A 288,358-nucleotide genomic window follows, 5' to 3' on the forward strand; every position below is an offset into this window, starting at 1 on the left:
GCAAAAGACTCATCCTTAGGCCTCATGCACACGACCGTGGTGTGTTTTGCGGTCTGCAAATCGCGGATCTGCAAAACACAGATAGCGTCTGTGAGCGTTCCGCAATTTGCGGAACAGCACGGACAGCCTTCAATATTAATTCCTATTCTTGTCCGCAAAGTGCGGACAAGAATAGGACATGTTATATTTTTTTGTGGGGCAACAGATGCGGACAGCATGCGGAGTGCGGTCCGCATCTTTTGCGGCCCCATTGAAGTGAATGGGTCCGCATCCGAGCCGCCAAAACAGCGGCTCGGATGCGGACCCAAACAGCGGCCGTGTGCATGAGGCCTTAGCAAGAAATGCAGGAAATTCAGTTTCCCTAGGGAATCTCTGTAAGAGATCTGAAGAGAGTTTTTAGTGGTCAGAAATCACTATGTCCTGGAGCCAGGTATCACAGAGCATTGGCAGCAGAGTATGGCTGAGGAGGACAGACATACTGTAGTCAGTCCTAGACAAAGAGTCATGCTCTCCAGGGTAAAATGAATATTCCCTGCCAAATATCCAACTATCAACCGAAGACACCAAACCTAACAAATTGCCCAGTAGAGTCACATTGGCTATCTGCGATCTAGCGACTCCCCCAGCAATTTTTATACTCCTCTTCTGAGACCACTGTATTAAAATCCCAACCCACAATCCTAGGTACATGGTCAAGAAGCAATTGACTTCTAGAAAAAAAAAGTTTCTGATTAGTGTTGGGAGTATACACATTGCAAATATTCAGATCCCCACTAAATTCAAATGACAGTCCTGCTTTTCTTTTCACAATGGGGGACTCATTTTTTGCATACATAAGGATTTTCATCCTCTTATTTGGGGACCTTAGCCCCTCGACATTCCAGGAAACTGCTCTCATAATTGATTCCTGTAAGCTAGATAAGTAGTCTGACCTACATCCCAACACATTTTCTTTCCCCTTAGATGGTGAACAATGATTTGTGACAAAACCATGAGCACCCAAGAAATAATGTTACGACCAGAGGATGTGGATCCTCTGTGTCAGCTGATAGAGGACTGGAATTAGTCCAATAGTGCTGACTGCTGACTCTCAGAGACAGGATCCTGGTGTCTGCACCTGTTACCTTGAATGCAGCTACCTGCAGTAGTGTGAACAGAGTCCAACAAAGGCAGAATAAAGGAACAGATGGTCTTTACTGGCAGACAGTATTCAAAAGTCACTTGACAGATACAGGCAACACAAAGTTCAGAGCAATATAGCATGCAGATATAAGCAGTCTCATAGGCAGCGCAGGGTCTGGATCCAGGCAGACTTACAGGAGGAGATGGGCAGATGCGTAGTCAGGCAGTGCAGATATAAGCGGTCTCGTTGTCAGGCAGTTCAGAGGTCTATAATCCAGGTGATCCAATAAACAGACACAGTCAAATGAAGCGGAGGTCAGAATCCAGGAAATCCAATAAACAGACACAGTGGAATGCTTCAGCGGGAGTCAAGAGGTACAACAACCACGCTTGGGCACTTCATGATGAGTGAAGCTGCCTTAAATACAAAATAGTCCCGCCTCCGGGTGGGGATGGTAATCAGGAACCAGCTGCCTACTCCTATAAGAAAGGGAGAGGTGCGCGCGCGCATGCCATAGTTGATCAGATGACACCTGACAAAGAGGACGGATGCGGCGGTATGCTGGTGGGCACCTGCGTCTCCTACAAGGTAAGCCAGTACTGGGACCCATAGTGCTGCGATGTGTAGACAGCGATCTGCCACCCTGCCGTGGAGATGCAGATCCCATACTGACAAACAAACATATAACAGGGAGATGGGCTTGTGAGATGAATATACAAAATAACAACCCAAATAGCAAAATCTTAACATTGTACATATGCCATCCAACAGATAAGAGAGATAAGGACCCCCCTCCCATTCCTCTCTGAGCTTCAAAATGTATTAAGGGTGAAAAAACAAACTTTTGGGCACATCGGATCAGCTTTTCCAAAATAGACAACTAATCATAAAGTCCCATCCTAAGTCCCAGCTTCAGCCAGCAGGACCGTGCCAAGTTCAAATGGCAGGATCTTCAGTAGAAAGCTCAGGCTGATATTGGGACCCCCTCTATCGCTTAGGCTTACTAACGGACTAAATTGAATCTATGGGTTCCAGGATCACTTTGAAAAAGATGTTGCAGGAGGAGAATTAGCATAGGTTCAATAGCAAAGGTTCTTTCTTCACTCAATAGGCCCACAGAATATCCTCTTTATCCATGAAGTCCAAATACCGCGCTATAACTTGTCTCGGGAGCAGTTTGCCACCAGGCAAGGTTATCACTTTCAGCCAGATTGGCTAATATTACCAATTTCTCATTTACCCTAAGAAAGTGTGCTTCTTAAAACTCTCAACTTTATTGTGATTTCATTAAAATCTTGGTGCTCTTTAAAAGCCTAGTGTGCTAATTAGCTGCAATAGAAATATGTAGAGGCGGGGATTGTGGGAGTGTGCACTGCTGCCATTGGTCCCTAGAAAGCTTGTTGCTTGTACTTCCTATCTGTACTCGTGACAGCCTGCTTCTAAAAATTGCCTTATTCACTGCCCTTGGGCAATCAGCATTATCTAGGAGGCAAGCTTTTTAGGGACCAGTTGCAGCAGTGCACACTACCAAGATCCCTGTCTCTACATATGTTTATTGCAGCTAATTGGTACACTTATCAACAAGTCTGCTGTGTTTTTAAAGAGCAGCAAGATTTTAATGAAATCACAATAAAGTTGACAGTTTTAAGAAGCACACTTTAATAGGGTAAATGAGAAATGGGGAATGTTAACCAATCTGACTGAAAGTAAGAAGTAGAAGGAACTAATACCTCTCATTTATCTAGGTCAAAATTGATACGCCTCTCAGGTGGCTCACCTTGTCATCTCTGTCTACCTTTTGAAGCGCTTGAGGAAGGTTGACCAAGCCAAGGGCTTGAGGAAGGTCAACCAAGCCAAGGGATTGAGGAAGGTTTACCTTGCAGATGTATTTAAGGACCTGAGATATGATGTCCTCAGGGAGGACGATGAGCCACAAGTCGTTCTGCTTTGACCTGTTCTCCAAGTCATTGATACAGTCATTCAGTGTAGTGGTGCTGTTAAGTAGATCATAGATCTTGGGGTGCATACCCACAATCCCAATTTTCAAACATTGAGACCCGTTCCACCTGAGTGATTCAATTTTAAACAAAACATTCGGATTCCGGACTAATTGGAATAGATTGCGATTCAATTTGGACAAATCTCTCAATATGGCAGAGAAGAAAGCATCTGCCATAAAAAGGGATAATTTGTGGAGCGTGTTTTAATTTAAACATAAAATCGCACAGGCAGTGCAACCTGTTATTAAACAGACTCTTTGCTACCACCAGTAGGAATGCATTTACCCGTGGTCATATTTGTCACTGTCACTTTAACATAACTAATGCTGTCTTTGTATTAAATAGCTTGAAAGGGGTTGGATACAGTCCTAGGAGACCTCAAAGTGTTATACATGACTTTTTAGGGCAATCTTAGTACTTTGGATTCAGGTAGAATTTATTTGTACCCAAATTGAATCTGCTGGCCAATTAATTAAAATTGGAAAAAAAATTGTTCATCTCTAGTGTTTAGTACAGAACATACTATAGTTACTTGAATTATTTCACATACACAACTTCTAAAGTTGTAATAACCTATGCAATGTCAATTGGCTGCACATAGGTCAGCGTTGTCTATAAAACAAGTATTTTCCCTTGCAAAGCTTTATTACCAAAGTAAAGAGGCCTGAAGGAGAAATCACTTTGAATACCTATCAGGATAAGCTTGCTTACTACATTTCTACATGACTACCCTTTTACTGTAAACCACGGTTATAAAAGTAGCAGGTGTATGTGGCGTGAAGCCTCCTGGCTTTTTTTTTCCAAATTTAGGAATTGCTGTCTCCACGGCACAATCTAAATAATTTTCTCGCATTTCTGATTTTGAGTAACACTTTATTTTGTATTGTCACTATAATCAAAGCACATTTCATTTCAATGTCAAGTGTGCTTAATAGCACCATTTCTAAACTGAATCTGATTTTTTGTTTCAAAAGGTGAAAATTATTAAAAGACAAAAAACAGCTACCATTTTACAGTAGAAATACAGTAGAAATATAAATTCTATTTTGGTTGGGGAATTTAGCTATTTTACCCCCTCTATATTACTGTGAGCGAGCTGTACTGGGGAAGTATAATTTATCTTTTTGTGCTGTTTATGGATAACTTGACCAAAAATCTGAGACAGACAAACCTGGAAAAACCAAAATGTATTGTACAGATTACAATGGTTTGCTCACATCATGTTAGAGTGCTACATATGCATTTGCTGTGTACATCGGGAAAGATCCCGAAGTGTCTATCACATGCATCTATAGGGATTTTTTCCCCCGTCAGATGGCAAGACTGTTCATAAGTTGGAGCCTACCTTTAGGGCAGGTTGCATATGCGACCAGTTTTCCTTTACACAAGTTTTGATAAAGTCCCCCCCCCCCCCAAAATAATATCAATATCATAGCAGAAAACATGTGCACTAGGTTAAACCTGACTCGAAAAGTTGTACATATCATCTCAGTATAGTAAAGGGGATATTTATTAAGAGATGCAAACATGTTGAAGAGAATATATGAGACATCATTCAAATGAATGCTAATTCTTACAAAGCCTCAAATGAGTCCATACAACATTACCGATAAATGTGTCCTCATGTTCAAAGCCATACACCGCCCAAACGAAAAAGTGATACTTTTTCTTAGAAATAATTTGCAAAGACAGATGGAGAACTAAGACTACTTAGAACTTGTTTTCTACCTGAACTCTCAGAAATGGAAAGCATGTGCAATATAAGTCAAACAGCCTGACATGACCTTATGTTTCAAGTTAGGCTCTCTAGGAGGTTAAACCTATCACATATGGTAACGTAAATTATGTCCTGGCTGGGGTGGTGAATTTATTTTGAAGCTAAGGTTAAATCTACATTTACATCCCAAAATCAGTCATGCCTGTAGACGGGAAATGTAGATCCTTTGCATTTTCTTGTCTAACCTGAAATGTATGGACTAATATTTACATGTGGCTAAAATCACTTGTCAATATTAAGACAACACATGGGATCGCAGAATTCCCTAAAATATGTAAACTATTTCTTACTAATAGCTTTATAATGCAGCTAGGCATATATTGAATGTTCTACGTGTGTTCTACTTGCACTGTATGGGTCCTACTTGAAGTAACACTGCCTACATTAAGTAACCTGTCTACACTGAGAACTTAAGTCCTGTGCATATATACTGAAGGATTTACTTGTCAAAGATAAAACAACATTTACAACTTCAGATTTAAAACCTATAACAAATTTAAGACAACAAATTCTGAGTCGTAACACTGCAACACTACCAAGATTGCTCACCTATAAACCTTTAATCACATATGTAGTACGCAAATTATATAAACTTATGAAGCCGGGGGGGAGATTTCATATTTTGTTGGACTTTTTTCATTTAAAAGGGTTGTTGAAGATTACAAAAGCATGGCTGTTTTGTTCCCAAAAAACAGCACCACCCTTGTCCAGAGGTTGTGTGCGGTATTGCAGCTCTGTCCAAGTGGCTCCAAAGGAGTCGAGCTGCAATACCAGATTCAACTTAAAGGGGTTGGCCACTCTCCATGTATTTGCTACTACTATGTGGGAGGCAGGGAAAAAGTTAAATTCCTAATATATGTCATTAAGCAGATCTGCCTGTATTTTCTATAGTCTGAAGCCACGCCCCCTGAGCCCCCTCTGCCCTACAGCCGAATCCGTCCATGGCTGCAAGCGACATGGAGGAGCTTCACAACAAGCTCAATGCCAGATCATCTGTGAAGTCTATCTGCGTCTGCGCTCCTCTCCCTCATCTGTAAGAGCAGAGCATGCCTAGTTTGCTCCTGTCAGTGATGACTTTGGAGTCTATAAGAGATGAGCAGCTAGCAGAGGAGGACAAGCACTTCCCTGAAGTTCCCTGCCATAAACCCTCCTGAGCCCCTGAATACAGTAGGCATTTAATAGACTTTTTCGGGTTGCTGTCCCTATCTGAAAATGGGTGGGGCTAATGAAAAATAGGCAGAGCCTAGATATTACCAAATATATATATATATATATATATATATATATATAAAACACAAATGCTGCAGCAGCACAGTCAGAGTTGGTGGACTGGGTGCAAATCCCCACAGAGGTAGGCTCTTCCTCCACGATGTATAAAAAATAAATAACGAGGCAGCACTTCCAGCTTTAGTGAACGGGTGAAGACCCCAAACTTTAATCCAAGCGACGTTTCGGCCTGCTCAATGAGGCCTTTATCAAGCTACATAACAGTGCAAATGACAGGGTATATATACCCACACTCCAATACAAGTGGATTACAATCAGTGGTTACACATGTTTTCAATCTAGTCACATGATCTCTGACCACATCATCACATGACATTAGTGTATAATAAACATTAAAATATACTCATATTAGAGCGTACAAATGTGTTCATAATAACATCACAGAAGATGGCAGTGTACATAAATATATGTGTGCATCTATAATCTATAAAGGATCAGTGTCCGTTACATTCAGTGAACATTATAAAAAAGTGCTCAGTGCATCTAGGGTTAAAAATCCTCAGCTGTCCTTACAGCTGTACCTTATTATATATTAAAAGCACGAGGGAGCTCACCACATATGGACAGGCTGTGGTATGTTCGTCCGCCTGTCTAAACTCATTCACATCCCCCTGGTTACTGAATATGCCCCGCCTGTGATGCGACTGGTGCCAAGTCACATGGTCTGGCCTCCCTCCCCTCGCTGCGGCGGCTCCTACGGTGCGCTCCAGTGGATGACGCTGCGGTCCATTGGGGCGTCACGTGGGGGCGCGGCAGCATCGGGGGTGTGGCCAGAGACGTCTGGCTCGGCGCATGCGCACCGCCGACGAGGGGACGCTGACCGTGGTGGAGTGAGACTGTCCATATGTGGTGAGCTCCCTCGTGCTTTTAATATATAATAAGGTACAGCTGTAAGGACAGCTGAGTATTGTTAACCCTAGATGCACTGAGCACTTTTTTTATAATGTTCACTGAATGTAACGGACACTGATCCTTTATATATTATGAAGTTGCTGGTTTGTGTGCGAATGCACACAGTAGGGTATTTGCTTGGCGCACAAAAGGACGACCTCAGTCAGCGGACTTTGGTGAAATATATTATATATTTATATTTATATATTATAGATGCACACATATATTTATGTACACTGCCATCTTCTGTGATGTTATTATGAACACATTTGTACGCTCTAATATGAGTATATTTTAATGTTTATTATACACTAATGTCATGTGATGATGTGGTCAGAGATCATGTGACTAGATTGAAAACATGTGTAACCACTGATTGTAATCCACTTGTATTGGAGTGTGGGTATATATACCCTGTCATTTGCACTGTTATGTAGCTTGATAAAGGCCTCATTGAGCAGGCCGAAACGTCGCTTGGATTAAAGTTTGGGGTCTTCACCCGTTCATTAAAGCTGGAAGTGCTGCCTCGTTATTTATTTTTTATATATATATATATATATATATATAAACACAGTATATAAATAATTTACAGGACGGCCACTCCTAGGGAGAGTAGCAGCAGTGCTGAACTTTCTCCATTTACAGACAATTTGTCTTACCGTGGACTGATAACAGCAAGGCTTTTGTAGATACTTTTATAACCCTTTTCAGCTTTATGCAAGTCAACAATTCTTAATTGTAGGTCTCCTGAGAGCTCTTTTGTGCGAGGCATCATTCACATCAGGCAATGCTTCTTGTGAAAAGCAAACCCAGAACTGGTGTGTGTTTTTTATAGGGCAGTGCAGCTGTAACCAACACCTCCAATCTCATCTCATTGATAGGACTCCAGTTGGCTGACACCTCACTCCAATTAGCTCTTGAAGATGTCATTAGTCTAGGGGTTCATATACTTTTTTCACCTGCACTGTGAATGTTTACATGCTGTGTTCAATAAAACATGGAAACATTTAATTCTTTGTGTGTTATTAGTTTAAGCAGACTGTGCTTGTCTATTGTTGTGACTTAGATGAAGATCAGATAACATTTTATGACCAATTTGTGCAGAAATCCATATCATTCCAAAGGGTTCACATACTTTTTCTTGCAACTGTATTGCGTGTGTGTGTGTGTGTACAGTATATATATTGTACAGCTTTTGCATGTGTGTACATATATTTATATATATATATATATTTTGTGTGTGTATATATATATATATATATATAGTGTGTGTGTGTATATATATATATATATGCAGTGGATATAAAAGTCTACACACCCCTGTTAAAATGTCAGGTTTTATGCGATGTAAAAAAAATGAGACAAAGATAAATCATTTCAGAACTTTTTCCATCTATAATGTGACCTATAAACTGTACCACTTAATTGAAAAGCAAACTGAAATCTTTTAGGTAGAGGGAAGAAAAAATATAAAAATAAAATAATATGGTTGCATAAGTGTGCACACCCTTAAACTAATACTTTGTTGAAGCACCTTTCGATTTTATTACAGCACTCAGTCTTTTTGAGTATGAGTCTATCAGCATGGCACATTTTGACTTGGCAAGATTTGCCCACTCTTCTTTACAAAAACACTCCAAATCTGTCAGATTGCGAGGGCATCTCCTGTGCACAGCACTCTTCAGATCAACCGACAGATTTTCAATTGGATTCAGGCCTGGGCTCTGGCTGGGCTATTCCAAAACTTTAATCATCTTCTGGTGAAGCCATTCCTTTGTTGATTTGGATGTATGCTTTGGGTCGTTGTCATGCTGAAACATGAAGTTCCTCTTCATGTTCAGCTTTATAGCAGAAGCCTGAAGGTTTTGTGGCAATATTGACTGGTATTTGGAACTGTTCATAATTCCCTCTAGCTTAACTAAGGCCCTAGTTCCAGCTAAAGAAAAACAGCCCCAAAGCATGATGCTGCCACCACCATGCTTCACTGTGGGTATAATGTTCTTTTCGTGATGTGCAGTGTTGTTTTTGCGCCAAACATATCTTTTGGAAATATGTCCAAAAAGTTCAACCTTGGTTTCATCAGACCATAACACCTTTTCCCACATTCTTTTGGGAGACTTCAGATGTGTTTTTGCAAAACGTAGCCCGGCTTGGATGTTTTTCTTCGTAAGAAAAGGCTTTCATCTTGCCACTCACCCCATAGCCCAGACATATGAAGAATACAGGAGATTGTTGTCACATGTACCACACAGCCAGTACTTGCCAGATATTCCTGCAGCTCCTTTAATGTTGCCGTAGGCTTCTTGGTAGCCTCCCAGACCAGTTTTCTTCTCGTCTTTTCATCAATTTCGGAGGGACGTCCAGTTCTTGGTAATGTCACTGTTGTGCCATATTTTCTCTATTTAATGATGACTGTCTTCACTGTGTTCCATGGTATATCTAATGCCTAGGAAATTCTTTTGTACCCTTCTCCTGACTGTCTGATACCTTTTAACTATGAGATCCCTCTGATGCTTTGGAAGCTTTCTGTGGACCATGGCTTTTGCTGTGGGATGCGACTAAAAAAAATTCAGGAAAGACCAACAAGAGCAGCTGAACTTTATTTGGGGTTAATCAGAGGCAATTTAAATGATGGCAGGTGTATGCTGACTCCTATTTAACATTATTTTAAATGTAATTGCTTAATTCTGAACACAGCTACATCCCCAGTTATAAGAGGGTGGGCACACCCTCTTATAATTTATGTATATAATTCCACATGTGTTAATTCATAGTTTTGATGCCTTCAGTGTGAATCTACAATTTTCATAGTCATGAAAATAAAGAAAACTCTTTGAATGAGAAGGTGTGTCCAAACTTTTGGTCTGTACTGTATATATTTATATATATATATATATATATATATATATATATATATATATAGTGTGTGTGTGTGTGTGTGTGTTTATATATTTATACATATAAATAATGAAAATCCGCGGCACTCCTTGAAGATAAAAAAAATGTGCTATTTATTCACACATGTCATACAGCAACGTTTCGGTTCTCTCTCAGAACCTTTTTCAAGCCAGTGACATTTGTGAATAAATAAATAAAAAAAATTAATCTTCAAGGAGTGCTGCAGATTTTCATTATTTGTTCATCACCCTGAATCGAGGGATCACCGCTGGCACCCATCTTTCAGCTAGCTAAGGAGTGCTGCCCTGCTTTTCATGTATATATATATTTTTTGCGGGACAAATAGTATTTTCTATTGGCACCATGTACTTTTGAATTTGATGTGATGTAAAGCTGTAAATCCAGTTGGGGTGTAATGTAAAAAATAAATAAATAAATCTGCCACAGTATAAGTACAGTGATACTACAATTTGCAATTTTTTTCTTATAATACTGGAAAAGATAATTTTAAAAAAAAATCCCCATTTCTGTTTTAGAATTATGTCTACGTTGATGACTGAGGGCCCCTTTTTTGCGTTGTGATCTGTAGTTTTATTATTTATACCCCTTTAGATTGTGTGGGTTTTTGATCACTTTTTTTTTTTTTTTTTTTTTTTTTTTGTGAAGCAATGAAAAAAAAAAAAAATTGGCCATTTTTATATTTTTCTTTCAGTTATACCGTCCACCCTATGGGATACATATTTTAATAGTGATAGCTTTTTTTGAAAGTGGCAGTGCCAAACATAATTTATATTTTTACTTTATAATTATTTTTATTTTGGAGAAAGAGGGATGATTTTAATTTTAATATTTGAAAAAGCCCTCCTTATTTAAAAGCCCTCCTAGGGGATCTGAACATGCAATCTTTAGATTGCTTCTCCTATAGACTGCTGTGAATTAGCATTTGCAGTCTAGGGGATCATGCACACAAGTGTGTGTGCCCCGTTCCTGTATTGCGGACAGCAAACATCCCATTGACTTGAATGGGTCTGCAATCTGCCAGATACAGAGTGGTATGGAGCGGAGGCATGGACCAGAAGTCCACGGAAGCACTACAAAGTGCTTCCAAAGGATTTCTCTCTGTTCTTCTGCTCCACAAAAAAAGAATTGAACGTGTTCTATATTTTTGTGATGTGGAAGTGAATAGGTGCATATCTGCAAACTGCCTGCACTCAGCTGGTACCTATGCATTGCGGACTACTATATGTGATGCAGCACTCTTGGGGAAAGCTACCTCAGATGCTGTGGTCACAAAATATCATGGAATCTGTCTGCGAATGGCATTATGGGCAATCGCAGGCATTAGCCCTGGGTCTCTTTAAAACAGCAGAAACCCAGAACAGAATCTAAACAAACCTATCTGTTGCAGTCATATTGGTGTTTGACCATGACACGGTTGCCATGCAGACTGGTTGCCGGTGGCAACGTGTTGTTGGCAGTTTGCATGTGCACTTCCCCTTTAAGGTTTGCCTTCCTGCTGTTTGGTGAGCAAGGGGTTAATCTTCTTGCTAGTGGCAATTAAGGTGTTTCCTGGGTGTGGCCACAGGCTTGATAAATAACTGTGGCTTGATGGATGTGTGCACTTGTATTACAGCCTTGCTTGGTGTTGGAGCTTTGCTCCTTGCCTGGGTGTTTCTGCCCAGTCTTGAGGACCACCTTATTAAATAAAAATGTTCCTCCCTTATGTACCCTCCATGTACCTTTAGCCTCACTTGTTGTATGTGTGGTGTGGATTTATGTTCTGGGTGTGTGAAGCGTTTTGTTGGCTGTTACATGTCTGGGCTGTTGTTGGTCTTGGTCCCTGCATGTATGCTATAAGTCACCCGGTATGTTGTACCTCCGGAAGGGGGCTGGTTTCCCGGAGGGGTGAACCATAATTCTGCATGCAGTGCTGCAGAGCACCTTGCTGTTTCGGGCCCAGGCAGAATCAAGAGTGCTGGATTCCGGTGTGTGGTGTTGTTTGCACAGTGTCCTATTTGGTATGTGGGCACCTGTACTTATGCATGGCTTCCTGTTGTGGTGGCTGCAGCAGGTAAGTGTCTTTCTGGTGTTCTCACCTGCCGACTCTGTTGCTGTATTCAGTCATCCACTTTTCCCTGCAGCTAGGCCTGTGTAGACTCTGGTTCATCCGTGTCTTGGATGAACCTGGTTGTCTCTTGTTCCTGTCTCCTAACCTCAGGGATATTCAGGGATTTCAGGGTTCTGAGGTTTCCAGTGTATGGGCCCTCCTACCTTAAGGGTTGGCTCATACAGTTAGGAGAACAGGGCCAGATTTAGGGATGCTACCGGAGGTGACCAGCTCCCTTTTCTTGGTAGCCTGGTCTAGCTGCTACCCCTATCCCTTTTACATTGTACGGTGGGGGGTTTCCCCCTACTCCCCACCGTGACATTGTCTCAGCAAACTGCACTTTGCTGAAACCACTGCAGCTTTCTGGATTTCAGTTATCTCACCCAGCTGAGGTATCTGGGTGAGATATACATGCCTTCCAGCACTTATACTGTACACATTACCACAGTAGATTTAGATAGATATAGAGATGTAAATAGATACGGTAAATGATGATAGATATCTCTCCATCTTCACATACTATATACACTCACCTAAAGAATTATTAGGAACACCATACTAATACGGTGTTGGACCCCCTTTTGCCTTCAGAACTGCCTTAATTCTACGTGGCATTGATTCAACAAGGTGCTGATAGCATTCTTTAGAAATGTTGGCCCATATTGATAGGATAGCATCTTGCAGTTGATGGAGATTTGAGGGATGCACATCCAGGGCACGAGGCTCCCGTTCCACCACATCCCAAAGATGCTCTATTGGGTTGAGATCTGGTGACTGTGGGGGACATTTTAGTACAGTGAACTCATTGTCATGTTCAAGAAACCAATTTGAAATAATTTGAGCTTTGTGACATGATGCATTATCCTGCAGGAAGTAGCCATCAGAGGATGGGTACATGGTGGTCATGAAGGGATGGACATGGTCAGAAACAATGCTCAGGTAGCCCATGGCATTTAAACGATGGCCAATTGGCACTAAGGGTGTTCCCAGAAAACATCCCCCACACCATTACACCACCATCACCAGCCTTCACAGTGGTAACAAGGCATGATGGATACATGTTCTCATTCTGTTTACGCCAAATTCGGACTCTACCATTTCAATGTTTCAACAGAAATAGAGACTCATCAGACCAGGCAACATTTTTCCAGTCTTCAACAGTCCAATTTTGGTGAGCTCGTGTAAGTTGTAGCCTCTTTTTCCTATTTGTAGTGGAGATGAGTGGTACCCGGTGGGGTCTTCTGTTGTTGTAGCCCATCCGCCCCAAGGTTGTGTGTGTTGTGGCTTCACAAATGCTTTGCCGCATACCTCGGTTGTAATGAGTGGTTATTTCAGTCAACGTTGCTGTTCTATCAGCTTGAATCAGTCCCCCCATTCTCCTCTCACCTCTAGCATCAACAAGTCATTTTCGCCCACAGGACTGCCGCATACTGGATGTTTTTCCCTTTTCACACCATTCTTTGTAAACCCTAGAAATGGTTGTGCGTGAAAATCCCAGTAACTGAGCAGATTGTGAAATACTCAGACCAGCCCGTCTGGCACCAACAACCATGCCACGCTCAAAATTGCTTAAATCACCTTTCTTTCCCATTCTGACATTCAGGAGATTGTCTTGACCAGGACCACAACCCTACATGCATTGAAGCAACTGCCATGTGATTGGTTGACTAGATAGTCACATTAATGAGAAATAGAACAGGTGTTCCTAATAATTCTATAATTCTTTAGGTGAGTGTATATATATATATATATATATATATATATATATACATACACACACACACACACCCTGTGTGTATTTTATATATATATATCATTGTCGGAAAAGTAACCTTTATTCAATGCTGGGAATGTAGGATTGCTATTATTATGTAGATTTTTCTATGCAGTTATTTGACTGAAGTACTGATGAAATGACACCTGAGGTGCTGTTGTCACTATGGCATCACAAGTAGGCAGAGATGTCATGTGACTGCTCCTCTGAAGATGCTTGCTGTGATGCATTCTGGGATTTTTACTTTCACTTTGCAGCCGCTCCGCCCACACAGCCTCTCATCAACGTGAGCATGCTATGCTGAATGCAGTAGAAGCATTATATGCACACAATATATCTATCATTACACAAATACCTCTTGGCATCAGTTATTATCTGGGGCACTTTATTGTTTTTTTATACTTATGGTGGCCAACCCCTTTAAGGACAGGTGTGGTGCTGTTTTTGAAAGAAAACAGTAATGTTTTTCTAATCCTAGACATCTCCTTTAGGGCTCATGAACATGATCGTTGTTGTTTTGCGGTCTGTTTTTTTACGGATCCGTTGTTCCGTATCTGAGTTTTTTTTTTCCTCTGATTTAAGTCCTCTTCCATTCCGTTGTTCCACAAAACATATCCATATGGTTTCCGTATGTGATCCGTTTTTTGCGGATCGAAAACGGAAACGGTAACTTGTTAGTCACCAAACACATGAGCAATATGGGCTGGGCATAGCATTTCTACAGTATGGCTCTGCAAAATACGGATGAAATATGTATCAGTATTTTTTGCGGACTTATTGACGTGATTTGCGGACAATAATAGGATATGCACTACTTTTTTGCAGAATCGAAATACAGAAACGGAATGCACACGGAGTACTTTCCATTGTTTTTGTGGACTCATTGAAGTGAATGGTTCCGCATACGGGCCACAAAAAAATGGAACTTCGGTACGGACACCAACACTAAAATTTTGTTGGTGTTGTTTCTACCTCCCATTCATTTCAATGGGAGGCAGCACTGAGGATTGCGGAGCAGCAGTTTAAAGCTGCTGCCATGCCAAGATGGGACATGTCCGTTCTTGGCCTGGCCGTGGCTTTGAATTGCTGCTCTGCAATCCTCAGTGTTGACTCTCAGGGACATAATTGTATGGCAGAAAGGACGCGACCACAGGTGGTATTTCAGTAAAAATTCTGTGGTAAAACCCATTATGTGAAAGGCCCCATAAACCTGACAAACTCTTTGTGTGAATCCAGCCTAAATAGGTCTGTGAAGTCATACTGTAGGTCTGCCTCTAAATGATAAATTCTGACACTGTGTCCAAATCTCTCAAGCAGTGTTTTAGTGTACCGTTATTGTCTGCAGAAAGAATGAGGTCTTATTCATGCACTCCTCATGATAACAATACAGAATCCTGTCTCTTTGAAGATCTCAGTGGTTGTGTGAGTGACCTGAACAAAGCAAACACCTGTTAGGCTTAATCCAAGGCCAACAACTGTGTCGTAGGCTACAAGAAATGTTCCTATAAGTTAAAGCTATAGAGTCTATAATACCAATATAATTCAGCATCAATAGTTCATGACTTTTATATATGTACATTCTTTTCGGGAAACATTTTACGCTTTTTTTGCTCAGGGCCTCTGTTTTAAAGACGGGGGTGGGGGGGGGGGGCATTTATTAGGACCAGCATTTCCCACACTGGTCTTAAAGGGGTTGTCCAGGTTCAGAGCTGAACCCGGACATACCCTTATTTTCACCCCGGCAGCCCCCCCTGAGCCTAGCATCGGAGCATCTCATGCTCCGATGCACTCCAGTGCCCTGCGCTAGATCGCGCAGGGCACAGGCTCTTGTGTTTTCAATAACACACTGCCGGCCGGTAACTTCCGCCCAGCAGTGTGTTCGGTGACGTCACCGGCTCTGAGGGGCGGGCTTTAGCTCTGCCCTAGCCGTTTTACTGGCTAGGGCAGAGCTAAATCCCGCCCATCAGTGCCGGTGACGTCACCGGGGTTCCTGTCAGCCCCATAGAGAGCCCGGTACGTCACCGGAACTCAGAAAAATGCCTTTGCCCTGTGCAATTTAGCGCAGGGCAAAGGAGAGCATCGGAGCATGAACTGCTCCGATGCTCATGTCAGGGGGGCTGCCTGGGTGAAAATGGAGGGCTGTCCAGGTTCAGCTCTGAACCTGGACAACCCCTTTAAGTCCCTTTGCACTGCCGGAGGAAGCGCCACAGTTATGTAGAGGCATAGGTCTCTAGATAAGTTTGCCGCTTCTTCCAGCAGGCCACGAGAAAAACGTAGGCCTCATGCACACGACCGTTGTGTGCACCCTTGGCCGTTGTTCCATTTTCCGTGATTTTCTGCGGATCCATTGACTTTCAATGGGTCCGTTGAAAACTCAGAAAATGTACCGTTTGTCATCCGCCTCTGTGATCCGTGTTTCCTGTCCGTCAAAAAAATATGACCTGTCCTATTTTTTTGACAGACAACGGTTCACGGACCCATTCAAGTCAATGGGTCCGTGAAAAAACACGGATGCACACAAGATTGACATCCGTGTCCGGGATCCGTGGCCGTAGGTTACTTTCAAACAGGCAGATCCGTCTGCATAAAAGCTTTTTCAGAGCTGAGTTTTTACTTCATGAAAACTCAGATGCGACAGTATATTCTAACACAGAGGCGTTCCCATAGTGATGGGGACGCTTCTAGTTAGAATATACTACGAACTGTGTACATGACTGCCCCCTGCTGCCTGGCAGCACCCGATCTCTTACAGTGGGCTGTGATCCGTACAATTAACCCCTCAGGTGCCGCACCTGAAGGTGTTAATTGTGCGTATCATAGCCCCCTGTAAGAGATCCGGGGCTGCCAGGCAGCAGGGGCAGACCACCCTCCCTCCCCAGTTTCAATTTCATTGGTGGCCAGTGTGCGGCCCCCCGCCCCCCCCCCTCCCTCTATTGTATTTATAACATTGGTGGACAGTGTGCGCCCCCCCCCCCCGCCCCCCCCCCCTTCCTCCCTCTATTGTATTTATAACATTGGTGGCACAGTGTGCGGCCTCCCCTCTCCCCCCCCTCCGATCATTGTTGGCAGCGGAGTTCCGATCGGAGTCCCAGTTTAATCGCTGGGCTCTGATCGGTAACCATGGCAACCAGGACGCTACTGCAGTCCTGGTTGCCATGGTTACTTAGCAATATTAGAAGCATCATACTTACCTGCTGGCTGCTGTGCTGTCTGTGACCGGCCGGGAGCTCCTCCTACTGGTAAGTGACAGGTCTGTGCGGCGCATTGCTTAATGATCTGTCACTTACCAGTAGGAGGAGCTCCCGGCCGGTCACAGACAGCGCAGCAGCCAGCAGGTAAGTATGATGCTTCTAATATTGCTAAGTAACCATGGCAACCAGGACTGCAGTAGCTCCCTGGTTGCCATGGTTACCGATCAGAGCCCCAGCGATTAAACTTGGACTCCGATCGGAACTCTCCGCTGCCACCAATGATCGGGGGGCGGAGAGGGGAGGCCGCACACTGGCCACCAATGTTATAAATACAATAGAGGGAGGGGGGGGCGGGGGGGCCGGGGGGGCCCGCACACTGGCCACCAATGTTATAAATACAATAGAGGGAGGGGGGGCGGCACACTGGCCACCAATGTTATAAATACAATAGAGGGAGGGGGGGGCCGGGGGGGCCGCACACTGGCCACCAATGAAATTGAAACTGGGGAGGGAGGGGGGTCTGCCACCTGCTGCCTGGCAGCCCCTGATCTCTTACAGGGGGATATGATACGCACAATGGTGCGGCACCTGAGGGGTTAATTGTGCTGATCACAGCCCCCTGTAAGAGATCGGGTGCTGCCAGGCAGCAGGGGGCAGTCATGTACACAGTTTGTAGTATATTCTAACTAGAAGCGTCCCCATCACCATGGTAACGCCTCTGTGTTAGAATATACTGTCGGATATGAGTTTTTACGATGTAACTCAAATCCGATGGTATATTCTAACATAGAGGTGTTCCCATGGTGATGGGGACGCTTCAAGTTAAAATATACCATCGGATTGGAGAAAACTCTGATCCGATGGTATAAAAGGGACTCCTGACTATACATTGAAAGTCAATGGGGAATGGATCCGTTTGCAATTGCACCATATTGTGTCAACGTCAAACGGATCCGTCCCCATTGACTTGCATTGTAATTCAGGACGGATCCCACGGATGAAAAAACGGTCACGGATCAACGGAACCCCGTTTTGCGGACCGTGAAAAAATACTGTTGTGTGCATGAGGCCTTAGTCTACTTTCACACTCGCGTTTGGTGCGGATCCATTTTGTATCTGCACAGACAGATCCGCACCGATAATGCAAACGCTTGTATCCGTTCAGAACAGATCAGTTTGCATTATTCTTAAAAAAAAAAGGCTAAATTGGCTCTGCATCGTCAGGCGAACACCAAAACATAGTGTCCGCCTCAAAAGCGGAACGGAGACCAAACGCAGCCAAACTGATGCATTCTGAACGGATCCTTATCCATTCAGAATGCATTGGGGCGGAACTGATCCGCTTTGGGCCTCTTGTGAGAGCCCTGAAACGGATCTCACAAGCAGACCCAGAAACGCCAGTGTGAAAGTAGCCTTAACTCTACAACAGCCCCCTTGTTGGTGTAGATCAGGGATGCTCAACCTGCGGCCCTCCAGCTGTTGCAAAACTACAACTCCCAGCGTTCTCGGACAGCCTACAGCTATCAACCTACAGCAGGGCATTGTGGGAGTTGTAGTTTTACAACAGCTGGAGGGCCACAGGTTGAGCATCCCTGGTGTAGATTTAAGACATTTTCCATGCCAGAAAACAGCCAAAATGTCTTTACCTGCACCCCTTTTTCTTGACACTTCAAAAGACTGGTGTAAGTGACTATGACTTCACTAGTGACTATGACTATACTAGACATAGTCACTATATGGTAGTATTATCTGGCTACTGTATAGTGGTAGACATTGTATAATAAGTAATATCCATGTCTAAAGGCCCTTTAACACTGTAAGATTTAGCAGACGATTGTCGGGAAGGAAGGGTTCGTTCCCAACAATCGCCTGCCCATCAGTGGAGGAGACCACTACATTTACATGCAGCGATCTCTTCCATAGTAGAGGGAGGAGAGATTGTTAATGCTATCGCTCAGCCCCATACTAAATAATGGCACGATCTGCTGCTAGGAAACAACGATTTTTGTGACTGCATAAAAGATGCCATCGTTACCACAGCAGATCATCGCTAACGAGCTTAAGTAAGAATGCTTGTAAGCAATTTATCTGGCTGACGTTTGGCCAGTGTGAAGGGGCCATAATACCCTCAGGGCAGTAACTAAACAAGGCGCTATGTGATATTTTAATAAATATGTCAAATTAATAACAGACTTAGGGGGATATTTATCAAACTGGTGTAACGTAGAACTGGCTTATTTGCTCATAGCAATCAGTCAGATTCCCCCTTTCATTTTGAACATCTCCTTTGGAATATGAAAGGTGGAATCTGATTGGTTGCTATGGGCTACTAAGCCAGTTCTACATTACACCAGTTTGATAAATGACCCCCTTAATATACAGTACATATTTATGCCAGAATGTCTCCCTGCAACAGTACTGATAAATATTAATTTCAGTATTATTATTATTATATAATAATCTTCCCCATTATCTCTATCATAGATGTTACTTTACTGTATAACATAATAGTCTGCAATGAATGGTCTTGCATTATTGTACAACCTTGTGCACTTTGGGCTAAACTTTTTTGGTAGAAAAATCTCCCAGTGATAAGACTATGACAAGTTGTTCTATTGCTGGGATGCTCTGGGTTCAACTATAATCTGTCGGCAAATTAGGCAGCAAGTGTTTAATTTCCTTTCAAAGCCACTGCAATAGAAATGAAGCGTTGCCCAGTGCCCTTTAAAACCAATGTGCTTTCTATGTAATGCATTGCCATGCCAGGTACTCAAAACTGAGAAATGTTCTTTGTAGCTTTTCTCCAATCTGATCAATTAGGGGATCACCTAGTGCATCTCCTAGTAAAACAAAAAAACAGGATTAAAGCCAAAAAAGAAATATCTTTGCTTTAAAATGTTTTTCTATGGGCTTGGCCTGACTTTTTTAGCCCCTTATTTATCATTGTTGATGAAGCGGTTGTAACTTTCTACAGAATGTAACTCTCATCACTTATTATCTTAAAGAACTCAATAATGTGTAAATTAAGATTTATTAGAAGTTCTTCATTGTATCAGTTGCATAGGAATTTGTGAGGCTTGAGGATCACAGGGGCACTTACTGACAACAAAGCCAGCTTGGTAATTGTAGACAAAAGTCGGTAAGTCTTAAAAAGGATTTACTAAATGGGAAATTGTGAAGTTATCAGGCATACAAAACACTTACTGCAATTAAGGGGTTACCGGTTCCTGCCCTTTTTGGGAGATGTGAGGAAGTGTTTTTGTTCTCTCTCTCTCAGGAAATTTATGTTAACAAAATATTGGAGTCAGTAGTAGCTATCCACAGGAAAATATAAACAGCAGCATTTCTGGCTCTGGGCAGTGTTACCTCCGAGTAGCTGTAGGCTTGATATTTTTACAGGCAGGAAGGTTGAAAGGCTGCAGGCCATTGCAAATCTAACAGCAGAACGTGACTGGGTCACCTGCCACCAGTGAAGCAAGTGGAGATAATACTGTTCAGGATGACGAGAAGGAGACAAATGGCAAAAGTGAGAGAATGAGACATGGAGAAGATAAAACACATTAGCCTGAAGTCACTTGTATAAAGAAGACTATAAGAGGAATTCAATTCATCAGAAACGAGCAGAACATCACAAACAATGGCCTGGAACTCAATACACAGAAATGTTAGCAGAGATGCAGCATATGTTAAGTGAATCTTCTGGGTATCTCCATTTTTTGTTTTAAGGACGCTCACTATCTTACCATATCAAATGCATCTGAGGCCAATCACAAGTTATTTATAGACTTTTGGTTATTCCAAAATTTAGTCAAAATAATTTTCGGACATGTCAAAGGTGTATGTGAGGAGATCACGTTGGTGACAAAAATGATCTCAGATGACAACTGATTTCCAGAATATAAGGGCTCAATATTAGACTCAAACTGCGTTGACACTGATCAGATAGTTGTGAGGACTCCCAGACGTGTGCAGGACTCCTTTCTGGCTCACTCAGCACTCAGCTCATGTAGAAGTTGCGATTTTGTGAAAATGAAACCTTATTGACATCAGGATGACTACTTTGTGTTGCCATCAGACAGGGCGCATTAACCTTGTGACAACTGATTCCCTGATGTACTAAAGAAGATCATGCTGCATTAGAGGGATTAGCTACTTTAAGGTTACTGTTGACCAATACTGTATGTTTGTAAGATGTTTATATGGCACTTACTAATATAGCCTTTGTTGAAATGATGCACCATTTTCTTTGTTTCATAACACGTACCTATTGTTTGCCTAGTCTTTTGTGCTGTCCATAAAATGGCTGCTGATGGAGGACCAAACAAATCTTCTATATGTGATGTCTCCTCCATTCAAATACACTGCGTCTGCCATGTGCACTGTTGGGCGTTAAAGAAGACGATTTGTAGATTTGAAGATTTATCTAACAAGGGGGCATAGCTTATGAAACAGAGCAAATGGCACAGAATATAAACAAAGGCTATATTACTCAGTGCCGTACCGTCATTGGTCAACAGTAAATGGCCAGCTCCTTTATCTCTTATTAAGTAGCATCTCTGTGTGATGTGTAGTGATATCACTGATCGATAGACATCCCAACCCCGTATTAATATACTGAACATAGACCCTAATAACTGAAACATCTATGGCCTGCAATGTAAACGAAGTCTTAAAGAGTAAACAGTCAAAATGTTCTTTGGACCTGTCATAAGGAAGATCGCTGTGATGAAAACTGTGATCTCAGACTGTCACTTTTTTTCAGAATGAACTTTGACACTGCTGAGAGATTTCTGTTCTTGGAAATCTGAAGCATTCTAACCAAGAAGTCCCTCAGATTGATGTACTTACAACAGTGTATATAGGCTCTGTTCACATCTGCAGTGTGTTTTTCCTTTTGCAAAATGACATTACACAGTGAGGTAGATTCACATGACTGTAGGCCATCCAGACCGCTTTAACTTGAATGGGTCTGCTATCCTCAAGATACGGTGCGCGGTGGAGGCACGGATCGGAAGCACTCACAAGAGCTTCTGTGGGCTTTTTGGTCCATGCCTCCGCACCACAAATGATAGGGCATGACCTATTTTTTGCCATATATTGCGGATCACTGACCGATTCCAGGCAATTCACATGGCTGGTGCCCTTGCATTGCGGACCGCAATTTGAGGACCACAGCACGGGCATGGACGACTTGCCTTCATATAAATGCACTCTAAATTTGAGTTAATACAGCATGTTCTCAGATCTTTTTTATGTAGTTACCTGGAATTTGTCACAACTGTCTGATGGCCATCCTGATGTCAATATAGTGTCATGTTCCTCCAAACTCAGAAGTCCACTGTAGTTATGACCAGACAGCTCATTCCCCACCTGTATTTATTGATGGCTTCCTCCCTATGTACAACAATAGGGAGAAACCTGTCAATCAGTAGGGGAACTTGGTCATTCATGAATACAGAGGACCTTTCAGATCATGCTTATCACTGAGATTTCTGACCCACACAGAGCTCAGCCCACACTGTATATGAAAGCTACATCATATTGACAAGTAAGTGGTACGCTGCACTGTGTCATCCATAGGCTTGACATGTCAAGTGACAGCGGTGGCCATTTGTAGCCAGCTGTAGTGATGTCATTACTCACATGTCATCGTGCACCATAATAAGCACGGGGCACAGGAGTACAGCTGTAAGGTGAGGGAGGAGAATCGATATGGTTAAAGGGGTTGTCCGGGTTCAGAGCTGAACCCGGACATACCCTTATTTTCACCCCGGCAGCCCTCCTGAGCCTGGCATCGGAGCATCTCATGCTCCGATGCGCTCCTGTGCCCTGCGCTAGATCGCGCAGGGCACAGGCTCTTGTGTTTACAATAACACACTGCCGGGCGGTAACTTCCGCCCAGCAGTGTGTTCGGTGACGTCACCGGCTCTGAGGGGCGGGCTTTAGCTCTGCCCTAGCCGTTTTACTGGCTAGGGCAGAGCCAAATCCCGCCCATCAGTGCCGGTGACGTCACCGGGGTTCCTGTCAGCCCCATAGAGAGCCCCGGTACGTCACCGGAACTCAGAAAAATGCCTTTGCCCTGCGCGATTTAGCGCAGGGCAAAGGAGAGCATCGGAGCATGAACTGCTCCAATGCTCATGTCAGGGGGGCTGCCGGGGGGGAAATGGAGGGCTGTCCAGGTTCAGCTCTGAACCTGGACAACCCCTTTAAGGTGTACCTGGACTTTAAAACATTTTGATATCTCATACTGTTATATTAAAGCTTATGATTAATGGGGATCAGAGTGCTGAGACCCCTACCGATTGGTAAAACAAGGAAATAGAAGCGGTCACACGGAGCATTGTCTCTCCTGGCTGCTGGAGACTGACTGGAGACAGACTAGAGACTGACTCATAGACTGTTGTTGATCCTGTCTCCTATAGAGAGGAAAGACAGTGTGAGTGCTTCTTTCTTCTCGTCTTAGCTGTCGTTGGGGGAATCAGCGCTTGAACCCCTACTGATCAAAACCTTTGATATATGACTATGAGCTTCACTTTTATATATTTAAACATTTTACTATTAGGACCAATGCAATGTAAAGTTCCCAGAAATATCTTCTATGAACTGTAATACGTAACACATTCAAACAATATAAACGGTAATAGAGACATACCGCATTTTTCACTCCATAAGATACACTTTTCCCCCCCGAATACTAGTGGCCATTTGTCTGCAAAATGCGGATACACGGTTACGTTATTTGCGGGCCGCAAAACGGAAAAGAATTACACACGGTCGTGTGAATGTACCCTTAGTGCGCGTACTATGACCTGATGCTGTGTGACATCAGGTCGCAGTACAGCGAGGCAGCTGGATAAGATCAGGGAGAAGGGAGTGCAGAAAGAGCCGCTGGATCTGCAGAGTGGTAGCTCCATCTGGAGCAGAAAAGGTAAGTTAATTTATTCATTTTATATCTGATGGGAGTCTGATCTGAGATCAACTAATAAATAGGGGTCAGATGTGGTGGTCTGATGTGAGGTCTGATGGGGATCTGATCTGAGGCCTAGTGAGGAATGGGGATCTGATCTGGGGTCTCATATGGAATAGGGTTCTGATGAAGAATAGGGGTCTGATTTGTGGGTCTGATATGAGGTTTGATGAGGATTGGGGGTCTGATCTAAGGTCTGATGAAGATTGCGGGCATGATTTGGGGTTCTGATGAAGATTGAGGATCTGATTTGAGGTCTGATGAAAAATATTTTTTCTTCCTCTAAATCCCAGGTACGTTTTATAATCTGCTGTGTCTTTTAGAGCAAAAAACATGGAAAGTGTAAGGCCTCATGCACACGACTGTTGTTTCATTCTGTGTCCGTTGTTCCATTTTTCGCGATTTTCTGCGGACCCATTAACTTTCAATGGGTCCGTTGAAAACTCGGCTAATGCACCGTTTGTCATCCACGTCCGTGATCCGTGGTTTCAGTCCGTCAAAAAAATATAACCTGTCCTATTTTTTTCACGGAAAACGATTCAAGTCAATGGGACCGTGAAAAAACGCGGAGGCACACAAGATTGTCATCCGATTCCGCGTGTCCGCGTCAGTTTTTTTCCTATCATTTGCATGGCAAACTTGACTTAGATTTTTTTTTACTTTCCTTCATGTCTGGAGATCCTCCAAAAATAAAGGAAGACACACGGAAACAAAAACGGAAACGGATCACGGAACAACGGAACCCCATTTTGCGAAACGGAACACAACAACGGTCGTGTGCATGAGGCCTAACACTAAAACAATAAAATAACTAAAAGTGTAAAAGTTAATATTAGGCAGTCTATAATTTAATATTTACTTAATATATTTGCTGTATACTCATATCACTGTATAGTTTTCTGTTTTTCTGATCCATCCTTTATTTTGAGCATTCATTGTACTCAATTTGCATTCCCATTTGCATGCTCAAAAGAAAGGATCTGTTTTTATTTAATTTTTCATTTTTTTCTGATTGATCAGAAGAACAGAAAATTAAACGGTGATGTGAACCTCGCCTTATTTGAGTAAAAAAAAAACTGTACACTAATAAATGTTTAGCGGGTAAGGGTACTTTCACACTAGCCTCGCTGAATTCCAGCAGGCAGTTCTGTCTCCGGCAATCTGTATGCAAACGGATACCATTTGTAGACAGATCTGGATCTGTCTCACAAATGTATTGCAATACCGGATCCGTCTATCCGGTTGTCATCCAGAAAAACGGATCCCATATTTATCTTTTACACATTTTTAAAGGTCAGACCGCAAAACCGAATCTGTTTTTCCAGAACATTTAGGGCCGGATCCGGCATTAATGCATTTCAATGTAAAATAATGCCGGATCCGCATGCTGCAGGATTTTCTCCGTCCAAAAACCGTACAGTGACTGAACTGAAGACATCCTGATGATGCATACTGAACAGATTGCTCTCCATTCAGAATGCCTTAAGATAAAACAGATCCGTTTTTTACCGGTATTGAGCCCCTAGAACGGAACTCAATATCGGAAAAGAAAAATGCTAGTGTGAAAGTACCCTAGTAATGCTGATGCAATGTGTCTGAATCTGATAAAAACCTAACGCTGCTTTTATAGATTTCAAATATCTTCAGAATATTTTTTCTGCCCAGTTCCTGTACAATACACAAGACCAAAAACATAAAAATACAGTTCCAAACAGTTCTGGGAGATTGCTGCTTAGAAGAGCTTCCAATCTGAGGGCTGTGCAGCGCAAGAATATTTCCTTTTGCTGGCTGGGGCACACTAGTTCGAGTCTGTAACAATGAGCAGTCAAGCCTCTTCTAAAGATAACAGATCCTGCAGTGAATGGCACCAAGTCTTTTTATGATGAGCAACTCCTCGCATTCTTCTAGTCCGTTCCAGCCAAAAAAGAAGAGGAACTGCCTGGTATAGAAAAGAATGTTTCTGGTGGAAAACCTGCACCATAAATCAAAGCGTTTCTGTTACCACTTGAAGCATGAAGAGACAAATGATATACTAGAAAATATGTGATCACACCAGCGAGTTACTGTATCTGTACACAGCTATGACACAAGAGGAATAACAAGCCCTGTCCCTAGGAGCTTACTGTGTAATTTGGACTGACACTGAGGCATACAGTGACTTGGCAAGGCCACACAGCACTCCTGCGGGTCTGCAAGCGAAATGTAAGACTTCACCACAAAAGCCTTTACACTGAGGAAAGCGATCTTATCAGGACGCCCTCATATTGTCCTGTACTCATAACAAATTTCCAGGCCTTTTTCCCTGCTGTTTGGAAGTGAACTCCTCCAATCTGACACATCATTACACAACTAGATGCTGTGAGTTGGCGTTCTGCATGTGCAGTCATTTGTTATATAAGAAATTAAAGGGCTTCTGGGGCTAAAAAAAAAGGTTTTTTTTGTAGAAACACTGCCACTTTTGTTCATGGCCAGGTCAGGTATTGCAGCACAGCACACTGACATAATTGGGACTGACCTGAAAATTAAAGGGGTTCTCCGGGAATTAAGAAAATGTAAATATCACTTTATTATAAATATATTCCCAAATACCTTTCATTAGTTAGAATGGGTTGTTTTGTCTGTGGAGCAATCAGGAGAAACAAAATGGCCGCCATCCTATTAGTACACACAAAACCTGTCCTGATCACAACACTGAGGTGAAGAGCTGCCTCATCCTCCTCTCCGCTCTGCTGGTCAGGGATTATGATCCTGAATACAGTTTAATATGATATCTAGCTGAATCTTTGTGGGAATGGAGTCAATGAGGAGACATGAAGTACAAAGAGGACGGACAGGACAGACTGTGGTAATGTGGGGCTGTGGTAATGGAGACTGCATACAAGTGCTGCTGCTCATCAGACACATCTGCTCATGTACTCAATTTCAACAGAGATTCAGCTAAAGATCATATCAGCTGTATTCAGGATCATAATCCCTGACAAGCAGAGCAGAGAGAAGGATGAGACAGCTCTTTAGCTCAGTGTTGTGAAGTAACTTGTCCTGCTGTGTGATTAGGACAGGTTTTGTGTGTACTAATAGGAGGGTGGCCATTTTGTTTCTCCTAATCATTGCTCCCTAGACAAAACGAGCCATTATAACTAATGAAAGGTATTTGGGAATACATTTATCGTGAAGTAATATTAAGTATTTTCATTTTCTTAATTCCCAGAGAACCCCTTTAAGCACACAAGGGTGTTACAGATTGTAGAAAAAAAATAGATTTCTTTTACAGAGAACCTGTCACCATGAAAGTATGGTTTATGACTAGTCCACACCACTGTTTTGGTCAGTGATTGTTAGCCAAAATCACAAGTGGACCTTACACAGAGATTAGGTATAATGGATCGGTTTGTACCTGTTCTCTGATTGACAGCGTTCCCAGTATGCTTAGTCACACTGAATGGCACTGCCCACATGACTCCTAAGAATAAAAAGAGCAGATATTTAAATTGATAAATTGCAAGATTTACGGAATCTTTTCCCACAAGAATATATATGAATCTGCTCAGCTCTTCCTGCTCTATTACATGCTTCCTGCAGACTGCATTGCATTTTCATGGTGACAGGTTCCCTTTATATCAAACAACTCTTTGGCCCCTTTCAGACAATCCTTTTAGAGGGAATCTTTCAGCTCATTTGTCACTAACCAATAGTAGCACATTGTACCATGTTCACAGCTGTACCTTTATTGTAGCAAGCGCTGTTTCCAATCTTCAGAAAAAAAATCTTTGATTGAAATGCAAATTAGGCTGCAAAGCGCCCAGCAGGGCATGAATCTCGGCTGTAAGAGCCCTCAGCCCAGGCCCACCTCTTGCCAGTGCCCGAGCCCACCTCCATAAAGACCCCAAGTCTGCCTCTCGACGAGTTCTCAATAACGCCCCCTGCCCCATTATGTATGCGGCCTTCTCTGCAACATCATATTGCTGCCCAAACTCCTTTTGCCTGTTTTCTGAACTTTCTCGTAGAAATCTTGTGCATGTGCAGAGTATTATTCTTTTAGCATACAGTGAATACTTATTAGACCACCACAGCTGTATGTAGACAACAGTATTGATGGCCACAGACATTACATGAATTCCGGCCAAACCAACCAACTTTGGCAGGACTGGACAATTTTCTAAGGCTTGTTTTACAAACTGTTTTAAGGCTTGCTGTCGGATCCATCCTTGCCCACTGCAGCCGTGCACTGCCGTCATTCTGCCTCGCCCGATTCACTATAATGGGGCCGGCAGAGATCCAGCCGCAACCTGGCAAATAAGCAGAGGAGAGGCCAAATGCCAGCTGCACGCAGCAGTTTTTATCCGGCCACTCCTCAGCATATTTGCCATGTTGTGGCTGGATCTCCGCTGGCTCCATTAGAGTGAATTCGGCTGGACAGAATGCCAGCAGCACACGGCTGCTCCCGGCAAAGACGGATCCGACAGGCTGTTCCTAGCCGGAACAGCCTGCCGGATCTATTTCATGCAAGTGTGAAACAAGCCTAATATGCATGCGGGTGCTTCGACTTTCCCCCAGTGGCAGATGTCGGGGGAAGGAAAGACCAGAAAACATACATTTAGAACACATGAACACTCATGCAAGCTGAGTGTGCGTGTGTATGGGGAGGTCTGAAAAGATAGCTGTCCCCATTGGCCATCGATAGCTGCCCCCATTGGCCAATGCCCCAGGGGGGCAACAAAGTCCTTCTCTCTGCCTCTGACCGGTTACATAATGAGCTCTCAACTGTAATTAACGCCCATGACCACACATGCCCTCCTCAATTGAACTGTGTGGACCGCACCTCACCTCCTAAGCCCCCTGCTCCATAGACAACTGGAGGAGGAGGAAGACAGAAGATGGTAGCTATTGGCCAGTATATTGTGCTACACTGTTATTTGGTTCTGCTGGGATGGTATTTTGCACTATGGTATTGCTGACCCCGTCTACATGTGTTGCCTCGTCTTATGTTAATTTGGACCTGCCTACAAAATGGGGCCACTTTTAGTTTTTTTTCCAGGGCCACTTTAAGTTCTCAGTCCGCCCCTGGCTGTCCTTATGACTTCACATCCATGCTTGACTTATTCACATGACCTCAACATCCATGGTCTGTGTGTGCAGTTCTCCGTGCTCTATATGGAGCGAGGGCTTATGGCTCATGTGATTATGGTGACCTTTTTGTCTAAACAGACTGTAAAGAAAGTCAAACACAAAATAAAAAGCTATTCTGAGAATTCTGCAAGCCCACCGTCTGACATTGACTTTAATGGACTTTAATATCATCTCTCTCTCTATATATATATATATATATATATAACTTATTTTATAATCTTTCAAGTTCGATGACTTTCACGAGTTTCACTTACTGCTTGATAGTGATCTACTTAACACATTTATTTGACATTTACATGGACATAACATATTTTTTGACATTTACATGGACTCATTTGTATGTTTTACTTTTGTATTAAAAAAGCAACATTTTCTCTAAGACGGTATTGCTGCTAATGAAGTAAAAACAGACAAGAGTCAATCAATCCCTATGGTTACCCTAGAGTCATGTCAAGTGTTCCCCTGGAGATTGTGTAGGAACAAAATATACTAAAGAGCATTAACCATTTGCTGCCTAGAGAAGTCACAGGTTACTCTCTGCTTGCAGAAATAGCTAGAGTAAACCGACGTTTTATCTAGAAGAGAAAACATGGCAAAGCATGCTCCATGCACAGGACCATTGGTCACAGTGGAAGAAAGGAAGGAGGACAGCCCTAACTGATGGAAATGACTGAAGTGTGGACTCAGCCTCAGCCAGTTTTCCTATGCACTAGTTTTGATAAATCTCCCCCACTGTTGTTTTTGGTGCAGATTTTTTTTAAATTTAAAACCAGAAATGGATCCAGCTGAAAGGAGCTAAGTGCTTCCTACATATATCTGATTCCGATTTGAATAAAAACTGTCTGAAAAACTCCTAGAAAACTGTGTTTTTTTTTGAAAATACTGTATGTGCAACCGCCCTTACAGGTCGTTCACATGTTATCTTTTGCTGGCAGAATTTAGCACAGAATCCACCCAAAATGCCACTAGATGGCTATGCAGAATCAGAGACAAATTCTGCCAGCAAAAGACACCACGTGAATGGCCTCTTAGGCTGGTGTCAGACATAGGTTTTGTGGTAGTTTTTTTTTTGTTGCCAAAGCCAGAAGTGGATCTGGCAGTAGAGAGAAGCATAAGTCCTTCCTTTATATTTCTCGTTCCCTTCCGTCCCACTTCTGGCTTTGGCTCAAATAATTGCATCAAAAAACACAAAAAACTGTTGATATGCCCCCATTGTCCTATATCGAGAATGGAACGGCCCAAAGTGGTGGCTGGAGGACTCCGGTCCGGCCACCACCGATCGCTCTCCCCAAAGAAGTGAATGGGAGTGCACCACTCATGACCAGCCAATGCTCCCATTCAGTTCTATGGGCCAAATGGAAATTTTTTGGTGGCCCCAGAGAAATGAATAGAGGGCGGCTGCACATGCGCAGTGCACCCTCTACAACTTTCGGGGGTCCGTTTAGGAGACAGGTGCTGGTCCCAGTGGTGGGAACCGCACCTATCAGACAATGGGGGCATATCCTAGTGATATTCTGCTTCGTGGAATCCACAACCAAATCTGCCTCTAAGAAATAACATGTCACCTTCCAAGCATTTTTCCAATCACCTACATTTGTACAAGGTGTACACATGGTCGCGTTTTTACATTGAAGTCTGTAGAAAACTGTGGAGTTCTGAATGTGTATTCAGCAGCAGAAAACCTCCATTTAGCAGATTTTAGCTGTGTGAACATACCCTTCTACTGTTTTTATATTTGTTTGTTTTTTCACTACAGAAAACATGTTTTTTGCATGGAGTTTATGTGTTGTGTTTGTGCATTTTTAATGTTTTTATCAAAATGCAGCAGGCTTTGGGTATGGAGGGTTTCAGGTGGTTTTCTCTTAGACACCTATGGAGTTGAAAAATGCCTGAAAAAAAAGCACAATATAAAAATTGCTTAAAAAACTGCCACAATTTAAACGTTAAAAACATGTTAGAGGTAAGCAAATCGATTCTAACTAATCAACTTGTCTGATCAGCAGGACTTCTTCACTTGTGGGGGGCGGTCCCCGCAGGTGAAGTGTCCACCAGCCTCCAGATTGAGAGGGCTGGATATTTAGCCCGTCCTCGACAATTTCCTGTCTGGGCGGCTTCTCCAATTAGCAGAAACCTTATATCAAACATCGCTCGGCTTTTCTCGCTGTGTAGCCATATCCTTACCCTGGGTTCACACCTGAGCGTTCCTCAAACGCGCGTTTTACGCGCGTTTTTGTCGCGCGTTTTTAGTATTAGTAAACGCGCGTTTGTGTCATTGACTGCAGTGTCCTATGGCCACAAACGCGCGTCAAAACGCCCCAAAGAAGCTCAAGTACTTGTTTGAGCGTCGGGCGTTTTACAGCGCGTTCGTACGCGCTGTAAAACGCCCAGGTGTGAACCCTTCCCATAGGGAAGCATTGGTTTTCATGTCTTAAGCGTTTTACAGCGCGTTTGAACGCGCTGTAAAACGCTCAGGTGTGAACCCAGGGTAAGGGTACGATGCATGAGGAAAGTGCTGTTCAGTCAGTTTGCATTGTTAAAGGGGTTAACTAACCCCTATAATGCCCCCCAAAATGCCCGGGCACCTCATACAGGTTATACTTACCCCACTCCCCACAACCCGCGTCGCTCCTGATGCCCGCATGGCCACCGCTGCATCTCCCAGTCGTGCTGATGAAAACATTCGGCCACGGGGGGGGGGGGATTTAGCCAACAGCAGGCCACAACGGGGACGAGTCTACCTAGCGTCACCCACTTTACTCATCGGTTGTACCCTTAGGGTATGGCTACACAGTGAGAAAAGTTGAGTATATGGCTGGATTCACACGTCTGTGGAACACGGTCCGTGCGATACTGGCCTGGATTTCTTCTGAGTGCAGGAGCGCACGGCGTCATTGGTTGCCATGACGCTGTGCGCTCCTGCACTCAGAAGAAATCCAGGCCGGTATCACACGGACCGTGTTCCACGGACGTGTGAATCCAGCCTATAAGGTAAGCCTGTGGTGTCGCAATGTGCCATGAGACATGACGCAAGCTGGATTTTGTGCCGCAAGTCTCATGTCACACGTGACTTCTCATCCATAGCTCATATGTAGGTCGCGTGCAACACAGGGGCGCAACTATAAGGGAAGCTGGGGAAGCGGCTGCTTTGGGGCCCTGACCCAGAAGGGGCTCATCCAGCAGGAGGACTACAAGATTTTGTCAGGGCCCCCTCAACAGGATTACACAATGAAATGATATACAGCAGGCATGGCCAACCTGCAGCTCTCCAGCTGTTGTAAAACTACAACTCCCACCATGCCCTGCTGTAGGCTGATAGCTATAGGCAGTCTGGGCATGCTGGGAGTTGTAGTTTTGCAACAGCTGGAGAGCCTCGGGTTGGCCATCCCTGATATACAGCAACAGTATAGACAGTGTAAGAACAGCTGCCGGGCCTGGTCTGAGAGAGCGATCTTTACTAGCCACAGGAATGGGGGCAGCGTGAAAGGAAGGGGTTGCAAAAAATTACTGGGGGAGGGGGGCCCCATTCAAAAAATTGCTGTGGGGCCCAATCATTTCTAGCTACGCCACTAGTGCAACATATGACTCGTCTCTGTTTTCACGCCAAAATCACAGCTCAGCAATAGTCGCGACTATTGCTGTCCCACGGCAAGTCGCTGTGTAGCCGTACCCGTATATTGCTTCAGAATGGACCATAGAGGTCAAACTCTCTGTGTAAGTTCTTTTCTTGCTCAGTGTCGCCCCCTGCTGAAAGAGAAGGCCGGTGACAACTGTTAGATTCCCTCTGGAAATGTCACTTTTAAGTAGATAAGCTCTTAGAAAGGAGGCTCTGAGGTGCAGGAATCAGTACTTGGCTGCTCTTTACTCCTCTCTACCTTCCTGGCTCTCTCCTGAAGGGTTAAGGGCTGCATTAACCCTGAACAGGCCGTGAGTGCCCCGGCTCTTATGTCACGGACATTGGCTGAACAATGGGTGACTGTAGCAGCTGACGTGCCGCTCTCGTGCTGTGGTCTAGCACTGGATGTGTGCGATACGAGCGGTGCCAGCCCAGCGAGTGCGAGGCCGCGCCCTCCTCCTCCTCCTCCTCCTCCTCCCGGCGGGGCTGGAGTCTGTCAGGCACCGCGCTGGTTTGTTGACAAAGTGGAGGAATGAGTGGATGAGCTGAAGGCAATGGCAGCAGCCGGGACAGGAGGACACCCACAGCAGCTCTGCAGCCACTCCTGCGTGTAATACACGGAGCTCAGCATCCCCGGAGGAGCAGCCGGACCGGACCTGTCCGCCCACAACTTTGTCCCCGAATTACAGGTAACGTGCCCGGGCTGGGTGGGAGTGCCAGTGGGCATACACCGGCGGCACCTGTTGGAATGGAAGTGGATGTGAGGTGTGCAGTCCTAAACTAGTCCCCAGGTGACACATGGCGATGTCTGTCTATTATCTATCTACACTATCCATCTCATATCTATCTATCTATCTATCTATCTATCTATCTATCTCATATCTATCTATCTATCTATCTATCTATCTATCTATCTATCTATCTATCTTCTATTATCTATCTATATTATATCTATTATCTATCTATCTACAGTATCCATTTTATATATATATATCTTCTATCATCTATCTCCTATTATCTATTTATCTCATATCTATCTATCTATCTATTATCTATCTATCTATCTATCTATCTATCTATCTATCTATCTATCTATCCATTATCTAAGTATGTATCTATCTCCTATCAATCTTTCTAGCTATCTGATTTTCTTTCTTTCTTTCTTTCTTTCTTTCTTTCTTTCTTTCTTTCTTTCTTTCTTTCTTTCTTTCTTTCTTTCTTTCTTTCTTTCTTTTCTTTCTCCTCATGAAGTAAGACCTGCCTGATAATGTGATCTGAGCAGAGAGTTCCTGACACGGAGGTGTCCTATCTGCCCTGCACTTGCAGCGTGCTGTTATCTGCCCTGCACTTGCAGCGTGCTGTTATCTGCCCTGCACTTGCAGCGTGCTGTTATCTGCCCTGCACTTGCAGCGTGCTGTTATCTGCCCTGCACTTGCAGCGTGCTGTTATCTGCCCTGCACTGATGTTGCTGCTCCGTCCTGCAGTGTATACGGCGGAGCAGTACAGCATGTGCTCGGATTCCTTTGCTGAGTTTTCGAAGGAATTACTGAGTCCTGAAAATATCCAGCATGCTTCTTCTTAAAGGTTGGCAGACATCTCCAGGCTGGTGAAAGGCTGCCAACATTTACAGGGAAGTCTACATGTTACAGATGGAGACCCAGACGTTACTATTCTATATATCTTTGCCAAAATGGAGTTTTAATGAAATAGGCTGGGAGCATAGTACTTAGTGAAATCCCTCATAATGGTTTGTGACTGAGTTTGTTTTCAGCTTGTCTAGTCTATAATCCATGTAATATATATGTATATAGTGCAGAGTAATGGAGGCGCAGGTACTGGAGCTGTGCTGGCTACAAACTGACACATAATGACACAGAATATCTATTATCTATCTATCTATCTATCTATCTATCTATTATCTATCTATTTACATATCTGTCTAGTATCTGTCTATCTATTATCTATCTATGTATCTATCTATTATCTATCTATGTATCTATCTATCTATTTATATATCTGTCTAGTATCTGTCTATCTATTATCTATCTATGTATCTATCTATTATCTATCTATGTATCTATCTATCTATTTATATATCTGTCTAGTATCTGTCTATCTATTATCTATCTATGTGTCTATCTATCTATTTACATATCTGTCTAGTATCTGTCTACTATCTATGTATCTATCTATCTATCTATCTATCTATCTATCTATCTATCTATCTATCTATGTATCTATCTATCTATCTATCTATCTATCTATCTATCTATCTATCTATTATCTATCTATTTACATATCTGTCTAGTATCTGTCTATCTATTATCTATTTATATATCTGTCTAGTATCTGTCTATCTTTTATCTATTTATATATCTGTCTAGTATCTATCTATCTATCTATCTGTCTATCTATTATCTATTTATCTATCTGTCTATCTATCTATCTATCTATCTATTATCTATTTATCTATCTGTCTATCTATCTATCTATCTATCTATCTATTATCTATCTATCTATCTATTTATATATCTGTCTAGTATCTATCTATCTATCTATCTATCTATCTATCTATCTATCTATCTATCTTTTTAAACTGTCATGTAAATGATATACGATAAGACCCTAGGCGCAGTGACTTCCTCCTGTACACATCTAGCACCAGTGGCCATTACTGGGAGCTTGTGTAATGTATACTGGAAGTCCCATATTGTCCAAACAGGATATAGCTGTTTAGTGGAGGGCTCCTCTCATCTCTGTGTTGCATCAGCTCTTCTTATTTACCTCTGAGGACACCAGGCCAGTATGTAGAGGCCAGACGCTGGATTTATACTGCTTTTATAGGAAACCCCCATCTTTCCAGGGAAATTTGCCATCCTGCGTCATGATACTTATTTTTAGCAACCGTTCCATGAACACTGTGGTTCTGTGTTAGTTGCATTTTACATGTCTCCTTGTTACCATGGGCAGCAGGGTGGCTCAGTGGTTAGCACTGGTGCCTTGCAGCGCTGGGGTCCTAGCTTAGAAGCCAACCAAGGACAACATCTGCATGGAGTTTGTATGTTCTCCCCATGTCTGAGTTTTTTTCCTCCAGGTTCTCCGCTTTCCTCCCACACTCCAAAGACATACTTATAGGGACCTTATGGTCCATTCACACATCCATATGTGTTTTGTGGATCCACGGATCCGCAAAACATGGACACCGGCAATGTGCGTTCCGCATTTTGCAGACTGCACATTGTGCTGGCACAATAATAGAAAATGCCTAATCTTGTCCGCAGTTGCAGACAAGAATAGGACATGTTCTATTTTTTTCGGGAACGGAATTGCAGACCCGGAAGTGCGGATCCGGAAGTGCGGATCCGGAAATGCGGATCCGGGCCACACATTATGTGGCCCCATAGAAATGAATGGGTCCACAATTCCGTTCTGCAAAAGGCGGAACAGAATTGCGGACGTGTGAATGAACCCTTAGATTGTGAGCCCCATTGGGGACAGTGTGATGGTAACGTCTGTAAAGCGCTGCGGAATATGTCAGCGCTACATAAGGCCGTATAATAAATAGGACATGTGGCCTCTGCATTAGCTTCCCACTAACAGTCTGACACCAAAAACTTCCAAGCCCCTTCCTACACCAGATACGTCTCTGTTGCTTATCCAAAGTAATTAGACCAGAGCACAACACAATGATTCATCCCGGCGGTAATGGGAAGAAGATCATGGTCATCTAGCTGACTTCTACCACTCCTGGTATTTGAGGTATAGCAGAGCCGATTCCCTTCACGAAAATGTGAGTGATGTTTTGTTTAAACTGCCTTGTTAAGATCTCAGTGACAGAACGGATCCCACCTGCCCTCCAGCCATCATTTAACCGCGCTGTAATATTAATTAAAATAAAGTTAATCTCAATCTATCTGTAGATGAAATAATGATCCCATTTCCCAATAACATTGACTCCTAGGAATTGACACTCTTACGACCCCTGCCTCCATAATAGCCCCTTATCTTCCTCATGCAGCTCTCCCTGGGGTCCTAACAAACAACAATTGTTCGTTGGTTGGAATTTAGCAATAACCTAGAAGGCATTTACTTTTATTAGTCTTCTATTTCATGCTCCTTTTAAGCTTTTCAAAAGAAATTCCACTACTCAAAGCAACTTTTTTTTTTTTAACAATATTAATATTTGGTTAGAAATGAATGTATAATCTGTGTCATGAAGGGATATGTTTCAGCCATAGATTGAACTCAGTTGTGTTCACTTATAGGGTAGCTTTATTAATTATTTTATGCACTTATATAGCGCTACTATATTCCGCAGCACTTTACAGACATTAGCATCCAACTGTCCCCAATGGGGCTCACAATCTAAGGACCCTATTAGTATGTCTTTGGAGTGTGGAAGGAAACCGGAGAACCGGGAGTAAACCAATGCAAATACAGGGAGAACATACAAACTCCATACAGATGTTGTCCTTGGTCAGATTCGAACCTAGGACCCCAGTGCTGCTAGGCACCAGTGCTAACCACTGAGCCACCATGCTGCCCATGACAAAAACTCAACTTTGGAGGTGCTTCCACATGCCATCCACAGTATTCACAATTCATATTAAGGTGAAAATATACGTTTGATTAATGTCAGCTAATCGCAACGATTTCAGTGGAACGGACTGATCATCCAATGGGAATAGGGATGTCCAGGATGCTTTTGGTGGTATGAACGATCTGGCTGTTTGATTTTGATCCCTTTGTTATCAGGGGAGACAATTTAGTGCCAGAAGCATCTGTCAGCAGCTTTCTATCCATTCTGAACACATATAGGCTCGACAGAGTCAAACAGGTATGTGTGGATAGCTGTCTGCATACAAGCATTGAGCCAACAGCTTTCTAAAATGTATGACAAGCCTTATGGGTCCACTCATAGTATATACAATACTAAAGCTGGCCATACACATTAAATTCATGTCAGTTGAGCCCACTGATTTCGACTGGTGTGTCCCGACTTTGTCCTGACTGCAAATGTCAGAGGAAAGAAGGATCAGGCTGTTGGATTGCAACGTTAGGTATCCTTTTGTTAACATGGAAGATATACCGCCATCAGAGTTGGCAGTTAACTCCCTTCTCCCTATACAGAACACATGCTCAGATATGCAGGGCGGAGAGCGAAGTATTGAAAAATTTGATTTGGCTGCTTCGCCAAATTTTACAAAACGTTTTGCTCCCTGATAAATGACTTCTTCATTAAGCGCATTTCTTTGTGAGTAGTGGGTTCAATGACAGGGAGTGGCGATTGTGCCGCTCCCCATCATTGTACCCCTCAGATGCCGCATTCATAGCTGATTGCAGCATCGGACAGCAATATTACAGCATAAAAAAAAATATATATTAATAAAATCATAGTTACCTCCTCCTTTTGAGCACGAAAAGCCAGCCACCACAATCTTGACTGAAGATCTAGCGCAAAATCACACGCGGCCTGTCATTACGTCAGCCGGCATGGTGATGTCATACATCATGGGAGTTCCTACAAGACCTTCAATCAAGATGGCGGAGGCTGGCTATTCGCTCTCAAATAGATGAGGAAAGTATGATTTTTTAATTTTTTTTACTGCCATTCAGGGAAAATCGATTTGCTACCACAAAGCACAAGGAAATTCGGCTTTGCAGCGTATCAAATTTTCTCTGAAATTCAGTTCAAATTCCACTTTGTGGAGATTGATTTGCTCAACACTAATTATCAGCCACATGGAGAGGGATTGTTTCCAGCCACATAGAGAGGGATTGTTATCAGCCACAAGGAGAGGGATTGTTATCGGCCACATGGAGAGGGATTGTTATCAGCCACATGGAGAGGGATTGTTATCGGCCACATGGAGAGGGATTATTACCAGCCACATGGAGAGGGATTGTTATCGGCCACATGGAGAGGGATTGTTATCAGCCACATGGAGAGGGATTGTTATCAGCGACATGGAGAAGAATTGTTATTAGCCACATGGAGAGGGATTGTTACCAGCCACATGGACAGCGATTGTTATTAGCCACATGGAGAGGGATTGTTATCAGCCACATGGGGAGGGATTGTTACCAGCCACATGGAGAGGGATTGTTATCAGCCACATGGAGAGGGATTGTTACCAGCCACATGGGGAGGGATTGTTACTAGCCACATGGAGAGGGATTGTTATCAGCCACATGGAGAGGGATTGTTACCAGCCACATGGGGAGGGATTGTTATCAGCCACATGGGGAGGGATTGTTACCAGCCACATGGGGAGGGATTGTCACCAGCCACATGGAGAGGGATTGTTATCAGCCACATGGGGAGGGATTGTTACCAGCCACATGGAAAGAAATTGTTATCAGCCACACGGAGAGGGATTGTTATCAGCCACATGGAGCAGGATTGTTACTAGCCACATGGAGAGGGATTGTTACCAGCCACATGGAGAGGGATTGTTATCAGCCACATGGAGAGGGATTGTTACCAGCCACATGGGGAGGGATTGTTACTAGCCACATGGAGAGGGATTATTATCAGCCACATGGAGAGGGATTGTTACCAGCCACATGGGGAGGGATTGTTATCAGCCACATGGGGAGGGATTGTTACCAGCCACATGGGGAGGGATTGTCACCAGCCACATGGAGAGGGATTGTTATCAGCCACATGGGGAGGGATTGTTACCAGCCACATGGAAAGAAATTGTTATCAGCCACACGGAGAGGGATTGTTATCAGCCACATGGAGCAGGATTGTTACTAGCCACATGGAGAGGGATTGTTATCAGCCACATGGAGCAGGATTGTTACTAGCCACATGGAGAGGGATTGTTATCAGCCACATGGAGCAGGATTGTTACTAGCCACATGGAGAGGGATTGTTATCAGCCACATGGGGAGGGATTGTTACCAGCCACATGGAAAGAAATTGTTATCAGCCACACGGAGAGGGATTGTTATCAGCCACATGGAGCAGGATTGTTACTAGCCACATGGAGAGGGATTGTTATCAGCCACATGGAGCAGGATTGTTACTAGCCACATGGGGAGGGATTGTTATCAGCCACATGGAGAGGGATTGTTATCAGCCACATGGAGCAGGATTGTTACTAGCCACATGGAGAGGGATTGTTATCAGCCACATGGAGCAGGATTGTTACTAGCCACATGGGGAGGGATTGTTATCAGCCACATGGAGAGGGATTGTTATCAGCCACATGGGGAGGGATTGTTACCAGCCACATGGAAAGAAATTGTTATCAGCCACACGGAGAGGGATTGTTATCAGCCACATGGAGCAGGATTGTTACTAGCCACATGGAGAGGGATTGTTATCAGCCACATGGAGCAGGATTGTTACTAGCCACATGGGGAGGGATTGTTATCAGCCACATAGAGAGGGATTGTTATCAGCTACATTGAGAGTGATTGTTATCAGCCACATAGGGAGGGATTGTTATCAGCCACATAGACAGGGATTGTTATCAGCCACATGGAGCAGGATTGTTACCAGCCACATGGAGCAGGATTGTTACCAGCCACATGGGGAGGAATTGTTACCAGCCACATGGGGAGGGATTGTTACCAGCCACATAGACAGGGATTGTTATCAGCCACATAGAGTGGGATTGTTACCAGCCACATGAAGATGAATTGTTATCAGCCACATAAGCATTTGGCTAACAGCTATCTAATGTTTATGGGCGAACAAAGTGTCCAATATCATGTGCATGCCTGTCTTTCATTGGCTCTCCATCCAGCTAGTCCAGAGGTGTCATGTATCCGATGCCTTCAGCATGGCTGGTTCAGCCATCATGTTTGCAGCCATTTTGAAAAATTGATTGAAACACGAATAATTGGAACACATTTTGGAGTCATACATCAGCTTCATACAACCTCTCTATTCACAACCACTGATGGAAGACTACTATTTACTGCAAATGATGAACTACCTGGAATAACTTTTGTCCTCAGTCACTGCCAATCAGATTGTTAGCTGTCTGACCTACATGTAAAGTGAAAAGGTAGAGGACATGGTGAATGGCTAACTACCATATAGGACTATGTAAGGCTATGCCTTGCGCCATGGATTATTGACAGATGGGAATAATGTGACCACAGGCCATCACGATAACCTACCACCTATGAATACAAGGATGGGTGGAGTTAATGTTACATGATCTAAGGGATATATTTCTCCAAGCCCTTCAGTTGCTTAGACTGGAAATATGCATGGCAATATAAGAAGTAAAATCTGTCCAAGCATGATGTGTAGCATAGCATCCTTTCCACTGTGTTATTTCATGTTGTCACACGGTATCTAGAAGATCTCATACATATGGTATTACGAAAGATTTCCGCACAAATAAGCTGCAGTTGCTTTACTATTTTGAAGTTTTTGCTGGGATTTGTTATTTAATGCGAGGATCAAAATGTCTTAATATATAAACTGCATAAGCTAGGAAGCAACAAGGAGCAGCATTGACAGAGTATGTTCATATGTGGCATAGATGACTTCCAGTATAATATGAAAGTACAGCTGGCGACCCAGAAGAAAAGTTCTTTGTTGTAAATCGAGCTGGTATGCCAGCTTTATGTTACTTAGTAAAATGAGCCACAAGCAACCATCATAGTGAATACTGGCAGCATTAAAGGGAACCTGCCATCAACTTTATGCTGCCCATACTAACGGCATAATAAAGTAGAGACAGGCGAGTTGATTTCAGCGGTCTGGTGGTGCCGAGAACCGACATCACAATCATTGCAGATTAGGCCTGGAGAAGAGTCACGGCCACCTGAGAAGAGTCCTGGTTATTCATGGATTCCTGCTCTCCCTGCCACCTGCTGATGACTGACAGTCCTCTACCTAGTCTTCTCCCTTTGTCTCTAGGAGAGAACTTCCAATCATCTGCAGATGGGCGAGAGCAGGAGATTATGAATAACCATGACTCTTCTCAGGTAGATCTAACTCTTTTCCAGGACTGTGCTGTAATGGTTATGATGCTGGTTTCAGCAACCGCTTACTATTAGCTGATGAGTGACACACTGCTGATATCAGCATTTCTGTCACTAATTTATGCTGCCCTCAGTGACGTCAGCATAAAGTTAATGACGGGTTCCCTTTAAAATACATCTTTGCCCTTTTTATGCTGCTCTCCATCATAACATTGTCGTTGTGTTTTGTTCTGTCGTTGTGTTTTGTTATACTATTGATATAATTGGGGACGAAACATGACCATTGTCTGCAAGTCCACCAAAAATTCTATATTTGTTCTTGTATCACTAGAAGAAAGATATTTCCATGCAATGTGGACTCCTCTATATCTAAAATGATCTACACATATCAGTTTATGGTCTCCTTGCTTATAGTAATACAATACTTATAGACCTTTGTGGGGCCATACTGTACTTCTGTATACTTTCAGGCACCATAATACACAGATATTCTCCTCTGGAGCCTTGCACTCTAATACATCACCACAATGGTATACAAAGAGTACCTTAGACTCCAGTTGCCTCCTGTATACAGCTCTGACCTGTAACTGAGGCCTAAGGTGCTCAAAATTGAAATGTCCATGTGTTCTCTGTAGGACAAGATATGTACTTGGGCATTAGTTAGCTAGTCTCCTGCAGAAATAATCAGGGACCATTAGAAAGATCAAATTTCTGCTGTATAATTTAAAATAGTAGTAAGGTGGTGCAAGATTGTGTAATTCTACAACATACACAGAATAAGGGATAACTAACAGATTGCTGGGGATCTCACCGATGGGACGCCCCCTGATCCCGAGAACGGGGTCCTGTCCCCCTGATCAGATGGAGTGCCAGGTTGGGCATTCACCCTGACACTCTAAAGAGATAGCCAAGTACTTCGGATTGGTAGGGGTTCCAGCAGTCGCTAACTTTCAAACTGCACAACCCTTTTAATATGCATTCATTTTAAATGGTGAATTTATATACTCTTGTTATTGTTACTAAAGAAAAGATCAGAGTAAGCCTATACTCTCCAATCTTAAACAGAGTTCCCACTTTCAGCTCTCCACTCCAAACCTGTAGTACTTTTTCCAGTCTGGAATTCATATACTATACCTTCTTTCTATAAAATAACATTAAACAAATCTGCAACTTTTGTTATAGCCTCAATTCTATCTCCCACACTGTAGTTCTTGTAAGTATGGGCACTGTAATTAGAAAATAGGTTATCTGTGCTTTGTATTTCATAATAGGTCAATGTCACCGGGTTCAGAGTCAGGCCAGTACATAGGCTTAGGAAACAGCTGCCTTAGGGCATGGCTGTCTCTTTTGAAGGGAGTTTTCATGCTACCCACTCTTTCTTGTGATCTGTAAGGATTGGAGTGTTCTTACAAGGCTGAAGGAAACTGTAACTGACCTCTGGACATTGTATTTCACATATGGAATAGATACAGTTATGTCTTTTTTGGAACAAGGGTATCAGCACAGTGTGCATCAGTGCATTGTTAGTGACTGGGCACATTATAAATGTAGAAATAATATGTAGTACATATTTATTAATGGTGGATTAGTTGAAATTAGCGTGTGTTAAAAAAAATTCCTGTTTTTTTTAAATAGAGATTAAGAAGATGTTTAGATAGTCTTTAAGGACAGACACATAAAAGGTGTTGGCCACTTTCTGGTTATTGCTGACCAGTGTGTTTATGAGATGATTATATGGCACTGAATAATATAGACTTTGTTAAAATTATGCACCATTTTCTTAATTATGCACCAAAATTATGCCCTTTTGTTTGCCAAGTTTTTGTGCTGTCCGCACTGAGGTCTTGTCCATAAAATGGCTGCTGATGGAGGATCATGTGACCAGGAAACTCACCTCTACTGTATGTGATGTCTCCTTCTTACAAATACACTGCACTTGTTATCTGCACTGTGTACTGTTGGGAGTTAAATGTACGTCTGGTGTGTTTGACTAGAGGAGACATCACATGGAGGTGATTTGCCTGATTTCATGGCCCTTATTCAGTGGCCATCTTATGGACAAGACCTCTATGTGGAAAACACAGAAGATTTGCCTAACAAGGAGGAAATGTAGCAAACAGGACATAATATCAACAAAAACTATATCAGACTTACATACACACTGGTCACACGTAGCCAAAAAGTGGCCAACCCCTAAACTTCAGAAGAGGCTGAAAAATACTGTTCTTAGAACACCAAAAAATGACCATATACAAAAGCATATCTATCATGCGTGGAACCATGCCAATAGCTGAACCCAAAAAGTAGAACCACACATGTAGTAGAAAAATTATTATCTTTATTACACATAATTATTACACAAAAATACAATAGAATATAAAATTTGCAAGTGATGACTACAGAGCAAAAATCACCCCTCCCCCCCACACAGATGCCAATGGGTCAATTTAAACTATATGAATGACATATACACATCAATAAATGGCACCATAACGGTGCTACAGTTATTAATTATATTGTAGTCGTCCATAGCCGGTACAACACTAAAAAGGAATCTATACCTCATCACATATGGTCAGAATATATCCGGATTCCTCCCTAGATATGGTCCAAACTTAGTGGCTCCAACTCAGGGAACTCCGGGTAAGTGTAACTACCGACCATTAAAAAGGTGTAAACAACTGCTGACCAACATAGACAAGCAATATACTGACCCTGTATATCTGTGGGGAGGGAGGAAAGGACGACTCCCTGACGTACGTTTTGCCTTAGCTTTGTCCAAGGGAATTTTATATTGTATTATATTATATATTTTTGTGTAATAATTATGTGTGAAAAAGATAATTTTTTGTACTACATGTGTGGTTCTACTTTTTGGGTTCAGAAATACTGTTCTTATGGCTTGTCCATGTTTCTGGTAGTAGAATCTCTGTGAACCTATTCCATGTCTTTAGAAGAAGCTTGATTTGTCGCCATTAGCCTTGCAGCTCTGGTCCCCACAACCAACACTTGGAGGCATATAGTAACAGAAAAAGCCATTGTAACACAGCCTACTATACCTACAATATTGGTTTCCTGCCAGTTAGAGGTCTTGTAGCAACTGTACTGTATAATGGCCTTCATTCAACAATGTAAATATACCTTGACAACTAGAGTATAGATGTATCCTCTATTAGACTATAACAGGGCTAGGAAATGTCTGTGAACACATCTCAACAGCATTGTGGGAGAGTGAAGAGATCTTTCTTATGATCTTCACAAGAGCACACCCTCTATTTCTAGAAGTAAAAAGGCTTCATTATGAACATAAAAAGAATAGGCAGTTCTATGGGGGTGCCGGCCGGGTGTATTGCTCAATACACTACGGACGTGTGAATGGACCCTTGATATGAAAGCTTGTGCAACCATGCATGTTTTTTCAGTGGTCTAAGGGGAGTAAACTACTACTAGACACCATTAGGTACTTCAAAAAGTGGGTTTCATAAAAATGTCTGGCCTGATTATGATAATATGTTTTTTGAAATTTACTAACTAGGGGGGTAACTTACTATTATTAATTAGTATGCCAGAAAATTGGCACCAAAAAGCTGCTTAGTTTGGAGAATGCCTTTTGTGAGCCAAATGGTGGGTGGTGCAGGATTAGTGCAGTCAGCCTGTCGCATTTGTTATCTGCACCAGGAAACTGGCATAGAATATAGTGGAAACCTGCACCAGCTCTCTTTGTCATGCACTTACCGTAATTATGGCATGCAATTACTGTGGCACCAGCAAGCGACAGGTTAAGACCGACGTGTAATGTGTCGGTCTTAGTAAGTGTTCTCCAAGGTCTCTAGGTTTCAGATTCTATATCTATTTCATATAGTATCTACAATAAGTATTTTCAGAATTCTACAATGAAGTATGGTCTATGATAAAGCTGTTTAAAATGATTCCTCCAAATCTCTTCTTTTAAATGCCTGACACTGATAAATCATGTTTTATCACCATTTAAGAGGCAAGAAAATGTTAGTGAATCCTCCTACAGCTTTTTGAAATGGCAGTGTATAATTATTTACTCCTTCATGAATGGTCAGGCGTATCTAATTTCTTAACCTATCGGCTGAAGATTAATAAAGTGGCACATTTATGACCTTGTCTCAAGCGTTAAGTGAATGTGGGAGACATCTTCTCACAGAACACAATAGTAACTGCAGATTTTTATTGAATATAAAAAAAAAGCTGAAGATAGTGTACATATGTGGTTTTGAAAAAATGTTAATAAAGGTCCATTTCACACGAGCGTAATATGTGCTCATTTATGCCGATCCTTATGATGCTGATATTCCATTGGCATAATTATGCGTTAGTCTTGCGCTCAAGTAAAACTGGCCTAACCCTCAGTACCTCTGTGTACATGGTAGTGTTTATAACAAGTGTTTCTTTGTTGGTTGTTTACCTCTCTAATGGGACTCTTTAGCTTTAAAATACATCTTTTAGAAGCAATCTCAAAACTGCTAGTTGTTTACTTGTGGTGAACCGTGAAGGTTTCTACTGAACTCCTCTGTATGAACAGTATCTGTGTTAAAGGACATGACCTCGTGTATGAAAAGCAGGACTCTTACACGATGAGGGGTGTTGAGTATCATGAAGGTACCCCGTGACTGGCAGTGGGTTTTTATGCTGAAAATCTTTCACCACTTAGATTGATTTCACGAAGAAAGCTTTTCATAAATCATCTTCTTCTGAAAAGTTGATGATATTTGAAATTACATTGCTTTACCAAAACTTTTTTCATAAGCAAGTAGTTATTATGGATGTGTGTAGGTTACATGTTGCTTTGAGTATATAAGTCGGAAGTGAATGACCATGTGCAATTATTTACCCCAGATTACTGTAGCAAATTGTCTGCAATTAAAAAATTTGTCTGTGGTATAAAAAGAATTTCAGGGCCCCATGTCAGTCATGGGTACATGCACGTGGACAATTCACTGTTTGTCTTCTATTCTTTTACGTATGTAGAATGGATCCAAAGTGGAGGAAATGCAAATGCAATTTAAATTGATGTTAATGGTAGCATATGGGAAATTCAAGAAGCTACTGTTATAGTATTGTATGTAAGTTTGTGTGATTTTTTTATTTTTATTTCCCTGTGCATATCCAGTAAATGGCCCTTGAGGTCTTCCATTTACATTGTGTAGTACTCTACTATGTTCAGTATACAGTACAGACCAAAAGTTTGGACACACCTTCTCATTCAAAGAGTTTTCTTTATTTTCATGACTATGAAAATTGTAGATTTACACTGAAGGCATCAAAACTATGAATTAACACATGTGGAATTATATACATAACAAAAAAGTGTGAAACAACTGAAAATATGTCATATTCTAGGTTCTTCAAAGTAGCCACCTTTTGCTTTGATTACTGCTTTGCACACTCTTGGCATTCTCTTGTTGAGCTTCAAGAGGTAGTCACCTGAAATGGTTTTCACTTCATAGGTGTGCCCTGTCAGGTTTAATAAGTAGGATTTCTTGCCTCAGAAATCGCAGATTAACAGCAACTCAGATTAGAGACCAGGTAAATGCCACACAGAGTTCTAGCATCAGACACATCTCTAGAACAACTGTTAAGAGGAGACTGTGTGAATCAGGCCTTCATGGTAGAATATCTGCTAGGAAACCACTGCTAAGGACAGGCAACAAGCAGAAGAGACTTGTTTGGGCTAAAGAACACAAGGAATGGACATTAGACCAGTGGAAATCTGTGCTTTGGTCTGATGAGTCCAAATTTGAGATCTTTGGTTCCAACCACCGTGTCTTTGTGTGACGCAGAAAAGGTGAACGGATGGACTCTACATGCCTGGTTCCCACCGTGAAGCATGGAGGAGGAGGTGCTTTGCTGGTGACACTGTTGGGGATTTATTCAAAATTTAAGGTATACTGAACCAGCATGGCTACCACAGCATCTTGCAGCGGCATGCTATTCCATCCGGTTTGCGTTTAGTTGGACCATCATTTATTTTTCAACAGGACAATGACCCCAAACACACCTCCAGGCTGTGTAAGGGCTATTTGACCATGAAGGAGAGTGATGGGGTGCTGCGCCAGATGACCTGGCCTCCACAGTCACCTGAACCCAATCAAGATGGTTTGGGGTGAGCTGGACCGCAGAGTGAAGGCAAAAGGGCCAACAAGTGCTAAGCATCTTTGGGAACTCCTTCAAGACTGTTGGAAGACCATTTCAGGTGACTACCTCTCAAGAGAATGCCAAGAGTGGTGTGCAAAGCAGTAATCAAAGCAAAAGGTGACTACTTTGAAGAACCTAGAATATGACATATTTTCAGTTGTTTCACACTTTTTTGTTATGTATATAATTCCACATGTGTTAATTCATAGTTTTGATGCCTTCAGTGTGAATTCTACAATTTTCATAGTCATGAAAAAAAAACAAAAAAAACCTCTTTGAATGAGAAGGTGTGTCCAAACTCTTGGTCTGTACTGTACGTCAGAAATGGACGGTGGGGAGGTTCTTCAATACACCCTTAGGGTACATACTCATCCCAAAAATGACTAAATAGCTGTGGGCTGAATACTCCTGCTGACCCACCCTTACACATGTACACTCAGCTCAGCCAAGTATGCTGAATGGTGAATGAAAGGTTCATGCAAGTTGAGATCCAACAGTCTGATCCTTTTCTTAAAGGACAATTTCACTGCTTGTCTGATTAGAATAATTATTGATCTCAATTAAGATTAGTCAAACAAAAAAAGTTTTGCTGCATGTGGGTCGAAATTACATATGTCTACATCATTGCACTTCAAGATCCACTTTCCATGCTGGGTCAGAACAAATTAGTTGGTATTGGACATGTGCCAAATCAAAAATAGTAGTGAGTAAGTATTCACTTGGGGCAAGCAGCTTTACTTACTATTACTAAGAGGAAGCCAAATCATGCAGAGTAGTGAGCTCAGAATGTCTTAGTAGATTACTCACAGACGAGCTGATGTTGTGGAGTGCTGCAGACTTAAAGGCCAATGTGTAAAATTACCAAAAAGAAACTGAAGCTCCCTGTAGAATTAATATATAATAGGCTTTCTGGCTGCCAAAAGATGTTCCACTAAAAAATGTTTTGTGATTGTCCATTCCACTCAAGAATGCTTGTTATTACTAATACAGGCAAGAGAGAGGAACAATAGCAGTAGATTCACGTAAGAGTGATGAAAGACCAAAAGTAAATCCATCTCAACTGATTTTCTGTGTGGTCAATCACCCAGAGGGTTCCTGAAGATGTCCGTAGATCTAACACAGTCATCTGATCCTACTGAAAACATCTAGATCATGTGATAGGAATCAACACAGTACATTGTCTGATGGAGCAAAAAGAGATTAAATATGTATCCCAAAAAACTAATTAAAATAAAATTGGGCTTAGATACAGGGTGCACTTTTGCTGGCATTTTTTAAAGACAAATATGAAAATGAAACCAGTGATACTATAGATTGTGAGTAGAGATGAGCGAAGTTTTGAAACATTTGATCCGGTAAGGCTCCTTTCACACTAGCGTTCGCTGGTCCGCTCGTGAGCTCCGTTTGAAGGGGCTCACGAGCGGACCCGAACGCAGCCGTCCAGCCCTGATGCAGTCTGAATGGAGCGGATCCGCTCAGACTGCATCAGTCTGGCGGCGTTCAGCCTCCGCTCCGCTCGCCTCCGCATGGACAGGCGGACAGCTGAACGCTGCTTGCAGCGTTCGGGTGTCCGCCTGGCCGTGCGGAGGCGTGCGGATCCGTGCGGATCCGTCCAGACTTACAATGTAAGTCAATGGGGACGGATCCGTTTGAAGATGCCACAATGTGGCTCAATCTTCAAGCGGATCCGTCCCCCATTGACTTTACATTGAAAGTCTGGACGGATCCGTACGAGGCTATTTTCACACTTAGCTGTTATATGCTAAAAATAATGCAGACGGATCCGTTCTGAACGGAGCCTCCGTCTGCATTATTATGATCGGATCCGTTCAGAACGGATCCGATCGAACGCTAGTGTGAAAGTAGCCTAACTTAGCCAAAGTTAGCAAAGAAATCTGATTCGTTACAAATTAATTTGTAATGAATCGCAATAATTCAGGTATACCCTGGCCACTCTGACTTAGGGTGTGGTGCGGAGGGGTTGCAGCCATGCTGTGCTGAAGACCCCGCAAGGCAAATTAGCCCGCAGCTGCCTTTCATTTAATAATAAAGCCCTACGGGGTGCAGACTGGATGGCATTGGTTGGCACACTGGCAGTGGAATAATAAAGGCTTCCATCTTATTGGTATTGAATTCAATATCTTAGTTTATGGCTGATGTAGGAATAAAAAAATAAAGCTGATGCAGAATAAGTCTCCCTGCACTGTCCCTCTCCAATATTCTTCTATTAGTCATTTTCAGCAACACTGTCCCTAGTTCATGAACCCTTGCCACATCTCTCCCTATGCCCAGCTCACAGGACAGCGGCGGATAGCACACAGGATGTGGCCTTTATAGTGCTGTGACATCACAAGGGATGGCTATCTGTGGATTGGCTGGCTTCATGGCATTATGGGTGAGCTCATGTTCCCAGGCTTCTTACTTTCAGTTTATAACATGTATAGCCACCATTTTAGGAAAAACTGATTAGTTACCACAACATGCAAGGAAATTCAGTTTAGTTGCAAATAAAAGTTTTCCTAAACTTCAGCTCAAATTCTGCTTCAAATGCTTTGCTTCGCTCAACACTAATTGTGGGGCCCAAAAGTAGGCAGGGTCTGATGTGGGTGATGCCCATCTTTGTAGAACGTGTAAGCGCTATGTCAATGAATGAAATAAATACTAGGTCGCTTTAGGAGACAACTTCAGTTTCCAGTTACACCAAGTTTTTTAAATAAATCCCAGTGTCCAGTAGCATACCATGGCACATATGTGGCAAATGTTTAGTCTCTATATATGTACTGAACAAATAAACGTATATATTATACATTATTATGATCATATGACATATGCTCTGAGGGCACAATGGAAAAGACATAGGGAGTCATTAATTAAGCTGAAATACGCCTATATTAGGTGTATTTCAGGCACAGATTGCAGCGCAACAGCTAGTTGCACCACAAACTGTGACTTCTCTTCACTCATGCTAGGTCTAAAAAAGTGGATGTGGTGTGGGCAGCAAGCCCGTCTCATTTACCATTTTCTACAACTGTTTCAGGCGTAGAAAAAGGTCTAAATGTAAGACAGCTATGAAGCTGTCTTACATTTAGAACTGGCAGAGGACCCACCAAAGTTATGAAGAGGCCGGCCCCGCTTCATAACTTTAGCGGAACCACCGCCAGCTTAGGGGTTTATTAAGACTGGCGTCTAAAATACTACTTACCCCCACATACCACCTATAATGCTTCTGCTCTTCAAGTCTCAGTATATAATTTTGTGGTTGCTGTATATTGCATAGCTTCTAAATCACATTGATGTCCGTGAACATTCATTAACATAGGTATGTTCCATGATTTTACGTGTGTGTCATACTTTTCTCCTACATATCCATAGAGCATGGTTATGCCACTATTTATTAAAGGTGTTACACAACAAAAACAGGGATGGATAATCGTTTTAACATTGTAATCACTGTCAAAGTAGAATCATATGATGCCAGAAGACATCCATCTGCAACTGATTCAGTGTGCTGCATTCACTTTGGTGCTGAATTGCTTAACTTGGTCTCCATGTTATTGAACCCTGGCAGTTATGCTATGCATGATAGCAGACTCATCCCCAAAAAATTGAATTGTACCCGGGAGGTACAGTGGAGATGCTTGTAAAGAATGAAATGTCTATTTTTATAAAGCCACATATAATTATTATTGCATGCTATAAAATTATCAAATGACTTTGACAGAACATGTGGAGATCATAAATGATTTATCTGACTTAGGATTCAAATCACTATGGAATAGCTTGGAAAACATGACAGCATTGCCAGAGGGGGTTCATTCCTTAGTGAGATGAAACAAAGGCAGTGGAGACAGCAAGATGTCCATGTAAGACAGATAAGACTTCAAATGAGGGGGTCTAGAATGAGAGAGGGACTTCATGTACTTGGTTTAAAAAGGAAGACATAAAGTTTGAAAGCTAGATGTAGATACTATGCCAATTAGTGTGGAGACAGGAGAGCCTCAATTACCAGATATATGTTTCTTCTGTGCAGTTCAGTCTGTTAAGTTAAAACCTATTTTCCAAACTGCACAGTTGCTTCATTATATAACGTCAAGTCTTGTGAACTCATCAATTATTACCGTGTAATATACAGATGTAGCCGAGCTAAAATTGACTCTGATAACACGTCACAGTGTTATCTCGTGCCATCTTGTGACAGAAGACATTGAAATACATCGAAAGAGTTAGTTGACCTTTTTGTGCCATTTTTTACTTAATGCGTTAACCATCAAGTTTAGCTTGGCTGTATCTGTACTTCTGATGCTGCGGATAGAGTAAAGTTGTATCATAACGAAATACTACTAGCAACAGATAAGTCATATTTCATCCGACTCATAATGCAGAATTTTTGTGTAGCACATTTCTATACTCTTTTGCTCAGTTATTTATAGCAATAAATAAACTGCAATCAGTTGCTAGTGTAAAACCTTAACAGTGGTCAGAGCGCCATTTTTCTGACACAAAGCTCCTAATCCCCTGGAAATACATGAGGAGGGACTTCTAGGCCAGCTTTCGAGTGTAAAGAAGTTGTACAATTTGGTACGCTTTTTTTTGCACTAAAACATGTAACTTTTTGAGATTTTATGCCACTAATATCACCTTTCAGAAAAGTGGGTGAGGCATATAAAAAGGGCTAAAGCTTTCTTAATTATCATTATTTACACTGGCGTAAATAAAAGATAAAATCTACACCACCACATAGCTGGAATAGATTTAAGTTTGTGGAGCATGATGAGCAAGGGTGTGCCAAACTTATTAAGAGGCATGTGCCTTTAGATCAATTCAGCATATCTTCTTCCTCCATCTGACTTTTTGACTTTTGTAAATCTGACCCATAGAGCTAAAAATTGTGGCTTTCAAAAGCTACTACAAAGAGGGGCTTTAAATCACACAGTGTATTGTTTTATTCTGCAGTTCAATGAATAATGTTATGCAGAAAGACCCCCTCAGTGGTGGCTACGGCAGACAATTTTTCAATTGTCCAATATGCAGAGGAGTCAGAGTGCTTTATAAAAAAAAAAAAAAACTTATAACTGTGACCTCTGTATTAATATATTTTAGACTTGCATCATTACACCCTCCTCATTTCTGGACCTATTTAGTTTGACAAAAAACATACTTTGAGTTAGCAATACTAGTTCGGCAAAGCTCACCTCATTTTTGGTGGAAGTATACAATAAAAACTAGCAAACAGTTGGCCATTAGGAATGCAGAAATGTCATTACTATAACACAGTTATTACACCGTTTTAGTAAAATAACCCTTCATGACATGTTTTAATGCACTAAGTAGATAAAGGAGAAGTTGACAATTTACATTTATCTTGAATGTCTCCATCTAAACAAAGTGCAGAGAGGGCTAAAATACAATATACGCAAGTCTATAAACACTTTCACTGAGCGAAAGTGATGACACCATGTGAGGGCTCTTAGGACTTCAAAAGGCGTTTACGTCAACACTGGTGTAAGGTTTGGAATGGTAGTCCTCAATCTTAGTCATCTCACACCAGCAGAAAACTTCTTATGTCATACCTCACTAATGTCTTAATGACTTCAGCAGAACCTGTAGGTGGAGTATAAGGACAGTATGGGTTTGAGGAATATTTCCGCAATATCATATGTTGTTTCCAGCACAGTGCATTGGATCATGCTGTTTTACCACAAATGTATTTAGAATATTCAGTGGGTTACTGTTTAGTTGCAGCTTTATAACATTCGTGTCTTTCTTGCAGTTGTTTCCCATTTCCTTCTATGGTGGTGTAATGAGATAAATATTTGCTATTCTCTGAAGTGTAAAACTATAAAACTTACCCTCTTTTTTTATATGCCAACATGTGTTTTGTATTACTGTATTGATTTTTATAGCCAAAGTGTTGATTTGTTATATGCATGTCATAACAGCATTCTAATGAGTAATGCTAGTTTTGAAAATTCCTAACCCTGTGCATTTGGGATGTCAAGGTGGAGAGTTTTCTATAGTTTGTCAGTCTTTCAAACCCTCCTACTTACTGACATGTATATGCTATGATTTTACATACTGATATACAATGTTCATAAGAGAAAAGCTGTGCATTTCAAAGCTTACAATCATATTATTGCTCCAAGGGTACCTGGCAACATTCAATGAAGCCTTCTGTCTGACATATCCCAGGTTGTTATTACAATATGAGGACAAGATCATACCTGTGCTTTGATGCTCATGTGGATTATTATAATGGATTATTGTGGATGTGTGGTGGTGCATAAAGGATATATGGTCTTACATGACAAAAAAACATATACTTTTGGTGGTACTAAATGGCACAGCAGGTTTTTCAGTACAGATAAAAGATCTTTATCAAACACACTGCACGTGGGCACTGTTTTGGCATAATTTTGCAGCTGAAAAGGTCATCGGTACATTTGTTTTGCACACAGCATAGTGATACACTGGCTCATATCTCTTGGTATCCAGCACTTACCCACCTGTCTCTCCTGGATTTGGACGTTCTAACTGTGTGAGCTTATGCTGGCACCTGTTTCTAGCTAATGTTCTTTTACCTTGGTCTTTATTAGGTTTTCCACACCACTTAGGGAATGAACAATAAGGTCCATTTTGTTTTGGTTACATTGGGAGGAATCAAGCTTTAGATCCCAGGACTCTACAACTTTTTGGACTTATGTGTACAAAACTTTTGTAAAATTTTGCATTTTTAAATGGCTCACTCCAGTTTCTAAATATGCGTGGAAGTGGCTGTGGATAGCTATGTTAATTAGGTGCATGTCATATTTGTCAACTGTGACATTACTTCAGTAATGGGGTGGTGTAGAAAGTGAAGTAAAATCTCAAGATAGTGGTTAAGGGCTGTATTACAATGCTAGATTTAGCAAATGATTGTTGGAAAGGAAGCGTACTTTCCCCACAATCGCCAGCTTGCCAGTGAAAGAGACTGCGGCTTTTACATGCAGTGATCTCCTCTATACTATAGGGTGGAGCAATCAGTAATGCCATCATTCGTCCACATACAGAATCATTTGAACGCTTGTTAGTGATGATTTGGCAGTGTAATGCTGCTTCTGATTACCCCACAAATAAGCAAACAATCGTTCATAGGGTACTTGGAATCTTTCAGCAGGTTTAAAAATCATTTTTTGCGGGTGGCAGATGTGCTGTGTAATCACGATCTGTGATTTCCTTCAGGATAAAGCTCCTCTAATGTGTTTGTTTCTGATCCTTGAGACTTGTTCTCTTGTCTGCTGCCCATCCTGACCTCTGCCTGTTCTAGACTTAAGGCTGTATTACACCAACAGATTATCTGACCAATTTCAGTTCAATCAGACCAATAGTTGGTGTGTATAACAAAAGATCTGTGTGTAAATAGCCACCTGGCCAATGTTTAGTGAGAAAATCTGTCAGATAATCACAGCCCTTAGGAATGAAACACTTCTGCCTGGACCTTTCCATCTAACCACAATTCTATGTTTTTGTCTTGTAACTTGATTCAGAAACTCCAGCTGTGTATGTGTGTTAGCTGTTGATAATGTATACTGCTCCAGTGATACTGCAGCAACCTGGGATTCCCTGCATGAAAGTCCATACCACTTCTGAGGAACTATCTCTCTTGGGGAAAGAGCGCCTTAATCGTCTTGAGGAGACGTACAGGCCATTCATGCTCCTCTTGGTCGCATTAGAGGCAGAGCTTGTTAAGCGGTGATTTGCATCCCTTTCTTCCCAGAATTCCAGAGGAGCATAAATGGCCTGTAAGTTCCCTCACACTGATTAAGACATTCTCTTCCCAAGGAGAGATAGTACCCCCCAAAAAATCCTGACTTAGGCCTCTCACCCAGTTAAGCCAGTACTCTCTGCTCTGCACTGATGAGGGGCAATCAACCCCAAAACAGCTGTCTGCAGATGAGGCACTAGCTTATTTAATATTTAAGGCATGTCTCAAGGCCTATTTAGAGGGTCGAACATAAACTTATAGGATATCTGCCTTACATCTAGTGGCATCAGAGGTAGAGCTTATTAAGAGCACATTTGCATCCCTTTCTTCCTTGTCAAGGTAACAGTTGAAGAACACACAATCCCGTAGACTCCACTATCTGGTGTAGCCCTACACCAAATCCATTAGAGACTCATAGAGTGTTTTTCTCCAGTTGTTAGATACAGACATATATGTCTGATGTAATGTTAATTGGTTTTCAGCAGGATGGCTTTCAAGGTGGTGGAGAGATAGCCTACATGAAGTTGATGGTTTAGTAGGGTAAAATATAGGAGCAGCTATTAGTGTGAAACCAGTAAGATGTGATTAATCTGAGGTCTGATGAAATATACTGTGTGTTGTACATACCAAAAAAGGGTCAAATTAGGTTTTATTCATAACTAATAAATTGATTTACTTAATATAGCCTTTTTTTAAGCCTGTGATGCAACTGAATTCTTTCCCTAGTCTGACCATGACCATACCCCAACAGATACAATAACATATCTGCAGGGCCTTCTTCATACCATTCATTCATTGACAATTCAACGCCAATTAGTAATTTACTGCTGTTCTATAGTGAATAGATGTTTGATAGCCATAACACATACAGCAAGTATAAAGTTTCTCCGGTGACGTGCACAAGTCGTGCTATGCAGAGTATGATAAGTTTATCTTTTTTGGCAGGCAGACTTAACACTCCTTTAATTATCTCAGTCTAAATAATCACGCTATGAAAAATGTTCCTGTTGGCAGGTCTTATACATATTTAGTTGTACATTCTATCATTGTCCATCCGACAAATACTTGGCTCATAGGAATATTAATATTGCTTAAATGGAAACTGTAAGCAGCAGGAAGGTTTGTGCATCATCATTACCTTGACATTGTCAATAAAGGAGTTTTCCAGCCTGAAGATATTGATGGTCTGTGCTCAGGATAGGTCGACAGTATCATATCTGTGAGGGTCTGACACAATTGTTTTGTTTCTGGTGATGGTGGCGGCCAAAAACAGCTGATCAGTGGGGGAGCCGGTGTCACACCCCCACAATCTAATATTCATGTCCTGTCCTGAGGATAGGAAATCAATATCTACAGGCTGGAAAACCTGTTAATGGAGAGCTGCTGTTCTGTAGGATTACTGTTCCAGCATAAAAACACTATTTTTAATTAGTACACATTAGCAGGGAAACCACAAGCTATCTTTCCAGTAAAAAACCTAAGTAGAAGTTAATCAGTATGTGACACCAGCATTAATGCAGATTGCCTTTGATGTTTACACGAAAAAAAACATGATGTCCCTGAATTATCTAATTTCTGCTACTTCTATTGCACCACTAGGGCCCATAGTTAGGGATTTACTTCCAAACATTGGGCCTCATTTAGGCTGAGATTACCTGCTTTATGAGCCAGTCAGAGGTGACAGGGCCTACGGAAACAGCTGCGCAGCTGTGCATTTTCGTAACTCTCATATAATTGACTTGGAGTTATGGAAACAATATAGCACAGACTGTTTAGTTGTTTCCCTGATCCCAGAGACAGGTATTCCTATCTCATTTTTTGCCCACTTTCAGTGGTGGTTTGTGATCTACCCAAGAACTTCCCTGGTGAAGGATTTGTCATAAAGCTCTGATGAAGGGTCACAGGAGAAATCCCTCACCTAGCCAGTATATAATAAATACAAGCACTCAATTATATACATTGTTATAACTTTAATATGTTCTCCTGTAGTTTTGTTTATTAATAAATCTTTCATGCTCATATCCAAAATGCTACAGGCATAACTAATATCACAAAAGTGTATTGTTTAATCTAAGATTCTAAGCTATTATGCCAAGATCAACACCATTAACATTCTATTGACCCAACATTTATGAAATGTATGAAATTCCTATTTTCCCATATGTGTTAAAGGCCAGATGGAACATAGTAATCATTTTAATACAGGTGGGGCAACCTGATTATGATAGATTTGTCTTCTACCATTTGCTTTTTTTTGTTATTTTGCTTTCTCTATGTGAGAACGTCTTTTTCGTTTTCTATTGAAACTTGACAGCCAAGTGTAGGTTAATCTCCAGCACTGAAAATACATCACTTCTCATCCTCACTTTATTATATCATGCAACCAGTCTATGGGAAAGAGCAACATGACATTTGCTCCTCCATCTATTAACTAGACTTCCAGTTTAAACAGAAAATCCATTGTCAAAAGGAAATTGTGTAACATTTTCATGGGATGAAAAATATGTCTTGGTAAACAGCTGGATTCACCATTGTGAATGTTGTCTTTACATTTCTAAAACCTGAATGATCTGGGTTGAGTCAGTGTGTGGTAGGTAGGATGTAGGTAATTGCATATTATGCAGTTTAAAGCAAAGTAAATATGACTTCTCATGGCATTTAGTTGAAAATTATTTCCAGCCCCTGTAGGTTACAGCTTAGTTTTTTGCATACCTTCTTCACCTCAGACAATTTTTTTTTACTTTATACTAAACTAAATGGTTGTGTACATTTATATAAGGTGCAAAGTTATAAGTATTATGTTTCTAATCCATGTATAAAAGGGTATTCCCATCTTATAATGCTATGGAATATTGCTAGGATATGCCAAAATGTTCTAACTGGCGGAGGTCCAACCTCTGGAACTCCTGATTTAAAGAATGAAGACACTAAGGACTTTAAAAAGCAGTAGATGAAATTACTGATGTAGAGCCTTGGTCTTGGCAAAGCAATTCCCTTAACGTACCCATACGAATTAGTCTAAATTGATGAAAATGGATGACCACAATCAAAATGACCGTTTGTTGGGTGAGATTTAACAATGCACATTTGCTTAAGCCAATTAATTACAGATTGCCATAGAAAGGAATCGGTGGTGTTTGACATGCTTCTCTGATAAACTGATGAAACATGGTTTGCTCATGAACAATCTTTCTTTGAAAAAAATGTTCCAAGAAAGATCTTTTGTCACTCTCCTAGTGTCATTGAACATGTGTGGACAGATTCAACAACTGTATTAGCCAGTATGTACTAAAGGGCGTATGGCTGCATCTGCAAAATGATTGTTCATATTTGTTTGTTCCATGGTTGTTGAACCATTAGCCTACTTCTATATAGTGTATATAGTCACCTTAATATATAGACAGCCAATGCACAAGTTTATTTCTTTATAAACAGGGACAATCCAGGGTAATATGGGAATGTAAGCATGGAAAAAACTAAATACCTGCAGATACTACCTAACTTCACCATAAAGAAAACAGAGACACAATCTTCTAAGCCTGAATGAAGGAAAGGGACTGTTTTAATGCTCAACATGTCTAAAAATCCCTTCTCCTCCCTTCATTCAGTAAGTATAGGCTCTATCATATTATCTGGATCACTTCTGCCTCAAAAGAGAATGACTTAGGTAATAGTTATGTGTCAGAGCTTTGGTTCCAGCGCAACCTCTTAAAATATAAGGAACCATTCACAAAAGGTGACTCTTTGATTCAAGTATTAATAGTCTCTTTGTCAAACTTAACCAAGCAAAGCCCCAAAGGAGTTTATATGAATGGGTTTTACACATCTGAAAGATTAATTTATTCTGGCTAAACTTTGATGAAAGTGGTTGAAAGATTTGGAGTTTTAACTTCTATCAACCAACATTTTAATTAACTTCAATTAAATTTGATTTATGTTTTTGTGGAATTTAATATCCACATCCTGAATCAACTAGATGAAAAAATGGAAATACAGAATAGGCAGTTTATTGTCAACATAATGTAAGTCCCATGCCATTATTTGAGTCACTGTAGCATAGTGGTTGGAGCTATAAACTACCTAGCCATTGTTAAGGGAGGTGCTGGGGATGTGACAGAGAAAGGTGAAATGCGTCATGGGTTTGGCGGGATACCGCAATAGGAAGTGCTACATACAGGATGGAAACAAACCAGAGTAATTTATCTACATGGTGAAAACTGGTCTGCAGAGTCCCAACTGAGGAAAACACATAGGCAGGTAAGCAATTACATGAGAAAATCTTAATAAAATTAGGCTCTGCTCACGTCTGAGTTGGAGGCTTTGTTCGATGCCTCCACAAAAGATTCCATTAAAAATGCTAAGAAAAAAGCACAAAATGCTATGCCATTTTTCCTTTAAAATAATGGGTAAACGCAAATAAACCTAATCATTATAGTCAATGTGGTCCATCAGGCACTGTTCATTACCTAAGTAATGGAAACAGCACTTCTCTTATTTTCCCCTCCATTATAGATGCAGATCAGTGGAAATAGACAGCATCCATGTGAACATAGCCTTAGGCAGAGTTCACATCACTGTTTAGCTTTCTGTTTTTCTGATTCATCAGAAGAACAATAAAATAAAGCGGTAAGGATAGTAGGGCACACCACCATTTGATGTCACACGGATATTTATTATAACATACACTGTTTAGAACATATAAAGTACAATCAAATACAATAAAATTACTAAAATATAAATACTAAAATATAGTCATCAATACAAGTTAATAAAGGTTAATAAAGGTTAATAAAGGTTAATACAAGCCGAACTTATTAACCTTTATTAACTTGTATTGATGACTATATTTTAGTATTTATATTTTAGTAATTTTATTGTATTTGATTGTACTTTATATGTTCTAAACAGTGTATGTTATAATAAATATCCGTGTGACATCAAATGGTGGTGTGCCCTACTATCCTTACCTCTTTTTGAAATTTTCTAAAGGATTGGGTGAATCCTTTTGTAGGTGCACCCTTTCACTGCCTGAGCAGCAGGTGAGCCCTCTCTAAGTATTTGAATAAAATAAAGCATTTAAAAAAAATTGGTTATTTTGAGCATCCCTTATGACCAGTTTGCATCAGTTTCTGTCATTTCCGACAGAGATTAGTTATTTTTCATGGTAGAAAAAGTACTGCATCAAAATAACTGATGTCTGACTGAAGTGCCAAAAACTGATGCAAACTGCTGACAACTGATGCTCAAAAAAAGACTGATCAGTTTTTTCGTTATTTTTAGTTCAAACTGATGCTAACTGAGCACAACTGATGCTCCAAAAAAAATGCTCTGTTTCCTTTTTTTTTCTGATGGATGAGAAGAACAGAAGGCTGAGGCTAGTTTCACACTAGCGGCAGGGGAGTCTGGCAGGCTGTTCCGGAGGGTGAACAGTCTGTCGGATCCGTCCTGTCGCTAGTTCACGTGTGCCCCCGGACTGCCGCTCTGAGCCCCATTGACTATAATGGGGGCTGTGGCGCAGTTCCAGCGGCAGCACGGCAGCGCACGGCGAGAGGCAGCCAGACTAAAAGTACTGGATGTCGTAGTTTTAGTCCGGCTGCCTCTTGCATTGTGCTGCCGTGCTGCTGCCGGAACTCCGCCCCTGCCCCCATTATAGTCAATGGGGACGGAGCGGTAGTCCGGGGACACACGTGAACTAGCGGCAGGACGGATCCGACAGGCTGTTCACCCGCCGGAACAGCCTGCCAAACTCCCCTGCCGCTAATGGGAAAGTACCCTAAACAATGATGTGAACCTTTATAAGTTATCCATTTCCTTACATAACGTTTTGCCAGGTGAGAGGCAAGAATCGTAAATCATTAAAAAAATGAACATAAAAAATAAAGATTGTATTAAAAATATGTAGTAAGTGTGATAATTGTGCAGATATGGATATTTGCACTTTTAAATGGGTTGTCTGGGATTGCATTATAGTCAGAAACCAGTCCTGCTCCTCATCAGCAGGAGAGCATTGGACTTGCATTTGTAGTGAAGCAACCTCACAAAGAACAGCCACTCCCAGCAAACATTTAATTTGAAGGATTTATCTACCAATGGATTTTCTACCCACTGGGAATACACAGTATTTTATTTATATCGGCTATCAGCTTGTTGTTATGCATAATTGATAACATTCTAAAGCTATGGTTGATCCTTTCTTGCACAGTTTTAAATCTTGAAAGTAATATAGTAAAAGACAAACTGCCAAATAAAATCAAGCTAGATTAATTGCTGGGTTTCCTCAGATGACAACACTATACTGTATGCTATGTCTTTTCATGTCTTGGTGTCAGCTGATGTGATCGACACTGACAGATGATAATGATAAAGAGTCTTCAGGAAATTCTGCTAATGGATGAATAACTCTTACATTGAATTACAGATCAGCATTTTGACAGATTTTTCCGCTGAAATAGCAGTTGTCATCTTAAAAATTCTTTATAAATTATTTTGGCACTTTTGAACTTAGGATTTGTTCCTACATGAAATGTATGTCCATGTTTTAGATGACGGCTTGTTATTACCTTTTGCCTCATTATGATGAAAGTGGCCTTATTGTCATGACACAAATGTTTGGATAATGCACTATTACTATATTTGAGATTACTATTGCTATTCCAACTCTCTGTAGTTTAGTCTTGCTTTACAAGTATGTGTTGTTATACAGTAACTGGAAATAAGTCATCTTGAAGACCTTTTAAATAATAAGTGGGCTTGGTACTTTTCCTATGTATTACCATGGGAAGCTTTCTAAGAATGTTCTCCACTTGAACTGTAATTCAAAATATCTAAAACTCTTGCGGACTGAAATTGGCTTATTGCCTTATAGTCAAATACCTTACCGAAACAATGCAATTTGAAGGAAAACCTTCATCTGCTTGGCTTCCAAAATGAAAACGTACCACTTAGCCACTTGATACTAGTAGTAAGTGATGAGTAGGGCCTCCCCCCCTATAAATCATACAAATGGGGATCCTGTCCTTCCCATTTGATTGAAGCTTTGGCCAAGTATTTATAGATACACTCTATTCAAATTGTATGGGACTGCCAGAGATAACTGTGCATTGTAGTTGGCTATCTTCAGCACCTCTATTGACTTTTAATGGAATTCTAGAGGGGCATATATATATATATATATATATATATATATATACACATATACATATATATATATATACATATACATATATACACACACATACTGTGGGACTCCCATTCTTGTGATAGATAGGGGCCCCAGCAGTTGGACCCCTATGGATCTAGGTGATACGTTGTCAATCTGGGACGGGCAATTATTAATTATTTAGATTTTCAGATTATATCATCTGTAATCATTCTAGTCAAAACTGGAGATGAATTAAATAGTATGACATTATGAGAAAAATTGAAGATAAGGGATACATACCTTTTCTCTTTACTTCAGAGCAACTGAAACTCTAGCAATCTACTTAGGCTACTTTCACACTAGCGTTCGATCGGATCCGATCATATTAATGCAGACGGAGGCTCCGTTCAGAACGGATCCGTCTGCATTATATTGGCAAAAAAAAGCTAAGTGTGAAATTAGCCTGAGCGGATCCGTCCAGACTTTTACATTGAAAGTCAATGGGGGACGGATCCGCTTGAAGATTGAGCCATATTGTGGCATCTTCAAACGGATCCGTCCCCATTGACTTACATTGTAAGTCTGGACGGATCCGCACGCCTCCGCACGGCCAGGCGGACACCCGAACGCTGCAAGCAGCGTTCAGGTGTCCGCCTGCTAAGCGGAGCGGAGGCTGAACGCCGCCAGACTGATGCAGTCTGAGCGGATCCGCATCCATTCAGACTGCATCAGGGCTGGATTGAACCGTTCGGGTCCGCTCGTGAGCTCCTTCAAACGGAGCTCACGAGCGGACAGCCGAACGCTAGTGTGAAACTAGCCTAAAGGAACACTGTGATTAGAAATAAATTCCAAGGGATAAAACTTACCAACATTGTTTGTCAGTCTGCAAGATTTTCTGTATATTTCTAAGGCAGTCTTCTCCTGCAGAGAACATAGTTATTGATCATTTTGACCACTTCTTTTTTGGCTGATAGACTAATGTTTGCAGAGGGACAGGACTTAGTGTGTCTGATTTTGTGTTGCAGGCACTGCAGACTAGGAGGTCTACTGAATCGGTCAGTTGCCTTACAGCCGGAGGCAAATCTGATAGGAGGTTGATGAGAAGCAGGGGAAAATTATCTTCTGTAAACAGTTTTAAACATATTTCTTACAGTTTTAATTGCAATATGATAGAATCAAAGGAGAGAAGAATATTATGGGAAGAATTATGGTATCTTTTCTTCTTAATTAAACAGTTAACATGTCCATTGGGGGAGAAGGTGCAGCTTATGTTCACATGTAACATGCCGTTTGGTCAGTGGTCAGATAGCAAACAGTAGTTTTGAAAACATATATTTCACAATACAGTTCGCAAATAGTTTTCTGTTGTTGTTCCATTGGTTGCCCCATTGTTTTCCTAGTTTGTCTATATAATTTTTTTATGAGGTCAAAGTTTCATCTTTTCTTTGTATCTGCTACCTTTTGTCTGACCACAGACAACACAAGTAATACAATATTTCATTATCTTATAAAGCTGCAATAAAGTGTGATAATGTGATAAAATTGCCATAAATAATGCTCTAGTTGAGAATCAAGATTCCACATACATGGTTAATCATAGCTTATGCTACTGTGCTAGGGAATGGCTTCAGTACATTAAATATACCTGAAAATCTTGTATCTGCTATTCTTACTGTATGAGTCTGTTTTCAAAGTTGTTCAGTGTTAAAAGCTATAGGCAGAATGAGCAACCACTCCTTATAATTCTGCATATGTGGAAAGAGTAAAATGAACATGTAATAGGAAAAATATAAAAAGATCTCTGTTTTCCTCATTAGTCTATGAAGAATTTAGTCTTTTTTCCCACTAGTGCTAAATTATTTAGGATCAGCCAGAAACCACTTAAACTCTGCTAGACATTGTGTAAATTTAGTTTGGTACAGGGGACAAATAAAGCCAAGTAGATTTTTTGTATTCTGAGAATTTGGGTGACGGTGACAGTGATGAATAGTGCTGGAAACCTCTTTGCTGTTGTTTAGCTGTTATGGAGCTCTTGTACTGTACGTTAGATAATGGCCGTATATTTCAGAGAAAAATCAAAGACCTTTTATTTGGATCATGAATGCTATGTCAATGTACTAAAGAGGAAGCTGAGCTACATAGTTCTGGGTTATCTTAAATTGACAGACCGTTTGCCTCCAGATAAAAAAAAAATCACAATAGCTGGTCAATGGAGAATACGCTTACCTGGTACCCTCCATTAACCTGTTAAGCATTCCCACAGTTTGCTGGGCCCCTCTTTTACCACATTGTGTATTGGTAATCCAAGACACTTTCTTTTTGTCCAGTGCTGTTCTTGGATTGGCCAGTACTGGTAATGTGAGCAGCTGTGGCCAATCTGAGAGCAGCAGGAAGTGTCTCACTGCAGAAGAGTGGCCCAGAAATCAGCAGATCTGTGGCTCAACAGTTGATAAAGTAAGTGTACTGTCCATCCTCTGGCTATTGTTACATTGGGTGTATTATGGGACAAGAACACATGTATGTGGGGGATTAAAGGAGGCAGTTATCTAATAAGTATAACCAACCTCTGACCAGCAGATTGATATTTTTGTTGAGAGCAAACATGGCATATTGAGCAATTGAAGTAGGCATGATTATAATAAGAGCTTTTTGGAGATTTTTGCAGCACCTTAATCAGATTATGAAGATATGAGGAGCATAGTCATCATCTTGCATTCCTGTGTTCTAGTATTATTTAAGATTACATTTTAGCCCTCTGCTGGCATTTTAGTAGGGGGAATACATTTGAACATTTGAAAAAGGTATTCAGACATATACATACTGTACCACGATGGACTCATTCACTTTAAGTTTGGACTCTGTTTAAACTGCTTTCCAGTGGTTTCCATCTTTTTTGACAAACATTATAGGACTCTGGCTCATAAAAGTGAATGGATCCATTGTGTTATATGTTTAAAGGGAACATGTCACCATGAAAATGCAGTGTAATCTGCAGGCAGCATGTTATAGAGCAGGAGGAGCTGAAAAGATTCATATATTGTTTTGTCGGAAAAGATTCAGTAAAACTTGTATTTTATTCTTTCAAACTTTTGCTCTTTTTATGCTTAGGAGTCACATAGGTTGTCATACTTAGTGAATGACAGCTAGCTCTTCATAACTTGGCTGTCAGTCAGTGAGTAGGACCACCCACAGGACTCCTAAGCATTTAGAGAGTATATTTTCAAACAAAACTATGTATTAATCTGCTGGGTCCCTCCTGCTCTATAACATGCTGCCTGCAAATTGCTCTGGATTTTATTAATGATAGGTTACATTTAAATTCTTTTTTCAGGTATTCAAATATTCACCCCCAACAGAAGGCCCAGCACAGGTCTAAAAGATGGTGTGAACACACCCTAGCAATGCAGATAAGAAAAATAAAATAATGATTTATCCTAGTGGGAGACATTGTAGAAGGTTTCCCAGGAGAGAGCCCACTGGGTTAGGGTGTTATAGAAGGTGTTTTAGAAAGTGGCTCAGAAAGATCTTATAAATGGCTTATTAAAATGTCATATTATGTTATATTTGGTCCTTTGTGCAGTATTTTAGTAAAAAGAAAATAAGGAAAACTTTTCTGTCAAAAAAGACTTAACAATATGATCCCCATGAAAGTTTGGTTAAAGAACACAGCTGTGACATCGATAGTGAGAACACACACCTGTCCTAAGGGACATGCTTCTGAAATAAAAGGATTATATTAGTGTTCCTTAGTGTGTGGTGCTTATGTGACAACGTGTGTCGTTTTACATTTTATGGTGTGAACAAATGGTATGTGCAGATAAAATCCTTTACTGTACACTGTCTGCCATGGGTTGGCTTCTTTCCATGGTAATGAAACCAAGACAAACATGCAGAGGTCCAGCTGTTTAATGTAAACGAGACCTCATTCTGCTGTATTTTACTATATATAATGATTGATGTGGTTCCATTCATGATTTGCTTACATTCTCTTATCATTTGTTTGTGCTGTATAATACATTTTGTGATAGATTTTTTTTCATTGCTTATCTTTATTGATAATTTTACCAGCCATATATTTTATTAAATACTATAAGTGACAAGCACCATAGAACTGCTGATATTTATAACAACATGAAGACTTGTAAAACCTTTGTATTTTGATAGTATTTGTTAAGCTTACCCCATAACAGATATAGAAACAATAGGGTCCTATAGCAGCAATGACCCTGTTTTGATGTCTATTAACATAATAGACCACTGAACTTGGACAAAACTTACCAGACTAGCAGGCAGAGTCTCCCCACGACCACTGTTTGATTGAGGGGCAAGTAATAGCTATAAACCCGGTCTGAAACGCAGCTTTATGTTGAAAAACACCTTAGTGCCAATTGGCCATCATTTAAATGCCACGGGCTACCTGAGCATTGTTTCTGACCATGTCCATCCCTTCATGACCACCATGTACCCATCCTCTGATGGCTACTTCCAGCAGGATAATGCACCATGTCACAAAGCTCGAATCATTTCAAATTGGTTTCTTGAACATGACAATCAGTTCACTGTACTAAAATGGCCCCCACAGTCACCAGATCTCAACCCAATAGAGCATCTTTGGGATGTGGTGGAACGGGAGCTTTGTGCCCTGGATGTGCATCCCTCAAATCTTCATCAACTGCAAGATGCTATCCTATCAATATGGGCCAACATTTCTAAAGAATGCTATCAGTACCTTGTTGAATCAATGCCACGTAAAATTAAGGCAGTTCTGAAGGCAGGTCCAACACCGTATTAGTATGGTGTTCCTAATAATTCTTTAGGTGAGTATATATATATATATATATATATATATGTGTGTGTATATATATATATATATATATATATATATATATAGCCTTTTGGACCAAAACACTAAATAGTAATACCAGTATTTCAGTATTTCACATATAATAACTCCAACCATAGTTTATATAATTGTATTATTGCACCAGCTGTTTAATATGTAATACCAGTCAAACTCTCACATAATATCCTATACAACTAGGATACTAGGACACCCATATAATAGCAGCCATATACACCCATGTAATAGTAATCATACTGTTCAAATAATGGATTCTTTACAGTAAGAGCATATATATAGAACTCTGAGGAGGGTGTGATGGGGAACTCACTAAAAGAGTTAAAGATGGGCCTGGATGTATTTTTGAAATGTAATAATATTGCAGGTTGTAGTTATTAGATTTCTGTAAAAGAAAATTGGCTTCTACCTCACAGGGAGTTTTTTTGTCTCTCTCTGGATCATCTTGCAGGATAACAGACTGAACTGGATGGACAGATATCTTTTTTCAGCCTTACAAGCTATGTTACTATGTTAGTCATTGTAATGCCAGTCAGAATACCAGTAGCCAGTAACCAGTGAACACCTAATACCAGTCATACTGCCATATTGTTTACATTGTTTACATAAAGACCCAACTTACAATGAGCTAATTTCTTAAAATTCATTTATTAAAACAGAGAAGGCCAGCTAACTTGTAGCATTCCCTTGGGAAAGACATTTGAAATCACTTTTTTTTCCAAATGGAAAGGAAAACTGATGGTGTCACACCACAAGATATAATATAGTTATCCAAAACCAATACTTTGCTTTTTAAAGTATGACTTGGATTATAACCAAGTCAGTATCTTATCTGCACACATCTATTTCCTGGTGATTACCCACAGTAAGGCCTCTTTCACACGACAGTATGTCCATTTCAGTGTTTTGCGGTCCGTTTTTCACGGATCCGTTGTTCCGTTTTTTGCTTCCGTTGTGGTTCCGTTTCCGTTCCGTTGTTCCGTTCTGTTTTTCCGTATGGCAAATACAGTATACAGTAATTTCATATTAAAAATTGGGCTGGGCATAACATTTTCAATAGATGGTTCCGCAAAAAACGGAACGGATACGGAAGACATACGGATGCATTTCCGTATGCATTCCGTTTTTTTGCGGACCCATAGACTTTAATGGAGCCACGGAACGTGATTTGCGGCCAAATATAGGACATGTTCTATCTTTAAACGGAACGGAAAAACGGAAATACGGAAACGGAATGCACACGGAGTACATTCCGTTTTTTTTGCGGAACCATTGAAATGAATGGTTCCGTATACGGACCGTATACGGACCGCAAAAAACGGCCCGCAAAACGGAAAAAAAAAACGGTCGTGTGAAAGAGGCCTAAAGCAGAGAAAATTTGCTTTCATAGTTGAGAGGTCTTCTTTGGAGTTGGGGGTGCTCTTTCTTATTGCTGAAAGTGGCTAGTATGCGTGAGGAATATTGTACGCTAGGCAACATTGCTCTGGGTTACTGGAAAAAAATTATGAAAATTAGCATATCTTACTTCTGCTGGCATCAGAGAGGCTTACCATTTTTACTTTTAGAAGGAACGCTAATTTGGATATCTTTCCCAAATACCCAAACTATTCAAATATGGAAAAGAAAGCTAAGCCTGATGCTAATTTGCATATATTTTTTTTCCCAGAAACCCAGAGAAGCGTTTCCTGGCATACAATATTTCTTACACATACTAGGCACTCTCCATAATAAGAAAAAGTACCCCCAAGTCCTTAAGCCAACTTTTCTGCTCTGCTCTGATAAAGGATAATCATCTGCAAAAAGCTGTGTGTAGATGAGATGCTGGCTCTGCTATAATCCAAGTTAAGCATGTTTAAAAGGATAAGCATTGACTTTCGATGGCTACCTTACAATTTGTAGTGTGGGATACTCAGTTTTCCTTTCCATTTGGAAGGAACACTGATTTGTACACAGTATCTCTTTCCTAGTGGAATGTTATGTGCTGGCTGGCTTATTCTCTAATATTTGTCCTAAATTAATCTTAAGAAATTCCTGACTGTTAAATTCAATAAAAAATAAATAAATAAAAACTTGATCGAATTGCTCATCTCTAACCCGACTGTTAGAAAGAATATGTTCATACGTAAATGCAATGCTAGTCGTCCTGTGATGAAGATGAATTGAAATCATTTTGATTCTGCAATAAAATGCAGTAGTGGTTAGAATAATATTCCAAACTTTCAGTATTCTTATTTAAGTATTTCAGTTTGGCATTAGAAACACATGCTGAAAAATTGAACTGTTAAAGTTTCAACTATTCTAGATATGCACCTTCCACATGTGACCATGGGTTTAAGCTGAATAATTACTTCTGAAATATTAGATGTCCAGCATCTGGCATACACTGTATATTTAGCACTAGGTCAAAATTTTGGTGTAGTGTTAGTGAGTGCATTCTCTAGATTTTAAAGAAGTTTCATTTTATTAAACATAGTTATAGTTATAGTAATCCCTATAGTAAGACTTCATAATAAATAATTTCATTGGTAGATTTTTTGGGAAGTTCCCCTAACACCTTGTACATTTAGAGCTTTAGACTGCCAACTTTGCGTTTTTATTTTTTCCCCCTATTCTCCTTGAGCCATAACTTTTTTATATTTGCGGTCACATAGCTGTATGACGGCTTATTTTTGGCGGGACAGGTTGTACTTTCTAATGCCACCTTTAATTATGGCATAAAATGTAGTGGGGAGTGGTAAAAAAAAATCCAAATGGGGTGGAATTTACAACTATACTCCATATGTGTACGTTTTTTATGTCTAAATAGTGTAAAAATTAATGTAAACTTTGATTAAATGTTTTATAGTTTTTATTTTATCTTTTTAATCACGATATTCCGACCCCCGTAACTTTCTATACTTATGTCTACTGAGCTGTGTAGGGGTTAATTTTTTGCGGAACAATCTGTAGTTTTTATTGATACCATTTTGTGTGTGACTTTTTGATCACATTTTATAACATTTTTTTGGGTAAGAGAAGCAATGAATAAATGGTAAATTGCCCATTTTGACCCTTTTTTCCATTACGCCATTCGCCGTTTTGGAAATTTTTAAAAATATTTTAATAGTATGGGCATTTTCAGTCACAATAATACCCATGATGTTTATTATTATTGTTATTTAGGTGTTTAATTTTTAATTATACGGAAAGGGGGTGATTTAAACTTTTTTTTTTTTTTTTTTTTTGTACATCGCTGTTAGTGAAGGGGTTAAAAGAGTTGTCTATTTTCAGGACAGGTCATCAATATCATATCATCAGGGGTCCGACTCCCAGTACCCCGCCGATCAACTGTTTGAAGAGACCACAAAACTCTACTGCAAGTGAATAGGAACTGCTAGTAAATAGGAGGGAGCTGTCCCACTGAAGTGAATGGGGACTGAGCAGTTGTAATTACACCTGTTCACCGCTGCAGTTGGGGGACTTCAGTAAAGAACTTTGTGTTTCGATTCTACAACTTTAAAAACATTTTAAAATAGGAATCATGTTTTAAAATGTTTTTAAAGTTGTAGAATCGAAGGCCAAAGCTATTCACAAAAGTCTTGCATGAGTTTGGACGAAATTTTACCTCCATGAAGAACATACAGTTGGGGACCAAATCAACTTCTGATCTTGGATCCGAAGTTCAATTCGCTCACCCCTAGTATTGAAAGGAAGATAAAACCCCTGTATAGATAGATAACCCAATTGTATTTATACTGCTGCTGAGAGGGAAACATTTTATCTTTTAGTAAAATAGTAGATTATTAGTATTAGAATAACAGTATGACAGCTTAGTTGTTCTCTTGATAGACCTAGATAAAGATGTCCACAGAAGAGCACTGCATTAATCAATTTAAAGTGTGATGCTCTAATTGAGTCAATCATCCTCTTTCCTCTGTGATCGGAGTGAATGGTCTGATTGATATAGTCAAGCAAGGCTGTTTGTCATGGCAAAAATCCAAACAAAAAGAACGCTAAAGATTTGAATATGTGGTGTGACTTAAAATAAATGTTATCCACTTTTTTTAGTTAAAAACATAGAAGATTCACATATATGTTGTTAAAGGGAATCTGTCACCATTGTTTTGCTGTCCTAACTAATGGCTGCATAAACTAGTGATAGATCCTCTTAGCAAAACACTGAAGCTATTCAATGCACAGTGCATGCAATGATTTCTCGTAGTAATGAGATCTTGGCATTCCCTGCCCCCTGCCACTGACTTCAGTAGGAACAAACTGTCAGTCCTTGACAGGGGTGGCAGAGAGAGAGCCAGGAGTTCCTGAATATTAGGACTTCACTGTGTCCACTTGAGCTGTTATGGCAGCATAGAACTGGTGATGGATTCCTTTTAATATGTCATAGAAAAGTTTTGATGGACGTGTCCTTTCAATGTCTAAACTTTTTTTCCCTTTTTTTTATTTTATTTTTGCTTCCCATCACTATAGCTCAATTTTTATATGATGTCGTTTTAGGTTATATAAACAGTATATTTTCTTTAAGAGTTTTTTTTTTTTTTTAACAGAATTCAATCTCATCTGCCATTTTGATGCTTATTTATACTTCTATAGCTATTAAAGGTGCTGTCCCATTAAAACAACTTATTTCCTATCCACAGGACAGGGGTTAAGTGTCAGATTAGTGGGGACTGATCAAGAAAATGAGGGCCAATGCTCATGGTTGGAATAAAACAGCAGACGGGCATGCATGTCCGCTGCTCCATTTGACTCTATGGGACTGCCAGAGATAGCTCGGCTATCGCTGGCATCCCCATAGGACTGAATGGAGCAGCAGCATTCATGCATGAATGCCGCTTTTTGTGATTATCAGGGGCCCCAGTGTTTGGACCTCTACTGATCAGGCACTTTTACCTTACCCTGTGGATAGGGGATACGTTTTCTTAATGGGAACACCCCTTTCCAAGATGACCCTGTATATTGCCACCATAAAAGGAAGAGTTACTGTGACCCTTTTAGTTATTCTAGCTTTTATGTTCCTAATTGGAAACATTTCTGCTTACACAATCTGAATATTACATGTAATTGGAGCCATTTGCTGGAAATTATAGCGCAGTCACAGTGCTGGCTTCAGGATAACATCCCAGGGACAGTCAAAAGGAAGATCCGGGTGTTAATAGACTTACATAGAAAATGAAGAAAGAGCTGGCCTAGAGAGGATTCATACTATAAATTGTAAAACCCAGAATTATCGTGTGCTTGTTTCGGCAGAGCACATTTTCTTCTTCCCCATAAACCTAATTGACAAAGTTCCTTTGAAATTATCTTCAGAAACATTTAATTCTTAGGGGGGATGTAAACTATACTGATGACACATGCGGTCTAGCTGCAGCTGGAGATAACAGCAGCTGGGAGGGATTCTTACGGAATTTTCAGCATTAACTTTGTTTTTTTACTTCAAAAGATCCCACCTAAAACCTGAAACTCAATGCTACTCAGTAACCTGTAATTATATTACTTAGCTGCATTATATGCCAGAGGATTTCATGCGTCTAAGAATAAAAACCTTTCTTGGGAATTTTGGGTAATTGTGTCCTGCTTTATTACATCACACGGGAGAATAATAAAAGTAAACACATACAGCATGCCACATACTGTCTGTCCCATTGTCAACAGATAGGTTTATAGCTCTTGAAGTAGCATGATGCACTTTGTGAATGAATTGATGCCGGCGGCTGTTTGTGATTGGGGACATTTAGAAGGGGACACAATAACTAGACTGCACTGGATGACTAGGTAATTGTCTTCAGAACAGTTGTCTGCATTGGGTGAGGCTATTACTGGAGGCACATTCAGGCTGTAAAATGAGTATATAAATTAAAGTCAATTTAGGCCTATAATAATGATAATCTTTATATACAGCTGACATATTTTGCAGCACTTTCAAATCAGAGGGTTCACATACAAATAAAGCCAGGGAAAAAAGGAAAAAGATGTCCAGCGCTGAGATGAAAATGTACATCTTCAGTCTTTATTTAGCTTCAGGTAAAAATACATCTCCACATGGAACGTTGCGTTACCGCTTTCCATGTGGAGATGTATTTTTACATGAAGCTAAATAAAGACTGAAGATTTTATCTCCATCTCAGCTCTGGACACCTTTTAACTTTTTTTTCCTGGATTGTTTACGGACTGGACCAGGTTCTTGCACGAGAGGCTATACGGGTAGTGCTGGCTTGATTCCTGATTTACACAAATAAAGCCATACATAACAAAGAAACAAGCAAGTCAACAATTAAACAAGAGAAGTGAGAGCCCTGCTCGTAAGAGCTTACATTCTTTAAGAAGATAGGTGTGACACAAAAAGTAAAAAGTGCAATCTTGACAAAATAGGGGAGTAGATATAAAGCTGCATTTTGTGTCAAAAGAGTAATCTCCTCATCTAGAGAAATGGCTATTTTCCGCTGCAACACAGACAAGAATATGACATGCTCTATAATTTGTTGAAGGGTCAAATGGATCGTTAAAGCTATGGATGTGCGCATAGACCCATAAAATGAATACTGTAGGTAACTGTGCTATTCACAAAAATTGCGTTTAGCATACGGATGAGAAATACAGTTGTGTGCAATAGCATTGTTTAAAAAAAAAGATAAACATTTCAGCATATGTATAAATAGTGTGGTGCATAATGGACCTTAAAAGGAAAATCACCTATGGTTTAAATCAGGCATGCTCAACCTGTGGCCCTCCAGCTGTTGTAAAACTACATCTCCCACAATTCCCTGCTGCAGGCTGATAGCTGTAGGCTGTTCGGACATGCTGGGAGTTGTAGTTTTGCAACAGCTGGAGGGCCGCAGGATGAGCATGCCTGGTTGAAATCACATTTTTATGTTAAACTTTTTTTTTTTTTTTTCCATGTCACTATATTTAAAATAAATGTATATAATCTTGCAATTTTCACACTGGCCACTAGGTCATGATTTCCTGTTCTGTTCGGATAACCTTTCAGTACATACAGTCATTATCACCTCAGGCAGGATTACAGCGGCAAGTAGCACCTCCATATAGATAACACAGAATCCACCATTCACAATAGATTATATCACAGCTTATCTACTCTCTCCTGACCTCTGCAAAGGTCACAGAGCCTAGAAAACTCGCCCATGTGGGGTCAGCTCCAGACCGTTGTGTCTTTGGCCCATATAACTGCTCTCAAAACACAGGGAGTCTTAACATATTTCAGGCCTGGTGGACAGTGTGAAAATTGTAGGATTATTATTTTATTTTTTTAAACATAGATAGAGGCATGGAATATTTTTTAAAACTCACAAAAAATATTTTTAACATAAAAAGATGTTTTAAACAATAGGTCATCTTCTGATGTCATATGTAATTGATTCGATGCCTGCACTGCAGAATAAAATATTGCTCAATTTCCCAAAACACTAATAGTTATTTCCTTGAAAAATGGGAGAGGTTTGACCTTCACAACATTGCAACATATGTATCATCTCAGTAAAGAAAGATTTTTATCTAAGTAGTAGGGTCAGCTAGACCTTTCAAAGTGTTATCCTTGGTTAAAACTTAGAGGAAGTTATTAAGCTTAATGTCAAATTAAAAATGGTGATACTGTTATATTCAGGAGCATTGCATGTAAGATAAGTCTTACACAAATGGTCCTGTTGATACATATTGTGCATATCTAGCCTGTGCTTTATTTCCTTATTATATCCCTTCCTTGTGCATTGTTTGAAATAAAACTTCTAGAAACCTTTGATTCTTCTGTCTTTTATGTAAAGAAAATCTTATGTCGTTTACCGGGGTCCAATAAAATGGTAAAGATTAGTAATATTTACACAGTATCACCTTCCAATAACAAGTCATAAAAATCTGTTTTCAGACAGGCAATTCCCTAGAAGAGGTGCCAGATACAGCACCATGAAAAACAAAAGTCACAAATGTCACAGCAGATGGCTCACACCACAGAATACCTCTACAATGCTATCACTGCTTTTTCTAATATTTCTGCCAAAAATGGACTGCATGAAACAGAACATTCCCCGGCTCAAGCTCTTATACAAAGGTAAGTCTTACCCAACGACATGACTTATTTTTCAAGTGTTCGGTTGGAATTTTTAATGTCATAACTTGCTGTGCCATGAGCGGTTCGCTTTTGTATGAGTTTTTGTTGGTATATAATATTCCCCTAGAGTCCTGCTCCAAAAATATTAATTCAATTGGTTTCATTTATCTTAATAGGAATAATAAAGAGTAACTGAATGTGAGATGTGTTCTGTTTTTCATATCAGTGGTTTTCAAAGTTACATTTGAAAACCAACAAGATGAGCAAACCATGCCATCCTAGAACATGAAAGAGCTCGGTGTGTGTGGCGTAGCCACAAAAATTCCTGACATTCAACACTACAAGAATTATTATTCTTAAAAATACATTTTAAAAGAAGATAATCTTTATATCATATGCGCTTTTAAAACAGAGAAATACAGAGAGGAATTCATCTCATATATATGTTGGTGTGATATAAATTGACAAGTTCATAATCGGTCTATGGGAACACAAATGTGACAGATATTATTAAAGATGTTACTGGAGGGACCTAGGTAAGTGATTACAAGAGGAAAATGGCCCTGTAAGGATTGCTGTGGCTGCCTGAGCTTTAGGGTCAGCCTCAATCCCATGGTGTATGTTTGTACAATACCTTATGATCAGAATTTTAGAAGAACCTCTGTTTGCTTTATGGTTAGCTATAATAACATCTAAGGGTCTTGCACAGGACCATTTCTGATCGTTGCCTGATTTTCTGACCAGAGTAGAGCTGCATTTATATGCATCAATCGCCGCCTCTGTATAGGAAAGAACGATCACATTAGCATTCCCTCATCCCCATACATATTCATTATTTGTGGGCAGCGCAACCCAGTTCACACTGGACAAAGTGTTGTCCTCAAATAATATTTTTAGGTCAATGTGCTCATTCTGTGCTTGATCATTGGTACCTTTACATAGGACAATTATAGGAAATGATTGTTTGTACCAATATCAAACCCCAGTAATTGTTCCAATGGGGGGCTGGTGCACAAAAGATGTAAAATCTATACGCTTGCATCATATTTCAGTTTTGCTAAATATTAATGTAAATGAATTTTTTTTTTTTATGGAATTGCACAGTAAAAGTTCTTTATTTTGTCACCAGTGGGTCAGATTTTCCGTTAGTCTGGTGAAAACTCACATATGTCTGGGTGGTCCAGAATTTCCAGGTATAAATGTGGAAGTAAATGTTTGCAAATGACAGAAGAGTCGGGTCTCCGTTCAGTTTCAACCCTGGAATTAAAATTTTCTTGTATTTAGAAAGTATCCTAAAATTGTTAGACTGACGTAAATTTTCCTGTGTACCATATATCATAAGGGTAAGACCACACGGAGCGTCCATGATGTGGTTGAGTTGCGGCCGTGCTGCAGTCAAGAACCATGCAGACAATTAGCCCGCAGCTGCCTTTCATTTAATTAATGAAGACTACACTGTATATCCGGTCTTCATTGTTAATGGCTGTGCGGTATTAAAGGTACCACGTGGCCATTAAAAATGAAGACCGACTATGCAGTGCAGTGTTCATTAATTGAATGAAAGGAAGCTACAGGCTGATTTGCCGAGCAGTTCTTGACTGCAGCATGGCCGCAACCCGACTGGATCACGCCTGCTCCGTGTGGCTGCACCCTTATTTAGATTATGTGAAATGTGCTGTGACACGTCTTAAAACAATCTGTGGTTACGTTAAACTGTGCAAGAAATCTGAAAATCTGAAAAGTCCTCAGGGTGACCTTCCAGTCATGATTTGAGAATATCCCATAGAATGAAGTCCAGATGTATTGACACTAATTATTTCATCTGCTCAATACTAAAGAAATCCTGAACACATGACTGGCAGGTGGGCCCTGAGGACTGGAGCCGAGGAACACTGTATTAGTGCATGTGGATAACGTGCAGGGTTCCCCAGGCCAAGATAGCCCTATATTAGCCAGAGCAGATAGTTTATGCAAAGAGCACATTTTCTATTTCCATTAGAGAGACCCTTAGGCTTAAAATACAGTCATTTTAGGCTACTTTCACACTCGCGTTTGGTGCGGATCCGTTCAGATAATACAACCGTCTGCATCCGTTCATAATGGATCCGTTTGTATTATCTTTAACATAGCCAAGACGGATCCGTCTTGAACACCATTGAAAGTCAATGGAGGACGGATCCTATTTCTATTGTGCCAGATTGTGTCAGTGAAAACAGATCCGTCCCCATTGACTTACATTGTGTGCCAGGACGGATCTGTTTGGCTCAGTTTCGTCAGACGGACACCAAGCTGCGTTTTGGTGTCTGCTTCCAAAGCAGAATGGTGATGGAACGGAGGCAAACTGATGCATTCTGAGCGGATCCTTTTCCATTCAGAATGCATTAGGGCAAAACTGATCCGTTTTGGACCGCTTGTGGGAGCCCTGAACGGATCTCACAAACGGAAAGCCAAAACGGCAGTGTGAAAGTAGCCGTAGGCTACATGCACACGACCGTGCTGTTTTTTGCAGTCCGCAAACCGCGGATCCGCAAAAAACGGAAGTAATTTGCGGAACGGAAGGCCCATTGTAGACATGCCTATTCTTGTCCGTAAAACGGACAAGAATAGGACATTCTATATTTTCTTCGCGGGGCCACGGAACAGTGCAACGGATGCTGACAGCACACTGAGTGCTGTCCGCATCTTTTGAGGCCCCATTGAAGTAAATGGGTCCGCACTCGAGCCGCAAAAACTGCGGCTCGGATGCGGACCCGAAAAACGGTCGTGTGCATGAGACCTTAGATGTATTTATATGCATTATTTAATACAGTGAAATGGTTAATTCATTTTCAGAAATCAAGCCAAACTTTTACAGTATTATGTGAAAAATATGTAGGTGAGTAAACTTTGCAAACTGTTACACCCATAGAACTGTGAAGTGATTGCCTAACAGTATAGGCCCTGAGTCATAGAGAAAAAATGCAGGAAAAACAGACTTTTAGGAGTAGCCCTGTCTACAGTGACATTTAAATCTGGACGTAATTTCTGCTTTTCTAAATGCAGCCTGATAGAAAAAGGGGAAATTACTCTGCATATAGTTTGACATGGAAACGTCCGCTTGTACCCCACCCTCCCACCACAAAAAAGTTAACATCACTAGAAATGCCTCCTAGTCAGGAAATTGTCAATTACTATTAATGTGCCTCTTAGCAAACACCCGGTCTTCCTCTTTCAAAGCATTGACAACATATAGATGTTAGGTCATGCCTGAATATGCTGAGCCCACTGTATTCCCTATTGTATCGTGCAGACAGGAGAATGCACCGGATATTCTGACACAGTCCAGTCAGCACATCCCTAGCACCAGTCAAAGGGTGGCAAGAATACAGTATATTCAATTCAAATAATTCTAATAGATATTTATTAGAAAACTGGGGAATTTAGTGAGAAAATGGGCAGCATTTAAACTTCCATATACTTTTCCATTTACACGTTATAATTCCAGACTAATACGCTATTCAGTGATATATAGTGAATTTCTCAGGATTATTGAGTCTGATTTGTGGTCAGAGGTTAACAAGTGATTGCATTTAGGAAAACTTGAAAAAAAGAGAATTCCACCCAATAGTATTTGGACACTCTCTAGTTTTTGGGTGTGGTTAAATGAGTAAGATAAAATATACAATGTTATCCACTTTATGTAACCCATCCCTGTAAAGGTTCCTGAAAATTAGTGCAATGGGACACTGAAAAAGCATAAGACATCATTGCATCATTATTCCACAAGTATATATTGTAAAAAACATAGTAAAGTGACGAATGCTCCTTAAAACTTGCTCCAGAAGTAAGCTCCATCCCTCAGTCGCTGGCGTAGGCCTGCACTTTAGTTCCACATTGCAGCCCCATTGCGGATATGGACGCTGTTGGCGCTGTATGTGCAAAGAGAAATAAGTTATCATGCTAATATCCCTTAGGGCTCTGTTACGCGGGCTGATAGAATGAGCAGTGATTGGGAATAAGGAAATTAATTCCTGATCATTACCCACTCATTTGCTGCTTTTATTTGCAGTAAAGAGCAGGGGCGTAGCTAGAAATGCATGGGCCCCATAGCAAAAAAAAATTATGGCCCCCCCCCCCCATAATTTTTTTCCCGATCATTACCCACTCATTACCCACTCAAAATTAATTCCCGATCATTACCCACTCATTTGCTGCTTTTATTTGCAGTAAAGAGCAGGGGCGTAGCTAGAAATGCATGGGCCCCATAGCAAAAAAAAATTATGGCCCCCCCCCCCCCCCAGATATCTATCGGGCCTCCCACCACCCCTTCCAGAGCTCCCACCCAAAAAGCCATCCTAAATCTCCCACCGCCATGAGCAGTTTCACACTTGCAAGTAGTTTCAAACTTGCGGCAGGACGGATCCGACAGGCTGTTCAGCCTGTTGGATCCGTCCTGCCGCTATTTCGCCTTGCCGCCATTCCATCCCCATTGACTATAATGGGAACGGGAACGGAGCTCCGGTGCTGCGCGGCAGTGTGCGGTGAAAGGCTGGCGGCCGAAAAGTACTGCAAGTCCGACTTTTTCGTCCGGTGGCCTCTCACCGCACAGTGCCATGCTGCGCCGGAGCTCCGCCCCATCCCCATTATAGTCAATGGGGACGGAGCAGCGTCCAGCGAAATAGTGGCAGGACGGATTCGACAGGCTGAACTAGCCTGCCGGATCCGTCCTGCCGCAAGTGTAAAAGTACCCTTAGTCTGTCATATAAGAGTGTGCCCCCCAAAAGAAGGAAGGGGCGCCCTCCTTATCACTGCTGGCATCTCTTTTTAACTTCAGATCATCAGACTCTTACTTACTAATTACAGCACACACACCCTGGCCTGTAGTGTCCACCATCAGACAGGGGAGGGAAGAAAACAAACCCCAGAAATAGAGTGTCAGTGTGCCCCCCAATGTGTTGGGGCCACACTCTAGTTCTGGGGTTTCTTCCCTCCCCTGTCTGATGGTGGACACTACAGGCCAGGGCGCAGGGTGTGTGCTGTAATTAGTAATTAGTGAGAGTCTGATGATCTGAATTCTGAAGTTAAAAAGAGCTGCCTGCAGACCTGCAAGGATAAGGAGGGTGCCCCTTGCTTCTCTTGGGCCCCAAGAGAATCCTGAGGACTTGGCGGTCCCACTCTGAGTCTGCAGGCCAGGCAGCTCTTTTTAACTTAAGAATTTAGATTATCTCAGACATCATAAATTCTCAATAATCTCACTTCCTTAAAGGGCTTCTGTCACCCCACTAAACTGATTTTTTTGTTGTTGTGTACTTATAATCCCTATCCTGCGATATTGCTATACCTTATGTTATTAATAATTTTCGCTCAGTAGATTTTGCAAAAAACTTACTTTTATGATATGCTAATTACATTTCTACCAGCAAGTAGGGCGTCTACTTGCTGGTAGCAGTCGCAGAAAACTGCCCCCTCCTCTTGTTGATTGACAGGGCCAGCCGCGATCTCCTCCTCCGGCCGGCCCTGTCAGCATTTCAAAAATTGCGCGCCTGTGTTGATTCGGCGCAGGCGCTCTGAGATAAGGAGGCTCGCCTCCTCAGCACTCCCTCAGTGCGCCTGCGCCGATGACGTCACCGAAAGAGAAGACGTCATCGGCGCAGGCGCACTGAGGGAGTGCTGAGGAGGCGAGCCTCCTTATCTCAGAGCGCCTGCGCCGAATAAACACAGGCGCGCGATTTTTGAAATCAGTTTAGTGGGGTGACAGAAGCCCTTTAAATTCAAGTGAATCCCATCACTTACTTTTACAGTCACTGTAGTCACACAGACAGCAGACACAGACAGCAGACACAGACTGGAGTGGCAAGGCAGGACTGTCACTGGACTGGAGACTGGAGTCTGGAGACCACTGAGGACTGGTCTGGACTGGAGTGACTGTGAGGTTCCTCTCTCTCACTCACTCTGAGTCTGAGCTGCGCCTGCTCTGCTCAGCCTCAGACTGGTTTCGGGCAGTCAGACTCAGATAGCGCCAATCTGACTGGCGCCACTCCCTCTCCCTCCCTAGTCCCTCCACAACAGGAACACCCCCTCCCCCCCTCTGGCCCAGCCTGGCCCCTCCACCGCCTGAGTCTGCCTCCTCCTCCCTCTAGTTACTAGGAGGAAATCTTTCCTGCGCTGCGGCGCTGGTGCCTGCCTCCGCCTCCGTCCCTCAGGTACGACCCCGTTCCGGCCCCCTCCACCGCCTACCTCATATTCTGCTCATGCGGCAGTGCGCCCTGGGCCCGCCTGCTTCAGCCTCCAGTCCTGACCTGACTACTCCCCCTTGCCTTCCTCCCAGCCAGGCCCGAGCTGCGGACCGCCCGCGCCCCGCCCACTACACCGGGTGGTTGGGCCAGGCTGCCTGTGTGTGCTTAGTATTACTGTGTTAATAAAAAAATAAAAAAAAACTGAATGCGGTCCGGACGGGTCCCCAGTGGCGTAGGGCCCCACAGCCACTGCTATGGTTGCTATGGCGATCCCTACGCCACTGGTAAAGAGCACCTCTGTATGGGGATGAACAATTGTTAGTAAGATCATTCACCCCTATACATTTCCATTGTTTGTCAGCAGCACATTCCGGTTTAAACTTGGTGACATGCTAGCAATAAACTTTTAGGTACTCTGTGAAAGATTTCTTGTTTGCTCAATTGTTGGGTAATTGGCGGCACCTTTACATAAGTTGCCATAAATGAGCATTGACATGGAAGATTTTTCTTGATTATTGGCCTGATCCTTGACCTGTGTAAAAGGGCTCTTGCAGACCTGTCTATAGGGGACTTAGGTCATATAGCTATCCAAGGACAGTTTTTCTATGGCTCTTCAATAGAACGTCAGTACTACTGACATGTCTAAGTACTTTTCCTTTCCCTATACTATCCTTATTGTCCCATCCCCCCAAAAAATAAAAAATAGTAATAGTATGACTGCCTTAAAAAGGAGGCTCTAAACTGGAAACTGACCCTTTGGAGCCCTTATATGTCCTTACCCTCCTACCAAGATTCATTACAGGGGTTTTCAGAGACTTTTTAACTGATCTATCCTCCAGATAGATCATCATTTTTTGATTGGTGGGGTGGGGACATCTGGGACCCCCTCTGATTATCTGCTTGAAAAGGACACAGTGCTCCTCTGTGCAGCGAGGCTTTTTTGTAGCTTTCCCTAGGTCAGTGACGTCACGTTCATCGGTCATGTGGCCTAGACGCAGCTCAGCACCATTTAAGTGAATGGGGCTGAGCTGCAATACCAAGTTACAACCACTGTGCAATGAACGGCGCTATACTTGGTAAGCTATGAAAAGGCCACGGTGCTGACAGGAATGCTACAGCCGTTATCAAACAGCTGATCTGTGTGGGTCTCAGGATAGGTCGTTAAAAAGTGTTGGAAACCCCCCTTAAGGGTCCATTCACACGTCCGTAGAATGGGTCCGGATCCGTTCCGCAGCATTGCGGAACGAATCCGGACCCATTTATTCTCTATGGGGCCGGAAGAGATGCGGACAGCACACAGTGCTCCCGATAAAAATAGAAAATGTTCTATTCTTGGCCGCAATTGCGGACAAGAATAGGCAGTTCTATGGGGGTGCCGGCCGGGTGCGCAACTTTTTTTGGTCTGGGGGCCGCGTTGTCACATCGCACTATTTCAAGGGGCCGCAAAAAAAGGAGGAATGATCACTACCACAGTCATTCCTCCTTCATTCACTTCTATCGATTATCTGTAGCACATTTCTGATTACACAGGGAGATGTGCTGGCGATAATTGAACATCTTTCCTCCTGATAAAATATGCAAATCAGCCAACAAACGAGTGATTCCTTGTATTAGCTGATCAGTGGCACGATTATACCGGCCAGATATTAGGAATGAGCACTCCTATGAACACTTCTTCCCAGTAATTGTCCTGAATATTGTGCCGTGTAACAGGGGCTTAGAGATTTCATGGTAAAAAAATATTTTGAACCCATTCCTGCCGCATGGCCCTGAAACAGAAGATTCATACTTTCCTGCTCCCTGCCGCTTCCGCTGTCTCCATCTTCTGGTTTCGGCGCTGTTTACATCCGGCTGGCTATTGGCATAGTGACTTGGCTTCAGGGGTGATGTGGCAACAAACCATGTTTCGCCACTAAAGTCAGTCATTTGCTGGAGTGGTGCTCTGGGACAGGAAGATGGAGACAGCGAGAGCAGAAAGGAGCAGGAAAGTAGGAATCTTCTGTTTCAGGGACCATGCTGCAGGAACTTGTTAAAAAAATATTTTAACTAGGAAACTCCTTTAAGTGGCGACATTTCCTTCCTTCCTCCTATTCAGAAATGAGAGCTTTCCTTCACCGCAGAGGACGACGCTCACTGGTTAATACCACCTTCTGAAGGCTCACGCACACGGCCACTGTTTTAGTCCGCATCTGAGCCACATTTTTTTTATGTGGCTTCAATGGGGCAGCAAAAGATGCGGACAGCACTCCATGTGCTGTCCATATCCGTTACTCCGTTCTGCAAAATGAGCCCTTACTAGCTGGGAAAGCACTTCTTGGTTAATCCTTTAATGACCAGGCCTCAAAAGGCCTTAATGACCAGTCACTTTTTCGTGATTTAGCACACGTGGTTCAAACACTTGTAATTTTTTAATTTTTTTGGACTACCAAAAAAACTTTTTCAGCTTTTTATTACATAACACAGGGCTTTTTACTATATATTTAGTTTTATTAGGGGGAAACTGTACAATTTCATTTTTTTTTAAGTCATTATTTAAATAATTATAATTATTATAACTAGTTCCCTATATGTGTTGGATCATTTTATTATACAATATGTATCGTTTAACATGAATGGGGTGATAATTGTAATGGTTTTGGTTGGTGCGGGCTTTTTTTTTTCTCTTTAATGTATTTTACTATTTTCTCTTTTTTTAACTTATTTTTTTAATATATTTATGCTACAAAAAGACCTTTGGGGGACACTGACTTCTTATTTTGCACATTTTCCTTTTTTATCCTTTTATTTGTATTTTATTTATTTTTAATTTTTACATTTTTAATCATCACTTTATTATTTATTTTTTAAATATATTTTTTCCACATAATATGACAGTGAATAATTTTATTTTGCACCTTTTCCTTTTTATAGTGTTCTTTTATTTGTATTTTATTTATTTATTAATTTACTTTACACTTTTTGCAAAATTTTTTTTTTTTTTTTTTTTTTTTATATATATATTTGCAGCACTGTATATCCCCCAAGAGGTCTTTAAAATACCTCTGGGGGACACTAACTTGTTTTGTTTAGTTTTTTTGCACTTTTTTTTTTTTTCTTTTTCTTTGTATTTTTTATTATGTTTTAAATAAAAGCAGGAGCTGGAGCTGTAATTCTGCAAATGTGCGGCTCTCCGTGCAGAAACACAGCTGACCCCACGATCAGCTGTGTTTCTGCCCATCAAGACGGGGTCCGCAAACCATAGCTCTGGGGGCTGCGGGCCATAGGTTGTGCACCCCCGTGTTAGAAGCTGTGGCAGTTACAGAGACAGATGCAGCAGAAAGAACATGCCCCCCCTGAGCTGCCAGGCTGAAGATAATCTAGCAGAGCAATTCAGGTAATTAATTATCTCTGGGTCCAAGTGAGGTTGAGGTACACGGCTGGTTCTAGCTTTTTTAGAAAGGTATTGTCATTTACTGTACAGTTTGATGGTTAATGCATTAACGCATTAAGGAAACAATGACAAGAAAATCATAATTAGATTTTTCAATGGATTTTAATTACTTTTGTCACGAGATAACATTGAGACATCTGTTATCAAAGTCAATTGTAGCTCGGCTACATCTATATGATGTCTGATTTTCATTTTTTACATCCTCTGTTATAACTCATTTAAAGAGGTATTTAGCTCCCTGAAATAAATGTTAATTAGAAAGTCTTAAACACTTTCCAGGGGCCTAATTAAAATTGGGTTTGGGGCGAAAAAGCCCTTTAGGCATATTTGAAATTTTTGTTTCTAGTTTATTGCTGTGAACCTCAAAGGTGTAGCTAATATAAACTTTGTAATCAAATATATATTACAATATTCATTTCCACAATGGGAGCACTGGGACAGATTTTGTATCCAGATCTATTGTAGAAAATACATTGCATGGATGCCATAATGGTATCAGTTGTAAATAAACTCAATTTGTTTAATCCCAAAAAAGTTTGCCAAATAAAACAGTCTCGGCTAATTACATTTCTAAACTATTAGTGATTTTGAAAGTCCTGGAATGTCTCTTTTGCTAAAGATTGGTTGCACTTCTTGGGGTTTAAAAAGGGGTCACACGGAAATGGTCAAAGATGAAACATTTCGTAAAAGGTCAATTAGCATTTTATAACATGGGACATTTCCTGTAAGCATGTTTTTATAACTCAAAAAAGCCAAACAAATGACATAGCTCCACTGTAAGACCTGACTGTGAATGTGTATAAATCCAGTGTAAGCTGAGCTCATGTCTATGAAGGATTGTATTATTCTGAAATCACCATATGCTTTACTTCAAAGCATATTCTATACTATCCATACTATCCTTTCAAGCCACGATTGGTCAAACAGAGAATGTTTGTACTTAGGTCTTTCTGTAGGCTGACATTTTTTCTACATTCCCTACTACTGGCATATACAGCAAGATTTTGTGGCCAGTTTTGTTTAAAATGTCAAAAACTTATATAAAATGTCTTTCTTAATGTATTTTTTTCTTTCCAACGATCTTTGGATAGATTGAGCATAATGTATTAAACACCAAATATACCATATATTTAGTGCAGATAAGTCCTTATTATTTACCATACTTTCCCTCTAGAGATGGTATCCAACCTATAGCTTTCTAGGTGTTGCACAACTCAGCATGTCCTCATTCACGGGAGTTTTCACATAAAAAAGGATAGCTTCATTATTAATGGTTTAGTAGTAATACAGATATATATATATATATATATATATATATATATATATATATGATATAAAAAGTCTACACACCCTGAGACAAACATAAATACATTCAGAACTTTTTCCACCTTTAATGTGACCTATAAACTGTACCACTCAATTGAAAAAAAAACTTAAATCTTTTAGGTAAAGGGAAGAAAACAAAAAAAACAAAAATAATGTGGTTGCATAAGTGTAACTTATAACTGGGGATGTAGCTGTGTTCAGAATTAAGCAATCACATTGAAAATCATGTTAAATAGGAGTCAGCATACACCTGCCATCATTTAAAGTGCCTTTTATTAACCACAAATAAAGTTCAGCTGCTCTAGTTTGCCTTTCCTGAAATTTTCTTAGTCGCATCCCACAGCAAAAGCCATGGTCCACAGAGCATCAGAGAGATCTCATTGTTAAAAGGTATCAGTCAGGAGAAGGGTACAAAAGAATTTCCAAGGCATTAGATATACCATGGAACACAGTGAAGACAGTCATCATGAAGTGGAGAAAATATGGCACAACAGTGACATTACCAAGAACTGGACGTCCCTCCAAAATTGATGAAAAGATGAGAAGAGGCTACCAAGAGGCCTACAGCAACATTAAAGGAGCTGCAGGAATATCTGGCAAGTACTGGCTCTGTGGTACATGTGACACCAATCTCCCGTATTCTTCATATGTCTGGGCTATGGGGTAGAGTGACAGGACGAAAGCCTTTTCTTACAAAGAAAAACATCCAAGCCAGGCTACCTTTTGCAAAAATACTGAAGTCTCCCAAAAGCATGTGGGAAAAGGTGTTATGGTCTGATGAAACCAAGGTTGAACTTTTTGGCCATAATTCCAAAAGATATGTTTGACACAAAAACAACACTGCACATCACCAAAAGAACACCATACCCACAGTGTAGCATGGTGGTGGCAGCATCATGCTTTGGGGCAGTTTTTCTTCAGCTGGAACTGGGGCCTTAGTTAAGCTAGAGGGAATTATGAACAGTTCCACATACCAGTGAATATTGGCACAAAACCTTCAGGTTTCTGCTAGAAAGCTGAACATGAAGAGGAACTTCATCTTTCAGCATGACAACGACCCAAAGCATACACCCATTCAACAAAGGAATATCTTCACCAGAAGAAGATTCAAGTTTTGGAATGGCTCAGCAAGAGCGCAGACCTGAATCTGATTGAAAATCTGTGGGGTGATCTGAAGAGGGCTGTGCACAGGAGATGCCCTCGCAATCTAACAGATTTGCAAAGAAGAATGGGCAAATCTTGCCAAGTCAAAATGTGCCATGCTGATAGACTCATACCCAAAAAGACTGAGTGCTGTAATAAAATCAAAAGGTGCTTCAACAAAGTATTAGTTTAAGGGTGTGCACACTTATGCAACCATATTATTTTATTTTAATATTTTTTCTTCCCTCTACCTAAAAGATTTCAGTTTGGTTTTCAAGTTGTACAGTTTATAGGTCACATTAAAGGTGGAAAAAGTTCTGAAATGATTTATCTTTGTCTCATTTTTTTTACATCACAGAATCCTAACAGGGGTGTGTAGACTTTTTATATCTACTATATATATATATATATATATATATATATATATATATAATTTTAATTTTTTTCTTCCCCCTAAGTTCCTTACATAATACTTCTAAAATAAATATTACCCACAATCCACATATATACTTCTCTACTTGTCCTACCCTGATAAATATTTCAAGCTCTTATTTATAGGTTTAAACAGTTATGGTGAGTTCAGTGCATACCACAGGCCCATGCTTATGTTTACATATGTCACCATGTCACAGAAAGTAATGACATGCACCAGCTGCTCCTGGCCGACATATGACCAAATGCTTGAAAGAAGCAGAATTAATGTATATATGTTTCCTCCCATATGTTCTGTAGAAGATCATATGGCAGCATGCACTATTGCTCTAACTACCCATTCCCTCTAGTGACAAATCCTATTTGGAATAAACTAGATACAAGTGAATCAATTAGTGAGAGATAGAGAGAGGTAGTGTACATGTATATTCACTGACTTCTAAATATGTATAAATATACAGGTTTTTATGATCTTTTCTATCTGAAAGTGTTCTTGTATTTTTTATGCCCTAGACTGTTTGAATGCAGACATAGTATATGAATGTCTCCTAGCATTATGTCTTCTAGCATTCTAACTGAATCCAGTTGTTGTGACTAATATTCACATTGTAGTATATGATATTGACTTTGCAGATTCATCAAAGGTTTTAGTGTTGCAAGGGGATGTCAACAAGTCTCTTTACCAGTGTCAGACTGGCCTGTCTATGGCCAACCAGTTACATTTTTTGGGGGGGCCCACCATATGGATGCATCCAGATATTACTTGCTCACACAACAGCAGACAGCAGCAAGATGCTACAAGATGATTGATTATGGGGTCTTTGCAGCAACTTTGAGAAAGGAGGTCTCTGGGAAAGGAGGACACTGGTTTGTCCTGCCTCTGTACCGAGAAGTCATGTCAGCCACATGAATGTGTCTATAATAATAAACTGTGTAGTTTCTTAAATATTTTACCAAGTTTTTTGAGCTTAGGCTGATTGAGGTGCTTATTACGCTTTGGCCAAAATGTACACCAATGCCTTATTCAACATCCAGCATAAAGGCAGGGCAGAGTGCTGGTTGCAGTGTGCGATTGCATTTTGTGTTTTTACGTTTGTATCTCTATTTCGCCATAGCAATCTGCACCTGCTAGGGGTAGTGCGGGCTGAATTTTTTCATATTTTTCTGATTGAGGTGCTGTACACGGCCTATCTGTATGTAGTGCAGTCAGTCTACTGTGTTATGTGCCACTCATGTACATTAGTCAGTGTAGCAAAACACCAGGTTAGAGCATATACATAGAGCTGTATCTTTGCCCCAAGGGAAAGAAAACAGCCTGTGATAAAATGACCAATGATCAAGTAGTGTACTGAACTCTTCAGTGGTTAGGTGGGAACCAGGGTATAGTTATTGCACCCAGGGCCATGGGCTTCAAACTAAAGGTAGTCAAGCACATATGATGAATGTTGGTTAAACCAGTCACTTTTAACAAGACCAGGAGACTATCTAAAATGAATCACTTCCCGACTCTCCCTCAATAGCAGAAGTCAGTGGAAAGACAGACAGGCAGTTGGATTTTAACATGCCTAATCCTTGTATTCTCAAGAGAGATGAACCTCCACCAGTGTCTGGCAGTGACTTATTTCACTCTCCTGATTGGAAACAAATACACCTTCAGATGGCCAAGCTTGTATGTGTATGGGGATGTTAGAATGTATAATTGTGTGGCTGATAGCTATCTAATGTTTATGGCAAGCTTAAAGTCTATGTACGCCATAGTTTTTTTTTTTATTGTATTTTACTAATTTTGGCCTAAAATCATTGTTTTAGTTGGTCTTTATAAAAATTTTAGACGTTTGTGAGATACAATGGTTAAAAACTCACTCAAAATGTTGACGTGCTAACTGAATGAAAAAGCAAATTAAAACTACTAAACTACTAATATTGTCGAACCAGATGCATGTGTATTTGTATATATATATATATATATATATATATATATATACTATATTGCACACTGTGGTAGGGTGGTCAGCTATGTAATCAATTGAGGAGCTAATCTTTCACATTCGACAAGTGCAGACTAATTGTGACTGGTTTGTTCCGTTTTCTCAGCTGCGTTAAATTCTTTCCTTATTTTCTGTCTAGGTGGTCGTATTAATTGAAGGTGAACATTTTTACATTTCAATAGACCTTTATGCACATGTATAGGTCATGAATTGAAATAAAAATATTATTTTACCTGTTTTCATTTCATTTTTGATGACTACATCATCAGTCATTTCTATTTATTATTAATATTTCACTATTTAGTATCACACACTTTGCTTTATTAACTGTTTTAGGAAAATGTATTGACACTATTTCAGTAGAAAAGCTAGAAAACCCAAGGCACTGCTTACACTTTCAGTGTTATACTAGTTTTGCATTCGTTTTTATTCCATTTTGTCAAAGCAGACACAACAAATAAAGGATATATAAACAGAGGGAGAAAAAGACAACAGAAGCAAAATGGGACACTAAGGCCTCATGCATATGGCAGCAAGAAGATTCTGGGCGCTATACGTGCCTATGTAAATTAATGGACCATTACTGTCTCATTATGCATGTTCAAGTTTACATCAAGTAAATGAGGATCTTCAAGAAAAAAATAAATGTGCCACTTTTTATCGCAGGTGGCAATATACCTACCTGGAAGAATTGCTTCTTGGGGTGAATATGCTGCTTTATAGAAGCACCATGCAGTGGCATATATAGACCCAAGTGAACTCTACTGGTCTGTATTAGATGTTCACCCTGGCATTTCTATTATTTTGAGTTGAATCTGATTACATTTAACTTACACAGGATTCTCCTATCAAAAACACAGTTATGACTTTATAACCTCCAACTCTCTAATTAAAAACTTGCAGAGAGGAAATCCTTCAGTATAACACAAAGAGACAGTGATATCTTCTATAGAACTTTGCCAGATTGTTAAGAAGACAGTTAGTCTTAAGTATTTTTAATGGGATACCTTCCTTTTGGACAAGGCATGGAAGATTCCCACTTGGGTAAGATTGAACTGGCGTTTATGAAACAAGTGAAATGTATACTGTTCTTTTAGGAAAGAACCATGACAGCCTTTTTAAATATAAGTAGTATACAAATTAAATCATTATGCCGTGTAATGTGTTTGTCTCAGACCAGCTGTTTATTTTATTAATTCTTTGTGAACCTGCTCCCGGCCATGAAATGAAGTCAAATGCTGTTTTAATGCGTGTATATTTTAATAAATGAGAATGTGAAATAAACATTGTATCATGGAAGCATTTATTTGTGCAGCTGCTTGATTCCTTCTAAGACTTAACTAAATCTGCAGTAGATACTAATCATTCACAGTTGCCATTGGTAAGGACCTTGTGAAGGCCATGAATAATATCTATAAATATATAGGTATATATTTCCATACTACTATGATGAGCATCAATGGGAATACCAGACTGGTAATGGTACAGCACAAAGGTGATAAATGTATGCTAAATGAGTGTATGGCTGTGAGACCCCCACTGATCACTGGAAGGAAGGTCCTAAGCCCCCCATTCTGGAGGCATTTGAATGAAGTAACACTTGAATCATGCTCATAGGCTGACTACAGGGAAATTTGGGGGTGGGACGATTCCCAGGGGTCTGCCCGAACTCTCCTCATGGTAGCCGGCGAGGTACAAAATGATCTGATGCTCTCAGCATTAATTGATGTAGGAGCATCAGGCTCTTATGCACCTGGTCCACGGCCACAGGTGGCCTCCTGCATTCAACCTTATTGCTCTCCTCAGTATGGTGATGAAGTTGAATATTGTCTTTAAGCAGTTTTATTGTAATATCATTGTGCTAGCTTGTAATTAGCCGGTGACAACAATGACTTATATTGTAGACTATTACAAGAGATAATACTTCAGCAATCCTGTAAAGCTGGCAAATAATACATTGGATAACATTACATTTAAACCTCAGCCCTGCTGCCTTGACAGACATATATGTACATTTTTACAGATTATTCCTTCTAATAATTACTGTACATGAGAACATTCTGAGCTTACAGAAAAATAGCTATCATTTGTTATAATGGTAGAGTTACTACTTTAGTTAAAAAAAAAAAAAAAGAAGCACTTTTGAAACCTTGACATTTGGACCAATTTTCATAGTAATCTTTATGCTCATTACTTGTAGACTTTGGAAATTGAGCAGTTAATCCTATACTCTTTATGGCAGTTATACAATACTGTACCTTATAGGAGAAGCAAGTGCTGCTTATGCTTAGTTCTCTGTTTATCAGGGATAATATAACATATGGAAGAACTAAATTGTTGGGTTTCATTTTTCACCCATGCAAATAATTACAGATTATAAAGCACAGGAAACACAAAATGATGGAATATTTGCTCAGATGATATTGGTTTAACAACCAAAGCCATTAGTAAGCTTCAAAAAGGCTCAGAGAGCTACATGGAACTTGAAAGATTGTAGACTCATTAAGACTTGAAAAATGTGTCTATTTTGTAAAATGAATACAGTGTTTGTAGATGTTACTTCACAATACATTTTCCTGTTTTCACTTTCTATTGTTTTCAAATTTTTTTACGTCACAGTGAAAATAGACAATCCAATCATGAAATTATTACAAATGCTATAAACATAATTTACCAAATGTGTGAATGTTTCCCTTTAAATAATTGTGTACCTCACCAGATGGTTAGGGTCACCGAATACTGCGTAAAGGAGTGTTCAATGTGATACGTAATTTTCTAGAAGAATGGAAAGAAGCATTACATTTATGAGGAAAAAACACTTCAAAAATTATTATGCACATGATATACAGGAAGTGCTGAGAATTCTGTACAGTATTATATTATATTAAGGGCAGATAAGGAAAGCAGAAGACTCAAGTACAAGAACATTAAATGAGTCCATTGCTTTCTCAGAGTTCTAGTAATAAACCACCTCCATGATGATTCTCCCAAATTCCCTCACCAATGGCCAATCCAATATCAATTGTGAGTGATAGAATTAATGGCATATTCCTTTACACTTGCTATACAGAAGTGTCCTCTTGGCTTACAATTTTCTGATGCGAGTGGCACGAAATGAAAAGCCTTAAAAAAAATTATGATTTGGCAGTACTCTTTCAGGAGATGTTTTTCCTGTACGTGGATCATTTATCAAATCTTCAAAGGTAGAAAATGTGCTGTAACTGCAAGTATGTGATCACAGATTTACAGCAACAAAACTAAAATATTTTATTGTGTCTAGTGCTGGGCCCGACTGTCATGAACCAGCGGGTGTGAACCCACTGGCCACATGTCCCACCTCCTCTAAGGGTGTTGTCTAAGTGTTCTCCATAATTCTTCACAGTACCCCTTATGGTGGAAATAGACTTTCCCTAGGAGAACAGCAGGTCGCTACCTCTTGAGGAGGGCAGGCACATGAGGCAGATGGTCCAGGCGGTCCAGGAGAAACCTGAGTAGGTGCCAGAAGTGCAAGTGTAGTCAAGCAGACGTGGTCATTACCAGGAGTAACAGTGCAGGACCAAAGGATGAGGCAGAGGCGTAGTCAGACAGGCAAAAAGTCAGGGCAGTCACGGCAACAGGAGAGTCAAGGCAAGCAGGCAGGGATCAGACGAGTAGCAGAATCCAGGAACGAAGTATAAATCAGGAGCACACGTGAGTATTAGAAACTTAGCAAACACAATGACCTTGACACTGAGGCATCTGGGAAGGGTTGCTGAGTCACTTTAGTACCTGCAGGAGAGGCTGGGTTGGTCAATGAGGTCACATGACCCAACTTATGCAGCCTAGGGAACGATGGGCACTGCCCCTAGGGCAGTGTAACCATAAACCAGCAGCAAGCATGCTGTGGCCAGGGCTGAGTTGAACCTGTGGAGCAGATTCCTCAGCACCACTGCACGTACAGCAACAGAGCCCAGGACTGCAGCGGTGGACGGAAGGATCACCGCTGAGCACGGCGCTCAGGTCCATGGTGGTAAGCGGGGGAATGGCGCCATACAGCAGCCGCTGTTACACCGACAAGGAGGAGCATGACACAAATTCTATCTGCTATTTTTGAATACCTATGTTATGCCCCCTTAAGTTTACTTTTAAGATTTTATAATGCAGCAGAATTCTCTACAGCAATAAACCATTGACATGTCATCATTTGCGATGAGCTGGTGTGCCTGTTTGCTAGTTTCCTGTGAATGCAGATGAGGAAAATGAGAATGCTCCACTATGAAAAAGACATGTTCTACCATTGTCTTGAGAAAGGAAATCTATAGTCAATATATATATATATATATATATATATATATATATATATATAAAATGTCATGTACGTATGAAAATCAGATTTAAATCTGGATGTAAACTTCAAAGTTTCAAAAAGCCAATCCAATTTACTTGTCCCAACTGAAAGTACTGTAACTCTGTTTAATGTATTCTTGTTTTCTCAGATAACTTTGATCATCCTCTAATCTTTGATACTTCTTAGCAGATCAAACCCAGATGAAAAAAGGACTTTATAGGCTTTGCCAATCTCCCTATTTTACATAGCCACGTATTGATTTGGCATTAATCTGTGCTTCATTAACTACATCTAAAAATATAGGAAGGATATCTTTCTTTTGACCTAATAAATACCTCATGGGACTTGGCTTTCTTTAAAACATCTGTCATTAGATGAGTGCAAACTGGAGCTAACATATTCCCTATTAAATATTAATCATCAATACAAGGATAATGGATAGATCTGGACTAACATGAACTCTTATAATGAATTTTCTTTGGAGGATTTGAGAACTAAAATATTAAATGAAGCGTTAATTAAGTTTATAGAATGATAAATGTGGTGCTAAGTAATCAAAATAAAATTAAGATAATGAGCTCTTTACCCAATTGCTGCATTTAGTTTAAAAATATTATATTACATGTAGGTGCTAGTTCATTTACTTCCAATTTGCAAAAACTGTTGTACTCAAATGCTCAACTATTATTATAGGTGCATCAAAAAATCAGAGGCAGATAAACCCCCTACTATTGGTGAGCCATGTTATAATTAGAGATGAGCGAATCGAATCCCACAAAGTGGAATTCGATCCGAATTTCAGTATAAATTCGATTTACCTAGAAGCCGAATTTCCTCGTATTTCATGTCAGCGAATCGATATATCCTGAAATAGTATAAAAAACAAAAAAAAATATCAAACTTACCACCTCCATTTGCTAGCGATGGTCCAACAGCCGTTATCTTGCTTGAAGATCTCTTTCGAAATCCCGTTTGGCGCGAAATTACATGATCACGCCAGCCGGCGCGATGAGGTCATACGTCACCATGCTAGCCGGCATGATGACGTAATCTCGCGCCGCACGGTATTCCAGACGAGATCTTCAAGCAAGATTGGCGGCAGCTGGTCCGTCGTGAGCAAATGGAGGCGGTAAGTTTGATGTAATTGTTGTTTTATTGTTAATTTTACACTGCTTTTAAACTCAGATGCCACGATTATGTATGAACGCGGCATCTGAGGGGTTATCGCTATCGCAGCTCCCTGTCATTGCACCTGCTTCCTGACTAAGTCATTCGTCATTACGCGAAGCAGCCGAATCAAATTTTTAAGAAATTCGCAAATCTCTAGTTATAATGTCAGAGCCTTGATCCCCCAACTCTGGTGAACTATTCCGAGCTTGGTGGGTGTTTCACTAAGTACAGCATGTCTAGGTCCTCCATGGACAACAGTGACTCCCCTGTCTGCCCCACTATTGATACTGTATTTGTACCAGATCACCACCAGCCTCCATGCTCAGTGAACTTTGGTATCTATCCAGATTTTGCTGGTAAAGATCCTGGTCTGGAGGAAAATTATATTATATTATATTGTAGTTTTACGGTGTATATCAGAGCAATTGGATTAGTGTGACATATAAAGGTGTAAGGACTTTTGAGGAATTGAATACACTGGCATAAAACATAAAATTGGAAAGGATTTTAAATGCACAGTAGGCCCTAGATTTATAGTTGCTTGGGAAACTGAGATCTAGGCCGTCCGCTTGCTGAGGCCTTTGGTGTAGAACTGACATGAAAAGTGATAAATGTTCATCAATTAATTGCGTTATGTTAAAATAAAGTGACTCTACAGGGTCAAAAAGCTAAATCTGTTTCTTCCTTTTAAATCAGACCATTATATGATTAGATGAAAAGATTAAGAGATTGACTAATTAGCATAGCTAAATAGGTACAGTGGTAGCAATCCCACTTATGCCATGGCACCTAAAGTTGTCCAAAAATTCCTACTTTAGACAATCTTTATATTATGAACAGTGCACAATAGATAATGAGCATTTTGGGCCTGAGGAGCTTTAGAGGGTTTTTCTGAGTGTTTAATATTGATGACCTATACTCAGAATAGATCATCAATATCAGATCGGCAGCTTCTCCAGTCAGCTGTTTTAAAAGGCCTGGCCTCGTTGCAGGTTAACAACACCAGCACCATTTATTGCATAGCGGAGGTCCTTGTTATTGAGCTATGCCTAGGACATGTGACCGATAAAGAGGCTGCTGAGTTTACGATGCACCTCAGTCTCTTCAAAGAGCTGATTGTCAGGTGTGTCAGGAGTTGGACCCCCACTAATCAAATATTTATAGCCTATCTTGAGGATGGGTTTTCAATACTGAACACACAGATAACCCTTTTAAGTTATACCTCTGCCAGTAAACATTATTTTTTCTGCACCAGTGTTGATATCCCCTGCACTGCCACAGAATGTGCCAAGTTTATTACGTGGAACATGCCTTAACATAAATCAAGCACATCCTCTGGTAGTCCTTGTGCCTAAAGAGAAATCTGCGACAGCTCTGAACTGCCGCAGATATTTGGCTTCATTTGTGCCAGAAAACTGCTGTAAATGAAGATAAATTTATCATTGCTGTTCAATACAACCCCTTCCCTGCCTTGCCATGCCCCTTTAGTAAAAGTCTCAAAGGCGGCATGAAAACCAGGAGATGCGACTATTTAAAAAAAAGTTGCAAACATATAATCTAAAACAGTTCTCTAGTACTGACTCTTAAACTGACGTTGTCACTAGAGTCTTCTAAAATATACACGCAAAAATATGTATTTATTTGTTCCATGTTTATTTCGATTTTGAAGTTATACTGGCTGAGACCTCATGTTCTTCTCGCCACAGTTGACTTTGGAAGTATTTGTTGGAAACAAACGTATAAACCCAAGATTGCTTAAGAGCTTGTAGTGACACGAATGACTGTTTCTGGCCTCGTGCACACATTTGTTTGTTTCTGAGCACAGCACTGAGCTTATAGCATCTTGTTGTTCTCATCACAGTGGCAGGACGTTCTCATTTTCACAAAAGACGATTACATGTTTGGGTTTTATATGTTCAGGACAAGCATCATTATCAATTGAACTTTTGTATAATTTATGGACAGGCAATACAGATATACAGTCGTTATTGGTGGAGTGTGCCATGTGTTTAGTTTTTTAGTTGTTTTTTTCCCTGTTTTCTTTTATATGAATAGATGAAAATGACATTTTCTTTGACCTATCAACAATTAAATCCCAAATTGAAGACATTATACGTCTCACTCCTGCCCTATGCATGTCTCCAAACCTGCCAGGCATTTCCTGCTAATGTATGTACACGTCCTGCCGCTTCCAGTGCTCTTTGTTGTTAACAAAACTGGTATAGAATATTTTCTTTCATACAAACTTTAGTTTAGACAATCCTTTTAATTCTAGTGCATCCTGCATGTCTTTTTATTTTTATTTTTAGGCCACACAGATTTGATGTGGGTTTTAGCTGGAACTTAGTTAAAACAGCAGTGTAGTCCTTGCCTTTGTACATGCTGTCCTTTTGTCCTTTAGGGTATCTTCAAATGACTAATGTCAAAATACATGTCACAAATTTCATGTCTGTGCACAAAAATCCATGGTTATATGAATAGCAACAAAGATTCCCATTGCAAACAATGGATCATGGATTCTAGCATAACATAAATGGAATTTGTGTGAAATAGCATCATGTGAACTCCTGTATCTGACTCAAATAAAGCATCGATATGAGCTAAATACAGCATTACTTGTCAAAAATAACCCCATTTACATACAGAATATAATCCTCGTATTCCCTCAATTCAATGCCCAATTTCATGGCTAGATAGCAACCAATGCTGTCTATGGAAAGCTAAGAAACAATCCCGGTGGAAAATGTGTGTGTTATAAGAGCATTTTTCTGAATTTACATTATGTTGATCTTTCCTACTGGGTATAAAATCCAATTTACTTACAATTGTAGGATTTTACTTGAGCTGTTTAGTTGTGACACGCCCAAGATGATTTGTTACAGAATATCTAAAGCAGGCATGTCAAACTCATGGCCCTACAGCTGTTACAAAACTACAAATCTAAAAACTACAAACTACATTTGGCCTGGATATCCTACAGCTATCATGACATGCTGGGAGTTGTAGTTTTGCAATAGTTGAAGAGCCATGATCTAAAGCAATTATATTCTACTTACCTATGAAAGCTCCTAATTGCTAATGTTAAGTGCACTTTGGTATGCAGAAGGCAAGGGTATTGTTCAGTTGTCAGTAGGGTTGAGCGAATTGAAGTATCAGAAGTGGAATTCGATCCGAATATCAGGGAAAATTAGTTTGTGCTTCGTGGTAACGAATACATTTTCCCTGAAGAAACATACTCACCTCATCCACTTGAGAGCGCAGAGGCCTCCGCGGCCATCTTGATTGAAGATCCCGCCCATAATCTCGTGCACAGTGACATATGACGTCACCATGCCGGCCAACATGATGACGTCATCACACACCGCATGAGATTAACTGATTAACCCCTGAAAGCTCTCATTTTCAATATCATAAATTTGTCATGAAGCAAATTTCTTTGTGAAATTCGGCTAAGCAGCCGAATCAAACTTTTGTAAACTTCGCTCAACACTAGTATGGCAACCTAAAGAGTGACTTTACAAATTTCTGATTAAGGTTTCATACACACAAACACGTGCCGGCCAGGCCCGTATTGCAGCCCGCAGCGGCTGCTCACTGCATCACGGATGCAGACTCGTTCACTTGAATGGGTCCGCAATCCAGAAGGTCCAGTGCGGAATAGAGGCACAGAACCCCACTGAAGCACTGCAGAGTGCTTCCGTGGGGTTTCTCTACGTGCCTACGCACCGCAAATAAATAGAACTTGTTCTATTTTGTTGTGGTGCAGACGGGTCCCAGACCAATATAAATTGAATGGGTCTGGGTCCATCTGCAGCAGCCGCAGGATGGGGCCCATGCTTTGGGGACCACATATTGCAACAGCCGTATTCATGAGCCCTAAGACAAGTGAGATTCTCACGAGTGTCTATTTTTTAATATGTAAGCCTAGGATTGGAAAGGATTTTAGAAATGATGCTGTTTTCTCATCCAAGCCATACTTTACTAAAATCAAACTGAGATCATTCGACAACTGAAAAATCATGAATTGTCCAAATCTTTTCACAAAAAAAACACCAATGTGAAGATCTTTTTGCTTTTCCCACAGAATTGCTTTTGTCAAACAGCTGTATCCCGTTTCTGGAGTCATCGTCTGAGAGCCTGGGTTTACAGACCCTGCTTCTTGATGAAGAGAGGAGCCGACTGTTCCTTGGAGCCAAAGATTACATCTATATGCTCAATCTGGTTGATGTAAACAAAAATATAAGAGAGGTTGGTGTGTTTAAAACCACAGTCTTTTGATAAATGTCTTTTCAAACATTTCTTACAATGCATTTGCTTCCTGGTGAGCACCTCCAGTCGATGCTAAGGCGGCTGTGTTATGGGAAACTCACATACACAGACTGAGACTAAGCCTTTTTGCTAGATATAAGCACTCGAGAAGTCATAATACAGACCGATATATTTATGAATATTGTGTGTCATATGTATCAATACACCATGAATACTGGATACATCTATGAGGCTGCTAATTATTGAAATTGCTGCACACCACAAGTGTATTTTACCGCTCATGTACAGTACAATACTGCTTCCGTGCATGAGCCACCTATTTATTTCCAGGGATGTAATCAGGTCCTCTTCTCAGTCTTTCCCAGAGTCTTTCTTTGTAAATGGGTTTCCTGATCTCCCAAGGGACCTGGCCCTGAGCCTAAGGGCTCATTCACACGGCTGTTGTTCGGCCGCTGCAGCTGCCTCAACGGATCCAGACCCATTCAACTTGGGTCTATTTTTTGCGGTGCAGAGGCACGGAGAGAAACCCCAGGGATGCACTCTGTGGTGCTTCCGTGGGGTTCCGTGCCTTCGTTCCACACCGACCTTCTGGATTGCAGACCCATTTAAGTGAATGAGTAAGACCCCTAACAGTAAGGCTCAATCATAGAGTCTCAGAGTTGCTATGATACACATGTATGAACGGACAATTACCTGTAATTATTTAATAATGAGATCTATTATGAATATAACCCAAGCACCCTACTTCCCAGACTGATGTATCACTGAGCCAGTATGTCAGTCTACTTTGTTCACCAGAATGTATCTTTTAAAAATGTGATCAATTTCCCTCAGATCTTGATTAGACATGTATAAATATGTACATACTGTGATACTGAGTCAAATGACCTCCCAGGTGATTCAACAGTTTATGAGCAAAAATTGGGTCACCTCCTGGATATTTATAATGTAATTTGTATTATTTTATTTGTATTTTTTTATATTACACATTTAGATTTGTATCTTCTAACGTATCTCTGTTATACTGTATAACCACAGCCAGTAATGTTCTCTATTACTCGGATCTAGTAGCTAGATAGAAAACTGAAAACATGTGAATGCATTCCTTCCTCTCCAGTCCTGTGGTAAATACCAGTCTGTCAGTTTACTTCATCATGCGTTCTTTGCCCTGAAATACTATTCAGAAATACTTTACCAATGGGAAGAGCTGTAGCACTAGTAGGACATCTGCTGCCATCTATTTTCAGACGTTCTATATCTGGACTTTGGTTAAATCCAGTGTTGTGTTCCATATTAAATATAGATAAGGCCCCTTCGCATTATGTGTACTTATATAGATTATTGCTCAAACAATGACATTTTGAGGGGGCTTAAAAACATATTGTTGATGTACTTTACAAATGCTAGTTATCTGCCTATTTTCTAAAGTTAAATATAAACCATTGTACTAATATACATATAGATGATGTCAAAAAGTAACACAAATAAATATATATTAACATATCAACAAATATTAATATTTTAATTAATATTTAATTAATTTTATTTTAATATCAACTGTTCATATTTTGACCATTCCAACTGCCACAAAAATAATTCAACGCTGGCAAATGTTGGGGAACCTACCACTTTATTCAGCTATCTCAACAAGGTTGGGTCCTAGATTTCCCTCTCTGAATGGAGCAGTAGTGCACTTGTTGGTTGGGGTGTTTGGTCTATTTTTACGCTGGTCGCCCTTGCCTGCCGCTGCTTCTCTTCTCGTCGCTCCACTCACTTTTGTGTGTATTGGGGCTAGTGCTCAATAAACTTCTCTGTGGTACTGCTAGAGTATATCTTTCCCTTTTTCCCTTTGTCCAGATGCTAAGGTGTTGATCAGGTCTCCTATTTTGTACTGAGCTGCTGGTTCCAGCCCTTTGTCAAAGCTTTACTGTACTTGTGTATGAATTCTGCCTGTTTATTGACCTTGTTCCTCTGCAGGCTGCCCTGACCCTTTTTACGGATATACAAAAACTCTGCCTGCCCTGATCCTGGCATGTCTCTTGACTATGAGTGTAGCCTGCTCCACCAGTGTCTCTCCACTCCAGGAAGTTGTGGCCTGGTTAGTTTACTGCAGCAAAGTCCAGATCCCTGTATGTGGTTTAAAGGGGACCACCAGGACAATGCCCTTAGGTTTTGCCCAAAGTCAAACTGGTTAGTTTGCACAGTGAGTATATATCCACTGTCTAATGGATAAAAAGAACCAAACATTTAGTGTGTTTTTGATATTCAGTTGATGTTCACTCAGATGTGTCTTTCCTTTACTCATCCATGGCACATGCATGCTATGCTGACCCCCCCATTACTTGTAACAGTACGTTCCCCTCCGTTGCTAACATTATGTCTGAATTTGATAACAAAATACTTATCAGTAATCCTATGGAACATAAACTGGCAATAATGCATTGCTTTAACAAAAACATATCAATTAACACGACCGTTATCGGTCGAGGAGACACGATCTATGTGTCAGCCCCATCTCCTAGACCGACCATGGCTCCCCTCACCCGAACTGACTATATTATAACCAGTTCCTATCTATTTGCAGGTCTATTGTATTGTACTCACATGATGATGAGTACAGTACATTAGACTCATGATCAGATCAGAACTAACCTGATAATCACCTTGAGCGTTTGCTGCTGTCCACTGTTGTATGAGCATGTAATATTTACATGTAGCTGTATAGTTGACCTCCAGAATAAATTGCGTATACATTGAGGCATTCAGAAACATGGTTGCAAATGTGTTTATATTCCATAAAGGTACATCTTCATGCCTGGAACTGTTTTGGATATCAGGGAGAAATTGTGAATATAAGGTATTGTCCATCAGTTTGTGAAAGACAAAACCCTAATTTGGCTAGTGTCACATAGGCTTTTTGTTTGAGGGGTTTTGCGGTTTCTGGTGCATGCAGTTCAATGGAAAATAGTAAATGCAGCACAAACAGACATTTTTTTTCAGCAGTTGCATTTTTCACCCATGAGCTACATTTTTGGGTCAATAGTGTTTCTTTTTTTTTTTTATGCAACATGCTCTGGCATTTTTTTACTCATCACTAATCCATTTTTTTCTGCCCTGCTTGAAAAACTGCATGCACTTTTACGTGTTGTGTTTCTGAAATGGTAGTCTTGCAATTTTTTTTTTTTGTAACAAAACATTTTTCATACTATCCTATTAAGGAAGTGACATTACAGGGGGAACATATTTTCCTATAAAAATGCAATGCATACAAGAAAAAAACACCTTGAAAAAAATCACACACTATATGGCAAAAATGCTACAAGCAAGTCAGGTAATTTCTTTATTTATTTTTTTACTTTTTGGGGTCCAAAAAGTGTACAGCATAAAACTAGCTATGGAGGTGTCACGCACAGCCTTTTGTGGTGGTTTTTTATGCTGTTTTTTTAGCCAAAGCCAGAATTGGATTGGAACGGATTGAAAAATACAAATGAAGGATTTCTACTGTTATTTTCTTATTGGATCCAGTTTCGGCTTTGGCTCAAAAACTTAATAAAAAACTGCCTTAAAAAGCTGTGTAGAGGTCTTTTAAGAATTATGAAAGAAGAACCATATTCCAGGCACTGTCACCATGGACTCAAAAGCAGGATAACTAAGTTTTCCAACAACAAGCATCTCAGCAGTGGGAGCCCGATGGTCTGGACAGCGCCTTGAATATGGTTCTTATTTTTAATTTTTTTTAAAACATATAAATACAGCTTTTTGAAGCAGTTTTTAATCCAAAGCCAGAAGTGGATCCAGTAAGAAGGGAACGGAAGAAGGCCATGCTTTGTATTTTTCAACTGCCTCAATGGTATCCCTGAGGAATCTGGTTATTCCAGTGATACGCATGGGGCTTGGCTTGTGTGCTTACTTTGACCTGGGTATTGTTGCTTTATATAGTGCATGGATGTCAAGTTTTAGTATAGCATGCATTTCTATTCAATTTATCTGTGGGTGGTCCAAGTACCTAGCATTGTGCTTATTTTGGACTGGTTTGCACACATATATGTATGGACATATCAAGTCCTACATAAAGTTTCTATTGTATACAATATTTCAATTTTTGTGGCACTAAATAAAGATTCATACATTTAACATTTTGGATGTGCAGTTCCTTTATATAGTCCTTCCAGTTGTAGTGGTATAGAATTGGTTATAGGGACTAGTGGATTTCACCCTTAAAGGTGCCCCCTGGTTGTTATTTTTGCCTGTGTGGAATCTAGGCTGCAGTATTTGAAACCCGCCAGCTGTACGGTGGAGAAAACAGCACACTATCAAGTTGTTTTGACATTCACAATATTAGGAGGTAAGCACATTTTCAGCTTAGACATTAATTGTATAACCCTTACGATATTACATAAGGTGCTGTATCTCTCTTTTTTTTAAACACAAAAGTAAAAGAAAATTCATGTTTCCTTTGGTTGACATTAAGTGGCAATTGAGCTTTGTGACAAGAGGCATGCACATGACTAGTTCAGTGCAGACCGATAAAATTCACTTTTATGCTTTTATGAAATGTATTTTCCATTTTGTTCAATAATTATGTCAACAATGTGAGTCTGGATTGCTTCATATTCTGAGAACATTTGTCATCATATATCATACCATGGTATAGCAATATATCTTATATGGCTTTAAAAGATGAATATGTCAGAAAGGTATTTTTATTGTAGTAGCCAAAAGGTAGCATTGCTCATTATGTGGAATTACAGGTGCTTATATTGGCAGCGTTCCACCCTTTTTTAATATAGAATATTTGAAAATCTATAAAAAATAATGAAGCGTCTATGGTGCAATTCAGTTAGGCATATATTTATCACGCACATATACATCTATGTATATGATTTGTGTAATTTATTATAAATTTATGCTTTGATCATCAGTCTTGGATAGCTGGATGATTAACAATATAGCCAGCATTTCAGATATGTGTCACATCCAGGGGTGAGTTTCAGTGTATAACTGCATACAGTAGATAAGTACTATGTTATTATAATGTATATTGGGCTTAAAGTTTACACTCAGTCTTGGGCTTTTTCTCTGATGACCAGATCACATTCCCTCCAGTCTGTAGATTCATTTTTTTAGAGCCTTAGGTTCTTATTTACGATGACCCGGATCGGATCTCTCAGGCCAAGACCAAATTACGTGGTTTATGGCAGGGAGAGCACCCCGTGGAGACCTATTGCTCTGTATTTAGGAGATGGTCTGCGGATACTGAATGGAATGATTCTGCTCTCCTTTATTTCAGATTTTTCTGATGTAGTATCTGAAAGTGGAGACCAGGAGTTACCCCCACATCGAGAGTATGATTCCCCTATGAATTTTATTCCGGGAGCTAAATTGCCCAAATCTCGGTTGTATAAACTTTCTGAACCTTGAAATAGCAGCCATGCGAGTGTATATCACCGAGAGTTTGGCTAAGGGACATATTAGACCGTCCAAATCCCCAGTTGATGTAGGGTTTTTACTTTGTTAAGAAAAAGGACTAAACTCGTAGGCCATGTCTGGATTTCCGTGAGCTCAATTGCATTACTGTCCGTGATCCCTATTCCCCTTCCTTTGATCCCAGATTTGTTCAATCAGATTGTCAGTGACAAGGTGTTCTCTAAGTTGGATTTAAGGGGGGCATGTAATCTGGTAAGGGTCAAGGAGGGGGAGGAATTAAAGACAGACTTTAATACCCCTGAAGGTCATTTTGAGAATTTAATCATGCCTTTTGGGTTGACCAATGCTTCTGCTGTTTTTCAGCATTTCATTAATGACATCTTTTATCATCTGGTAGGCAGGTTTGCGACATGGAGAAGCATCAGGATCACGTGAGACAAGTGTTACATATCCTAAGGGAGAATAAATTGTATGCTGAGATGGAGAAGTGTGTATTTCTTGGTTATCTACTCTCATCTTTGGGTTTTTGTATTGATCCGGAAAAAGTCAGTGCTGTGTTGGACTGGGATCGACCCAAAAATCTGAAAACGCTTATGCAATTGTTTGGGTTCACCAACTACTACCGTAAATTTATCTTGAATTACTCGACTGTTGTTAAACCATTGACAGATATGACTAAGAAAGGTGCAGATTTTTCAGTCTGGTCTGATGAGGCATTACATGCCTTTTCAGTGGTTAAGGAATGTTTTGCTTCTGCTCCTATACTAGTGTAGCCGGATATGTCACAGCCATTTATTGTGGAGGTTGACACATCCGAGGTAGCGGTAGGAGCCGTCTTGTCGCAGGGTCCTTCACCTAGTAAATGGCGCCCATGTGCTTTATTCTCTAAGAAACTCTTGTGCTGAAAGAAATTATGACATAGGCAATAGTAAATTGCTGGCCATTAAGTTGGCTTTTGAGGAATGGCGTCATTGGTTGGAAGGAGCGGTTCATCCCATTACGGTAATTACTGATCACAAAAATCTGGCTTATCTGGAGACGGCTAAATGTCTGAATCCAAGGCAGGCCAGACGGTCGTTTTTTACCAGATTTAATTTCATTGTCACCTATCGCCCTAGGATTAAGAATGTCGTAGCTTCCCGGAGGGGGGGGGGGATTCGGAAGATCCTGGTCCTATCTTGTCTGAAGGGGTAGTAATATCCACTCTTTATCCTGACCTTGAGGCAGAGGTGTTGGAGGCCCAGGGAGATGCAGCAAATTCTTGTCCTCCGGGAAAGTTGTTTGTTCCTTTTGAATTACAGAACAAGGTGTTCAAAGAACATCACTGTACAGTTCTTACAGGACACCCTGGGAGCAGATCCACGGCCGATCTCATCTCTCATAGATTCTGGTGTCCAGAGTTGCATAAATGTATGGAGGGCTATGTGTCAACCTGTAATTCTTGTGCACGTGCTAAGGTGACACATGCTCGGCCTTCAGGATCTCTACTTCCGTTGTCCATCCCATCCAGACCTTGGACTCATTTGTCCATGGAATTTATCACAGATTTGCCGAATTCCTCAGGAAAAACTGTGATTCTTAGGGCTACCTAATGCTAAAACTCTCGCACAAGTGTTCGTTGACAACATTGTGAAGCTACATGGTATTCCCTCAGATGTGGTGTCTGATAGGGAGACTCAGTTTGTTTCCAGATTCTGGAAAGCGTTTTGCACTCGCTTGGGGGTACAATTGTTCTTCTCTTCTGCGTTTCACCCTTAGTCAAAAGGACAGACTGAGCGCACCCACCAGAATCTGGAGACTTATCTCAGATGTTTTGTCTCAGAGAATCAGGAGGAACGGTCTTATTTTTTTGTCTTTGGACGAGTTCGCCATAAATAACTGTAGTCCACTGATAAGTCCCCGTTTTTTTGGAGCATATGGGGTCCATCTGCAGTTTGGCACATTTTCTGGTACTGAGACTTCTAGTATACCCGAAGAGGAAATATTTTCCTCTTTGTCATCCATTTGGCGGAAAATTCAAAACAATCTGAAAAAGATGGGCAAGAAGTATAAACGAATGGCTGACAAGAGACGTATGAGTGGTCCGGGCCTGAGAGTGGGTGATTCTGTGTGGCTGTCCACAAGAAACATTAAGTTGAAAGTACCTTCATGGAAGTTAGGCCCAAGGTTTATTGGTCCATATAAGATCTCTGCCATTATTAACCCAGTAGCCTGTTGTCTTGACCTTCCGCAGGCTTTAAAAAATCATGTTTTCCACAAATCATTACTGAAGAGAGATGCTGAACCGTCCTCCCTGTCACCCCCTCCTGTCATGGTGGATGGTTATCTTGAAATTCAGATCGCCAGGATAGTGGACTCCTGAATTCTCCATAGATCCCTCCAGTATCTCGTTCACTGGAAGGGTTACGGTCCACAAGAGAGAATGTGGGTTCCAGCGGCCGACATTAATGCCAGTCGCCTTGTAAAAGTCTTTCACAGGGCTAATCCGGATAAGGTCGGTCCTGGGTATCCAGAGGTCAACCGTAGAATGGGGGGGTACTGTCACGTTACCTTCTATGACAGATGTTAGATGTTCGGAGAGACTGACTGCACGTGAGGTTAACTGATAGTCTCTTGATTCTCAGTGTTGTGGTTTGGTAATGACCACACCTCTTGTCAGGTGCAGCCTGCGGTCATTACTGCATTCCCTACTTAGTTTGATCTCATACTTCATACCATGCGGTTGATATTCTCTGCTTGGATTTGGAAGAGTTGGTGTGTGGACCTTACCTGTGTTCCTGCTCATCCATTTTCTATAATATAAGTTGTACTGCTCTTTGTATTTGGTTGTTTCCCCTGTGCTTGTTGTTACTAGGCCTGGATATGCTGGTTCGTTCACCTGGGAAGGAACCAGTAGTCTCAATCCCTGCCACTACCTTGGGCATTTCAGGGCTCCTAGGGTCTAGGTTCCGGCGTATGTATTTTCCCACCTTCAGGGTCTATACATGCTGACAGGAGGCAGGGCCAGGTTTAGGGGCTTCCTAGGAGGTGAGCTTTTCCCTCTCCCTAGCCTTGATGCCTAGTTCTGTTTCCCTCTTCTCCTCTATATTCGTGACACCCCTATTAAATAACTATAGTTTATATTTTTGTTTTGATATTGAAGTTGGTGAATTGCAATAACATTGATGTGGTGCTTAAACATATAACATAGATAGACATACAGATAGATAGATAGATATGAGATAAATCTAAAGATATAAGATAGATGTGCAGTGACCCAACAGTTCACTGCTAAAGTTATTAAAATGTTTACTGTGAGACAAGAGTTACTTTATACCCTCCTGGTTTAGAATTTGCTGGCAAGTAGGCTACGAGAGAAGATGTGTGTAGTAGTTGCTGATGTGTAAGACAGACAAGCTGTAGCCAAATCACAAAAAGAAGTGTCTTTATAGAGGGAGATACCAACCCTGTGATATAGCAAGCTGCCAGAAAAGCAATTGTGCTCAAAGCAAACCTCTGAGGGAGAGAAAAACAGACTTCTATAGAAGGTAGATGACCATTAAAGGGAACAGTGTGTTGACAAGAAAGCCAGGGTAAGTTAACAGACGTTTACAGCTGTAGACTTCACTGTTCATGGTTTAGGTTATTTTGCTTCAGGTGCCCTACACTAGTGAGACAGACTGGCCATCCATTGAAGAACTGCATCCACATTTGGGCAATACAGAGATATTGAGAAGGAGATAAAACTGTTGCATTAAGACTCTCACCTGAGACACCTGTGCACTTGACAGTTGAACATTATGGTTTTGGTGCTGTCTTTCTAGGTGCCACATTCTTCAGAATATTGATGTTTTATAATGTGAAAGTGAGCCTCTAGGAGCAATATGGGTGGTACTGTTGCACCTAGTTTTTTGCAGGCTCTGCTCACTGGCCTTCATTCCATGCCCCTACCACTGACTGACAGGGCCAGGCAGTGGAGACGTATTCGTATCTGGCCTCAAAGCCTCACGGGAGCTCATTCAGTACATGCACTGTTCAGAAATGGAGTGCACTGGATAGATTGCTTCATGCCCCAGGAGGATGTGCACTATTAGCCTTGCCTGTGAAACTCACTAACTGCTTACTAGCATTTTGATTTATTTTGCACTATGTTTTAAGGCCTGTAAGCAAACCGTTTATTAGGTGTACAAACCGCTCAGCACCCTCACGGCTATGTTTCGGTCTCTGTGTTGTTTGCCGTGCAAGCTGGTTGCCTAGGGCAACATGTAGTTTATGCAGCATATGTGTACACTTTTCCTTTGGCCTCATGCACACGACCGTTGTGTGCATCCGTGGCCGTTGTGCCGTTCTCAGTTTTTTTTCGCGGACCCATTGACTTTCAATGGGTCCGTGGAAAAATCGGAAAATGCACCGTTTTGCAGCCGAGACCGTGATCCGTGTATCCTGTCCGTCAAAAAAATATGACCTATCCTATTTTTTTGACGGACAACGGTTCACGGACCCATTCAAGTCAATGGGTCCGTGAAAGAACACGGATGCACACAAGATTGGCATCCGTGTCCGTGATCCGTGGCCGTAGGTTACTTTCATACAGATGGATCCGAAGATCCGTCTGCATAAAAGATTTTTCAGAGCTGAGTTTTCACTTCGTGAAAACTCAGATCCGACAGTATAGTCTAAGTTCTAGTTAGAATATACAACGAACTGTGTGCATGACTGCCCCCTGCTGCCTGGCAGCACCCGATCTCTTACAGGGGGCCGTGATCCGTACAATTAACCCCTCAGGTGCTGCACCCGAAGGGGTTAATTGTGCGTATCATAGCCCCCTGTAAGAGATCCGGGGCTGCCAGGCAGCAGGGGGCAGACCCCACTCCCTCCCCAGTTTAAATTTCATTGGTGGCCCAGTGCGGCCCCCCCTTCCTCCCTCTATTCTTTTAATACATTGGTGGTTGTAGACAAAAAGAAAGAGAAGGCGCTCATAGGGTGAATATGTAAGGGATTATTTTCCTTTTTTCAGACGAGAGGTAATGTGCTCACCTGTTAAAGTTGCACCTATTGGATGCAACTACAATGAGAGCTGAGTAAATATTAGGGTTGGTTGGTGCCGCCGGCTCTGTCCTAAAAAACACCCTTTGGTCGGTGCCGAACCGCCGAAAGGGTGAGTGTGGGAAATGTAGGTTTGGTGGACCAAGGAGGTCCAAGAGAAAGCGGACAGAGTAACGGGCGCAAATCCACAACCAGAGATCGAGAACAAATTGGTTTATTCAGGACAACGCGTTTCGGGGTGCATGACCCCTTTATCAAGTCTACAGAAAGAAATGTATTGATCACATACATGGAATTTTCTGAATAATAGATAAGTATGAATAATAAAATATGCATACACATGTATAAAAATGTATAAAAGAGTATAAAAGAGTAGATGCGTGGATCCATACTTAAAAAATGAATTCAATTAGATGGAGGGAATAATGATATTAAAAACATATTTCATTGAAGCACTTACTGATAAAAGAGGCATGGTAAAAAATGTGATAATAAAAGTGCTGTGGTCACAAGAGGATTCGTTAGAGGTACCTTGGACGTTGGCATTGGAATGTGCGCCCATAGCTGGCTATCTAATAAAAACTTAATGTTTTGGTGTCACCGCCATGTTGCATAATTCTGGCCGTGTGTAAGGTGCATTTATGCCCTTGCGGAGGCGTGGGGGGTGTGTTTTCGTCCTTGGGGAGGCGTAGGTAAAGGGGGGGGGACACTTTATAAAAAGGGGGGGAAGAGGGATGTGGTAGCATGTGGGGTGTGAACATGGAGTATGAAGAGAGTGACTGAGAGTATTAAAAGTAAATGGGTGTGTCTGTATGTAGGTGTGGAATTGGCTGGGGGTAATGCAAGAAATCTGGGTGTATAAATGATGACTGAGTCCCAGACGGTGGGGGTCAGGGCGGTATAGGTGTCTGGGGTGGGGAAGAAGAGTATGAGGGGTGGTTATGTAGAGGTTACTGACCTGGTGGAGCCGCTCGTACCACAGCACGTGTGGTGTCTGGAGCAGTGGTTTCACAAAAAGGCGCGCATTGTCTGCGTTTTTGAATGGGCCGACGTTGACTAGCTGGGCACGTGAGGTGGGCGGGACTGGGGTGGTGACACTGGTCGGGGGCGGAGAGGGGGCCGGGGATGGCTGGAGGAGCTGGAGGTGGGCGGGTGCAGTAATGGTGACGCGGGCCGGTGGGTGGGTCGGGGCGGGTGCTTGGTGCTGCCGGAGTTTGTGCGCTGATCGCATGGAGTGAGCAGAGGAGCTGGAGGTGGACGGGTGCGGTAACGGTGACGCGGGCCGGTGGGTGGGTCTGGCCGGTTGCTTGGTGTTGTCAGGGGTTGAGCGCTCATCGCATGGAGTGAGCGGAGTGGCAGGAGGGAGGGGGATTGAGGGAAGCGAATGGCGGTGGGCGGGTGCTGGGTCAGTGACGCTGTCTCGGGGGCGGAGCCGAGCGCTGCCGGAGACTCGGCTCAGAGGACGGTGGAGCAGCCCGGAGTATGGTCGGGGAGTGTAGAGGGAAAGAGTGAGGGGAGGGGGGATCATACTGGTGAGGTGTAAAGTGGGGGACATGTCAAAGTCCTGCTGGAGTAAATGGAATAAATGAACAAATACATAAATGAATGAATTCCGTCACTTGTGTCCTGCTGGGGTGGACTAAGAGTTAAAGATTACAGTCAAATAAGTGAAAGTTTATAATGAAATAAATAAGTTAAATAAACAAATAGATAAATGGATTCCGTCACTTGTGTCCTGCTGGAGTGGACTAAGAGTTAAAGGTTGTGGTCATGCAAATGAAAGTTTGTGGGGAATTGGTGACAGGTCATGCGGTGTTGGTGGGGGATATATATGTGTGTATGAAGGTGTATTTTTATTTTTATTTTTATTTTTATGTATGTGTCTGCAGGGAAACAGGGTGTGTGTGTGTGTGGTGGTGATGGGAGTGATCGTTAATGAATAGGAAAAACGGTATAATCAATCCGGGGTGATGGTTGAGTGACTGGGGAAAAAAGGGGGGGTGTATGGCTGTGGGATGTGGGTGATAGGCTAAAGTGGGATGTGGGGGCGAGAGGATGGGGGGAGGGATGGGAAGGGGGAGGGGGGAGAAAGAGGGAACAGAAGGAATAGGAAATTGGTAAACGAAAACAAAAGTAGGGGGGGGAAGCGGGTTTTTGAGTCAGAAACATCTGTTTTCTAGGCTCTCGTTGAGACCATAAGGCTCCAGCGTTTGTAGTTTGAAGATCCAGAACATCTCTCTTTTTTGGAGTGTTCTGAATCTATCTGGGCAGGTTTCGTTAATGGATTCAATCGGTGTGATTTGGAGTTTAGCAGGGTCTTTGTCGTGACGTGATAAGAAATGTCTGGAAACACTGTGCTTCTGGAATCCGTGCACAATGTTCCACCGATGTTTGTTTAGACGTTCTCTGAGTGTCTGTATGGTTCTACCCACATATTGCAGTCCACATTCGCATTCCCCCAGATATACTATAAATGAGGAGGAGCAGTTCATGAAGGTCTTTATTTGGAACTCTTCTCCTGTCACATTGCTCCTGAATTTTTTTGTTCGGTTGCCGATACTCGTGCAACATTTGCATTGAGCGTGACTGCATTTGTAGCTTCCTATCAAATCTGGGAAAAAGGTTGGGGTGGTTGTTGTGGGTTTTTTCTTTTTCAGTTTGCTGGGTGCGAGTATGTTTTTTAGTGTCCTCGCCCTTCTGAAGATAATCTGGGGTTTGGCTGGAATGGTTTCTTTGAGGAAGGGGTCGTTTTTCAGGATGATCCAGTGTTTTGAGAGGATGTTCCTCAGGGCATCATGATTTGGATTGAACGTGGTGATGAAAGTGGATTGGAATTTGGTTGTTGTCTCAGGTTCGTTGGTTTTGTCCTTCTTCCTCAGGCAATCCTCCTGGCTTTGTATGCTGGCTCGAAAAACAGGCAGTAAAAGAACCCAACAGTAATGACTCTCTAGTCATTCGAAATGCAGACAAAGGCGGAGGAATCATATTACTGAACAAAGAAGATTACATCAAAGAAGCCAACAGAATCCTGGGAGATGCACTATATTACGAACCTCTCCCCCACAATCCGTTATCTGACGACAAAAAGAAGCTGGATAAATTGTTGAAACAAGCCGAAGATGACCACATTCTCACAAAAAAGGAGAAAGATTACATTACAATAGACCATCCCAATACAGCCTTGTTTTACTATCTACCAAAAATCCACAAAAATGAAAAAAACCCACCTGGAAGACCCATCATCTCTGGGATAAATTCACTCACAAGCAATCTGTCTCACTACGTAGATATTTTCTTACAAAAATATGTTCTGAATCTCCCCTCCTTCCTACAGGACTCCACTCAACTAATCACACTACTCAAAGAGATCACCTGGGACCCCTCGTACAGCTGGCTCACCCTGGATGTGGTAGCCCTCTATTCCAACATCCCCCACGAAACGGGAATCGAAACAACAGGCTTTTATTTAGAGACAGACAGTCTCCTCTCCAAAACACACAAAAACTTTATCCTGGACGCAATCAACTTCATCCTAAAACACAATGTATTTTCTTTTGAGGGCACTATCTATAAACAACGGAACGGCACCGCGATGGGGACGCGCTTCGCACCAAGTTTTGCGAATTTATATATGGGCCGTTTCGAGGAGAAATTCATCTACAGCGAACACCCGTGGAAAGAAAAGATAGTCTTCTACAAAAGGTACATTGACGACTTGATCCTCATATGGAAAGGAACCGCAGAAGAGGCGAACACCTTCATTTCTCATCTTAACACAAATACGTGGAATCTCAGTCTCACATCAAACAGCTCAATTACTTCGGTCGAATACTTAGATCTATTTCTCTACCACAACAATACCACAATAATGTCCAAAACCTTCTTCAAAAAAGTAGATAGCAACAGCTACCTCGATTACAAAAGTGCACACCACAAAAAATGGAAAGACAACATCCCCTTCAGCCAGTTCAAAAGACTGAGGAGAAACTGTACCACGACGGAGGACTTCGTCTCACAGAGTAAAGTCTTACGCTCAAGATTCACCAGTAAAAAATACCCCAAAGGGATTATTGATGGCGCGTTCAAACGAGCCAGCATACAAAGCCAGGAGGAATGCCTGAGGAAGAAGGACAAAACCAACGAACCTGAGACAACAACCAAATTCCAATCCACTTTCATCACCACGTTCAATCCAAATCATGATGCCCTGAGGAACATCCTCTCAAAACACTGGATCATCCTGAAAAACGACCCCTTCCTCAAAGAAACCATTCCAGCCAAACCCCAGATTATCTTCAGAAGGGCGAGGACACTAAAAAACATACTCGCACCCAGCAAACTGAAAAAGAAAAAACCCACAACAACCACCCCAACCTTTTTCCCAGATTTGATAGGAAGCTACAAATGCAGTCACGCTCAATGCAAATGTTGCACGAGTATCGGCAACCGAACAAAAAAATTCAGGAGCAATGTGACAGGAGAAGAGTTCCAAATAAAGACCTTCATGAACTGCTCCTCCTCATTTATAGTATATCTGGGGGAATGCGAATGTGGACTGCAATATGTGGGTAGAACCATACAGACACTCAGAGAACGTCTAAACAAACATCGGTGGAACATTGTGCACGGATTCCAGAAGCACAGTGTTTCCAGACATTTCTTATCACGTCACGACAAAGACCCTGCTAAACTCCAAATCACACCGATTGAATCCATTAACGAAACCTGCCCAGATAGATTCAGAACACTCCAAAAAAGAGAGATGTTCTGGATCTTCAAACTACAAACGCTGGAACCTTATGGTCTCAACGAGAGCCTAGAAAACAGATGTTTCTGACTCAAAAACCCGCTTCCCCCCCCTACTTTTGTTTTCGTTTACCAATTTCCTATTCCTTCTGTTCCCTCTTTCTCCCCCCTCCCCCTTCCCATCCCTCCCCCCATCCTCTCGCCCCCACATCCCACTTTAGCCTATCACCCACATCCCACAGCCATACACCCCCCCTTTTTTCCCCAGTCACTCAACCATCACCCCGGATTGATTATACCGTTTTTCCTATTCATTAACCATCACTCCCATCACCACCACACACACACACACCCTGTTTCCCTGCAGACACATACATAAAAATAAAAATAAAAATAAAAATACACCTTCATACACACATATATATCCCCCACCAACACCGCATGACCTGTCACCAATTCCCCACAAACTTTCATTTGCATGACCACAACCTTTAACTCTTAGTCCACTCCAGCAGGACACAAGTGACGGAATCCATTTATCTATTTGTTTATTTAACTTATTTATTTCATTATAAACTTTCACTTATTTGACTGTAATCTTTAACTTTTAGTCCATCCCAGCAGGACACAAGTGACGGAATTCATTCATTTATGTATTTGTTCATTTATTCCATTTACTCCAGCAGGACTTTGACATGTCCCCCACTTTACACCTCACCAGTATGATCCCCCCTCCCCGTCACTCACTCTTTCCCTCTACACTCCCCGACCATACTCCGGGCTGCTCCACCATCCTCTGAGCCGAGTCTCCGGCAGCGCTCGGCTCCGCCCCCGAGACAGCGTCATTGACCCAGCACCCGCCCACCGCCATTCGCTTCCCTCAATCCCCCTCCCTCCTCCCACTCCGCTCACTCCATGCGATGAGCGCTCAACCCCTGACAACACCAAGCAACCGGCCAGACCCACCCACCGGCCCGCGTCACCGTTACCGCACCCGTCCACCTCCAGCTCCTCTGCTCACTCCATGCGATCAGCGCACAAACTCCGGCAGCACCAAGCACCCGCCCCGACCCACCCACCGGCCCACGTCACCATTACTGCACCCGCCCACCTCCAGCTCCTCCAGCCATCCCCGACCCCCTCTCCGCCCCCCGACCAGTGTCACCACCCCAGTCCCGCCCACCTCACGTGCCCAGCTAGTCAACGTCGGCCCATTCAAAAACGCAGACAATGCGCGCCTTTTTGTGAAACCACTGCTCCAGACACCACACGTGCTGTGGTACGAGCGGCTCCACCAGGTCAGTAACCTCTACATAACCACCCCTCATACTCTTCTTCCCCACCCCAGACACCTATACCGCCCTGACCCCCACCGTCTGGGACTCAGTCATCATTTATACACCCAGATTTCTTGCATTACCCCCAGCCAATTCCACACCTACATACAGACACACCCATTTACTTTTAATACTCTCAGTCACTCTCTTCATACTCCATGTTCACACCCCACATGCTACCACATCCCTCTCCCCCCCCCTTTTTATAAAGTGTCCCCCCCCCTTTACCTACGCCTCCCCAAGGACGAAAACACACCCCCCACGCCTCCGCAAGGGCATAAATGCACCTTACACACGGCCAGAATTATGCAACATGGCGGTGACACCAAAACATTAAGTTTTTATTAGATAGCCAGCTATGGGCGCACATTCCAATGCCAACGTCCAAGGTACCTCTAACGAATCCTCTTGTGACCACAGCACTTTTATTATCACATTTTTTACCATGCCTCTTTTATCAGTAAGTGCTTCAATGAAATATGTTTTTAATATCATTATTCCCTCCATCTAATTGAATTCATTTTTTAAGTATGGATCCACGCATCTACTCTTTTATACTCTTTTATACATTTTTATACATGTGTATGCATATTTTATTATTCATACTTATCTATTATTCAGAAAATTCCATGTATGTGATCAATACATTTCTTTCTGTAGACTTGATAAAGGGGTCATGCACCCCGAAACGCGTTGTCCTGAATAAACCAATTTGTTCTCGATCTCTGGTTGTGGATTTGCGCCCGTTACTCTGTCCGCTTTCTCTTGGACCTCCTTGGTCCACCAAACCTACATTTAATACATTGGTGGCAGTGTGCGCCCCCCCCCTCCCTCCCTCTCTCTATTCTTTTAATACATTGGTGGCAGTGTGCGGCCTCCCCCCCGATCATTGGTGGCAGCTGGGGCTCCGATCGGTAACCATGGCAATGAGGACGCTACTGCAGTCCTGGTTGCCATGGTTACTTAGCAATAGTAGAAGCATCATACTTACCTGCTGGCTGCTGCGATGTCTGTGTCCGGCCGGGAGCTCCTCCTACTGGTAAGTGACAGCAATGCGCCGCACAGACCTGTCACTTACCAGTAGGAGGAGCTCCCGGCCGGACACAGATACTCCGCTGCCACCAATGATCGGGGGGGGGGAAAGGGGCGGGGAGGCCACACACTGCCACCAATGTATTAAAACAATAAAGGGAGGAAGGGGGGGCGGGGGGGGCGCACACTGCCACCAATGTTAATGCAATAGAGGGAGGGGGGGGTCGCACACTTCGCCACCAATGCTATTATTAGAGGGACTGGCCACCAATGATATTCAAACTGGGGAGGGGGGGTCTGCCCCCTGCTGCCTGGCAGCCCTGATCTCTTACAGGGGGCTATGATACGCACAATTAACCCCTTCAGGAGCGGCACCTGAGGGGTTAATTGTGCTGATCACGGCCCCCTGTAAGAGATCGGGTGCTGCCAGGCAGCAGGGGGCAGTCATGTACACAGTTTGTTGTATATTCCAACTAGAAGCGTCCCCATCACCATGGGAACGCCTCTGTGTTAGAATATACTGTCGGATATGAGTTTTCACGATGTAACTCATATCCGACAGTATATTCTAACATAGAGGCGTTCCCATGGTGATGGGGACGCTTGAAGTTAAAATATACCATCGGATTGCAGAAAACTCCGATCAGATGGTATAAAGGGACTCCAGACTTTACATTGAAAGTCAACGGGCGACAGATCCGTTTGCAATTCCACCATATTGTGTCAACGTCAAACGGATCCGTCCCCATTGACTTGCATTGTAATTCAGGACGGATCCGTTTGGCTCCGCACGGCCAGGCGGACACCAAAACGACTTTTTCTTCATGTCCGTGGATCCTCCAAAAATCAAGGAAGACCCACAGATGAAAAAAACGGTCACGGATCACGGACCAACGGAACCCCGTTTTGCGGACAGTGAAAAAATACTGTTGTGTGCATGAGGCCTTTAAGGTTTGTTTACCTTCCCTGTCTGGTTAACTACCTGGCTGGGTGTGGTCACTAGGTTCTTATATTGCCTGTGGCTGTTAGCCTGGGGTTGAGTTGTCCTTCAGCCTCTGTTGGTGCTGGAGCTATGCTCCTGTCCTGGGTATTTCATCTGCCCAGTTATTAAGGGCCACCTAGTGAGACATCAATATCATCCCGTTGTTAACATGTCTTCCTACCTTACCTGTTTCTATGTATGGTGTGGTTTATGTTCAGAGTTTGTGTATGTCTAGTTGTTGTTCCATGTCAGGTCTGTTTTGGTGTGTACGGTTCTGCATGGTTGCTAGACACTCCCCTGTCTGTCTGTGCCTTCGGCGAGAGGGCTCCAGGATTCCACGGAGGGGGATCAACAAGTCAGTGAGCAGCTCTGCCTGGGGCCGCCATGCATCCTGTCTGCATGGGGGTCCAGGCAGTTACTGGTGTATTTGTTTTCCTTCCTGTTGCAGCGGCAGGTAAGTGCTAGTTGTTCTGGGTTCTTAAGTGCCAATCCAGTTGCTTTTCAGTGTCTTCCCCTTTCCTTGCATCTAGGCTGGTGGGAGACTCCTGTCCATCTGTATCTTGAAGGAACAGGTTGTCTCTAGTTCCTGACTTTATTTCCAGGGATCATCGGGGCGACTCAGTCTCCGAGGTTCCTGGTGTATGATCCGTCCTACCATCCAGGTCCGCTCATATGGATAGGAGTCATGGCTAGGATGAGGGTGGCATTAGGGGGTGTTCAGCTCCCTTTCCCCAGTGTCCAGGCCTAGTTTCTATTCCTGTTAACCCTCGGTGTTCGGTGGGGAGTTTCCCCCCCACTCACCACCGTGACATGTATTGGCTTGAAATAATCCACAAAAGAGGCACATTCATTGCAAATATCTAACCTGTTTGCTATGTTACACTCATTAACAAAATGAGGTTTTACAACTCAGTATTTTTCATGTCTTGCCAGCCCATAAAAAGTTACATATTTATTTCACAACATTTATTGGTCTCCATCTAACACATTTCTCATGCTTTTACTGTATAATGAGAAAAACACAGACTTGAAAAATAGACCACAGTAAAATGAAGAGTAGATGAATAAGACTGGGTTGCCAGATAACTTCAGTAATACCAGGGATAACTTACAGGGTACAAAATCACTAAAACAAACCCATACCTGTATAATCACTGCTGAGTGATTTCAATTAAATTAAATCTAGCGTAAGGAATCTGACCTGATAGTCTCTACAATAGACCACACAGTTAAATGATTAGGCCGTGAGCCCATCTAGAAACAAATATGCTTGAGGGGAGTTTAACATAATCCCTAGTTTAATATGTCAAGTTGTGAACTAAAAATAAGAAAAGACTAAGAATATTACATAATGTAACAGACTGATAAAACTAAAACTGAATACAAATACATGGCATTGAAAATTGCTTAAAATTTCCTGAAACTCTAAATACACTGTGTGACCATGAAAAAACAAATGTCTCAAACAGGAAAAATAATTCACTTGCCAATTTCTGGTAGTGAAATATTTATGGTAAGCGTCAACTTCCAGACATTAAATTTTCCTATATGTGTAACAGTGGCTTTTCAGCTCTGCACTGACCTGATTTACTGCTCACTGTAGTCGTATTTTTTGTACGTCAGAGCCTTTTTCCTTTAATCTTTGATGTTCGTAAAAGTTAATACCTCTTTGTTATAAAAGTTTATAATGAAAATAGTCTGGGACTTTATAAAAAATGACTATTATCTCATCTACCAGTTATGGCTTCTGCATATTATTATAGTATTTCATTGCCAACTACATATTACATTTTACCATGTATATGTCATATGTAACTTATGCTTGAGCTATGAAAACATATATTGAAGAATTGTAATGAAAGGACTGTAAGAAGCACTTCTAATCAAAATGTAATATTCTCTGGTATCAGGTATAAACCTGTTTATGAAATATCTTGTAGGCCTGAGGTTGTAATTTTGCCCTCCTCTGGACATACTGACTTACTGTGTAAGCCAGGCATTAGCAGATTGTTTTATATGATTACAGTAGGGCTGGCCATGCACTTTAGAGTGCTCGTTTGGCCAACAGCTATCCCTCTCGACCCTCCCAATTCACATACATTATATTGCATCTTATTAGGTAACTAGGTGACTGCAGTCTGATGAATGTTCTCATCCGTGTTGTTCAACTCCATCATAGTGGCCACTTTTAAAATAGGGCAAATGGTGCACGTACAACAAGTTTTTTTTTTCAAGATTTTTTTTTTCTATTATATTATCTTTTTTTTAATAAAAAGTTTTGACACAAGCTGTGAATAGATCACACTCAGCTCCTGAGCCCATGCATCATATGTTAGGAAGGGTTTAAGGTGTCTGGTCTAGGGTCTCTAAAAATATATTGAACAGTTAGTTGGCTCCTTATAAATATTGCCTTGATGGTTGCCACTGCATTGCCTAAAGGGCTGCTACTAGTTCCCTTACTCCAGATCTCTCCCCTTAAAAAACTGTTTTCAGTTCTTCTCTTGAGTAAGGCTAATGCTGGGTGATCAGGCAGATGATTGTCAGGAAGAATGTGTTCCTTTGCAGCAATCTCTTGCTCACTGATGGAGGAGACCGCTGCTGTTACATGCAATGCTCTCCTCCACAGTATGGAGAGGAGCGAATCACTAATGCCATTGCTCGTCCCCATACTTACTTGTTGTTTGCCAATAGCAGATATGATTAAACAGCACAATTTGCCTTCGGCAAACAATAATTTTTAAGCATGCTAAAAAATATGCATTGCCTGATGAACGAATGTTTGCTCATTCATCAGGGTATCGGAGGCAGTATTACACTGCCAAATCATTGCTAATGAGTGTTCCTACAAATGCTCAGTTAGCATTGATCTGGCCAACTATCGGCCATGTGTAATACAGTCCTAAAGCTTATTACAAATATTTATTTTTGTACGTATGTTGAGGTCTGGTCTGAGTCTACATTTTTGTAGGGGTGCTGGATACTTTTCTGTGGAATAGTATTGTTTACTGTGCTATTCCATACTTTTTTGTTTGCAGTATAATTGTTACAGACTATGGTTGTGGAACCACTGTGGCAACCAACCAGTTTGACGCTGGTCTATTTCCTGGCAGTCCCCTGGTTCTCACCCCAGAACACGGATTCACTCCTCGTCACAGGGGAGCCAACAAGCCTCTAGCCTCTTGGTAGACAGTGTACACTAAAGAAAAGCACAGAAGAAACAGTCTCAGGACCAGGGCACAGAGTCAGAATCCAGGCTACAGGCACAATATGGAGAAAAGGCAGATTAACAGATCAAGGTACCTGGCACAAGTTAGATGGTAGACAGACTGTGTTCAAAAACAGACAAATAGAAATCTTTCAAAAATTATTAAAGAAATAAAATAAAATAAACCAAAATAAAAAGTTCACCACTGCGTTTCTTGATGTCAAATCGGCTTCGCTGACCTCCGTGTGATGCATGCAAGATCACAATGAGTCAGTCTTTATACAAAAGGTGGTTGCACTGCCAGGTATACGTCTCAATTCACAAGCTCAAGAGAAGCTGCAATCTTCTTTGTACACAACTAGCACTCAACTTTGCGGCCCTTCACTATGTACCCGAAACTTTGATTCCGTAGGAGGGTTGCTTTGAGAAAAGGCTACTATCCGGCGGGACTCAGGTGTGCTGGTTGCATCAAAGAAGATTGCCACTTCTCTTGAGCTTGTGAATTTAGACGTATACCTGGCAGCTCGACCACCTTTTGTATAAAAATAATAATAAATAAAAAGTCTAGAAAGAATAGGACCCTGATGCATGGTTCCTTGGTGAGACACACCAGACAGAATATATGGCAGGGCTAATCAGCACCACACATCCCAGCACTTGCACACAGAGAAAGAGGAAGTTAACCTCTACAGTGCTGCAGGGTGCTGTGCGGTACAATGAATAAACCCTAATTCCCTCCAACTATCACCTAAAATGCACTTAGTCCTGAACTGGCAATTTAGTTACACATAGCTTGACAGAAGGTTGGAATAGCAGGTGTGCTCTTGCTTCTGGTTTGTTTTCCTAATGGCTGTTCATGCTTAGGCTACTTTCACACTTGCGTTCGGGGCTCTGCTTGTGAGTTCCGTTTGAAGGCTCTCACAAGCGGCCCCGAACGGATCCGTCCAGCCCTAATGCATTCTGAGTGGATGCGGATCCGCTCAGACTGCATCAGTCTGGCACCGTTTGGCCTCCGCTCCACTCAGCAGGCGGACACCTGAACGCTGCTTGCAGCGTTCGGGTGTCCGCCTGGCTGTGCGGAGGCGTACGGATCCGTCCAGACTTACAATGTAAGTCAATGGGGACGGATCCGTTTGAAGTTGACACAGTATGGCTCAATTTTCAAACGGATCCGTCCCTCGCTGACTTTCAATGTAAAGTCAAAACGGATCCGTTTGCACTATCATGAACAAAAAAAAAAAATAATAATTGTAATGGGATCTAAGCGTTTGCATTATAGGTGCGGATCCGTCTGTGCAGACACCAGACGGATCTGCTCCAAACGCAAGTGTGAAAGTAGCCTAGCTGTCCACCTCTGTATTTAATAAAACTGTAATGGACTATCAACACTGCAAATGTTATGACACAATGCTGGACACATACACCAATTCACAAAGATGTGCTGTGAATACCAGCGCTGCTTTTTATTCTCAGTCTGCACCTGTCTAGTAAGAAATTGCCCAGTTTATGGGGTATAACCAGCTCTTTCCTTCATAATTTAATTTTTTAGTCACTTTACAAATAAGGTTCCTGATTAAATATTCAACTAGTATAAAAAAATAAAAATCAGAAAAACAGAATGACTCTTTGGGTGTGCATGGACTGATAAGCAGATATTGGCACAGATAATTCAGGAAGCAGATGTTCCACATTAATGTTCTAAACAACTGAGAAAACAAATGGAGTTTCAAAGCCTTCATTGAAAATGGCATTAGAGGCCTACATGAAATGGTAAAGAGAGATCCATCGGCAAGTTTTAATTGATAAAATGGACTGTATTGCTATCTATATTTCTGTCAACATATTATATAGACACAATGGGTATCCATAGTATTTTCCATAAGAAAGTATGGAATGGAGCTACAATTAATTTTTCCTTTACTGTTTTATGTCTGATTCATGTTTTATAATTCAGCACCTCTTTGATGCCAGATTAAAGCTTGCCACTAAATATGTCAAGTTTTAGAGACAAATTTCCATACTGGTTTGTACTATTTAGTGTTTAATATCCCACTATACAAACTAAATAGTTTATCTATGCATCTATAATAATGTAGGTAGCCATGGAGGAAGATTTACAAGGACTAGCTTAAGTGAGAGAACCAACAGCATTGGATATTTGAGATTAGCATGTGCCATATTCTCCAGCAAAATACACTACTTATAGAGCAATATGATGGATTCTGGAGAACAATAGCAGGCTGTACCTCCACTTTTCACTTCTTGTATGGTAAAAAAATATTCATATATCTGTCTTAGGCCTCATGCACATGACCCTATTCATTTTGTGGTCAGCAAACAGCAGATCTGCAAAATATGGATATGAGCCATATGCATTCTGCAATTCTTGTCCACAACACAGACAATACTATGATGTTGTAGAAGAGAACACTGATGACAGATTATTCATTAAAACAGTTATGATTAGAACATCTGATGTGACACAACAGGGGAGATTTATCATAGGGTAATTTTTAAAGTCATTTTTGCAAGAGTCTGTATTGATGTAATTTGTGCCAAATTTATATACTTTTGCATGATATTTGATACATTTGATGTATTTTAAAGGGGTTGTGCCAAGTTCAAAGTTATCTCATATCCACAGGATAGGGAATAACTAACTGATCGGTGGGAGTCCAATTGCTGAAACCCCCACTGATCCTGAGAATGAGAGTTCCATACCCCCAATCTGATGAAATGGGTTGAGGATGTGCTCTGCCACTCCATTTATTCTGTGTGGGACTTCTGGAAATGCCCAAGCGCTGTACTCAGCTATCCCCGTAAGTCCCATAGAGAATGAATGGAGTGGCAGGATATTTGCTCAACCTGCTGCTGAATCAGATTCAGAGAACAGGAGGGGGGTCCCAGCAGTTGCAACCCCACCAATCAGTTAGCTATCCCCTATCCCGTGGATAGGGCATAACTTGAAAATTTGGCACAAGCCCTCTCAGTCTAAAACTGCTGTCTTGATATGTTACTCCACCTTCTATGTCACCCCTTTACCAAAGTAAAATTGCGACAATTTTGAGACTTTAAAAAGTCACAGGTAATGAGTTTGGCTTAAATGAGCTCGACAGGCTAGTCATTGCCATTTTTCCACAGATCTTTCAAAACTGGAGCGAGTGGTATAAAAATGCAAAATGTTGCAAAATGTTGTGCAAATAAGCCTAAAAAAACTTGGGTTTACAGGTACAGTAAATGGTAACATCAATCCATGCAGAAGGCAGAAACAGAGTTTCAATAGCATTCTTTGCTACTACTTTTAGATTTCTAAAAATAATTTACATAATTTACCCAAATCCTTAAGACTGGGGCTACACCAAGACTTGTTGTAGCATATGTAAACTATACGATAGTAAAATAAATCAAAATGCTACAAGAAAATCTATGGGTAGCTCCAGCCTAAAACCTCATAAAAACTAATGGATCTGTCTCTGAGCCCATTGTAGCTGTAGCTATAATTTATGATAGTTCTTTAATTCTGCGGTTGATTATGTTTGCAATGACATTTTTGTTGCAAGAGGGATTTTGTAAACTTTGTCTGTTCAGGACAGATCCTTTCAAGCTCAGTGGTGGGAACTGCTCTCTAATACTTTATGGTATATCATAAACATACACTTCATTGATGATGTCATCAGTAAGACACTTGTATCCTAACATGAACACTACATTCTAGCTTCAGCTGAAACACGTCATCCTCTCCGCTCAACTGTAAACTATATGAAAGTAATGAGCTCAATATGAAATGCAAACAAGATGTTCACAATATATTTGCAACGCTCTAACATATAAAATGTCTTCATTTTCAGATTCATTGGCCGGCGACTCAAGATAGAGAAGACTTTTGTAAACTCGCTGGGAAGGATGAACATGTATGTACTTCAATACAATTACTGTATCTTGTGTTGCAAACTCTTTATTTTACTCAAGACATGACTTGCTTTTAACTTTTCAAGCGCGGAGGAATTGTCACAAATTTACAGTACAGTACATGTGAACAGTGCTCTATCTAAGCTGTGAGCTCTGGAAAGGAAAGAGTTAAAGGGTTAGTCCAGGTTTTACTGAGTGATGGCCAACCCATCATTCAGTGCAGGCACTTGCAGTTGTGGCACCCATAAGAATTGTCATCCAACTTTCTCAGACCTTTGAGTGGGAAATCAGTCTAGTTATAGAGGGACTCAGTACTCAGAGAAAGTTGGATGACAATATAGGGGTCATTTGCTAGCTTTACTAGGGTAAAGAAGCATAAGGAATGCATAACTAGGCAGTATTACTAGGCAGAATTTCTAGGTACAATTATAGTACCTTTTTAACAGCCTCTGAGTTTACTGATAACCTCTAAAATCTATACTAGTGGTTATCATAGTTGTCATCCAGCTTTTCTAGAAACAGGCAACTTAAGTAGTACAGTAGAATTCTTTCTAATCTGAATGTGTATTTAAGCATAGTAATGCTGAGTATAGTTATCTCTTTGACCGTAAATCATGGATTATATCCAACACAACCCACTGGATAACGATGAACTTGTAACTATAAGCATTTACTTTCCAGCAAGCTGAGGTGTAACTTATTTGCTCTGTACTTGTTTCACTTAATGGCTCAAGGAAAAATCTATATTTACAGTGGATAAAACAGAATTTACTGATACTAAATATACACGTTTCTGTTATGCTGATTTCAAAATTAAATCTGAAATGTTCAGAACTGAGGGAAAAGCCATAACTGCACAGTCTATATTATTATATATCCTTATAAATCACTAATGCTTAGTTAAATGAGTAATTTTCAACCCCTTAGGGATGCAGCAATTTTGGGGCATAATGCTTTTTTTTCTCAATTTAACCTCTTCCCGATGAAGCAATTTTTCACTTTCACATTTTTGTTTTTTGCTCCCTGCCTTCCCAAAGCCATAACTTTTTAAATTTTCTGTTCACATAGCCATATGAGGGCTTGTTTTTTGAGGGACAAGTTATACTGTCTACTTTTACCATTTAATACGGCATACAAAGTAGTGGTAATAAAATTCCAAATGGAATGGAATTTGAAAAATAAAATCACAATTCCGCCAGAGTTTGATAGGTTTTGTTTTTACAGCATTCACTATGTGATAAAAATGATTTGTGCTCTTCATTCTCCAGGTCAATACAATTACGGCAGTACCATATATATATATATATATATATATATATATATATATATATATAGTTTTCTTGTATTTGATACTAAAAAAAGTTGTTGTTTTTTTCTTTTCATCACCATATTCTGACCCACATAACTATGTCTACCGAGCTGTGTGATGGCTCATTTTTTGCATGGTGATCTGTAGTTTTTGATAATTTTGGTGTTTATGACATTTTGATCACTTTTTATTCAATTTTTTGGGGAGGTGCAGTGATGAAAAAATTGCGAATTGACCTTTGCTATTTTTATTCCATTACGCCATTCACTGTATGGGATACTTTTTTTTATAATATTTTAATAATACGGGCATTTTCACACACTACAATGCCCATGATGTAAATTTTTTATAATTGTTTAAGTATTTTGAGTCTGATTTGGGGGGAAGGGGGTGATTTGAATTTTTAGATATATAAATATATTTTTATTTATTTTTTAACTATTATTTACACTTTTTATTAGGTCCCCATGTGGAGCACAACATGCAATCATCAGATTGCAATTTGTGTAGGGTAATGTGATTTTTTCCATTATCCTATACTGAAATGCATAGTTATATTACAGTTTCGCGCTGCCACCTGGTGGCCTGAATTGTAATATACAAGCAATGTGCCTGAAAGCCTACTACGGGTTCAGGCTCATTACCACTATGGAATGCCTTTCCTGATCTCCGCTGGGGAGAGGCGTTCCAGCTCGTAAAGAGCGCCCTTTGGGTTTATTGCTTTTGACATTTTACCAAGGCATCTGAGATGTTAAATGTTCTCAATCGGCATTACCGTCGGTCACGGACATTAGTCGTGGGTGTCTTCTGTATTAAACAGCAGGCACCTGCTAGCTATGGAGCTTGCTTTGCTACAGACTGGGCACCATCTTTAAAGAGTCGACATGTACAGTGGATGTTATTAAGGGATTAAAACTGACAGTTAGTTTTTTAAAGGGGTCTACCAAGACTTTTATACTGATGACCTATCTTCTGGATACGTCATCAGTATCTGATCAATGGGGGTCTGACACCCATCAAAAAGATATTTAAGGAGGCATCGGTGGTCTCATTAGTGCTTCTATCTTCTACCAGTTTAGTCTAGGCCATGTGATGTGTGTTGCGATACTAAGCACAACTGATATACAAAATACAGCACAGTGCTTGGTGAGCTGAGAGAAAACCACTGTGAGTGCCTGTGTGTTTTCAGACAGCTGATTGGCAGAGATCCCAGGTGTCAGACCACCGCAATCAGATACTGATGACCTAGAGGATAGGCCGTCAGTATAAAAGTATCATAAAAAATTTCCATGCTACCTCTGGCACATCCTACTAAGCATTTATGCATGGCAGACAGTGGCAACTCATGAGCATTGTGAGATTGTTTTGCAAGGGCACCAGTTGTGTGACAGTGGTAGCTGACTGTGGCATACAGTATAAGGAATTAAATGCCCGGGAGTAAAAGCGCTCAAACATATTTTGAGCTCTCCACCAGTGGAACACTAGGTGGATGTGTGTTCTGGAAACCCTGATGCCTATCCTTGTTCGTATCTTCATGTCCATTCAGGGTTGTCACTATTTTCTCACAGTTTAGAACAGTTAAATACAGTATGTCCATGCACGATAGCGGAAAATTTGCTGCATATTTTACCCGCTGCATTGCAAATGATGAAACCCACAGAGGCTATCTGCAGCATAAATTGACATACTGGGGATTTAAAATCTGAAATGCATGTCAAGTTACTATATTGGCAAGATTTCTTAGAAGACATTTTCTGCAGCCTGTGAATTAGGTATTCTCACCATGTGTGCACCTAATGGTCCTTCATAGGGCTAAAGGGTCCCGAATCTCCTTTTCAATTAGAATATTTATGTGTACATTCAAGAATGACCCAGGTGGATATTATCCACTTGCATATCTTTCATGGTTTTACTCTCATTTATCAACTTCATCATGAAAAGTCAAGGTCATTTGCAATAAAGATTAAATAGGGTTATTGTACCGGTGCGCTTTTGGACATATTGCATGCTTACAGACATATAATGCATTCAGAAAGTCTACAGACCCATTCACATTTTTTTTTTACATTTTGCTATGTTGCTGCCTTGTGCTAAAATAGAAAAAAAGTTATCCCCCCTCAATCTGCATTCAATACCCCATAATTTGAAAATGAAAACAGAATTAAATTGTTTTTTTTGCTAATCTATTAAAAAGAAAAAACTAAAATTTTGCATGGACATAAGTATTCAGACCGTTTACCTCTGGGGCTTCCAGTTTCTCTTGATTACTTTTGAGAAGTTTCTATACCTTGATAGGAGTCCATCTGTGGTAAATTCTGCTGATTGGACATGATTTGGAAAGACACCTCCCTGTCTATATTCCATAAGATCTCACAGCTGACAATGCATATCAGGGCAAAAACCAAGCCATGAAAAGGAAAGAACTGACTGTAGAGTTAGAGACAGGCTGCACAGATCAGAGAAGAGTACAAAACTGAAAGTACCCAAGAGCCTCCATAATTCCTAAATGGAAGAAGTTTGGAACAGCCAGGGATCCAGCAACTAGCTGCCCCACCAAACTAAGTACTAGGAGGAGAAGGACCTTGATAAGAGTAGTGATGGAGAACTGAATGGTCACTTTGACTGAGCTCCAAAGGAACTCCCTGAAGGTCAACCATCACTGCACCATGACATATAGGTTTTATGTCAGAGTGGCCAGAAAGAAGCCTCTCCTCAGTAAAATACACACAAAATCACACCTGGAGTTACAAAAAAAACACCCAAAGGGCTCTCATCCTGTGAAAAACAAGATTTTCCCATCTGATAAAACCAGACTAAAGTTGTGTCCTCAGTTCTAAGCATCATGTTTGAAGGGAAACCAGGCACTGTTCATCATTTTCCCAATACTATCCAAATAGTGAAGCATGGTGGTGGCAGTACAATGTTTTGGGGGGGGGGGGGGGGTCAGCAGCTGGGATAGGGAGACTGATAGAGTTGAGGGAAAGCTAAATGGAGCAAAGTAAAGATATAGTCTTAATGAAAACATGAGCGATAACACTGGAGTGGCTTAGGGACAACTCTGTGAATGTCCTTGAGTGGCCTAGCCAGGACTTGAATTCATTCGAACATATCTGGAGAGACTTGGAAATGGCTGTCCAACCATGGTCCCTATACATCCTGACAGAACTTGAGAGGATCTGCATGGAAGAATGACATAAAATCCTAAATTCTAGGTGTGCAGAGCTTGTGGCATCATACCTAAGAACACTGGAGGTTGCAATCACTGCCAAAAGTGCTTCAAGCAAAATGTCTGAACACATTTTCCATTTCTCATTGTGGGGTATTGAGTGCAGAATGATAAGGATTTTAGCACAAGGCCACAACATAGCAAAATGTGAAAAAAGTGAAAGGGTCTAATGACTTTCTGAATGCACTATGTATAGAATTGAATACGCAACTCTATATCTCTACTATAAAAATGTTCATTGCTTTTCTTATTTTAGGAGGAATGTGCAAATTTCATTAAAGTCCTTCATCACTACAACAAAACCCATATATATACTTGTGGAACTGGAGCCTTCCATCCACTGTGTGGATTTATTGAACTTGGAGGCAACAAAGAGGTAAATTTACATGTACTGTATGTCCATGTTCCATAACATTGACACTCATTATACAACACGCTTTAAAAAAAAAAAGAAGTAATAACAATGAGCTTCAAGTGATGTATTATAAAGTCAAAGGTTTCATAAAGAATAAAGTGACTTTGTTCACACTATTCAAAATCTTTATTCTCACACTTAGAGAATCTGGAAACAATAATAAGATTAAAAGTCTGATGACATTATACGTCATGCACTCTCTGTATCACTTTTAGTTGGGTGACCAGTTCAGTGTCTTTTTTTCTTTACAAATATATCATGGATGGTAACTAGGAAATAAATACATGCTGTGGAGCATAGTTTTCCGAAAGATAAGAAAGCCACCCTCCAGGCTCCCCATCATAAGATTTCTTCGCCTCAGTATACATGCAGCAGTTTCCAGAATCATCATTTACTCATTGATGGTTTAGCACCCTCCAGTGTTATATACAGTCTGACCTTGCCAGACTGGAAATCACCTCTCCATGTCCTGACTTTCAAGTGAACATTTTTATACCAAGCAACAAAGCTCAGGAGGCAGAGCTGCAGGGAGGGGCAGAACAACTATACTGTATTTGTACTGACTGACCTATATTTAATATTTGAGTTCAGGACTGGACAGTCAGTTTAAATATTGAATAGTGTTGAGCGAGCACCAAAGTGCTTGTGTGCTCGGGTGCTCTAGTAGAATACTTTGCGATGCTCGGGTGTTCTACCGAGCACCCGAGCACAATGGAAGTCAATAGGAGAACCCCAGGCACCCCCTGCTCTGAAGAGGGTGTCGTAGGAGTCCCTACTCTGACTCCATATATAGCTATATCCATACATGGTGTCAGTGCTTGGGGACACCCCAGTGTATTTAAATCTAATTTATTAAAAGTTTCTGCTGGGATTTGGACTCCCAACATTGTACATTAGAGGCAAGAACCTTATCCACTCAGCTATAAAGCTGAATGTTAAACTGTGTCAGGATAAACTCATAGTAGTTTCTGATTTAGTGAGTATTCCTATTCAGCAGAATACTTAGTTTATATTTCTGTGCAGGTTAACATGTACAGGCTTGGGAGTTTGAATCCTGACAGAAACATTTCAGATTTTTTTTTACATATATATGTTTTTAGCTATAATATATTTAATATATTTACAAATATTATTATATATTTAGAATATTTAATATATTATAATATATGTAAATCAGCAGTAGTTCCCACATATTATGCATTCATATATATCAGAAGTATGATTTTATATATATATATATATATATATATATTTATTTTTTTTTTATTATTTATTTATTTTGTAATTACACATTTATTTTGTGCCATAATTTTTTTACAATTAAAAAATAAATAAAAATATTAAATATATAAATTTCATCTCTATTTCTGAAATGTTTCTTCTGGGATTTAAACTCCCAAGCTTGTACATTAGATGCAAGGATGTTAACCACTACACTGTACAGCTACATGTTAGCCTGAACAGAAATATAAAATTAGTCTTCTGCTAAATAGGAATACTCACTAAATCAGAAACTACTGTGAGGTTTTTCTGATACAGTTTAGCATTCGGCTTTATAGCTGAGTGGATAAGGTCCTTTCCTCTAATGTACAAGGGGTTGTGAGTTTAAATCCCAGCAGAAACAGGTGCTAAATTACATTTGAATACACTGACTAAATAAATAACTGGTGTTCGGCCGAGCATGCTCGCTCAACATTAGTATTGAGGCTTTAGAATACATGCATGAGAGCCCATATAACCCAATAGGAGGCAAAAAAAAATAATTTTTTGTCAAAGCATACAAGTACTGTAGTAATTTTGCGCACAATAAGATATACTTCTAAAGTACAACAGATGTAAGTATAAAGAATGTGAGAGTTTCATCAGGTAAATACAGTGCAAATGTGTAGAATACAAATATAGGTGGTAAAATAGTTCCATCCACAATATCAGAATATTTGGTTTTCAGTACTATCTCTACCAATGACACCCAACTATGCACTTCACCCCATGACCTCAAAAGTGACAGTTTTCCTGCTGTCCTTAACATCGTGTCCTCTCTCTGTCTGAAAGGGATTCTTTCAAAAACTGAACTACTTTTGTTTTCTCCATCTACTACCTAAACCTGATGTCTCCATCTCAGAGGGCAACACTACCATCACACCTAGGCAGCACACCTTCTGTCTCTGTTATGTTTGCCACTGATCTTTCCTTCACCCCTTATAGTCAATTGATTACTGCTCATGCCGCCTGCACTTAAAAAGCTTCTAGAATCCTCCCCTTTCCTACTGTTTAAACAACAAAAGCTCTTATTGTGACCCTGATCTATTCCCATCTTGATTATTGTAACTGATTATTAATTGGCCTCCCCCTCATCCAGTGTTGGACTGGAGTTCCTGGGGCCCATCAGAGGAAATTATTTCTGGGGTATAACCCCTATATCGTTAATAAAGTGTAATGGGTTTTGAATCAGAGAAATAGACCCTAGTGGTCTATTTAAAGTCAGCCCAACATGTTTTTTTTTTGTTCTGGATCTTTGGGGCCCAAATAACCTGGGCCCACTTGAGGATCATCTGATTATCTGGTGGGCCTGTCTGACATTGCCCTCACCAAAGTTTCCACTCTCCAATTTACCCTTAATGCAGCAGGCCATGCTAATTGATTTGTCTAACCTCAACTGCCTCCTTCCTGTGCCAAACAAAGCACTGGTTGCCCATACAGTAAATAATTTAATTTAAACTGCTCATTGTCACCCACGAAGCTATCCAGAGAGTTGCATCCCCTTATATCTCCTCCCTCATTTCTGTCTACCACCTTAATCATGCTTTCTGCTCCTGTTTTCAAGACGTCTCCAGATCTGCACCAGTTCCCTGAAACTTTCTACCACAAGCAATTAGGTTAAAATCACATCCAAAGTTTTAGGAGCTCCCTAAAACATGCCTTTTTAGGGTGCCCTGTCAGATACCCAATTTTTTTTTATGCAGACATTAGCATCCAACTGTCCCCAATGGGGCTCCCAACCTAAGATCCCTATCAGTATGCCTTTGGAGTGTGGGAGGAAACCCACACAAACACAGTTAGAGCATGTAAACTCCATGTAGATGTTGTCCTTGGTTGGATTCAAACCTAGGACACCAGGGGTGCAGGGCACAAGTGCTAACCACTGAGCCACCGTGCTGCCCCTAATTGAACTCTTTTTCACTCAACATTCTGACACTATACCACACAGCTAACGAAGAATGCATTGAAACATTATTTGAGGTTTTATAACATATTGGACAAAAATAAGAAATTGGGACACTTATCAAATCTGTTACACCAGTTTTGTGGTGTAGAGGTGTCACAAGTAATGCCCCTTTGCAATGTTTGCAAAGTCACATCTTCACACTACGTAACTCCTGGTGTACTTTTACAGACATAGTCATACACCTCATTGCACTTGTTTCAAATATATTATTACAGTGTGCCATTTCATAAATTTAGTGGAACCTCACTAAGGGCTCCTTCACACTTGCGGCAGGACGGATCCGGCAGGCTGGTCTCCCTGTCGGATCCGTCCTGCCGCTGTTTCGCCGAGCCGCCGGACCGCCGCTTCGTCTCCATTGACTATAAGTCCTGCATGTCTGACTTTTTAGTCCGGTGGCTTTCGCCGTGCACCGCCGTGCTGCGCCGGAGCTCAGCCCCCGTACCCATTATAGTCAATGGGGACGGAGCGGCGGTCCGGTGATACGGCGAAACAGCGGAAGGACGGATCCGACAGGGAGATCAGCCTGCCGGATCCGTCCTGCCGCAAGTTTGAAGGAGCCCTAAGCAAAGACTTAAAACTGACACCAACACCACATCACTGAAAATGATGAAATCCCCTCTATGTCTTTCCCATAAGTATCCTAGAGAGGAATCTGATACCATGATGCATACATGGTGTTGATGGGATCTAATTGAACCTTCCTGGAAGTCACTATGCCAGATGACAGCATAATCATGAAAACAAACCTAAAATCTCCTACCCAACAATGTCCATAAGGAAAAAGACAAATTAATATTTCACCTTTAAGTTGGTGCTGAGATGCATATTTCATAGTGTGCAATAAACAGATCACCCTTTGAGCATGATTCAACCAAGTGGAACAAGTATGTAGATATAAGGAACTTTAACATGGGAAGCTGAGAACCTTCAACACTGTCCAGATGACTCAAGTCCAGTGGTCAGTATCAGAAATATACTGCCCAACAGACCTGTTAATACCACATTTCTCACATACAGTCATGTGAAAAAATTAGGACACCCTTTGAAAGCATGTGGTTTTTTGTAACATTTTTAATAAAAGGTTATTTCATCTCCGTTTCAACAATACAGAGAGATTAAAGTAATCCAACTAAACAAAGAAAACTGAAGAAAAGTCTTTTCAAGATCTTCTGTAAATGTCATTCTACAAAAATGCCTATTCTAACTGAGGAAAAAGATAGGACACCCTTGCCCCTAATAGCGAGTGTTACCTCCTTTGGCTGAAATAACTGCAGTGAGACGGTTCTTGTAGCCATCTACCAGTCTTCGACATCGGTCTGAGGAAATTTTACCCCACTCCTCAATGCAGAACTTTTTCAGCTGTGAGATGTTTGAGGGGTTTCTTGCACGTACAGCCCTTTTCAAGTCACCCCACAGCATCTCAATGGGATTCAAATCTGGACTTTGACTTGGCCATTCCAGGACTCTCCATTTCTTCTTTTTCAGCCAATCTTTGGTTGATTTACTAGTATGTTTTGGGTCATTGTCATGTTGCATGGTCCAGTTCCGCTTCAGCTTTAATTTTCTAACTGATGGTCTCACATGTTCTTCAAGCACCTTCTGATACACAGTAGAATTCATCGTGGATTCTATGATGGTGAGCTGACCAGGTCCTGCTGCAGCAAAGCAGCCCCAAACCATGACACTTCCACCTCCATGCTTCACAGTTGGTATGAGGTTCTTTTCTTGGAATGCTGTGTTTGGTTTACGCCAAACATGTCCTCTGCTGTTGTGTCCAAATAATTCAATTTTGGACTCATCTGTCCAAAGAACATTATTCCAGAAGTCCTGGTCTTTGTCAACTTTATCTCTGGCAAATGTCAGTCTGGCCTCGATGTTTCTCTTGGAAAGCAAAGGTTTCCTCCTTGCACACCTCCCATGCAAGTTAAACTTGTACAGTCTCTTTCTGATTGTAGAGGCATGTACTTCTACATCAACAGTAGCCAGAGCCTGCTGTAGTTCTCGAGATGACACTTTAGGGTTTTTGGAGACCTCTTTTAGCATCTTGCGGTCTGCTCTTGGGGTGAACTTGCTGGGGCGACCAGTCCTGGGCATGTTGGCAGTTGTTTTGAAAGCCCTCCACTTGTAGACTATCTTCCGGACAGTGGAATGGCTGATTTCAAAATCTTTTGAGATCTTTTTAAATCCCTTCCCAGACTCATAGGCTGCTACAATCTTTTTTCTGAAGTCCTCTGACAGCTCTTTTGCTCTCACCATGGTGCTCACTCTCACTTCAACAGTCAGGAGCACACCAAACTAAATGTCTGAGGTTTAAATAGGGCAAGCCTCATTCAACATGCAGAGTAACGATCTACTAATTATGTGCACCTGGTGTGATATACCTGTGTGAGATCTGAGCCAATTTAAGAGGGAATACATGTGAGGGTGTCCTATCTTTTTCCTCAGTTAGAATAGGCATTTTTGTAGAATGACATTTACAGAAGATCTTGAAAAGACTTTTCTTCAGTTTTCTTTGTTTAGTTGGATTACTTTAATCTCTCTGTATTGTTGAAACGGAGATGAAATAACCTTTTATTAAAAATGTTACAAAAAACCACATGCTTTCAAAGGGTGTCCTAATTTTTTCACATGACTGTACATTATAAACAAGGATTCCATGAATCCTATGAAATTCCTTTCTTCTGTCTTACACAGACCACACCGAGAGAGACCAAATGTTTTTGTAGTTATATCAAACTGTAAGCCTGCGTTCACATCTGTGTTGACATTTCCATTCTTCAGTTTTCTCATAGAAACTGAAAAACAAAAATACTGGTGCTAACCAATTTGTCACATGATGGGCACCTCAATGACCATAATGGTATCCATCATGCTGCCAGAAAAAATAGTATTACAGCAGTAATTTTTTTCAGTATTTTTGATGGAATCTGACAGGGAGGCTCCTGATTGAACCTCACAAGTAGATGTTATTGCAAATTTGTTGTCACATTTATGCAATATGGGTACTGCATGTTTTTTTATTACAAGTCTAAGAATGAAAATGGTAAAGGGAGTGACATAAACAGGTTGGTATGTCTGCCCTATTAAAGCCATTTAGTACTTTATTACATGGCTTGTGTACAATGTCTATGACCTACAATTAATATGGACATAGGGTATTTTTATGTCTTCTCCACTTGTGATTGTGCCTTTTACCACTGTGGGATTCTTATTCTAACTCCATACATTCAATAACGTTTATGGAGGGAATTTATCATCCCCCAAACCAGTTTTCTGATGTAAAAAAGTAACAAATGCCGTGTTTGGAACTTTTTTATCAACATTGCATCAAAATTTTGTTGCAAGTAGCGTTTTTACGCTACTCTCATCACTTTCCAAAAAGCGGGCATGGTGAGGTAACAAGGCCAGCAGGCTTGGCACATTACTGTTCATTCACACCAGTTTTCTGGCATGAATGAAAATAGAAATATATGGCAGACTGCCGTAGATTTCAGTCTGGCACAAAACCAGTTGGATGATGCAACAAAACTATGGCGAGGCATAAATTAGTTGCATCCTCAGCTGTGCGAGGCAAATCACGAACATCGAAGAAAACAATGATCTTGATAAATGTCCCCCTATTATTTTATATTTTCATAATTTGTGGTGTTTTGGTCCATTTTTTGGGGGGAAGTTAATGTTTATTTGTTGGGTTTGGTTATGTGGTGACAACCAAGGATATAGTTATGTCATGGCAAGTAACAGGTAGAATTTTGTGTTAGGAACCCGTCTAACTAGAGATCGCCTTGACGTGCGGCAGACGGGCTCAAATAATCTTGTACAAAATGATTTGCCAAGCATCTCTAACTTATTAGTATAGCATTTGCAATTATGATGCAATTTTGTACTTTATTTTGTTTGCAGAGAGCTGTTGCATTGCATGTTTTGTTTTACAGTATTGTTCTTAGCCATAGCAACGTGCCCCTGCGCTTTGGGATGTGCTGACTAACCCCCTTTTTTCTTTACATTACGTTATGTATTTGTAATAAAGTTATTTGTCAGCTTGGAATATTTAGCCATATTCACTTAGTATTAGAAGAATTTAGGGGCTCATTTATTAAGACCGGTGTTTTCCACGCTTGTCTTAAGTGTGTGTACTGCTGGAGGAAGCACCATAATTACGTGGAGGTGCAAGCCTCTACATAACTTTGATGCTTCCTCCAGCATGACGAGTGACAGACTTAAATTTATGCCAGCTCTTGATGAATGAGAGGGGCCTGCTGGCCCGCTCTCTTCCCCGCCCACACCACACCCCCTTTTCTCGATATGTCGGGTAGTAGCGTGAGTGGGGAAAAGTCGCAGATTCTGCAAAAAAATGGCATGCGTCAAAATCTGCGAGTTGTATATGCCACAAAATTGGTGTATATCAGTTCATAAATGAGTCCCTTAGTGTTTTTATTATAGACTCTATACTAAAACCTTAGGATCATGTCATTATACGGTATATAGAGTTATAGCATCAATATTCCATTTCAGAAATGACAATAAATGAAAATGTGGATTATTTCCACCTGCTTTGATGTCCTGGTTTTTAATTTGTCGTAGACTACTGTAGTTTCACTGGCATTGCTGGAAGATACAATGTTGACATTAGACCCTATAAACTATAATGGGGACTGATGGAGATCCGGCCACAACACAAAAAATATGCTGTGAATCAGCCGGATAAATACCGCTGCTCGGTTAACATTACAGCTTCCAGCAATGCCGAATACAGAGATACCTGGCAGGCTGTTCCCTGCTGGAACAACCTGCCGGATATAAGAAGTGCTAGTGTGAAACTAGACTTAAATAAAATCTCAAAAGTTATGCACGATCTGCCTCAGACACATTGTGGAACAATACAGTAATGTTCACATGTCCAACATATGTTTGAAATTATATGTGGTAAAATACAAGTAGTTTTCACTTATAGGCACAATTATTTTTAAGTGATTTCTGCAGGGGCCATCATTCATGTAGATTTGTCCTCTTATGATATATTGTATCATTTCTCTTTTGCTTGCAGGAAATAGTATTCAAGCTTGACACACAAAACCTGGAGTCGGGAAGGTTGAAATGCCCCTTTGATCCTCATCCACCTTTTGCTTCTATAATGACAGGTAAGATGGAGGGAGGCCAGGAACCTTGAGACAACTACTTTGTTCAGAAACCTAAAGACAACTGTTTCATTCACATACATGCATAGTTTTCACTAATGACAAGACAAAGTATGTGCCTCTAAGAGAAAGATATGAAAGAGATGATGGATGGTAGTGTCATGAGTAAAATGGATCTTATTCTTTTTCGTAAAGAAAAAAGTTTAAATTGGCTAATCCTGAAGACATTTCGGCTCTGTGTAAATAGCATGCAGGTGTAGAGTGTTCATTCTCTTCCTTACATTTTCTTGGCCTTCTATTATGAATTAAGAAAATACAAGTGAAAAGAAAATGCATTTAACTTTTTTCCTGTATCTGTAAGCAAACTAGCAAAGGAAGCCTGGTGGAAGTGGTGAGATGTGCAATCACATCTTTGTGCATGGAAATATGTTGGTTAAAAAGAAACAAGATAATATAACTGTGTGATTATAGGGGCGTTTTAAAGAGAACTCAATACACACTTTTTTAGCATAAAAAATGGATTTATTTTGCAAAAGTTATCTTGGAATTTGTTTTAACATGTTATCTTCTCCACTTATATCCAAACACATTAGTAGTGTTGAGCAAAGTTATGGAAAATGCGATTTAGCTACTTCTCTTGAATTTTACTAAAAATTAGCTTTGTGACAAACTACTTTGACACGATGCACATTTCTTTGTAAATAGTGGGTGTCATGACAGGGAGGGGTGATTGTGCCACTCTTCATCACTGTACCCCTCAGATGCCACCACGTTCATCGCTGATCGCAGTATCTGATTTTAATATTTAAGTCTGTGATTAAAAAAAGTAAAATAAAATCATAGTTATCTCATCTATTTGATCGCAAATAGACTGCTGCTGCCATCTTGATTAAAGATCTCCTGCAAAATCTTGCGTATCCCGTTATGACAGTCGGCCGGCATGGGGACGTCATACGTCACCACGCAAAGGATTTCACGTGGGATATAGAATTAAGATGGTGGCAGCGGCCTCTTCCTGCTCAAATGGTAAGTATGAATTTGTTTATTTTGTGAACTTCGATTCGCTTAACATTAATTATAAGACTCTTTTTGAACACTACAAAACTCAATATGAGTTTAAAGGGACATACAATATCACTGTATAACCATGTACAGTAGGACAATGGAATACATTAGTCACCTGTTTCCATCAGGCTTCTTATTAGAGATGAGCAAATTTCTTAAAATGTGTTTGATGCCTGATCCTTCTGAATCAACCTTGTGATTCGTTTTGGATGCAAATCGATTCTACCCAATTCAAAGGTACGTTGAATGCCTGGAAAACTCTTTAACATTTCTAATGGCACTTAAAACACTAAAAAATGCACTCAAATTGAAAATCAATTCTGATTCTAAGAAATCGGAAGTTTTTGAAAAATGTGAGTAAAATTTTGATTCTTAAGAATCAATTCACTAGTTTTTACTTCTTATCCTTTGCAACTTTCCTATATTTACTAACCAGGGGCATACTGGAGAGCAAAACAGATAGGCATTACTTTTTTAGAACAGATCTGGGTATATGTGAAAATCACTGACAATGTTATTTGTAGAGAAGTAGTTTGCTTATCATGGTTTTCTCTAGTAAATTTCATTGACATGATTGCGCAGATTTTGCACCCCATTTTCCAACACATGTTACACAACAGAGTGGTAATTTATTAGTCAGCAGAGAACAGAATGGGAAACAATTTTATCATGATATCAAGAAATAAACTTGTTTGCTTAGATAAAATGAGCTTCAAGTTAGCCTTGCATTTTACCATACAGATGTGATGTTTCTTGGAGAGGCCACCCAGTACAAATATTTTATATGAACGATTTGTTTAGCAAAATATTACAAGAAGATCAACTGAAATGGCTTTGCTTGTTCTATATTTACTGTATTTTTCTTGCTTTTGGACATTCTTATTATTTTACACTTTTCCATATTTACACTAGTGAATCAGTTAGATATTTAGGTACTTTTAGCATTTAACACTAGAGAGTAAGATGTAACAAGAGCAGAAGCAAGTGCAACAACTATCAGCAGTTGTGCATACACGTAAAATAGAATGAGAGTATCACATATAATCCTATGGTGGTACTCTACTTTATTGGGGTGCGGTAATTATTTGTTCTATGCTAAGTTTAGTTACCCTTACAGGGGTTGGCCCTCGAAAAAAAATATTCTACTGTATTCAAAACAGCACCTGGATCTGAATACTTTTGTAATTGCATGTAGTTTTTAATTTAGCATAGCCACTGAGTTTTTCAATACAATATATCTGTCTAGCGCCACCTGCTGTTTTTTTTTCTTATTTCTTTGTCCTGCTCACTTTCATCCTTTAACCGTCTCTTGAGGTGTGATAGAGAGAGCATGGACACGCCTCCTGAGCTGTGATAGGGAGATCTGAGACATGCCTCCTGAGCTGTGATCAGGAGAGCATGGACACACCCCCTTAGCTGCAGCAGAAAAGACCCTCCCCTTGAGCTATCAGCTTGATACAAATCTAGCAGAGCAATGAATGGGGAGATCTCTGGATCCATGTGAGGCACAGGGCTGGTTCTGCATTGTTGGAAAGCGATTGTCATGTACTATATGATCATTTTTTACACTGGTCATGGGATAACCTATTTAAAGAGCTTTAACTAAATAGACTTGGTAAACATGTTATCCAGACATGAAAATAATTAGTAAAATACCCAATACATTTAAAAATAAGCAGGTCTAAGCACTGAGTGTCTCTCACTCTGGAGGACTTGTCCTATCCTGCATTGCACAAAAAGCCCATTTATGTGAATGGGCACTTTGTAATGCTTAATTCCCTCAGTGGTGATGCTGCAGGTAAATCTTGATTCCTGATTGCTGGAGGTCCCAATGGAAATGTTGCTTCTGACAAACAGACATACTCTAAAGTGGGTAACCCATTTAACGGAAAAATCATATTGTCACCTGTCAGCCCCAAGGATTATGGGTGCATATCTCCTGCATCCTACTTGGAGTATCTACAGTTTACATAATCAGTAGCAGAACGCATAACTGCAGAGGTATTGGTTAAATACTTTGGCTCATTGGTTAATATTGTTGCTTTGTGTCTGTTCTAATTTAATTCTCCATCTGCATGCAGTTTGTATGTCTCTTGGAGTCTTTACTTAGGTTTCTTCTAGGTACTGTGGTTTCCTCCAACACTTCAAAAGCATACTGATAGGGAAGTTAGAGTGATGACAACATTTGTAAAGCACTGCTAAATATGTGTGATGAGCAAATCGATTTGTTTGCAATGAAAGCAATTTTGATTCTGGTAGAATGGAATTTCTTGGCCAATTCGAACAAACCGGACTGAAACAAATCGTTCATGTCTAATACACAGTTATTTCTCAATTAAATGCAGCAGCTGGAACTCATGAACACCTAACAATGTAAGTCATATGTTAGGCAGCAGGGTGGCTCAGTGGTTAGTCATGTTGGCTGCTAGCCCCAGTGCTTGGTTTGAATATAATCAAGGGAAACATGAACTTTGTATGTCCATCATATGTTAGGATAGATTTCTTCACTCACTCCAAAAACATGAGTTAAATTTGCCCTTATGTATTAGTGTGTTCAAGATTATTGTAGATTAATATAGTAACATAGTAAATAAGGCCGAAAAAAAGACATTGGTCCATCCAGTTAGGCCTGTTATCCTGCAAGTTGATCCAGAGGAAGGCAAAAAAAAAAAAAAAACTGTGAGGTAGAAGCCAATTTTCCCCTTTTTAGGGGAATACAAAATTATTTCCTGACTTCAATCAGGCAATCAGAATAACTCCCTGGATCAACGACCCCTCTCTAGTAGCTATAGCCTGTAATATTATTACACTCCAGAAATACATCCATCACCACCTTCTCAGGCAGAGTTCCATAGTCTCACTGCTCTTACCGTAAAGAATCCACTTCTATGTTTGTGTACAAACCTTCTTTCCTCTAGACGCAGAGGATGTCCCCTCATCACAGTCACAGTCCTCGGGATAAATGGATGATGGGATAGATCTCTGTACTGACCCCTGAAATAGTTATACATAGTTATTAGATCTCCCCTCAGTCGTCTTTTTTCTAAAGTGAATAACCCTTATTTTGATAATCTTTCAGGGTAATGTAGTTGCCCCATTCCAGTTATTACTTTAGTTGCCCTCCTCTGAACCCTCTCCAGCTCTGCTATGTCTGCTTTGTTCACAGGAGCCCAGAACTGTACACAGTACTCCATGTGTGGTCTTACTAGCGATTTGTAAAGTGGTAGGACTATGTTCTCATCACGGGCATCTATGCTCCTTTTGCTGCAACCCATTATCTTATTGTCCTTGGCAGCAGCTGCCTGACACTGGTTTTTGCAGCTTAGTTTGCTGTTTATTAAAATTCCTAGATCCTTTTCCATGTCAGTGTGACCGAGTTTTTTACCATTTAGTATGTACGGGTGACTTGCATTATTCCTTCCCATGTGCATAACCTTACATTTTTCAGTGTTAAACCTCATCTACCACTTATCTGCCCAAGCCTCCAATCTATCCAGATCCCTCTGTAGTAGTATACTGTCCTCATCAGTGTTAATTACTTTACACAGTTTAGTGTCAGCTGCGAAAATTCATACTTTACTATGCAAGCCTTCTACAAGATCATTAATAAATATATTGAAGAGCATAGGGCCCAATACAGACCCCTGAGGTACCCCACTAGTGACAGTGACCCAATCTGAGTGTGTACCGTTAATAACCACCCTCTGTTTTCTATCACTGAGCCAGTTACTTACCCACATACAGGCGTTTTCTCCCAGTCCGAGCATTCTCATTTTATATACTAACCTTCTATGTGGTACAGTGTCAAATGCTTGAGAGAACATACTTGTACAGTGGGGCTAAATGGATTGGCATTATGTAAGCAACACAAATTAAAAATGTTATTAAAGAAATTAAAGCCTGATTAAAAAAAAAAAAAAAAAATATATATATATATATATATATATATATATCAATTTACAAGTCACAAATAAGTATTCATGCGTACACAAGAATAAATATGCATTCTTCTTGCTTATACAAGCATCATAATAACTATATAGGTTTCATGTCCATAACCATTGTACTGCACTTTTCATTCTATCTCTAAACTTGACTGTATTACACAGTTTGCTTTCATTTTTTGATTGATTTTATATACTGTAAGGTAAAATAAGACTCTTGAACTTTTACTGTTCCACTTCCAATGTGAGATATTGCCGACCTTTTGTAACCAACATTATATTATGCAGTAGTCGCTGAGTTAAATACACAACATATAATAAATTTGTAGTAACTTTGCCCCAGCGTAATAGGATTTTTAGTAATTCACTCAGATTTGTAAGATGTATTCTCAAACAGTGTCTGATTTACGGATAACAGATTTAGCTCATTCACGCCAAGAGTTTTATCATGAGCAAATGTACAATGCTGAAATGACATGTTACAATTGAAACAACTGGTATTAGTATAAAGTCAAGAAATTCATATTTTATGTCAACGTAAACTGTAGAAGAACAAGGAAAGCCCAAACATTTCTTAATTCTCAGAAGATCCAATTTCTCCTGCCAAAAATGTACTGGGGAAGCCAAAGGTTGAACCTGTTTTTAATTGGGATGTTCTCCAAACCATTAGAATGGAAGTTTTTAATAGAGACAATATTATATTCTATATGTAGGTTTCTATTTCACTTGGAACGGCTGTAGTGCCATAGATGTTATACAAATTCTATTAAAAATGCAGTTATAAAATGAGGATTTAATCCATCTTTAAGAACAATTTTCCTAATTTAATTTTACAGAAGATTTCTATATCTTTTACACAACACTGCAAGCTTTGCTGTCAGACCTCTCAGCCTGACGGTGTGTATTTTGCACAATTAATCCATTACTATCTATTGTAGAGTAGGAATTCTGCTATATGGTAGATTATAATGATGCAATCACGTGTGTGATATGCCATCATGGGTGAGCAATTGAACAGGAACATGGGGCAGCATCACATCCCTTCTGAGGAACAAGTGATTGTGATTGTGCATAAGGTATGCTGTCAGGCTGAGCTGCCTGGCAGCAAATGTCATCAATGTAAAATTAGGACAGGTGCTGGAGAACTCCTAAGTAAAAATGAGTTCTCGTGCCAGTGGTATACAGATAGAAATATAATGCACCAAATGCATTGATGAAAACCTATACTAACCTATACTATTCGAATACAACTAATATATCAGAGCTCTGTCATGTAAAAAGCTATGCACGTGTGTTAGTTGGATAAGTGTTCAGCCCCAGAATGTAAGCAATAATGGTTTGACTGCAAGCAGGGATCTTGACAATGGTGAAAAAGTGAAGAACTGAAACACACAACATGTTAGGAATTGAATTGTATTATGGTGCAGTGATTATGCTTTATTTAGCCCAATCATCGCACATCTTTAACTTCTCCCTACATTTTTTCTTGGAGACTACTTGAAGAAGTGGGTACAATAACTGTTAAAATAGTGTGTACCACATAGTTATTGTGCGTAATATTTAATTATGTTGCACAATTTGCAAATCTATTACCTCTAACCCTGACCTTTGAGCAACAGTGGACCTGGGGATCCGTAATGTCCGTACACAGGAACATTATACTGTAGTTGAATAATTTGATCACTTTTATTTACAGATGCAGCAGAGCCAAGCTTGATGGTTAACGTGTTAAGTAAACAGTGGCAAAACTAATTGAATTGGCTTTATCAATGGTTTTAATGGGGCTTTTGTCACTAGATAACACTCTGCCATGTGTTATCAGAGGCAATTTTAGCTCAGCTACATCTGTATTTTCCCCCTTTTTTTTAAATCTTAAAATAGATTAGTTGAATATGTAGAATAGATAAATGGATTAGATACACAGATAGATCGATAGATAGATAATAGATAGATAGACACAGATAGATAGATAGATAGATAGATAGACACATAGATAGATAGATAGATAGATAGATAGATAGACACATAGATAGATAGATAGATAGACACATAGACACATAGACAGATAGATAGATAGACACATAGATAGATAGATAGATAGATAGATAGATAGATAGATAGATAGACACATAGACACATAGACAGATAGATAGATAGACACATAGATAGATAGATAGATAGATAGATAGATAGATAGAACATCTGTTTTTGCTCAACCTGCTATTTGTGGTAATGTATTTGTATAGTTGCAATTTACCTTTTCAAAAACTCACATAGGTTGTATGTCTGGTGGGATAACAGACAGCAGACCTGTGTGGTCTAACATCTGGTGACATTCAGTATCTGTCTGACCTCCATGTCCAAAATACACTGAAAGCCTCTTTTGTCGCTGGGATTTGCTTGCTCCTGTTTTTTGGCTTTGAGTAATCAGCATTCAGGTTCCCTAAAAATATACAATGATTAAATTAAAGCTAGACATATTTGATTATAGGAAAGGTCTTTCAAAGTCTAATTGCGCACCAGACTGACCATTTTCCCTCCATATACGAGCTCTTGGTGAGATACATATCAGAAATGGGCAATGTCTTTCAGTTCTTTCTTTGATGTATTTGACATCTAGTTACATAGTTTATAATATATTAAGAAATAATATCTTCCTATAAAATTCTGAGAAGATTTACTAATAGTATCTAGGTGCATGATTACAATAGACACTCTACAAATGTGCTGGATAAGGGTACTTTCACACCTGCGTTTTTCTTTTCCGGCATAGGGCTCTTTCACACCTGCGTTATTGTCTTCCGGCATAGAGTTCCGTCGTCGGGGCTCTATGCCGGAAGAATCCTGATCAGTTTTATCCTAATGCATTCTGAATGGAGTGAAATCCGTTCAGGATGCATCAGGATGTCTTCAGTTCCGGAACGGAACGTTTTTTGGCCTGGAGAAAATACCGCAGCATGCTGCGCTTTTTGCTCCGGCCAAAAATCCTGAAGACTTGCCGCAAGGCTGGATCCGGAATTAATGCCCATTGAAAGGCATTGATCCGGATCCGGCCTTACGCTAAACGTCATTTCGGCGCATTGCCGTATACGACGTTTAGCTTTTTTAGAGTGGTTACCATGGCTGCCGGGACGCTAAAGTCCTGGCAGCCATGGTAAAGTGTAGCGGGGAGCGGGGGAGCAGCATACCTACAGTCCGTGCGGCTCCCGGGGAACTCCAGAGTGACGTCAGGGCGCCCCAAGCGCATGGATCACGTGATCACATGGCACGTCATCCATGCGCATGGGGCGCTCTGACGTCACTCTGGAGCGCCCCGGGAGCCGCGCAGACTGTAAGTATACTGCTCCCCCGCTCCCCGCTCCTACTAAGGCAACCAGGACTTTAATAGCGTCCTGGGTGCCATAGTAACACTGAAAGCATTTTGAAGATGGATCCGTCTTCAAATGCTTTCAGTACACTTGCGTTTTTCCGGATCCAGACAACGCAAGTGTGAAAGAGGCCATAGAGTTCCGTCCTAGGGGCTCTATACCAGAAAAGAACTGATCAGGCATATCCCCATGCATTCTGAATGGAGAGTAATCCGTTCAGGATGCATCAGGAGGTCTTCAGTTCAGTCATTTTGACTGATCAGGCAAAAGATAAAACCGCAGCATGCTACGGTTTTATCTCCGGGGAAAAAAACTGAACACTTGCCTGGATTCCCGGATCCAGCATTTTTTTCCATAAGAATGTATTAGTGCTGGTTCCGGCATTCAAAATACCGGAATGCCGGATCCGTCCTTCTGGTCTGCGCATTATTTTTTACGGATTACACCGGAAAGAGACGGATCTGGCATTTCAATGCATTTTTCTAACTGATCAGGCATTTTTAAGAATGATCAGGATCCTAATCAGTCGTACAAATGCCATCAGTTGGCATAAGTTTTGCCAGATACGGCAGGCAGTTCCTGGTCGATGGAACTGCTTGCCAGATCACTCTGCCGCAAGTGTGAAAGTAGCCTAAGGCTACATGCACACAACAGTATGTGTTTTGCGGTCTGCAAAAAATGGATGACATCCATATGCCATCCGTTTTTTTTTGGGGCCGCATCCTATCGCAAAAAAACAAACAACGTTCGTGTGCATGTAGCCTAATGCTGATGAAAATTCTGCTGCACCTTTCACCTATCTGGTCTAAGTCTTTTATCATCTTTTAGGTGGCTTTGTAACCAGAGGGTATACCTGAATTTTGGAGCAATTTTGGCTGATCCTCTCACCCCACCCCTTTATTGCCTCCACTCCTCCCTTTGACAGCCGAGGCAACAAAAAAAGTGGCACCGGAATTTTTAATTAATTCTTAATAATCTACCCCTAATTACATAAAAAAAAGTCATCAGCTGCACTCTGCCCCCCCCCTTCCCCTACAAAGTGCATACGCATAGTAGAAAAAGATCCATATGAAAATTTTAATGTGCATATTTATTTTTCGTCCAGTTTCTGTTATTTTAAAATGGAAGCAGATGAGGAAAACAGGAATCAGGAAAACTATTGTCCTGAAAGAAGCTTTTATCTCTTAGCGTGTGTATTGAGAATTGATGAAAGATGCAGACATCCCGTGTTTGTGGTGATCACAGCATACAGTGTAATCTCCATGTACACCATTTCACCATGCATGTGTGAAAGACTAAACCATTTATGTTATACTATATGCAGAACTGACAGAGATGAAAGGAGCTGCAGACAACACTGTCTGCACAAGGATCTTCCCTGAGCAGATACATATGTATCATCATGTCGACAAAGGCTTGTCAGTGACAGAGCTGTGGCCATCCTCTCTCTGAAATGGTGCTAACAAAAACACAGTCAATTATTCATTGTGACATTCACTTTTCATAGGCTGACAATTGATACCTTAAAGCCAAACTACATTGTGTAATGGATAGAACTAAGTGATAAACAGAGGTGAAGTTTACATAGGAAGGAAACGTGTTTGCCTACGGCATTAACGTGGACAAAGACAATTTACTTTAGACAACAGTTTAATGAGCAAAAATATTTGGTAATAGGGAAAAACAATAAAGCTGTAATGAATTGTCCCATTCATGGTTATTTTATGTTGGAGTTTCTTGCCCACAGCTCTTCAAGATTCAACATTAAAGGGATTATCAGGTTTACCAAATATATTTTCACATAACCTATTAGGAATTCAGTGGAGATCAGTTATAAAGAATATCTCTCACATTAGAGGACCTGCATCACACAGACATCCCATTGATTTGAATAGTAACACTGTCATTTTTTATTTTCCCTTGTGGTTGTTGCCCTAGGGAAATTGAACACCTACTTCTAGGATTTCCCACAGATCACAAATTATCAGTGTGCACCCCAACAGGATGGAAGAATGCTGCTAAAGGCTCTTGCACATGACTGTATGCCCTCTGAGACATATAGTCCTTGAGCAGGCCATGTGTCCCGCTGCGGCATTGATCGTGCGCACGGGAGCACACAGCATCATAGATTACAATGATGCTGTGCACGTCAGGCCACCTGCGGTGCTATTGTCCTGCACTCATAAGATAATATGAGTGTGGGACAATACTCCCGCAGGCGGCCTGACATGCACAGTATCACAGTAACCTATGATGCTGTGTGCTCCCGTTTGCACGATCAATGCCGTTTCGAGACAGGTGGCCCCCTCACAGACCGTATGTCTCGGAGGGCATATGGTCATGTGCAAGGGCCCTAACAAGTAGGGATTATGCAAAGTGCAGAACCCTTTTCAAAAAGACTCATGCACACTGCCATTGTTCGGCCATTCTGTGCACTGGGGACCACAGTTTGCAGTCCCCAATGCACGGGGAACATCCGTGCGGATTCAGGAGACTGATCCATACCTATTCAACTTGAATGAGTCCGTGATCTGTCCGCACCGCAAAAAAATAGAACATGGAGGCATGGAGAAAAACACCACTGAAGCACTCCGTAGTGCTTCTGTTGGGTTCCGTGCCCCCATTCCACCCCGCATCTTCCGGATTGTGCACCCATTCAAGTGAGAACACGGCCAGTGCTTGCATATTGCGGACATACTGTTTGCGGGCTGTGATACGAACAAGTAACGGACGTGTGCATTAAGCCTTACTGTGCTAGATATAACTCAATATATTTTTTTTCTTGCATTTTCCATTGATTAATTTATTCTAGGGCAAAAGTTTCTGAAATACATTGTGTAGTTAATATTCCAGGACTAAATCTAGATATTATATTATTAAATTATGAGCTATATTAATCATGAGCATTTTATGCGTTGCTGTAATTATTTTCAGATAAGTATCTCTTTGCTGGGACAGTTTCAGATTTCCTTGGCAAGGGCCCTAACAAATAGGGATTATGCAAAGTGCAGAACCCTTTTCAAAGAGACTAATGCACACTGCCATTGCTCGGCCATTTTGTATAGAGATGGCCTTGCGGTTCGCCCGACAGTCGTTTCGCAGCGAACTTTGCTCGTTCTCGGTTCGACGAACGGGCGAACATATGGTGATGTCCGCCGGTGCCATATTCTTTTACATTGTGAAGAACTTTGACCCATGACACATCCATCAGGTGGTACAGGACAGCCAATTGAGACGTTTCAGCACATGGACATACCCCCTACCTTATAAATAAACCTGATCTGGCTGCCATTTTACATTCAGTCTTTTGCTAGTATAGGGAGAGGTTGCTGTGTGGAGCAGGGACAGACTTGTGGAGCAGGGACAGACTGTTAGGGACACCAAACGCTAGCTAATAGGGCCACAAAAGTCCTTTTAAGGACTGGTATAGGTGTGCTATCGATAGGTGTGACTTACTGAGGGGTGTAATATACTTAAAATATACTTTGTAACATAGAAAGTATATTATAGGGCATTTGTATTGTGCAGCAGTTGTCTGCGGTTTTGCTGCGTTACCTGAGGTCACAGAACAGAATGACAAAAGCTATTGGAACAAATAATTTCTACTGGTGTGAAATACCAGTTGCCCCCCCAAAAATCTGATTGAAGCAGGGGTGTGATATACCTATAGTACACTTTCTATATAGTGTATTTGGGTAGTGCAGCATTTGTTTGCAGTTTAGCTGCATTACCGCAGCTACACGGAGTGACAAACGCCATTGGAAAAAATAATTTCAACTTATGTGATATACCACTTGCCCCCAAAAAAACTGATTGAAGCAGGGGAGTTATATACCAATTATATACTTTCTATATAGTGCATTTAGGTAGTGCAGTATTTGTTTGCGGTTTAGCTGCGTTACCTCAGAAACAGATAGTGACAAACACTATTGGAACAAATAATTTCTACTGATGTGAAATACCAGTTGCCCCCCCCCAAAAATCTGATTGAAGCAGGGGTGTGATATACCAGTATTATACTTTCTATATAGTGGATTTGGGTAGTGCATCATTTGTTTGCGGTTTTGCTGCTGTAAAATTGATATCCAATCACCGTGTAATCTACCTTCAGCCACATACTTACTTGTTCTTTTCTGTATGGTGAATGCCTAATAGGAGGAATTCAACACCAGTGACGACCATCTGTTATTGAATTTCAACTATTATCATTAGGGTTTTTTTCAAGAGGGGGGATTTCGTTAGCCATGTTTTTAATCCAATTTTATATTTTTAGTTCTTTAAAACATATGTATTTGACCTGTATTTGTACTGGCCTGCAGTAAAATTGATATCCATTGACCGTGTAATATACCTCTGGCCACATAATCACTTGATCTTTTCTGTCCGGTGAATGCCTAATGTGTGCGGCCTGTAGTCCAGTGGCCTACAGTAAAATTTTTATCCATTGACCGAATAAGTACCTCGAGCCACATAATCAGAATTTCTTTTATGTCAGGTGAATGCCTAATTTTTAAGGCCCGTACTCCTGTGGCCTAAAATCCAAATTTTCTAATGTGCTCCAACAGGGCACATTTCAGAGAATTTCCCTTTAAGACGCATAAAAATGTCCCCTGATTAAGATGCATATTTTTTTGTTGGAAATTTTGTCATTGATCCCCTTCTAGTATGTCATTGTCCATGTTGTTGGACTGTTTTTGCACTTCTACTAAGTATTTGGTTGCTGCAAATGTGAGATGAAGGTTTTTAAGGTTTACCTGCCATTACAGTGAATGGGGCCCGCTGCAAACTCGCTGTTCGCAAGCATTTGATCGCATTCGCGCGATCACGTTCGCAAACTGTCCCGGCTGATGTTCGTCCATCACTAATTCTGTGCATTGGGGACCACAGTTTTCAGTCCCAAATGCACGGGGAACATCCGTGTGGATTCTGCAGACTGATCCATACCCATTCAACTTGAATGAGTCAATGATTAGTCCGCACCGCAAAAAAAAATTGAACTTGGCAGCATGATGAAATACTCTATGGAAGCACTCCATAGTGCTTTTGTTGGGTTCCATTCCTCCATTCCACACTGCGCCTTCCGGATTGTGCACCCATTAAAGTGAGCGCGCGGCCAGTGCCTGCATATTGCGTTGTTTGTGGGCTACCATACGGGCACGGCCACATGACGGATCTGTGCATTAAGCCTTACTGTGCTAGAAATAACTCAATATATATTTTTTTTATGCATTTTCCATTGATTAATATATTCTAGGGCAAAAGTTTCTGAAATACATTGTGTAGTTAATATTCCAGGACTAAATCTAGATATTATATTATTAAATTATGAGCTATATTAATCATGAGCATTTTATGCGTTGCTGTAATTATTTTCAGATAAGTATCTCTTTGCTGGGACGTCTTCAGATTTCCTTGGCAAGGAAACAACATTTACTCGTTCGCTTGGCCCTCCCAATGAACATCATTTCATCAGAACAGATATCTCTGATCATTACTGGCTTAATGGTAAGAGAATTTAATATTCAGAAAGAGTATTAAATCATTAATTTCTATTTTCTGTTCTTACAGTATATTATGACTTAAAGGGGTTTTTCCATCTTGCCAAAATCCATTCCCTGTTTTTGGAACTCCCATAGAGCTGAATGGAGAAGTAGCCACCACTTCATTCACAGTGACCACAGGACGGGGGTCAGGAGAACTTTTTTCTAGAGATTGGTCTCAGAGCTAGAAGCCACATCTATCAGATATGTATGGCATACCCTGTAGGTTAGGCCTGAATGACCTGTCTAGGAAGAGAGAATGATAGCTTAGAATTGGACCAAAATGATTGAGCCCACTCTGACACCAGACAAATTTTAAACTGAAGTGGCCAACTCAGCATTCTGCTAAGGATGCATGGTTGCTTCATTATAGTCAATGGTTTACCATATGGCTCCAAGAGAAAACCAAGTGGAGCTGATGGGAGGTGAAATATGACAGTTTCCCAGTGCCACATACACTTCATTCCAGCATTAGACTGGGTTCACATGGTTAGACCCCTGAAATCATGCATTGATGACACATCCCAATGAGATCACTCATTTAATCTGTCAGATCTTGATTGACTTTACCCTACCATTCTCAGGTTGACTCATCTACAATTTAATAAACGTAATGCATGGTCAGATTCCTTGAAATATGGTATTATTTTGTATTAATGTTTAACATGGATGACAATTGTAATACACTACATGCAAGTGAAGAAATACACATTAGCAGAGTATGAGAAGAAATAAAAGGAAGATACCGCTGTACTATTTTATTTCATTCTAAATAAAGCTTTCTTTTTTTTTTTTAAGTAAAGTAGAAAAGAAGCAAAACAATATAATTTCACTTTCATCTGATTTCTATTTACTTTAATTATAGGTGCAAAATTTTTTGGTGCTTATTCCATACCAGACACATATAATCCAGATGATGACAAGATTTACTTTTTCTTCCGGGAAGCATCCCCAGAAGGCAGCGCCTCTGAGAAAACAATATTCTCTCGTGTTGGGAGAGTCTGTAAGGTGAGAATGATTAAATTAGGACAGATTTATGTTATGCCATAAAACATAAAATACCTCCAACCGGTCTTGCTTTGTAAAATTTATCATGCTTAAACATGTGAAGTAATCTCTGGCTTTAACAATTTGTCTAATTTATTTGTATGTAGTTAAAATGACAATGAAATGTGGCCAAATCCTGACTGTAAGAACGCAAAATGTATAAATCTATTTACTGATAGTAAAAAAATATGGTTTTAATACTTTTACAACATACTCAAATGCATTGTATTGGCTATTATGTTAATGGGTTTATATGTACAGATGTCACATTAAAGTGATAAAATGCCTGCACACCACCACCCCTGAAGTGTCTGTTTATAGATATAACGCATGGCTATGTAGCCAAGAACTGGATAAATCACTAAATTTGTTACTACACACTCAGAGTAATCAGGTGATGAATCTAAACTGACATTCCCATGATGGTTTCCCACCTTATCTAGTTTTATTCAGCTCATCCACAATACATTATATATTTTATTTCAAACATCACGTCAATTTTATAACTAAGTACAACCTAAATCTAAAGTGGGATAGTTTGGTAACCACATAAATATATAACATGGAAGAACTGTAAAATAAGTCTAGCTTACCTATACCCTTATAAAATGCACAGAATCTGATAAAAGCATGTACCGTACAATGTTATTCAGTCTTAACTAAAGTCTATAAGAACAACAGCATCACTGTATATCAACACATACCAAGTGGTGGTGCCATTACCAAATCAAGTGTTATCTTTCTACAAACTTGAATTTCTACTCAGTAAGTCCACAAAGGCTCAGTGCCTTGAAGCCTTTAGCAGTTGTCTCCTTCTGGTTATGAGGCAGACTTTTTTATTCAGTATGTTCTCAAAAAATATAAAAATCCAACCATTGCCATATTTTCTATATGTACATGACTTACCCTGCCGACCCCTAGTGCATGCATCGTTTTTTGCCCGGCTGAAACCCGGCACTCATGGGCTGTAGTGGTTCATGGATATGGTGAACTCCAGCAGGCTGTTCCTCTGCCGGAATAGCCGGCTGGATCCCTTAACCACATATGTTAAAGTTGGTTTTTGCCATAATAGGATGAATGATTAGCAATTAATGGTCTCCAGATACTCACATTAAAGCAAGAATGGTCGAAAAAGGAAACCATCACTTTGTTCTCCTTCTGTTGGTTAGCGGCATAAACCAACACCAGACTTAGGGTACTTTCACACTAGCTTTATTCTTTTCCAGTATTGAAATCCGGCAAAGGGTCTCAATACAGGAAAAAAAAAATCTGTTTTGTCCTAATGCATTTTGAATGGAAAGAAATCCATTCATTATGCATCAGGATGTCTTCCGTTCCGTCCCTTGTACGACATGCTGCGGTATATTTTCTGGCCAAAACCCCGGAACAATACCGCGCTTGTCGGTTCCGGCATTAATTTCCATAGAGATGTATTAATGCCGATCTGGTACCAAGTGTTCCAGAAAATGCCGCATTGCCAGATCCAGTTTCCAGGTCTGCGCATTCACCGGGACATAGGAGGAGCTATTTTCCCTTTTGATCTTTGAAAAGAATGAAATACCAGATCTGTTATTCCGGATGATACCGCATGGGATGGATCCGGAGATTTCATTTTAAAAGGGAATGTTTGATTTGGAAAAAAAACACATTTTTCCAAACTCTGTTACTGATTAATAGAAGTGCCCATTCAAGCCTGTCAGCTATTAGCAGAGCAAAGAGTGGCTAAAAAGAGTTTGTATCAATCTGGAGAAGCTAGCCTTCCATTTATTACATGGAAAGACAATTGATAGGGTAAAGCTCCATCTCCTCTCCCTTCCCCTGTGGAGAAGAATTGCACACTTGCTGGTGGGTTTCGCTACAGATTACAACTAACTGCTTGGGATTCCAGCTGTCTGACATCTTGTGATAATCGGATTCTCTAGGGTCCATAAAAGGGAAACCGTTTTTTTTGTCCAAAGGCAATGGACCTCCTCTTTATGCACTTACTTCTTTCTTAATAAACACTCTTGGAGATGTAGTTTTTTGAGTAGTTGCAAAATACTATCAGGGCTACCTCAGTGTTTGTGTTATTCTAGATAGAAAAGAGAATCTGAGAAGTCATTCAGTCGTTTCCATTAGAAAACTTATAAAAACTTTTATTCTTTTAGAAGCCTACTTTGATAATTTCATTGGAGTTACATTTAACTCTGAATAAAAGTCAATAACCCAATGTGGTAGCATCTAGCACACTATGCAATGATTTGGAAATGATTCATTATAAACTGTAATGAGGAAGCGTCAGGATGCAGTTGCTGAAACATCTCCATCTTCAGGAATTACCCTAGTATTATAGTACAGCAGTGCCTGTACCAGAAAGTACTGGCCTGATTTCCATCCTTTTAATCCTTTCCCTAAGGGGACAGCTGTTGCATAAGACAGTCTGCTTCCTATTTGGTTTAAGGCCTAGAAAATTATAGAAATCTTAGAATAATTTGCCTAGGGACAAACATCTGTTGCTTTACCTACTGAAACACTGTATTCCTGATAACAGACAATCTTCATACATGTCTCCAGTACAGCATAAAAATATGTAAGTCTTCATATTGAGTTAGTGCTAGAAAGAATTATAGTGGGATATGAAATGCTATTAATCTAGATCTAGTTAGAATCCAGCACACTGTCATATAGTTTTGTGTTTTTAGTTTGCTTCTCTGTTGGAAGTGAATATGTTTAAATGAATGGCTATGTGACGAACTCAAACATATTGAAATAATAAATGCTGCCTAAGCAAAATTAGGCATCGTGAGTGTATTGTTATAAAAATTATGTCTGTGTCTTTCCGCAAAAATAAAGCTTAGAATAAGCTTAGACTTTCTGACAACTTTAGTTTATAGGCGTTTCACAGAAAATAAACACACATTTACCAATATAAAGATATTAATGGGATCAAACCAATTAGAACCAGCAGAGGTCCAAACAGTTCACTTACGGGCTGTGCATCTTGATGTCAAGTCACGGCACTGGTGCACTGTGATTGTGCTCACTATTGTCAAGACATTTCATTGGAAAAATATAGAATATTAGAGAAATTTAAAAGTAATATTTTAGTATTTTGTATCTGTTGATGAGTCCAAAATACACACGTTATATAAATCTTTCCATTATACCTCTTCTCTGTAGGTTTCACTCCTGGTTTTGCATCACAAACATTGATGGAATATACTAATCCAGGCATCTTCAAACTGCGGCCCTCCAGCTGTTGTAAAACTACAACTCCCACAATGCCCTGCTGTAGGCTGATACCTGTAGGCTGTTCGGGCATGCTGGGAGTTGTAGCTTTGGAACAGCTGGAGGGCCGCAGTTTGAGGATGCCTGTACTATTCAAATGCTGATTGTGTGAAAGTGGTCTTAGGATGGTTTTACAAACAGCATTTTGTTGACAAACAGCATGTTTTCCATGGCGTTTTTCATGGCATTCTTGGTGTGCAGTTTAAAAAAATTCAACTCTATAGTGAAATACAAAATACACTTCATACTTAGCGTTTGCAGAATTTTTGTATAGTTTTTGGATCAGTAACATTTTTAAAAAAATGTAATGTGCTCTGAGTATGGTGTTTTTTTCTGGCATTTTTTCCCATAGGCTTCTCAATATGACTTGAAAAAATGATAGAAACCAATCAAGTTACAAATGGACCAAAAGCAAAGAAAAAAAATACCACCCGAAATTGTTGTAAGAAATGCTGTGAAAAAAATCATGATATTTTATAAGTATTTCACAAGGAAAAGAAAGTGTATGAAGCCCTTATTGAGGGCCTTTGTCTTAGATAAATATCCACAAATACTTGCAGTAGTCCCCCATAGTTCCTATAGGGTAGTGGTGGTTTCACACATATTTTTTTTGTCTTTTACCATTTTTTTCAATAAGATGTTTTTTACTATTATTAGGTTGTTGTTGTTTTTTTTGTCTTTTTGTACTTTGTTACCAAAATGCAGCCGCAGCTCTGATATTTTTATAGGCATTTTACATCTCTTATTGTAAGGGAAAAAGACAGAAATTAAAAATGCAGTTTACACAGCTATTTAGTCACAAAAACTGCTGCAAAAAATGCAGGAGCCCTAAAAAAATATCAGTATATTCTGGAATTTTACATGTAAAATCGGACCCGATCGGACCGGAAAATGCTCTTTCTCTGCGCAAGTCGGTCCTAGGCGGAGGAATCTTCTGGCAGCAATCACTCCTTTGACAATTTTGACCGACTTGCGCAGAGAAGAAAGTATTGTACAGGTCCGATCGGGGTGCCCAGGGAGCCGGCGCATGCGCAATGGACAAGTTGAAGCCGGTGCCAGTAGTCCGCATGGGTGCAGACTACAGCAGTCTACTGCGCCTGTGTGAGACTATGGAGCAGAGATTACATGACGTCAGTATAGTGCAGTGAATAAATTAAGTAGTAGGCGGTGCTGGGCTCCGATTCGATGGGTGCGGCTGGGCTCCAGGAGATCGTGAGACAACCCCTTGGGCTCCTGACAGAGGTGATTTACATATGAATAAGATCTCTTTTTATAAGAATATAAGGCACACAGAGCATAAACAGAGGGATCATTGTAAACACTGCATGAAGACTAATGGACACATATAAATATCTACATATCGTTAATCCTGGTGACAGAATCCCTTTAACTCTGGCTGCTTGAGCTACACTCCTCAGTGAGTCACAGGGGGTAGGTCCAGCCTACATATTTAAAGTATTACAAGTGGAAAAAAAATGCTATCAAAAATACTACCACTATGCTGCAAATGTGCAAAAAAACTGAATTTGACTTTTAAAGTGGTTGTCTAACTTCAGCAAATGGCATTTATCATGTGGGGAAAGTTAATACAAGACACTTACTAATGTATTGTGATTGTCCACATTGTCTACTTTGCTGGTTAGATACATTTTTCCATCACATTATACACTGCTCATATCCAGAGGTTACAGACATTGCTGCAGTGCAAATACATGCCTGTTTGTGCTCCAATGGTCCCGGCCACCAGAGAGGTCAGTGCATTTTCCTTTAGTGTGCAAGCATGATCACCACTTGCTGAGTGGTCGTCACCCTGGAAAGTGTATAATGTGATTAAAAAAAAATGAATCAAGCCAGTTAAGGAGGCAATACGGACAATCACAATACATTAGTAAGTGACTTGTATTAGCTTTCTCTACATAATAAATGCCATTTGCTGAAGTGAAACAGCCCCTTTGATTGCAAAAACAAAGAAAATTTGGATAGATTGTCATTAGATCTCTTAAAATGTGATTGGGGTCCGAATCAATCATCTGATTTGGGTCAAATTTATTGTGCCTTAATTGCCTGGAAAACTCTCTGATTCTCCCAAACTGAATCACAAAATATTAGATTTTTTTCAAACCCTAAACATTCAGCTTGAACACATTTGCTCTCTGTGCATGTCAGTAATATAATGATGCATTGTACCAACGTACAGTACACATTTTGCAACTAATTGAAAACATCTACGGATGTAGAGGAGAATCCTTGCTCATTGATACTGACAGCCTAAAGAATATGGTAGATCACTTAGGCCATGCAGTCAATTGATCCCATCATGTTGCTATAGGCATGTCAGGAAAACATGTATGATGTGCCACATGTGTGCTGTTTGCACTAAGGCATTGTGTCTTTGTGCCCTGCAATACGTCTTGTATTCTGTTCACTCCGTAATCAGAAGAATACATCTGTTCCATGGGTTGGGATGTTCCAGATAAGCTCAGTGCTGCTGTGTAGAAATGCTGAAGATTAGGCCCCCTGTGTACCCACAGCATTGCTGTATAATAGAGTTATCTTGGCAGTGAAGTACTACTGTGCCCTAAAGTAAACATTTTCACATGGCTTTGGGAAGATATGGATATAGTCTATAAAACCACAAACATACATTTATACAATGATTTCCCTCTTCTGAGTTATTTCCATAGTGAAATGTTAGCTACATGGAAATCTGACGTGTGAGCCAATGTAATTTAATAGACATAGAAAGCCAATATTTTATTCGGTCCTTAGAACAGAAACCTCATTGTTCTGTGTTGTTCCAGTTTATGTGGGGATGTAAAAATGCCCACAATTTAGTATATTCTATACTGCTGACGGAAAATGTGTTGCCACATAAATCTAAACATAAGTAAATTATCCCCCTTCAAGACTGCAAAAGTGCTTTTTGGGGTATATTCACACATGTCAGATTTGTTTCAGAGTTTTCTGTGACTGTCCTATTCATCTACAAGGGGCTTGCACTAATCCATGTGCTGGTCACCAAATCAGCCTCATGCAAATCAATCAAACTAATTTTGAGTTCCAGAAATTTCTGCACCAAATTTGCAGTGTGTGAATATACTTTCACAGGGATCACTTAAGGGCTTAATCATGAATCTGATGAATTTCCTTGTGCTTCATGGTAACTAATCTTTTTTACCTGAAACGGCAGTAAAAAAAAAAAAACATGCTTATCGGTATCCATTTGAATGCGAAGAGGCCACCAAGGCCATCTTCCTTGAAGATCCCACAAGAAATCTCATGCACTCTAACGTATGACGTCATCACGCACTGTGCGAGATTAAATGGTGGACATTATTGTCTAGATGCTTTTGGTATTCCACGTTTGGTCTATGTATTCTTGTAAAAATATGATAGTAATAATTATGTAATAATATGTCTCCTAGTAAAAGGGGCAGCTCCACAGTGGATGATGATGCTAAATGCATGTTGTGCTACTTTTGACGTTAACTGGATTGTCTGGTTTCAGTAAGAAATCAGACAACACTGGGAAACAAGCTGTAATAAAGAAGTAGGGGATAGGCTGCAGTTTTGGCATCATGCCAACAACACATGACAGCTACAGCCAATCATTGTTCTCAACAATGCACAAAAGTGGCCAGTGATTGACTGCAGTGGTTGCATGCTGTCAGTGACATCACTGCAGGTGGATAAACAGACCCCAAGTTGGAACAGCCAGAATGGCAGCGCTGGATGTGCTATTTAAGTATACTGTAGCTCTCTTCTTTATTGCAGCCCATTCTCCAGTTTATCCGGTTTCAGTAAGAAACCCCTTTAAGTAATAGCACCCATAAGAAAATTTCACAGGCGAACCAGTACATGTAGGGACCAAGGTGATCATGCAATTCTGGTTGTTCATGTGTAAACTTGGCTTCCACTATATGATTTATACTGTTACCAGACTAAACTTTCATTCTGTTGAGGGACGAATCGTACGGTCACAGAAAATAATGCACTATAGCAATAGATGCAAACGTAATATATGGACTAAGCCCTCACTCTAATGATAAAATCTGAAACTTTTAGCCAATATATTTTGATAAAAACACATCCGTGCCCACCTACCCAGACCATGGTGGTGGTCTTAGGTCAGGCAGGTCCTACGCTAAACCTACCTATGCCGTTAGTCATCTTCATTCAGGAGAGCAGACCCTGCACATATAGTGTGCTGCTTCTAGTTACCTCTGTGTACATCAAGCAACCAATGAGAGGAGGAGCACACACAGCTATATGTACTAGTGTTGATCGCGAATATTCTGATCGCAAATTTTTATCGTGAATATTGAAACTTTGAGAATTCGCCAATATCTAGGATATAGTGCTATAGCTTCATAATCGCGAATATTCTAGATTTTTTTTCCTCAGTACCCATGATCCCTCACTGCATCTTGCTTGTGGGCCACTGAGAAGGCTGCAATATCTTTGACTTTAGGAGTAGTGTTGATCGCAAGTTTTCGTATCGCAAGTTTTCGTATCGCAAATTTTCTATTGCAAATTTTCCAATTGCCGATTTTTGCAATCAAGAAGATAATGACTGGAGATCACGAATTTGCGAATATATGACGAATATTCGCCCAAATATTAGCAAAATATCGCAAATTCAAATATTGCCCCTGCCGCTCTTCACTGATATGTACCACATAATCAAGGCGGCCTTTGGGATAGACAGGGCAAAAGTGCACCTGAATGCTACTCCCAGGATAGAAGCGCAGGTGCCACTCCTTTAAGACAAATAAGAAAAGTCACGGAAAAAAGATACCAAACATCCTGCACGATATGATAGTAAATATGCGGATGTACATGGCTACATTTATAAAGTCACAGAAAATCATGCACTATAGCAATCGATGCAAACATAGCATATTGACTAAGCCTTCACTCTAATGATAAAATCTGAGATTCTTAGCCAATATAATTTGATCAAAACACGTCTGTGCCCGCCTACCCAGCGCCGGGGTGGTTTTACTGTATAAAACTGAGGAACTGACCGTAATTAAAAGCTGCAAGCAGTGCATTTATGTATCACCCAGGGCTTAGTGCACTTGTAATAATATGGCTCTGTCTGGAATCAATGCTCAGGAGTATTCGACCCTAACATTTATCAGTGACATATCACAAAGTGCACTTTTCCCCTACAGCTATCTATTTATCTTGCCGATTATTAGAACTGTGAAGCCCGAGAACTTGTTTGAGGTGCTTCCAGAATATTTTCACTCACATCCTGGGTTTTTCCAAGACACCTTGTTGTGCCTCATTTCAGTCTTACAGTTGGTATAATTTTATTATACGTAGACATATTTTTGGCAGAAGGCTGCACTTTTAAGACAATAAACTCACTTTACAGGAAAAAAGCAATCTCCTGCTTCTAACCACATTCATGCTGTTTGTATAACGTGGGTGCATTTAAAGTCAGGGCGTACCAGACACCTATGTGGGTTGTCTCCGTAGTGTATCCTTTCTATCATTATGAAATCAGTTGGCACAGCAGAGCTCTACAGTTTATTGTTGTACTAAGTGCATGTGATAGCGCCACTGGCTAGGGAGTCGTAATGTTAGCAATGCCAAACATGTTCATTGTGTAGTATTTCTGTGCTGCCAGGTATACACCACAGCTTGAGTATCCTTCCCAGGATTTAACTTTCCACATCCAATCTTATACAGCCAGCTTCAATGTGTTGCTTTTAGCATTAGATAATATTTTTTTAGTATTTAAGTTAATAGTATGATTATTATTTCTATGCAGTCTTATTCTACACTGTATATAGACCACAATCCCTGCCTGGAAAGGGTACCGTGACTCGTGTCAGCTTCCATCACCCCCATAGTTCTGCCAGTGCACGAGATTTCGGGGCAGAATAAATGTAGGGTTTTGTCTATTTATTATCCTTTGGTTCTGGAAATGATTACAATATCTACTCCGAGTCACAGTCACCTAACATAATGATAATATATTAATTATCCTGAAATTGTGTGAAATAACATATTCTAAACATGTCCATCGTAATTAGTTCTCCGGGGGCACAGGTCAGAGTAAGTTCTAGTATACAATCTATTAAACAAGCCATCATTCACAGCTATGCAACAAACAGATTGCACTGCTATTAAGATGTAATTAGCAGGAGGGCCATCCAGCAGTGTTTGCCTATGTGTGTCTAAAGGAAGGAAAGCTGAATAATACAGCTCTATGAGGATGGAGGAAGAAGCGTTTCGGAGGAAAGTGCTTGCACAATATGATTTCTGCTTTATTGTTTGCACACTTCATTTCCTATACTTCCCTTCATTTCATATACCTTAATTAAAGGGATTGGCAGGCTTGTTTTTAAAATCTTCAGGAGAGCAGCCAGGCTCATAAACCAAATAAAAAAAGCTTAAGGTGGTTCTCCGGAAATAATTTAAAATAGTCGCCAGTAACCTGTCCTAGAATGTGTGCAGGACTGGTTGCTTCTGCTTGCAGAGTTGTCTGGGGGGGAGCAGGCAGGGTTTTACTACTTACTATGCTCTAGCACTTGTATGTACTACATATTGATAAGTGTTGCTGTCAGGCTGCTCAGCCATGATGGCATATCGTAGGATATGTGTAGTGAGGTCCCACCCCCTCCCCTCTAGGCAGCTCTGCAAGTGGTGGCAACCAGTTCTGCTCATATTCTAGGACAGGTTGCATTTTAAATCTTTCCTGGAGAACCCCTTTAAAGGGCATCTGTCAGCAGATTTGTACCCATGAAACTGGCTGAGCTGTTGCATGTACACTTGGCAGCTGAATGCATCTGTGTTGGTCTCATGTTCATATGTGCCTACATTGCTGTGAAAAATGATGTTTAAATATATGCAAATGAGCCTCTAGTAGCAACGGGGGTGTTTCCGTTACACCTAGAGGTCGTGCTCTGTCTGCAACTGCCACACCCCCTGCACTTTGATAGACCCAATCAGGCAGTGTAAATGCCATCACTCCTGGCCCTGTCAATCAAAGGGCAGAGGGTGCGGCATTTGCAGAGAATGGCAAAGAATACTTTGGCACCCCTTATCCTTTTGTTCCAAATGGATTACTGGCCAATTCACACTAATATTGCCCAACAATAGTGTCACTGTTCCAAAATGCAGAGACAAATATCAGTGCCATATATTGAGCATTTATTAAAATCAAGATAAACATTTTTATAAGGCACAAGACTTTCACAAGACGCCACCCATGTTGAGAACCTTATTATGGAAACATTTAATTGGAGAGGCCTCAAAACAATTACTCAACAAATACCCTCTGCATATTTTATGGCAATGATGACCACTATTGTAAGACATTGTCATAACTGCAGATGTAGCAGAGATGAATGTGCCATTTAACAGTTTCTAGCTTGAGTGAAAGCATTGTGATTTCCAGATGAGTTTGCTAAAAATCAAACTCAGATCTGCTACATTGACATTGAAAAACTCACTCCTGCTACATCTACACCCTGCAGCTATATTATGTATATGTTAGAAGTCTGAAAAGCTACATATACCGAAATCCTAATATTTTATTAATGCAGGACCTGCCAGGACCAGCACATAAGAATTTGGGTACAAGGTTTAGGGCCATACTGTTTGTATGCTGAATATAACTTCTATTCTAGGACTGTAAGACCTGATTCAGTGTGACATTATAACTTGCTAAATATCTTAAGATTATATTACAGATGAAGTTAATCTACATTCTAGTTGAAATGTCAACTCTCGGAAAATCAAAAGCTTGAATTTCCTTTTTTGTCCTTCTTCAGTTTTACCTAAAAGCGAATGAAGAATAAAACTTCTTGCCAAGATATGTTCAGTTCTGGCCATAGAAGCTTCAACATCTGTGAAAATAGAGATCATTTATCTTCACGGTAGACATGATATCATTGCACAGTGACAATCTTTCTAACACTTGACAGATCATGAAGACACCAAGCACTGTTCAAAGACTATCATGCACACGACATTGTCACATAGGTTTGCTATAATAAAATCAATTATTTTTTTGCCTACCACTATTAAAGGGCATCTTTCAGCAGATTTGTACTTAGACCTGTTGCATGTGTGCTTGGCAGCTGAAGGTAACTGTGTTGGTCCCATGTTCATGTTTGTCCGCATTGCTTGAGAAAAACATGAAGTTTTAATATATGCGAATGAGCCTCTAGGAGCAATGGTGGTGTTGCCGTTACTCCTAGTCCTAGAGGCTCAGCTCTCTCTGCGACTGCAGAGCCCTCTGCCCTTTTATTGACAGGGCCAGGCAATCACACCTGGCCCTGACTTCTCCCAAAGTCAAATTGCAGAGAAAGGCAGTTGCAGAGAGAGCTGAGCCTCTAGGAGTAACACCCGAAGGCAAGAGTCGAATGGCACTCCTCATTTAGTATGGACGGTGCTCAGTGGTAAGTATAATAACAATGTTGATAGGAAGACCACGGCACTCAAGAGAATGTTGCATAAATATCTTATTTATTTTCTTATATTTTGTTTTATATTTTTTGTGTGTATATATATATATATATATATATATATATCCGTCTGGAAAAAAATTCATTCATAGTGGTACACTTGCCATCGGATGGCTCCATCGGGTGCCTCTACTACTCACAACACTCAGGCCGTGAACAAGGTCTTGGATAAGACCGAAACGTTGGCCAGTGTACTACTATGAATTAATTTTTTTCTGGATGAATATATATATATATATATATATATATACAAAAAAAATTAAAAAAATATAAGAAAATAAATAATATATTTATGCAACATTCTCTCTTGAGTGCTGTGGTCTTCCTATCAATCTAGAAGTAATGCCAACACCACCGTTGCTCCTAGAGGCTAATTTGAATATATTAAAACTTAATTTTTCTCAGTAATGTAGGCACATATGAACATGGGACCAACACAAATGCAGTCAGCTGTCAAGCGCACATGCAACAGATCAGCCAGTTTCATCGGTACAAATCTGCTGACAGAGGCCCTTTAAAGCGGGTCTAAGATAACATAGTTTTCACGGCAGATTAATATGCCACACTTGCGTGAATTCCTACTCTATTCAGCTGTACCATTTACACATTTGGTCATCTGAGACATCTATGTCTGTGTATGAGTGACCAGAGGCTCCCAGCGTTCCCTGCATACTGCACCCAGTCCTTTGAATCCCTTATCACCACTCTTACATTTTTTTTCAATGTTATCTTTTCAGCCACATTCAGGAATTGTCTTATCTGCTCCGAAATGTTCAGGCAACACTGTAACCATATCGATGACTGTGTACAGTATATACAGGATTCATGTTTAAAAAAAAGTCTCATCAAACAAGTTTCTGTGAAGACCTCACAAAATTAAACAACAAATGAGAGCTGTCTAGTGTTACAGGTCCCCAGATGATGAGCTGATTGTTTGTGTAAGTCCTCAAGGAAAATGACCGTTTTTCGGGTCCGCATCCGAGCCGCAGTTTTTGCGGCTCGGGTGCGGACCCATTCACTTTAATGGAGCCGCAAAAGATGCGGACAGCACTCCGTGTGCTGTCTGCATCTGTTGCTCCGTTCCGAGGCCCAGAAAAAAAAATATAGCATGTCCTATTCTTGTCTGTTTTGTGGACAAGAATAGGCATGTCTACAATGGGCTGCCCGTTCCGTTCTGCAAATTGCGGAAGGCACGCGGGCGGCTTCCTTTCTTTGCAGATCCGTGGTTTGCGGTCCGCAAAAAAGGAACGGTCGTGTGCATGAGGCCTAAGTCGGGGCTTTTCTGATAAGCAACGAGTTATGGTTAGAGGAGACCCTCTTGCTGGTGAAATAAAGTGTTACACTGCATCCACTAAAGCAATGGTGGACTTAGGAGGACAACACTTCTGCCTATTCACCTACGTTTTTATCCTAGACTCCATTTTCTTAAATACATATTTTAATAGAGATTGTACTGATACAAAGTAAACATAAGATAATTGGAATACTATGCCAATAAGTTGTTATGTTTAAAGACCAGGTATTGTAAGTTCTATTTATATGAGCCTCTAGGCAATTGCGTATGTATTTCTGGAACCCTCACTAGGTAGTTAACATATCACTCCCTGTGATACTATGCATATTTTTACTCTTTGATGTGCCAATTGGTCTGTCTGTCTTAACAGGTATTGTTGGATCATTAAACAACATTCCTAGTGGTGGTAATTATGTGCCTCCCAATTTTGCCTTGCAGTTCACACGGTTGACATGCATGGACATTTCATAATCATGTTATTAATTTGTTTGCCTTTAGCAGAATATGATTTTCTCAGATATTACAATATAGCTTTATAATTCTATACTCTCCTTCCAGAATGATATTGGTGGCCAGCGCAGTTTAATAAATAAATGGACTACGTTTCTGAAAGCACGTTTGGTGTGCTCCATACCTGGTCCAGATGGAGGGGACACGTACTTTGATGAACTGCGTAAGTTGATCCTAATCATACTCATCACTCATCCATTTGGAGAAATACATAAACATCAGATATTCAGCTGATGATAAGAAAACATTGTCAGTTGCTTCAGGATATTGTCTTTTAGGTTGGCCTCAGAGATATACAGTCCTGTCACATGAACAGTTATAGATAATAAATCTGACTTCACATATATCATTCATTTCAGATGCTTAGATCTCAAGGCAAGATGAAGAAAGATGAATTTAACCACCTGTCTTACAGTGTGTACACTATGTGATGTGCATAGTTTTAAGTCCTAAGAAAACATCCCATGACATGTCTTATGTAGATAAAATATTCTGATGAAAATATAATTGGCATCTGTGTCACAGATCTTATTAAAACTTATCATTATTTAAGTGCCCCACAGTCTCATCCAGGTCACTTCCAGTTCAAAGTTATTTTACATAGTTTAGTTCACAGATGAGTGATAGCTCAGGAAGTCAGGCATCTTTGTGAACATGTAGTCAGAGGCAGACACAGAAAGCAGAAGGGTGTATGGGTCCATTGCTTTCAAACCGCTCATTATAGAGCACTTTATAATGTCTTTCTAACAATCCACAAATACCTCACAATAGAATTCCTTAATAGAGATGGCCTTGCGGTTTCCCCGGCGGTCGTTTCACGGAAAACTTTGATTGTTCGCGGTTTGCCGAACAGGCGAAAATATGGCGATGTCCGCCATCGCCATATTCTTTCACATTGTGAAAAACTTTGACCCATGACACATCTATCAGGTGGTACAGGACAGCCGATTGAGACATTTAAGCACATGAACATACCCCTTACCTTATAAATAAACCTGATCTGGCCGCCATTTTACATTCAGTCTTTTGCCAGTGTAGGGAGAGGTTTCTGTATGGAGCAGGGACAGACTGTTAGGGACACCAAACAGTAATATGCAAAATTGTGGAGCCCCAGTTATAGGTCTTCAACACAGTGAAAGACAGATATCCCTCAAAGGAAGGAAATCTGAGTAAAGGGGTGTCCCCATTACAGAGATCACCAAATGCCTTGGAGACTACTCATAACTGGGGCTCCACAATTATTTTGCATATTACTGTTTCCCAGGGAGCTTTGCACTTTGGATTGCTGTGTCGAGACTCTTAAATGAGGCTCCACAGTGTTTTCTGTAGCTGGTCTCCCTAAGATCAGCCATTGTTTTGTTTTTTTGAGGGACACTAAACGCTAGCTAATAGGGCCACACAAGTCCTTTTAAGGACTGGTATAGGTGTGCTATCGATAGGTGTGGTGACTTACTGAGGGGTGTGATATACTTATAATATACTTTCTAACATAGAAAGTATATTATAGTGCATTTGTATTGTGCAGCAGTTGTGTGCGGTTCTGCTGAGATACTGCAGCTACACAGAGTGCCAAACGCTATTGGAACAAATAATTTCTACTGGTGTGATATACCAGTTGCCCTCCCAAAAAAGTGATTGAAGCAGGAGTGTTATATACCAATTATATACTTTCTATATAGTGCATTTGGGTAGTGCAGCATTTGTTTGTGGTTTAGCTGCATTACCTCAGCTACACAGAGTGACAAACGCCATTGGAACAAACTGCCGCTCCATTCCCCTTGACTATAATGAGGCGGGGGCGGAGTTCCGGCAGAGGCACGGCAGCGCACAGCGAGAGGCTGCTAGAATAAAATGACGACATGTCCGACATTTATTCTGGCAGCCTCTCGCCGTGCGCTGCCATGCCTCTGCCGGAACTCTGCCCCCGCCCCCGCCCCCATTATAGTCAAGGGGGACAGAACGTCAGTCCAGGGGCACACGTTCACTAGCGGCAGGACCGATCCGGCAGGCTCTTCACCCAACGAAACAGCCTGCTGGAGGTCCTTGCCGCTAAAGTAGCCTAAGGTAAAACAAAAACAGTAATTTCCTATGACCACATTGGGTTCTGTTCAAGAATTTATCTATCCACTTAATCCATATCTTACATTGTTAAAGTTACTATTTTTTTTTACTTTTTTCTGTTTATAGAGGATGTATTTTTGCTTCCAACCAAGGATGAACGGAATCCAGTTGTGTATGGAATCTTCACTACCACAAGGTATTGCTCCTGTCCTAGCTGTAGACTATCCTCTGAGAGTTTATTCAGATGGAAGCACTTTCACTGTTTATTATGATTTCATTAGAAAATCACCAAATCGCCAAGGACAGGAATGGATAATATAAACATGAGTCTGATTACATGAAACTATGAGTTAAATGTTCCTTTAACATCCACCTGTTTGATAACGGCATGAACCTATCATGTCCTCACTGGAGCAGTGGATAATTGGCATAAGAAACATTCCAAGTGTGTTGATTTTAGTTTGACCTCGTTCTAGTGATACTCAAGAGAAACTCAAAAGAGGCCAGAATTATGTCAGACGGAATGACTTTATCTCTAATTTTCAATAGGTACTCATCAAGTACTTTTACTCTAGGGTTTATCAAAAATCTCTACCTCAGTGCATGTCAACTTGAGAAAAAACAGCAGTAAAATCAATCATTATTTATCACAATTATAAATCTGAAAAAGACTATAAAGTATTCTGAAATTATATCAGATTTGTATATAAATCAATCATGACAGTTCTTTTAAGACTTTACAGAATGCATCTTAAATTTTTAAATAAAAGGTCCATTCAAATCATTGCACCCTTACATGTTAAAATGGCATCCAGACTACCAAAGCATTTTAAAGGTAGATGTAGTTAAAAATTAAAAGTGCTCCTTATTTTTTCACCTGACCTTCCAATGATAGGAATTTTTATAGTTTTAACATATGCACCATTAAATTTGTGTTACGTATGACTTATAAGCTCTGGAATTATCTCACACAGAACCTTTCATAGTAAATGTGTATTAGGAATACATTGAGTAATTAGGATGGGCCACCAAAATAACATAAAATGTCTCTCCCATCTGTAGGAATCTTGAACTTAAAGTAGTCCCTCTAGGCCTTCACTGAGAGATCTTATTATTCCTTCATGTTTTTTATATGATGAATAGCAGAGCTGTCAGCATTGTCTTGATGTTTATTCCTAACATTTGTATTACCAGATTCCCATTTATTCCAAAATAATTGTTTTTCACTAAGAGCAATGAGCATAAATTATTAGTGGTGGGATAACCATACTGACATAAGATTGATTCCAAAGTCAAAACTGTGGTTACAATACTTTGGAATATTCTAAATGATTTTTATTATTAATATATCTCAACATCTGGAATTTTATCCTATTTCATTTCAGCTCTATATTTAAAGCATCTGCTGTATGTGTCTATAGCATGGCAGATATAAGAGGAGTGTTCAATGGTCCTTATGCTCATAAAGAAAGTCCAGATCATAAGTGGGTCCAGTATGATGGAAGAATCCCTTATCCAAGACCTGGAACAGTAAGTATCTCTTTAAAAAAATGGTGATGCTTATATGCTACCAACCTGGGCCTCAAGCCTAATAAAACGATTAGTATTATTTGCATTAACAGTACATTTCACTCATGATCCTATACATTACATACAGTATGTTGGATATGAACCTGGATTTGAAAATGAATGCATATGTATGATAATGTTCCTTTAAATGTCCTTTAGACACTGGTAAAGATTTTTTCAAACTGCGAACGATGATAACATTTAGTTGTTTTTGTTGTTAACTTATCGGCATTGCTGAATGCTACTTTTGCTTTCAACACTTTTACTCCAAGGTAAGTACTTCGTAAACCATTAGTCTTCACACTTAGATTATCCTGCCTTTTTTTTTTTTTTTTTTTTTTACATTTTATTACAATGCAAAACTGCTCAAAATGTTACCACAATCATTGCAAGTTTTGGATATACCATTTACAATACCAGTTTGTCATGACTAACCCTTCTTCTGTGTTTGCCATTCAGTAGTATGATTCAACAAGTGGAAATGGAAATTCTAAAACAATGTTTGTGTTTTGTTTGAGAAGAGTGACTTCAGCACTTTTATTCCTTCATTTTGGCTTATTAATATTTAATTTTCAGAAACAGGCAGACATTGCAGCACTGTTTAACTTAAAAGTTGAGTTTGGCAATTGAAATAGAGAAAAGACTGCATAATTTAGTGAATTGCATATTTAAACTTCCTCTGGTTTTCTTAGTCACTTTATATAGGATACCATCCAAATATTGATTTCCATTTTTCTGTAAAATATGCCAACCTCAAAATGAATTTGACATAGAAATGTTATTTCAAGTTATGCAGATTTTTCCACAGAGATCCAGTTAAAATTCTACAGCTTTGTGTACTTGTACCTGTTAGCCAAGTATTTGCCCAGTAATGTACATTCTGAATTGTAAAGTGCTATGGAATATGGTGGCACTATATAATTACAAATTATTATTATTATTATTATTACAGCAATAATGTGAATACTTAGATAAATAATAGTAAATTAAGAAAATCTTTATTATTGTCAATAACAAAGTCAGCCTTGAATGTAAACTCTAGCAAAGCCAGTCTTTATGGTAACCTCAAGACAATACTCTGTTCTTTGAGCACCCAAACCTCAGAACAGAAAAGGCACCCCAAATGAATTTCAGATAGCAGTGCTAATGACATGCTTTCCCCATATTGGGGGGGGGGGGGGGGGGGGGGGTACCAGAGCACATTTATATTTGTACCACCATAGATTTTCCACTGCAATCCCCAAGCAGTAGTGAAGGACAATCGGCAGTATGATCACAGTGATAATATATGCATAAAATGTGCTTCTATATATACTAAACACCATGGTCTTGCAATGCTCTCTATGGTACATCATTACCAGTTAATGAGCTGCCATTCAGTCAACCCCTGAATATAGTTTTCTTTTCCTCATCATTGATTTCTTAAAAAGCGGCCACCTGTGGAAACAGATTAGACAATGCAAATAAAAGACAGTGGCTGTTATGCAATAAGTGTTATATATCTGATTGCTGGAGGCATGATCATCAAAATTGAGTTTTTAGTCTTGTGTCCCTGTTCCCTATCACTGCACAACCACAGTGAACAAGAATGCACCTTGCTGCTCCATTCAATGTCTATGAGGCTGATGAAAGTTACAGTAGGTGCTGTACTCCATGATGGTGACAGAAGAGGGGGCCTCAGCAGTCAGACATTTACCACCTATCCTGTGGATAGATGATAAATGTCCTTTGTGGAATGACACCTTTAGGGTCCATTCACACGTCCGTTTTTTCTTTCCTGATCTGTTCCGTTTTTTCAGGAACAGATCAGGACCAGATCTGGACCCATTCATTTTCAATGGGTCCTGGAAAAAATCGGACAGCACAATGTGTGCTGTCCGTTTCCGTTGTTCCGTTCCGCATGTCCGTTTAAATATAAAACATGTCCTATTCTTGTCCTGAAAAATCGGATCCTGGTACAATACAAAGTCAATGGATCCGCAAAAAACGGATGACATTCGGATGTCATTCCGTATGTCATCCGTTTTTTGCGGATTCCGTTCCTGGAAACACATAACAATTTTTTTTTTTTTTTAAATTTTTTTTCAAAGAAATCCAAACAACTTTATTTGATTATTGAAATGTATACATGTTTCCGTTTTTTGCGGATCCGCAAAAAACGGATGACATACGGATGACATACGGAAACATTTTCAGGAACAACGGATCCGCAAAAAACGGACCGTTTTTCAGGATGAAAAAAAACAGGACGTGTGAATGGACCCGAAGGGTCCATTCACACGTCCGTTTTTTCTTTCCTGATCTGTTCCGTTTTTTGCGGAACAGATCAGGACCAGATCAGGACCCATTCATTTTCAATGGGTCCTGGAAAAAATCGGACAGCACAATGTGTGCTGTCCGTTTCCGTTGTTCCGTTCCGCATGTCCGTTTAAATATAAAACATGTCCTATTATGTTCCTGAAAAATCGGATCCTGGTACAATGCAAAGTCAATGGTTCCGCAAAAAACGGAAGACATTCGGATGTCATTCCGTATGTCTTCCGTTTTTTGCGGAATCCGTTCCTAGAAACACATATATATATATATTTTTTTTTTTTACATTTTTTTTTAAAAGAAATCCAAACAACTTTATTTGATTATTGAAATGTATACATGTTTCCGTTTTTGCGGATCCGCAAAAAACGGATGACATACGGATGACATACGGAAACATTTTCAGGAACAACGGATCCGCAAAAAACGGACCGAAATTCGGATTATAGAAAAATACTGACGTGTGAATGTAGCCTTAAAAGAATTATTCTGATTATAATTACTATAAGATCATAGGGTATAATGTGTACAGGGTAATTTAAGAGAATAGCCATATCAGAAAATTAAGTAAGAAATAATAATGTTTACTAAATTATGCAGGTCTGTATTAAAACTATAACAACTGTTCAAATGTTCAGTCTTTAATGTTTTACTAGCACTAGAAATGCATCTATCCTTGATGTTTTCTTTATAATAGGTTACAAATTGCATGCCTAACAGCTGACTCTTAGGTCAAAAGGTGATTTGGCTTTTATCCCCATGGTGTTTAGTGTGTGGCACTTGTTTTGACTTGCACATAGTTGTTTCCTGCTTACAAGAATGCACACGTGATAATGCACAAACACATCATCACTACTGTGATTGACAATTATGTTTTCAGGGCACAAAATTCCTAAACATATATGATAATGACATGCCCAGCACTCGTAATTACAATGTGAAGCACACATTCTGGCAAGCTCCAGACTTCAATCAGTGTTTATGTTAAAATTTTAAGAAATACATTGACTTTTAATTTATATTAAGCGGAAGGATATGAATAAAACTGTGTCTACATATTTATTCTATGCAATTCCTAGCAACTTTTGACTTATTACAACATATAGACTATGAGTTATCCCCATCAGGAGATGTATGGCATATCCATAAATGTCCAGCAGGTGTGGGTCCCACGTCTGGGACCCATTCCTTTCTCAAGAACAGGGCTCCGTTGCATGTGCATCCTCCTCTTCATATTGAGACATGAGTGGGGTCTTGGTAGGATCTTTGCTATGACAGCCTTGGAGCCTTAAGAATGCCTGAAGATGACATGGCAACTGAACAGCTCCTGCAATCTTGTTTGGTCACTAGGATTGCAGATTTTCCAGTAATTCACAGCCTAGATGTTGAGGTCAAAATTGACCATGGCATCCATGGGGTTGAAGGACAGTGATATGTGTTAATGCTGACCAGGGACTTCGTGGCTATTGCAACTCCTCACGTCTTGAGGGGGCGCCATCTTCAAAGACCCGACATCTACCAAACATGAACAGCGGAAAAAGGTTAAACATATTCATCACAGTGTATATAATATATATATATATATATATATATTCAGGTCCATAAATATTGGGACATCAACACAATTCTAAAAATTTTGGCTCTATACACCACCACAATGGATTTGAAATGACACGTACAAGATGTGCTTTAACTGCAGACTGTCAGCTTTAATTTGAGGGTATTTACATCCAAATCAGGTGACTGGTGTAGGAATTACAACATTTGCATATGTGCCTCCCACTTGTTAAGGGACCAAAAATAATGGGACAGAATAATAATCATAAATCAAACTTTTACTTTTTAATACTTGGTTGCAAATCCTTTGCAGTCAATTACAGCCTTAAGTCTGGAGCACATAGACATCACCAGACGCTGGGTTTCATCCCTGGTGATGCCCTGCCAGGCCTCTACTGCAACTGTCTTCAGTTCCTGCTTGTTCTTGGGGCATTTTCCCTTTAGTTTTGTCTTCAGAAAGTGAAATGCATGCTCAATCGGATTCAGGTCAGGTGATTGACTTGGCCATTGCATAACATTCCACTTCTTTCCCTTAAAAAACTCTTTGGTTGCTTTTGCAGTATGCCTTGGGTCATTGTCCATCAGCACTGTGAAGCGCCGTCCAATGAGTTCTGAAGCATTTGCCTGAATATGAGCAGATAATATTGCCCGAAACACTTCAGAATTCATCCTGATGTTTTTGTCAGCAGTCACATCAGCAATAAATACAAGAGAACCAGTTCCATTGGCAGCCATACATGCCTACACCATGACAATATCACCAACATGCTTCACTGATGAGGTGGTATGCTTAGGATCATGAGCAGTTCCTTTCCTTCTCCATACTCTTCTCTTCTGGTACAAGTTAATCTTGGTCTCATCTGTCCATAGGATGTTGTTCCAGAACTGTGAAGGCTTTTTTAGATCTTTTTTTTTTTTTGCCAAACCCTAATCTGGCCTTCCTGTTTTTGGTTTACATCTTGTGGTGAACCCTCTGTATTCACTCTGGTGAAGTATTTTCTTGATTGTTGACTTTGACACAAATACATCTACCTCCTGGAGAGTGTTCTTGATCTGGCCAACTGTTGTGAAGGGTGTTTTCTTCACCAGTTAAAGAATTATTTGGTCATCCACCCCAGGTTGTTTTCCGTGGTCATTCCGGGTCTTTTGGTGTTGCTGAGCTCACAGGTGCATTCCTTCTTTTTATGAATGCTCCAAACAGTTGTTTTGGCCATGCCTAATGTTTTTGCTATCTGTCTGATGGGTTTGTTTTGTTTTTTTCAGCCTAATGAAGGCTTTCTTTACTGATAGTGACAGCTCTTTGGATCTCATCTTGAGAGTTGACAGCAACAGATTCCAAATGCAAATAGCACACTTGAAATGAACTCTGGACCTTTTATCTGCTAATTGTAATTAGGATAATGAGGGAATAACACATACCTGGCCATGGAACAGCTGAGAAGCCAATCGTCCCATTACTTTTGGTCCCTTAACAAGCGGGAGGCACATATGCAAACTGTTGTAATTCCTACACCGTTCACCTGATGTAAATACCCTCAAATTAAAGCTGACAGTCACATCCATTGTGGTGGTGTGTAGAGCCAAAAATGTTAGAATTGTGTCGATGCCGCAATATTTATGGACCTGACTGTAATATATATATATATATATATATATATATATATATAAATATATATATAAATACGAAAAATTAAGAATGCTTCAGTAAATACAGTTATATTTATACAGCTTTAATCTGTACTAACATCAAGACATCAAAATTCCAAGGAAGATCAGAAATCCATTGACAGTGCCTAATGTTATTATAGAACAGTGTGCTTCCTTGGTTAATCTCTAAATGTTGTGGCATTGGAGCTAAAAGAGTGAGTGACAGTCCATCTTGCAAGCTCACCTTGCTAGGGGTGAAGGGTAGGGGGGCAAATAGTCAGTGTTGTACGCACAAGGAGCACTCACGAGGCAGAAGTGCATTTAAACTGGCGTCCAGCCAGTTTTATTTCCACAGGTTGAATAAAACAAAATCGTAAACACAACACCTAGCCTTGCCCAGGCTCTAACTAAACAGTAGATCCCTATCTAGGACGTGGCTGAGCCAGCCTCAGTCCACCCAAAATAGACACACAGTCTGAATAGCAACCTGTGATACTTGCGGTTTTCCTTGCTCTGGACCTTCAGGGTCCCTCAGTGAGATATGGCTTCTATCACTCCCAGGAAGTTCTGAGCAAGGGTGTTGTCAGCCCAGTTATCTAGCAACTCGCCAGGTGGAGTTCATCAGGACCCAGGCTTAGGTTTTTAACCCTTTCCTAAATAGCTTTCCTCAGCATATGTTAGGAACCTGGGAGACACATATACACCCTCAATTACTTCACCCTATGAGACACCACGAGTGTCATATCTGTGTCACTAAAATGACATCCCTCACATAGGGAAAACTGCCTGGGAAAGTAAAGTCTGGGAAAGTTGTGTGTTTCAATCTTCCTCACAGAAGTTGTTAATGAGGAATAATTTGCAGCCCAGCCAGTCGAAGAGATTATTTAAATATGGGCTAAAATTTTCCAACAGGGCTCCCAATCTGTGTCAAGGCATGTGGGAGTCTCAGTACCAGTAGTATGGTATGAACTGTGGCTTGTGTTTTGGGAACCTTGAGTGGTAGGTCCTGGTAGTTGGGAAAACGAGTGACCTGTTTGCTGTGAATGAAGACTAATAAATCTGGTTGTGGCTAGTATGAAGCCAAACCAACAGTGTTGGAATGGCTTCTTGAAGTTTGCCAACCATCTTATCCAGAAAAACAAACATCTGAGTGCCCCGGTGGAAAAACAGCAGTGTGTCCCCCTTCTACTAGCAATAATGCTGCATATATTTCTGTGTCATTTGTTTGAAAAAAAATCTGTGTAATCTTAATTTTCCATGCAGAGGTAGTTTACGTTTCTGGTCTATGGTGCTAGAGTTACTGGCAACAATCAGCGTGATTAAGAATAGTGAATTGCATTGCAATAAAGTGATAACATCTCAGGTGGTCTAGAGGAGTGAAGGGGTTAATGATATCCTGGGTAGTCTAGAACAGGGTAAGCTGGACACTTGCTATAAAACCCACTATGGTCATAGTGGGCCCCATACACCCATCTATCCCAGTGAGCATCCGAATAGACTGCATTAAATGGGTTGCCCACCTTGTTTTAAAGTGATGACCTTACTATAGGCCATCATTAGCTGATCAGCTGTGTAGCTTCATTGCCAGAAGTCAGTGCTGGAACTACACTGCACTGCCAACATTGTAGTGGACAGTGCTCGTCCCTGCAGTGCTGCTCCCATTGAGGTCATTGTGCATTACATTGTTGACCATGCTCTGTATCTCTATTGTCATTGACTGAGATAAAAAGTACATCTGACTGGTGAGGGTCTAGGGTGCCAGACCCCAGCTGATTAGCTAGTGATGGTTTACCTGAGGATAGGCTATTACTTAAAAATGTTTGGGCAACTCTTTTAATTTGAAGATACAAAAGCGATCAATACTATACTAGGAAATGTGAATACATCTATTACAGCTAAAAAATCAGGAGCATTTATCTCAGCATTGTGGGAGTACAATATTTCTTCACAGTTTTATTTAGCTTTGTGCTTCTTGGATCACTCTTGGTCTGGCAAGTATTGCTTGAAGAAACTTGATTCTTTAGGAAAGAAAAAAGATTAATATCTTGTTCAAATATCAGCAGACGCCACTGTTGAATTTTCAGGGTTTCAAAATGCGTCATTGATAAATAAACTTGTCCTGCTGCATTGTCTTTATTTTACAAATAGAGACATGAGAACCGTTTATTAGGCGTTACTGAATAGCTCTTAGAATTGAGTCGCTGTAAATAGTTGAATGTTCTAGAGAAACTTACAAAATGTCCAAGTCGATGATTACACATTATAAGGGATTCTCCTAAGTAAATAATCTGTTCCAAAGTAAAACTATTTGCTATTTCAGGGAGGAACAATTATTTATCAGTTTTTCAGCTTTTATTGCCTTTTACCCAGTAATTGTAATGTCAGCACACATCAAATTCACAATGGGAGATGATATCACTGAATTTAGCTAAATCATTTTAATGATGGCAGCCTTAAATTCTGCTGTATTAATTTACACTATTGCCTGATTATTTGCATAGTTTACACTTGCCTGTATTATCTGGTTTTACTTTTTGGGCAAAAATGTACAGTTTCCACTTTTATTAAGGACAATAATATGAACAATTAGGGTATTGCAACACATGGCAGATTGACACTGTCAAAGTCTCCCCCGTAAAACCTCTTCTCATACATCTCAATTTGCTTTGTAATAATCTATGGACCTGCTGAATTAATAACCCTGTTCAGATTTATAATTTCTTCTGCAAATATTCTATGTATGGGTTTTGTATCCTTAGGGAAATTTAATAATGTTGATTTCGGAACCTATGTAGACAAGAATCTATCCAGTTCGAATTAGACCAGATCTTGTCTGTCTTACCTAGACATAATGTTCCACCAACCACATCAAGCGAGTATTTTCATTTCATAAAGTGATATGTCATAATTTTATGATTAGTAGGGAGGGATCCAACTTCTATGACCCACATTGATCCTAAGAAGAACACAATGGTTGAAGGGAATTGTGGGTTGTGTGGCCCCATTTATTTGAATGGAGCTCTGCTGCCATACTGGACACTGGGTTGCCTCTGTGCAGGGAAAGACTAATGCATTCCCTTAATTCTCAGTATTAGTGAGTGCCCCAGAGTTCAAACCCCCAAGATCATAAAGTGATAGCATATCGTAGCAATATGCCATAATTCTATGAAATAGCCAAATAATGTCAGTATTCTAGTCAGTTAAGTTCTTCGGTAGTTATACAGTGTACTAACAATTATGGCATCTGAATGACATCCATAAATGGTTGTACATTAGACACTACATGTCTTCAAGGGATGCCTCCTATTAATCTAATTGTTGTCAATGAGTAATTATAAAGGAGCAGCAACAAATATCAGTGTACAGCTTTCCCTCGGGCTTCAAAGGGCCATGACTGGGGATTTTTTGTATTGTCTACATTTATAATACATTAAACATCTATCAAATTTAAGTAAATATTAATAATCTTTACATGTCTAAATAAAAAGATTAAAATATCAGAATGTGTGCCCTGTTCTTGACCAATAATATGAAATGATATGGGATTATTTTCAGTCCAATTTTCTATTTTCTGTTTTCAGTAATAGTAAAGCTCTGAAATTTGAGCTTTGAGGAGTAAACCAAAAAGGCACCAGGAAAATATTTTATTGATTTAAAGCATTGCAGATGGAAAATAGGCTTGTCCATCCAGTCTGCCCATAAACTGCTTCTGAAGCCTGGCATTGAATTTTCAGGACTACTCCATATTGTTGAAGTGCTTTTTTCTCTTGCCAATCTGGTTGCTGTTTAATATCTGTGTAGCCAGACCTGTGGTGTATGGAAACTTTATGATCTACTGTGCGTTTGATCCACCACATAGAGTCAATGTAAACACAACTTAATTGGGAAAAATGTTAGAGGTAAACCAAAACATCTGGGCACACGTCCACTCCCCAAAAGAGCTTAAAATAAGAATAAGGAATGCATATTTGATTTCCAGTTTAAAGGCATGGTTTTGGGGATTTGAAGCTTGGCATATGACATCATAGTGTAAATGAGTCACATGCAGCGCCTGTCAAGAGACTTGTTCTGACAGCTCTTACAACTAATACACACCGTACATTCTATCTTGTAAAATGAGTTTACAATGCAGTCCTCTGCTCTTTCTTGAAAGCAAAGAACAATGCAGATGCGTGCCTATCTGGAACAGGATCAGAAAAAGTATATATAAAGGTGGCAGTGGTTAAGGCTGTGTTCACATCTGTGTTGGAGGATCTATGCTTCCCTATGACAGAAACTACAATGGAGTGCCAAAGGACCCCATGATAGTCAAAGGTGTATATATGATGTCACTGGTATCTGTCACGTAATGGATCCACCTCTGCTGTTATATTCTGATAATGAAACAGAGGAAAGGAAATAATAGTGTAGCTGTGAAACCAGCCTAAAGCATATACCCAGTCTATGAATATATTAAAATGTAGAATACTTGTAATAAAGGATATACAGTACATATGGGTACTAACCAGGAAGAAATACTTTAAAGGACTGCTTCTCAAACTTTGAGGTTGCCCTTACTGGTAAGGCTTAGTTCTTTATGGCACACTTCACAACATCATGAAGTCTTCAGGACAGCCTTATCTTTTCCAGGATGCAGCAAAAATAACTGCATGTTACAGATTTCATACAATTGGTAGCATTTGCAAATTGGTACAAGAACAGCAAGTTAATTTCTTAGCAGAATTGAACATGTAGAACGTTACTGTGGCTAATATTTGGGGCTTGGTGGCTAATATTAGGGTGCTGTGGCTGGTGCTAGGTTACGGTTGCCACTGACTGTACTCTACATGTACCTGTTTACTAGTAGCTTACTAGTAGCGAGCGTCAGGATCTATTCTGATTTAGCTAGTGTGGCTCTGGGAGAAAAATGCTTTTGAAGTCCTGCTTTAAAGGTGTTTTTCAGGGAGTTCAACACTGTTGGTCTATGGTACCCCTGCCAATCAACTGTGGCACTTATGGAACCCCAGCTAATCGACTGAGGAGGCTGCAACGATCCAGTGAGCGCTGCTACCTCCTTACAATTCACCAAGCACAGCTTCATATATTATATAGCAGCTATGCTTGGTATTGCAGCCTGTGCCATTCTCTTGAACGGACTTTAGCTTTGCACAGTCCATTTGACCAATGTGTGTGACTTCATTTACCTAAGAAGAGACCACTCACTAGAGCACTGTGGCCTCCTCAAACACCGTGACAGTGGGAGTGCCTGGAGTCGTCCTTCCACCAATCAGATATTAATGACCTATCCAGGGGACGGGGCATCAGTTTAAAACACTTGAAAAACCCTTTTAAAATTATCAATTGTAGTGATAGGGTATAATCAAAGATTTGTTGAAGATGTTTTTGCTACTGAAATTCAATTCCATTCATGTGAATGGGGTTATTTTGGTAGTGTGTCCATAGTTTCTGCAAACTCTATTCAAATAAACAGGACAGTGGCAGGCATCCTGCAGCAAATCTGCCACACAATACGTTAGTTTAGACATCTAGTCAGTATAAAGCCATTTGAATATCCTTTCATCAGCTTATTTCTAGTTACTGCATTGAATACCTGTACAAATCCACAGATTTTCTGTAAATGTCCAGTAATGATCTTTAGTTGCTTCATGACTGATAGGGTTTTGTCTACAGGCTTCTTCTGAGTCCTGTCCCCATATCACCCAATTCCGTATCGGTGTCTCTAAAGAACATGCTGCATTGTGAGATAACGGTTACAGGGAGTGCAGTGTAACATTAAATGTCAGACTCAGAATTTAGGGTCTGTCTGTTAACATAGTGCGTACTGATCCCAAATAACAGCTAGATTTGGGAATAAAATTTAGTTGCACATCTAAATTTATGTAAATTATAATTAATGTTGTCAATATAAAATTAGTTTCATTTACATTACACTATTTTTACATAGAAAGTTGTACTGTTAACCCTACACTGTACATATTTTTGTAGTAAACCTCACGATCGTAGATGGACCTACTTGTAAAAATGATCATACAGGTTAACATGAGTTCAGTGTCAGCAATATCTTCTATGACCACTAGATGGGGATATAATATAGTCAAATGCCTTTCTTTTCCATTCTTTATATTCTTTACTTCACCATGCACATACTGCTATAGTGGTCATCAAATATGTTCAGCCTTATTAACAGTGGCTTGTATATATTTATTAATTTTCTGCCAGATGTCGAAATAACTTTGCCCAAAATTTCAATATCTTTTTCAGTGTCCAAGCAACACCTATGACCCACTGATAAAATCTACCAAAGATTTCCCAGATGATGTTATTAGCTTTGTAAAGAATCATCCTCTTATGTACAAGTCAGTGTACCCTCTTCATGGTAAACCTGTTTTCACCCGACTAAATGTGGACTACAAGCTAACTCAGATTGCTGTCGACCACGTGATAGCAGAAGATGGCCAGTATGATGTTATGTTTCTTGGGACAGGTACAACACTTATCTTATGTAATATTGTCATGTAATATTTAATGTTAATTATAATTTATTATATGGAGTAATGTACTTTTTCCTGTACAAGAAAAGAATATTAGGTCAAACCCTAGACCAGACACCATAAATAAATCAGCCCCTAGACCCACCACCAACCAGATCTAAGTTCAGAATGCTTTAAATAAAATAAGACCAGATCCTCTTAATAATATAAGCCCCCATCTCCAAAATAAATATAGACAACTGAAGGAATACAATCGACCACAGCGTAATTTATTTACTTAATGTCTTTGCGGCACTGCAGCTGCACAATGACTGCAAGTCCTAACACGGACCAGCATATCAAAATCTGCAAGAATTCCTGCATAATTTGTGTTAAAATAACTGCCATATAGAAAACCTGCCGCTGATTCTGGATCAGTAATTTGTATTTTAATACTCATCCCCATTCTCCTGCTATGTGCTCACAAACTAGTCGTGGAATGCATAGAGAGGACTTCTTTTGGAGTCCACTCGATATACTGTATCCAGTGACTTGTTTGTGGGCACACAGTAGGAGAATAGGGATGCATATTGACATTCAAATTGCTTTTCGGTCTACTGTACTTAATAGGGTGTGCTAGAGGCTCCAGATTCCTTTTAATGCTGACTGTCTAAGGTTAGTTTCACATATGTTTTATAGTATCTGGCAGGCTGTTCATGCAGAGGAACAACCTAGTAGAGTTCACCGTATCCAGATACAGCCACTCACTGCCAGAGCCTATTGACTATTATAGGACCCAGCGGGGATCCGGCCAGTTTCTGGCATAAGTGCTAGGATTCGGCTGGATATAAACTAGTGCAAGCACTGTTTTTTGTTTTTCCAATACTGCCCGGATCCCCGCTGGGTCCCATTATAGTCAGTGGGGTCTGGAGGTGCACTAGTCCTATCTGGCTATGCTGGACATGATGAACCTTAAAGCATATGTGAGTAAATGTGGACCAATGTGTGCCTCAACATGCACTGCATCCAGATGCAATCTAGCAGCACTGTGCAGATGAAAGTGCCAGAGACGTTCTTATATGCTGAATATTTATTTGCATTTATTACATATAGAGGCCTGTTTAAAAAAATCTTCATAAGTACTGGGGGATCTAGACCCCTCCCAGATCCCCCGTGTGTGGACCACGGCTTCAACTTCTGTATACATTTTATTTATTTTTTAAGACGGTGGTTGACACTAAACAAGGACTTTCTTCAAAGATGAACTTGAACAGACTTTAAATGCAGGGAGAAATATCTACTGTCTGTGTAGTATCTCTCATCTTTGTATCTGTTTGTGTATGCTGACAGTGCTGACAATATAGATACAGATTACAGATATTTTATGGTGTTTTATATCTCCTATGCTTCTGTTTTAGATGTTGGAACTGTTCTCAAAGTAATCAGTGTTGCAAAAGGTATCTGGAATATGGAAGAGGTTCTGCTGGAGGAGCTGCAGATATTTAAGGTACTGAAAACAAATTATCCACTTTAGTCTAGACCTATCTGTCAATAAGACATCCATTCTACTTTTGGAGATCAGGGGATTACAAGGTTTCCCCTAACAGAAATAAACAAGGCTTTGAAATCCATTCTCTGGGCAGGTGAATATTTGTGGCCATAACACACTGTAACGAGGCAGCTTTGTTATGGTAGATGCAACGGTGAGAGTGATGAGGGCTAACATGCTGTTTACCAAGGAAGCGGAACAGAATAGGAACTGACTTTCAGACTTTGGCTGATGTCTACATGAAATTCTAATGGTTTATTTTAGAGTAAATAAAATATCAAATATTCAAAAGCCTTTAATGGTAAAACTGTTACTCACACTCAAAATTCCAGACATTGTGGTCTTGTGGACATTTATTGTGAACTCGCAAGGTGTTATGGTTTTATAACGCAGCCATAATTATATACATGTAAATCATGTACATCAAAATCAGTATCAACTGATAGAAAGCCTCCACATAGAAGGTATTAAGTTAAACTAGCTCAATGATTAATATTGGCAAAACTAAACAGTAAATGTAAAATCTAGCATGTTTCTAATAGTTTCTAATTGATATTTTTTATTCCAGCAGAGATATAGAAGTGTACAATGTAGAAAAAAAAATCTTTAGTTGTTATGAGGAAACCATCAGCAGGTTGCTGTTGACAGACAATGTTAATCATATGCCTCTATTTAGTACATTGATAACATGATTAGTGTTGAGAGAATCAAAGTCCACAAATTTGATTCTCCATTAAGCCGAATTTCCTTGTGCTTCATGGTAGCGAATCGATTTAACCAAAAATTGTGTGAAATTTTTTAAAAAAAACATACTTACCTGCTCCATTGACTCACGACGGGCCGGGCGCCGCTATCTTGCTTGAAAATCTTGCACGAAATCCCGTGGGTGATGATGTATGTTAGTCTGGTCTGATGATGTCATTGCGGGCCACATGAGATTTTGCGCCAGATCTTCAAGCAAGATGGCGGTGGCCAGCCTGTCTCGATCAAATGGATCAGGTAAGTATGATTTTTATTTTACGCTCTTTTATTTATATCAGATACCGCAATCAAGTATACATTCGTCACAATTTTTTAATTTTTTTATTTGGCGAAGCAGCCAAGTTGAACTTTTCATCAATTTGCTCATCTCTAAACATAATTAATTTGTCTTATGTGTAATTTATAATGTAGTACTACTGGCAACCATATTCATTACCTGTGTAATACCCAGTGCAGATATTGGAAATTTGTTTATTAAAGGGGTCGCACCCCTAAGACAACCTATTTTCAGATTGAAGTATTTCCCCCTCTATGAAGTTCATATTCACGAATAATGCATATGGAATAGGGTTGTCTTGTTGAGAAAACCCCTTTTATATCTTACTGGAGTCATGTGTAGTTAAAGGCAGCCCTCCAGGTCAAGAAAAAAATATTACATTTAACTGTGGAATAAACAGAACACGTACCAGGTGCCCTCCTTTTCATCTCTTCACTTAAAGATCTGCTAACTCCCCAGCTCCTCTTTTGCCATCCAAAATGCCTTGCTTCTTCTAACGCGTGCATTTGGCAGGCCAAGACACTTCGTGCTGCCCTTGGATTGGCCAGCACTTCTCACATGATCAGAGCTGGCCAATACAAGAGCAGGGCTGGACAAGCAGGACATTTTTAGACTACCAATGCACATTGTGCAGCAGAAAGTTTGAGAAGTGATTTGGCCATCTTGGATAGCAGAAGAGGAGTCTGAGAATTGCACAGATCTGCAGCTAATAAGATAAATAGGTCACCATTTAAGTGGTCTGTTCTTTCACTTGCAAATTAGATTTTTTTTAATTTTTTTCATAAACTGGAGGATTGATCTAATAGTGTATTAAGGTGCATAATTAGAATAATCAAAAGTTATATCAGCTGCCAGTTTCCAAAGTTCCAGATTTTTCTGGGGAATAGCATAAAACCGTTTGAAGCAAAAAAAAACAACATGCATGGCTAATATATTTTACATTCACTTACTATATAAAAAGCATTTGCAAATGTAACACTTTACTTAACCGTAAAATATAATGGAACTGAACAGTGGCAAATGTATTACACATATTGTAATATTTCTGATACAATGTATTTTTTTTCCCCAGAAACCATCACCAATAACTAACATAGAACTATCCATCAAACAGGTAAGATAGAATCGGATTTGACTTTCTATGCAGTCTGTTGACTGTTAAATGTTCATGCTATTAATAAAAAGCAATACAAATAGTCATGTTACCCATAATGACCACAAATCTCAAAATAAAAGCAATGAGAAGATGTATTGCTATGGACAGCTTTATATATACAGTATACATACATATATCCTCGTCATGTGTAAGATGTGTATTTGGCCTGCAGTAAACATTATAAAAATGATAATATTGTCAAATCATTTCAGTGGAACTAGAAACTCAAGAATTTTTAGCCATTCAATAACTTTCCATAAAGTTAGGAAAGGATGCATACAATACATATTGCTGATAAAGAAGGCAGCTGATGGCAAAATGGAAAAGATTAGTTTATTTGGAGTCAGGTAATATAATGAGGCAAATTCTGGAGGCTGACATAACCAAAAAGAAGTGTGTTTCAATGTATCCATCATGCTGCAAATGCAATGCTGCTTAGCTACCAGCAGGTGGTAGCATTACACCTTCTGATTGCTGATGCTAGTTCCACTCCGCAAGATATACCTGCTAGCAAAATAACTACAAGGATAGGACAATACATTTTTTTAACATATTAACAACTTATGGTAGTATTTGTATTGGATGATCCTGACTCTAAAGTGTAGTATAGTTGTATTGCTTTATTTTATTAAAATGCTATTTCTCCAACTGCAGTTAAGAACCGGCATGCTGTCACATCACTGACAAAATACAAATTTTGTAGATCCGACGATTTGACTACATTTCTATTTTTCTTATTGCAGCACCAGCTTTACATTACATCCCATGATGGTCTAGTTCAGCTGTCACCACATAGATGTGATACATATGGAAAAGCTTGTACAGACTGCTGTCTTGCTAGAGACCCATACTGTGCCTGGGATGGAAAGGCTTGTTCAAGATACATACCTACGTTAAAAAGGTAAGTCAAAGAGCTTTATTCTGCTTCAATCTTGTAGCATCACCAGAAGCATTTCATGAAGCAAATCAGCACATCTGCTCATATGGCAAACGTGTATAATTATATTTTAATAATTTGAAAGATATGATCTGTCAGATTAGTGTAACTGTAAATGTTTCCCATCCCAAGGCGTTCAAGAAGACAAGATGTGAAAAATGGGGATCCCCTTACACAGTGCTGGGATGTGGATGAGAGTAAGTATGTTGCATTAATTGATTGATATACAAATGTAGCACATCTAAACTAGAGTATGATATCATGTCTTACTGTCATATCACAACACAAAAGACTTTGAAAGCCATTGAAAAAATAAATTAACATCTTCTTGCAATTGTTTACTTAACACGTTAAATGCGGCCATACACATTAGATAGCTGTCGTATGAGTGATAGTTCAGCCAATAGCTTTCTTTCTCGACTACCTTTCATGGCTCAGTGGTTAGCACTGGTGCCTTGCAGCACTGGGGTCCTAGGTTCGAATTCGACTAAGGACAACATCTGCATGGTTTGTATGTTCTCCCCGTGTTTGCGTTGGTTTTCTCCAGGTACTCCAGTTTCCTCCCACACTCCAGAGACATACTGATAGGGACCATAGATTGTGAGCCTCATTGGGGACAGTTGGATGTTAATGTCTGTAAAGCGCTGCAGAATATAATAGCGCTACATAAGTGCATAAAATAAATAAATAAAAGTAAATATCCCCTCTACACATTCATGTTCGGCTTGGCTGAGAGTGTTTGTGTATTCAAAGGGAAAAGGCCTCTGCACGAGACACCTCTGATGGCAGCTTATTTCACCTAACCCTTCTCTACCCTGTCATCATCTGTCATGGAGGAATCGGGAGCTTCCCACACATATCAGACTGTCTTCCAAACCCGCTGTTCTTGAAGGGTTCGGCCAACAATATACAAGACAAGGATCATTGCATGTGTACATAAAAAAAGTAGACCAGTCTTATACCAGTAGCGATATTGTCATACCCATTATAGACAGTTGAAAGTTCATTAGGCAAAATTTGTACTCACTGTTTCCATCTCAACCGTGTACTTAGTGGAAAAGCCATGCCCAACTTTGTTTGTACATGGTTGGCTGCCATACCTTGCTTTCCCTTCAGGGGTGCTGCGAACCATCTTATTGAAAGCTATTGAACACAGGAAACTATATTACTGTTATTGTATTGGCTCTTTATGAAGGGAATTGGGGTTCCATCTTTAATTGTGTTTTCTTGACTAAATCTTTATGTTTCCAGAGACCGTAAATGAAGCTCCTGAGGAAAAAGTTATATTTGGTGTTGAGTTTAATTCAACTTTCCTTGAATGTGTTCCCAAGTCACAGCAAGCATCTATTAGATGGTTTATTCAGCACACAGGGGAGGAACGCCAGGAAGAGGTAAGTCATCCTGGTTATACATCTACAATAGAAATATCAGATTACATACTGATGAAAATTGTGTGTCCTTTCCTTTGTTCATGTCTTTTATGTTTTATTGGAAACGATTTATCTCTATCAGAGGAAAGCACTCCCAATCCTGCATGATTTTCCATTTCATTTTTTATGACATGAAGGAAAACTTTCTCTGATAAATGATTTTTTCTTTGCCAAGTTCTTAAGGTCAGGTCAACAGAATAAATCATTCTGGATGACGGGAATTTGATTAAATAAAGGACTATACATTATTATTAAAGGATTTAATATTAAATAGTAAAGGAGCAGTAAAATAATAATTCACATCTAACTCAGAACAGTGAAGATTACTGGTATAAGATGACTGACTTCACTAAGAAATTTGCAACTCATCACTTATCAGTAAACACAACTATCGTAAAAGCCAAAAGAGTTGTAACTTGACTTAACGTTGCTACATAGTTTAGCTAAAAGTAGGTTCACAGTTAAACAGCCTCCAATGAACATATGATCATCTTGTGAATGATTGTTTCGCAGACACAAACATATACTTTTTAGTTCATTTTGGTTGTTATGCTCATTCAAACTGGCCATACATGTTCAACAACACGGAGCGACGAATGAACTTTTTAAAAATATTCTTCTATCTTTTGTCCATGAATGTTCTTTCATAGAACAAAAGACCTTTTATCCAACTATAGGATGAAAATTTAGAACACGGTCATCCTCTTTTCAGTCTGTCATAGTTAGGTAAAACGTGTTGACTTTCAGTTAAAGTTGTCTGTTTTGATCAACTTTAGAATAATGTGTATGAGCACCATTACAGTAATTACTGAAAATCGATCCGATAAGATTTAATTACTATCACTATAGCCCCATTATAAAGATATGATCAAACAGTTGCTACCAAGCAGATGTTATCTTTCTTAACTGTCTTTCACTTAAAGTGTCCATACACCTTTTGATTTTGTCTCTCCCGACTCCCACACTTGATTTGGTTGAGCATGTTTTCAATAGGGAGAAAGAAGAAAGTGCATGCCAAACACTGCTGGAGATGACTTATCTCCCAGAAGAACAAAGGGATACAGCATAGAATATAATTTAGCTCAATCCTTCTCTCTCTTAACATCATCTGTAAGGGGAGAGTCAGGAGTGCCCCATATACATTAGATCATCAACTGGACAATACATGTTTATAGGGTTCTTTCATCATTTATATATTGATGCCATAATCTGTTTTCCCAGTAGCTAAAGGAAGAGAAGTGAGGTGCCTGTTTTTAGGAGATGGAAAACACCTTAAGAAGACAAAAAAAGAGTGAAATATAGATTTAGGTGCTCAGATGTTTGGGGTGGGCAAAGCCATGAGAGGCTCCATCCTTACCGTTACTTGCATCCCATGGCAATAAAGAAAAAGATTTTTCTCTTTAGACAAAGATACTGTTAGTGCATCCCGCTCAGGAATATTCTTTGGCCAGAGCAGGCAGTAAATGCAAAGATATATTTTCAATCTATAGTATTTAACTTGCCATGCATTTCAGAGACATCACACTATTTTTAAATTACCTGAAATTACTACTGAACGTCTTCTATAGTGACACACAATGAACCCTTTCTTCTGTTATATAAACGGATGGTTGAGGCACAGGCAGCTCGACCCACTGCAATCAGCTTATTCTTGCCAATGTTTAACAACCCCTTTAAGTTATTAATTCTTCCACATGTCAATAATAGGTTTGGTTAACATAAAAATGTATTCCTTTTAACTGCTCAGTCTATGTCCATGGAGAAGTAACACCGACTGCCATAAAATTTCCTATATTAGCTGATGCTGTTAAGCTATGGGAATTTAAACTTTTTGTGGCTTCGTAACCCTGTTATTGGATCATTCTTGCTTATAAATGGAGCAGCTAAAGAGAACTTGTCATCACACCTCATGTGTCTGTTTTAGCAAATAATTGTATTCCACATGAAATGACAATAATGCAGCATTTATTCCTGTTGTGCCATTCCACTATAATTCCTGCAAGGTTAACGAAAAATGGTGCAATTGGGTACTACCAGGTGGGCACTATAGGGCATATTTCTTAAGACCATCATTTTAGACTCCGGTTTTAATAAAGGCCCATAGCTGGCGGAGGATCCGCCAAAGTTATAAAGAGGCCACAATTTTAGACCTGGCATGAGCGGGAAGAAGTCACTGCTGTCTGCGCATGAAATACGCCTTATTTAGGCATATTTTAAATTATTAGATGACCCCCTATGTCTGCAAAGTCTGACACTATCCGATTAGTACTGCCAATATCAGACTGTGCAAGGTATCAGACCCTCACCATTAGATACTGATGACCTATTCAGTGGATAGGTCATCAGTGTAAAAGTATCGTAAAAACCCTTTAAATATTTTTTGTTGGAAATAAATTAATCAATTTTCATAGGCTTTCTGGTCCTCAAGGATGGGGGTATTGATGTAAACTCTGTAGTTTAAATACATTGGCAGAGAACTCCTTATAATACATGGCTCGGCAGTTCATAATACTTGTATGTGCAAGCACATTGTATTTCCCACTGTCCTTCCAGCTATCTCAGCCACCTGTTAGGTCCTATTTTTTTGTACAACTTACATGGAAATAATCAAGTGTGATAAAATTAAACACAGAAGCTAGCATGATTATTAGAGGCTTTGCCTTACTAAAAATACTCTCTCTAGAAGCATGCAACATGCTAAGGGCAAGGTAACATTAATTAGGGATTTGGAAATAATTGTATTACCTTTCATTTACCAGGCCAAATCTACTTCTTCTTTCTGACAGGAAATGTATTTAAGATAACAAATATCCTTCTGCTGAAAGACTATTAAAAGCAACTATTAGTTCTGGTCCATAAGCCAGAGTCTACTTATGGGCATATTACTTAAGGGGTGAATTATTTTATCTTTTTTAATAATTTGCAAAAAATGGTGCATATTTCCTTGTCTATTTTTCCCCAACAAATTTTGGCAAAGAGAGCATGGAACTTCCCTTGAGCTAAATGAACAGAACAGATGATCAGCAGGATGTCGGGTGTCGAACCCCATTCAGTCAGATAGTGATGCTCTCTCAGAGTAAAAGGTTGGACAACCCCTTTAAAACTTTGTTCATACTTTTTAGTTCATTTCCATCAGGGTTCCTTTGCTAAAGTACCCATTAAAAACAATGGGGGAAAACTAATCCTTGCTGATCCATCAAATTTGTCATAATGGATTCTAATGTTCTATAATGGATTCCTCATATTTATTGTGGATCTTGTAAGAATAGAAACGATTAACAGAACTTAACACTGGAACGTGATGTTTTCAGTGTTAACAATGCAATAAAGGGGTTATTGTAATTAACAGGATTTTTAAGTTAATAGAGATAGATTCCTTGCCCTGGATCCTCATAAAGGCAACTACAAATAGCATTTCCCATATAGAGGACCCAGCATTTCCATGCAATACACAGGGAGCCTATTGATTTCAATGGGTACTGGCTAGTGCGTCATCTCTTAGAAACCTAGAAACATATATCTTCTAACACAATAATAATGCAATCAGTCATTGTCACATCTGCTCTTATAGCTGATTCTTGATGAAAGGTCTGCTTTGAAGATGTTGCCATCCAAATGCAGCTGTCTTCTTGGAGAAGATGCTCCTCATGAGCTTTAGTTAAAGGAATGCTCTGCTTACCCAACAGAGTAGATGACCCCATTTGCAGTGATCAATAACAAATATGTTGTCCATTTCCTTTTCTTGTCTTATTATACTTTCTAAGCCCTTATGATTTACATAATAGAATGATTTCACATGGTTTACTGTCAACAAAGATGTGAGAAATGATGGTGTACTCCTACAATACTGATGTGTATCTTTGCCCAAATATAATAGCATACACTATTGAGGATGCTGCCCTCATGGAATAACATGTTTCAGTAGTCTTTACATTTTTAGACATTGTTGTAAAGGAAGTTTTCATGTATATATGCTCACTGTATATAAATAAAGAGAGCTCATGAAAAACATGGTTAGCAAAAATATCAACCCATGTTATACAAATACATCTATACGCTTACAGGTTAAGCGGAAACTTAATTTTGGTAATCTTTAGTAAGTTCAACACCCTTGCTAATACACTGCTGAATCTTAAAGGTGCTATAAAATATGAACATATGCCACTTACTAATTTATTTTTACTTTCACCTGTTTAGCATGAAAGGATTTTTAGATATGCTGCCCATGTAAACAGTGGTGATTTACAGTCTCCTCCACCATCTGGTCAGGACACTGCTTCAACCACTGCCCATGCCATCTGCGCAGAGCTATAGTTCTTCAACCGTGTACATGATTTGTGTCACATATTTAAGGGGTTATCCCATGACTAATCTAATAAATGAAATCATATAGTATATGCCAATCTCTTTCTAACAAAGCTAGATCCAGCCCTGTACCTCACATAGATTCAGTGATCTTTTTATTCATTGCTGAAAGCTCAAAGGGTGTGTGTCCATGCTCTCCTTATCACAGCTCAGGAGGCAGTTGACGGATGAAACTGAGCATGTGCGGCCATCTCAGTGAGCAAGACAAAGAAATAAGAAAAAGAACAAAGCGCAGGTGGCACTATACAGATACATTTTACTGAATAACTTAGTGGTTATGCTAATTTTTTAAATACTTGCAATTACAAAAGTATTCATATCCAGGTGCTGGTTTTAAAACTGTAGAATATTTTTCGTGGGACAACCCCTTTAAATAATATTCATAATACCATTCTATGTTTACACAACAAGTATTCAGTCTCTTCATATATATATATATATATATATATATATATATATAGAAAAGGAAAAGTCCAATGGGAGCACCAACCAAAGTGTGGGTGCAGATCCAACACAGGGCAACGGCAGACCCCAAAATTTGTATAAAGCGAAAAAGTAGGACTGCACTCCAGATGTAGTAAAATAGCAGTGATTTATTCACCCATAATATGGCAAATCTTGCGACGTTTCGGCTCACAAGAGCCTTCCTCAAGCTTGAGGAAGGCTCTTGTGAGCCGAAACGTCGCAAGATTTGCCATATTATGGGTGAATAAATCACTGCTATTTTACTACATCTGGAGTGCAGTCCTACTTTTTCGCTTTATATATATATATATATATATATATATATATATACCGTATATGATACATAGATCATTGGAGTCAGTAGCTAAGAGGACTGATAATCTATGGCTGGCGTTTCATACACAACTCTTAGTCTGAAGTCAGTTGGTGCAAAAAGAGGCCAGTTCCTGGCATTAATTATAGTAAATCTTGGCCCTAGGAGGCCATGAACCTCCTGCTAAGATGTACCCATTTTTCTTGTCACTTTAGTGGAGCGAATGGTAATTTTTTTTGTGCCTCAAAAATGGTGTAAAAGCATTGATGAATTGATGAATTTGCCTCAATATCGCCAGGATCTGTGCTTTAAAACCAAATTACAGTACTATGTATGAAGATCTACAAACTATTTTAGTACAAAACATAGGAACTCTTTTAAATGGGTTGTCCCACAAAAAATATACCACTGTTTTCAAACCAGCACCTGGATCTGAATACTTTTTTAATTACATGTAAGTCAAAATTTTATATAGCCACTCAGTTATTCAATAAAATATATATGCATAGCACCACCTGCTTTTTGCTCTCTGTCCCGCCCACTGAGAAGGCTGCACATGCTCAGTTTCATCCTTCAACTGTCTCCTGAGCTGCTATAGGGAGAGAGCTTCAGCGGAATGGACACACCTCCTGAGCTACAGCAGAAAAGACACTCCTCTTCATCTGCCAGCTTGATATAGACCTAGCAGAGCAATGAATGGAAAGATCTCTGGATCCATATGAGATACAGGGCTGGTTCTAGCTTTGTTAGAGAGAGATTGGCATGAACTATATCATAAGGGATTTCCCCAGTTTAGAGTATTTATGGACTATCCTCAGAATAGACAATATACATAGTTGGGGGACTAACTATCAAAGCCCTGTTGATCAGCCATTTGAAGAGACTGTACTGATGCCATACAGATCATATAAAAGATAGCTGTTGATATGATTATAAGACTTGTATTCAGTTAATTTACTCATGACCTTCATTCTGACATCCTGAATTGCTTGCTCTTTTAGATGTAGTAGACCTCTTATCCCACTGTCTCTTGTTTATGAATTAAACATAAGAATGTGTTCCACATCAAAGGAAGATAGGTTGTTTAGGGTGAAAACTGCAGTAATAAGATATACTAAGACATTAGTCATTGTAGTATGTGCATGGTTAGTTGTAAAATTAGTCTAAAACAAAGCCAAGCGTTCTTAGTCATGGTGACTCTTGTTAAATATCATTGAATTTGGTATTCATATAGGAGAGAATTACAATGGTAAGGCTAAAATGTATTTTCAAATGTCAGTTAGAACTGGCAATTGTGGTAGGTGGTATATAGATAGACAGGTTGATAAATGCTAGATATATAGACATACAGAGACAGATCTGCCACATAACATGAATTATAGTTGCATAAATTATAATGGGGGACAAAACTTTATTGTATGTTGCATTTTCACGCTGACCTCAACATGGAGGAGTGGTGCGGTGCTGTTGGGGGCATAGCGGGAGCAGGACCATTAACCCCGGAAAATTCACAAACATTTGCACCAGGAAGCTGTGGTAAATGATGGTTGAAATGTACTTCAGTCAGGGTCTGGAGTATTAAAGGGGCTCGGTTTCAAAGACTTTGATAAAAGACCCCCAATATGTTTTGTTAGTTACTTTGAAAGAGCATTTTTTAAAGTATTTTTTTTTCTTGTTTGACAGATAACATCTGATGAAAGAGTCATTAAAACAGAATATGGGCTTTTGATCCGCAGTCTACAAAAGAAGGACTCTGGAACATATTATTGTAAAGCACAAGAACATACATTTATTCACACCCTGGTTAAGCTCAATGTAAAAGTGATAGAAAATGAGCAGATGGAACAAACCCAGAAGATGGAAGAGGATGAGGCTAGAGGCCGAGAGTTAATAACAGAGTCACGACTGAGGTACAAGGATTATTTGCAACTTCTAAGCAGCCCTACCTTCAGCATGGATGAGTACTGCGAGCAGATGTGGCACAAGGAGAAGAAAAGACAACGCAATAAAGGAGGAGCAAAGTGGAAACATGTCCAAGAGATCAAAAAGAGCAGGAACAGGAGACACCATGAACAAAGGGAGAAGCAGGCTAGAATTTTATCAGCATAGACTGAGCTGGGTGTACTGTGGACAATTTCATATTATTTCGTTGTGTACATTTCTTGTATTAATATTCCTTTTTCCAATGGGAAGTACCAATGCATACAAGACAATGTAGTACGAAGAATATTCTAGAAAAGTGAAGCCACTTCACGTTTTGTATTACAGCTTTCAAAGAATAGACTGGGTTAAGGGGTTATAGACTTCTTTGTGTAGTGTTGTTTGTATGTAGCCTCATTTTCTGGGTTAAGTTAATGACTGGTCGTTCAGGCTTTTATTTATTAAACTATGTTATTAAGGTGCCTCGTTCTCTTCCTTTTTGTAAGTTATAAGTTAATATTGGGATGTTTAAAACAACTGTTTACTTGTTAATGTTTAGTTTTTATTCTACTATTGAATATGGTATTTTTAAGACAACCTGATTATGAGACTTTTGTGTTACAGTTGTATGTTGATCGTAATGGTTCAAAAAGTGTACAAAATAATGCAAAGCAAGGGACACACTGTGACTCAGTATTCCACTAATGATTTAAAGGGGTTGGGCACCTTTTAGGAGGTTTTTGAAAACTCCCCTCCTTGCTAGACCTGCAAACGTGAAATATGCATACCTGCTCCTGGTGCTGGGTCCGGCTACATTACTCTCTGTCCTTGGCTGTCTTGCTCAAATCTCTCTCTGTCAACATCTCCTTTGCTGCCACTGAAGCCAATCACTGGCTGCAGAGGTGACCTCTCCCCTTCTGTCATGTGACCAACTGAGTTGAGGCAAGGGGAGCAGGTCACACCTGAGGCAAGTGATTGGCTGCAGCTGCGTCAAAGTGAATTTGGATAGCAGGGGATCTAAACGAGGAAGCAGAGGACATTGATCTGGGTAAGTATTCTTCTCTATTGCATCTCTGGCCAGGAAGGTGGTTTGTCCAAAAAAACTAAACAAAAGGTGGCCAGCCTCTTTAACACTAGCTTTTGGTAATTCCATGATCTTTTGCTTTGACAACATTCTGTTTTACAGATAGTAGACGTGAAAGTTTACAGACTCCATTGAGCTCTTTTATGTCAGGAAAATGCGCACAATCCAATAAAGATACTTGTTGAAATACTTATGGTTTATGTTGTATTTTGTCTATATTTTGACATCATCATAGTAACTGGGCTCAATGTAAATGTTCATATTTTTGAGTCTGAATTTTTTAAATCGGTTTAGCTTGAGCTTATGTTGCTGTAATTTGCATCAAATTTATCAAACCGCATGTTTGGTGCACCTGGGAATATGTATAGAAATATGACTTCAGTTTTATGCCACTACCCTACTCGTATGAAATCTCTTTTTTGCAACTTTTTGCCCTAAACTGGCAGTGGATCTGAAGTTATGAAGAGGCGCGGGCCTCTCCATAACTTTGGCGCATCCAGCACCAATTCTAAATGTAAGACAGCTTCAAAGCTGTCTTACATTTAGACCATTTTCTAAGCCTAAACCCCACCCATGCCACGCCCACAATTTTAGAACTGGCGTGTCTGGACATTTAAACCCTCAGATTCCATCGTGAAATGTGACCATGGCATCTAACAGGTGGAAAAAACAGAAATACATGTTTGCCGGACAGGAATGCAAGTAAAATATGAGCTAATGACAACTCTAATTTAACTTAAAGGTCATTTTACATTGGCTGAGGATCAGGGAAATTAACAGGAATTAACTTTTGTACAAACACATTCCTGATGACTGCCCCATGTAAATGGTGCCACTGTTACCCGCTGCACAAGCAAACACTCATGTGTTGGTGAGCTCATCTTTTATAAAATCATCATTTCTGGGCAGTCAGAGTAGCAATCACTAATCCCCATACAGAGGAGTTAATTGCTGCAAGTAAATGTCATTCAGGTCAGGGAGCAGGCAATTTTTGGGAATGTCAGCCAATTTTAAAAGGGTTTTAGGTCTAAGGCTACTTTCACACTAGCGTTTCTATTTTCCGGTATTGAGATCCGTCCTAGGGTCTCAATGCCAGAAAAAAAGCCTCAGTTTTTTCCCCATTCATTGTCAATAGGGATAACATGTAACTGAACAGAACGTAATGCTCCAAAATGTATTCCATTCCATTTGGTTGTGTTCCCGTACCGGAGAACAAACTGCAGCATGCTGCGGTTTTCTTTCCGTCATGGGATGCAGAGCTAGACTGTCATCTGTCATGACCCACAATGCAAGTTAATGGGGACAGATCCGTTTTCCCTGACACAATAGAAAACAAATCGGTCCCCCATTGACTTTCAATTGTGTCCATGACGGATCCGTCTCGGCCATGTTAAAGATAACACAACCGGATCCATTCATAACGGATGCAAATGGTTGTATTATCAGTAACGGAAGCGTTTTTGCTGAACCCTGCCAGATCCAGCAAATGCTAGTGTGAAAGTAGCCTAACTTGGCTTTTACATATTTGATCAATGGATAATCATAAACGCTTAGGTCACCGGTGGCCAATCCAACATATTATGGGGGCCTTAAATCCTAACCATAACTCTGCATGAGATTCAACTAAGAATTGGACAAAAGGTAAGCACACATATAAACACACACATAGGATTTTTTTTTTTTTACACACGTACAGTATATGGGAGAGATTCCACCTTTCATTGTTCAAAGGAGGTGTGAAAAATGAAAGGTGGAATCTGATTGGTTTCTATGGGCAACTAAGCCAGTTCTACTTTACACCAGTTTGATAAATCTGCCCCTGCATATATACATTTTATATGAATACAAAATAGACATTTTATAGAGCTAAACATAGGTTACTACTCAGCAAAAGAGTAATAAAAAAAGCTTTCCAAAACAGCTGAAAAATAACCAAATACAGTTATACGTAGCGACATAAACATACATACAAATTCGGAATAGGGGAAGATACCACAGTGCCCCCATAACAGAGGAGAAAACCGTGTATGCCTTCTGTTTTTATGATTGGGCAGAGCTCTCAGCATACAGGTATCTGCACTATATGAATTCTAGGCTGCTGCAGAACAGGCACTTGAGTGCCCAAATACAGCCCTTCATAATGTAATCTGGACAAGAGTGGTTGAGAATCTTGAAGAGAAAGCAGGGCTCTTCATTAAAACATTTTATTAGTTATTAGACAACTGCGGTCCATTTGATTGTGTACATAATAGAATATCTTATGCAGGCGTTTGTAAAATATCTGATAGAAATATTACATAGGCCATACAACCTGTAAACCTGCTGGGAGACGAATGTCAAGGAGACTTACAATAAATGTGTATTATACATGCCGTCCTGACATTATGAAAGGACTATTAAATATGTGTGATGGTAATGACAAATGTCTCTTTCTAGTTACACTGGTGGTGTCACGGACAATCTCTGACATAATGAAACACTCGACAGTGGCTGCTGACTGTCACATGGCAGTTACCGTTTGGTTTTCATAAATGAAAGTGAGTAGACAAATGGAAACTCTTTACTGGTAAAACCATTACACTGAACACAGGACATATGCTACGACTAGACTGGCTTATTGTGTGATCCCAGGAGAAGGACGCACATGCTGCAGAATACTTCCAGCACACAATCCAGCTATCCTGAGCAAGCCAGTACTGTAAATGCTATCTTCTGAATGATTAAATAATATTTTCCAATATACAATTACACGTTAGATATATAGAAGATTGCTGTATACTTACAGCTGCTTAGCTTTACAGCTGCTTAGAAAAGAATAATATATAGAACAATAGCAGCTTTATTCCTGTTAAAGAAAGGTAATCAGAACAGAAAATGTTGTTTAAATCATGTTTTTATGTAAAACATATATATATATATATATATATATATATATAAAAAAGGAATGTGGGCAGCACCACTGTCTGTGTAGTATACTCGGAGTGCCAGCGGCTGAGTAGGCGATCCACCTCCAACGATATAAAATAAAAGAATTCCGCAGCACATCCACGTAGTAAGAAAAATGAAAAAACTTTATTCACCAAGCATGCGACGTTTCAATCCTCTCAATGGGATTTTCCTCAAGCAGCTGCTTGAGGAAAATCCCATTGAGAGGATTGAAACGTCGCATGCTTGGTGAATAAAGTTTTTTCATTTTTCTTACTACGTGGATGTGCTGCGGAATTCTTTTATTTTATATATATATATACAGTACAGACCAAAAGTTTGGACACACCTTCTCATTCAAAGAGTTTTCTTTATTTTCATGACTATGAAAATTGTAGATTCACACTGAAGGCATCAAAACGATGAATTAACACATGTGGAATTATATACATAACAAAAAAGTGTGAAACAACTGAAAATATGTCATATTCTAGGTTCTTCAAAGTAGCCACCTTTTGCTTTGATTAGTGCTTTGCACACTCTTGGCATTCTCTTGATGAGCTTCAAGAAACGGTTTTCACTTCACAGGTGTGCCCTGTCAGGTTTAATAAGTGGGATTTCTTGCCTTATAAATGGGGTTGGGACCATCAGTTGCGTTGTGGAGAATTCAGGTGGATACACAGCTGATAGTCCTACTGAATAGACTGTTAGAATTTGTATTCTGGCAAGAAAAAAGCAGCTAAGTAAAGAAAAACGAGTGGCCATCATTACTTTAAGAAATGACATTGACCTGGTCTCTAATCTGAGCTGCTGTTAACCTGCGATTTCTGAGGCTGGTGACTCGGATGAACTTATCCTCCGCAGCAGAGGTGACTCTTGGTCTTCCTTTCCTGGGGCGGTCCGCATGTGAGTAAGTTTCTTGATGGTTTTTGTGACTGCACTTGGGGACACTTTCAAAGTTTTCCCAATTTTTCAGACTGACTGACCTTCATTTCTTAAAGTAATGATGGCCACTCGTTTTTCTTTACTCAGCTGCTTTTTTCTTGCCATAATACAAATTCTAACAGTCTATTCAGTAGGACTATCAGCTGTGTATCCACCTGAATTCTCCACAACGCAACTGATGGTCCCAACCCCATTTATAAGGCAAGAAATCCCACTTATTAAACCTGACAGGGAACACCTGTGAAGTGAAAACCATTTCAGGTGACTACCTGAAGCTACCTTGAAGCTCATCAAGAGAATGCCAAGAGTGTGCAAAGCAGTAATCAAAGCAAAAGGTGGCTACTTTGAAGAACCTAGAATATGACATATTTTCAGTTGTTTCACACTTTTTTGTTATGTATATAATTCCACATGTGTTAATTCATAATTTTGATGCCTTCAGTGTGAATCTACAATTTTCATAGTCATGAAAATAAAGAAAACTGTTTGAATTAGAAGGTGTGTCCAAACTTTTGGTCTGTACTGTATATGCATATATATTATTATTATTATTATTATTGTTATTTTTTTATTACTATTATTAGGCAGCATTTTTTGATCTGTACAAATCCCTTTTCAGCAGTCATTTCATTATCATCACCAGCAGATTTCCAATGACATATAACACCTTTGTATAGATTACACAGGATACACCTTTCAGAATAGGTGATATTACAGTTTATCTACTTATTCTTTGTAAAGTTACCTCTGCATAGGTCACAAAGCATGCCTAGAAAACTCTCCCATAGAAGTCAATAAGGTCCCTCCTGTCCATTGTGTCTATGTCCCAGGGTGGCCATATCTGAATGCTGTTAACAACAGCTCAGGTAAAATGGCAGCCCATATACAGTAATTGTGTTTAGGAATTATAAAAAAAAGTTCTCACTCAAAAACCCAAAAATAGAGAAAAGGATAGGTGTCACTATCTGGCTTTAATCTTTTCAGAACTGGACCATTTTCTGTATTTGTGTTTCTTTTTTTAACTACTCCTTCATGGAGACTTTTTTAAATTTTACCATTTATATAGCTGTATGAGGGGTTGTTTTTTGAGGCACAAGTCATACTTTCTAATGGCATCATTTAATGTTGCATATAATGTAATGGGAATCTGGAGAAAAATTCCAAAAAAAGACGCTAATTCCACCATAGTTTTATGGTTTACATTTTTGCGGCATTAACTATGCAGTAAAATTGACCTGTTCTCTTTATTCTCCAGGTCAGTATTACAGCTATATCACAATTGTATAATTATTCTTGCATTTTAATTAGTGTTTATCGAGCATGCTCAGCTCGAGTCTCCTCCCCGCACGTTTGTTGCAGATAAGTACTGCTCTTCACTGTAATGCCGTAGCCATGTTGGTTACTGGCATTACAGTGATTGGCTGGCCGGAACGCGTTATCAGGGGCTATACAGACCCAAAAGTCCTTTTAAGGACTATTGTGTGTGGCAGCAATATCTATTTTTAGCGCATCCTGCGCAAAATAGCGTGCAATAGTTAGGCCGCTGCAGACAGCGACATTATCTGCGCTACATCTCCTGTGTAAAGTGTGCGCATCCTAAAAATATCTGTGACATCTAGTGTATTTTTCCGTAGACAGTGTCCACTGCGGACAGTGACATTAGCTGCGCTACATCCCCTATGTAACGTTTACACATCCCAAATAGCTGTGACATTACCTGTATTTTTATATTAGCCACTGCTGACAGCATTGACATTATCTGCGGTATATCTCCTGTTCCACGTTTCCACATCCCAAATACCTGTGACATTCCCTGTAATTTTTTATTAGCCACTGGTGACAGCATTGACATTATCTGCGGTATATCTCCTGTGTGATGTTTCCACATTACAAATACCTGTGACATTCCCTGTAATTTTTTATTAGCCGCTGCTGACATCAGCGACATTATCTGCGGTATATGTCCTGTGTTACGTTTCCACATCCCAATTACCTTTTTGAATTTTTCGGCACATACACTTACAAATCCTAGGCTACTGTACGTGTGACATACTTTTAAGCATATATAACATTTTATATGAAGCAGGCGAGCAGTAAGGGACAGGGAAGTGGCCGTGATGCTGATGGTGCACGCAGAGGCCGTGGCCCTGTGCGTGTTAAAACTGTGCCTGCTGCCAGAGCACGAGAAAAACAATCATCCACAATACCTAGCTTCATGTCCCAGTCTGCAGGACAACGCTCTCGAAGTCAAACCAGTGCGACCAGGTTGTCGGTTGGATTGCAGCAGATAATGCTTCCAGTAGGTGGGCCGAATGCCTGGGTCCACAATCTGTGTCTGCGTGTCACATCACTGCCTCCTCTTCCGCTATGTTACTTGCTGGACAATCCCCTATAGAAGGTGCAGGGCCGGATGCCTCCCACCCTGCACTTGTACCTTCGCAAGCACCATTAGCGACCACATCCACTTTCGTGTCCCAGCGCAGTGTACAAATGTCCTTACCCAAGGCATTTGAACGCAAGCGCAAAAATAAGGTTTTTACGGAAACACGGATCCGCAAAAAAACGGACCATAAGGAAAATTGAGGACGTGTGAATGGAGCCTAACTTAGTGGTTCAGCGGTTTCTCAAAACCTACCCAAATTTACCTGAGTGTAGAAGTGTGGTGAAGGTGTGCTGCGTGTGCCCGTTACCGCAAGTCATCGACAGCTTCTGTGGTCTGGCAACGCTGCAGCAGCTCACCGACTGTTGTGCGATGTGAGCACGTGCTGGAACCCAGTTAGCTTCCGCTCTTCACAAGCAAGGAGTGGGCATAGATGTCTGACCTCTATGAGGTTTTAAGAAACTTTGAGGAATCAACACAGATGGTGAGCGTCGATAACGCAATAATCACCGTCACCATCCCACTTCTATGTCTACTCAAACGCGGACGCTTTGCATGTGAAAGAGGTGGAAATGGGGGAAGAAAGTACACAGGGTGATAGCCAGACCACCCTCAGTTCGTGTTTTCAGGGCAAATTGGATGATGAGGAGGAGGAGGAGCAGGAGATGCTTGCCTCCACTACAGAGGGTAATACCCATGGAAGTTGAATTCCATCTGTTCAGCAGAAGAGGAGGAAGAGGATGAGGAGATTGAGAGTCATCCTCCTGATGACGACAGCAAAGTCTTGCTTGTTGGGACTCTGGCACACATGGCTGACTTTATGTTGGGCTGCATTTCCCGTGACCCACGCATTTTACGGATTTTGGACAGCACCAATTACTGGTTGTTCACCCTTTTTGAACACCGCAACAAACTTCTCATCTCTCATTTCTGTGGTGGAGAGAAGAAGCAAAATGGTGCAATATCAGAAGGTCCTTGTGGAAAAATAGCTCCAAAGATTTCCAGCTGACAACGCTGGCGGCAGTTTACATAGTTCCTTGGGCAACCGAGGAGGGGAGATGTGTGAAACACACAGCAGTTCCAACAGAGGCAGGGCAACACTCTCCAAAGCCTGGGACAGTTTCATGACACCCCACCAGCAACCTCACCCTGATGTGCGGCCTAGTGTTACAAGGAGGGAAAATTTTGGGAAGATGGAGAAGGAGATGTAGCAGACTATGTCAGCATCATCAATGATCCCTCTGTGCCTTACAACTACTGGGTGTCCAAGCTGGACACGTGGCACGAATTGACACTCTATGCTTTGGAGGTGCTGGCATGCCCTGCCACCAGCGTTTTGTCAGAGCGGGTATTTAGTGCAACTAGGCGCAAAATAACTGATAAACGCATCCACCTGTCAACTGAAAATGCTGACAAGTTGAATCTTATAAAACTGAACAAGGCCTGGATTGCCCCTCACTTCTCTACTCCACCAGAGGAATGCGGCTGAACATTAAGGCACTTTAAATGTGTTTTTCATAATGTACTGAATACACTGTATTCCCATGCACCCTTTCCACCACAAAAAAGGGTATATTGTTAAATCTTCCTTTTCTCGTCCTCCTCCTCTTCCATCATATCGACATGCTTATTAGACTGCCCTCGCTCCTAATGTTGTAGAGGGTCAACTCACATGCAGGCCCTCGCATATAATGTTTTACAGGGTCAGCTCACCAGCAGGCTCTCACCTACAATCTTTTAGAGGGTCAGCTAACCTGCAGGCCCTTGCATATAGTGTTTTAGAGGGTCATCTCACCAGCAGGCCCCCAACTGCAATCTTTAATAGGATCAACTCACCTGCAGGCCCTGGCATGTAATGTTTTAGAGGGTCAGCTCACCAGCAGACCCTCACCTACAATCTTTTAGAGTGTCAGCTCACATGCAGGCCCTCGCATATAATGTTTTTGGGGGGTCAGCTCATCAGCAGGCCCTCAATCATAATGTTTTACAGGGACAGCTCACCAGCAGGCCCTCACCTACAATATTTTATAGGGTCAGCTCACCTGCAGGCCCTTTCATATAATGTTTTTGAGGGTCAGCTCACCAGCAGGCCCTCAACTATAATGTTTTACAGGGTCAGCTCACCAGCAGCCCCTTGCCCATAATTTTTTCAATAGTTAGCTAAGCAGCATGCACTCACCCATAACTTTTAAATGCTCAGATCAGCAGCTGGAACTCACCCCTAATGTTTTAGAGGGTCAGCTCTGCAGAAAAACCTCACCCCTAATGTTTTAGATGGTCAGCTCACCAGCAGGCGTTCACCTACAATCTTTTAGAGGGTCAGCTCACATGCAGGCCCTCGCATATAATGTTTTACAGGGTCAGCTCACCAGCAGGCCCGCACCTAAAATCTTATAGAGGGTCAGCTCACCTGCAGGCCCCCAACTGCAATCTTTAATAGGGTCAACTCATCTGCAGGCCCTCACATGTAATGTTTTAGAGGGTCAGCCCACCAGCAGACCCTTACCTACAATCTTTTAGAGTGTCAGCTCACCTGCAGGCCCTCGCATATAATGTTTTTTGGGGGGTCAGCTCATCAGCAGGCCCTCAATCATAATGTTTTACAGGGACAGCTCACCAGCAGGCCCTCACCTACAATATTTTATAGGGTCAGCTCACCTGCAGGCCCTTTCATATAATGTTTTTGAGGGTCAGCTCACCAGCAGGCCCTCAACTACAATCTTTAAAAGGGTCAACTCACATGCAATGTTTTAGAGGGTCATCTCACCAGCAGGCCCCCAACTGCAATCTTTAATAGGGTCAACTCACCTGCAGGCCCTCGCATGTAATGTTTTAGAGGGTCAGCTCACCAGCAGACCCTCACCTACAATCTTTTAGAGGGTCAGCTCACCTGCATGCCCTCGCATATAATGTTTTACAGGGTCAGCTCACCAGCAGGCCCTCAATAACAATCTTTAAGAGGGTCAACTCACCTCCAGGCCCTCGCATATAATGTTTTTGAGGGTCAGCTCACCAGCAGGCCCTCAACTATAATGTTTTACAGGGTCAGCTCACCAGCAGCCCCTTGCCCATAATTTTTTCAATGGTTAGCTAAGCAGCATGCACTCGCCCATAATTTTTCAATGCTCAGATCAGCAGCTGGCACTCGCCCCTAATGTTTTAGAGGGTCAGCTCTGCAGCAGAACCTCACCCCTAATGTTTTAGATGGTCAGCTCACCAGCAGGCATTCACCTACAATCTTTTAGAGGGTCAGCTCACATGCAGGCCCTTGCATATAATGTTTTACAGGGTCAGCTCACCAGCAGGCCCGCACCTACAATCTTATAGAGGGTCAGTTCACCTGCAGGCCCTCGCATATAGTGTTTTAGAGGGTCATCTCACCAGCAGGCCCCCAACTGCAATCTTTAATAGGGTCAACTCACCTGCAGGCCCTTGAATGTAATGTTTTAGAGGGTCAGCTCACCAGCAGACCCTCACCTACAATCTTTTAGGGTGTCAGCTCACCTGCAGGCCCTCGCATGTGATGTTTTAGAGGGTCAGCTCACCTGCAGGCCCTTTCATATAATGTTTTTGAGGGTCAGCTCACCAGCAGGCCCTCAACTACAATCTTTAAAAGGGTCAACTCACCTGCAAGCCCTCGCATGCAATGTTTTAGAGAGTCAGCTCACCAGCAGGCCTTCGCCTACAATCTTTTAGAGGGTCAGCTCACCTGCATGCCCTCGCATATAATGTTTTTGAGGGTCAGCTCACCAGCAGGCCCTCAACTATAATGTTTTACAGGGTCAGCTCACCAGCAGGCCCTTGCCCATAATTTTTTCAATGGTTAGCTAAGCAGCATGCAATCGCCCATCATTTTTGGATGCTCAGATCAGCAGCTGGCACTTGCCCCTAATGTTTTAGAAGGACAGCTCTACAGCAGAGCTTCACCCTTAATGTTTTAGATGGTCAGTTCAGCTCACCAGCAGGCCCTCACCTACAATTTTTTAGAGGGTCAGCTCACCTGCAGGCCCTCACATATAATGTTTTACAGGGTCAGCTCACCAGCAGGCCCGCACCTACAATCTTTTAGAGGGTCAGCTCACCTGCAGGCCGTCGCATATAATCTTTTAGAGAGTCAGCTCACCAGCAGACCCTCACCTACAATCTTTTAGATGGTCAGCTCACCTGCAGGCCCTCGCATATAATGTTTTTGAGGGTCAGCTCACAAGCAGGCCCTCAACCATAATGTTTTACAGGGTCAGCTCACCAGCATGCCCTCACCTACAATCTTTTAGAGGGTCAGCTCACCTGCAGGCCCTTGCATATAATGTTTTTGAGGGTTAGCTCACCAGCAGGCCCTCAACCATAATGTTTTACAGGATTAGCTCACCAGCAGGCCCTCACCTACAATCTTTTAGAGGGTCAGTTCACCAGCAGGCCCTCAACTATAAAGTTTTACAGGATCAACTCTGCAGCAGGCCCTTGCCCATAATTTTTTCAATGGTTAGCTTAGCAGCAGGCACTCGCCCATAATTTTTTCAATGGTAAGCTCAGCAGCAGGCACTCGCCCATAATTTTTTCGATGCTCAGATCAGCAGCAGGCACTCACCCATAATGTTTTAGAGAGTTAGCTCTGCAGCAGACCCTCACCCCTAATGTTTTAGATGGTCAGCTCAGCAGCAGGCCCTCGCCCGTAATTTTTAAGAGGGTCACCAGCAGGCCCTTGCGCCTAATGTTTTTGAGGGTCACCAGCAGGCCATTAATCATAACTTTTCAAGGTGGTATGATGCCCTAATTTATGTGTAATAAAGGGTGTATTGGAGTGACGGTTCCTTGTAATTTTTGGAAGCCCTTTTACTTAGTTCAGCTTTATGAGTGTAGGAGTCCCACTACCTGAACAATTGTACCACAATGTGAATGAGGCCCTCCATTATGTGATATACAGGTTGTATCGGAGTGCCTCTTCCTTGTATTTTTTGGCAGCACTTGCACTTTATATACAAGTAAATATAATGGAAAGATTGTTTCGTACATTTTTTTCTCTAAAATCGATTTTATTTTCGGTTTTGTGCGTATTATTATTAGTCTGTAATAGTGGCGTACTACTCAGACAACATCGTTCCCAGCAGCCCCAAGGATTCCAATGTTGAAGCATGGAACAGCTCCTTCACCCGAACTGGGAGCAAGTACAGCAATATATGAAAAGGAAAGATTTGTCCAGCTTGTCTTGGTGGTAATCTAAAGGCACTTTTTATTAATTTCTGACCTTTTACTATGAACCAAACACCATCCCCTCTTCAGAGCAGGGGGTGCCTGGTTTAATGCTCAGGTTCCCCCATTGATTTCCATTGTGCTTGGGTAACTTTTTTAAATTGATGTCTACAGAGCTCTAATTTTTTGCAGGACAATCTGCATTTTTTTTACTGATACCATTATGTAGTGTGTATGACTTTTTGATCACTTTTTATTACATTTTTTTTTTTATGGGATGTGAAGCAACAAACAAAATGACAAATCATTAATTTTGATTTGTTTTCCGTTATGCCGTTCACCCTATGGAACAATTATTTTTATTTTTTAATAGTAAGGGCATTTTGGGATGTGGTGATGCCTATGTTGTTTTTTATTATTGTCTATCTAACATACATACAATTCCTCAATCCCACAACAGACACCATCTCTGAGAGAGGGCATTGCTGTGCTTTTGCCTGGGGAGCACATTCTGGCGAGACTGGGGGTGACATCACAGTGAAGTTACAAGGTCCTATGCTATGGAAGGTAGTACAGATGAGCAAAGTTTTGAAAAATTAAATTCAGTCGCGTTGATGAATTTCTTCAAGAAATTTGCTGCGTACCAAATTAATTTGTCACAAATTGCTTTAACCCAGCTATATCCTGGCCTGCGGTCAAACTGCAGGAAGTATGTATCACTATGCATTGCAGCAACATGCATAGCTAGTCCTTTCTGAAACTGTGACAGGCAGGTCTCATACAGTATATGGACGTGTGCATGCCACCAACAATTCTAGTTAACCCCTAGGTAAACCAAAAGAAAAGCATACAGTAGCCTTCAGTAAAGGATTAAAAAAGACACTGTGCGCCCCTGCAGGAGATGTTTCACAATGTCTCTTTAGTGTAACAAAAGAAGGACATGGAGGCAGTGCCAATAAAGTAGTGGAGGAAAAAAAAAATCTTTTAAGCCATGTTGTGGCAGTGCAAATACATGCTTTTGAATTGCTTCTGTTAGCTGTAGAATGAATGTGTGTCACTATTAGGCTCAGTTCACACTTAACTTATTTGGTCAGTTACAGATCAAAAACACAGAACAGGTGCAGATCTTTTCATGGTACCTTATCTGAAAGAAGGATTCCCTCCTGATTGTGGCTCACCACACAGTAACAGCTGAAATTGATTGGCCAGATCACTGAAGTGTGAACTCAGCCTTACAGGTCAATGTTAGCGTTAACTAATTTACTTAAAGTAGAACTCCCGCAATTTTTTTTTTTATTCTCTGACCTGTTAGAATGGTGCATGATGTAATCTGTAGTAAATGTAATCTTCTCATCAGTGACTGTGAGTTATCCCCTCTCTTCTAATTGTAGCTGTGTCATGTGACCAACTCCAATCTCCAACTGACACAGGACAGGAAGCCAGTTATTTCTCTATTCATTCCTATGAGACAGAGAGTGAGGCTCCCATAGGAATACATAAAGAAACAGACTTCCTGTCCACATATAAGGCCTCATGCACACGACTGTTGTGTGCATCCGTGGCCGTTGTGCCGTTTTCCGTTTTTTTTCGCGGACTCATTGACTTTCAATGGGTCAGTGGAAAAATCGGAAAATGCACCGTTTTGCAGCCGAGACCAGTATCCTGTCCGTCCAAAAAATATGACCTGTCCTATTTTTTTGACGGACAACGGTTCACGGACCCATTCAAGTCAATGGGTCCGTGAAAGAACACGGATGCACACAAGATTGGCATCCGTGTCCGTGATCCGTGGCCGTAGGTTACTTTCATACAGACGGATCCGAAGATCCGTCTGCATAAAAGCTTTTTCAGAGCTGAGTTTTCACTTCGTGAAAACTCATATCCGACAGTATATTCTAACACAGAGGCGTTCCCATGGTGATGGGGACGCTTCTAGTTAGAATATACAACGAACTGTGTACATGACTGCCCCCTGCTGCCTGGCAGCATCCGATCTCTTACAGGGGGCCGTGATCCGTACAATTAACCCCTCAGGTGCTGCACCTGAAGGGGTTAATTGTGCGTATCATAGCCCCCGGTAAGAGATCTGGGGCTGCCAGGCAGCAGGGGGCAGACCCCCTCCCTCCCCAGTTTAAATTTCATTGGTGGCCCAGTGCGGGCCCCTGCCCCGGCCCCCCCTCCCTCCCTCTATTGTAATAATAGCATTGGTGGCACAGTGTGTGGCCCCCCTCCCTCCCTCTATTGCATTAACATTGGTGGCAGTGTGCACCCCCCCACCCCCCCTTCCTCTCTTTATTGTTTTAATACATTGGTGGCAGTGTGCGCCCCCCCCCCGCCCTCCCTTCCTCCCTCTATTCTTTTAATACATTGGTGTCAGTGTGCGGCCTCCCCTCTCCCCCCCCGATCATTGGTGGCAGCGGAGTTCCGATCGGAGTCCCAGTTTAATCGCTGGGGCTCCGATCGGTAACCATGGCAATGAGGACGATACTGCAGTCCTGGTTGCCATGGTTACTTAGCCTTAGCAATAGTAGAAGCATCATACTTACCTGCTGGCTGCTGCGATGTCTGTGTCCGGCCGGGAGCTCCTCCTACTGGTAAGTGACAGCAATGCGCCGCACAGACCTGTCACTTACCAGTAGGAGGAGCTCCCGGCCGGACACAGACATCGCAGCAGCCAGCAGCCAGGTAAGTATGATGCTTCTACTCCGCTGCCACCAATGATGGGGGGAGGGAGAGGGGAGGCCGCACACTGCCACCAATGTATTAAAACAATAGAGGGAGGAAGGGGGGGGGGCGCACACTGCCACCAATGTATTAAAACAATAGAGGGAGGAAGGGTATGGGCGGGGGGCGCACACTGCCACCAATGTTAATGCAATAGAGGGGGGGCACACACTGGCCACCAATGCTATTATTACAATAGAGGGAGGGAGGGGGGGGCGGGGGGGGGCACACTGGCCACTAATGCTATTATTACAATAGAGGGAGGGAGGGGGGGCAGGGGGGGGGGTCCGCACTGGCCACCAATGATATTCAAACTGGGGAGGGGGGGTCTGCCCCCTGCTGCCTGGCAGCCCCTGATCTCTTACAGGGGGCTATGATACGCACAATTAACCCCTTCAGGAGCGGCACCTGAGGGGTTAATTGTGCTGATCACGGCCCCCTGTAAGAGATCGGGTGCTGCCAGGCAGCAGGGGGCAGTCATGTACACAGTTTGTAGTATATTCTAACTAGAAGCGTCCCCATCACCATGGGAACGCCTCTGTGTTAGAATATACTGTCGGATATGAGTTTTCACGATGTAACTCATATCCGACAATATATTCTAACATAGAGGCGTTCCCATGGTGATGGGGACGCTTCAAGTTAAAATATACCATCGGATTGGAGAAAACTCCGATCAGATGGTATAAAGGGACTCCAGACTTTACATTGAAAGTCAATGGGGATGGATCCGTTTGCAATTGCACCATATTGTGTCAACGTCAAACGGATCCATCCCAATTGACTTGCATTGTAATTGAGGACGGATCCGTTTGGCTCCGCACGGCCAGGCGGACACCAAAACGACTTTTTTTTTCATGTCCGTGGATCCTTCAAAAATCAAGGAAGACCCACGGACGAAAAAACGGTCACGGATCACGGACCAACGGAACCCCGTTTTGCGGACAGTGAAAAAATACTGTCGTGTGCATGAGGCCTAAGATGCTGTGTCAGTTGGTGAGTCTGATTGGCAGTCACATGACACAGGTGAAAAGCATAAGGGAGGTATAACTAACAAATTCAGCCACTGGTAAAAAAAAAAAAAATAATTACACTAATTACAGATTACATCATGTACCTTTCTAGCAGGTCAGAAAATAAAAGTTTTTGTGGGAGTTCTTTAACCGTGCAGTGGCCGAACATTCTAATATTGTGGGAAAGAGCTGCCTCATTTTACACCATCTGCTGTGTCCACATTGATTGATAGATAACCTATTCTGTTAGCCACTGATTCTAATATAGTGTGAAGGAGCTGTCTAATTTCATTGTGGGGTGTCCACATTGATTGATAACAAGAGATGAGCGAATTTTTTAAAAATTCGATTCAGCAGGTTCGCCGAATTTTTTGCAAAAATTTGGTTCGATCTGAATTTATTTGCGGCAAATCGCGTTAAAAATGGCTATTTCCTGGCTGCAGAGAGCCTTTATATTGGTGTAGAACAGCCTTGCAGTAACACGCATAGGGAGTCTGCTTTGGTAGTGAAATAATACTGTGAGTCAGTATGACATGCAGATGACAGGCATGACTCTTAAAATGACTGTACACCACTTATTTGGTCAGTCACGGGGCCAAAACTGACCAAATAACTCAAGTATTAAGCCTTACAAGTCGATGTTAGCGCCAAGTAGAAGTGTGCTCCTTTTACACCGTCATCAGCTGATTCCACATAAATGTCTACAGAACCTGTTCTATTAAACACTTATACAAGTAGACCCCCCCCGACAGAGTGGAGAGGGTGTTAGCAGTAGGTTTGTGTTGACGTCACTGATTATTTTGCCCTTCCCCTGATCCGTCAGAACAATAACAACTAGAAAATGGATCCTGTCTGTTGAGCATCCGCCTTCACTCGGTCAGCATTTGGTCAGTAATCCATCAGTATTGCTGATGCCCAAAAAACAGGAGTGGATCCAAAACAGAGATGACACGTGAATGGAATATTTGCATGTCTTCTGTGTTTTGTACCCACTCCTGCTTTTGGCTACCAAATCATAAGTCAATTCTGATGGGACCATACAGGCCTTACAGCTGCTATACAGACAGGATCCGTTGTGCATCTCATTTTTCCTTCCTTCTGACAGATCAGAAGAAGGGTCAAATAAGTGATGATGTCAGCAAGGCCGAAAGGCAAAATAGTGGCCCAGTCATGAAGTGGGGAGGGTGGAAACAGCATGAGAAGTCCACAGAGTGGCCCTATGACATAGTGATGAGGTGGAAGCAGCAAGAGGAGACCACAGAGTGGCACAATGGCAGTGTGGAGGTGGCGACAGCAGCAGGAGGCCACGGAGAGGCACAATAACAGAGTGTGGAGGTAGTGGCAGCTTTAGGAAGCCACAGAGTGGAACTATGACAGAGTGTGGAGGTAGTGGCAGCATCAATAGGCCACAGAGTGGCACAATGACAGAGTGTGGAGGTGGCGGCAGCATCAAGAGGCCACAGATTGGCACTATGACAGAGTGTGGAGATAGCGGCAGCATCAATAAGACACAGAGTGGCGCAATGACAGAGTGTGGAGGTGAAGGCAGCAGCATCAGGAGTAGGCCACAAAGTGGAACAATGACAGTGTGGTGGTGGTAGCAGCAGCATCAGGAGACCACAGAGTGGCAAGGTGACATAGTGTGGAGGTGACAGCATCATCAGGAGACCACATAGTGGCAAGGTGACATAGTGTGGAGGTGGCAGCAGCATCAAGAGACCACAGAGTGACCCAGTGACAGAGTAGGGAGGTGGCAGAAGCATCAGGAGACCAAAGAGTGGCAAAGTGACATAGTGTGAATGTGAAAGCAACATTAGGAGACCACAGGGTGGCAAGGTGGCATAGTATGGAGGTGGCAGCAGCATCAGGGACCACAGAGTGACCCGGTGACAGAGTGGAGAGGTGGGTCTCAATACAAGTACCAGCTGAAGATAGTGGATGAAAGAAGGAACACTTGGCATTAGATGTGTGGCCTCAGGCGGGTGGCAGCATCAGAATAGTAGCTGAGGCAGTTAGCCAGAAGAAACTGGTCTCTTTTGTCAAAGTATTGGTGTGGCACCATTGATCTTGTCTGATGCATCAGAAATTGGTGGTTGGAAATCCTGGCTGATCCACGCCTGATTCATCTTGACAAAGGTCAGTCTCTCCAAATTTTGGGTGAACAGGCGAGTTCTTGGGGTAAATATGACCCCCGCCGCACTAAACACCCGCTCTGATGCCACACTACTGACCGGACAGGACAGCTTTTCCAGGGTAAACTCTGCTAATTGCAGCCACAAATCCAGTTTGGCTGCCCAGTAGTCCAGCGGATCTTCAATGTGGGGTGGCAGAGTACCGTCCAAGTATGCCATCACCTGCTGCTTCAGGTCCTGCTCCAGGTCTAGCTGCTGCTGCTGGTGAGTAGTTTCTTCACTCTGTGGGTGAAGAAAGCTGCTCATCATCGACTATAGACTCAAGTTGCTGATGATGGAGCTCCTACATCCCCACCCTGTTACAGAAGCCATGGCAGAGGAACGTGAGTGCAGAGGGCCACCCTGTCAGACCTGCGAGAGGATGGACGATGGTGCAAATAGTTAGCGGCCAACTAAATACATAGGATGTCTCTATAGTAGTTCAGTTTGTCCTACCTCTCAGTGGGTGTAAAAAAAGGCCCACATTTTTGACCAGTAGCGAGGGTTCAACAAGGTGGAGAGCCAGAAGTCATCCCTCTGCCGAATGGTGACAATTCGGCTATCACTACACAAGCAAGTGAGCATACATCGGGCCATTTGTGCAAGTGACTCAGAGGGACTCCCTTCCTCCATCTCCACTGCATACTGCCATTGTGTGTCTGGATCCTCAGCCTTGTCTTCCTCATTGCCCTGTAGCTCCTCTGGCTGCTCCTGCTACTCCTCTCCTGTCACCTGTGTAGAAACACCACCCATTTTGCTACACATTGCTTGTGCTATAAAGTCCTCCTCCTCCAGTTCAGCACTCACAGGGCTCATGCGGCCATAAAATCTAGGTGCCACATCTCCAGTCCCCTGACTAGCCAGATTTACCCGCGTCTGTTCCAAACATGAAGCAGTGGAATGACATTGTTCATCCCGTAGTCCTGGCAACTGACATGAGCTCATGAGCTGCCACTGGCTAACATCGCAGTAACACAGAGGAGGACTCCTGTTTGCTTGGATCATCAAGAAATCGTTTATGGCCTTTCTCTGTTCCTATAGTCGGTAAAACATATAGAGCGTGGAATTCCAATGGGTGGAAACTTTGCATATTAACCTATGTTGGGGGATGCCGTTCTGCCTCTGCAGCTCAAGGAGGGTTTGCTTTGCAGTGTATGAGTGGCTGAAGTGCATGCAAAGTTTCCGGGCCATTTTTAGGATGACTTGCAGATGGGTGGAAGACCTCAGGGACCGCTTGACAACAAGATTGTACACGAGTGCCATGCCAGGAGCATGGCTCAGCCCTCGGCAGCGCTGGCACCATGTTCTTCCCGTTGCCTGTAACCATGGTTCTGATTTTGAGTTGTCGCAGAGAAAGTCAGGATTCGATTTCTTGATGAAGGACACAGAGCAGTTCCTCCCCTGTGTGACTCAGTTCACCCAGGCAAACAAGATGCAGAACAGCGTGACGCCGCTGTACCCTGCACATGTGGTATGCTGGAGGGGCACTGTGAATTGTCCCTGCAGTGGATGCTGATGACACGGTGGAGGATGAGGAGGCAGAGGCTGATATTGTTGCAGGACCGACGACGTCACAACGTGGAGGCAGAAGGGGAGTCATCTGGCCAAGTTGCTGGTGTGGCTGTCCAGGAACCACATTCACCCAGTGGGCCGTAAAGGACATGTATTGTCCCTGACGGAGTTACAGCTCCACACGTCGGCACTACCGTGCACTTTGGCAGACACCGACAGGCCCACCTTCTGTTCTAAATGTGTGTGCACGGCTGGTACTGTCTTTTTGGCAAATAAATGGTGGCCTGGGACTCTCCACCTCGGCTCGGCACAAGCCATGAGTTCCCTGCAGAGTCCACCATTCGGAAAGGGAGGGACTGCAGCATCAGCAGCTTGGACGGGAGCACATTCAGTTTCTGCGCCATTGGATGAGTGCACGCATACTGTTGTCTCTTGGCAACGCTTTGGTAATCGATTGATGACTGAAAGAATGATGAAGAGTAAGTAGGAGGAGGAGGAGCATCAGGACCAGCAGATGATGGGAAGGAGAGACAGCTCCCTTTGGCTAAGGTGCTGGAGCCTTGACTGCCTGAAGCCGGGTGCGTGCCACTGCGTGAAGCAGTGGTTGCTGCAGCCGGCTGGAACACCACATCGGAGCCACGGTTCTCCCAGGCCACTTTATGGTAACACTGCCTATGTTAACGCAGGGCCATAGTGCCAACATTGGCACCCTCTCCACACTTCACCTTCTGCCCATAGATTCTACATATGGCCATATTCACTTCCTCCGACGGCTTAACAAAAAACTGCCACACCGCCGAGTAGGTGATTTTACCCTCAACACTATGTACTGACTGACTGCTACCAGGGCTGCTTCCCTAATCCTGTGAACCACTACTTCCCGGACCGGTAGGCTACTGCAAAGCAGGTAATCTACCCCGGACATGTTTGACTACCGACCTCCCACTGCTGTCACCCTGCTGACTCCCGGCCATCCTAGCGACTCGCTGGCTCCATCTCTGCCTAACGGGCAAGCTGCCACCCTCTTCTCCTGATCATGATGAAGCCCCTAATTCACCCGGCTAACATGTGCGATCAGCTACATCATCATCATCGTGTACTGTCTGCACGTCACTGATGTACTCCTTAACTGTTTCTGGGTCAGGAGTCTGACCGCTTGCAACACCAGCTACCACACCACTCTCCTCATCACTACTTGCCCGCCTACCGGATGAAGCGGCGGATGTTTCCTTCACATCTTGGCTGGCTAGTAGCTGCTGACTGTCCTCTAGTAGCTCGTCCTCGCTGTATAGTGGGGCTGAGCCCACAGCATATAATACTTCTCTGGCTGAGGGAACAGAAAAGGACAGAGGCAGGTTGAGGACAGATGAGGGCACAGGGCCTGCTCCCAGGCCATGCCAATTAATAGTTGTGTCTGACAAAGCCACCGAATCTTGTCTGGGGGTGTCTAATGTCACTTGGAACGAAGTGGATGACCGAGTCAACCATTCAAGAACCGATGGTTTGCTTGTCAAGACACAATTGCTAGATGATACCGGGAGCTCAGACCTCTCGCTGCGACTCTTGCTGCCCAACGCCCTTGCTCTGCTGTGATCTGTGCCTGCGCCAGAAACATTTAGGCCTCGGCCACTCCCCTGTGCAGGGTCTGGCACTTCTCTGTCTGACACACTTGTTAGATCAAATAAATAAAAAAAAAGGAAATGAAAAAACTCAAAATAAGTCTGTAATTGTATCACTTCCCCATAGAATGGCTAATAAGCCCTTTTTTTAATATTTACATTAACACACGCCAAAAAAGGCTATACATTTCTCACTTCACCACTTAACGGCAAATACTTTTTTTGTGCCACTAATACACTCTAAAAAGGGCTTTAGAACATATAACTGCACTGCTGAACGGCAAATATATTTTTCTTTTGCCACTAATACATGCCAAAAAGGGCTTTAGAACATATAACTGCACCGCTGAACGTCAAATAGGCCTTTATTTTTTTCCACTTATACACGACACAAAAGGCTTTAGAACATATAACTGCACCGCAGAATGGCAAATATATTTCTCTTTTTTCCACTTATACACTCCACAAAAGGGCTTTAGAATATATAACTACACCGCTGAATGGCAAATAGGCCCTTATTTTTTTCCATTTATACACAACACAAAAGGCTTTAGAACATATTACTGCACCGCTGAACGGCAAATATATTTATCTTTTTTCCTTTTATATACTCCACAAAAGGCTTTAAAACATATAACTGCACCGCTGAATGGCAAATATATTTTTCTTTTTTCCACTTATGCACTCCACAAAAGGGCTTTAGAACAAATAACTGCACCGCTGAATGGCAAATAGGCCCTTATTTTTTTCCACTTATACGCAACACAGAAGGCTTTAGAACATATAACTGCACCGCTGAATGGCAAATAGGCTCTTAATTTTTTCCACTTATACACAAGACAAAAGACTTTAGTACAAATAACTGCACCACTGAACGGCAAATATATATTTCTTTTGCCACTAATACACGACAAAAAGGGCATTAGAACATATAACTGCACCGCTGAATGGCAAATATTTTTTGTTTGTGCCAGTAATACATGCCAAAAAGGGCTTCAATTTTTGCACTTCACCACACAACAGTTAATAACCCTTTTTTTCACTAATACTAGCTAAAAAATGCTTTAGAACATATAACTGCACCGCACAAGGGCAAATAAGAAGTCAAAATATTTCCTTGTAAAAAACCCTGTTAATGGCTGTATCAAACACTTGCACTTGCACCCCAATAACAAGAACGGTTTGCTTGAATTTCAGAGCTATATAATGGCAATTTGGATTCCCAGTCAGTGCAACAAGGTGTAATAGGATTGATCCTATTACCCAGGCTGTAACCTACCCTACTGAACCCTGTTCTACATAAATGCTGTGGAATGATTCCTCCCTATCCTTTCCCTACACCTTGAATAATCTTTCCCTGAACTTGTAAAATGTTTTTTTAGCACAATGAAGTCTTTCCTAGCACTGTCCCTAGCAACTGCTGACATCTCTCCCTGCACTAAGTACACTAGAAAATGGCAGAATCCAAGATTGCTTGGGCTATTTATAGGGCTGTGACATCACAGGTCTGGCTGGCTACTGATTGGCTGCATGCATAGCATTATGGGTGGTCCCGCGTTCCCAGAGTTCCTTGCTCCATGTCCTCACACGTGCAGCAGACATTTTAGGAAAAAAGTGTGATTCGTTACCATGAAGCGTGAGGAAATTCGGATTTGGTGCAAATCAAATTTTTCCTGAAATTCAGATCAAATTCCACTTCATCAACTTCGATTCGCTCATCTCTATTGATAACCTGACCATGTGATTGAGGCCTTAGGGATGCTCCAAAGGCAGGATCCATTCTGATAGATCAGAAGTACAGTAAAATCAATGGTGATGTCAACAAGGCCAAACAGTGACACTAGTTGCTCCAGAACAGACTCATTAGGGTGGAAACAGCAGGAACAGTCATAATAGTGGCCCAGTCACAGAGTGGTGAATGTGTGAACAGCATAAGGAGTCAAAATAGTGTCCCAATCAAAGAGTAATCAAAGAGTGGGGAAGGGGGGGGGGACAGCAGTGGCAGTAACAGTACAAGATGGCAGTAGGAGAAGATGGAAGCAGAGGCAGCAGGCCTGTGGCATCATTCGGGTGGCAGCATCAGAATAGGGAAGCAGTAAATGGGCAAATGTAACAGACCGTTTTTCACAATGTTCTGGTGTAGAAGCCACAATGTTCTAGTCTGATACATCAGGCACTGGTTTGTGTGGAAATCCTGGCTAATCCACGCCTGATTCATCTTTATAAAGGTTAATATCTCAACATTTTGTGTTGAAAGACGAGTTCTCTTTTGGGTAATTATGCCACCCGCCACACTAATCACCCACTCTAATGCCACACTACTGGCCAGGCAGGAAAGCTTGTCCAGATTGGTTGCCAGAAACATGTAATCGGTTTGAAAGGACAAAGAATGAGGCTGTGTGTGAATGTGGGCTAAATGGGCCCTAATTGTTTTATGAATTATGAATGCATTTTTAGTAGTAAATTTAAATTTTTTATGTATGTCTTTGTTTTATTTACTGGTATTTGTGATTTATAAGGAATTGGCAATTTTAACACTTGAATGAGCTATATAAGACTCACCCATATGTAAATAAGATTTACTCACATATTTAAGATCAAATTACATGGAAGATAGTAAGGCCCTTGAAAAAGCGTGGTAAAACCTGGGTTGGGCTTGCCAGAACTAGAGATGAGCGAATCAAAGTTGATGAAGTGGAATTCGATCCGAATTTCAGGAAAAATTAGATTTGCATCGAAGTTGAATTTCCTTACGCTTCGTGGTAACTAATCAAATTTATTCCTAAAATGGCTGCTGCACATGTTGGGACTAGTGATGAGTGGCAGGGGCAATATTCGAATTTGCGATATTTCACGAAAATCTGGTAGAATATTCGTCAAATATTTGCGAATTCGAGGCACGGCAGAACATTACATTAGCTTTATATGCAGATAGAGTGCTCCAATATATTTGCGATTGCGAAATCGTCACTAATAATGCAAATATTTTGGAGCAATACATGCAACTTCACATTTTAACAGGTCTGACTACTGATTAGTGATTGGTGCAATAAGTATTGTTGTGAACTTGTGACATGACAGCACTATGTATGTATGTATGTAGCATGCATACATCACAGCACTATGTATCTAGTATCTATGTATGGACAGCAGAACACTATATCACTATCTAACCTACATTGACTATCTCCCACTATCTATATTATACAAACCGGATTCCAAAAAAGTTGGGACACTATACAAATCGTGAATAAAAACTGAATGCAATGATGTGGAGGTGCCAACTTCTAATATTTTATTCAGAATAGAACATAAATCACGGAACAAAAGTTTTAACTGAGAAAATGTACCATTTTAAGGGAAAAATATGTTGAATCAGAATTTCATGGTGTCAACAAATCCCCAAAAAGTTGGGACAAGGCAATTTTCACCACTGTGTGGCATCTCCCCTTCTTCTTACAACACTCAACAGACGTCTGGGGACCGAGGAGACCAGTTTCTCAAGTTTAGAAATAGGAATGCTCTCCCATTCTTGTCTAATACAGGCCTCTAACTGTTCAATCGTCTTGGGCCTTCTTTGTTGCACCTTCCTCTTTATGATGCGCCAAATGTTCTCTATAGGTGAAAGATCTGGACTGCAGACTGGCCATTTCAGTACCCGGATCCTTCTCCTATGCAGCCATGATGTTGTGATTGATGCAGAATGTGATCTGGCATTATCTTGTTGAAAAATGCAGGGTCTTCCCTGAAAGAGATGACGTCTGGATGGGAGCATATTTTGTTCTAGAACCTGAATATATTTTTCTGCATTGATGGTGCCTTTCCAGACATGCAAGCTGCCCATGCCACACGCACTCATGCAACCCCATACCATCAGAGATTCAGGCTTCTGAACTGAGCGTTGATAACAACTTGGGTTGTCCTTGTCCTCTTTGGTCCGGATGACATGGCGTCCCAGATTTCAAAAAAGAACTTTGAATCATGACTCGTCTGACCACAGAACAGTCTTCCATTTTGCCACACTCCATTTTAAATGATCCCTGGCCCAGTGAAAACGCCTGAGCTTGTGGATCTTGCTTAGAAATGGCTTCTTCTTTGCACTGTAGAGTTTCAGCTGGCAACGGTGGATGGCACGGTGGATTTTGTTCACTGACAATGGTTTCTGGAAGTATTCCTGAGCCCATTCTGTGATTTCCTTTACAGTAGCATTCCTGTTTGTGGTGCAGTGTCGTTTAAGGGCCCGGAGATCACGGGCATCCAGTATGGTTTTATGGCCTTGACCCTTACGCACAGAGATTGTTCCAGATTCTCTGAATCTTCGGATGATGTTATGCACAGTTGATGATGATAGATGCAAAGTCTTTGCAATTTTTTCGCGGGTAAGGCTACTTTCACACTTGCGTTCAGAGCGGATCCATCTGCATTATATTGTAAAAAAATTTCTAAGTGTCAAAGTAGCCTCAGACGGATCCGTCCAGACTTTACATTGAAAGTCAATGGGGGACGGATCCGTTTGAAAATTGAGCCATAGTGTGTCATATTCAAACGGATTCGTCCCCATTGACTTACATTGTAAGTCTGGACGGATCCGCTTGCCTCCTCACGGCCAGGCGGACACCCGAACGCTCAAGCAGCGTTCAGGTATCCGCTTGCTGAGCGGAGCGGAGGCCAAACGCTGCCAGACTGATGCATTCTGAGCGGATCCGCGTCCACTCAGAATGCATTAGGGCTGGACGGATGCGTTCGGGGCCGCTTGTGAGAGCCTTCAAACGGAGCTCATGAGCGGACACCCGAACGCTAGTGTGAAAGTAGCCTAACACCTTTCTGATATTGCTCCACTATCTTTCTGCGCAACATTGTGGGAATTGGTGATCCTCTACCCATCTTGGCCTCTGAGAGACACTGCCACTCTGAGAAGCTCTTTTTATACCCAATCATGTTGCCAATTGACCTAATTAGTGTTAATTGGCCTTCCAGCTCTTCGTTATGCTCAAATTTACTTTTTCCAGCCTCTTATTGCTACTTGGCCCAACTTTTGGGGGATTTGTTGACACCGTGAAAATTTGAATCAACGTATTTTTCCTTTAAAATGATACATTTACTCGGGATAAACGTTTGATCTATCATCTACGTTCTATTACAAATAAAATATTGACATTTGCCATCTCCACATCATTGCATTCAGTTTTTATTAACAATTTGTTTAGTGTCCCAACTTTTTGGGTATCCGGTTTGTATATATAAGCTAACTAACTACGTAACTAACTATCTAATGTATATCACACAGGAAAGCAGATAGTCTCTCTCAGATTTGCAAAATACTGCATACAAGGGATGCTGGGGAGGTTCTTATATAGTAAGGTGTAGGCAACTTTCCTATTGGTTGCTAGGGATGTTGCTAAGTTCAGATAAAGAGATTGCAGCCTTCTCATTGGCCCACAAGCAAGAAAGGAGGTTACTGATGAAAAAAAATCTAGAATATTCAAAATTACGAATCTATATCACTATATTCTAAATATTCGCATATTCTCTGAGTGCCGATATTCGTGATTAATATTTGTGATTCGAATATTCGCGCCCAACACTAGTTAGGACATGGAGTGTTCTGCCCAGCAGGGTTAAAAATCATTCTAGTTTATTCTGCCAAAGTCATGGTATTTCTGAAGTGGTTAGTGTGGTTATAGCACCATCTAGCGGTGTTAAGTTGTATTTCACTTTGTTTGTCCTGTTACAAAGACTGCTGCATTGTGGCTGGTGCACTGCATTGTGGGAGTACAAAGCATCCTGGGAAAGAGAATCATCCAGTCTCCAGGACACATCAGCAGAGCTGTCCTTTTGCATATCTCCTTCTCAAACTCCACCAACCTTGCAAAAGCACATCTGATGAGAGAGTAACATTTGTTTCAGGGACATATGTTATGCAGAGCTGTTCTTCTAGTTATAATTGTTACTCAGTGGGTTGTTAATACTGTTAGCTCAACATGTAATCTTATGTGCAGGCAGCCATTTTACCGTGTGCTTCAGTGTTAATGCAAATGTTACAGTACATGCTATCTAAACTTTATACTTATATATGCTATTTGTATTCTTGTAGTTTTACCTCACACTTGAACAATCTTACACTCATGCGCATCATGCAGAGAGTATAACCTGTTGACCAATAAACAAGTTAGACTACAAAGAACAGTCATCTTATTTGGAAGACAGGAATGGTTTATGCTGAATGTCAGACTGCACACTGTGTGAACGTGTATGAAGACAGAACATGGAGCAAAGAACTCTGGGAACGAGGGATCACCCACACTGCCATAAATGCAGCTAATCAGCAGCCAGCGAATCCTTGTGATGTCATAGCCATATAAATAGCCTAATCCATCTTGAATTCAGCCATTTTCCAGTGTACTTAGTGCAGGGAGATATTTGACAGGGGCTATGGACAGTGCTAGGAAAGACTTTATTGTGCTGAAAAAAAAAAAAAAACTATTTAGAATCTCAGGGAAAGATTATTCATAGTGTAGGAGAAGGATAGGGAGGAATTATCCACACTATAATAGGAGAACAGGGTCCAATAGGGGAGAGTACAAACTGGGTTATAGGAGTGATTCTAGTACACCTTGCTGCACTAACTGAGGATCCAAATTGCACTAAATGATAGCTCAGTAATGCCAGCAAACCTTGCTTGTTCTTGAGGTGCAAGTTTTGTATGCTACAGCCATTTATGGGGTGTATTAATAGGAAATATACGTATGTCCCATTAGCCGGCCTGCGGTAAATTTAGATTGCTATAAAAAATTTTGGGGGGGTGTATTAATAGACAAAATTACGCCATAATTGCCATTCTGTGGTGAAGTTACATTGTACTACAGCCATTTACCGGTGTGGCATATCAAGGTGCTGATTAGACAGCATGAATATTGCACAGGTGTTCCTTAGACTGCCGAAAATAAAAGGTCACTCTGAAATGTACCTTTTGATCACACAGCACAATGCCACAGATGTTGCAATGTTTGAGGGAGCATGCAATTGGCATGCTGACTTCAGGAATGTCTACCAGAGCTGTTGCCTGTGCAATGAATGTTAATTTCTCTAACATAAGCCATCTGCAAAGGCATTTCAGAGAATTTGCAGTACATTCAACCGGCCTCACAACCGCAGACCACGTATAACCAGGGGCTGTCCCTAGCCCCTGTCAAATCTCTCCCTGCACTAAGTACACTGGAAAATGGCTGAATCCAAGATGGCTGAGGCTATTTATAGGGCTATGACATCACAAGGCCTGGCTGGCTGCTGATTGGCTGCATTCATGGCAGTGTGGGTGATCCCTCGTTCCCAGAGAGACAGATTTGTGAACAATATTTGAGAGTAATGGGTCTTTTGTGTATGTAGAAAATGAGTCCAGCTCATGCAAAATGGGAGCAAAGCTAAAAGTGTTGCGTTTATATTTTTGTTCAGTGTACGTATGTCCTATTAGCCGTTCTGCAGTGCATTTGAATAGTTATACTTTTTTTGCGGGCTATATAAATAGAAAAAAAAATACATCTTAATTGCCATTCTGCAGTGAAGTTACATTGTACTACAGCTTTTTTTGGAGTGTATTTTAATTTTAATATGGAACCTGTGCCATGTCTTTTCGGAGACGATTACTAGGCAGGGCATAAGTTGCATGGCTATTCTACTGCAGTAATCCAGTCCATGTTTTTTTATTTGCACGTGGACTGCAGGAAACACCTCTTTCCAAAAAATCACCCTATAAAAAGAAGCATGAACATGTCCACTGCCAATCACTGAGGAAGGAGTTTGAGGCTCTGAAACGCGTTCGGTGTGAACCATAGAGGTAGAGGACATGTGAACGACTTAAACTGACTGCAGTCTTCTTATTATTGGGAACGGACTTTTGCCTTTATATAACAGATTACTTTAGCGCAATAGGAGTAAGCGATACAAGCGATAACAGCCACTTACTAGCTGGCCTCCAGCGGCTAAGTAATCCACACTAAGCTGTACATATGCTGGTTCCCTGTGACTGACCAAAGCAACAAGATCCCAAACACGTGGGACGCCATGTGGGACACTGAAGAAGCAAAGACGACTACACACAGCGGCCATTCCAATACAGCTTCACCTCGCATGCAGAGACGGTTCGCTATAACAAGGATTGGTAATGTAAACCACAAGTTTGTTACAACAACTGCATAGGCGACTGGTGTTTCCTGTATAAACAGCTCTATACCATACATCATTCGAAGTGTCTTTATGCACTTAATATACACGGACATTATTGAAAGAGACTATTATTACTTTTATAGTTACTTCTATAGTGCCATTTTCCTAGTACTGATCCAATTATGGACTTGTGATTTTTATGGGATGTATTGTAGATTTGCACCCTCATAAAATACAGTCTATCTTCTATATCTTAAGTATGAGGCTGCAAATCGTACACTGTATGGATATTATCAATTGACTTAGCTAACAATAATGGCACATTGATTTTTATTATATGTATTTTATTTATTTGATCTATCTATTTTATAGAGCGTTATTTTGGAATAAATTATTTATATACAGCCATACATTTGATGATCTTGTGCAGCATCAGATAGTTGAGTGCCCTTCAAGCTGTACTTATTCATTATTTCTGCTAGGTTGGTAAAGCCACTGTAACGATTATAGTATTATTCAAATTTTAATTTAGTTATGTCATACAGACATATGACAGTATGTCATACAGACAAGTGACAGGCCCTTCAAAGGGAAAGGGCAGTGGGCAAAATGTTTCTGGCGCAGGCACATGTAGCAGCAGAAGAAGGGGGGTGGCCAGCAGGAGTCGCAGCGAGAGGACTGCGCTCCCAGTGTCATCTAGCGGTCGTATCTTGACTAGCAACCCAGCGGTGCTTGAATGGTTGACTCGGTCTTCTTTGTCGCAAGTGACATCAGACACCCCCAGTCATAAGTCGATGGGTTCCTCTGACATGACCCTTAGTTGGCATGGCCCGGGAGCAGGCCCTGTGCCCCCAACTGTCCTTAACCTGCCTCTGTTATTTTCTGTTCCGTCAGAGCAAGAAGTATTATATGCCTTAGGCACTTTTCAGCAAGGACGAGCTACTAGAGGACAGTCAGCAGCTACTGCCCAGCCAAGATCTGGAGGAGACATCCGCTACTTCCTCTGGTAGGCAAGCAAGTAGTGATGATGAAAGATGCGTGGGAACTGGTGTTGCAAGAGGTCAGGCTCCTGGCCCTGAGACCGTTGACGGGGACATCAGTGACGTGCAGACAGTAGCGGATGATGATAATGTAGCCGATCGCACTTGGGAGTCGGTGAAGAAGGGGCTTCATCATCAGGAGAATAGGGTGTCAGCTTGCACGTGAGGCAGCAGCTGAGCCAGCAAGGTGGTAATGTGGCTGTGAGTCAGCAGGGTGGCAGCAGTGTGAGGTCGGGAGCCAAACATGCTCGGAGTAGACCACCTGCCCGGAAGGTAGCAGTGCAGGGGTTAATGGAGGCAGCGGTAGAAGGCAGTCAGTGCAGAGTGTTGGGGGAAAAATGGCAGTGTTTTTTGTTAAGCCGCCGGAGGAGGTAAACATGGCCATTTGCCGAATTTGTGGGCAGAAGGTGAAGCGTGGCCTGGGTGCCAATGTTGCATGTTGGCACCACAGCCCTACGTCAACACATGCAGCATCACCAGAAAGTGCCCCATCAGAACCGTAGCTCTGATGTGGTGGTCCAACCTGCCGCAGCAACCACTGCATCACCCAGTGGCACACACCCGATTTAATTCAGTCAATGCTCCACCACCTCAGACGAAGGGAGCTGTCTGTCCTTCCCATCATCTACTGGTCGTGATGCTCCTGCTCCTTGTCTTCCTACTCTTCATCAGTCATTTCATCAGCAATCGATCACTGAAGTGATTGCCAAGAGACAACAGTATGCAGAGCCAGGATTACGGAATGAACAACATAATTTTACTGATTCATGTCAAGGAACAGATGCTGCTAAATCTGGCTTGCCAGGGGACAAGAGACGTGGCGACTACATCTCATGGACTAGAGGAGGAGGAGGACATTCGAGCACAAGCAATGTGTAGATAAATGGGTGTTTTTTCTACACAGGTGACAGGAGAGGAGGAGCAGGAGCAACCGGAGGAGCTACAGGGCGATGAGGAAGATGACACAGATGATCCAGACACACCGTGGCAGTATGTAGTGGAAATGGAGGCAGGGAGTCCCTCCAAGTCATTTGCGCAAATAGCCCGATGCATGCTCAGTTGCTTGCGTAGTGACAGCTGAATTGTCAACATTCGGCAGAGGAATGACTACTGGCTCTTCACCGTGTTAGACCCTCACTACCGTGGGCCTTTTTTTACACCCACTGAGAGGGAGGACAAACTGAACTACTATCGATACATCCTATGTAGTCAGTTTGCAGCTGCCTATGTGCGCCATCACCCATCCGCACACAGGTCTGACCGGGGGGCCCTCTGCACTCACATTCCACTGCCATGAGAGCAGTTTTCTTCACCCGCCTACTAAAGAAACTAGTCACCCGCAGCAGCAGCTAGACATCGAGCAAAACCTCAAACAGCAGGTTGTGGCTTACTTGGAATGCACCCTGCCACCACACATCGAAGAATTCACCTGCCCACCCAAAATGTGAAGAAACTGACCTTTTTTGAACTGACTTTTGTGAAGATGAATCAGGCGTGTATCCGCCAGAATTTCCACACAACAGTGCCTGATGAATCAGACTAGATCATCCATCGTCCCACACCTAAACTTTGTCAAAAAAAACCTGTTTCTTCTGGCTACCTGCTTCAGCTACTCCCTGTTCCCTCCCCTCCTTTTTCCTGGCATCATTCTCATGTAATTTTATAATATGTCTTGTTCTACTTCAATAAAATTTAGTATTTATTAATTGGTACCTTGAGCTCCATTTCCTTTTTGTTGTTCTGCCATTGTACTCGGGATCTTGTGCCGAGTTATCTCTTAGGGGTGACCTTTGTGATTAAATTGGGTGGGCCCTGCCCATCCCCTTTCCCGTTGGTATCCCCAGGGTCTTCTTTCTTTCTTCTGCTTCAGCTACTAGTCTAATGCTGCCACCCGCCTGCCTGATGCCACACACATGCTGCCAGGTGCTCCTACTGCCACCCATCATCTTCAGCTGGTACTGGTATTGCCACCCACCTCACCACTATGTCACTGGGCAACACTGTGGTCTCGTGGTATCCTCATGCTGCTGCCACCTCACCACTATGTCACTGGGCCCCTATTTGGTCGCCTCATGCTGCTGCCTCCTCACCACTATGTCATTGGGACCCTCTGTGGTCTCCTCATGATGCTGCCAGCTCACCACTATGTCACTGGGCTACTCTGTGATCTCCTCACACTGCTGCCAGCTAACCACTATGTCACTGGGCCCCTCTGTGGTCTCCTCATTCTGCTCCCACCTAACCACTCTGTCACTGGACCACTCAGTGGTCTCCTCATGCTGCTGCTACCTCACCACATGTTGGTCTCCTCATGCTGCTGCCACCTTACCACTCTGTGGTCTCCTCATGCTGCTGACACCTTACCACTACATTACTGGGCCCCTCTGTGGACTCCTCATGCTGCCACCACCTCACCACTATGTCACTGGGCCACTCTGTGATCTACTCAGGCTGCTTCCAGCTCACCACTATGTTACTGGGCCACTGTGGTCTCCAGATGCTTCTGCCACCTCAACACTCTGTCATTGGGCCACTCTGTGGTCGCCTTATGCTGCTGCCACCTCGCTACTCTGTCACTGGGCCACTCTGTCACTGGGCCACTCTGTGGTCTCCTCATGCTGTTGCCAGCTCACCACTGGGCCACTGTGGTCTCCTCATGCTGCTGCCACATCAAAATTCTGTGGTCTTATCATGATGCTGCTACCTCACCACTCTGGGCCACTCTGTGGACTTCTCATGCTATTCCACCCTCCCCACTCCATGATTGGGCCACTATTTTGCCTTTTTGTCCTGAATGACATCACCATTTATTTGACCCTTTGTCTGATCTGTCAGAAGGAAGACGAAATGAGACACAAAATGGATACTGTCTATGTAGCAGCTGTAAGGCCTGTATGACATGGTCCCTATTTTGCATCAGAATTGGCTTATGATTTGGTAGCCAAAAGCAGGAGTGGGTACAAAACACAGAAGACATGCAAATATTCTATTCATGTGTCATCTCTGTTTTGGATCCACTCCTGTTTTTTTTTGTTGGCTTTTCTGACCAAATGCTGAGCAAGTGAAGGCAGATGCTCAACAGACAGGATCCATTTTCTGGGGGTTATTGTTTTGATGGATCAGAGGAAGGGAAAAATAATCAGAGACATCAACACAAACTCTACTCTACTCTAATCAGAGACATGAACACAAACCCCCTACAGGGAGGCTCTACTTGTATAAGCGTTTAATAGAACAGGTTCTGTAGAAAACTATGTGGAATCAGCTGATGACGGTGTAAAAGGAGTGCACTCTTTCACTCTACAGTAGTACCTTGGGCCTCTGCACCTTTCTTTATACGTGGTGCTAACATTGACCTGTAAGGCTGAGTTCACACTTGAGTTATTTGGTCAGTTTTGGCCCCATGAAGTGTGCAGTGATTCAAAGAGGGACGCCTGTCATGTGCGTGTCATACTGACTCACAGTATTGTTTTACTACCACAGCAGACTCCCTATGCGTGTTTCTGCAAGGCACAGTGTTCTACACCACTATACAGGCTCTCTGTAGCCAGGAAATAGTGTTTTTTTAACAAGATTCGCCACAAATAAATTGGGATTGAATCAAATCTTTTTGGAAAATTCGGCGAACCGACTGAAACAGGCCACCATCTGCTGGTTCAGGTTCTGCTCTATGTCCTTCTGCTGCTGGGTGATTTCTTCAGTTGTCAGGTGAAGAAAAGTGTTCATCGGAGACTCAAGACTTAAGTTGCTGCTAATGGAGCTGGTGCTGTTCTGGACCCTCCCTCCACTCCCCTTCAGCAGTCATAGCACTGGAGGGTGATCTCAGAGGGTCTCCCTGGTTAGACCTTCGTGAGGATGGGTAATGGACATGCCTAGGCAAAAACCAACCGACTACAAAGGATCTCTCAATAGTAGTTGAGTTTTTCATCCCTCAAAGAAGGTGTAAAAATGGCCCCCATTTTGGACCGGTAGCAAGGGTCTAACATTGTTGAGAGACAGTAGTCATCCCTCTGCAAAATTCTGATAATGTGGCTGTCAGTACTCAAGCAACTCATCATGCATCTGGCCATTTGTGCAAGGCATTCAGAGGAACTGCCTCCATTACTGTGTACTACCATGGTCGGTCGAGGACATCTCTGTCGTCTTCGTCATCATCCTCTAGCTCCTCCTGCTCCTCCAGCTCCTCTCTTGTAGCTTGGGCAGATAAACCACCTTGTTCTCTATACAATTCCTGGGCATTTATGTCCTCCTCCAGTAGCACTGACTGCCGGAGAAAGGGTGCGGGCGCTGGGAGATGCATCGGTTGCTGCATCAGGTTGTACTACAGTTTTTCCAGGCCACTTTATGGTGACACTCCATGTGTTGATGCAGGGCTGTGGTGCCAACGTAAGCACAACCCTGTCCACACTTCACCTTCTGCCCACATACACTGCATACTGCCACACTAACATCCTACAGCAACTTGAAAAAAAAAAATCCCACATTGGTGAGTATGGCATTTTCCCCCCACCACTCTGTGATGACTGCCTGCCACTGCCTCAATGAAGCCGTGTACCTCTAATTGTTTCCTCATAGGTAGTCTCCTGAGTATCAGATGGTCTACCCGGGGACTTTTGGCTAAAGATATCACACTGCTGCCACCCTACTGCCTTGAGGCCACGCTTGCACCCTGCTGGCTCAGCTGCATGCTGCCACCCTGCTGTTGTATCACTGGCAAGCTGCCACCCTTACCCCCTGATGATGATGAAGCCCCCTCTTCACCTTGCTCCCAGGTGCGATTGGCTACATCATCATACACTACCACTTGGTCGCTACTTATATCACCCTCTCCAGTCTCATGGCCATATCCCTGACCGCTTGCAACATCTGCTCCCACACAACTGTCATTGTAACTACTTGCATGCCTACAGGAGGATGCAGCTGACCTCTCCCCCAAATCCAGGCTAGCCTGTAGCCTCTGACAGTCCTCAATAAGCTCGTCCTTGCTTAAAAGCGAAGTAGAGCTGGTGGCAAACATTACTTGCCTGCCAAAAGGAACAGCAAAGGGAAGAGGACAGATAAGGGCTAAGATTTATTTCCTGGGCCATGCCAACTAAGTGTGGTGTCAGAGGAACCCACCGACTTTTGGCAGGGGGTGTCTGATGTCCGTTGAGATAATGTTGAAGACAGAGTCAACCATTCCCGAACAGTGGAATTGGTAGTCAAAACACAACCGCTGCATGACAGTGGCATATTTGGCCAGCTGCAGCTGCTGCTACCACCTCCCTTTCTTCTGCTGCTACTTGTGCCGGCTATAGCAATATTTGTCCAGTGCACGTTCCTTTGGAGGGCCCTGGCAATGTCTCTTGGACAGTAAAACTAACTGTATATGTAAAATACTGTAAGTTATATAATGTCAATGTGGACACCCCAATAACAGTAGAACAAAACAGGTTATTCATCCCAATTTTGAGAATCAAGGCCTGATGGAATTGTTTATCTATTAAACAACCTGGACACCCAATAACATTAGAACAAGAAATGTTATTCACCCCAATTTGACAATGAAGGCCTAATAGAATTGTAGAATTGTATATCTATTAAACAAGGTGGGCACCCCAATAACAGTTAATTGAGAAGGCTTATTCACCCCAATTTAAGAATCAAGGCCTAATAGTATTGTTTATCTATTAAACAAGGTGGACACCCCAATAACAGAAGTATTTGCTTATTCACACCAATTTGAGAATAAAGACCTACTGAAATTGCTTATCTATAAAACAAGGTGGACACCTCAATAACAGTTGAAGGAGACAGGTTATTCACCCAAATTTGAGAATCAAGGCGTAATAGAATTGTTTATCTATTAAACAAGGTGGACACAAGGAAGGCTTATACAGCCGAAACGCGTCACATGAGATTATAATGTGACAATAAACTACTACTTTCATTCAAGTAAGTGAGTGCAAGTCTCTTTTCTACAAAGCTTTCATGGAGTGCCTCTCTTAAGAGCGTGCACCACGAATACCTTACCGGAGTGCCGACCTATTATCTAGAAACCCTGTACAGTGATTTGCATTTTTCCCAGTGTGCTCAGTACAAAACACATGCTTAGAAATATTTATATTTATGAGCTCCCAGCAATGCTCATACAGAATATAGGAAGAAAACTGTCAATTATCTGCAGGAAAGTGAGGAAAGCAATGGCTGATGAATGCCAGGACTACAGCATTAGGGCTCCTGCTGGAGCTGCTCAGTAGACATTTTAAGAAAAAGAGTGGTAAAATATAAGTAAGTGACCTGAATTTGAATCAGAGCCTCTGTCAAGTTTGTGTTGCCCTCAGATATTGTATTATAAATACTGAAGTGTCCTTTAAGACATTATTCAACCTTTCTATCGTGGGAAATAAGAGAAAAACATTCATTCTTTATCTGGGGATATTCTCCTTGTGCTGTGGCTTCCTTAGGAGCTTACAGAATTACAAACCGGATTCCAAAAAAGTTGGGACACTATACAAATCGTGAATAAAAACTGAATGCAATGATGTGGAGGTGCCAACTTCTAATATTTTATTCAGAATAGAACATAAATCACAGAACAAAAGTTTAAACTGAGAAAATGTACCATTTTAATGGAAAAATATGTTGAATCAGAATTTCATGGTGTCAACAAATCCCCAAAAAGTTGGGACAAGGCAGTTTTCACCACTGTGTGGCATCTCCCCTTCTTCTTACAACACTCAACAGACGTTTTGGGACTGAGGAGACCAGTTTCTCAACTTTAGAAATAGGAATGATCTCCCATTCTTGTGTAATACAGGCCTCTAACTGTTCAATCGTCTTGGGCCTTCTTTGTTGCACCTTCCTCTTTATGATGCGCCAAATGTTCTCTATAGGTGAAATATCTGGACTGCAGACAGGCCATTTCAGTACCCGGATCCTTCTCCTACGCAGCCATGATGTTGTGATTGATGCAGAATGTGGTCTGGCATTATCTTGTTGAAAAATGCAGGGTCTTCTCTGAAAGAGATGACGTCTGGATGGGAGCATATGTTGTTCTAGAACCTGAATATAATTTTCTGCATTGATGGTGCCTTTCCAGACATGCAAGCTGCCCATGCCACACGCACTCATGCAACCATATACCATCAGAGATGCAGGCTTCTGAACTGAGCGTTGATAACAACTTGGATTGTCCTTGTCCTCTTTGGTCCGGATGACATGGCGTCCCAGATTTCCAAAAAGAACTTCGAATTGTGACTCGTCTGACCACAGAACAGTCTTCCATTTTGCCACACTCCATTTTAAATGATCCCTGGCTCAGTGAGAACGCCTGAGCTTGTGGATCTTGCTTAGAAATGGCTTCTTCTTTGCACTGTAGAGTTTCAGCTGGCAACAGCGGATGGCACGGTGGATTGTATTCACTGACAATGGTTTCTGGAAGTATTCCTGAGCCCATTCTGTGATTTCCTTTACAGTAGCATTCCTGTTTGTAGTGAAGTGTCGTTTAAGGGCCCGGAGATCACGGGCATCCAGTATGGTTTTACGGCCTTGACCCTTACGCACAGAGATTGTTCCAGATTCTCTGAATCTTTGGATGATGTTATGCACAGTTGATGATGATAGATGCAAAGTCTTTGCAATTTTTCGCTGGGTAACACCTTTCTGATATTGCTCCACTATCTTTCTGCGCAACATTGTGGGAATTGGTGATCCTCTACCCATCTTAGCTTCTGACAGAGGGGGGGGGGGGGGAGAAGAGGGGAGGCAGCGCCAAATGTGTAGTACAGTATAAAATAATTTAAATGATGCCAAAGTAATGCGCTTACCAGAGTGTGTTGTGAGGAGTCACAACACCTTTGACGAGCCTTGCTGGTAAATGGACCCGACCAGCAACCGGGGAGTGCCTTGCTGCAGCCTTGGTTCTAGGGTGCATTTAGGGATTAAATGCGGAAGCGAAGTGAGGTAAACCAAAAGGAGAAAAAACTGGAACTGCTTAAAGCTTTTGTTTTGGGCGCTGCTCGGCTAAGTATATCACGCAGATGGTGAGAATAAAAAGTAGTATTTATTTGTCTACGCGTTTCGAGGGAATTGGACCCTCTTCTTCAGAACAATCATTGATTGTCCTGAAGAAGAGGGTCCAATTCCCTCGAAACGCGTAGACAAATAAATACTACTTTTTATTCTCACCATCTGCGTGATATACTTAGCCGAGCAGCGCCCAAAACAAAAGCTTTAAGCAGTTCCAGTTTTTTCTCCGTTTGGTTTACCTCACATCTTAGCTTCTGAGAGACACTGCCACTCTGAGAAGCTCTTTTTATACCCAATCATGTTGCCAATTGACCTAATTAGTGTTAATTGGTCTCACAGCTCTTCGTTATGCTCAAATTTACTTTTTCCAGCCTCTTATTGCTACTTGTCCCAACTTTTTGGGGATTTGTTGACACCGTGAAAATTGGAATCAACGTATTTTTCCTTTAAAATTATACATTTACTCGGATTAAACGTTTGATCTGTCATCTACGTTCTATTACAAATAAAATATTGACATTTGCCATCTCCACATCATTGCATTCAGTTTTTTTATTCACAATTTGTTTAGTGTCCCAACTTTTTTGGAATCCGGTTTGTATATCTCTTATTGTGAAAAAAGCCCATAAAGTTAAAACCTTGTCATCAAGCTAGTCACCCTACTAGCTTGATAAGGAACCTTTCTGTGCGGTGAAAGGTGTGATGAAGAGTGATTCATTGTACTGGAAAAATCTGCAATGTTACATCAAAATGTACAACTTATCAATACAATGTATCAAGTTAAACTGCTTTCTTTCATAGAATTGACACACACATATTTTATAGTGTCACTCACCTGTTCCAGTTTTACTTGATTTCTCATTAGCTTCTCTCTCTCTCTATATATATACCTAGTTTGCTTTTTATACTGTATATTATTTGGTATTATGTCTCCCTCTAGTGGTATTTGTCTTCACAATAACCTCAAACAAATCCATTATTTTTAAGACTATCTCAGCACACTATGGAAGAGTTTGTAATTTGTCACAGCTACTCATGATATCAGAATCTGTGATCTTTACTATACAATTATGAGCTGAGTGATTAAATGACATCCAGCTGTACGACAGTCCCTGTGGATATTACTAGTATTAGAGGGAAATATGGGATATTTTCAGTGCCTATTTATTGCCATAATTTTTCAACATGTATTATTTTTGCAAGCTGTATTATTATTATTTTTTTACTATAGTTAATTTATAACTGTAAAACTGTAAAAATGTAAAAGTAAAAACATTCTTAATATCTGAATTTAATGACAATATTATGCCTTAAGGGACGGCTACAAGTTTTTTTTACATTTTTAATGAGGGATCTTCAGGAATGTTGTTTTGCCAATTGTTTCTGCTAAATCAGATATCATTATATTGTCATACACATTTATTTAGACTACTTTCACACTGTGATTGGTCATGTCGACTCAAAATATTTTACGAGCCTAAAGACTTCTATTAACCAGATACAGGGGTGTAACTACCATAGTGGCAGACCATGCTACTGCTATGGGGCCCAGGGCAAGAGGGGGCCCAGTCTTAGTTGGGATTATCTCCTCTTCTACTGGAGGTGAAAACTTGGTCAGGACTCTACTCTCTAAAGGAACTACTTTAGCAAATGAAGCAGTGGGAAAATGGCCCGAGGGTCATTGAAAAGGGTTTTAGCTGAAACTCTTCTGTCCTGTGTGGGGGGCCTGGTTTGATCTTTACTATGGGGCCCTTACTTTTTTATGTACGCCACTGTCCAGATGCATATGCATATGTCAATATACCTCACACTCATGTAGTATACATGGAAGGGGTTATCTGGTTTTTTAAACAAAAAAAGGGAGCTGCAAATGAAATAAAATACAGTCCATCATTTCAGTACAGGTACACCAGTGGTCCATCACAGTCTTTTTTCAATGATCTGTCAGCAAATACGTGCCATTCTCAGGGAGCAGGAGCTCATTGCCTTACTACTGCCAGAAGTGAAAGCGGGAATGGTGCGCCTTCAAACTCATTCCATACAAGTGAATGTGATTCACCTATATCCTATTCCCATGCTATGGTGGAAAATGCCCTATATGTTGCACTCATTTGCTGCAGATTTGCCTGTAGATTTAACTCCTTGAAATGCAAAGTGTAAAATTTGTAGTCTAATTCAGGTGAAGTGCTATGACAAAACCTGAACAGGCTTGGACTGTCCCACAGGGGAACTTTGAATCCCCCGATGGGTCCCTGATAAAGGTGGGTCCTCAGTCCCCCAGCACAGCATCTCAACCAGCCTATACCCATATAAAAAACTGGGTAAATTATTTTAAAAAACTACCGTTTATTATTATATATGCATTAGATGGCTGAGATAAGTTGTAGGTATAGAGGCAGGCCAGTCAGTATCCCTTTTCCCCAGGGACGTGCCTTCTTGAAGATTTTGCAGGAACCCTTCTTATTGCTGCCTACAATTGTGTGAGCAGTTAGCATGTACAGTAGCCGTACGGTAAGTCACCAGAATTAATTTTACTGGTGGGTCCTAGGCACCCCTGTACGACTCTGAAACCGAAGGTAGCAATTTCAGATTTTGCTGTGGATTTTGGGGGCTTATCCTCAGCAGAAAACTTTTGCTACACATACAGTCCTGATCAAAAGTTGAAGACCACTTGAAAAATGACAAAAAATCATATTTAGCATGGCTGGATCTTAACAAGGTTCCAAGTAGAGCTTCAACATGCAACAAGAAGAAATGGGAGTGAGACAAAACATTATTTGAGCATTCAATTTAATGAAAACAACGAATAAACTGAAACAGGCTGTTTTTCAGCTGATCAAAAGTTTAACTAAACCCCCACAAAACAGAAATCCAACTTCCAAACATGAACTCAGTAATGAGTAGCTCCGCCGTTATTGTTTATCGCTTCAAAAATTTGTTTCACCATGCTTGATGCAAGTTTCCATGAGGTGAGTGGGAACATTTCTCCAAGTGGTGAAGACGGACGCACGAAGGCCATCTACTGTCTGGAACTGTTGTTTATTTTTGTGAACTTCCCTTGCCATCCATCCCCAAAGGTTCTCAATTGGATTTAGATCAGGGGAACACGCAGGATGGGCCAAAAGAGTGATGTTATTCTCCTGGAAGAAGTCCCTTGTCCTGCGGGCATTGTGTACTGTAGCGTTGTCCTGTTGAAAAACCCAGTTGTTACCACACCGACGAGGGCCCTCAGTCATGAGGAATGCTCTCTGCAACATCTGGACATACCCAGCGGCCGTTTGACGCCCCTGCACTTCCTGAAGCTCCATTGTTCCACTGAAGGAAAAAGCACCCCAGACCATTATGGGGCCCCCTCCAATGTGGCGCGTAGAAAACATCTCAGGTGGGATCTGCTTTTGATGCCAGTAACGTTGGAAACCATCAGGACCATCAAGGTTAAATTTTTTCTGATCAGAACAAGCGTGGAAAAATTGGTTACTTTAGTGTCGGAGGATGTTTTTTTTTTTTTTTTTCCTCACGTCCCCACGTGGAGGGAGGGGGGGAGGAGGGAGGGAAATGGGAGAAGGAAGGGAAAAGAAAAAGGAAAAGGAATTGTAATCATTAACTGTTAATGGTTGATTTTTTGCTTAGTGTTAGAGTAATGTCTTTTCTTTTTATGGATGTGTTCTTTATGTGAAATTCAAATAAAAACTAATTTAAAAAAAAAAAAAAAAAAAGAGAATAAAACTTTCTTCCATCTTTGAATGTCCCATGTTTGGTGCTCTCTTGCAAAGTCCAAACGAGCAGTTCTGTGGCGTTCAAGGAGACGAGGTCTTTGAAGACGTTATTTGTTTTTGAAGCCCTTCAGTCTCAGATGCCATCTTATGGTTATGGGGCTGCAGTCAGCACCAGTAAGGGCCTTAATTTGGGTCGAGGATCGTCCAGTGTCTTGATGGACAGCCAATTGGATCCTCCGGCTCAGTGCTGATGAAATTTTTGGGGTCTTCCACTTGACTTTTTTGTTCCATAACCCTCAGGATCATTTAAGCGCGATGGCGCGCTGTGAGAGACCCTGCTTATGCAGTTCAAGAACCCGACCACGTTAAAAAAGCAAGAGTTTTTTTGCCTTTGCCACCTGACAGAAAATGACAATGAATACACATCTTTGCACAGATTTGGCCTTTTAAAGGCATGTGGTCCTAAAATTTTGATCAGCTGAAAAACAGCCTGTTTCAGTTTAATCATTATTTTCAATTGATTGAATACTCAATTTTTTTTGGTCTCACTCTTATTTCTTCTTGTTGCATGTTGAAGCTCTACTTGGAACCTTGTTAAGATCCAACAATGTAAAATATGATTTTTTGCCATTTTTCAAGTGGTCTTAAACTTTTGATCAGGACTGTAATAGTATCTTTTGTGGTTATGTTTAGTGAAAGGAACTATTGGGTTATGGTAGTGAATGGGGCAAGTACCTGTGTGTACCTCAAAGGGCTACTGCAATTACTTAATTTGCTACTTAAAGGGGTTCTCTCACCTCAGACACTGGGGGCATATTGCTATATATACACACATATCCTATATAAACATACTAATTGAAAACAACTCTGAGGAGTTGTTGGAATCAAATGAATCTTTATGTTTGTAAATGTAATGATGATATATGCAAGTGATTACAATAAATTAAATGAGTGATAGGATACGTTTACTGGGAAAACTGTACAATTTGAATAGAGGCTGTAGTACCCTGTTGGGCCTTGTCTAGCCTGGATACAAGATGAGATATGATTGGGCATGGAGGTATGCCGGTTTCATATGGTATCCTGAGGCACACTCGTAGGTTGCTGAAGCTGGCATCCCAGTTGGTTCCATAAATGTTCAATAGCTGATAAATCTGGCAGCCAGGCTGGTAAAGGGAAGGTTTCAATCTGGCAGAGACATTCTTGGGAAACCCTTGCTTTCAGTGTGCTTGCATTATCCTGCTGAACCATTAGAAGCAAAACATGTGGCTACAGGATGTACTGCACATATTGCTGAGATGTTAGTGTCCCTCACTTCACTACTAGGAGTGTTGACTGTCGTATGGGATGACTCCCCAGATCATCACATGACTAATGGACTGAAGCATCACCATGAGGCCTCCATACTCGAACCTGACCCTGATTGGATGCCAAACAGGACCAGGATTCATTGCTAAATATCATACAGTTCCAGTTTGTAAGCAGTCCGTTTTTTAAATTCATGACATCACTGCAAATGAAAATGATGGTGGCTGGCTTTCAATGGCAGGACACATAATGAAATTTCCTTTTGCCTTCCTCTGGTGGTGGCACTTTTGTGTGTGGGGACCCTTTTATGTGGGATGTCAGTCTCCAATAATTGTATGAAGGTGTATGCTATAAGCACCCAACACTCGATTGTGTGGCTGTCAATGTCAGGACACGTAATCGTGCCATGACAACAGATTTCCTTCTGCTAACCATAGGAAATGCTCCAGGAAAAGAAAGGGGTGTGTAATGAAGGTGCCAACTACAGTATGTCTGGATGGTGGGCATCAAAACTGTGAGAGCTGCTCCTACTTGTTGGTGGATCAATTGATTCGCTCTACTGGTGGTCTATCTGGGCTGACTGGAGCCTGTTTGCCATGTGCTAGTGCCCATATGTAATTATTGCTTCCATCACCTCCTAACAGCTAGTTCAGAATAGTTTAGATAGCAGACAGTTTGTCAAAATGACTATCCTGCTTCTCTCAGTCCAATAAAGTGCCCCATCTGAAAGTCTTTTAGCTGGGAAAAATGTTTTTAAGTGTGATGTAGAGACATGTCTACTAGTCAATTATCTCTCTCCGAGTGGTACCCTGCCTAGAAGAAGTCTCTGAGAGACTTTTTATAGAGCAGTAGGGAAGGCTCTGTTATGCCATCTTGTGGTAAGACCCAGTGTCTAATCAGATCACACCTGTAATAACTTACATATCTGCCTGAAAGATACAGATGCAGCTAAACTCAACTTGATGGTTAACATGTTAATTAAACAATGACAAGAAAATGTTAATTTACCTTTTCAATGGATTTAAATGGCTTTTGTCATAAAACAATACTGTGCCATGTGTTATCAGAGTCAACTTTAACTTGGCTACATCTGTAACTGTTTGACGAGTTTTGGAGCAATCCAATATTTAGAAACATAGAAATGTAGAATGTGTCGGCAGATAAGAACCATTTGGCCCATCTAGTCTGCCCAATATACTGAATACTATAAATAGCCCATGGCCCTATCTTATATGAAGGATGGCCTTATGCCTATCTCATGCATGCTTAAAGGGCTTCTGTCACCCCCAAAACACAATATTTTTGGGGGGCTTGTTAAAATCCTTATTGGACAACTATTCCCTATATAGGGCTCTTACCTTTGTGGCTTTGTTTCCTTAAAAATCGATCTTTTAAAATATGAGAATCACTTCACTACCAGCAAGTAGGGCGTCTACTTGCTTGTAGCCACCGCAAAAAAAACGCCCTCTCCTCCTGTTGATTGACAGGGCCAGCGAACACACTCCTCCTCCGGCTGGCCCTGTCAGCATTTCAAATCCCGCGCCTGTCTTCATTCGGCGCAGGCGCTCTGAAAGAAGGAGGCTCGCCTCCTCAGCACTCCCTCAGTGCACCTGTGCCGATGATGTCACCTAAAGAGAAGACGCCATTGGCGCAAAAATGTGCATTTTGATGCCACAGATGTCGCAAAATTTGAGGGAGTGTACAATTGGCATGCTGACTGCAGGAATGTCTACCAGAGCTGTTGCCCATGCAATTAATGTTCATTTCTCTGACATAAGCTGTCTCCAAAGGCGTTTTAGAGAATTTGGCAGTACATCCAACCGGCCTCACAACCACAGACCACGTGTAACCACACCAGCCCAGGACCTCCACATCCACCATGTTCACCTCCATGATTGTTTGAGACCAGCCGCCAGGACAGCTGCAGCAACAATTGGTTTGCATAACCAAAGAATTTCTGCAAAACTGTCAGAAACTGTCTCAGGGAAGCTCATCTGCATGCTCGTCGTCCTGATCGGGGTCTGGACCTGACTGCAGTTAGTCATCGTAACCGACTTGAGTGGGTAAATGCTCGCATTCGATGGCGTCTGGCACGTTGGAGAAGCATTCTGTTCACGGGTGAGTCCCGGTTTTCATTGTTCAGGGAAGATGGCAGACAGCATGTGTGCGTCAATGTTGTGGATCGAGTGGCTCATGGTGGCAGTGGGGTTATGGTATGGGCAGGCGTATGTTATGGACAACGAACACAGGTGCATTTTATTAATGGCATTTTAAATGCACAGAGATACCGCAACGAGATCCCGAGGCCCATTGTTGTGCCATTCATCCACGACCATCACCTCATGTTGCAGCATGATAATGCATGGCCCCATATTGCAAGGATCTGTACACAATTCCTGGAAGCTGAAAACATCCCAGTTCTTGCATGGCCAGCATACTCACCAGACATGTCACCCATTGAGCATGTTTGGGATGCTCTGGATCAGCGTATATGACAGCGTGTTCCGGTTGCTGCCAATACTCTGCAACTTCGCACAGCTATTGAGGAGGAGTGGACCAACATTCCACAGGCCACAATCTACAACCTGATCAACTCTATGCGACGGAGAAGTGGTACTGTGCAGACTACACATAAATAGAATAAGAGTAGATACCGATTATTACATCCAGTATACAGGACAAGAGAAGTGGTACTGTTCAGTATCCATATAGACAGAATAAGACCAGATACTGAGCATTACACTCAGTATACAGTACAGTAGAAGTGGTACCTTGCAGTATCTATATATACAGAATAAAAGCAGATACTGAGAATTACACCCAGTATACAAGACAAGAAATTGATACTGTGCAGAGTCCGCATATACATAATAACAGCAGATACTGGGAATGACACCAAGTATACAGGACAAGAGAAGCAGTACTGTGCAGTGGAATTATTACTACTGGGGGAGCATTATGGTGGGTTTATTACTCCTAGGAGACTATTTGGAGCATGATAATTAGTATGGGCACTAGGGGGCAGTATTACTTCTTTTTTTTATTATTAACAATTTTTTTGTTTTAAGGATATATATATATCAATTATATAAAAGATACATTACAACAATTATATGTAATCAGAGCGACTGATCAATGTAAAGACAATCATAGATCAAATATAGCAACATATTTGATTATAGAAGTGATAGCTTTTGATAATGGAGCATAAAGTGAGGTTCATAATTAAAGTAAGTCTGACATAGTGTAATGTTTCAACACATAATAAAAGGGAACAAAATAGAACAAAAGGGCATCATTAATGCAATGTAAGCCATTTAGCCACAAATACATCTTAATAGGATAAGTAAACCTTAAAGGATACGTTGGTGTGTAAAGGGTAAGTGGGGGAGGGGGATCAGAAGAAACCTCAGAATTTTTTCCAAGGAGACCAAATAGCCAGAAAAGAAGATCGTGAGTGGAGTTCCCAGTGGGAGAGTTCTTCTAGTCTGTAGATCTGGTCTACTTTTTGGATACATTTGGCTACATCTGGGACCTCTGTGGAAAGCCAGGACGCTACCAGGATTCTGGCTGCAGCAAGCAGTATAAGAAATAATGATCTACACCATTTGTTTAAACCTTTGTGGCCTAGGTTGAGGAGGGTTAGGTCTGGGGAACAGGGGAGAGTGGTTCTACAGATATGGTTGCATTTTTTTTATTATGTTGCACCACCAGTCATTAATGGTCTGACAACTCCACTAGATGTGGAAGAAAGAGCCTTTAGAGGCTTTGAATCTCCAACATAAGTCAGAACTACTTGGGAAGTAGATAGAAATTGAATCTGGTGTTTTGTACCATCTCATCAGAATTTTATAACCGTTCTCTTGAATTCGAATACATCTAGATATTTTGTGACGGGTTGAAAAGACCGTTGAGATCTCTGTAGGAGACAAAGAACGGCCCAGGTCTTTTTCCCAGATCCCAATTATTGCTGGTTTAATAAGAGATATGGGAGTTTGTAATTGGTTATATAAGGTTGAGATGATTCTTTGGGGGGGTTGTTTTGCACCAAGTGTTGTGTCAAACCAGGAGGACAGGGGTTGTAAGAGAGATGTCTAAAGCAAGGATGTGATCTCAGAGTTGAGGAAATTTTGTATGAAGGTAAGAACCATGGATTTCCCCAGGTATTCAAAGAGGTGTGGCAGGGGACTGACACAACCTTCATTGTTCAGTAGTTCTGATATAGGTATATTTGAATATCTAATTGAAAGAGGACACATCTCCTTCAAGGCCGTGGGGGCTAAATCTATTATGTCCTTTAAGGTGAGGAGAGGGGAGGGAGTAGTTAGTGTTTTATTGTGCGAGGAGAACCAGTCCCAGACTGATAAAGTGTTCCGTATCATGGGGTTCAGAATTTGTTGGGGCTATAGGAGGGTTTTGTCTGCTAGTAAGAGGGCTCAGGGAGAGGAAGGGAGGAAGAATTTTTCCATGTGGACCCATACTTTATGTGGTGGAGATCTAATCCAGTCCACTACTCTGGCTAGATGTATGGCTTTTATATACATTTCTGGATCTGGAAGACCAATTCCTCCCAGTCATTTAGGCTTAGTGAGAGTGTCGAAGGAGATTCTAGGACGCCGTCCTTTCCAGATGAACTTACGGACTGCTTTGTTAAAATTAATAAAGAAAGGATTTCGGTATTTTGATTGGGAGGGTGTCACGTAAGGTGTACAGGAAACAAGACAATGCAAAATGAATATATTACTCACTGGATCCAAAACTAAGGAACAAAAGGGAGACCCCTGCATCAGACCTGGCTCTCTCCCTGTCTGCTCAGCTTATGCGAAAATCCCAATGGTGGATGATCGCATATCCACGTACCTCGACTATATACCACCTGAACACCCTACAATAGTGAGGGGACACGACCACCGGCTCCCTACACTAGACACGGAGGGAGTCAGGGTCACCTGGGATCCAGCAAACAGAAAATCACAAATAAATGTACAGCACTTATCTTGTAGAAGGCAGGAAAATAGGATCAGCATGCACACACACTCCAGGAAGTTGTATAAGCCACACACTAATGCATTATGGGGAGGAATTTAAAGGGATGCAATCAGTCCAACTACATGACAGCTGAGAGAGGCTAACAAGATGAGGAACTGAAATTCAAAACAAAGAAAACTCAAGGAGGAGGTTCTGAAAGGCTTCTGTCAGAGCTTCTCAGCTGTCTGGTTGTGACAGTACCCCTCCCTCTACGAGTGGACTCCGGACACTCAGAGCCCACCTTCTCAGGATGGGACCTATGGAAAGCCCTGATAAGACGAGTGGCCTTAATGTCCGTCAATGGGACCCACATCCTCTCCTCAGGACCATAACCCTCCCAATGAACGAAGTACTGGAGAGAACCGCGGACAAGACGAGAATCCACAATCCTAGAGACCTGAAATTCAAGATTCCCATCAACCATAATCGGAGGAGGAGGCAAAGGCGAGGGTACAATGGGTTGAACATAAGGTTTCAATAAGGACTTATGAAAAACATTATGGATCTTCCAAGTCTGAGGAAGATCAAGAAGGTAGGCAACAGGATTGATGACAGACAGGATTTTGTAAGGCCCAATAAACCTAGGACCCAACTTCCAGGAGGGAACCTTCAATTTGATATTCTTGGTAGACAACCACACCAGATCACCAACATTCAGGTCCAGACCAGGCACACGTCTCTTATCTGCCACACGCTTATATCTCTCACTCATGCTCTTTAGATTATCCTGAATCTTTTGCCAAATAGAAGACAAAGACGAGGAGAATCTGTCCTCATCAGGTAAACCAGAAGACCCCTCTCCCGAGAAAGTCCCAAACTGCGGATGAAACCCATATGCACCAAAAAATGGTGACTTATCAGAGGACTCCTGACGACGGTTATTTAAAGCAAACTCAGCAAGGGACAAAAAAGAACACCAATCCTCCTGATTCTCCGCCACAAAACAGCGCAGATATGTCTCCAGATTCTGATTGACGCGCTCTGTCTGGCCATTCGACTGCGGGTGGAAAGCAGAAGAGAATGACAACCGAACCCCCAAGCGAGAACAGAAAGCCTTCCAGAATCTAGAAACAAACTGCGTGCCCCTATCAGAGACTATGTCTGAAGGAATACCATGCAATTTGACAATGTGATCAATAAATGCCTGCGCCAGCGTCTTAGCATTGGGCAAACCAGGAAAAGGGATGAAATGCACCATTTTGCTAAAACGGTCCACCACCACCAGAATCACAGTCTTCCCCGAGGAACGAGGCAGGTCCGTTATGAAGTCCATGGACAGATGTGTCCAAGGACGGGAAGGAATGGGTAAGGGAAGGAGAGGACCTGATGGCCGTGAATGAGGGACTTTGGCACGAGCGCAAGTCTCGCAGGCTGCCACAAAACCCTCAACCGACTTACGAAGCGCAGGCCACCAGAATCTCAGAGCGATGAGATCCACTGTGGCTCTTGCCCCCGGGTGCCCAGCAAGGACCGTATCGTGGTGTTCCTTAAAAATCTTGTGTCTTAAAGCAAGAGGCACAAACAACCTCCCAGGAGGACAAAGATCAGGAGCCTCTGACTGGGCTGCCTGCACCTCTGCCTCCAATTCAGGAAAAAGAGCAGAGACCACCACACCTTCAGCCAAAATGGGAACCGGGTCTTCAAAATTCCCACCTCCCGGAAAACAACGTGACAGGGCATCTGCCTTCACATTCTTAACCCCAGGGCGGAACGTGACAACAAAATTAAACCTTGAAAAGAACAAAGACCATCTGGCCTGTCTCGGGTTCAGACGCTTGGCTGACTCCAAGTAGGCCAGATTTTTATGGTCAGTAAACACGGTAATAGGGTGTCTGGCTCCCTCTAGCCAATGGCGCCATTCCTCAAAAGCCAACTTGATGGCCAACAACTCCCTATCTCCTACATCGTAATTTCTCTCTGCGGAGGAGAGTTTCTTCGAGAAAAAGGCACACGGTCGCCATTTGGCAGGAGAGGAACCCTGAGACAAGACCGCACCCACACCCACCTCAGAAGCATCAACCTCAACTATGAAGGGTAGAGAAATATCAGGTTGTACCAAGATGGGAGCGGAAGCAAAACTCTCCTTGATATTAGAAAAGGCCTTACGCGCCTCTATCGACCAGGAAGAAAAATCTACCCCCTTTCTGGTCATATCAGTGAGTGGTTTAACAATAGAGGAATAATTCAAAATAAACTTCCTGTAATAATTGGCAAAGCCCAAAAAACGCATCAGCGCCTTCTGATTCTCAGGAAGCTCCCACTCAAGCACAGCGCGGACCGTCTCGGGGTCCATGCGAAAACCAGAAGCGGAGAGAAGAAACCCCAGAAATTGAATTTCTGGAACCGCAAACACACATTTTTCCAGTTTCGCGTATAATTTATTCTCCCGCAGGATGAGCAAGACCTGACGTAAGTGTTCCTTATGAGTTTTGAAATCAGGAGAAAAAAATCTAAATGTCATCCAAATACACTAATACAAATTTTCCCATTAAATGATAAAAATGCTGTTCACGAAATGCTGAAAAACGGCTGGGGCATTCATCAAACCAAAAGGCATAACCAAATTCTCAAAATGGCCCTCAGGGGTATTGAAGGCCGTCTTCCATTCGTCTCCTTCTCTGACCAGGTTGTATGCCCCTCTTAGATCTAACTTGGAAAAGACTTTAGCCCCAACAATCTAGTTAACCTCTTAAGGACATAGGGCGTACAGGTACGCCCTTGTGCCCTGGTACTTAAGGACACAGGGCGTACATGTAAGCCCTGTGCATTTTCGATCACCGCCGCACGGCGGGCGGTGATCGGAACACCGTGCCTGCTCAAATCATTGAGCAGGCACTTGGAGCAAATGCGCCGGGGGGTCCGGTGACCCCCCCATGTATGCGATCGCAGAAAACCGCAGGTCAATTCAGACCTGCGGTTTTCTGCGTTTCCGGGTTATTCGGGTCTCTGAAGTCCCGATAACCCGGAACAGGATGGTGATGGTGGTGTGATTTCACTCCACCAATCACCATCCAGCGATCCTGAGTGGTGATGGTGACATCACCACTCAGGATCGCTTTCTGATTGGTCTGTGGGCGGTCCGGCGGCAGATTCAAAAGAGGCAGGCGCTCCTCTCCTCCTCCTTTTGTGTTCCGGAGCCGGAGGAGAGAGGAGCTGCCTGCACGTGTCTGCTGCACCCGATCTGTGCCCCCCAGGACCCGATCTGTGCCCCCCAGGACCCGATCTGTGCCCCCCAGGACCCCATCAGGTACATAGGGACAGCTAGGGAAAGTTTGGTTTAGGCAGGGAAAAAAAAAGGGAAAGTTAGTTTTTGAACTTTGATTGCATCACCCTAGTTAGGGTGTCTGGGGTCCACAGCACAGCTGTGTGACCCTAGACCCCCCAGGGGTGCTGCCACTTGCCCCCCCACCCCCTGCCCCCCCCCCCACCTTTTTTGGGGTGCATTTTTTCTTTTTTCGTGTACGCTGACTGTGGCCGGCACTTAGTGTCCGGCCACTGTTAGCGCATCGCACACCCCACCGCTGATCAACTTCGGACGGTTGATCAGCGGTTTTGAATTTTTTTCCCCACATTTTTTGCCCTTTTTTTAGTTAGTTTATTTTATTTTTTTTCTGTTAGTTTTAGGGTGAGTTCGTGAACACCCGTGCCCCCACACACACGCACACAAAATAAAGAGTTACACACACGCACATATACACGCAGACACACACTCCCCTATGGCCCGCCGGACGTTCTCGGCCGAGGAGGCATACGCCCAGATTGCCTCTGACTCCGAGAGTCCCAGTGAGGATGAGGATGACCCCACATTCCTGTTGTCATCCGCATCCTCCTCATCATCTAGCGATGATGATGAGCCCCCAAGGCGGCGGAGACGCCGCCAGGCGGAGCAAGGGGACCGCCATGTTAGGGACCCTGTGGCCCACACTAGTACGAGCAGCTCTGGGGCTCGTACTGGTTTCCCGGCCCACCAGTTAAATCCACCGGAGCCCCCTGCCGGTGAACTTGTCTGGTGTAGCCCAGAGCGATACGAGCCTGTGATTCCTGATTTTGTAGGCCAATCAGGAATCCAGATTTCCACAGTGGGCTACACTGAATATGACTTTTTTTGTCATTTTTTCAGTGACCCACTGGTAAATCTGATGGTGGAGCAGACGAATCTGTACGCCCAACAGTTCTTCGCTCAACACCCGGGCTCCTTTTTGGCCAGGCCCGGTGGCTGGACGCCGGTCAGTGCAGCCGAAATGAGGACATTTTGGGGCCTCGTGCTGCATATGGGCCTGGTCAAAAAACACAGTGTCAGGCTGTACTGGAGTGGGGACGTCCTATACCAGGCCCCACTTTACAGTACAGCCATGACACGCTCCCGGTTTGAGGCCATCCGGAAATGTCTGCATTATTCCGATAATGCAGCATGTCCCCCCCGAGGTGATCCTGCCCATGACCGTCTGTACAAGATACGGCCGGTCATCGATCACTTTGGGGCCAAATTCATGGAGGCCTATGTACCTGGAAGAGAGGTCGCGGTTGATGAGTCTCTCATTGCGTTCAAGGGGAGACTCATTTTCCGCCAGTATGTGCCCTCCAAGCGGGCGAGGTATGGCGTGAAGCTATACAAAATTTGTGAGAGTACCTCAGGGTACACTTACAAATTTCGTGTATACGAGGGGCGAGATTCCCGGATTCAACCCCCAGAATGTCCCCCCACTCTGGGTGTTACCGGGAAACTTGTGTGGGACCTTATGTACCCACTGCTGGATAAGGGTTACCACCTTTACGTGGATAACTTTTATACCAGTATCCCCTTGTTCCAGTCCCTTGCCGCCAGATCCACGTCCGCTTGTGGGACCGTGCGGAAAAATCAACGCGGCCTCCCTGCCCACCCCCTCCAGGTACCTATCCCCAGGGGTGAGACCCGTGCCCTTACCACTGGAAACCTGTTGCTGGTCAGGTATAAGGACAAGAGGGATGTCCTTATGCTGTCCACAATTCATGGTAACGGCATCACCCCTGTCCCTGTGCGAGGTACCGCGGCAACGGTCCTCAAGCCCGATTGTATCGTCGCTTACAATCGGTATATGGGAGGAGTTGATCTCTCTGATCAAGTCCTCAAGCCATATAACGCCATGCGCAAAACCCGGGCATGGTACAAAAAAGTTGCGGTCTACTTGGTGCAGGTTGCCATGTACAACTCTTTTGTACTATCCCGAAGCGCTGGCAGCACAGGGACATTCCTCCAGTTCTATGAGGCAGTCCTCAAGGCCCTGATCTTTTCGGACCGGGAAAGAGCAGGCCGGAGTACCTCGGGAACTGTAGGTGCCCGGATCGTCCCTGGCCAACACTTTCCAGGTGTGGTCCCCCATACTGGAAAGAAGGGACGAACCCAAAAAAAGTGCAGAGTGTGTCGCAGGAGGGGGATACGGAAGGACACGACTACTCAGTGCGACACTTGCCCCGATCATCCGGGCCTCTGCATTGACGGTTGCTTCAGGGAGTATCACACTTCCATGGAGTACTAAATTTATATCCCAATTTAGCACTGACATCGGATAAAAAAAAATGGTTCTCAGACTTGAGACACCCAAAAAAACTAAAATAATTTATTAAAAGTAGACATAGGTATTGCCGCGTCGGTAATAATCTCCTCTATAAAAATGCCCCATTACCTAACCCCCCAGATTAACACGGTCACCTTACATAATAAAAAGTTTAATAGCAAGCGATCAAAAAGTCATATAGCCCCCAAATTAGTGCCAATAAAACCGTCATCTCATCCCGCAAAAAATGAGCCCCCACATAAGATAATCAGATAAAAAAAAAAAATAGAAAATGACTCTTAGACTTTAGAGATACAATTTTTTTTTTAGGGTATCAAAAAGGATAATATAGTCTAAAACCTAAATAATTGTAAAAAAAAGTTGACTTATTAGGTATCGCCGCGTCCGTAAGAATCTCCTCTATAAAAATACCCCATGACCCAACCCCCCAGATTAACACAGTAAAAAAAAAAAAAAAAAAATAGGTGCAAAAAAATATTTTTTTTGTCACCTTACATAACAAAAAGTTTAATAGCAAGCGATCAAAAAGTCATATAGCCCCCAAAATAGTGCCAATAAAACCGTCCGCTCATCCCGCAAAAAATGAGCCCCCACATAAGATAATTGGCTAAAAGAAAATAAAAAAAATGACACTTAGACTTTAGAGATACCCAAAAAAAAATGTTGTATCAAAAAAGATAGACTTATTAGATATTGCCGCGTCCGTAAGAATCTCCTCTATAACAATATCCCATGACCTAACTACCCAGATTAACACGGTTAAAAAAAAAATAAAAAAAACGGTGCCAAAACCGCTATTTTTGGCACTTTTCCATTTCATGTCCGTTTTTTCCGGTAACAAAACAAGGGTTAACAACCAAACAAAAGTTAAAATTTATTACCCTGATACTGCAGTTTACAGAAACGCCACATTTGTGGTCGTAAACTGCTGTATCCGTAAAAGGGAGGCCGCAAAAGGAAAGGACCGACATGGTTTCTGGAAGGCCGATTTTGATGGCCTTTTTTATTGACACCATATCCCTTTTGAAGCCCCCCTGATGCCCCCCTAGAGTAAAAACTCCCTAAAATTGACCCCATCTAAGAAACTACACCCCTCAAGGTATTCAAAAATGATTATACAAACTTTATTAACCCTTTAGGTGTTCCTCAACAGTTAATGGCAAATGGAGATGAAATATCAGAATTTCTATTTTTGGTAACCTTGCCTCACAAAAATGTAATATAGAGCAACCAAAAATTATATTTGCCCTAAAAATACTCCCCCAAAAAATGCCACCTTATCCCGTAGTTTCCAAAATGGGGTCACTTTTAGGGAGTTTCGACTCCAGGGGTGCATCAGGGGGGTTGAAACAGGACACGGTGTAAATAAACCGGTCCATAAAAATCAGCCCTCCAAAAACCAAACGGCGCACCTTTCACTCTACGCCCCGCTGTGTGGCCGTACAGTAGTGTACGGCCACATATTGGGTGTTTCTGTAAACGGCAGAGTCAGGGTAATAAAGATACAGTCTTGTTTGGCTGTTAACCCTTGCTTTGTTAGTAGAAAACATGGGTTAAAATGGAAAATAAGGCAAAAAAATGAAATTTTCCAATTTCATCCCCATTTGCCAATAACTCTTGTGCAACACCTAAAGGGTTAACGACGTATGTAAAACCAGTTTTGAATACCTTGAGGGGTGTAGTTTCTTAGATGGGGTAACTTTTAGGGAGTTTCGACTCCAGGGGTGCATCAGGGGGGTTGAAACAGGACACGGTGTAAATAAACCGGTCCATAAAAATCAGCCCTCCAAAAACCAAACGGCGCACCTTTCACTCTACGCCCCGCTGTGTGGCCGTACAGTAGTGTACGGCCACATATTGGGTGTTTCTGTAAACGGCAGAGTCAGGGTAATAAAGATACAGTCTTGTTTGGCTGTTAACCCTTGCTTTGTTAGTTGAAAACATGGGTTAAAATGGAAAATAAGGCAAAAAAATGGAATTTTCAAATTTCATCCCCATTTGCCAATAACTCTTGTGCAACATCTAAAGGGTTAACGACGTATGTAAAACCAGTTTTGAATACCTTGAGGGGTGTAGTTTCTTAGATGGGGTCACTTTTAGGGAGTTTCTACTCCAGGGGTGCATCAGGGGGCTTCAAATGGGACATGGTGTAAATAAACCAGTCCATAAAAATCAGCCCTCCAAAAACCACACGGCGCACCTTTCACTCTACGCCCCGCTGTGTGGCCGTACAGTAGTTTGCGGCCACATATTGGGTGTTTCTGTAAACGGCAGAGTCAGGGCAATAAAGATACAGTCTTGTTTGGCTGTTAACCCTTGATTTGTTAGTGGAAAACATGGGTTAAAATGGAAAATAAGGCAAAAAAATAAATTTTCTAATTTCATCCCCATTTGCCAATAACTCTTGTGCAACACCTAAAGGGTTAACGACGTATGTAAAACCAGTTTTGAATACCTTGAGGGGTGTAGTTTCTTAGATGGGGTCACTTTTAGGGAGTTTCTACTCCAGGGGTGCATCAGGGGGCTTCAAATGGGACATGGTGTAAATAAACCAGTCCATAAAAATCAGCCCTCCAAAAACCATACGGCGCACCTTTCACTCTACGCCCCGCTGTGTGGCCGTACAGTAGTTTGCGGCCACATATTGGGTGTTTCTGTAAACGGCAGAGTCAGGGCAATAAAGATACAGTCTTGTTTGGCTGTTAACCCTTGATTTGTTAGTGGAAAACATGGGTTAAAATGGAAAATAAGGCAAAAAAAGAAATTTTCTAATTTCATCCCCATTTTCCAATAACTCTTGTGCAACACCTAAAGGGTTAACGACGTATGTAAAACCAGTTTTGAATACCTTGAGGGGTGTAGTTTCTTAGATGGGGTCACTTTTAGGGAGTTTCTACTCTAGGGGTGCATCAGGGGGCTTCAAATGGGACATGGTGTAAATAAACCAGTCCATAAAAATCAACCTTCCAAAAACCATACGGCGCACCTTTCACTCTACGCCCCGCTGTGTGGCCGTACAGTAGTTTACGGCCACATATTGGGTGTTTCTGTAAACTGCAGAGTCAGGGCAATAAAGATACAGTCTTGTTTGGCTGTTAACCCTTGCTTTGTTAGTGGAAAAAATGGGTAAAAATGAAATATTAGACAGAAAAATGAAATTCTCAAATTTCATCCCCATTTGCCAATAACTCTTGTGCAACACCTAAAGGGTTAACAACATATGTAAAATCACTTTTGAATACCTTGAGGGGTGTAGTTTCTTAGATGGGGTCATTTTTGGGTGGTTTCTATTATGTAAGCCTCGCAAAGCGACTTCAGACCTGAAATGGTCCCTAAAAATTTAGTTTTTGTAAATTTCAGAAAAATTTCAAGATTTGCTCCTAAACTTCTAAGCCTTATAACATCCCCAAAAAATAAAATATCATTCCCAAAATAATTCACACATGAAGTAGACATATGGGGAATGTAAAGTCATCACAATTTTTTGGGGTATTACTATGTATTACAGAAGTAGAGAAACTGAAACTTTGAAATTTGCTAATTTTTCAAAATTTTTGATAAATTTGGTATTTTTTGGTGCAAAAAAAAATATTTTTTTGACTTAATTTTACTAGTGTCATGAAGTACAATATGTGACGAAAAAACAATGTCAGAACGGCCTGGATAAGTCAAAGCGTTTTAAAGTTATCAGCACTTAAAGTGACACTGGTCAGATTTGCAAAAAATGGCCTGGTCCTAAGGTGTAAAAAGGCTGTGTCCTTAAGGGGTTAAACAGGTCCGGGATCAGAGGAAGCGGATAAGGGTCACGAATAGTGATACTGTTCAGCTCCCTGAAATCCAGACAAGGTCTTAAAGAACCATCTTTTTTCTTAACAAAGAAAAAAACAGCGGCAACAGGTGACTTCGAGGGTCGTATGTGTCCTTTTCTCAGACTCTTAGAGATATAAGCACGCATAGCGACCCTTTCAGGTTGGGAGAGGTTGTATAAACGAGATTTAGGCAGCTTGGCGCCTGGGATGAGATTAATAGGGCAATCGTACTCCCTGTGCGGGGGCAAATCCTGAACTCCACTCTCAGAGAAGACATCCGAAAATTCTGAGAGAAAAGATGGTACAGTCTTAGTAGAAACCTCAGAAACAGGTGTCGTGAGGCAATTCTCTCTGCAAAAGTCACTCCAACCATTTATTTGCCTCGCTTGCCAATCAATGGTGGGGTTATGTTTAGTGAGCCAGGGTAGCCCCAACACAAGAGGAGTAGGTAATCCGCTAAGGACGAAACATGACACATCCTCAACATGAGCATCACTCACAATTAAACGAATATTGTGAACTATGTTCTTTAATGATTTCTGAGAAAGTGGAGCGGAATCAATAGCAAAAACAGGAATATCCTTTCCCAAAGTGCACACCTGGAAACCATGAGTTATCGCAAAATGATTATCAATGAGATTGACAGCTGCTCCACTATCTCCAAAAATCTCACAAAAAATGTTCTTGCTCTCTAGCGCCACCCTGGCAGGCAGGGCATAACGGGAACTACAAGCAAACGGAAAACCTTCAATTTCCGCCTCAACCCTGCCAATAGTAACAGATGGAACCTTTTTAAAAGATTTTTTCCTTTTTGTTTCTTTATTACTCCCAGAAAACTGCCTGAATCTCCTAGAGGGACAAACATTTGCCAAATGATTTATACCTCCACAACAAAAACAAACCTTCCCATGCGGGCTGAATCTTCTATTGTCAGAGGCAATCAACCCCCGCTGCATGGGCTCCTGCTCAGAAGGGGCTGACAGCGACTGAGACCCCTGTGCATAGAATGAGACCGCTGCACTGTCCTGGGACTGAGTATGACAGGAAGGAGAGATCTCTCCTCTCTCTCTAAGACGCCTGTCAATACGAACGGCCTGAGACATAGCACAGTCCAAGGAGATAGGCCTCTCATGAAAGGCAAATGCATCTTTAAATCCCTCTGAAAGACCATGGCAAAATTGACTTCGGAGTGCAGCATCATTCCAACCAGTATCAGCTGCCCATCTCCGAAATTCTGAGCAGTATATCTCTGCGGATTGTTTACCCTGGCATAATAGACGTAGTCTAGACTCAGCCAAAGCAACACGATCCGGATCATCATATATCTGACCCAGGGCTAAAAAGAAATCATCCACTGAACGGAGGGGCTGTGCCCCCACCGGCAGCGAAAAAGCCCACGACTGAGCGTTACCCCTGAGCAGCGATATAATGATCCCCACCCTCCGTTCCTCATCACCAGAGGAATGAGGTAGAAGGCAAAAATGGAGTTTGCAAGCCTCTCTGAAACGCACAAAATTCTCACTACCCCCGGAGAACGTATCCGGGAGCGAGATCTTAGGCTCAGAACAAACTCCATGAACGCAAGCTGAACCGGTCACTAGAAACTGAGAAAGAGTCTTACGGAGATCAGCTACCTCCAATGAAAGACCCTGGAAACGTTCAGTCAAAAGTGAAACCGGATCCATGCTTGAGACGGTTTTGGGCGGCTTATAATGTCACGGAAGGTGTACAGGAAACAAGACAATGCAAAATGAATATATGACTCACTGGATCCAAAACTAAGGAACAAAAGGGAGACCCCTGCATCAGACCTGGCTCTCTCCCTGTCTGCTCAGCCTATGCGAAAATCCCAATGGTGGATGATCGCATATCCACGTACCTCGACTATATACCACCTGAACACCCTACAATAGTGAGGGGACACGACCTACACTAGACACGGAGGGAGTCAGGGTCACCTGGGATCCAGCAAACAGAAAATAAATGTACAGCACTTATCTTGTAGAAGGCAGGAAAATAGGATCAGCATGCACACACACTCCAGGAAGTTGTATAAGCCGCACACTAATGCATTATGGGGAGGAATTTAAAGGGATGCAATCAGTCCAACTACATGACAGCTGAGAGAGGCTAACGAGATGAGGAACTGAAATTCAAAACAAAGAAAACTCAAGGAGGAGGTTCTGAAAGGCTTCTGTCAGAGCTTCTCAGCTGTCTTGTTGTGACAGAGGGTTTGCATTACATAAGTCAATCTGGGTAGAGCCAACGCTGAAACCATGTTTTTCCTGCCAAACCATGAAAGGTATGGAGGTCCGATGAGTCCATCTGAGAGATCATAGAATGTAGGAGCGGTAGGTAATTGAGTTTGTATAAGTCTGCAATGTTAGGAGAGATATTCACGCCAAGATAAGTTAGCTGTTGTGTGGACCAATTAAATGGAGAGTGAGATTGGAGGGACTTAAGAGCTGACAGGGGAAAGCCTCTGTGAAGGAGTTAGGATTTAGCAGGATTAACTTTAAAATTAGATAGGGAACCAAAAAGTTCTAGTAGAGATAGAATGGCTGGGAGGGATTTTTTTCAGGTTAGTTGTAAAGATCAAAAGGTTGTCGGCGAAGGCAGTTTGATTTCTTGATCCCCAACACTGAGACCCATAATATCTTTTTGTCTTAAGTAGGGATGAGCGAACTCGAACTGTATAGTTCGGGTTCGTACCGAATTTTGGGGTGTCCGTGACACGGACCCGAACCCGGACATTTTCGTAAAAGTCCGGGTTCGGTGTTCGTCGCTTTCTTGGCGCTTTTGTGACGCTTTCTTGGCGCTTTTTGAAAGGCTGCAAAGCAGCCAATCAACAAGCGTCATACTACTTGCCCCAAGAGGCCATCACAGCCATGCCTACTATTGGCATGGCTGTGATTGGCCAGAGCACCATGTGACCCAGCCTCTATTTAAGCTGGAGTCACATAGCGCCGCCCGTCACTCTGCTCTGATTAGCGTAGGGAGAGGTTGCGGCTGCGACAGTAGGGCGAGATTAGGCAGATTAACTCCTCCAAAGTACTTGATTATTGATCGATCTGCAGCTGTGGATCATTGAGCTGCTGATCCTCAATTGCTCACTGTTTTTAGGCTGCCCAGACCGTTTGTCAGTCACATTTTTCTGGGGTGATCGGCGGCCATTTTGTGTCTTGTGGTGCGCCAGCACAAGCTGCGACCAAGTGCATTTAACCCTCAATGGTGTGGTTGTTTTTTGGCTAAAGCCTACATCAGGGTGAAGCTGTCACACCAAGTGCATTTAACCAGCAATAGTCTGTTTATTTTTTGGCCATATACTACATCAGGGGCAAGCTGCGCCTATCACCAAGTGCATTTAACCCTCAATGGTGTGGTTGTTTTTTGGCTAAAGCCTACATCAGGGTGAAGCTGTCACACCAAGTGCATTTAACCAGCAATAGTCTGTTTATTTTTTGGCCATATACTACATCAGGGGCAAGCTGCGCCCGTCACCAAGTGCATTTAACCCTCAGTAGTGTGGTTGGTCAAGCTATCACACCAAGTGCATTTAACCAGCAATAGTCTGTTCATTTTTTGGCCATATACTAAATCAGGGGCAAGCTGCGCCCGTCACCAAGTGCATTTAACCAGCAATAGTCTGTTCATTTTTTGGCCATATACTACATCAGGGGCAAGCTGCGCCCGTCACCAAGGGCATTTAACCCTCAGTAGTGTGGTTGGTCAAGCTGTGACACCAAGTGCATTTAACCAGCAATAGTCTGTTTATTTTTTGGCCATATACTACATCAGGGGCAAGCTGCGCCCGTCACCAAGTGCATTTAACCCTCAGTAGTGTGGTTGGTCAAGCTATCACACCAAGTGCATTTAACCAGCAATAGTCTGTTCATTTTTTGGCCATATACTAAATCAGGGGCAAGCTGCGCCCGTCACCAAGTGCATTTAACCAGCAATAGTCTGTTCATTTTTTGGCCATATACTACATCAGGGGCAAGCTGCGCCCGTCACCAAGTGCATTTAACCCTCAGTAGTGTGGTTGGTCAAGCTATCACACCAAGTGCATTTAACCAGCAATAGTCTGTTCATTTTTTGGCCATATACTAAATCAGGGGCAAGCTGCGCCCGTCACCAAGTGCATTTAACCAGCAATAGTCTGTTCATTTTTTGGCCATATACTACATCAGGGGCAAGCTGCGCCCATCACCAAGTGCATTTAACCCTCAGTAGTGTGGTTGGTCAAGCTGTGACACCAAGTGCATTTAACCAGCAATAGTCTGTTCATTTTTTGGCCATATACTACATCAGGGGCAAGCTGCGCCCGTCACCAAGTGCATTTAACCCTCAGTAGTGTGGTTGGTCAAGCTGTCACACCAAGTGCATTTAACCAGCAATAGTCTGTTTATTTTTTGGCCATATACTACATCAGGGGCAAGCTGCGCCCGTCACCAAGTGCATTTAACCCTCAGTAGTGTGGTTGGTCAAGCTATCACACCAAGTGCATTTAACCAGCAATAGTCTGTTCATTTTGTGGCCATATACTAAATCAGGGGCAAGCTGCGCCCGTCACCAAGTGCATTTAACCAGCAATAGTCTGTTCATTTTTTGGCCATATACTACATCAGGGGCAAGCTGCGCCCGTCACCAAGTGCATTTAACCCTCAGTAGTGTGGTTGGTCAAGCTGTGACACCAAGTGCATTTAACCAGCAATAGTCTGTTCATTTTTTGGCCATATACTACATCAGGGGCAAGCTGCGCCCGTCACCAAGTGCATTTAACCAGCAATAGTGTGGTTATTTTTTGGCCATATCCCAGTCTAATTCTGTCACTAAATCCATACCGGTCACCCAGCGCCTAAATACTAGGCCTCAAATTTATATCCCGCTAAATCTCTCGTTACCGCTGTACTGTTGTGGCTGGGCAAGTTATTTAGTGTCCGTCAAAGCACATTTTCTGTTCTGGGTTGAAATACAATTCCCAATTTAGCAATTTCATAATTTAGTGGTTTCTGCTATATCAGAGCTATTTGAAATCTATCCCTAAAAGGGTATATAATATTCAAGGTGCACATAGGGTCATTCAGAATAACTTCACACACACACGCTACTGTGCATTTCCAAGTCCAATTCTGTTAGTAAATCCATACCGGTCACCCAGCGCCTAAATACTAGGCCTCAAATTTATATCCCGCTAAATCTCTCGTTACCGCTGTCCTGTTGTGGCTGGGAAAGATATTTAGTGTCCGTCTAAGCACATTTTTTGTTCTGGGTTGAAATACAATTCCCAATTTAGCAATTTCATAATTTAGTGGTTTCTGCTATATCAGAGCTATTTGAAATCTATCCCTAAAAGGGTATATAATATTCAAGGTGCACATAGGGTCATTCAGAATAACTTTACACACACGCTACTGTGCATTTCCAAGTCTAATTCTGTTAGTAAATCCATACCGGTCACCCAGCGCCTAAATACTAGGCCTCAAATTTATATTCCGCTAAATCTCTCGTTACCGCTGTCCTGTTGTGGATGGGAAAGTTATTTAGTGTCCGTCAAAGCACATTTTTTGTTCTGGGTTGAAATACAATTCCCAATTTAGCAATTTCATAATTTAGTGGTTTCTGCTATATCAGAGCTATTTGAAATCTATCCCTAAAAGGGTATATAATATTCAAGGTGCACATAGGGTCATTCAGAATAACTTCACACACACACGCTACTGTGCATTTCCAAGTCCAATTCTGTTAGTAAATCCATACCGGTCACCCAGCGCCTAAATACTAGGCCTCAAATTTATATCCCGCTAAATCTCTCGTTACCGCTGTCCTATTGTGGCTGGGAAAGTTATTTAGTGTCCGTCAAAGCACATTTTTTGTTCTGGGTTGAAATACAATTCCCAATTTAGCAATTTCATAATTTAGTGGTTTCTGCTATATCAGAGCTATTTGAAATCTATCCCTAAAAGGGTATATAATATTCAAGGTGCACATAGGGTCATTCAGAATAACTTCACACACACACGCTACTGTGCATTTTCAAGTCCAATTCTGTCACTAAATCCATACCGGTCACCCAGCGCCTAAATACTAGGCCTCAAATTTATATCCCGCTAAATCTCTCGTTACCGCTGTCCTGTTGTGGCTGGGAAAGTTATTTAGTGTCCGTCAAAGCACATTTTTTGTTCTGGGTTGAAATACAATTCCCAATTTAGCAATTTCATAATTTAGTGGTTTCTGCTATATCAGAGCTATTTGAAATCTATCCCTAAAAGGGTATATAATATTCAAGGTGCACATAGGGTCATTCAGAATAACTTCACACACACACTACTGTGCATTTCCAAGTCTAATTCTGTCACTAAATCCATACCGGTCACCCAGCGCCTAAATACTAGGCCTTAAATTTATATCCCGCTGAATTTGAATACAATACATTGGGCCAAATAATATTTTTGTTGTTGTGGTGAATTATAACAATGAGGAAAACATCTAGTAAGGGACGCGGACGTGGACATGGTCGTGGTGGTGTTAGTGGACCCTCTGGTGCTGGGAGAGGACGTGGCCGTTCTGCCACATCCACACGTCCTAGTGTACCAACTACCTCAGGTCCCAGTAGCCGCCAGAATTTACAGCGATATATGGTGGGGCCCAATGCCGTTCTAAGGATGGTAAGGCCTGAGCAGGTACAGGCATTAGTCAATTGGGTGGCCGACAGTGGATCCAGCACGTTCACATTATTTCCCACCCAGTCTTCTGCAGAAAGCGCACAGATGGCGCCTTAAAACCAACCCCATCAGTCTGTCACATCACCCCCATGCATACCAGGGAAACTGTCTCAGCCTCAAGTTATGCAGCAGTCTCTTATGCTGTTTGAAGACTCCGCTGGCAGGGTTTCCCAAGGGCATCCACCTAGCCCTTCCCCAGCGGTGAAAGACATAGAATGCACTGACGCACAACCACTTATGTTTCCTGATGATGAGGACATGGGAATACCACCTCAGCATGTTTCTGATGATGACGAAACACAGGTGCCAACTGCTGCGTCTTTCTGCAGTGTGCAGACTGAACAGGAGGTCAGGGATCAAGACTGGGTGGAAGACGATGCAGGGGACGATGAGGTCCTAGACCCCACATGGAATGAAGGTCGTGCCACTGACTTTCACAGTTCGGAGGAAGAGGCAGTGGTGAGACCGAGCCAACAGCGTAGCAAAAGAGGGAGCAGTGGGCAAAAGCAGAACACCCGCCGCCAAGAGACTCCGCCTGCTACTGACCGCCGCCATCTGGGACCGAGCACCCCAAAGGCAGCTTCAAGGAGTTCCCTGGCATGGCACTTCTTCAAACAATGTGCTGACGACAAGACCCGAGTGGTTTGCACGCTGTGCCATCAGAGCCTGAAGCGAGGCATTAACGTTCTGAACCTGAGCACAACCTGCATGACCAGGCACCTGCATGCAAAGCATGAACTGCAGTGGAGTAAACACCTTAAAACCAAGGAAGTCACTCAGGCTCCCCCTTCTACCTCTTCTGCTGCTGCCGCCTCGGCCTCTTCTGCTGCTGCCGCCTCGGCCTCTTCCTCCGCCTCTGGAGGAACGTTGGCACCTGCCGCCCAGCAAACAGGGGATGTACCACCAACATCACCACCACCACCTCCGTCACCAAGCGTCTCAACCATGTCACACGCCAGCGTTCAGCTCTCCATCTCACAAACATTTGAGAGAAAGCGTAAATTCCCACCTAGCCACCCTCGATCCCTGGCCCTGAATGCCAGCATTTCTAAACTACTGGCCTATGAAATGCTGTCATTTAGGCTGGTGGACACAGACAGCTTCAAACAGCTCATGTCGCTTGCTGTCCCACAGTATGTTGTTCCCAGCCGCCACTACTTCTCCAAGAGAGCCGTGCCTTCCCTGCACAACCAAGTATCCGATAAAATCAAGTGTGCACTGCGCAACGCCATCTGTAGCAAGGTCCACCTAACCACAGATACGTGGACCAGTAAGCACGGCCAGGGACGCTATATCTCCCTAACTGCACACTGGGTAAATGTAGTGGCAGCTGGGCCCCAGGCGGAGAGCTGTTTGGCGCACGTCCTTCCGCCGCCAAGGATCGCAGGGCAACATTCTTTGCCTCCTGTTGCCACCTCCTCCTTCTCGGCTTCCTCCTCCTCTTCTTCCTCCTGCTCATCCAGTCAGCCACACACCTTCACCACCAACTTCAGCACAGCCTGGGGTAAACGTCAGCAGGCCATTCTGAAACTCATATGTTTGGGGGACAGGCCCCACACCGCACAGGAGTTGTGGCGGGGTATAGAACAACAGACCGACGAGTGGTTGCTGCCGGTGAGCCTCAAGCCCGGCCTGGTGGTGTGTGATAATGGGCGAAATCTCGTTGCAGCTCTGGGACTAGCCAATTTGACGCACATCCCTTGCTTGGCGCATGTGCTGAATTTGGTGGTGCAGAAGTTCATACACAACTACCCCGACATGTCAGAGCTGCTGCATAAAGTGCGGGCCGTCTGTTCGCGCTTCCGGCGTTCACATCCTGCTGCTGCTCGCCTGTCTGCGCTATAGCGTAACTTCGGCCTTCCCGCTCACCGCCTCATATGCGACGTGCCCACCAGGTGGAACTCCACCTTGCACATGCTGGACAGACTGTGCGAGCAGCAGCAGGCCATAGTGGAGTTTCAGCTGCAGCACGCACGGGTCAGTCGCACTACAGAACAGCACCACTTCACCACCAATGACTGGGCCTCCATGAGAGACCTGTGTGCCCTGTTGCGCTGTTTCGAGTACTCCACCAACATGGCCAGTGGCGATGACGCCGTTATCAGCGTTACAATACCACTTCTATGTCTCCTTGAGAAAACACTTAGGGCGATGATGGAAGAGGAGGTGGCCCAGGAGGAGGAGGAGGAGGAGGAGGAAGAGGGGTCATTTTTAGCACTTTCAGGCCAGTCTCTTCGAAGTGACTCAGAGGGAGGTTTTTGGCAACAGCAGAGGCCAGGTACAAATGTGGCCAGCCAGGGCCCACTACTGGAGGACGAGGAGGACGAGGATGAGGAGGAGGTGGAGGAGGATGAGGATGAAGCATGGTCACAGCGGGGTGGCACCCAACGCAGCTCGGGTCCATCACTGGCTGGGGGGAAAGGCAGGACGATGACGATACGCCTCCCACAGAGGACAGCTTGTCCTTACCCCTGGGCAGCCTGGCACACATGAGCGACTACATGCTGCAGTGCCTGCGCAACAACAGCAGAGTTGCCCACATTTTAACCTGTGCGGACTACTGGGTTGCCACCCTGCTGGATCCACGCTACAAAGACAATGTGCCCACCTTACTTCCTGCACTGGAGCGTGATAGGAAGATGCGCGAGTACAAGCGCACGTTGGTAGACGCGCTACTGAGAGCATTCCCAAATGTCACAGGGGAACAAGTGGAAGCCCAAGGCCAAGGCAGAGGAGGAGCAAGAGGTCGCCAAGGCAGCTGTGTGAATGCCAGCTCCTCTGAGGGCAGGGTTAGCATGGCAGAGATGTGGAAAACTTTTGTCAACACGCCACAGCTAACTGCACCACCACCTGATACGCAACGTGTTAGCAGGAGGCAACATTTCACTAACATGGTGGAACAGTACATGTGCACACCCCTCCACGTACTGACTGATGGTTCGGCCCCATTCAACTTCTGGGTCTCTAAATTGTCCACGTGGCCAGAGCTAGCCTTTTATGCCTTGGAGGTGCTGGCCTGCCCGGCGGCCAGCGTTTTGTCTGAACGTGTATTCAGCACGGCAGGGGGCGTCATTACAGACAAACGCAGCCGCCTGTCTACAGCCAATGTGGACAAGCTGACGTTCATAAAAATGAACCAGGCATGAATCCCACAGGATCTGTCCGTCCCTTTTCCAGATTAGACATTAACTACCTCCCCTTAACCATATATTATTGGACTCCAGGGCACTTCCTCATTCAATCCTATTTTTATTTTCATTTTACCATTATATTGCGAGGCTACCCAAAGTTGAATGAACCTCTCCTCTGTCTGGGTGCCGGGGCCTAAATATATGCCAATGGACTGTTCCAATGTTGGGTGACGTGAAGCCTGATTCTCTGCTATGACATGCAGACTGATTCTCTGCTGACATGAAGCCAGATCCTCTGTTACGGGACCTCTCTCCTCTGCCTGGGTGCTGGGCCTAAATTTATGAAAATGGACTCTTACAGTGGTGGGTGACGTTAAGCCTGATTCTCTGCTATGACATGAAGACTGATTCTCTGCTGACATGAAGCCAGATTGTCTGTTACGGGACCTCTCTCCTCTGCCTGGGTGCTGGGCCTAAATATATGCCAATGGACTGTTGCAGTGGTGGCTGACGTGAAGCCTCATTCTCTGCTATGACATGCAGACTAATTCTCTGCTGACATGAAGCCAGATTGTCTGTTACGGGACCTCTCTCCTCTGCCTGGGTGCTTGGCCTAAACTTATGAAAATGGACTGTTGCAGTGGTGGGTGACGTGAAGCCTGATTCTCTGCTATGACATGCAGACTGATTCTCTACTGACATGAAGCCAGATTGTCTGTTACGGGACCTCTCTCCTCTGCCTGTGTGCTGGGCCTAAATATATGCCAATGGACTGTTGCAGTGGTGGCTGACGTGAAGCCTGATTCTCTGCTATGACATGCAGACTGATTCTCTGCTGACATGAAGCCAGATCCTCTGTTACGGGACCTCTCTCCTCTGCCTGGGTGCTGGGCCTAAATTTATGAAAATGGACTCTTACAGTGGTGGGTGACGTGAAGCCTGATTCTCTGCTATGACATGAAGACTGATTCTCTGCTGACATGAAGCCAGATTGTCTGTTACGGGACCTCTCTCCTCTGCCTGGGTGCTGGGCCTAAATTTATGAAAATTGACTCATACAGTGGTGGGTGACGTGAAGCCTGATTCTCTGCTATGATATGAAGACTGATTCTCTGCTGACATGAAGCCAGATTGTCTGTTACGGGACCTCTCTCCTCTGCCTGGGTGTTTGGCCTAAATTTATGACAATGGACTGTTGCAGTGGTGGCTGACGTGAAGCCTGATTCTCTGCTATGACATGCAGACTGATTCTCTGCTGACATGAAGCCAGATTCTCTGTTACGGGACCTCTCTCCTCTGCCTGGGTTCCGGGGCCTAAATATCTGAGAATGGACTGTTCCAGTGGTGGGTGACGGGAAGCCAGATTCTCTGCTATGGGACCTCTCTCCAATTGATTTTGGTTAATTTTTATTTATTTAATTTTTATTTTAATTCATTTCCCTATCCACATTTGTTTGCAGGGGATTTACCTACATGTTGCTGCCTTTTTGCAGCCCTCTAGCCCTTTCCTGGGCTGTTTTACAGCCTTTTTAGTGCCGAAAAGTTCGGGTCCCCATTGACTTCAATGGGGTTCGGGACGAAGTTCGGATCGGGTTCGGATCCCGAACCCGAACATTTTCGGGAAGTTCGGCCGAACTTGTCGAACCCGAACATCCAGGTGTTCGCTCAACTCTAGTCTTAAGGCCTGTAATAACGTTTCCATGACCAATACAAAGATAAGGGGAGATAGGGGGCAGCCCTGTCTAGTGCCATTTTTAATGCGAAAGCTAGGGGATAGAGTGCAATTTACTGATACAGATGCTGAAGAAGAGTGGTACATAGCCGTAAACGCATTAGAGAATTGTTCTGGAATATTGAACTTTGCAAGTAGTAAGGTTAATATATAACCAGTCAATTCTGTCAAAAGCTTTTTCGGCATCTGTACCTAGCATGACTAGAGGGATCGCCTTATGAGATGAAAAATATAAAGCATTTAGTATTTTCATTACATTATCCTTCCCCTCTCTCCCTTTTACAAATCCTACCTGATCTGGGTGAACTAAAGAAGGAAGGAACCTTTGTAGCCTGTTAGCTAACATTTTGGCCAGTAATTTAAGGTCAGTGTTTAGTAAAGAGATGGGATGGTAATTGGAACAGAATGAAGGATCTTTGCCAAGTTTAGGGATGATCGTTATTGTGGCTCTAGTCATGTCAGCTGCAATAGGGGTGTTGAGGAGGGCAGTGTTGCTTATTGGAAGAAATTGAGGTATGAGGATATCAGCCGCCTGGACCTGTACATTTCCCTGATGGGGAAGATTGTAGCGCCTCCTGTAGATCAGACAAGGTAAAAGGAGCAGCAAGTAAGTCTTGTTGTGGAGATGAGAGGCTTGGGAGATCTAATAATTTGAGGAAGGAGGATATATTGTGTTTTTTGTCATACATAGGGTCTGGGAGGGGTGGAGAGAGAAGTTGTAGAGGGATTCATAATAGAGTTTGAATTGTTCTGCTATCTCTTCGGTTCAAAACAGCGTGGAACAAGAATGGGTAGAGATGCTCTGCACGTAACTTGCGAGTTTTCTACATTAAATTCTTTGCATTTGGTATTTTGTAGCTTTGTCTCCATGGGCGAAGATTTTTTGTTGAGAGGATAAGAAAAACTTAGCAGAACGCTCATTTAGCATATTTTTATATTCAGTTTTAAGGGATATCAACTCAGTCAGGTGAAGCTGAAGTAGGGATATTTTATGAGTTTTTTCTAAGGACTTGATCCTAGAAAGGAGGGAGTTTAGCTTTTTTTCAGATTCTTTTTTCAAATAGGAGCCTAGACTAATTAATTGACCTCTTATATAGGCCTTATGTGCGTACCACAAAACATTAGGAGAGGTGGAAAAGGTTTGATTATTGGAGAAATATTCGTTTAGGTGAGATGTTATACGTTTTTTTATGTGTATCATTATTCAGAATGGACTCATTGAACCTCCAGCAGGATTTCTTACCCGATCCCGAGTGATGGCGGAGGATGCAGAAAACGGGTAAGTGGTCAGAGAGCGTCATAGCCCCTATTTGTGCTGAGGGACAGAGTTGTAGATGCTCCCTCAACATTAGTATATAGTCAATTCTGCTGTAAGAATTGTTAGCTGAGAAAAATAAAATAAAAAATCAATGACATTAGGGTTCAAGCATCTCCATATATCAACAAGCCCTAGGTTGAACAATCTAGCCAGAGTAGCGCAGATCGCCCTAGATGATAAGGCAGATATTTTTTTGAAGAAGTGTCAATCAGGGGATTCAGGGCTATGTTTTGATCTCCTGCCAAAATTAGGATGCCCTCCCTATGGGTCTCCACTAGAGAGAGGAGTTCAGCAATTGGTTGGTCTGCATTGGGAGCATAGGCGTTAACAAAAGTATAGAGTGTTTGGCCTACTTTACCTTTCAGGATAATGTAATGACCCTCTGGGTCCTGAATTTGATTTAAATATGTGAGGGGGATACTGACCCCCCAAGAGGCCGCTCCATTAGCGCCACAGTGGTACCATATCGGAAATTTAGAAAAGGAAAGATTAGGGTAGTTATTGTGTTTGTAGTGGGTTTCTTGAAGGAATACTACTGAACATTTCTCTTTCCATAGAAGGGAGAAAATTTGGCAACGCTTAGAGGGAGACCTTAAACCCTTTACATTGTAGGAAACTATATTCAAGTCTGACATGACTTGATTACGTTAAAGCAGAGGATAAGGCTGAGAGTAGGTATTGTGGCAATTGCGGGGAGCCCAACATTATAACTATGAAGAGTAAGAACTAAAACATAGAACCTTAATGGAGAGGTTAGTACCATAATGAATGATTGTACGGTAATAACCAGAGACTGTTAGGGGGAAATTTAATAGTAATTCACATGTAACCTGCAGCGAGGTGGGGAGTTGAAAGGATGGAAAAAATGACAAATCACAAAGTGGGCATTGGAGAGGAAGGCAATGAGGAAATTAAGGTGATGGTAAGTGGACTTAGATGGGATGGAACATATGGGGAAGGAAATAGATGCAAAGGGGAGTGGAGAGAGGTATGAAGGCTATGAAAGAATAGCCCATAATATATCCAATAGTGGTATATAGAGGAGGTGGACAGAGGTAGAGACAGGACAAGTTAGAGAGTCCTGATGAGGGTGAATACTGATTCAGATGAGGGTAGCTCAGGAACCGTCATGAGAAGTGTACGGTTTCTTAGGTGTTGCTGAATCCTTGTTCTTCTTGGACCTTTGCTTCTTTGGAGTGGTAGAAAGTACCCAAGGTTGAAGGACTGGAAGAGGAGGCAAAGAAGAGATATTTTGAACTTTATCTCAGTCTGGAATATTCAGTGGAGAAGTGTCCATCGCGTTGTAGGCCTCTGTAAGATCCGAAAAGGAGGAGATGGTAATACTTTTTCCAGAGACAATAAAAGAAAGTCCAAATGGAAAGGCCCATCTGTAGGGAATCTGCTTCTCTTTAAGAAGAGATGTGAGAGGCCTTAAGAATCTGCATTTTTATAGAGTGGATGGTCCTGGTATATCTGAATAGGGACTTATCCAGGAGAATGGAAGGTGCAGCTCTGGCCGCTTTTAGAATAGCTTCTTTGTCCTGAAAATTCAGGAAACGGCTGATAATGTCCCTTGGAGGATCGTTTTCTTTCTGATGCGGGCGTAATGCTTGGTGTGACCTTTCAATTATTAACATGGAAGGATCGAAGTCCCCTAGAAGGGAAGCGACTATCTTCATGATAGTGGCTGGGATATCAGTGGCTGTGACCGATTCAGGGATCCCTCTGAAACTGAGGTTGTTTCACCTGCCACGGTTCTCCTGGTCTTCCAGGGATGCATATAGCTGATTTATATGTGTTTGGCATATTGACAGGGATTATGTGACCACAGCGCTGTGGTCTAGGGTCGCAGCTTGTGTAGTTTTTAATGAGTCCACCCTGTGGCCTATCTGTTGGACTTCATGGGCCACCTCCTGTAACTTGGAGTATATAGGGTGTAAAGCCTCTTCCAGGGCTTGTTCAATGAAGCGATGGGAGATCGGGAAGGTTTTGTGACTCACCGGCTTCTCCTGAATCATCCTCACAGTCGGATTGGCTTGGTGTGCGGCAACATGCAGTGCTGTTGAGAGCCGCGGCCATCTTGGGATCCTTGGTCGGTCCGGCTGCTTGTTGTTTTTTTAAGAATTTGGTTATATCTGACACAGCGGGGGATACTTTAGCTTGCGGAGTTGGATCCCCATGCTTTGGTCCACCATATTTGACCATTTTGCGATCTGTTGGCTCAAAAATGCCGTCCCCACAGCAGGTTGAAAGCAGGAGTTTCAGCCGGATGCAGCCATTCAGCACAGGCACTACCTCCGCCCCCCTAGGGGGCATTATTACTTCTGGGGGGTTGGGTGGGTGTCATGATTAACACTAAGTGCACTCTGCCAGAGAATTACTACTATTGGTCGGACTTTTGGGAGCACTATTACTGGGGGGCACAGCTTAGCACAATTATTTTTGGGGGACATTATATTTACAACACTATTAGTATCAGGGACAGGGATATTTGCTGGGCGCAGTTATTTTTTAGGACACTGTGTGCCAATATTTATTGAAGAGGGCATTATTTTGTTTGGCACTAGTATTTTCAAGGGGATTATGTGTTTCTGCAATATATTATTGGAGAGCACAGTGGGCATAGCATTGGGTTATGGCAGGATGGTGTGTTTAGAAGGTGGGAAGGATGAAGGAAAAGTAGGAAACTAAGATGTCATCATGATGGACTGGTCTGAATGTGGGAGATGAGGTATGCAGTGCTGTATTATCCTGTATGTTTTATAGCACTGCATATAATATTTTTCAAGTATGTCTTTAACAGTAGTGTTGGAGAGTAGGGGTTAAGTTGAGAATTTGGCATAGAAGGGGGAGCATTTCAATTTTCACCTCAGGCAGCAGAAAGGCTAGGCGTATTATTCCTACAATATTATTCCTACATATTATTCCTACAATAAAGAATCATGGTGGCAGCATAATGCGTTGGGGATGTTTTTTAGTGGCTGTGACAGGAAGAGTGGTCAGAGTTGAGGCATAGCTGATATAAAGTATATCCTTAACCACTTCATGACCACGCATAGACTATAAACATCCTATGGGTGGTTGTTTATCTCTGAATGGATGTTTTAGACCGTGCATTCAGAGATGGCACTAAGCCTTATCAGGACTCACTGCATAAAAAATATTTTTTTTCTTTTCATCGCAATATTCTGACTGTCATAACTTTTTTATAGTTATGTCCACTGAGATGTGTGGGGGCTCGTTTTTACAATACCATTTGAGTTGTGTATGACTTTATCACTTTTTATTCAATTTTCTTGGAAGGTAAAGTGATGAGAAAAACTCAAAACTGCCTTTTAAAAAAAAAATATCTGTTACGCCATTTACCATATGGGCTAACTATGGGCGCTTTTGCAAGCGGCGATGCCCATAATTCTATTTTTATTTTGTTTTTGTTTCTTTTTATTTTGGAGAATGGGGTTGATTTTAATTTTAATGTTTTTTTTTATATTTTTAAAACTTTTTTTTTTTTTTTTTTTTTTGTTTGTTAAGTCTCCCAAGTGGACCACAATTTACAATAATCACATGTAAATTGCTCCATTATTCTGTATAGAAATCACTTTATCACAGTTCAGTGCTGCCATCTAGTGGCCTGAACTGGGATATAGTAAAAATTAGCCTGGAAGCCTAGTACAGGCTGCGATTCATTTTTAGAACAGGGTGCTTTCCCTGATCTCCTCTGGGGAAAGCACACCTGAAGAGGAATCCCGCGTTTCAGATGCCGTGAGTAAGGGGAGCTCATTGGTGTGAGGGGAGGGGGCATGTGGCATATTTTGGGGCCATGAGGGTGAAGAACTGTGTGAGGAGCTTCACGGGGTGTAAATCTGTGAGGGAGCGCTGGAATCAACAGAATGTAGGTGTGTTGTTAGTATATTATTACAAGATTTGGGGCCCCACTTTTGATTTTGCCCAGGGCCACATTTTGTCTAAAACCGGCCCTGGCTCGTCTTCCTCATCTCCCTCTTTCTCCTCCGCTGCTGCTCCTCTCCTGTCACTTGTGTAGAAAAACCACCTATTTCACTACACATTGCTTGTGCTCCAATGTCCTCCTCCTCCTCCTCCTCCAGTTCAGCCCCCACAGGGCTCATGTGGCCATGAGATGTAGGAGCCACGACCCTTGACCAGCCAGATTTACCAGCATCCTTTCCAGGATATGAATCAGTGGAATGATATTGTTCATCCCGTAGTCCTGGCAACTGACAAAGTTGCCTCCTCAAAGGGCACAAGCAAACGGCAGGTGTCACGCATGAGATGCCACTGACTGACATCGAAGTTACACAGGGGAGTGCTCCTGTCCACTTGTAACATCAGGAAATCATTTATGGCCTTTCTCTGTTCTTAAAGTTGGTCCAACATATGGAGGGTAGAATTCCAACGGGTATAAACGTCACATATCAGCCTATGTTGGGGGATGCCATTCTGCCGCTATAGCTCAAGGAGGGTGTGCTTGGCAGTGTACAAGTGGCTGAAGTGCATGCAAAGTTTCCTGGCCATTTTTAGAATGTTTTGCAGATGGGTGGAAGACTTCAGGAAACACTTGACAACCAGATTGAACACGTGCGCCATGCAGGGCGCATAGCACAGCCTTCCTTGATGCAGCGCAGACACTATGTTCTTCCCGTTGTCGTTCACCATGGTCACGATTTTGAGTTGTCGCGGAGAAAGCCAGGCTTCGATTTCTTGATGAAGGACGCAGAGCAGTTTCTCCTATGTGTGACTCCATTCGCCCAGGCAAACTAGGTGCAGAACAGCGTGACACCGCTGTACCCTGCACATGTGGTATGCTGGAGGGGCACTGTGAATTGTCACTGCAGTGGAGGCTGAGGACAAGGTGGGGGATGAGGAGGCAGAGGTGGACATTGTCAAGGGACCAACGGCGTGAGAACATGGAGGCAGAAGCGCCGTCACCTGGCCAAGTTGCTTGTTTGGCTGGGCAGGAACCACATTTACCCAGTGGGTCGTAATGGACCTATATTGTCCTTGACCGTAGTTACAGCTCCACACATCGGCACTGCCGTGTACTTTGGCAGACACCGACAGGCTCAGGGACTGACCCACCTTATGTTATACATATGCGTGCAGGGCTGGTACTGCCTTTTGGCAAATAAATAATCACTTGGGTAGGGAGGGACTGCAGTACCAGCAACTTGGCCAGGAGCACGTTTAGCTTCTGTGCCGTTGGATGAGTGCATGCATACTGTTGTCTCTTGGCAATCGCTTTGGTGATTGATTGCTAACGAAATGACTGACTAGGAGGGGGAGGAACAGGAGCATCAGGACCAGCAGATGATGGGAAGGACAAACTGCTTCCTTCGGCTAAGGTGGGGGAGCCTTGACTGCCTAAAATCAGGTGCGTTCTACTGGGTGATGCTGGACCACCACTTTGGAGCCATGGTTCTCCCAGGCCACTTTATGGTGACGCTGCATATATTGACACAGGGCTGTGGTGCCAACATTGGCACCTTGGCCACGCTTCACCTTCTTCTCACATATTCGATAAATGGCCTCCCACGGTGGCTTAAGAAAAAACAGTCACACTGCTGAGTAGGTGATTTTACCCCCTACATGCCGCACTGGCTGGCTGCTACCGCCACTGCCTCCATAAACCCCTGCACCATTACTTTCCAGCAGGGTAGGCTCCTGCGAAGTGGGTGGTCTGCCCCAGGCACATTTGGCTTCCGACCTCCCACTGCTGCCACCCTGCTGACTTCTGAACGACTTGCTGGAACTGCGGCTGCCTCATGCGCAAGCTACTACCCTCTTGTCTTGATGATGATAAAGCCCCTAATTCATCATCATCGAGTACTGTCTGCACAATGGTCTCTGAGCCAGGAGCCTGACTGCTCGAAACACTATCTCCCACACCATCTCCCAGACCATTCTCCTCATCACTACTTTCCCACCTACCAGAGGAAGTGGCGGATGTCTCCTCCAGATCTTGGTGGGGCAGTAGCTGCTGACTGTCCTCTATTAGCTCGTCCTCGCTTTATAATGGAGCTGAGCCCACAGCATATAGTACTTCTCTGACTAGGGGGAAAAGAAAAGGACAGAGGTAGGTTGAGGACAGGTGAGGGCATAGAGCCTGCTCCCAGGCCATGCCAACTAAGGGTTGTGTCTGACGAACCACCAACTCTAGGCTGGGGGTGTCTGATGTAACTTGCGACAAAGTCGAAATTCGAGTCAACCATTCAAGAACCGCTGGGTTGCTGGTCAAGACACAACCGCTTGCTGACGCTGGGAGCTCAGGGCTCTCGAAGTGACTCCTGCTGCCATGCACCCTTACTCTGCTGCGACCTGTGCCTGCGCCCAGTGGCGTTGCAAAGGAGGGGCCAGAGGGGGCCATGCCCCCCCCACATCACGCTGTGCCCCCCCATGTGCCCCTCCCCAACTGAAATGCCCCCCAACTGAGCAGCTTGGGGGCAGAGGCCGCAGGGCACAGGGAGATGAGGGCACATTGGGGGGATCTTGTTACTGGCATATGATGGGGGTTCTTGTTACTGGCACATGATGGGGGGCTCTTGTTACTGGCACATTGGGGGGCTCCTATTACTGGCACATAATGGGGGCTCTTGTTACTGGCGCATTAGGGGGCTCTTATTATTGGCACATGATGGGGGCTCTTGTTACTGGCACATGATGGGAGGCTCTTGTTACTGGCATGTGATGGGGGTTCTTATTACTGGCACGTGATGGGAGCTCTTATTACTGGCACATGATGGGGGTCTCTTATTACTGGCACATGATTGGGGGCACTTATTACTGGCACATTATTGGGAACACTTATTACTGGCACATTATTTGGGGCACTTATTACTGGCACCTTATTGGGGGCACTTATTACTGGCACATTATTGGAGGGCACTATAGGGGTATCTACTGAGGCCACAACGATGGGGTATTTTATAATTGCAAATTATGGGGGACACTGAGGGCATCTACTGGGGCACTATATATGGGGCATTTTATACTGTTACATTATGGGGGGCACTATGAGGAAGGGGGAGAGGAGCACTATGGGGGCATTTACTGGGGGCACTATATAGGGGTATTTTATACTGGCACATTATCGGGGTACTATGGGGACATTAGCTCTACTAGGGGCATTACAAGGGGGTATTTTTTGCACTGTCACATTATAAGGAGAATTATTTCTACTGGGGGGAGGCATTATAGTGGGCTTTATTACTCCCCCATGGTATGACCCCCTAGTAGCAGCACCAGCTTCCCCCTGTTCTGCTATCCCACTGCCCCTTCTCCAAATCCTTATTATGAAATCTTTCTCATTAGAATAAAACACAATATCAGCTCCGCCGAGCCCCCCAGCCAAAGTGTTGACGTGATGTCCAAAATACCCAAGGGCCAAGCCAAGTAATTGTAAGTTTTCATTTAAAATATGTTTATGTTATACACATATAGCATACACTGTGCCACACTATATACAGTATACCTCTACGCTGTGTTTCCTGTTCTATAAGCACCATTGTTTTGTGGCGGCAGGCAGAAAATAATCTGGAAGTACCCCTCCTAAGCCCAGGCTCTGGATCCTTCACTGGTCTGGACCGCTCACAGGAGTGTACATTTCTTCTAAACTGTAATCCGTATCCTCTGACCTGCAGAAATCAGCGCTCGCTCGGTAACAACTAACAGGCAGTGCCTGTAGGCTGCAGCCTGGCCCTGTTACTGAAGCTAGCTGAGTGGTGTAAGGTTAAGGTACTAGTAGAGATGAGCGGCCGCTGAATCCTGATTTAAAGTTAAAGTTACTGCAGGATATGGATTACAGTTTAGAAATGTCAAATGTACACTCCTGTGAGCGGCGGGGAGGGAGATCTGTGGATGACACTGTTATAGAGAGGGGGATCTGTGGATGACACTGCTATAGGGAGGGGGATCTGTGGCTGACACTGTTATAGGGAGCGGGATATGTGGATGACACTGTTATAGGGAGGGGGATCTGTGGATGACACTGCTATAGGGAGGGGGATCTGTGGATGACACTGTTATAGGGAGCGGGATATGTGGATGACACTGTTATAGGGAGGGGGATCTGTGGATGACACTGTTATGGAGTGGGATCTGTGGATAACACTGTTATAGGGAGGGGGATCTGTGGATGACACTGTTATGGAGTGGGATCTGTGGATGACACTGTTATAGGGAGGGGGATCTGTGGATGACACTGTTATGGAGTGGAATCTGTGGATGCCACTGTCAAGGGGTGGATCTGTGGATGACACATATAGCATAAGATGCTGTATATGGTAAGTGTCATCCACAGATCCTCCTCCATAACAGTGTCATCCACAGTTCCCCCTCCATAACAGTGTCATCCACAGATCCCCCCCATAGCAGTGTCACTTACAGATCCCCCTCCCTATAACAGTGTCATCCACAGGCAACTAGGACATGTTGAAATCTGAGTAATTTTTTTTTATTTTTAAACCACAGACAGCAGGACTTTTCTTCCCTGTTGTGGTTTTAGGTATTGGGTAAAGTATCAGAGCATTTCTAAGCATACTTGTGTAAATGTATCGTTGTTATAGCTGGCACCCCTACTTTTGTCCTGGACCCCACTGTACCCCCCAAAATTTGAAAGCTAGAGATGCCACTGCCTGCGCCAGAAACATTTATGCCTGTACCTCTCCCCTGTGCAGGGCCTGTCACTTCTCTGTCTGTCATACTGTTAGATCAAATAAGTAAATAAAAAGTAAATTAATACATGCCAAAAAGGGCTTTAATTTTCTCACTTCACCACACCACACTACTAATAAGTAGAGTTGAGCGGACACCTGGATGTTCAGGTTCGACGGGTTCGGCCGAACTTCACAAAAAAGTTTGAGCTTGGGAACCAAACTCGATCCGAACTTGACCCCGAACCTGAACCCCATTAAAGTCAATAGGGACCTGAACTTTGGAGCACTAAAATGGCTGTAAAAAAGTCATGGAAAGGGCTAGAGGGCTGCAAATGGCATCAAAATGTGGTTAAGAGCATGACAAGTGCTCTGCAAACAAATGTGGATAGAAAAATGACATAAAATACGTAAAAAAAACAAAATCTTGATCTTGGAGGACGAGGTTCATATGGAGTAGGAGGTTGAGGAGTTGGTGGATGTGGCGGTGTAGGTGGAAGCAGCAGTGGAGGATGAGGAGGTAGTCTACACTGGTTTTTGGTTTTACTTTTAATTTTTTTTGTTTAAATGAGGGTACATCCCAAAACATTGGAAAATATAACCTGTGATAACCCCCTTCAGCCGTGCTAAACAAACGTTCAGATAATACACTGACTGCAGGGCAGGCCAGCACCTTCAAGGCGTAAGGGAAAGCTCAGGTCATATGCCCAATTTGTTGACCCAGAAGTTGAAGGGGGCAGACCTATAAGTCAGTACGTGTAGGCGTATGCACACATACTGCTCCACCATGTTGCACGTCCCCGTGATGTCCACGATCCAATTGGATATCTGCTCTATCAATTTTCTATGTTCTTTTCTGCGCATATCATGTTGATCACGGTTGGCGGCTTATCAGGGTTCCACGCCGGAGAGGGAGAGTGAGAAAGGGATACCACATCCAAGGGAGGTCAATGTAAGAAATTAAATGTACAAACTAAAAAGACAGGGTGGCATTAGCAGGAGGTGCTCAAACCCACATGCAGTCGTGCATATATACAGGGGAGCAAATCCTGCACTTGTGGCCCGTTGCTAAAGGCGATCCCCAGCAAAATGCATACGGTGGAGGATGCCCGCGGCGAACCACAAGTACCACAATAGACATCTCACACAAGGTAACAAGTGCAGATGTCATAATCAATATAACAATATAACAAAACAATAGCAAAGACAGGTGCACTCTTCAGTCTCACTAAACCCTCAACTGATTTTAAAATTGAGAGATTAGTCAACATGTCCTACGGTGTAGAACATGTCTAAGCCTGGGCACCACGCCAAGGTTTCTCAAGTAGCCCGGGACCTAACACTCTCCTACCTGAGCCGTATGGGCAATACCAGGAGCCAGTGGGCAAATTACAGGAGCATGAGGCCGACTCGCAAACAGCTCACCAGTTACCTCCAGCATGTAGCCATGCTTGCAATGGGAGGAGGGAGGAGTCTGCGAGTCCCACTCAAGACTGGCTGATATGGCCCAGGCCTCACAGGTGCACCTAAATGTGGCATATTGATTATGACATCTGCACTTGTTACCTTGTGTGAGATGTCTATTGTCGTACTTGTGGTTCGCCGCGGGCATCCTCCACCGTATGCATTTTGCTGGGGATCGCCATTAGCAACGGGCCACAAGTGCAGGATTATAACAATGGCTGGGTAAGGCCGGTATACATGTTTATTCTGCACAACGTACGGACAAGTCCTGTGGGATCCATGCCTGGTTCCTTTTAATGAACATGAGCATGTCCACATTGGCTGTGGACAGGCGGGAGCGCTTGTCTGTGATGACGCCCCCTGCTGTGCTAAACACACGTTCAGATAATACACTGGCTGCAGGCCAGCACCTCCAAGGCGTAAAGGGCAAGCTCAGGTCATGTGCCCAATTTGGAGACCCAGAAGTTGAAGGGGGCAGACCCATCAGTCAGTAAGTGTAGGCATTTGCACACATACTGCTCCACCATGTTGGTGAAATGCTGCCTTCTGCTAAGACGTTCCATATCAGCTGGTGGCGCTGGTTGTTGTGGCGTGCTGACAAAGCTTTTCCACATTTCGGCCATGCTAACCCTCCTTTCTGAGGTGCTGGCGGTGCCCCAGCTGCGTTGACGACCTCTTCCTCCTCCTCTGCCTTCGCCTTGAGCTTCCACTGTGCCCCCGCTGTCAGGTGGGATTGCCACCAGCAGCACGTCTACCAGCATGCGCTTATACTTGCACATCTTACGATCACGCTCCAGTGACGGAATTAAGGACGGTACGGGTACGTTGTCCTTGTAACGGGGGATAATAACGGAAAAAGAAACAGTAATGGGAATACAGCCTTACTGCCGCTGCCCCCCCCTACTCTGTTATGGGGCCACTATTGTCACTTTTACTAGCACTGCTGCTGCCACCCTCCCCACTCTTTCATGCCACTGCTGCTACCCTCCTCACTCTGTCATGGGACCAATACTGTCACTGGTACTGATACTGCTGCCACCCTCCCCACATTATCATGGGGCCATTACTTGAATCTTGGTACACTGCATGGTTAAGTCCATAGTGATAAATTAGACCTGATGGTAACAGTGACCCATGATACTGACACAGATGTAAATCTATAGCTAATAGAAGGGATTAAAAAGCATGTACTTGGACTACCAAAAAATGCTATAAAAGAAGACTTTTTTTCTCCACTACTTTATTGGCGCTGCCTCCATTTCTTTATTTTGTTCCACTAAGGAACCATTTGGACACTGCTCCTGTAGGGGCGCACACCGTTTTTTTGGCTTTACTGAAGGGTGATGTATGCTTTTCTTTTTGTTTAACAGTTCTGTGAATCGGTCGAATCAAATTTTTAAATACTTTGCTCATCTTTAGCCCTGATAAATCATAAACTGAATAAAACTATGTGTGTCATTCATCGACATCCTTTAAATGTTTTGGTAAATGCTCAGCCTTTGTAAATGCTTGATGTGACCCATAAATGTATTCTAGCACTTTCAACTGGTAAACTTTATATGAGAAATGTTATACTCTTGCAAGATTTTGTATGTAGTAGTAATAACACAATTTCACTGAGTGTTTTTAAATATATAGTCATAAATCCTAGAGCCTTCAATGTGAAAAGAAATAGGCTTCCCAAACTTTTTACATGCAGATTTTTTTTTTGAATATCTAAGCTAGTGCTGACTAGTAATTTCAAACTCTCTCTGTAATGATTCAAATGACTTAATTTCCCATTCAAAATTTGTGATGCACCAAGTAAAAAAAAACTTAATCCCTTCTATGTTTTTAATATCCAACCAAATGTTATGTTATAATTTAAACACATTGAGGGACATTTATCAATGACTTTACACCACAATTGTGGCATAAAAAATATGCACATTATGGCGCACGACATATGTGCATCATAATTTGCGACTTTTTCAGCTTCTCTGCAAAAAAAGAAAAAGGGGGCATGGCTTAGCAGAAGGGGTGTAAGTTAAAGGGGCGGAAGTTATAGCTGAAGTCTATGTCAGCCTGTAGCTGGCATTGACTTCAATTACTGCTTCTGCCTCTTAACAAATTAGGCGCATCTCACGCCAGAGCAGGGAGATCAAGACTGGGGGAGGGATCCACCACTTTTGATATACTGTATCTCCCCCCTATAGTTCCTTAGTGATATCAATCACAGATTCCAACAAAGTAAAGATATATTCTATTGCCATTCCATTAACCTGTAGAAATTATCTGTTTATTTCAAAAGCAAGTCAGTCAGCAAAGTGCTGTAGTTGTGATACATAAAAATAAGCCCTAAAATTTGTTAATCCACATTTATTAACTGGAGGTTTTAAAGTCTTCTGTTTAACACCATCTTTTTACCCAAGACAACATAGGCTTAGGGACAACTCTGTGAATTTCCTTGAGTGGTCCAGCCAGAGCCCTTACTTTAAGCAAATGAAACTCTGGAGAAACCTAAAATATATATCAGCTGAAGGTCCAACCTCACAGAGCTTTAGAGAATCCGCAGAGAGAGAATGGCAGAAAATCCTGAAATCCAGATGTACAAACCTTGCATTATACCCAAGAAGACTGGAGGCTGTAATTACTGCGAAAGGTGCTTCAACTAAGTCCTTAATAAATGGTCTGAATACTTATGTCAATGCAATATTTTAGTTTTTCATTTTCAATAAATTAGCAAAGATTTTGAACATTTTGTATTCACTTTGTCATTATGGAGTACTGGGAGGAATTTGAACTTTTTGTATTTTAGCACAAGGTATAACAACTAGAATTGAGCGAATTGAAATCAACAATGTGGAATTCGATCAGAATTTCAGGAAAAATTTAATTATTTACGAATCCAAATTTCTTGACACTTCGTGGTAACAATAAATTTTTCTTGAAATGGCAGTAAAAAACAAAACAAAAAACAAACAAACATACTCACCTCATCCATTTGATCGCAGAGAAGTCATGACATGTGATGTCACCACATCATCACGCTAGAGGAGCGCAGTGACGTCATCAGTGAAGTAATCACCTCAGCGTGCATGAGAATTGGTATGTTTTATTCAATCAAGATGCGATCAAATGGATGAGGTGAGTATGTATTTTTTGGTTTCAACCCCTGATTAACCCCCTGATAAGCTTAATGTGTCTCTCAGATGTCGTGCTCAGCATTAAACGTGGCATCCTAGGGGTTAAATAAATGGGGGGGAACATGAGCACAGTTCCCTGTCATTGTGCCGGCTCCATACAATGGAATGTGATTCATTACAAAGTAATTCATAACAAATCAAATTTCTTGTCGAAGTTCCGCGAAGTAGCCAAATCAAATTTTTGATAACTTTGCTCGTCACTAATATCAACATAACAAAATGTGAAAAATTTTAAAAGATCTGAAGACTTTCTAACTTCATATACTGTATAAACCAAAAAGACAAGGTGGCATTAGCAGGAGATGCTCAAACCCACATGCAGTCGTGCATATATACAGGGGAGCAAATCCTGCACTTGTGGCCTGTTGCTAATGGCGATCCCCAGCAAAATGCATACAGTGGAGGATGCCCACGGCGAACCACAAGTACCACAATAAACATCTCACACAAGGTAGCAAGTGCGGATGTCGTAATCAATATAACAATATATTGTTATATTGTTATATTGATTACGACATCCGCACTTGCTACCTTGTGTGAGATGTTTATTGTGGTACTTGTGGTTCGCCGTGGGCATCCTCCACTGTATGCATTTTGCTGGGGATCGCCATTAGCAACAGGCCACAAGTGCAGGATTTGCTCCCCTGTATATATGCACGACTGCATGTGGGTTTGAGCACCTCCTGCTAATGCCACCTTGTCTTTTTGGTTTATATATATAGATTCCTGGAGGTGTATAAACTCCAATTTAAATGTGCCTGTTTTCCATCTACAGGCCACATTTAGGTGCACCTGTGAGGCCTGGGCTATATCAGTCAGTCTTGAGTGGGACTCGCAGACTCCTCCCTCCTCCCATTGCAAGCATGGTTACATGCTGGAGGTAACTGGTGAGCTGTTTGTGAGTCGGTCTTATGCTCCTGTAATTTGCCCACTGGCTCCTGGTATTGCCATATGGCTCAGGTAGGAGAGTGTTAGGTCCCGGGCTACTTGAGAAACCTTGACGTGGTGCCCGGGCTTAGACATGTTCTACACCGTAGGACATGTTGACTAATCTCTCAATTTTAAAATCAGTTTGAGGGTTTAGTGAGACTGCAGAGTGCTCCTGTATTTGTTATTATATTGTGACTTTCTAACTTCACTATACATCTTTATCTGTAGGGATAAGTGCACATAATTATAGTTTTGTCACTGTCTTGGTCACAATTTTTGTCAAAACCAAAGCCAAAGTACAATATTAACTACAGACATAGATGTATGCAGAGCTGTGCAGGAGTGTAGGGCTAGAGGCTGAATTGCCACCCACCTGCAGTCAGAGCACTGCCTAGTATAAGAGAAACATGACTGCTACAGCCTATTTTTGGCAACAGTGGCAGCATGCCATACCTACTGGTATCACGGCTCAGTGTTGAATGATGGCAATAGAAAGGTACATGACAGTTGAGCAAAGTGGCTGCAGCGGTCGTGTGCTGGCTGCTTATAAACAAAGGCCATCAGGAACTGATCAAGCATCTGTGTTAGATTGGCAAGGGTTTAAAGAGGCCTGCCTTTTTTTTATTTTAACATCTATATCTTAATATATTTTCACGAATCGGATCATCCATTTAGTAGAGGCAATTTAGACAAACAGTTACATACTTTTTGTCATACGTTTGATGGCAATTTAACTTTCCCCTTTCATCTGATTTAGGTCTTATGAGATTTCAGCTTATCTTGTAGATATTCACTGAAAGTAATTTGCTAGCTCTTATATTCTGGATTTCTATTACATAGTTAAATGAATTTGACAAAATTAGTATTGGCATTGTTTTAGTGCAGTATTCTGTATATTTCAACTGGACCAAGATAAAACACATTGACAGTATATATAACAAAATGGGGAGAATTTTACTAGGTGCTTAAAGTCCACAATAAATCTTTGTTGATAGGTCAAGATGTGCTCGACTGATATTAAAACATCACCAGAGGTCTGTGACAGCCATACACCATTGTAAAATTTTTATTGACTACATTTTAGACTGAAGACCAAAAAAATATTTGAGAAAAATTTAATATCAGATCACTCCACACATTCAAAGTGAATGCTAGTTAAAACACACAATTATTAAGAGGGTACATGTAAGAACTTGCTGGGGCTTTGTACATTAAATGTAATCCATATTAAAATGTCTGTCCAGACTTTTTGGAAAATTCTTCGAATAAACTTAGCATATTATTTGTTATAGAAAGTCTCTCAGAACTTTAACACTTGCTGAATTCTTTGGTTAGCCGCTTAATAGAGATTAATGATGGGGGAATGTTATAAAAAGAACACCTGCATATATCAGAAGCACATGCTCTTACACAACGAATACTGAGTGTGCTATAATATCCACGCTCTTAGCAGAACATTATACACAGAGATACGGCACTACTATTTTCTTCACGTCTGAACATTTCTGTGTTTTCCATCATTATAAGACACATGCCTTTACAGACACATGTTATATCTTTATTTGTCATTAGCCTAATGGAAGGCATTATATACACAGTACTGTTGCAAGCAAAAGTAAGTAAGCACTTAGAAATTACTTGGATTTCTGCATTGATTACTAATAAAATGTGGTCTGATTGCTATTACAATTGTAGACAACCGCAATCTGAACTAACAACACACAAACAGTTGTACCATTCATGTTTTATTAAGTACATTGAGTAAACAGCCACAGTACTGGGAGAAAAAATAAGTTAATCTCTGTGTTAAAGACTTTTCCAAGAACAAATTGACAAAATGTGCTACAATTAAGGAGACAAGTTTTGAAATGTGGGTTTTACTGGTGCTTTGCCCATTAAATAAAGACACATAAAGCACAGTTACTGACAAATCCGTTCTCTTCAAGACAGATTAATTAGTGTGACCATGCTTCAATGATAACAATATTTAGAAGACCACAGAAGATATATTATAAGGATACATAAAGCTGGAAAAGGCTACAATAGCTTTGCTAAAGACTTGGTTGTACATCAATGGTTAGACAAGTTATCTATGAATGGAGAACATGCAGGACTGTTGCTACTTTTTCTAGTCGTGAGTTGTTCTGTTAAATTTACTCCAAGATACCAGGCCACATAACAGGCCATCAATAACAGGCCATCCTGAAAGTGGTGACAATGAAGCCAAGGGTTACATCAAGTCCTACAAAAGTCTTTGCAAACCGTAAAAACGTCTATTTATGTATAAGTTATTTAAAAACACTGAATACAAAATGATGTTCTTGGAAGGACATCATAAAGAAAGTCACAAAAAAAACAAAAAAAACATTGTGGCCTGTCTTGCTTGAGACCACCTGGATGTTTCACAATGCTTTTGGGAAAATTTTCTATAGAGAGGGGGCACAAAGCAGAATTTAGTTGGCACATGTTTAAAGGGAAAATAACAATGTTCTCCAGCACCAAAACTTCACCCCAGATGAGAAGCATGGTGGAGGGTACAGCATGGTTCGGGCTATATGCTGCCTCAGTATCAAGGCACCTTTTGATGATTAAGGAAATAAAGAATTCTAAGGTGCATCAAAACATTTTACAGGAGAATCTAAGGGCAGCAGTCCATGATCACAAGCTGAAGAGACATTGAGTGATTTGTGTTTTGGATTGGCCAAGTCAGAGTCTTGACCTTCACCTTATGGTATTAACTCAAGAGCATTGTGCATTTAAGGATTCGAGATGAACAGAAAGAAATTTGCAGGAAAGAATGGTTCCCTCCTTAATGTTGTGCACTTTTTTTTTTTTTTTTTAAGAAAATGTTTGGTAGAGGTGGCTGCTTCTAAATTAGGATACAAAAAAAATATTACATGCAAAAGTTTGTACATTTTTCTCTTTGCATGAATTATAACATGAATAGTGCAATAATTAGTTTAGTTAGATTGTGTTTGTACATAATTACGACTTAGATAACAATCAAACACAATTTTATTATCAATCAGTGCAGAAACACAGTTAATTCAAAAGGGTCCACTTACTTTGTTTTGCAAGTGTACATAGTATGTATGAAAAAAGACATATGTCCATCAAGATTAGCCAAGAAATGGAATCTAGATGAAGGAAACTGTTATGTGTAAATCTTAGATATTTTTGGGGACATTTATCAAACTGATATAGCGTAGAACTGGCTTAGTTGTCCATAGCAACCATTCAGATTCCCTCTTTCATTTTCCAACTGAGCTGTCAATATGGGCAACTAAGCCAGTTCTACTTTACTCCAGTTTGATAAATGATCACATTTGTTCTTTTGAGCTGAAGAAAGGATAAAAAAATAATCACTCCCAATCTCAAGTGACAGTCATACTGGATCAACATTCTAAATAAATGCTAATATTACTTTGTATCAGGAAATTATCTAAGTAAGGATGAACAAACCTGTTTTGACAGACCCGAGTTCAGTCTGAACCTTGCTATTTTTCAAATGACATCTTTCTGGGTTAGTTTTGGACAAATCCACTAAAATAGCATGTACATCTATTTTAGTGCACATGTTGGAAAAAAGTACTAGGGAGGAAGAAGAATGGTTCTCACATGATTGGCTCCTAAGCTGACAAACATCCTGGATGTGCCAATCAGTGTTGCAGCAGGAAGGGAGGTGTCCTAGCAGAACAAGCAAAATGCCATTCTGTGCTGGGATGTGAAATAAGGTGGTTGTGTGTCTGCCAGGAAAACAATTTTAGGGAGTCAGGGACAGTGAAGCATTAGTTAGGGATAGTCAGAAATCAATCAAGCATCTTGACAGGGGCAGTGAAGGGAAAGGCTAGGAAAGCTGACAGAGGGGGACAGATGAAGCAGGACCTGTGGCTGGCTGTGCAAGTGCTCCTCAAATTTCACAGAAATCCGTTTTTGTGGGGTTCAATATACAGATGAAACTCTAAAAATTTTAATATCATGCAAATGTCCATTTATTTCAGTAATGCAAATTAAAAGGAATTGCATTAATGCTTAAAATTAGAATTTTGCGAAAAGGTTCAATATTCTAGGCTCAAAGTGTCACACTCTAGTCAGCTAATGAATCCATATCGCCTGAGCAAAGGGTACCTGAGATTGTGACTTTGGGGTTTCATAAACTGTAAGCCATAATCATCCAAATTATAACAAATAAAGGCTTGAAATATCTCTCTTTGCATGTAATGAGTCTATCTCATATGTTAATTCACGGGCCAAGAAATTGGATCAATAATACGTCTCAATGATGACAAAACATTCAAGGACTGAAATGGAGACACTAAAACTATAACTTTATTAAATATTTACTAAAATAAGGGGGAGGGTCAAACCCTGTAAAAGGAAGCCCCCTTGTCAGAGGAGGAAATAACGTATGCTAAGCTTAGAGGACTTTTGAAAAAATTGTCTTGAGCACAGGAGGTAGACGAATATGATTCTTTTAAGTCACTACCTGTTACTTCCACTGGGGGGGTATATATATGTACATATCAGCTGGCTGTTAGTCCATTACACTGAGCCCAGGGTGCATGATAAAGATGCACCACCCATATGGGATCCCAGACGCCAACCCCAATATGTAATATGAAAACACAGGTGTGTAGATAATTATAAATGTGACATACTGAAACAGAACATGATCCCCTCCCTTTGGAAACTGGACCACAGGGCAGTATTTCAACATGATCATGATGACCCCAAACACACCTCCAAGATGACCAATTCCTTGCTAAAGAAACTGAGGGTAAAAGTGCTGGACTAGCCAAGCATGTATTCAAATTTAAACCCTATTGAGCATCTGTGGGGCATCTTCAAACAAAAGGTAGAGGAGCTCAATATCTTTAAGATCGACCATCTCCATGATGTTGTTATGGAGGAGTGGAAGAGCTTTCCAGTGGCAAACTGTGAAGCTTTAGTGAACGCCATACCCAAGAGTTAAGTCAGTGCTGCAAAATAATGGTGGCCACCAGTTGTATAGCGTAGGTTGCCAGCACCCAGGGCAAGCCAAGTATTGCACCCCCCCAATGAGTGGACACGCCCCTTTTTACCAACCTGCAATCCTATGTAACACCACAGATAACACAGTGATAACGCTCTAAGTACAGATAATGAAGCAGATGTCACCTGAATTGTCCTTCTCCTCACCTTGGCGATGTACACAGTGCACAGTGTAAAATTGTCTGCATTGTCGCGGTGAGTGGTCCTAGAATTCAGAACAGGCACAGTGTGACCTGAGGGCGGGCTGCGGCATTGTGGGCCTACAGAGGCCCTCAGTGACTTAAAGGGAAGGGCCAATTTTAGCCTTTCTGCTGCCCCTGTTGTGGAAAATTGTCAGTCCAACAACTCTCCCAGCCCTACTGTTAAATAGATATTTGGATTGACATTACATACATCTCCACAAAACATGCAGAAGAACACAGCACCTCATACCTTTTACATCCAGTGATGTCTCCTCTGATGTAGATATTCTCTTTCCATATAATCTCCTCTTAGAGATCAGACCGCCACCATGATTTTTTCCAGCCGTGTTTCGTTTCTGCAGAGTTTAACCCACAGACATCTTAGTTTACTCACTTTTCTATCATCCTCCCCCTTCTTGTGCCCCAACATTGCAATCCTGCTGCTACCCCCAATACTGTGCCCATTGTTCTCCCCAATTCTATACTGCAGACAACAGTGCCATGAAGATAACCCCCCCAATAGTAATAGTGCTTCCATACTGTCCTCAATAGTAATAGTGCCCCACAGTACCCCCAATAGCAACCCCATTAGCAGCATATTGTGCTCAATAATAATGCACCCACAGCACCCTTAATATTAATAGTGCCCCATAGGAACCCTAGAAGAAATAAGGCATCCTATAGTGTTACCAGCAATAACAAGACCCCTCGATAAGTCCCCTATAGAGCCTACAGAAGTAATAAGGATGATCTATAAGGCACCCCTATAGTGCCCCCAATAGTTATAATGCCCCCTGAAGTATCCCCAGTATTTATAAAGCCCCACTGCAGTGCCCCCTGTATTATAACGCCCCCTGTAGTACCACTACGTATAATGCATCCCCAACCCATAGTGCCGATATGTAAAATGCAGTGGCGTAGCTATAGGGGTCGCAGTGGTCGCAATTCCGACCGGGCCCCTAAGTCAGGGATAGACGGAGTAAAGGCTGAGTGATTTATAATACCGGCTGCGTGTAGCTAAGTAAGTTCACATAGGGTGGGGGCGGAGGCAGAGCGTGTGTGCGTGCAGGTGCAGCAAGGAGAGGGAGCAGTCCTGCCCACGTCTGGCAGAGTTATACGTGCCGCTGGACATGGAGGAGGTGAAGCTGCGTGCCGTGCGCTGCAGTGAATGAGGTGAGGCGGTGCCGGCGTGATCTCTTTACAGTGTTTTGCCCAGCTGTTCCCTTACCCTCTCTGCTGGTGAATACCAGGCTAGCCTCTGTACTGCTGTGCATAATGCAGGGATAGCTGTGGGTGGGCACAGACGAGGTGATCGGTGCCCACCTCAGAGGGAAGGAGCTGGTGCCTAGCAGTTGATCCGTATCTGGCAACAGGCTGGTGCCTTTGTTAATGGATGGCTGGCATGCCAGTCCTCATTGCCCAGGCTTCAGAGCTGAGGACTCCCCCCTCCGTATGGCAGGTAGGGTGACCTGGATCCAGGGTGACCTGGATCTGGCAGCAGGCTGGTGGCTGTGTTTATTGGCATGGTGGGGCACTGGT

General features: G+C 41.6%; 1 protein-coding gene across 1 annotated transcript; it reads left to right on the forward strand.

The window, feature by feature from the left end:
• The first annotated feature begins 33,240 nt into the window (after nucleotides 1-33,240).
• Nucleotides 33,241-197,536, forward strand: SEMA3D (semaphorin 3D). The gene is made up of 18 exons (XM_044280111.1): nucleotides 33,241-33,444; nucleotides 75,492-75,674; nucleotides 99,790-99,953; nucleotides 125,577-125,639; nucleotides 130,429-130,548; nucleotides 138,861-138,954; nucleotides 152,705-152,833; nucleotides 153,734-153,876; nucleotides 167,521-167,635; nucleotides 169,660-169,729; nucleotides 170,919-171,063; nucleotides 182,881-183,103; nucleotides 184,508-184,596; nucleotides 186,750-186,791; nucleotides 187,577-187,734; nucleotides 187,903-187,967; nucleotides 189,022-189,161; nucleotides 196,027-197,536. The coding sequence occupies exons 2-18, from the start codon at nucleotides 75,530-75,532 to the stop codon at nucleotides 196,450-196,452; spliced, it is 2,331 nt and encodes a 776-aa protein (XP_044136046.1). The 5' UTR covers nucleotides 33,241-33,444; nucleotides 75,492-75,529; the 3' UTR covers nucleotides 196,453-197,536.
• Nucleotides 197,537-288,358: the final 90,822 nt, after the last annotated feature.

Source organism: Bufo gargarizans, chromosome 2, assembly GCF_014858855.1.
Source record: "Bufo gargarizans isolate SCDJY-AF-19 chromosome 2, ASM1485885v1, whole genome shotgun sequence".
NCBI lineage: Eukaryota > Metazoa > Chordata > Amphibia > Anura > Bufonidae > Bufo > Bufo gargarizans.

What these genes read in the sequence shown, in the direction of transcription:
- SEMA3D (XM_044280111.1), top strand. Translation starts at nt 75,530, where the DNA reads ATGAAAAACAAAAGTCACAAATGTCACAGCAGATGGCTCACACCACAG. An exon ending in GCTCAAGCTCTTATACAAAG is followed by an intron (nt 75,675 to 99,789) that starts GTAAGTCTTACC and finishes CTTTTCCCACAG; the next exon opens with AATTGCTTTTGTCAAACAGC. An exon ending in GTGTTGGGAGAGTCTGTAAG is followed by an intron (nt 153,877 to 167,520) that starts GTGAGAATGATT and finishes CTCTCCTTCCAG; the next exon opens with AATGATATTGGTGGCCAGCG.